The sequence below is a fragment of the Tenrec ecaudatus genome, chromosome 18, assembly GCF_050624435.1.
Source record: "Tenrec ecaudatus isolate mTenEca1 chromosome 18, mTenEca1.hap1, whole genome shotgun sequence".
Lineage (NCBI taxonomy): Eukaryota > Metazoa > Chordata > Mammalia > Afrosoricida > Tenrecidae > Tenrec > Tenrec ecaudatus.
In genome coordinates, this window is record NC_134547.1 from 62588288 (window position 1) to 62839429 (window position 251142).

Below are 251142 nucleotides of genomic sequence, written 5' to 3' on the forward strand. Positions count from 1 at the left end.
AATCAGTCAGCGTGCGATGTAGCAACGGTGAAACATACAACTTTCCTCTAGTTCCTAAATACTTCCTCCCCACCCACTATCATGATCTGAATTCTACCTTACAAATATGGCTAGACCAGAGGATGGACACTGGTGCAGATAGGAATTGGAAACACAAGGAATCCAGGACAGATGATCACTTCAGGACAAGTGGTGTGAGTGGCAATACTGGAAGGGTGGATGGAGGGTGGGTTGGAAAGGGGGAACTGATTACAAGGATCTACATGTGACCTCCTCCCTAGGGGATGAACAAAAGAAAAGTGGGTGAAGGGAGATGTCGGACAGGGCAAGATATAACAAAATAATAATTTATAAATTATCAAGGGTTCATGAAGGAGTGGGAGCAGGGAAGGAGGGGAAAATGAGGAGCTGATGCCAGAGACTTGGATAGAGAGCAGATGTTTTGAGAATGATGAGGGCAATGAATGTACAAATGTGCTTTACACAATTGATGTGTGGATGGATTGTGATAAGAGTTGTATGAGCCCCTAATAAAATGATTTTTAAAAGTAATGGGCTAGAAGCTGTAGATGGGTGTTTACCTGGGTGTAAGGAAAAATAACAATCACAAGAGAAAGAAAATAAATCTAGGAGAGGATTAAGGGTAAACTGTTGGAAAGTTTGATTTGATTAAACTGTTGAATACAAAGTTGATGACCTGAAATGTAGACCCTTACCTAATTTACAATAAAAATTTGAAAGCAGGGAGGAAAGTACATGACATCTCACTATCCTTGAGTCTAAGGAGCAATTCTGGTTGTATTTTTTATAAGAAAAAAGGTTGCAAGGACTATTGGGAGGATTCTAAAGGGATAATCTTGATAGATTTCTTTGCAAAGATTTTTTTTCTCATTAAAAACTGCATTGGCAAAAGAAATTCTAGGAAAGTTGTGTCAAATAATTGTCTCCATTGTGATCATGCACCTGCTTGTTATTTGAAGATAGCAAGACTGTTTTACTAGAATTCCATTGTGAGGCCTTACTTAGCTCATCCACCACAGCCCTGATCTCTTCAGCCTCCTTTTTGTTCCTGAAAATATTAAAGAATATTTAACAGGAGCATAATTTGAGTCCCTCAGGATGCCAACGCTGGCATTTGGACATGGTGTACATCAAAGAGTAGAGAATTCTTGGTAGAAGGATTAAAGAGACTGAAGCACTACCCTCAGAAGTGTATATATAACCAAATAGAGCGTCTGCTGAGAAACAATAGCTTCACATTTTTGTTTGTCTTTTTGTTTAATAAAAGTTACTATGATTTTGCTGGCTTTTCTGCTTATCAGCGTGTCGGTGTTGCTGCTGTCGAAGCCATGTTCATATGTGCCACTTGGGTGCTGTCAAAGTCATCTGCATTTGTAGGCACATATTACTATATCAGCAGGTCCACCTAGACAAGATAGGCTGGACAAACAATGAGAGAAGAAAATAACGGGACCAACGGTCCTGGAGGGACATGAGAGCGTGGGAGGTAGGGGAAGGGAGGAGGTGTCGCCCAACACAGGGACAAGGGAACAGTGAGTGGTTCAAAACCAGAGGAGGGAGGGGAGGGGAGGACTGGTAGAGAATGCCAAGGGCAAGGTAACTGAGAGGAATTACTGAAACCAGAATGAAGGCTGAACTTGGTAGTGGGACAGGAGGAAAGTGAAAGGAACTAGAGGAAAGGCGTAGGAGGCAAAGTGCATACAGAGAAGCCTAAATACAGACATGTACATATGTAAATATATTTATGATTATGGGGGAAATAGACTTATGTGCATATATTTATAGGTTCAGTAGTAGGGTAGCAGGTGGACATTGGGCCTCCTCATGCATACTCCCCCAATACAATAGCACCTCGCCCAGCTAAACGGTCATTGCATGATACCCACCTTCCCGACATGATCACTGAAGACAGACGTGTGTGTAAGCAAATGTGGTGAAGAAAGCTGATGGTGCCCGGCTATCAAAAAGATATAGCGTCTGGGGTCTTAAAGGCTTGAAGGCAAACAAGCAGCCATCTAGCTCAGAAGCAACAAAGCCCACAGAGAAGAAGCACACAGCCTAAGTGAATACAAGGTGTTGAATGGACCAGGTAGCAGACACCAAGGAACAAAAACAATCATTGTGTGATCACCTTCCTCACATAAACGCTGAAGACGAAGGTGTGCATAAACAAGTGTGGTGAAGAAGGCTGATGGTGCCCGGCTACTGAGAGATATAGCATCTGGGGACTTAAAGGCTTGAAAACAAACAAGCAGCCATCTAGCCCAGAAGCAACAAAGCCCACACGAAAGCAGCACACCAACATGAGTGATCGTGAAGGGCAGAGGAGACCAGGTCTCAAACAACAAAGGTGGGGGGTGAGGGGGAAATAACATCATTGTGAATGAGGGGAAGTGCATGAGGGGACCCAATGCCCATCTGTAGACAGCTAGACATCCCTTGCAGAGGGGTAGTGGGGAGGAGATGAGTCACTCAGGGTTCAGTATAGCAACAATGAAACTCAAAACCTTCCTCTAGTTTCTTGAACGCTTCCTCCCCCCAATTATCATGACCCTAATTCTACCTTGCGGACCTGGTTATACCAGAGGATGTACAGCGGTGCAGTAGGGATCTGTAAACACAGGGAATCTAGGACAGATGAACCTCTCAACACCAGCGGTGGGAGTGGCAACACCGGGAGGGGGTGGGTAGAAAGGGAGAACCGATCTTAGAGATCTATGTGTAACCTCCTCTCTGGGAGATTGGCAATGGGAAGGTGGGTGAGGGGAGACACTGGGCAGTGTAAGATAAGATAAAATAATTATTTATAAACTATCAAGGGAGCAGGGGGAAGAGGGGAGCGGGGGGGGGGGGAAGGAAACCGAGTTGATTCCAGGAACCCAAGTGGAAGGCGAATTTTGATAACGACAAGTACAACAAATGTATAAGGGTGCTTTGCTAAATTGATGTATGTATAGATTGTGATAAGAGTTGTATGAGCCCCAATAAAAAGATTTATTTTTAAAAGTTACTATGATTTTGCAGCAATACTTTATTTATATATATATATATATATATATATATATATATATATATATATATATATGAAAAATGGAATTGAAAGGTAATGGAATTTTTCACAAGCTTTTTTAAGCCTTTATGTATGTATGTGTGCATGTGTCCTGGCTTGGGAGAAGTAACTGGGTCAGGCAGTGAACACACAGGATGACCCTGAGTCGTCATTTAGTGCCAGAAAAAGGGGAAGTGTTCAAAAGAGGATGGGGCACAGGAGCTAATGTGAGAAAGCTCCCAATGGGCGAACCAAGAACAATTTGAACAACGAAATAAATGACAATGACATTACATTATAAAACGTAGAATAAAATATATTTTCATGGATCCCTGCTGATGTAAGTAAAACATGAAATGGGAAAGGAGGGACAGCTCTCCCTTATAGAAGAATTCCAATAAATAAATGTAATGTGGGAGAAACGTCCACAATGGTAGTGTCCTACATGCCGCTGTGATCAGTAGCGACGAGAGTCTCGTGAACAGCCCTTGAAGGGGCAACTATTTGTTTCTCCTCCTCCAGCCGATTAAGAGCAAAGGAAAATCAAATGGACACTATCATCCCAATGGACTAATGGACCACACAGACAGCAGCCTCCACAACCCTGAGGTCAGCTCTGGTTCCCAGCTACTAGGAAAAGGATCAAAGAAGGTCAAAAACAATGATCATAATAAATACAAACTCATCTCTAGCACATGTATAGTCGCAATTACTGTGAGCAGGTGCCACTTTACTGAAACTAGTTAAAATTTGAAAAGAAGAGGATATTTGGTTATCCTCAAAAACGCTGTAAGTAATTATTTATTACAATAGGAGAAATAGTATCGGTATGGAAGATAAACCTAGAAAAAACAAGAGATAACACTAACATCACCAAGAGTAAAATTCAGTGACATCATGTATCCCTGACATGATATACTGATGAGGACATATCACTTGCGTGGTAGTCTTGCCAAGAATGCCTAACCTCAATCCAAGTATGAAAAAGCAGCAGACAAAGCCAAATTGAGGGATAGTCTACAAAGCAACCAATCATTTTCCTTCAAAAGTCTCAAGGTCATGACAGAAAAGAAACTAAAGAGACAGGACAGCTCAATGCCATGCAAGATCCTGAATCAGATTCCTGAACATAAAAGCAACAAAAGGCGAAAGCTGGTGACAAAAACAATAAAAAGAAAAGCAGGTGACATACAACTCTGTAGTTAATATTTTAATAGCTATGCTAATTTCTTGGTTTTAACCATTATATCGTCAATATGTAAGTTGTTAACATTAAGGAGAAGCTGGAGAAAAGTTACGGAAACTCTCTGTACTTTTCCCCGATTTTCCTGAAAGTCTAAAATTATTTCAAAGCCTCTGTATATTCCTAGCGGTTTGCCAGAGTTAGACCACAGCCATCTGCAAGGAGAGACTGCGTAGATCACAAATAACTACAAACAAACAAAAACCCCAAAAACCTAGATTTTAAAAAGGGGCCCAATTAGATGTCGTAGACATGTAAGACAATTAGATGTCATAGAATTTATTTTAGGAAATAATCAGAGTTCCAGATATTTTTATGGATCTAAGACAAAAGGGACTTTTCATCAATACCAGGGATGGGAGTCAGAAGAGTCAACAGATCTTTCCTGTCAACGCTCAGAAAACACAATCAGTTATTTCTGAGAAAGCTCTTTTTAGGTTCTAAATGAATGATTTTTCAGCAGATTCCCTTCACCTCTTCTTCTAAATGCTGTACCTGATCCTCTAAATACTGTACCTGACCCTCTTCCTCTAAATACTGTACCTGATCCTCTTCCTCTAAACACTGTACCTGACCCTCTTCCTCTAAACACTGTACCTGACCCTCTTCCTCTAAATACTGTACCTGACCCTCTTCCTCTAAACACTGTACCTGACCCTCTTCCTCTAAACACTGTACCTGACCCTCTTCCTCTAAACACTGTACCTGACCCTCTTCCTCTAAACACTGTACCTGACCCTCTTCCTCTAAATACTGTACCTGACCCTCTTCCTCTAAATACTTTACTGAGCCCAAGGGTGGCAGTCAGGCAAGTCTATGAAGAGAGAACCTAAGCCTACTCTCCACTGTCTTTCCATCAGGAGCAGGAAGAACACCCTCTAAAGGTGAGAGATGGCCTCTTGGTGGCCTCTTGACCAAGACATGGCCACCGCAGTATACTGCAACAAAGAGAGGCCCAAACCATGTGCCAGGAGCTTCCCTGGCTGCCATGAGCCAACCTAACACTCCAGAATTTGGTGGCACTAGGAAGAGACCTCTGGGAGCCCTCATGCTGCCTTAGCTCTCTCTGCAGGGTCACTATGAATCAACTCAATGGCAACTGGTAAAGGGAATCTGGTTAAAACTAATTCCTTTTAAACCTAGAAAGATAGAGCTTTCCCAGAAATAACGATGATTGTGTTTTCTGAGCTGACAGGAAGGAAGCTCAATGTTGTTATTATTGTTGTTGTTGTTGGGTGCTGGCAAGTGGATTCCAACTCAAAGAATAAAATAAAACACTGATGTGTCATGCACCATTTTCACCGTTATCGTGGCTGAGCTATTGGGGCAAGACTGGGACTCAATCCAGAAACTGACTGATAGAAAAATGCCTTGACTGCCTTTGCATACCTGAGTTCAGACCTGCTAACCCGTCGTCAATGTGAGGTGCAGGGCTAGGTGTTGATTGGGAATCTGTCAAGTGCTGTGAGTGCCGGCTGGGACTAGCAGCAGGGACACACAACATCCCTAGAAGGCTATGACTGTGTCTTCGATTTCAATACAATCGTTCTTTCACGAACACAGCCGTTACCCAGAGAAGGCCTGCTGAGAGAGCACACGGCAGAATGTATTAACGCAAGAAAGTGGTTGTCTTGGCAGATGCAGCAGAATTGGAGATGCCTGTGGAGATGAGGCATGAGGAAATGATGTTCTCAAAAGAGATGCACGAGACGGGGCCGAAGGAAGAAGAACAGGGCGGTTAATGAAGTCGTCAGCCCAGAGAAGCAGTATTGGCGGATCAGGTGGAGGAGTCCTCCCTCTGCAGTTCATTTGGCCAGAGAGTGCTGTGAGGGCTCACAGGATACGTTTAGCTCTTCCATATCCATCGGACAAATCTTCCTGTCAAATGCACTTAAAGTGTATCACATAGCTCTTCCATTTACCTCATCACAAAAACAAACGCACCGCCACCGAGTCAATGCTGACGCAAACACTTCCCAAATACCTGCTGTCGTGCAGTAAGATTCCACATCTCCTTCCTGGAACAAAATGTAGCTCTCCATTTTTCTTCTGACTTATTGTACAGAGTAAAGCCCAACATATTTCCATGCAAATATGAGAGTAGGTCTTTCAAAAATATCTTCCTTCCTAATGTTCTTGGCCCATGGACCTCTAGCTGTGTAATAATTCGATGGCCAATGAAACCAGTGCAATCTAGAAAATCTTTTTTTTCCCTGTCATTTTGACAGAATCTGATTAATTGATTTAGGAACCGTCGGATTCTCAATATTATTCTCAAAGATGTTTATGTCACTTTCTGACTCGGGGTGATGAATGAGTCCATTGTTCCCATGACAGATGCCTATCGTGGTAAAACATAGAATCCGTAAACTTTAGACCTAAGTCCTCTAGTACAACCTCCGTGGCTCACAGGCAGAAATGAAGACTCAGAGATACGAGTGCCTTTCCAAAGGCCAATCTTCACATTCGATGCTGCCCCACTGAATTTTATGGTGTAAAGCCCTGCTTGTTTCTTTGATGGCCTCTTCTTCACTTGCCTATTTTTCTCAGTGTGAAAGTCATTTGTGATAATTACCAGTATCTCTTGGTTCCCGCAGGAGTAAGCTGGTACAGCTCCGTGACTGACTTTGGCCAATGAAACATGAGTAGAAGGGAAGTGTGTCACATCCACTTCAGAAATCGACGTATAATTCACCAACTCACCTCTCTGCTGCCATGGCAACAGAACATATGTTAGAGGACAGAGGTGCCACCAGCTGAAAACAATGAGCAACAGAGCCACAATTGGCTCATAGAGGCCCTGAAGTGTACGTGAAAAAATTAACTTTCATCGTTTTGAAGACACAGAGATTTAGGGTCAGCTTGTTACTGCAACATAACCTAGCCTGTTTCTATTGGGCAAGCCCAAACTACATCATCATTCCCATGATGCATCTCTGTGCATGAAGTCTCAAGAGGGTAAACAATGCTGCATATCAGAATACAACCCCATAAAAATTCCAAATTCCAAGTATCAACCACATTCTTTCTTCCTCTTGGTTCATTTTGGGGGTGGGAGATGTGGCTCATTACAAAGAATGAGCATTTTGATCGCTTCTCATTCTTGGAAGTATTCTACATCAGGTAAGTGCCCAACGGACATTTCCTGAAGTCTTAGAGTCAAAAACATAATGAATTAATTATTTTAATAAGTTCAGTGCACGATGACTTCAAATGCATCATCCTGTACTTAGACACACACCCATAAACCAAAGAAATATTTAGATTTCTATGATACTTTTCATGTAGGTGATTCTTAGCACCTTACAAGTCTCCTAACTCTATAGACACCAACATTACAAGAAATCACGGCTTCAAAAATACTCCATCAGCAGATCTTTTCAAATCAAATTAATGGAGACTCTTCACAGAATAATGAATGAACCTGTGTGACCTTTGGAAGTCATTTAGCCTTTCTGGCTCAGTTTCCTCCTCTGTCAAAATTAGAGCAGTAATAGCACCTGCCTTGCAAGATTACTGTGAAGATGAACTGGGGCCGTGCACATGGAACAGTTAATATATTGACACGATAATAATTAATTCATAAAATTAATTATATTTGAGCCATCAAATACATGGAAATCTAGAAAATAAGCTCAATTCAGAGCTTTCACTTTCACGAAAGGGGGAATTCAGAAACTATTTGATTCCCTGAGTAGTGCTTTTCAGGAAAAGAATTGAGACCATAGTTCTATCTCCCTGGTGAAAATTTCAACATGCTTTTGAAAACAAAGACTGATGAGTACACAAATAGGTATTGCTGTTTAGGAAATTTTTCCTGACTTCATATTGAGAGCACAAGTCCAGATAGGAAAAATCCTTAAAGGGTCAGATTCATTGATACCCTTTCAATCATAAACACTTCCTTTTTTTCCAGGTTCATAACAAAGCTCAGAAAATGTTAAGATTTAAAGAAGAGTTGAGAGCTACTAAGGAAGTGAAAGATGAGGTAAGGCTCCTAGCTCATCTACACAAATAAGGGACGTTGAGCCTTTGTGACAGGCAGGCCTTCAGGTAATATGGAGCTGATCCCGTTCTAGATGATGACACAACACCAGAACAAAACAGAAACAAAACCAAATTTTTAACGTTTGAGTAATCCAGAGGACTAGCCTAAACAGGGGGAAAGTCCAAGTCAAACCCCTGAATGCAAAGAGCCTACTTGGATTATTTCCAGAATGTGGAGAACGACACAGATTCAGAGGGGTGCATTCGGCTGCCATCTTTGAGCTGGGCACTGTTGTTTTCAATTCAGCAGTATGCTGCCCTTATTTTCTAAGAAGAAGATTATGCTTCTAGCAGGGATCCAACTTATCCTTTTTCTATTCCTGTTATCTCTCTGATTCGCCCACATTGTAAAACGTTGGGTCTGTTCCAGCATCACTGAATGGGGCTACACTGATTCCAAGCCCTGGTTATAAGTAATGTCTTTCAAGGATGATGATTTAGATTCTAGCAGTCAGCATTACAAACAATCATGATTAGAGGCAAGCATAGTGTTTAAGAATCCAGACTCTAGCCATGGGTTGTGTCCAGATCCAATAGCAATATGATTTGGGGCACGTTTCTTACTCTAACTCTGGGCTGTCAGAAGAACAAACAAATCTCTCTGAGAGGAAGTACACCCAGAAGGCTCCTGAGAAATATGAGGTGATACTGCATTTCACTTTTTTTGGGTATGTTATCAGAAGAGACCAGTCCCTGGAGACAGACTTCATGCTTAACAAATATAGAAGATCAGCAGGGGCGGGGGGGAGGAGAGAGAGAAGAAGACCTTCAATGAGATGGATTGACCCAGCGGCTATAACAATGTTCTCAAAGATATCAACTAGCGTAAGGAGGTGCAGGTCTAGGTAGTGTTTTGTTCTGTTGCATGTAGAGTCGCTGAAAAAAAGACAATTTGCTGACCTGACACCTAATAATAGCAGCAAGAACCTAGAAAAGGGAGCCCCTACCCTCACCCGTCCCCCATAGCAGATAAAAGCTATCACCTTGAGGACAAAGGTGTACTGGGTCCAGGTCACAGTATTTTTAGTTGCCTCAGATGTTTTTAAGTCATTTGAGGAAAATGTGGCAGTCCACTCCCATGAAGACTACACCCTGGGAAACCCAATGGGGCAGTTGTACTCTGTTTTGCAGGATCACTATGAGTTAAATCAACTCAATGGCAATAGATTTGGTTGGAGGTTGGAATGTAGAAAATATGGATAATGAGTAGCTTTTTCAAAGTCTTGTTTTTAAGGATTAGATGAGAGAGTAGTGTGTGGCACATAGGAAACCACTAAATGTAGCTTTTGCAACATTCTTACATGGAATGGTGTAAAAGATACAAAAATGAATTGTTCTAATTAGTCTAATGTTTTTACATAAAACATTGTGTTTACAAAATGGTCAAAATGTGTTTACATATTCCCTAACTTGTTCCAGAAAGAATTTAAGGTGGTTTGGGTTAAGATAAGTTTCACTAACGTTAGCCAATGAAACACGGGCAAAAGTCACACGTGTCGCTTTCACTGTAAGAATCAGGATGCAATTCACCAAGAGTCCCTTGCCGCTGCTGTGGCAATAGGCTACCCATGACATGCTTTTCAGCAAACCTGGTACCGAGTGGTGAGCAGCTTCTAGCAGAGATATGACAAGTTCCGTCTCCTTTTTATCTGGCTTACTGCAAGAGGTTGTATGAATGCCACAGAACATGCATCGGGGGGTTGTCTCTAGAAGCCATTGTTTCAGTTCAGCTGTTATCTTTGATGCACCACGTGTGGTTCTAGGCACTGAGGATAAAGCAAGGAACAAAGCAGACAAAGATTCTCTTCTAGTGGAGCTTGCCTTCGGGTGGAATAAGTTGTCCAAGGCTGTGATAAGGAATGTGCTCAAGCACCAGTAAAATCAGCCCACATTCCATGGGTGGCTACCTTCTGCCATATGCCATGTATATCCCTAAACCACAGAAGTAGAACGTATGCCAATTTTTAAAGAACTTATAAAATACACTCATATTTCACTGTATGAACGTAATTGGTTCCAAAATACTTGCTCGCAGGCAAAACCTTGTATTAACGGCCATTAATCCACATCCTAAGTAATGCAAAAGCTGTAATGTTTCTGTAAATGGAAAAGTAAACTTAGGAATAAAGTTAGTCATATTAGTTATAGTGGTGGAAATAACTGTAGAGAACTGTAACTCTATTACTACACAAAGAAGCAATTCTTGTTAAGATTTCATGCTTCTTGTTTGTGCTTATTCTTGTCTCTGTATGTCTGTCTAGATTAGATAGGTGGGATAAACAATCCGGAAAAGAAAAAACCAGGACCACAGGACCAATGGTTCTGGTGGGGACTCGGCAGAGGGGAAAGGGCGGGGGGGGTGGGGTGGGCGGTGGATGTTAACAAACCCAGGGACAAGGCAACAACAAGTGATCTTAAGTTGATGGCGAGGAGGGCATATGCCTGGTAGGGCTTGATCAAGGGCACTGTTACAGAGAGGAATTACTGAAACCCGAATGAAGGCCAAGCATGATAGCGGGACAAGAGGAAAGTAAAAGAAAATAGAGGAAAGAACTAGGAGGCAAAGGACCTTTATAGAGGTCTAAATACAGGCATGCACATATGTAAATATATTTATATATAATGATAAGGAAATAGATCTATGTCCATATATTTACATGTTAAGTATTAAGGTAGCAGACTGATATTGGGTCTCCACTCAAGTATTCCCTCAATGCAAGAACACTTTGTTCTTACATTCCATGATGCTCACCTGATATTCGGTGATGCTCAGCTTCCTGGCATGGTCACATAAGAAAAAAGAGGTACGTAGAAAATGTGGTGAAGAAAGCTGATGGTGCCCAGCTATCAAGAGTAAATAAGCAGCCATCTAGCTGGAAAGCAACAAAGCCCACATGGAAGAAGTACACAGGCCTATGTGATCATGCGGTATCACTGGGATCGGGTATCAGGCATGAAAGACCAGAAAAAAAAATCATATTGATGTGAATGAGGAGGAGGGTGGAGTGGAGACCCAAAGTCCATCTGTAGACACTTGGACATCCCCCTCACATAAGGGTCATAATGAAGAGACAAGCCAGTCAGGGTGCAGTATAGCACCGACGAAACATACAACTTTCCTCTAGTTCTTTAATGCTTCCTCCCCACCCCACTCACACTATCATGACCCCCATTCTACCTTACAAATCTGGCTAGACCAGAGCATGTACACTGGTACAGATAAGAGCTCACAACACAAGGAATCCAGGACAGATAAACCACTCAGGACCAGTAAGAAGAGTAGCAATACCAGGAGGGGAAGGGGAAGGTGGGGGAGAATTGGGGAACTGATTACAATGATCTACATATAACCCCCTCCCAGGGGAACAGACAACAGAAAAATGGGTGAAGGGAGACAGCAGTCATTGTAAGACATGAAAAAAATAATACATAAATTATCAAAGGTTCATCAGGGAGGGGGAGGGAGAAGGGAAATAAGCATACAACAAGGGCTCAAGTGGAAAGAAAATGTTTTGAAAATGATGATAGCAACATATGTGCAGATGTCCTTGACACAGTGGATGGATGGATGGATGGCTAGTGATAAGAGTTGTATGAGCCCCCAATAAAATTATTTTTTAATATAAGCTGTATGAGCCCCCAATAAAAATATTTTTTTAAAGATGTCATGCTTCTTAAAGCATTCCTCTCACCATAAATTGGTGTCTTTTGGGTGGTTGTGATGGTTGTTGTTACTATTTTAAGACACCATCATGGTGGCCCAAGCTCAGAGTGTGTAACAAAATGGAACCTTGTCTAGTCCTACAACATCCTAAAAATTGTTGGTTTCTTTAGCCCATTTTCGCAGCCACTGCATCAATCTAACTCTCTGACCTCCTTTTCATTGCTCTTTACAAAGCATGATGTCCTTTCCAGGGACTGATCTCTCCTGATGTGTTCAAAGTATGTCTCAACATCCTTGCTTCTGAGAAGCAAGATTTGTTAGTCCTTTATCAGACAGGTTTGCTAGTTCTTCTAAGAGTCCATGGCACTTTCCGTTTTCTTCACCAACACCATATTGAAATTCATCCAGTCTTCTTCAGTCTTCCTTACTCATTGTCCAGCTTTCAAATGCATACGAGGCTCTTGAAAATACCGAAACTTGGATCAGGTACCCCTTCATCCTTAAAGTGATGTCTTTAGTCTTCAGTGCCTTAATCGGCCTTGTGCAGCAGACTTGATCAATGCAGATTGCCATTTGATTTCTGGCCTGCTGCTCCCAGGAGCATAGATTGTGGATCTTTAAACTGAAATCCTTTCGATCTCTTCTCCCTTTATCATGATGTTGTCCACTGATCAAATTGTGAAAATTTGGGGTTTGTTTTTTTTTACATTTAGTCACAATCATACTAAAGGCTGCAGTCTTTGGTGTTCTTTCAGCATCGATTCTTCCTCGCTTTCAGCAAACAAGGTTGTATCTGCAGACTGCAGGTTGTTAAAAAGTCTTTCTCCAATCCTGATGCTTCTTCATACAGTCCAGTTTCTTGGATTCCTTGCTTGGCATGAAGGAAGAACGACTGATAAATGTGGTCAATCTTAGCCTAGCTACAGCTGCATTAATCTCCTTTCCAATGCACTCTGTCAGATAGGTAGCCAGGTTCTTCACATCCCTGCTCAATGGTCAGAGGGAATTCAGTGGGGACAATCTGAGTGGGGACCCTGCAGATGGATTTGTTATCCATAACCTTCTCCAAGCTGGGTACTCAGAATTTAAATTCTAGTACTTTTCCCTCCTCCAGTCCTGGATTTTATGATTTCTAATCCTTGAATCACACAGGCAGGAGTACTTCTTCCATGTAGACAGAACTGACACCTCAGTTAGTTGACTGCTTGTTTTAAGACATGCCCCTTTGAAATTTTGTTTAGTTCTTTTGCTTTATTTTTTGTAACAATTCTACTGGCATATAATTCGTGTGCCATGCAAGCCAGTGGTTTGTATGAAAAGTTACGCAATCACCACCACAAGCAAATTTAGAGCATTTTCTTTATTCATGTGCCCATTAATTATAAGCTCCCCATTCCACTTGCTTTAACTACTCTAAATGCAAGAGTAAATCCAGAGACTCCTCTGCCATCCACTTTGGTCTTTTCTTTCCTATAATTTTAATGGTCTTTTGCTTTCTTCATCTATGAAGTACTCGATGTCATCCCACAATTCCATCATTAGTGTTCAATGCCTCACACCTACTCTTGAGATGTTCTCTACATTCAGGTGGGACATATCTCAGGTTGTGTTTTGACTCTCATGGACTTACTTCAGTTTTCTTCAGCTTCAATCTGTACTTCAAACTCACTGCCATAGAGTCAATGCTGACTCATAGCAACCTCCTGTGGGTTTCTGAGACTGTAACTGTTCACTGGAGTAGAAAGTTCAGTCTTTCTCCTGGGGAGCTGCTGGTGGTTTCAAACTGCCAACCATGCAGATCACAACCCAACACATAACCACTACACCATCGGGATTCCTCATTTGAGCAATTGGTGATCTGTTCCACAGTCAGCCCTGGGCCTCATTTTAGCTGATGGTATGGAGTTTCTCTAGCATTTCTTCCCACAGGTGTAGTCAAGTGGATTCCCATGGATTCTGTTTGCTGAAGTGCACTTAGATAGTCACCATTATTGTGTTGGAATAAGGGTTTTGCAGTGAGGAAATTGTTGCTCATGCAAAATTCTATTATGCAAGCTCCAGCTTCATGTATATCATCAAGGTCATATTTCCCAACTTTTGCACTCCAGTCAACAGTAATTATCAAAGTGTCATGACCGCATGTCAGTTCCAAATGAAGAAGTTAGTGGAATTCTTCCATTTCTCCTTCGCTGGTTTTAATGGTTGGTGCGTAAATGTTAATGACAGTTGTAGTAACTTGTTTTCCTAGGTGTATAGATATATCCTGTCACAGACAACAGTGTACTTCAAGATAGATCTTGGAATTTTTTTAATGAATATGATATCATTCCTCTTGAATTTGTCACTCTTGGCATAGTAGTCCAACTCAAAATGATCAATGTCCATCCATTTCCGCTCACTAATGCCTAGAATATCCATCTTTATGCATTCTAGTTCACTTTGGGCTGTTTCTAATTTTCCTAGATTCATACTTGGTCCATTCCGTGTTAGGGTGATTGATGGATGTTTGCAGCTCTTTCTTCTCATTTTGATTCGTGCCCATCAGCGATCGAAGAACCTGACATTTTTAGTCCATCCGCACCCTGACTCTCCTGGGAGGAGGCAGCTTTTCCCCAGGAGTATTCTGGGTGCCTTCCCAACCCGAGAGGCTCTTTTTCCAGCACTGTCTCTGACAGCGTTCTATTGCTCTCCGTAAGGCGTTCGTGGCTAACCGCTCACAAATAGGCCGGCTGTGTGTTCTTCAGAGTCTGTCGTTCATCTGGAAAACTCCAGAGTCCTGCTCACCACGGGCGGCCTCCTGAGACCTGGAAGACCAGCACCACAGCCACACACAAGACACCGCAGTAAGAAAAACCGACAGAGGAGTCGCGGAGGTAGTAAAGAGGGTTTTGTTGTTCTTGTTGTTGAAGTTTTTTCGTCCTCCTAAGTCAAAGAAGAAGACTTTCCAAAAAATGATAATGACCTTTGTGGGATCATGAGTGAACTACAAAATACCTCTGACAATTGCTACTCAGGCTTTCGGGTTCAAGGACCATGGGGATGTTGCCACGTTTAATGCCCGTGAGTCCTGGGAGGGCTACTGAATCAGAAGCTTCCATTTACCATCAGCTTCCAAAGTATCCCCAAGAGGAAGCATGAGACCATCTCCCAATCCTTTGAAGCCTAAAGAAAAATGTCTTCCCTCCTTTGAAATATGGTCAAGAAGTCATATTCTTGGTGGGCGGGAGGCCCATTCAATCCATATAGAAGCATATTTCTGTAAATAGCCCATTTTTAAATATTTCCCGTGAGTGTGATTGTAACTGCAACTCTAGTCCTCGCCGTTTTGTCCGCGGGCTGCGGGCTGCTGCTGGCATGTGCTCTCAAGCAGAAGGACCAGGCTTCTGCCTCTTACTTCCAGCAACTGTGAAACCGAATGTTCATGGCTTTGTAAGGGAGCACCCACCTACTGCTGGAGGCCTTTGGGTTCTGCCCTCCCTAATGACTACAGATCCCAGCCAGCAGCAGACGCTGCTCCAGGGTGCGCATCGCGACTATCTGCCCATCTCGTGCTACAGGACCGGCTACAGAGCCGTGATTAATGAGATGTCAGATTAAATCAATGCCCACTGCATATTGATACTCAAAAGGCATCTGCCTGGAATTAGCCTTCAAAAGGTAGGTAGGATTCTAAACAGTTTAATGTGACCTCTGTGCAGGATATTAGCAAATAATTGGGTTTCCTGGAACCCCAGAAGCCCTGTCTCTCTGGAGTTCTGTGGTGAACACACAGCCTCATGTTACAGCTGCATCACCTGACTGCTCTCCCAGCACTTTCACTGCTAGGCCGACGAATCAGAAGTCCGTTATGATGACAGACAGGGTCGTGATTTCAAAAATGAATTTTATTTGACACGCAGCAAAGCCCATTATTTACTCAACTGAGTTAGGGGATTTTCCAAGAAAGATGATTTCATCCAAACACTTTATGAATGAAGACCCTACCTCAAGAGTCTCAATGCTAATGTCCCAACTAGATGGGATCGGCTCAGTGCAAGAGCTCGTTCTGACTCTGGAGACAGCCGACAGCAGGAGGTCAGGGAAGAGCAGAGCAGACAACAGACCAGGTAGTACCAGGGTTAACGATGATAACCCACCGGAGGGAGAAGAGTCCTGGAGGAGATTGTGAAGGTGCCAGGGGACGTTGCTCAGTAATTTAAATTGTTGAATACAAAGTTAGTGATCCAAAATGTAATCCCCCTCCTAATTTAGAATGAAAAAAAGCTACGACTGAAATTCTGGTGGGGCAACAAGATTGGGGGGCACCCAATCTGCTTGGGGGGCACCCAAAACTGAAAAATGGAGGAATGTTCCCCCCAAAAGATAAAGAGTATCTTGAGCTTTCAATTCAGAGAGGTCCACGTTGTTATGAATGTTTTCTGACATGTTTTGTCACAACCCAGTGACATGGTTTTCACCTCAAAGGCAGATATTTAATATCAAGACAAGAGTAAAGGGCATTGGGGAGCTAATAACATGGAATACAAGAAAGAAGAAAATGTATGATTGTAGTAATGATTGTATAACTCTTCTTGATATGATTAAACTATTGAATTGTATGATACGAGGATTATATGCCAATAAAACTTTTGTTGTTGTTTGTTTTTGGTTGTTGTTGTTTTTAAGGAGAGGGCATTTGGCTTCAGTGGGCAATGTGTCATTATCCACTCATCTCACACAAGCCAGGGGAAGAGATTCGCGTAGCCACACTGGAAAGAATCCTTAAGTCCCACAACAAGGTTCTGTAACCTCTGCCCACTGTGGTAACCATGAGAAACACCATTCAAAGTAGCAGAATCAAACATCTGCTCCCAGTAGGTTCAAGGATTTTGTTTGCAAGTGAGAAAATAGTGTCTGTACACCTCACCGCTGTCCCCAAGTTTCTCTGCACATAGTCTCTGAAGAGTCCCTGGTAATTGCCTTAAGGGTAATTATGCACTTGAGGCAGTTGGCATCTACTGGTATTTTTCTGGAAGCAAGGAACAAGGGAAGGGAGCAAAAGAGGAGGAGGGAGAGTTTTGAGATAATGAAATCTTTTTAATGACAGAGCCATGCCTTTAACCTAATTAAACTGTAAAGTGGTTAAAAAAACTCCAGGTACTAAATGGAAATGAAAAAATAAATCAGCTGAGACAGCAGCACTTCTGGGAAACCTTCTGAATTCCGAATACTCTGACATTGCAGGTCCGATCCTCACGTTTGTCCTTTGTTCCCCCTTGGCCTTGCACTGAGGTCTCTTAAACTGACCTGTCCAGTAAGGCTTGATTTATTATGTCTATATCAGGTCTCCAGGACCCCTGGGAATGTGGGTTATGTTTCTCATATATTTAAGAAGCCAGATCAGTCAATGGAATATGACGGCAGTGCCCTGACTATGGGCTCTGTTGCTAACCACCTTGGGCCCTTGCGGCTCAGATCTCTTCACCATTCTCTTCCTGAAACTGCGGCCTGTGGGCCACATGCAGCCCGCCGAGGACATTTACCCAGCCCGCTGGGTGTTTGTGCCCCCATTTGTTTTTTACCTTCAAAATAAGATATGTGCAGTGTGCATGGGAATTTGTTCATAGTTTTTTTAACTATAGTCTGACCCTCCAACTGCCCCGTTTAAAAAGTTTGAGGACCCCTGCTAGACTCACCCCCTTAGCTTCTGTGTGCTTTTCCAGCTGCAACTCTCAGGAGAAATACCTTTGGGTGTTGAGGTTGCCTTGGCCATCGGAACAGAGCTGGAAGTGCTTCCCAGCTTAAATTCCAGGGAGCTGGTCTTGCTGGATTGGCGCAGTCCAGCTTTCATTGTCTCCCACCAGGACAAACTCTGAGTATAACTCTAGGGGATGCAGCTAACACTGCACCCCACACGGCTTTGTCTGGACTAGTACCTCCCTTACTTTCTGCCCCTCCCTGTACTGTCAGCCCCCGCTTGCTTTCTGGTTTCCCTTGGGAGCATTCCTTTAATTGGTCTCATGAATCCTCACCTCCGTCTTTTCTTCTTCTTCTTCTATTTTTTCCAGTAATCAAAAGAAAGCCACCTGTCACAGAAGCACAGAGCCTCATGTCTAAGATCTAAAACTTGGAAATGGGAATGCCTGTTCTCACAGGCATTCCAAACAGCCAGCCTGGTGAGAGATCTGAAACACGATACAGGGACACAGGGGGACTTCTTCCTCATTTCTTTCTGCCCCGTGGGTGTCCACCACACAACGCCATCCAGGTGTGATGGCACCCTTGTCCAGCACCCCTAGCAAGCAGCTATTCTCCACTCTCTATTTCTAGCTCAGTCACTAATTTCCACTCCAACCTAGAAATCATTTTATTGGGGGTTTATACAATGCTTATCACAATCCATACATACTTGCATTGAGTCAAGCACATTTGTACATTGGTTGCCATCATCATGTCAAAACATTTGCTTTCTACTTGAGCCCTTGGTATCAGCTCCTCATCTTCCCCCTCCCTCATGAACCCTTGATAATTTATCAATTATTATTATTTTGTCATATCTTGCCCTGTCCAATGTCTCCTTTCACCCACTTTTCTGTTGTCCATTCCCCAGGGAGGAGGTTACATGTAGATCCTTGTGATTGGTTCCCCCTTTCTATCCAACCTTCCCCTTACCATCCTGGTATTGCTACTCTTATTATTGGTCCTGAGGGGTTTATCTGTCCTGGATTCCCTGTGTCTCCAGTTCTTGTCTGTACCAGTGTACATCCTCTGTTGGATGTGTAAGGTAGAATTGGGATCATGATAGTTGGCGGGGGAGCATTAAAGAACTAGAGGAAAGTTGTATGTTGCATTGTTGCTACACTGCACCCTGACTGGCTTGTTTCCTCCCTGAGGTCCTTCGTAAGGGGGTGTCCAGTTGCCTACAGTTGGGCTTTGGGACCCCACTCTGCACTCCCCCTCATTCATAATGATATGATATTTTTGTTCTTTGATGCCTGATGACCTAACCATAATTAGCTAATCCTTTTCCCTCAGGGATTTTACTTGTATTTCCATTGATGTATACCTCCAAAGAAAAGCAATTGGTTTAGTGGAGAGAGTCGTCTTTGGACTTAAGAGGTAGAAGAGAAAGTTAAGATACTTCAGAATCCAACCTCCACCTCATCTCTGACTCACTATCACCTTGACAAGCTCACTTTTTTGGTATTAGTACTTTTTTATTTTTTTTTAATGATTTTATTGGTGGCTCATACAACTCTTACCACAATCCATACATCCATCCATTGTGTCAAGCACATTTGTACCTTTGTGCCATCATCATTCTCAAAACACTTGCTTTCTACTTGAGCCCTTGATATCAGCTCATTTTCCCCCTCCCTCCACCCTCCCCTCTCCCTCATGAGCCCTTGATAATTTATAATTATTATTTTGTCTTATCTTACACTGTCCGACGTCTCCCTTCACTCAGACAAACGCACTCTACACTTCACTGTGTTTCTTTCATCAGTGGCAGAACACTGGTTATATAGATGATCAATACACTTGTTGCTGTTGGATTCTGACTCGCCGTGATCCTGTGGAACAGAGTAGAACCATCCCATAGGGCTTCTAGACCGTAATCTTCATGAAAGCAGACTGCCTTGTCTAGCTCCCATGAAGTTGCTGGTATGTTTGAACCACCAACCTTTCTGTTAACAGCTGAGTGCTTAACCACTAAGCTATCAGAGCTCCTTTGACAATCCACTAGGTGTCTGGAATAATCCTATTCGAGTTGCCTCTAAAACAAAACAAAATCAGGGCAGATGTCTGTGATGCGCCCTCCACAGTGTGGTGAAGCACAATGAATCTAAATAACTCATTGTCTGAATCACGCCTAGCTCTCAGACACCTTTCAACGGAGCCCGTGAAAGCATTCCACAGGATGTGTAATAACAGCTGAGGGTTGGTGGACAAATTTCCAGCAAATTTGAAGTCTCTGTCAATGTGTTAAACGCATGACAGTAAGCGTTTTCTGGACCATTCATAATGCATGCCTTTGTTTCCCTGCCTGCCTAGATGGGGGAGAGAGGCAGCGAAGTAAGCAGCCTGAGCAAAAAGCTCTTGAGCCTGCAAACTGACATCAAGAATCTACATAATGTCTGCAAGAGACAGGGGAAGATGTTGCAGGAGAATCAGCTCTGTGACGACGACGACGACGATGAGATGACCAGCAGGCAGGTGAGAAAGTCAGCACCTGCCGCCTCCCTCGGCAACCTTGACAGGGAGCACTAGAAAGTCACTTCGTGGGTCAGTCGAGATCAGTGGGACATTAAACACACACACACACACACACACACATACCCTAAAACATTTACAAACGGAAAACACGGTGCTTGTCCTCAAGATTTTGCCGACTAGCTATGACCAAGGTCACCTCCGTCTGAGGATCTCTGCTACCTTGATTTTCAAGTACCTGAAGCCCCACCATTGTCACTGAGTCCATTCAGACTCTTAGAGACCCTAAGGGACAGAGTAGAACTGCCCTGTGGAGCGTCTGAGCCTGTCCATCTGATGGAAACACTGCTACACCTTGCTTTCTCCCACCAAGTAACCAGTGACTTCGAACGGCTGACCTTTTGCTTCATAGCCCAGTGGGAAACTCACTATGCCACCTGCAGCCCATTGCCCTAGGGCAGGGGGAAAGGAGGTGGGGGGGTAGATCACAGTTAGATAAGCAGTTTCTCTTAACCTTAGATAAACTTCTAAGTCAGCCATGAAAACAAAACCACCCCACCTGCTCCAAGGTGTCCTTACTTATCAGCGAAACAGATGTTTTCGTTGCCCCTACAACTCTGCTGGTGAACTCTACTCCCCCCGCCCCCACCTTGGATCCTCGAACAAGCTAGAAGTATCAGATCATCCATGACAGGATGGATGGGGGCATGGCCAATTAAATCACACAGATCCCTTGCCCCTCTGTGAGCGTGAACTATACGTTTGCTGTCTCCCAGAGTTCCTCCACAGAACGGGACTCCAACTACCTGGACGTTGGGCCGATCCCAGTCCACTATTGGGGAGCCACTTCCCACTCACAGCAAAGCGACAGGCCCCGGGGAAGCTCTGATGCTGTGGGGCGTGACAGAACCTTTCTTTCTCCCTTGGATCTGCTGGAACGGCTAGTGGGTTCCAACTGTCGGACTTTGGGTTCGGAGTCCAGCAGCTCACCCACTGGGCCTCTAGGGGTGTTGGTGATAACATTCGTGAGTCACTTTGTTTCCCCGGGATTCCACCTGGTTCAACCCTGGCTGAGAATGTGCTTGGCCACCACAGCCAATACCGAATCAGAATCTACACATGACAAAATCACCAGAGGAGTGTTAGAGATCCTGTTAAACCGTCTTCATGTGTCGTTGTTGCCGTCGTGGTGGTGGTGGTGGTGTGGATTCTGCTTCGGTCTATCTGGGATGGAAATGCAAATTCTCATCAGAAGGTTGAAGCAGGAGGAGCCAGTTCAAAGGCCTGATTTCACTTCCCAAGGAAACGACTATTGGCCGTCAGGTCCTTGCCACCGGACTAGCTTCTGGGATGGCCTAAGCTAAGACACTCAGCGTTATCGTCCCGTGAGGATGTCAACGGTTCAGACCTGCCGGCATGCTCGTTTCCCAGCTGTGGTTTTAATCCAGCCCTTATCTGGGGTCAGGACAGTGCATCAGTGGATGCTACCCTGCAAGTTGGAGCTTTCTTCTCTCTCTGGGGCGCTAATTGCTGGTTCAACCAGTTACTGAATGTATCCACACACGCTAGAGAGAGCCTGCTGGGAGACACTTTCCCCAGACTCCCTAAAAAACGTTAGCTTTCCAAGAACCCCCTGCTTGTGGTCTTCATTTCTGTCTAGGCACTTGAGTTCTTGGTAAATATAAAGCAAGCACTGGTTGTTCAGATCTGTTGTCGAACCTCCAAGTGCTCATCTCCACTGCTGTTTCAGCGACCAGCTCGTCAGCATTTGTGGTGAGGATTTGGTCGCCTTTAATTATGTCTAGTAGAGTTCTCCGAGGACTTACCGCCTCAGTAGGAGAACCACAAATTGTTCCTCTGCGATGCTCTAAAAAGCTTACCAGCACAGCAGTCTCTCTCAGCTGACGGAGCAGTGCTGTCCTTTTCCCAGGAAGTCACAGCTACAGAAAATGCTGTTGGTTTTCCTAAAGGACTCTCAGGAAGATGAGTGCAATTCACTTCTTTCCACACAGTAACATTTCAGAACATTTTCACCAGTGCTGTCAGGAGTTTCCTTATCCCCGCCCCCCTCACTAGGCAGGGGAAGCCATGTGGCTTATAAATGTCCCTGGCAAGTTGGAAGGAGAAAGGTACTGAATCGCATTTTATTATTCTAATTGCCCAGAAGAAGGTCTAACAGCTTGAATCAAGCTTTAAAACCAGCTTTCTTCTTGCCCCTCCCTAGCACTTAGTGTAGAATTTAAATTGCAGACTCTGCATCCAAATACACAATTACATGTAGACTTATAATGTCTGAAAATGAAACAAGGAAAAGACGATGGAAATACCACACTAGAATGATCATATCCCCCAAAAAGAGCGCCTTTGAACAACTTCCCCCAAGGGTTCTTGGCTCCAGTAGGGCCATGGAGCATATACCCAGCATTCTTTAGGGCTGAGGCTGTAAAACTGATCTTTGGAGTCTATGGGGGGCATTATTTTTGGCACAGAAGCCATGCAAAGCAAATATAATGCCTGCAGATACAAGTAATATAATGCCTGCAGATACAAGTTGAAAATGTGAACATTAATAGAATCTTTATGGGAATTACATTTTGAATTATTGGGAATGAGAAGAAAAGATGTTAAGTGTTTATCTGCTAAACTCAAAGTGGGATTATAGTTTGGCTCCTGAGACAGAAAAAAAGACTTGAGTGGAAAACATGAAATTTTTTGAAAACATGGCTTCCGTTTAGTTAACAGTATCCTCTCAGCTTTCTCAGCCTGAACAAATGCACCATAGTTATGTAAGCTGTTAACATTAGAGGAGGCTGGGTGGAGGGTGTACAGCAACTCTCAATCATTTTGCACGTTTTCTGTAAATCTAAAATTCTAAAAAAAAAAATTCTCTAGTCAACAGAGGTCACTGGTGAGAAGGTCGAAGCTACAAAGACGCGTCCAAAAGAAATGCAATGCTACTTCGACACCCAGTTCTGTGCTCTTCCCAAAAGTACAAAGTGTAATTTGTAGAAGACAAAAAAAGTAACAGACCAACCTATCGAGGGACTTGTAACTAAACGAGGCCTAGGAGGAAAAGCTCTCCCCCAACACCACAAATACGGCAAAGAAATTGATCATAGTGACTGGGAAAAGGGCGCGAGAGTTTCCATTCTTAAATGAAAAATAATAACAGAGCTATAATTGTCAGAACTATGGCACCCAAAGATAGAAGAGCACCAGAGAAAACTAGAGCAAGGAATAAAATGGTTAAGGAGTTTGCTGAAAAGCCGACCCAGGCAAACCAGCGGGGCCTGATGACATACCTCGAAGAGTACTTAAGGAATTGGCAGGTGTTATTACATAGCTGCTAGCGATTATTTTTGAGAACTCCAGAGGATAAAGAAAGTCCCTGTAGACTGAAAAGGAGCAAATGAAGTGCTCATCTTTTTAAAAAGGGAAAAAGGACAATCCTGGTAATTATAGACCTGACAGCTTAACTTTAATATCAGGGAAAATATAGAACTTAACATCAATCAATTAGCATCAACTTGAAAAGCGCAAAGTATTGGGTGGGAACCAACGTGACTTTTCAAAAGGCAAATCATGCCAGGCCAATTAATTTCCTTCTGGGATCAAGTGGTCACAATAGCTGGGATCCCTCTGGCCACGAGCGGGACTGAAACGCTGACTAAAGATGGAAGCGGGTCCCTCTGAGGACAGCTACAACCCTGACAGACGCCGATCTGAATCCCGATAGTCAGATGGCATCTAGGACACGCCCAGCTCTGGACTCCCACTTAGGGTGTAATCTCATTGCCACAAAACCATTCCCACCTTGTTTATTTTCTCCAGATCTCAAGTTGAAGATCAAAAAGAACCTAGTAAATGAGAAAAAGAACGTATGTCTTGACGGCAAATAAAGAAGGTGCGATGGGAACTGTGTCGGGGCCTTTATGATGTTGCTCTTTGGCACGCATACAAGTGAAATTCAAGTTGAATCCGTAATACATCGTGTTCTGTTCATTTAGGATGAAGAAAAATGACCTTTTGAATACCTGAGGATAAATAAGTAAAAAAGTTAATAGCTCTCAAATAGCCTAGGCATTTCTCCAAGTCTTTGCGATTCAATTCCTCTTAGACCTACAGTTGTCTGCAGTATCCAAATGTTTAAATATTCCACCTCAGAAAACTCTAGTTTCTCTATGCACAGAAGCAGTTCTTTATAACCAGGAAAAATTAGGCCAGGTGCTATGTTTGCCTGATTTGGGCGGGGGGGGGGGGGGGGAGTTTGGATGTACTCTCATCATCGGGTTGGGTCACCCTGATTCACTATAACCTCGAGGGGAGATAAAGTTTTAGCAATTCCCAGTATCATTGCCAGACTGCTAAGCTTTCTGCACACGCCACAGAAAAAGACATTCTTCATGCTCAGGACTGCGCACAAAATGGGGGCCAAATTTGATGAGAATTTTATTGGTTATTTGCTTCACTAAAATAAGCCCTTCTGAAGTGCCCCGAGCCCAAAATGGTTGCTCCTTTGCTTTAAGTGCAGTCTGCTCACCTTCAAGTATGAAATTTTTGAGCCTGTCTCTTTCTTGAGAAAAATCCCCTGCCTACCCCACTCCACCCCACACACACAAAACAAAACAACCTCCCAACTCTCATATCTCCAAAACTCATTTACAGACACAAACGAGTTGTGAGAATAGCAACATTCTTATCTAGAAAAGAGTGAAAAGCATTAAATTAATGCTTAATATGAATGTTGGCAATTATAACTACTCAAAAGATATTTAAAACAGCTTTATTTGGCTTAGGGAAAAAGTCTCAGCAGCTTCCACTCAGCCACAGTCTGGATTTTCCTGCCAAGAGCCTTGCTTGCTTTGGCTTAGGATGTCTTCAGCCTGGTACCACTATAATGCATTTTCTCAGCTCGTTGTCTCCATTCGGAGTCATTTAGGAAGAGATAAACTTCCAGGACAGGCAGAAACGCATAACTCAGATTGAACTACCACAATCTGTGATTGTCTCTCTTCTTCGCTTCTGAGCTAGACTGAGTCGTCCTTCCCTTATCTGGGCTGTCACCACTCCCCCTCACAAAGGAAGGCTCTAGTCTCTCTTTTGGAACCTAGCTTCTACTGACAGTCTCATTACAATGTCAACGCCATCTCTCCAGTCACTCAGGCCAAAGCTCTCAAGTCATTTTGTCTTGCTTCTTTCTCCCATGCTTCCACCTGGAACACATCATCCAATCCTGGTTAAGGGCTCTGCTTTCCAAATATTTCCAGACTCCAACTCCCGGTACTTTCCTCGGCCTCCACTGCTACCACATCAATCCGCACCACCCTCTTTTCACACCTGGACTCTTACAGCAGCCTCCCAACCAGCCTCCCTTTGGTCTTGGCCTCCTGACAGTTGATTCTTAGCAGAAGAGCCAGTGTGTCCTTTCCAAAATCTAAGGGCCCTTAGGTCACTCCCAGGCTCAGTCCCAATGACGTTTCATCACTGCAATGAGAAATCAGTGGCTCATAGGCCCCTAAAGAATCTCATCTCCACTTCCTCTCTGATCTCCTCTGGTACTCCTCCCCCCTGACTCACTCGAGTCTGCCCAGAACAGAGTGACTGGAGCCTCTTGTAGGTCCACAAATACCGCCAGGCACACTCCCACCTCCAGGCCTTTGCACTGGTTTCTCCCTCTGGGATGTTTCTGCTACAGACGTCTACCATGCCCCTTCCCTCTCTGCCTTCAAGTCTTGGCTCAGATGTCACCTTCTCAATGTGGCCTTCCCAGAACATGTTATTCAGAAGTCCCGCCTCTTCTCTCCTCGTCGCCCTCATTTCTGCCCACATCTTTACTCTTCTCTATAGTGAGTTTCTTCCAAATCCAATTTTAGAACTTTTCCATCATCCCCCAGAATTGCCTAGTGCCTGGTGGGTCTCTTCATAGTCCAACCCCCAGCCCCAGGAAACCACTGGTTTGCTTCCTGCCTCTAGACATTTGCCTTTTCTGGGCACACCAGGTATACATAGGGTCATATAAGAGGAATTGCATGTATACATAGGGTCATATAAGAGGAATCATGTGTGTACATAGGGGTCATACGAGAGAAATCGTGTGTGTACATAGGGGTCATATGAGAGGAATCACGTGTGTACATAGGGTCATACAAGGGAAACTGCGTGTGTACATAGGGTCATATGAGGGGAACCACGTGTGTGCATAGGGTCATACAAGGGAAACTGAGTGTGTACATAGGGTCATACGAGGGAAACTGTGTGTGTAAATAGGGTCATACGAGGGGAACCGCATGTGTACATAGGGTCATATGAGGGGAACCACATGTGTACATAGGGTCATATGAGGGGAATCGCGTGTGTACATAGGGGTCATATGAGAGGAATCGCGTGTGTACATAGGGTCATATGAGGGAAACTGAGTGTGTACATAGGGTCATACGAGGGGAACCGCATGTGTACATAGGGTCATACGAGGGGAACCACATGTGTACATAGGGTCATATGAGGGGAACCACGTGTGTGCATAGGGTCATACAAGGGGAATCGCATGTGTACATAGGGTCATACGAGAGGAATCATTGTCTGCTTCTTTCACTTAGCATGATGTTTTCCTCTAGTTCTTAAATGCTTCCTCCCCCCACTCTTATGATTCCAATTCTACCTTACAAATCTGGCTAGACCAGAGTATTGGTACATTGGTACAGATAGGAACTGGAAACACTGGGAATCCAGGACAGATCATCCCTTCAGGATCAGTGCTGAGAGTGGTGATACCAGGAGAGTTGGGGAAGGGTGGGTTCGAAAGGGAGAACTGATTACAAGGATCTACATATAACCTCCTCCCTGGGGGATGGACAACAGAAAAGTGGGTGAAGGGAGACATCGGACAGTGCAAGATATGACAAAATAATAATTTATAAATTATCAAGGGTTCATGAGGGAGTGTGAAGGGGAGGGAGGGGAAAAAATAAGGAGCTGGTATCAAGGACTCAAGTAGAAAGAAAACGTTTTGAGAATAATAATGGCAACAAATGTACAAATGTATTTGACACAATGGATGTATGTTTGGATTGTGATAAAAATTGTATGAGCCCCAAATAAATTGATTTTAAAAAAAGATTTCAGTCATGACTCACCAGAGTATGATATAGAACATTGTCTTTGTAAACCAGGGTATGCCCATTGGTATTAGTGTCACTGAGACTGTAATCTTAAACCCCCAGGCCCTGCAACTCATTCCCTCAAAGTGTCTGACTGTGTCTAAGGAGCTTGCTAACTTTGTCCCCTGTATGCTTTACTACACTAGTGGTTATATCTATAGCAAATACACAAATACAAATATCCTCTGTCAAATCCGTGTGTGTGTGTGTACCCTCACACTTTCCCTCCCACAGATGTCTGTCCAGGTATCTACTCATAGATCACCACCAGTGCAAGATTGGTATATAACAGTATTTGGGCTTTTAAAATACTATATTTAGTCCAAGAACCATGACTAAAAATTCAGTTTCTTTCCATTTGTCTGTATACACGAAGGCGAAACATGAACATATTACCATGTGTATCATATATACGATTCTACTACCCTCTACCCTCTAGGTATCTTTTCTTCTTCCCTCTTCTCCTCCTTCCTCATCCTTCTTCCTTCCCTTTCGTCTCTTTTTGAATCCTCCTTATAGCGTGGGAATGCAGAGTGTCTGTTTTACTGACAACAGAGTGGGTTGTCTAATAAAAGCTCTACCGATCAAAGGGTGGAAAGATGAATGTGTGAATGGTCAAACTAATGAAAAATGTCAAAGACTGAATTCTTGCTGTGTGACCGTAGAAACCCCTTTTTGCCTTCTCAATTTGTGTTGCAGAATAAAAAGCAAGTATTAGCATGCAAGGAGTCAGAGACGGAGTTTGAGTCCAGCAAGCAGTGTCATCTGAGACAACTCCAACAACTGAAGAAAAAATTGCTAGCCCTTCAGCAAGAACTGGAGTTTCGCACAGAAGAGTTACAGACTTCATATTGTTCCCTCCTGCAATATCAATCTATCCTAGAGAAAGAGACTTGTGACCTGGTTCAACTTCATCATCACTGTAAACTGAAAGAAGATGAGGTACTGCTAGAATAGCTACAGAAATGTCCTATATGTGCATGTGCCTATAGAAATCAGACCAACCCTATTAGAAAACAAACACAGGATGTAAAGAAGGAGGATCTCAAAATATTGAGATTTATAAACTTTCTGTCTTTAATTTTTATTTTTCTAAAGCTGAACAGTAGGAAGCCAGACAGAAATAATTGAACGAGAGCCCCAGTATTAATATACATGGTGTGTGGGTGTGTTTGTGTGGGTGTGTCCATCTTTTCTATCTATTACCATTGCAACTTAAATGTAAAAGACTCAAGGTCTATAAAGGTTATAAAAAAGGAATAATGTCACCAATACGATCCCTGAAGACAAAGCGGGTACATAAGCAAATGCGGTGAAGAAAGCTGATGGTGCCTGGCTATCAAAAGATATAGCATCTGGGGTCTAAAAGACTTGAAGGTAAACAAGTGGCCACCTAGCTCAGAAGCAACAAAGCCCATATGGAAGAAGCACACCACCCTGTGTGATCACAAGGTATTGATAGGATCAGGTATCAGGCATCATAGACCCAAAACAAAAAAAATCATATCATTTGAATGAGGAGGGAATGAAGAGTGGAGACCCCAAGCCCATCTGTAGGCAAATGGACATCCCCTAATGGAAGGTCTCGAGAAGGAGACAAGCCAGTCGGGTTCAGTATAGCACCAATGAAACATACAACTTTCCTCTAGTTCTTTAATGCTTCTTCCCTCCCCCCACTGTTATGACCTTAATTTGACCTTACAAATCCACTAGACCAGTGCATGTACACAGGTACAGATAAGAGCTGGAAACACAGGGAATCTAGGACAGATAAAACCCTGAGAGTAGCAATACCAGGAGGGTAAGAGGAAAATGGGGGGAGATAGGGAGAAACGATCACAATGATCTACCTATAGCCCCCTCCCAGGGGGATGGACAACAGAAAAGTGGGTAAATGGAGACATCAGTCAGTGTAAGACATGAAAATATAATAATAATCTATAAATTATCAAGGGTTCCTAAGAGAGGGAGGGTGGGGAGGAAGAAGGAAAATGAGGAGCTGATACCAAGGGCTCAAGTAGAAAGCAAATGTTTTGAAAATGATGATGGAAACAAATGTACAAATGTGCTTGACAGAGTGAATGGATGTATGGATTGTGATGAGTTGTATGAGCCCCCAATAAAATGATTTTTTTTTAAAAAGAGGAATAAAGTCCACAAAATCAACCTTTCTTGGAAAATTAATTTCTGATAATACATCAATAACTAGCAGCTGCACAGTTGATAACTAGACAGTTAATTTGAGTTGATCCTCAAAAGTGTCAGATCAGTCATTTTTCCAAACTGGAACTTTCAAACAGACAGACATACCTTAAGTGTATTCTGCATATTCGTTTCTCTTCATGGTCCATGGTAGTGTCTGTTCAACAAGAGGTAATGAATGTCCTTTTAGAACCCCAAGTAAATTCCAAAGGCTAGAGAACGAACACCAAGTGGACAGGGGTGACATCACGAGCAGTCAAACCACTCGTCCTATGTACTCGGGCAGGCAAATGCTTCTGCTCTATAGAGTTCCCCTCACACCTTCTTCTTTCAGCGTTAAAGATAAAATTCCAAGGCATGTCCTGGACAGTGCTATTGCTTAAGGACTTTATGAGAACTTTGTAAGGCACAGCAAGGGCCTAGTGACATGAAGATTTGCTTTAAGTGACTAAGAGAAAGAACAGAGAAGGGTGAGGCAAGGCCTGTGGGTTACCAATGTTAGGGCAGGCCTGTGTTAAATCTGACTGGCTCACCATAATTTAAAGCACGTCCAGGTTTGGTAAAGTGACCACAGATTCATCGGGATCCTTTTGAGCTATAGCTAACAGAAAACTCCAAAGTAATAGTGGCACAAATAAGATAAAGACTATTTATATTCCATCTAAAAGAAGCTTAGGAATAAGTCATGCAGTTCAGCTAATGGTGGTTGCATGTGTCACTTGGTACCCAGGTGCCTACCTTTGGCTCAAAGCTTTGATCAGCTCAAAACTTCCATTCGCTAGGTCACTAAAGCATTGCTGGCACTCCAACCATTACATCCTTGGACCAAATAAGCAGGAAAGATGAAGGGGCAGGTATGGAATAAAAACACAATCCTCCTCCTTAAGGACATGTTCCAGTACACCAGGAAACACCTGCACTTACCTGTCAGTGCCCATAAGTTAGTCACATGGCACAGCTAGTTAGTAGGGCGTCTCAGAAATCGGGTATTTTCATTAGGTGTGTTGCCTCCCAAATAAAGTCTAGTAAGGTGGGAAGGAAGAACTGACATGAGACTTGGCAAGTAATAGTCACTTCCACAGATTTCCAACCTGGGAAAACTTCAGAGGCTTGACAGAAAGCATTGGAAAATGATTCTAGGCATTCTGTAAATTCTCCCAGCATGAACTATTAGCTACACAGAAGCATCAAACGTCTGTCTTAAATCTAGGGTCTCCCCCAAATAGACCTAGAGACAAAGAAGTAAATGAAAGTAGTTAATTCGGGAAGTGATCTAAGGATGCATAGTGAGAGATTGAGAAGTCAGACAGAGAAGGGCAAGAAGTCTATTAAGTCTATCGAGGCTCAGATTCTCTGAGAAACTCTGGGAGATGAGATGGAACATGCCTCGGTGTGAGCTCAGCCAACCCTACTGAGTCATAGTGGAAGCTGTGCCTGGGCATAGGAACTTCCCGGCATCTCTGCCGGCACTGCCTTACCCCTGAGTGTTCTGAGTGTTCTGAGGCCTAAGAAACCCAGACAGAGATGCAAAGATGCCACCTGACTGAGTTCTGTGTGCCAAGAACAGACGAGCGTGTCACTGGTAGTCTCAAGTGTTCAACCACATAACTATAAAATACCATTTTCCTCTTCTTACCTAATAGACATCTCAGACTAGATGACTCTTTCCTAAGAAGAATCTGAAAAGGTGGGCAGAACACGTTAGCTCAAACCAATAGACCTTGTTCTGGAAGGATTCTACACTGCATTATTTGAACCCAGAAGGCTTCTTTGATGACTAATTCAAGTCACTACGCTTTATCACAATCACCTTTATCCATTTGTTGCTAATTTTACATTTTTTCTCCCCATGAATAAAAGATGGGAAATTCTATGTATCCCCCAAGCACATTGCTCATACTTAAAAGTTAGACATGTTTTTAGATTCTACTGTGTCAACTAAATAATATTCAAAAATATTTGGCCATTTGGCTAACTAATAAAATGATTAGGAAAAAAAGGAACCAAAATAAACATCATGAGATTCCCAGAGGAATTTTGGTCACAGCTCCCACTACTTTTTTTCTGGAATGCTCTTCTCTCTTTTTAACTTCGTATTTTAATATTGGGTGAAAGTTTATAGAACAGATCAGTTTTCCTTGCAACAGTTCACACACATTTTGTTTCATGTCATTGAATGCAATCCCATAATATAAAGTCATTTATTCCACTTCTACTCCATTTCCTTTTTCCATCCCTCTTCCTTTCCACACTCCTTCTGAACTTTGGATAAATGCTGCTCTTTGGAGCTTGAATGTTTGATTATCTGGAGGTGTACATATGTCTCTAGTGTTGTTTCCCTTGTACACCTGTCTATTGTGTGACTGAAAACTGACCCATGAGGATGAGTTCATTTCCAGACCGAACGGTGACTAAGGGCCGTAGTCTCAGTGACTAAGGGCCATAGTCTCAGGAGCCACTCTATCTCTTGGGATTCTTGCTGACGTGGGCCTGTGTGCATGAGATGCTCTATATTTTCTAAGTTAGATCTCTAAAAGATAATGATGAAAGAAACAATACTAGCTTTGCAAGTCCTTTAAAAATATAAAACTTATAAATTCATTCGTATTAAACAAATACTTATTAAATTCCTATCATATGCCAAGCAGAACATGAAAGAGAGTTTACTTTAAGGAGTTTACTATCTAAACCAGTGGTTCTCAATCTTCCTAATGGCCCGACCCTTGAATACAGTTCCTCATGTTGTGGTGACCCACCCATGCACAAAATTATTTTCATTGCTACTTCATAACTGTCATTTTGCTACTGTTACGAATCAGGTGACCCCTGTGAAAGGGCCGTTAGACCCCTAAAGGGGTCGCAACACACAGGTTGAGAACCGCTGATCTAAACGATATATCCTTTTGTTTCTAATTGTTAACATTCTGATGTAATGTAGCTTTTAGATCTGTGCTGGACCTATTCTGTTGACCTGGGTTTCTAGTTGAGTCCTAAGACTCCCCTGTAGAGTAGCTCATAGCCATCTCCTTTCCTTATTAGATGCTATCATGGCAAAGTGTGGTTTTATTCCTACACCAACAGGTGATTCTCTATGAGGAAGAAATGGGAAGTCAGGAAGAAGAGAACACAGGGAAGAAGCTACGTATAGCGCAGGAACAACTCACCTTGGCCGGGGACAAGATTGCCTCCCTAGAAAGGAGTCTAAGCCTCTACAAGGATAAATACCAGACTTCCCTGAGCAACATCGAGTTACTAGAGTGCCAAGTGAAGATGTTGGAAGGGGAGCTGAATGGAATCGTGGTTCAGGTAGGATATCACCCAGACCTGTAGGACCAGGAGCAAGTGGGCATGCTCCTGGGGGGGGGGGGGGGGCCTGAAACAGCCCCGGCCTCCTCCATTGGAAACCCAGAGCATCAAGCAGGTATCAGTGACTTAAGTGTGAATAGCCATCAGGTTTCAACATTCTGACTTTGACATCTGCTTTATGACTGCTCCTCAGCGACCTTGACCTTCCTTGATTCACATGACCTGTCCACTTCAAATCAGGGGAAAGAATTCCTAAATGGGCTGTGACTCTCCTCTGTGTTCTCATGGGGGGTTGGGGGAAGGGGGGGAGTAGGTGATGAGTCAGGGCACCACTAGTTAGTTCACAAGGCTCGTGCACACGGTGACTTCGGTTTCAAGCAGGAGGAGAAATCCATGAAACGTGGGAAGGAAAACCCAAAATACCTGGATTTGGTTCTTTCTTCCAGCCAAGTGATACCACAGTGTAGGTTTCTATGGAGATTAAAACGTGAAGTCCACGTTCGGCTTCTATCACTTCACTCTCCTCCCTAGTCAATCACTTAAACAATGTCTTGGGAATCTTTCTGGGTGTTTTGCTATGCAGTTGTACACACAAATGAGTAGGGTTTTCTTCCTTACCTAAATAGGTTGTATACCTGTGGTTCTATAAACTTACTTTTTAAATTAATATCTTAGTTTTTTTTAGTTTCTGTGTGGTAGCTATAGAATGGACATACCACCTGCTGATTTTTCTCTGTGTTGCATACAAACTGCAATGAATATTCTTATTGTTATAGAGTAATTTCCTCAAATGGAAAAGCTAGGTCAAAGGATATGCTTATCTTTAGTATTCAAAATAGTTTTGCATTACTGTGGGTTTGCACTGTTACTTACAATGAGTGTTTTTCACCATACCCATACTGTATGTTTTCAATCGCTTTAAATTTTGACATACTAAAAGGAAAACATTTTTTCCTCATCTCCACTTTCATTTGTTTTAGTTCTCATAGACATTAAGTAGACTCTGAGACAGATTAGCAAGATTAGGAAAAGCTCTTGATATCAATACCTGTGAAAGGGAGGAGGAGGAAGTAGGGTTGGTAAAAGGGAGATGCTGAACTGTGAAGGCCTCAGCGATAAGGCGCTTGAAGGCTGGAATGGACCCTCGGGTCTGCCCTAAATTGGGGGAGAGGGCTGAACTTTATACCGCCAGGTATCAAGGTACAGCAATTATTAAATGTGAGCTACCCCAGAGACAGGTATGATGTTGGGCAGGAGCATTTCTTCAACTGAGGCAGTCCCCAAAGAGGGCTGCCAGCTGAGAGCTCTCTGAGCAGCACTCTCCGAAGCAGAGGGAGTACTTCCTTCATTCCTGCAGTGGGGCTGGGAGGGATACCCCAGTGTGCACCACACGATCAGAGTACTGCTCGCTATTCCTAAGTATGTCAGGCATCCATGTGCATTTCCGTTTCATGAATTACTTGTTCAGATCATTTCCCTATTTTTATTGCCCTGATTTATAGAAGCTTCTTAACAAATTATAATAATAATTCATTACCTGTGTTATAAATACATGTGTCCCAGTCTGTTACTTTTTGTTTTACTTAACTCATGGAATTTTTCACTATATAGAAGTTATTCACTGTTGTAGAGTTGACTCTGTTAGTCTTTCTTTAAAGATTCTAGGTTTTATGTCTTCCTGAGGAAGGTCTTCCTCCATTCCCAAAATTGTAATAACTTATTTTATCTCTCCATTTAGCACTTTTATAACTTTATATTGTCATCTTTTGCTCATGTATTTATAAAGCTCTGATTTTGTGACTTTCTACATGAATCTACCTAGTCCCAACACCATTTTCAACAGCCCACCCATTCTCCACTGGTTTGAAATGCCAGCTCACTGATTTTGCTACACCCATGACGCTTTCCGCAGTCTCTTTATCCTTGTGATCTACCTGCTATTCCTGTACCAGTCTCAGAGTTGTTTAGTGACTTTAGTATAGAGTAAGTTTTGGTAAACCCCAATATTGTTTATTTCAAATTTTTGTTGATCTTTTCTTATGAAATTTATATTTATGATGACTTACTTTCAAATGATTCGTTAATTTTGGTAAATATGGCCTGTGGCATATGACCTATGTTATTCAATGTATGTGTCCTTCAGTAAGATTTTACAGTTTTCTTTGTGTATTTCTTTCTGTTTATTTCTAGATATATACTTTTTGAATTCTTAAAAGCTATTGTTTTAATTAATAGGATGTTTTACACTTAATTGTATTCATGGCTAATGATCGACAGCCAAACTGCTTATCTCTTATCCGACTACCTTACTGAGCTCTCTGATCACAATGTCGATGGATTTTCTTGAATTTTTCTGAGAATTTTCTTTCAGCATTTACAAAACCTTATGTCCTATTTTACTGCACTGGCCAGGCCCTCCAGTGGAATGTAGAATGGGAGCATCCTTGTCTTGCTCCTCACTTTAAAGGAAATATTTCTAACATTTATTTACATATATTGTCTGCTCTTAGTTTCTTAATAATATTTTTCAAGCTTAAAATATAACTGTCCACATCTAATCTATCAACTTTTTAATCAAATTAATTTTGATTATCATGTTTTTGTCAGCTATCAAGATGATATGAATTTTTTCACTTTAGATTATTTTACTACATTTCCAAATATATAGCAATCTTTATGTTCCTGAGACAAACCTTGTTTGATCAAATCTGTTATTATTATAAATTATTAAATTTTTATTGGGGGCATCTATGTTCAAAAATGAAATTCACTTAATGACATAAATTATTGTGCTGTCAACTCATTTTGGTGTAGTGACTTGTTATTCTATTACTAGAAGTTGGAAACTTTTCCTCTTTTTCTCTTCTCTGGAACATTTAAATAACATTTACAAACATCTATTTTCTCTAACATTACAGATAAATCCAAGTTGTAACCATTTCTTTGTTCAATAGTACAGTCCATATCCTCTACATTCTTGGACATTTCTCTCTTTTTTCTGTAATTTCCTTGTTCATTCTTTCAGAAACACTACACATGGTAAAAATTCTCAATATTTTTTTATGAACAAAGTTACCCTCATCCTTAAATACTATTTCACTGTGTATAGGAGCATTCCAAAGCATCTTCCCTTAATTCTTTGAGGATACTGCTGCATTGTCTTCTGCCATCCAGGTTTTAAAGAGAGCTGCCAGATAGCCAACTGCTTTTCCTTCATCGGGGGCCACCTGTTTTATTTCTTTGAGCACTAGAGAGTTCTAGACTCAGGGTGGTTTTAGTTCACTTGTCAATAAACCTCTCAATCATTAACTGACCCTTTTAATCAGAATACTTACATTCTTCTTCAATTTGGGCAATTTTTCTTCTATTGAGTTTAAATTCATTCCTATTTTTCAGCCTACAGTATTATAAAGATATCCGAACCTGAAGATCTATTCCACCTGTTTCTTAACTTTCCTATTATATTTCCTATTCCTTTGTTCTTTCCCACACTAAATTATACATATATATATTGGTTTTTGTTTTGTTTGTTTTTTAATGTTTTGTAGGCACTTCATCCACATAGCATACAATTCAATTGTTTAATCATATCAAGAAGAGTTGTACAAAAAAGAGTTGTATAGTCAAAGCATTGTTCATGATCAAATCCAGACTGCTGATTTACTCTCTGCAGCGTGGCTATGGGCAGCCCTTGTGTTCAGGAAATACAAATTAATTCTTTGCCTCAAAAAAGAGCAATTACGAAGACGCTTAATGGAGAAAGGAACTAGCATTCAAACCAGAATGTAAATGAATAAACTTTTTGCTCTTGTTCAACTCTATCAGTGTGCCCCATCATTAGTTCACACCAAGAGGATGGTAGTACTCTTCACATACAACTTCAAATGATCCAAGGACATATTTAAACACACACACATATACATGCCAAGTAAGCTTCTAAGGAGACAGGCATACCTACGCATTACTTATGAGGGCTTCAATTGGTATGATCACTTTGAAGGGCAACTATGCAATATTTATCAAAAATTTAAATATAATATCCTGTTCCAGCAATCCTACTTCAATGGAATTAATCTATGCACACACACACACACACACACACACACACACACATATATAGGAACAGATACTCAAAGGTTTATATAGAAAAATACTCAGTTTGGCTTTGTTTTAGCACAAACCTGAATATAACCTACATGTCCATCACTTGGGAAGAATAAAAATATTTAAAAGAAATTTAAAAGGGCACTACAGGAACACATGTACTAACATGGATAGATCTCTAACACATCATGTTGAGTGAAAAAAAAATAATAAATCAGGTTTTATGCTTTTTAAAGGTAAGATTATAAGTAATCTCCAGATGTGTTAGTCTGGGTAGACTAGAGAAACAAATTCATAGACATTCATATGTATATAAGAAAGCGCTTTGAATATTAAGAAAACATCCCAGCCCAGTCCAGATCAAGTCCATAAATTCAATATTAGCCCATATGTCCAATACCAATCTATAAAGTCCTGCTGAGTGCAAGAAGGTCACAGGCCAGTAGGTAGGAAATCTTGTGAATCCAATGGCCTTGTAAGCATCTCAGTGCTGGCTGGGGTCTCCATGTGGCTTCTCTAGGTCCAAGGCTCTCATTGCCATCAGCAAAGCTCCATGTGTTTTGTCAGTAGAGTCTCTCAGGGAAAGAATAGAGAAAGTGTCTCCTACCTCCAAGGAAGAAATACAGGAATTCCCAGAATCCTCAGGAAAAGGCCATGCCCAAACAGAGGCCTCACGGGCTATATTTTGATTGGCAGGCTAGACTCCACGCCTACACTCTTAATCCTCAAATTGACACCTGATTATATAACTACCACAGACCACCCCTTGTCAATCTGACACTTTGACATAACTCTTTAGTTAAGTTTTAACAAAACAACAAAATCGTTTCTATACCTAACAGGATAAAACTGAAATGCATATAATTCAATATGTGCCACTCTCGTTTAAATATAACATTCTATAAGTGAACAAAACAAAAATACCCTATGCCTAGCAATTGTGGTCAAGCAATACCTACACCTTCATCCTATAATCCTATGACTATATTCCACCACCTTTGAAGGATCGTAAGCCAGCCACTTCATGCCTTTATCCACCCTATTTTGGATATCCAATTTCTATTCTGACCACTTACATCAACCCAGAACTCTGAGTCATATTCTTTGATATGAAGAATCTCCATTCAAGTTGGAACCTTGTGAAGTCCGCTTCCATAAGCAAAATCAAATCAGAATAGGCCATGCATAAATTCTGAAGCAATATGCACCAGTTTTACAGACTCAAAATTCTTCTCTTCCTCTGGTCAGGTTGTAGTCACTTCAATGTGGGCTGCCTCACTTACCCTCACCAGGGTGCCCATTGGTCACCTTGCCTTTAGATCATGGCCCTATCACAAATTCTCAATAACCCGAGCCCCCTTATGCTAGGTCATGAACTTGAGACCAGTCAACTGGCTCTCCTCTTCTCCTCTAATTCCTATAAATTAGTGATTCTCAACCTTCCTAATGCTATGACCCCTTTAATACAGTTACTCATGTTGTGGTGACCCCCAATCATAAAACGATTTTCATTGCTACTTCATAATTGTAATTTCGCTACTTTATGAATCATAATGTAAATATCTGATATGCAGGAAGTATTTTCATTGTTAAAAATTGAACATAGTTAAACAAAATGAAAACATAGTGATTAATCACAAACAATATGTAATTCTATACTGTGAAATATTTATGTGTGAAAGGGTCATTCGACCCCCAAAGGGATTGTGACCCACAGGTTGAGATTCACTGTTGTAAATCAAGGTCAACGGGTGTCACTGGCCAGACTCAACCTGTCTCTTAATTGCTGCATTTCTCCCACTTCCACTCAACAAGTGGATCCAGGTGGTCACCCAGCAAGCATTTCAGCCTGCCCACAGGCCCCCTTTAATGTCAAGTCCTAGAGAGGAGTTTTCTTCATGGTTCCGGATTTTTTTTTCCAGCTACTGGCACAAACCACTAGTTCAGAATTCCAAAATCCAAAGAGTTCCTTTTTTCCTTCAACCTGTCAATCTTGCCCCTGGGCAGGTCTCTTGGACTGCAAATACCCTGAGCACTCCAAAGCCCTGGGTGGGGTTAATCTTTTCAGAGCCTTCTTTGCAGGCAGGTCCTAAACCCATCTAAATATCAAATTAATGGCTCGAGGCAAGTGGGCTTACAAGCTCCCTATTTTCATACTTCCCAAAATCATTTCTATAAATCTTTATATAAACAGAGAAAATCAGAGTAAACAAAGTAGAATTGGATACTAAACTCAAAATTTAAAGCAGTCAAGTTCGATCCTAATTCAACATATCTTCATCCTTATTTAAACTATTCTATTTACACAAAAATATGGGATTAGGTCTCTGACATCATTACATAAAGCCAGGGCCAGGCCTTCTGTCAGCCATTTTAACCTCAGTCAGCAATTTTCTCTATCCAGCAATTTCTACCTCTGAGCTCAAAATATACATTAACAACATTCATTCTTGCCATTTCACACAGGAATAACCAAAAACTACAATCAAACATAACAACCAAAACTTTAATGCCCATATTCTTTCCAGTAAACAACCCAGTAAACAGCATGCACATCTCTGACCTCCGGCTAACCAAAGAAAACATCACCATGAGGCAGAACTCAAGCAAACATCTACTCTCCATTTTTTTGCTTTGTTTCTCTAGGACTCCACTCCCAAGGTAGCATAATGTGTTAGTCTGGGTGGACTAGAGAAACAAATCTATGGATACTGTCATATGTATCGGAAAGAGTTTTATATACAAGAGCAGTGGAATATTGAGAAAACAACCTAGCCCAGTCCAGATCAAGTCCATAAGTTCAATATTAGCCCACATGTCTGATACCAATCTATAAAGTCCCCTTCAGACTCACAAAATATATGCAATGATTCAGAGTGCAGGAAGATCACAGGCCAGTGGGTGGGAAATCTTGTGGACCCAGTGGCGTTGTAAGCATCTCAGCACTGGCGGGGGTCTCCACGTGGCTCCTCCAGGGAGTAGAGAGAGTCTCTCCTGCCTCCAAGGAGGAAACACAGAAGTTCCCAGAGTCCTCAGGGAAAGGCCATGCCCACACAGAGACCTCATTGGCTATATTTTGATTGACAGGCTAGACTCCACCCCTACACTCTTAATCCTCAAATTGACACCAGGTAATGTAACTTCCACACCAGATATTCACAGATTGTGAACTCTGGAGAACACAGCAGGGTTAGACTTAAGTGGACCTAACTTTTACCTGTTTCTAATTTTTATAAAGATAAGATATACATGTATTTTTGTATAATTTGAAAATTTTAAAAGGAACTGATTAGTAGTTATATGTCAAATATCTAAAATTATTAGATGAACTTTTTCGGTTTTTAATTAACAAAACTAGTTCCCACTGAAAGTAAATTTTTAAAATTATCAGATGCAAACATGATGGTAAAATAAGGTGGTGTATAGATGCATAAGCTCACTTTGCAAGGATTCCCCCAGACTGACAACATGGACTGTCTTGGAAGAGAGGAAGTTAGTCATAAGTCAGGATAAAGGAAAACTTGCTTTTGGGAACTGTTTTGTGAAGTTGTAAACTCTGAACTTTTTATTATATGTATACAAACTGATTCTTTTCTTCTTTTTTATAGAGACTAAGATTCACAAGCGCGAGTGTGTACTTTTAGAATAGTCTAGAGATTTCCATGCTCAAGCTCTTCAGAAGTTAGGTCTCCAATTATGAACCTCTTCTTTTTAAAACCCCAGAATCCTGAAAACAAGGGTGATCATCCGAATGTGCGAATGTGCTCTGTTCCCTCCGTGAACCAGGACAACCAGGAGACCCTCAAACGATTGTCAGATGTCTGGCAAAAGGTCGCGGAACAGGATGACCTCATCCAAGACCTGCGCAATAAGCTGGCCTGCAGTAATGCTTTGGTAAGTGTGGTCTTCCGGAACATTTTTCTGAGAGGCCCAAAATAAACGTGTCACCTTAATTAATCTCTCTCACTAAAACTCCTCAAATCCTTTTTTTTTTTTTTTTTTTTGGCAGGTGGGTAGGAGGGTGAGGGGATAGGGAGGCGGGAACTCAGATCACATAGAAGTACAATGGGGCCTTCAAAAAGTTCCTAGATGATCATGAGGGGTCAATGGAATCAGGGATCAGGTACCAAAAGATCCAAAACAAACAACTATACTGATGTGAATGAGGGGATTTGGGGTAGAGACCCAAGGCACATCTGCAGACAATTAGCTATCCCCCCACAGAAGGGTTATAAGGAAGTGATGATTCAACCAAGGTACAGTATAGCACCGATTTTTTTTAATTACCTTATCTTTTCATTCTATTTTTACATAAGCTTTTTTTAAAATTAAAAGATCATTTTGGGGGGCTCTTACAGCTCTTATAACAATCCATACATCAATTGTATCAAGTACACTTTTCCATATGTGGCCATCGTCATTTTCTAAACATTTACTTTCTATTTGAACCCTTGGTATCAGCACCTCTTTCTCCCCCTCCCACCCTGATCACTGTCTCCCTTCGCCCATGTTTCTCTTATGTGTCCCCCTGAGAGGGGGGATTTTTTGAAACCCCTTCAGACACACTAAATTGCCAATAACACCCTAAGTCAGTGGTTCTCAACCTGTGGGTCGTGACCCCTTTGGGGGTCGAATGACCCTTCCACAGGGGCCACCTGATTCATAATGGTAACAAACTTACAGTGATGAAGTAGCAACAAAAACAACTTTGTGGCTGGAGGTCATCACAACATGAGGAACTGTATTAAAGGGTCACCGCATTAGGAAGGTTGAGAACCAGAGTCCTAGGTAAAATGAAGGAGGAGAATATAAATGGAGAGATTTTTTTAAAACAATTTATTAGGGGCTCATACAACTCTTATCACAGTCCATACATATACATACATCAATTTACTTCATATTTTAAATACTTGGATGTTTGTTTGTTTCAAATACTGACAACAAACAACAAAATCTCATTTTTTTAATTGAGAATAAAAGGCACACACTCATCTACTCCATAAGTAACTTCCTTCTTTAATTTTTGAATCTTTTACACTGTTCTTTGATAAGTAGGTCTCTCTTTCCATCACAGTCTCCAAAGAGAAACTTCTGCCCCATAAACTGGACCACACTGCTCAGGAGAGAGCCCAGGGGTGGCTTCTGACAACACTAGACAAACCTTCCTTGATATAAAATTGAGGTCATCAGTTCTTCTCCCTCCCAATCCCAGCACGTGTGTGTGTGCTGGCTTATGGAATACTGCAACAGAGGAACGCCCAGAAGAAACCGTAGTATTAATAATAAACACGCTGCATTGGCAACGCACCATCGCTGGCCTGTTTGTTTCCAGGTGTTGGAGCGCGAAGAGTCTTTGATAAAATTACAAGCGGACTTTGTTTCCTATCAAGCCACCCACAGACACCCTCCTTGTTCCTCGGGAGACTGTGAAGACATGAAAAAGGTAGCCCACGTTTGCTTCGTTGTGCCCGCTGCAGTCAGGCGGAACTGGGGTTGATTGGGGGCCTTTCCGGGCTTACAGTTTGGGTGACCCTGTCACATTAGATGCTATCTACAACCTGTGCTAAATCCGGACAGAAGGAGTCCTTGTGTCACAGTGGTGATGTGCTCCCCAAAGTGTCGGTCATGTGAATCCACCCAGCACAGTCCCTGGGACAACTCGATGGCAGTGGATTAGGGTTTTGTTACTTGAAATCCCGAATCGTGTATCTAGCAGCATTAAAGATTAGAAATGATTTTTTTAAATAGATTAGAAGTTAATGTTAGACGTGCACGCATGTCTCTCTGAAACCACTTCCAACAATCTACTTTAACGAGGTAGGAATGCCTAGGCAGTCTCAGAAACCTACAGGGGCAATTCTACCCTGCCCGCTATGGTCACCGTGAGTCAGAACTGAGCTGATGGCTGTAGGCATATGTGTGCATGTGTACATATAATATACATAATATAAGGATATACAAATATAAATTATTTTTAAATATAATAATAATAAAGAAACGCCTATGGACGTGCTAGATTCCAAAGGACCATGGGCATTCTCGTTGCTGGCTGGAGCTGAAAGGTAGCACATTTATGAACAAATATTTCATTTGTTCCCTAGCCTTTGTTTTTCCTTCAGGTGGAAGGTGGACTGATCTTGTACAGTTCAAAACAGTCTCAATCCTTGGTTCTAATCCTGAATGAACATTTTAGACAATGTAAAAAAAATGACAATATTTGACAAACCATTGATCCAAATGCTAAATCTAGGTCTGGCTCTCACCTAGGTGACGTCCTCTTATAACTAAGCTTTGCCTGGTAGCTTGAGATCCCTGGCCAAGCCAACCACACCATAGCCTGCTACGGACAGATGACAGCATGCTTGCATGCTCTGAGACATGACACTGAGACATGGCCAAAGGGGGTGTGACACAGGGACTGAGCAAGACACATAAGTTCCCCAGGTGTCCTTCAGTGGGGGAGAGGCGAGACCCTTCTCTTTCTAAGATGCCCTGGTCCCAGAAAGTCTGGATGAATGAGAGGCTCGTGTTGGATTTTGTGGTTCCTCCTGGGACCTCTGTTGATATTTATTACAAAGCTCAACTTCCAGCTAGATAGCATAACACTTCCTTTTTAAAGGCTACACCGATCTCTCCAAGAACCAGAATGCACCTTCCTTATCTACTTAGATAATTTCTCCCTGAAGCTTTAATGATAGAACCTGAATGTTCGGTCAGAAACTAGATTATCTTGGTCACAGTTAACTCCAGAAGTCCTGTTCCCTGGCCCCCCTTAAATTAGGGACAGCATAGCATGGCTCTTTGATTCTCTGTAGGACTCACATCTGGGTCTAAGAGTAACTCTGCATTTCCCCAGCTGTCACCTCTCCCGTCCTTGTGCTGTGTTTCAACTCTGACAATATGAAAACAAGGTCGTGCCTCCAGCAGGCCCTGATGCGCTGGCAACTAATTTCTCCCCCTATGCAGATGTTTCTGTGTTCTCTTGACTAAAGCCCATTCCCTTCTCCTTCTGGGTAGAAGCCAACGTTCATGCCAAGGCACTACAAGCTCTGTGTGAACTGACTACCCACCTCCTCCCCTTTCTTGCCTCTTCCCACGCCACCATGAAAGCAAAGGCCGAGAGATCTGTTTCCACTGAGATGGCAGCCAAGAGAACTCTAGGGAACAGAGCAAGTCTGTAGCCTAGGGACTCACCCCAAGCCAGAACCAACTCTATCGTAGCTAACAGCATCATTCGTTCCCCCATCCTTCCCTTCCTCAGCCTGGCACTCACTAATCTATTTGCTGCCTCCACGGAAATGCCTATGTTGGACAACACGCATTTGAGGTAGTATTCTTACCCCCATCCTCACCCTACTCTGCGCTTCTTTCGTCCACCAGATACTGAAGTACCTGCAGGAGCAGAAAGACAGCCAGTGCCTGCAGGTGGCGGAGTACCAGAACCTTGTGAAGGGCTTGAAGATGGAGCTGGACGTGGTGTCTGAACAGAAGAAGAACATCATGAAGGGTAAGGTGCAGCTTGCGGGTTGCTTGAGGTTGGGGCAGGGGAAAGCGGTGGGGGGGAGAGAGAGACAAAAGGAAGTTCAGAGTTCTCCTCTGAGCTGGGCCCGGTTCTGAGAAGGGCATCATCGCTCTATTTCACCCCACGACAGACATGATGAAGCTGGAGCTGGAACTGCACATGCTGCGGGAGGAGATGGCTGCCCAGCTAGAAAGAAAAGAGGAGGAGACCGCCGACCTGCAGCATCAGCTGCAGGAGATGGAATGGCAGTTCTGTGAGCTCCGAAAGTTTGCTTGTGAGAAAGACAAGGTGAGGCCAGGAGCAGTCGGATGGGAGCCCCCAGGGACAGGTGCGAGGCCTCCAGGCTGTGCCTGAGGGAAAGCCTGCTCTGCAGCCCATCCACATGCCCAGGGGATGTGCCTCTTGAGCCCACGAATAATCCTGAGTCGTCCTCTGGTATTTCATTTTTTTTTCTGCCGTTTCCAGCAGGTCTTTATTTAGAATAAGCTGTCCAAAGACAACTTCCCAGGGCATCACATGGAAGTGTTTATGCAGCGGGCTTCTTCTCTGCCAGCTGCTTCTTCTCAGCAGCGGGCTTCTTGCTAGCTGCAGCCTTCTTTCCTGCCACAGGCTTTTTCGGCTTCTTCACCATGGCTGCGTTCTTGCCCCCTTTCTTCCCCACCAGGGGCTTCTTGCTGGGAGCTCCCTTCTCATCGGATTTGACCTCTAATGCTGCTTCCACCTTAGCCACCCTGAGCTTGTGGTTGCGGGCTTGCCGGAGAATGGTGTTCCTGCGCATGGTCTTTGCGTATGGATTGAGCTTCAACATAATTCTCAGATTGTTCAGTGGGTTCATCTTCAGGACTCTGCGATGAATCTTCTCGCGTGGTGCTCGGAGGGCTCTTTGAATCTCAGGGCTTTTCAAGATTCTGCTAAGGTCTGTGTTGATCATCTTGTGCATGGGGAGGTTACAGCTGCTCTTTGGGGAGGCGGCTTTCCTCCAGTTGCCATACAGCTCATTTAACTTGCGAAAGGCACCTTCAGTCCAAATGCAGAAACGCCCCACGTGCCCACCAGGAGCAAGTTTCAAAGCATTCAGTTTGCTGACATTGAGCAGAGTAATTCCGGGGATGTTCCTGAAGGCCTTGATGATACCATTGTCTTCGTTGTGGATAATGCAGGGTCCCCTGCGCTGGATCCGCTGACAGTTCCTCACTTTGCCCTTGCCCGCTCTCATTCTCTGAGATGCATCGACCGTCTTGATATCATTCCAGGCCTTAAGTTTCTTAAAAAGCAAAACTGCCTCTTTGGTCTTCTTGTAGCCTTCTACTTTGTCTTCGACCACCAAAGGAAGTTCAGGAACTTCCTCAATACGATGACATTTAGACATGACGAGGGCGGGCAAGGCCGAGGCAGCCAGGGCCGAACAGATGGCGTAGCGCTTCTGAATTGTGTTCACTCTCCGATGCCAACGGCGCCAGGTTTTGGTTGGTGCAAACATGCAGCCTCCACGACACATATTTCCAAAAGCACCTTGGCCAGAGCGGTGGGTCCCACCACCCCGGACTCTAGGAATTCTCGCCATGGCTCGGCCAGTGCCCCAAGACTCAGCACTGGTCTGATGACCTGCCAGTTCACTGAGAGCATAGGGCTGCCAGTTGTTCTTGAGCAGGTTGGTGTGAACAAAATTCACGATATCTGGTCACATGGGAGCCTTGAACACAGCTGGCAAAGTAACATTTTTGCCAGATGATTCACCCTTTTCAGAGTACACTGATATCAGTGGACGAGCGCACGCCATGGTGGAGAGAGAAGGCCACGCTCCTCTCAACCCGGCGGCTCCCACAGGAAAAGCCCTCTGGTATTTCTTCCAGCACCTAATATGTCCCTAAGACTTGCCAGTGACTATAACACAGATGCTGACTCTTGACAAAAGAGGTTCTTCCCCAGCCCGCCAAGATAGCAAGAAAGTTTGGGGCATATTGACTTACATTATCCCTATCTACTCCTTTTCATTTATTATTTTTATTATTATTATTGAGGGAATGGCTCTAAAACAATGCAATCATTTCTCAGTTTTGCTAAGCAGTTCCAGCTTTTAAATAACAAGTATCTTATGACTATGCAAGTTGGGGAGTTTGAAACTATCAACGGGTCTGTAACTTTGAACTCTTGAACCTGTACATGGAATCCCGGGGGGATTCCAACAAATGACACGCCCAGCTGCTAAACCCCCAGAGGCTTCTCAGACTGAGACCTGGTGATCTACTTCCCCCAAACTGGCTGCTGAAAAGCCTGGAGCCCATTTCTACTCCAACATGACACACCTGGGCCCCCGTACCCTGCCCCCCATGAATCAGAATGGACTCCACAGCAACTGGTTATGTTTGCTGATGTGTTGATCCCAACATAAAAAAAGTTCCTGGAAAAGTTTAGAAATGGAACCAAAACAGACAGGTAAAAGTAAGGCAAGCTTCTGTAGTCAACCTCAGCACACCTGTGGCTCTGAACTTGGATCAGAGGTGTTCAAAGGAAGGTAGTTGCTAGCTGGTTCCTAAAACTGACAGCTTCAAGACACGAAGGAGATCCACCAGACAAAACAGGCTGTTGGAGCATGGGCAATAAAAAGCAAAGAATCAGGATAAGTACCTGCGAATGATTCATGTGCTCACTCAACCACCTTTTTTTTAAGCACCTACAATGTGCTACACACTGTTGGAGGTGCTGAGACTATAACAAAATGTACAACATCCCTACTCCCCTAGAGAGTACATTCCTATGAGCAGAGACAGACTATGAACAGGTCAACCAAATTAATAAAGACTATATTGTCAAGTATCAGAACTCACTGGAATCGAGTCGGTTCTGACTCATAGCAACCCTATAGGATAGGGCAGGGCCGCCAGTTTGACACCCCTGGGATAGGGCAGAACTGCCCTTGTGAGTTTCAGAGACTGTAACTCTTTAAGGGAACAGAAAGCCCAGTCTTTCTCCCGCAGAGCAGCTGGTGGTTCCGAACTGCTGACCTTGAGGTTAGCATGTAACCACTAAACCACCAGGGCTCCTACAAAGAAACAAAACTCACAGCAGGGGATAGATGGGACAATGTGATAGCTCCTTTATACAGGGTGATCAAGGAGAACTCTTCAGATAAGGTGACATCTGGGCACGTGGTTTTTAAAGAAGTAGGGGGAGCCCCCAGGCAAAGCTCTTGAGAAAAAACTACTCCAGGCAGAGAGAACAGCCAGAGCAATCCCTAAGTCTATGTGGAGTGTCCCGGGGGAAGCCTAGCTTGAGAGTGGAGCGGGTGACAAGAGGTGAGTCAGCCAGGCGGCCAGGTACCTGATGATGACCATGCGAGGTTGCTATCAAGCTCTGGGGTTTCCCCACATGAATTGGAAGCCCCCGAGGGTTTGAAGCAGAGACGATCTGACCGGTGCTGCTACAGGACCCCTCAGGCAGCAGGGGTGGTGACGGGAAGCGCCGTTTCGAGGCCCAGAAAGAGCACCAAGGTGGCTTGGACAAGGTTGGCTTGAACTAGCTTCCCCACGCTGCCATTCAGGCCCTTCTCAGCGCGAGCACGCGGTTCTTTCAGGCCCTCCAGGAGAAAATGACAGCACTGCACAAGCTCGACAGCGAGGCCGTCAAAACCGCTGAGACCCGGCAACCAATAGCAGAGCCCGCATCGAACGGAGACAATTGCGAGGCCCTGAGGACGGAGGTCCAGAACCTGAAGACCAGTCTTGAAGAGGCCAAACAGAAGAAGAAGCTAGCTGGTGAGGCACCCCTATGCCTTAAGACCTGGAGTTAGAGAAGTCAGTCTCTCTCGCTCTCGCTCTCGCTCTCGCTCTCGCTCTCTCTCTCTCTCTCTCTCTCTCTCTCTCTCTCTCTCTCTCTCTCTCTCTCTCTCTCTCTCTCATCACTTTCTTTCTTTCCCCACCTCCCCCTCCTGTGAAGCCCCACCACAACAGCAGACATGGGGTTTGGAAAATGAACTGTGGGTACACACACACACACACACACACAAGCTGTGGGTAGGGTCCTCACCCCTCTGCTGAAACTACCTTCCCAGAGGTCTCACATAACTTCGTGCCTTGGATGTGGGATTTCTTTTAGGGGTGATCAAAATGTTCTAGAATTCGATGGGGGTGCTCGTGGCTCAACGTTGTGATCATATTGAAAAACCACTGAGCTGTCTGTTTGTAAGGGGTAAATTTCATGACCCCTGAATTATATGCCAAATGAAATATGACAAGAGATCCGACAGCTGACTTTCTTTTACACCCTCCTTTAACTCTCTGTGCACCCCGACTTTGTTTCCCAGCAGGCCTTCTGTTCCTCCACACAGCTTTCCTCTCCCCCAGCCCCCGCTCCCATTCTAACTGAGGCCCTTCCTGCCCTCCCGCTACATCCCTTCATTGGTAAGCTGCTCCCTTACTGAAACATTTCTCTGCAGATGACCCCCAGAACGTAGAGACTCCATCCTAATTTCACACCTGTGATTGATCTTTTTTTAAGGAAATCACTCCATCTAGGCGACCCCTCTCATTCAACCTTTGTAAACAGTGCCCACTATCTTTTTTTCTTTTTTAATCACTTTACTGGGGCTCTTACAGCTCTTACCATCATCCATCCTTCCATCCATCCATTGTGTCAAGCACATTTGGACATTGGTTGCCATCATCATTCTCAGGACATTTTCTTTCTACTTGAGCCTTTGGTGTCAGCTCGTTTTGCCCCTCTGCCACCTTCCCTCCCTCATGAACCTTTGATAATTTAGATTTGTTTCTCCCCTTCTATCTTTACCCATTTAAAGAAACAAACAAACTCCATTCTTTTTCCAGAGTGTGTACTATTTCACATTGTGACACCATGCTTTTTCTGGTATCCCAAGCTAGTAAACATGATAGAAGTGATAAAGAGGAAAATTATATTTAAAGTAAAGACTTCATTAGAACATGCAGGATGCAGAAACATATAGCCTATGAAGGAGCACCAATAAGCAATATGCGTGGGTGCTTTCCCCCGAGACCCAAGATGGAGACCAGATGGACATGGCAATAAGCCATTCTCCCTTCTGACCTATGCCAATTTTCCCAAAGCCCTCTTTCCTTGTGCCAGGTCCCTGTTCCAGAAGCCACTAAGCCAATCCTCAGTATTTCTTTCACTCTTTCAAAGTCTTCCAAAGCTCCTGCTAATCTACCCACTTACTCTACTTCCAATTAAATTGGCCGCTTCCCACTCTCCTAGCACAGACCATTCCCACTTTCTCTATCCCATGTTCACGCTCACAATTCTCCCACCTGGAATTCCCTTCCTCCTATTACTAAGGCTCACATCAACTCCTGCTCCTGCGTACGTCCAGCTCAGCTAGTCTGGTACATCTTGATCGCTCTCCTTGGGTTTACAGTCGTGCAAATCAGACACCGCAGTGTTCCCTGCACCAGATGGATCACAAATGGCACTCTCAGTCGACTCAATCCTCCGTGAGGTGGGGCTTCAAACTAAATGGAAAATAGAATGAAAGTATGGGATTTTCCCCAAATTTTTGGAAGCCCCCGTGTGCAATTGTCAGGACCAGTTACTTAATACATAAGGAGAGAGAGCCACAGGACACCTGGAGCAATTTCTAGCAGTTTGTTTAATTTGAGTCAAGGAGGAGCAGATGACTGGGGAGGTAGTTGAAGAAAGAATCAATAGCACTCTGTAGTAAATGGGGAGGAGTGAGGATGGATTGGAAGGTGACCTAGGTCCAAAAGTGAAAGAACAGACTTTGGGGGCAATCTTCCTTGAGAATCTGACCTCTGAGAACTTGGCCTGTGCTCCTGTCGATCATGCCCACGCCTCAGCTCATCTCTTGTCTCTGCAGCCGAACAAGCAGCCCAATATAAAGAACAGGCCTCACAGACAGAGGCTAAACTGGAGGAAACACAGATGAAACTTCAACACTACATTTCCCTGGATAAACAGAAGAGCGAGACCATCCAAGAACTACAGAGCAGCCTTCAGAAGCAGAGGGAGGAGCTCGCGAGGACTAAAGACCAACTAGCATCCTACAGGTATCATGAGCTAACACCTAGAGAGAGGCTGTCCCTTTGGAGCCAGCCAGGGGTATTTGTGGGCAGGTGCTCGCGGGTGGGACAGCAAGGACCTCCCCCGTGGTCAGCCCCACCGTCTCCCAACACAACCACTAAAACCCATCCTCTTTTTGCATCCGGTATGCCATTTCGTTTTAGGAAACAAGCAGATGAGCTGACCTTCGAACTCTCTGAGACCAAGAAGCTGCTTGACATTGCAAACAAGGAAAAGAATCGGCTTCAGAATACAGTGAGAGAGCTGGAAATGAACTTGCAGGACACCCAAGAGCGTCTGAAACAGATTGAACACCAGGTATGAAGGGCATGGAGGCAACCAATCCAAACATGACCTCGGCCTAAGATTAAAATAGACTGGGCTTTTTTTCAGGATGCTGTCACCACCAGGACACCACAAACTAAGTGTCTAACATGGATAAGAATGCTAAGCTCTCCGCTAGCCCCCATTGTCACAGCCAATAACTGACATTTCCAAAGGTTTAGCATAAGGGTTTCAATGACTTCTTCCTCCAAAGAGAGGCGCTAAATCCTTCTTCTTTGTCTGTTCTTAGTCTGGAAGCTCCACTAAAACCTATTCACTTTGAATGACCCTTTTGGCATTTGTAAAACCAGTGACTGGCTTCCAGCAACACATCAACACCCAAGCCACTGCAGTACAACAAACTGAAGGAGATCAGGCTTGGTGAAGTGTAGGGGCATCGAAAGAAGGAAGGCCCTCCCTGAGATGGATGGACCCAGTGTCTGCATCAATAGGCTCACGCCCGAGAACAAGACCTGTACTCCGTTGGGTACAGGATCTCTATGGGTCAGAGCTGACTTGATGGCACCTGACAACAACAACAACAAGGGTTAAGCTTAGATGTAGTCACAGGGCGATGTTATTCTTGTTAGGATTTGAAAACGATCCTTGTCAGTCAATTTCAAGTCTTTGCTAGCTGACTTCAGTTTTTGTTCCCTTCTAAGTCGTTTTAACTTCATTCAAAAGAGGATTTTTGGCAGAAAGCGTTGGTGAGTAAGTGGGCAAGGGGGCTGGCACGCATGGGACATCGATCGAGAAATAAAGTAGCCTGGCTCACATCCTTGGGACAGGTGACCAGGAAGGGCCCGTCCCCAGAGGAGGATGGCGTGCTGGATAAAACAGGGAGAGGCAAACAAAGACAGATGTGCATGAGATGGATGGACGCAGGGGCTGCCACCACGGGCTCAAACACAGTAACAACTGTCAGGACGGCACAGGGCCGGGTAGTGTTTTGTTCTGTTGTGCCCAGCGTAGCCACGAGTCCCAGCTAACTCCACAGCACTGAACAACAACAATCTATAACCATCCAATTGTCCTCATATTTACTTCAGTCATTCCCTCTGTGCAACTGTTTACATCCCCACCCCCACCCCAAATACCCCACAGTCAAAGACTCTTTCAGCCTAGTCCTCATTTCTCCAGATGAAAGAGCAAACCGCCATCAAGGACAATCTGGAAGACGAACTTCAAGAGCTCCAAAGGCAGCTCGAGGAGAAACGGGAGCAACTGAAAAAGAGCAAAGAGCAGGAGAAAATGCTGGAGCAGGAGCTGGAGTCAAGCCGACAGGAAGGGAGGAAGAAAGAGAAGACGGTGAGACACACAGACCAGGGGCGATAACCCGGGCCGAACGTGAGCCCAGCCGGGCCTCAAAGGACGCAGAGGCTGGGGGTGTTCAGACCCGATTGGAGAGGGAAGGGCATTTGGGGGGAAACGAACAAAGGGAGTGAGGGGAGAGAAGACCCCAAGTTCTCCGGGGTGGAGCGTAGACCCGGAGGGAGAGGAGGAGTGGAGCTTTCCTGGGAGCCTGGGGTTAGCACCTCTTCTCTGGCCTTGCTTTTTCATGGGAGCGCAGTATAAGGAGAACTTGAGGAAGCTGGAGGAGGAGAATGAGAATCTCCGAGCAGACCTGCTGCGTTATTCTACCCAACTCGATGCCGCCGTTACCAAGTACAACAGCGCCCAGCAGACGATCGAAGAGCTGAACACAGAGGTAAGTAGGCAGAATCCCCAGAGAGGGAGAACTGGAACCCTGTGACCTGTGACCGGTGTGCGGAACGTGCATCGATGATTTCTCTGCACCACGGAAATCCCACTCACTGCCTAACTCCCCTCTAACACCACCCCCCACCCACCATCCACCGTCTGCTCTTCAAAGGGAGGGCAAGCCGGTCGCACCAGTTGCTGGGCCCAAATTATGTCACTTTCACGTGTTTGAAAGAAACCAAGAAAATTCTCTTTAACATCTAGTGAAGACCAAACTGTCTGGACGTGGGCATCCACCTGGCCCACGGTGCCTCTTAGACTAGAGCGGAGCGAGTCCGCTCAGGCCATTTTAAAGGGAGTACTGCCCAAAGGAGTCCTAATTTTCTAGGGAACTTTCCAAACTACTTTCAAAAGCACCAAAAGAGGGGTTGAAGATAAGACTGGGTTTCTCATTACACTTCAAGATGGTGGAAAGGTGACTAGTCTCTGGCCTAGGCTGAGGCACTGTGGTGAAGCTCATGAAAATCATTTACTGAGCCCTTTACATGCCTACCCTTGGCTGTACTCCGAACGAAACATGCACGCTCTGACAGTCCCAGTTCCAGGTGGAAGCATGGCTGGCGCCCAGAGTCACTAACTTGTAAGGGATAGAATGAATCCGTCCTGAAACCTGGCTCATCTTGCTGTACCGTTTGTCCTCTTTCCCCTTCAGCATGAACACTAATAACTTTGTGCAGTGGAATCCCGCCATTTTTCTGGGCAAGAAACAATTATAGACACCCAGTAAATGATCTCTAGATGATTAAAAAAACAGACCAGGCAGCTTGGATTCCTTTAAAAATTTTAATAAGGATCCTAATAGCATGGAAGGACCCTGGTAATGCAATAGTTAAGTATTTGACTGCTAACCAAGAGGTGGGCAGTTCCAACCCACTTGCAGCAATTGGGAGAACAGGCACAGAGACCTGATCCTATAAAGGTTTGGCTAGGAAACCCTGAAGGCAGTTCTACTTTGTCACACGAGGTTGTTATGAGTCCACATTGACAGGACCGCACACAACAGGAGCAATGTCACCCACAGTGGAAGGCCAGTGTGATGACAGCACCGCCCAATAGAACCTTCTGCCATGATGGAGAAGTTCTCTATCCAAGCGCACCAATACAGCAACTGGGTGCTTGGAATATGGCTGACGATAACTAAGGAATAGGAAGTTAAATTAATTAATTTTCATTAATATGAACTCATTTTAATTTTATTTCTATTTAAATAGCCGCATGTGGCTAATGGTTACCATTATTGGATAGCACCGGTCTAAGGAGCTGATGTTTGGGGATTTTGTCCTCCAGCAACATACTTTTATTCTGTTAGTAGGATCCAGAATTGAGATCTGAATTCCACAGATCCTCTCAGGATCTCAGGGGTACGATCTTGCTTAAGTATTGATTATGGGCCTAATGTCCCCTTTGTCTAAAGAAGGCTAGTCATGTAAGAGTGGAAATAAAATCATTGACTGCCTAAGTCCAGTGATGAGGTTTCCTCAAAGGGATGGGGAAGACTATTGGTGAGTTGTTGACATTTTAAAAAGATAACTCTGATTAATGTATGGAAATGTATTGGGAGGGATGGAGTGGGAGTTGAAGCGAGGAGACCAGCTGAGAGGTTCCTGCAGTCTAAGCTGGAGGAGAGTGAGCAATATTTCAGCAGAATTTATCAGAGTAGCTGACGAAATGAAGGTGGGAGAAAAAGAGAAATCAAAATTTCCTTGTGAGAATCACCCATAAAACTCTCAAGGCCTAATGCCTTCAGACAATGATGAAGTAGATCTTTATTAGAACTTTCATTAGATGACTGATTCTATGATACATATACAGACTCTGTCCTGTACTTGTGTGTGTGTGTGTGTGCATAAATCATATGGGGGTACCGCCCCCCAAAATTGGATTTATTTTCAAAGCTATGTATTTGATTTTTTTTTTTTTTACAAAACAACCTTATCACCTTCAAATACTCTGCATTACATTTAAAACATTTGTCAAATCTGCAATTCCATCTTGGAAACATTTTTCAAACTCATCTGTTTGAATGGCTGACAGTACCTCCCTCGTTTTGTTCTTCACCCCTTCCACAATATCAATTCACTGTCCTTTTAAGTCCCTCTTCATTCGCAGAAACGAAACGAAGTCTCATGGAGCAAGGGCAGGTGAGTAAGGTTGGGAAAGATAGAGATATGCTGGTTTTTGCCAAAAACTGGCCCACTGAGATGGCTGCTTGGGCAGGTGCATTGTCATGGTGGTAAAACACGTCCCCCATTTGCCACAATCAGGCCTTTTCTGTCATACACTGTTATGCAATCTTCTCAAAACCTCTAAATAGAAAGCTTGTTTAACAGTCTGACCTGGTGGAACAAACTTCCAATGCACTATGAGTCAACATTTTTGTCCATTGGGGATGTTGATGGACATCTAGAATGAGGTTTGTCATCAATTGACGTTTTACCTTTTTTTTAAAAAACATTTTATTAGGGGCTCATACAACTCTCATCACCATACATAAATCAATTATGTAAAGCACATCTGTACATTCTTTGCCCTCATCATTTTCAAAGCATTTGTGCTCTACTTAAGCCCTTTGCATCAGGTCCTCTTTTTTCCCCTCCCTCCCTGCTCCCCTCTCTCTCATGAGCCCTTGATAATTTATAAATCATTATTTTGTCATATCTTGCCCTGTCCAACAACTCCCTTCACCCCCTTTTCTGTTGTCTGTCCCCCAGGGAGGAGATCACTCATAGGTTCTTGTAATCGGTTCCCTCTTTCCAATCTCCTCTCCCTCTACCCTCCTAGTATCACCACTCACACCCCTGGTCCTGAAGGTATGATCTGCCCTGGATTCATTTCACCTTTTTTGAAACAAGAAAACCATTCATACACTTGAGTTTTTCCCATGGTGCTATCTTTGGAAGCTGTGTTCAACATCACAATGGTTTCTGTGGCATTCTGAGCAGGCAACAAAAGTTCACTTAAATCAGCCATCCCAAAAATCCAGGTTCTGCTTTTACAAAAAAAGTTCACTGTGACCAGAGAGAACCTTCCCAGGTGACGCCACTGAGTGCACTAACTCAGAGCGAGTAGCTCAACGCTCACCTAGATGTGGGGAGGAGAGAGAATGCGTGCTATGAAAGTTCTGCTCCACCCAGCACAATTCCAGGTTTGGGGGGGGTACCCCCTTCATATTCCTCCCTAAGCTAAATGAGAATAAATTTAGAATAAAGCATCCATTTTAGCCTTTATTGTGATTTTGTTTACTACCCTTCTTTTTAGTATCCCACCTCTACACTGATATTCCTCAGTTCAGCCACCACTGATCAAGAATTTACACTGGAGTCTAGTTTCTCCAGTGACTCCCCAGTGGACTCCATGGAGTTATTTTCTTTCATAATTCTCTAGAAAAGATGCACTTCTCTTCCTAGAGGTTGACATTATTTCATCCTTAGGAATAATTTTGTCCTAAGGGCAGGGAAACGGTAGGGTCAGAAGCCCAACCGAGTATCTTACTTATTCCTAGGTCAAGAACACTAAACTTTCTATCTAAAAAATAGTAAATCTGAAGCACTGAGAAGTCACAGCAATATACCCCACCAAAACGTCTGGCTAGTTGTATGGCTGTGTGAGAGTGGAAGTAGGTTTGAATCCCAAAGAACAGAAGTCAGATATGTGATCTACTGTCTCCTTCTTGCTCCCAAACTCTTTTCTGGACTTCGTATATAAAAAGATAACTAATTATTCAGCACACTGGTGAAAATAACTCAGAGTTAAATAGTAATTTAGCCCCTTTTACATAATTTCATTTGATTGGTCCAAGAACTCTATGAAGCAATTGAAATTATCCCAGTTTACAGATGAAGCACCCCAGGTTCAAAGGAATTAATAACAGAACTAGGATCTCAGCCCAGAACGTCTTTATTCCCTGTTATGGGAATCATGAAGCCTCCTTCCTTAATAAAAGACCTAGAGTTAAGTTTGTAAACACACGGTGTTGAATTTTTAGCGAATGTCAAGTTCAAACTGCGATTTGAGTGCAAAGTTAGTGTACTCAATTCATCCCCAATGCAGTGTTTCAGACCAAAAGCCAAAGTGACTGTCACCTTTTCGATGCTGATGCACAGCAACCTCTGGTGGGTTCAGAGTCCCCCAGCTGCTTGGCAGTTACTGGGCACTTATCATAGTCCAATCCCTGAATGATAAGTGGGAGACGCTCAGTAATGAGCCCAAGGTGTCTTTCATGATGCATCAAGCCCAGTGCATGATATCAGGAACTAAGTGAAACATTGAACACGTAAATGAATGCTGTACCGCATCTCCGAACCTAGAATAGGATTCTAGGTCTTTATGAAACAGGCATGTCCAGTGCAGCACCCCTTGTATCGGACGACATGCTAACTTGAAGCAGGAAGGTGGGGAGGAACCTGGGGTAATGGCAGTTCATTTTGACAACAAACAATAACGGGGAGATGAGGGGGAGGAATACGAGCTGTTGGAAAGGGGGTAGTTAAAAGGGACTCTTCTGCAGGTGAGTGCAAACACGGCAGAGGCCAGGTTTAGTCTATCTCCTATGGCCATCATTGGGGGCCTGACATTGTTGTTTCCCTCTCTAAAGATAGCCCAGCAAAAAGAGCTCATCAAGGACCTAAGAGCCAAGCTGGACAAGGCTATCCAGAAGGAGAGAGAGGCTATCCAGAACATGGTCAGTAAGGATGCCTACGAGGAGTTAGCCCGGAGGGCAACCACCTGCCAAGAGGACCTGACTCGAGCCCTGGAGAAGGTGGGGCCACACCTGCTCCCCTTGGGGCTGCTCTGCAGAGAAGTGCCAGGGCACAGGAAATGGAGTCCCCTCACCTGGTTGTCCCTGGGGCCATCTCAAATGGACCGCTCTTGCATGGCCTGGGGGGGTTTCAGCCCAGTGGGGGGGGCATGCTTCCTCTTCTGAACCTTTGGGGTGGGAGGGGGAAGAGAGAGGTAAGTCTAACAAGACAGAGATGAGTTCTGCCTGTGTGTGACCCAGGGCACACTAGGGCTGCAAAGAGTCAAAGTGGACATGTACGTGTGTGGGTGTGTTAGAGGCACACACAGTACAGCAGAGGAAGCATACAGAATAGGCCCGTCGATTTTACCCCTCTTTGGGACACTGTGCTAGGTGCCTGTCTACTCCACCTGAGTAGAGAACAGGGGAGGGCCTAGAACCTTCTCCACTGTGGACACAGCAGAGAAGGCCCAGTGGGCCTCCTCCCCTTTATCTTTACCTGAAGCTCAATCACGCGGCCGCAGAGACAAAGGAGCTACACCGAAGCCTGATGCAGACCCAGGAGAGGAAAACTCAGCTGGAGGATGAAATCACTGCTTACGAGGAGAGGATGAGGAAGCTCAACCTGGAATTAAAAAAGCTCCAGGGCTTCCACCAGCAGAGCGAGCTAGAGGTGAGGGCTCCTCCCAGCCAGCCCACGAGGTTGCCTGCACCACTAAGCCTCCCTCCACCCTCCCTGTGCTTTGAGTGAAGGTGAAGATCACGGGGTAGGGGTGCCCTCTGCTGGTCACTGGAAATAAAATGCCCGCCAAGCCCTGGTGCTATAGTGGTTCTGTAATGGGCTGTAAAACAGCAAGGTCAGCAGTTTGAAACCACTAGATGCTCTGAGGGAGATAGATGAGACATTCTACTCCCACAAAGAGATACAGTCTTGGTAACCCACAGGGGCAATTCTACCCTGTCCTGTAGGGTCACTATGAGCCAGAATTGACTCAATGGCAGTGAGAGAGAGGTCTCCCAAGGAGCCCTAGCGGGGCAGTGGGGTGCTCGTGAAAAGGTCGCTGATTCACACCTACCAGCCACTCTTTGGGAGAAAGATGAAAGATTTACAGCCTTGGGAACCCTAGGGAGCAGTGCCACACTGCCCTGTAGGGTCGTGATGGGTGGAAATCGACTCAATGGGCATGGTGATGACTTTCAAGATTCACCCAGCATCGAGGAAGTGGGGGAGATGGGGGACCCTCTGGCCTCGTTATTGGATCCTCTGGGGCCCGAGGGTAGCCTGGTGGGATCTCCCTCTTTACTCTGCACCTGAGCAGGTGCATGTCTTCGACAAAAAACTGGAGGAAATGACCAGCCAGGTGCTGCAGTGGCAGAAGCAGCACAAGAGCGACCTCAAGATGCTGGCGGCCAAAGAGGAGCAGCTCATGGGCTTCCAGGTAGAAATGGCTGCTCTGAAAAAGAAGTTCCTAGAGGATGATAAGGTATGGACTTCGCACCACCGCCCGCCTGCTGGCTTCCTCCAGCCTTTCCCTGCACACTTGCCACCAGGATGCCAGGGTTGGGTTGGGTGGAGGTTCCTGGAAGGGGGAAAGGACACCCCAAACGGACTGTGCTCAGCCAGGGTCTGGCTGCTCCAGACCACAGCAACAGTCTCACCCCAACGGACTTCCCGTGGCTTTTCTGGCAGAGAGAAGACATGCCTCAGAGCAAATGTCCCCGCCCAGAGAAGAAGCTGGTGCCACCTCTCTGCCAGGTACACATCCTGCTCCCCTGACTTAAGACCATCCACCGCCAGCCCCCTCCTCAGTGGCTGAGAATCTCCCTAGCAGGAGAATCTGCTAAGAGGCTACCCAGGCAGTGAGGTTCATGGCCAAAGGGCTCAGGACAGCGTGGGGTGGGCCACAAGCCCTAGTGCAAATGAGAAGAAGGTATCCCTTGTTCCAGATGCTTTCTTTCCACCGGTTAGAATACTCAGCATACTGCATTCTTAGAACTAGTCGCTTCAGAGCCTTTGGCCTGAAAAAGCATCATTATAAATGCACCCATCTCCTACCCTCTGGTCTCAATGCTGCCCTCTCGGGAACAATGGTCTTTATGCAGGGCGCCATGAGCAGAGTTCTAGTGGAGGGGTGGGGCAGGGACTGGTGAGTCCAGCTCTGACCTAGTGGATGAACCAGAGCTGATATCTCACCTTGTCTGAGGAGATTGACTAGGCACAGGGAGGGGCTGGCTCTGTGGGCCGCCTCCACTGGCTCTCTTTCTGCTCCCACGGCAGCCCTGTTGCATACCGCAAGCAGAAGGCCTCCGGTCCACGCCGCGCTCTGTGGCCAAAGACAACTGTCGGCTCCACCGGGAGAATGACCAGATCATGGCCAACATGGAGCAGTGGGCCAAAGAGCAGAAGTAAGTAAAGCCGTGCCTACACCCGGGCCCAGCCAGAGCACCCCATCGGAGGGGGCTTCCCAAAGCTCGTGGAAACTTCCATCCATTTCATTCCGTTTTTCCATGGACCTTCTGAGGCCCCCTGGTATGTGCCAGCAAAGTGTCTCGTCCACATGTGCACCCTGCCCTCCTGGGAAACTGATTCAGTCTCAACCCACACTGGAAGATTGAGGGGGCTGGCTCAATCAGTTGGGCAGGTTTGGAAAGAAATCCCTTTTGACTTCAAAGAGCCCTGGGAGGCGTAGTCAGGCCACAGATCAGCACTCTGAATCCACTAGCCAAACCTCGCGGGGAGGGGGTGAATCCCTCTATCTGCCCCTGGAAAGATTGATAACCTCTGAAACCCACTAGGGTACTTCTCCTCTGTCCTGCAGGGTCACCAGGAGTCAGAATCTACCAAAGAGCAGTGGGGGTATGTGGTGTGTTTGACCTCAAACTGGACCAGACCCCCAAGATGAAGGGGCCCTTAGCAATAGCTAGATCCCTTGAAGCCACCTGAACATCTATTTGATTCAACCTAAGAGTTACAGAGTCCTTCCCAGTGTCAACTGCTAAGAAGGCTCTAGCCCTAGGGGCAGGATGATGTCTAAGCACCACAGACACCTGTCAAGACCACCCAGCTGATGTTCAACATGGGCCGGAGCATTGTCAGGGTCCTAGCAGGCTAGGAAACTGACCGCCTTTTTTTTTTTGGTTGATTTTCTTACAGGATCGCCAATGAGAAACTAGGAAGCAAGCTCCGAGAGCAAGTCAAATACATCGCGAAACTGACGGGTGAAAAGGAGTAAGCTGGCCCACCTTTCTCCCTCCCCCACTCCCCCACCTGGCTGCTTCTTGAAACCTCAGAGAAAGGATCAGCAAGGAGCCAGGGGCTGATGTTGAACCTGCCTGAGGTTCAACAAGGGCAGGCCTGGCAGTTCCGAAAGACCACCCCGTCTTGATTCGACATGAAACACTGGGCTTCAGGCCTGAGTTCCTCGCCAACAATATAGAGGGGGTTAATAATCTCAGTGCCCCTGACCATGCTCACCTGTGTGACTCTCAGGCGTGTGCAGAAAGGGAAGCTACATGAATAAGGGTCGGGCTAAGCTCTTCTCTAACCCAAGAGGGTCCTTTAGGGAGGCGAGTGGAACTTCATCTCTTCACGACACAGCCTGAGGCGAGCAGGCCAAGTTGAGGGATTCTCTGCTCCGTGTGGTCATACAGGGATCTAGATTCCTTCTACCTGATGATCCGCTCCCAGACTCTGGGGTCTTGCTTCAATTGCATCATTAAAGCTGGTTCAGCCAGGAGTATGATGTGGATAAGAGGTGGACATCAGAGAACAGAGGTCAAGGCCTAAATTAAAAACAGATTTTTTTTCTGGATAAAAGGAGAAATAATCATTTACCACGTTCAATAATATTTAAGGGATTTCTAGGCCAGGAGACAGAGGAGATTTTAGAGGTAGTAGAGGAACAAGCTCTAGGAGGTCTGGTGACACAGTGGTTATGTGTTGGACTACTACCTGCAAGGTCCACAGTTCAAAACCACCAGCCGCTCAGAGGGAGGAAGAGGGGGCTTTCTGCTCCTATAAAGAGTTAGTCTAGGAATAAATACCCCAGGAGCAGTTCTACACTGTCTTTTAGGGTCACTCCAAGTCAGAACCGACTCTCTGGCAGTGAATTATAGTAGTAAGCTCTAGGGAGTTACTTCCCAATGTGCTGTCCAAGCACCCTTAGGACATGGCACGTTTGTGTGGCACACTGGGAGGGTTGGGAGGGGGTTGCTCATGACAAAGTTGACTGACTCCAGGGCATCATGTCTCAGTCCACTCATAACTCATCACTGACGCCTCAGTTGCAAAGCTCTGCTTGAGTTCTTTACCTTAAAGGGGTCATGAAGTTGGGGAGGAGGACTCAACCCGCAGAAGTAAGGTCAAGGGTGGACTCTCTATGGCATGTCGAAGGCCCCGAGGATACTGACGCGAGGAGCACCCCGAGAGAGTGGCTGAGAGTCATGGAATGAGAGTAACACTGGCACTGCACCTCTAGACCCACTGCTGCCTGGAAGGGCTTCATAGGTGATGCCACAGGGCAAGAGGCATCTTCAGAGCAAGCCAGAGAGCAAGATATAGAACATGCGTCCAGAGAAGAGGTTGAGGAGTGTGTTACTCCAGCTGGACTGGAAAAACAAATTCATAGATGCTCATATGTGTATAAGGAAGAGGTTTGTATACAAGAGCAACTGAACATTGAGAAAACATCCCAGCCCAATCCAGTCCAAGACAGTAAGTCTGAAATTAGCCCATATGTCTGATACCAAGCTATAAAGTCCTCTTCATACTCATGAAACACATGCAATGATGCCGAATGTGGATCACAGGCCAGTGGGTAGAAAGTCTTTGGATCCAGTGTTGTTGGAAACATCTCAGTGCCAGCAGGGGTCTTCTCCATGGCTTCTAAGTCTGGTTACATCCATGTGGCTTGTCTTCAGCAATGTCTTCCAGGGAGTAGCAGAGAGAGATGTCTTCCCCCACCAAGGAGGAAGTTCCAGATTTCCCAGGAGAAGGCCATGCCCACACAGAAGTCTCATTGGCTATCTCCAGATTGACAGCCTAGCCTCCACCCCTACACTCTTCATCCTTAAATGAAACCAGAGTAGGTGACTACCACAGAGGAAGTGTTTGTGTGACTTACCCTAGAAAAGACCATGAACTTTGTCACGGTGACAGGAGCACTTTCTGAGTTCATTGAAAGAAAATATTTGGGGGGGGGGGGGGTTTCACAATGCCTTTGTTCTTGGTCCCAGGTGACAGGTATGTCAATGTGTGAAAGTACCAGAGAAGTCCTGGCTTTTCCTCATAGTATGCCAAGGTCCAGAAAAGTCATTTCTCGCACAATTCACGCCTGAGTGTGCTTGCGCCTTTTTCAAAGGAAACCGCCTTCCAATAACCCTCCTGCAACGAACACCTGTTTGCCGTGAGGAGGGAGGCCCTGTTCCAAGGGCTCTCCATGTATTTGACGACTAAATCCTCCTCAGGCCTCATGAGCTTGATCAAGTTCTCATTTCCACTTACGGAGGCGAGAGAGAAATCAAAAGCTATCTATGCATGGGCTCTCAGCCAGGAAGTGGAAGAACCAGAACTCCCAGCTGAGAAGTCTGGCTCCAGAGCCCGTGCCCATCCTCTGTGCTCTACACGCTGGTCTGGAGCGGGAATAACTCTCAGTGTGAATAAGTTGTGCCATGGGGAATGTGCTAAATTATCGTCCCGTCTCGTACACCACAGCCCCGATGTCCTCAATCCATACAATGAGGATAAGTATTTCTCCCAAGTTCCCTACAGTGAGTGTTCAGACCGCCTGTGCTCCCAACCCTTCACCCGGAAGTTGGCTGCATGTTGGCTTGGGCATCAGAACTGGGTGAGCCGTGCTTGGTGCCTGCCTTGTGGCTTGCTAGCTCTATTTATATCATTTATGTCACTGGATGCTTATATTAACCCCAGTAGGCAGGTCAGGCTTGATTGTCCCGCCTCTAATTGATAATAGGCATTCAAAGGGAATGGGTTTAGGAGTCCTCATTCGGAATCTACCCCAACCGTGGGCCTGGGCTTCTGCCCCTGGACACCACAGGCCTCCATTTATAGAAGACTTGCCTGAGGGCTGCCAAGGCTAAGGCACACAATTTGGTGACTTCCAAGAACATAAATAGAGTGCCGCTTCACAGTTCTGGAAACTAGCCATCCCAATTGAAGACGTCAACAGAGACACTTTCTCTCCAGGGGCTTAGACTGTTTCTTGTCTTTCCCAGCTTCTGGTGGTCCGAGGCGTTCTTTGGCACATAGATACATCTCCGTGTGGCTGTCTTTTGTCTGTCTGTCTCTTTTTTTCTTTTTATCAGGACACTACTTAGACCGCATTAAGTTCTACCCTACTGCCTGCAGTAGGACGTCCTGTTAACTGACAGTAGCTTCAACCGCCCTATTTAGAGTTTCAACCTATATCTTGGGGTTAACGCGATTCAATGCATCTTAGGTCCCCAGCTCTGAAAAGAATTGAGCACCCGCCATCCTCTTTCCTGTGACATCTTTCTGTTTCTGTCGAGCCGGGAACCAATGAGTGAAAGCAGATCACCCACCCACCTGCCCTTCCCTCTCTGTCCACAGTCACCTCCACAACGTCATGGTGCATCTGCAGCAGGAGAACAAGAAGCTGAAGAATGAAATCGAGGAGAAGAAACTGAATGTGGGGCAGCCAAAACTGTACAGCAAACCCCTCAACTTCCTGAGCCGAATGGAGCCAAGGGAGAGGAAAGCGTGCGGGGCGATGGGCTGGAGGGGGCTGGCCCAGGACTTGAGCCCAAAAGTGGACAACAAGTTAGTGGGGATGCCCCACTACTCAGGTAGGTTTTCCTACTGTTCTAGCCTCCCGTGTGTCCCATCTGTACCCAAATAATAGCCCAGTCTGCATTTTTCTTACGCCAACGGGCTGGAAAGTCAAATAGGCAGAAGCAGAAAGCAGGTCTGACGTGACACTGAGTCACGTGCTTAGCAACTCTGAACTTCGGAGATGCTGGCTTCCTTGCGTGTAGAGTGAGGCGGGGCTAAGAACCCTGGGTAATACTCAACTGCCTCACCCCCCACATAGTCTTTGCGGGGAGCAGGCAGATTCAACGTCTTCCTTTTATGTTCAGGAAGATGTTGGCCTCTACAGGTGGGTTACAGCCACCTTTCCTGCCATCTACAATCTCCAAGTCACCCAGAGGGAAGAAGTCACTTCCTCCCCACCCGCCCCACCCCAAGAGCTCCCTGGCCATGAGGTCAGTCCTAGGGCAATCACCAGGAACTGCCCCGCCAATCCAAACTGCCCTTTCCTCCCTGTTCCCTCAGGTTCTTCATTTTCCTAGAAGCGCTGCTGTGCTCCGAGCATCATTCCCAGGAATGTTTTTCCGGAGGACAAGGGAGTTCCCATCACTCTCACTTAACCCGGCCCAGCTCTCACTGGAATGTGTCAGGGTCCCAGCCTACTTTGCAAGATGCGAACACTTTGTTGAGATTTGCCCACTTCCTGCAATGTAGTAAGCCTCGGAACCATGCTATCGTCTCCAGGCCAGCCTTTCAAATAAAGAGTGAGCACAGCTGTCTCGGCGAGCCCCGGCGCCTTGCAAGATATCTGTCCCCTCACGCACTGGGCAACGGGTCCCTCTTTTCTCTGACTTCTCCACTGGCCCCTTCTACCGACAGAAGGTAGCTGTCCCTTCCTCTAGAGCAGCTTCTGGCTGCTCTGGTTTTGTCTTTAAACCAGCAGGAGATAATTAACTCCTTTTTAATTTTTCTTTCTTTCCGTCTCGATCTGAAATTCTTTAACTAAAACCTCAGGAAGGAAAGTAATCCTGAGGAAGAGGAAGAGGAAGAGGAGATGCCTTCCCCACACGAGCTGGAGAGCAGCCGCCTGCTCTCTCCCTGGCCACCAAGCTCCCCCGCTGGCCAAATCCTACTCCCACAAACTCCAGGGGCAGTGCCATTTTAATTGTAGTAGGGTTCTGTCACACTGAGTGCAAGCCTAGAATTTCTATTTGTCGTCCGTAGGAACTTGAGAGAAACCGCTACTGTGGAAAAGAGAGGAAAGGGGCAAGTTTGCATTTCTGTGGGGTAAGGGGGGGGGGGGTACCAGCCCTGGCGGTCAGTGGCTCGGAATTACTATTGCCCCTGCTCCCCAGCAAGACAAACAGCAAAAGGAACCATCACTGCCCACAGTGACTTGTTCCCTCCCGCGGGTGGCCTCCCACCCCACCCCAGAGCCTGAGCCACGTTGGGGAGGGGGGAGACAGTGTCTCTCAAGATCTGTTGTGAAGCGTGATGCCCACTGACGACCTTTTGACCATCTTCCTGCTCCCAGCTGGTTTAGAATAGGGCAGATTTTTATTTTCCCCAGAGAAGACGAGGACTGACTGAAGAGTCAGATTCTAATGAAACGGTTTCCTCGTTCTACTTCGTGGCCCGTTTGGAGCAAACCGCCTCTTGGTACAGAATTCGAAGAAGGGACCCTTTCATGTAGTTCATGCAATGCTGCTCCATGTGGCAAAACCTGGAGACCCTGAAAGGTGCGCATTTGTAGCGTTGTCTTACGAGGGGATGGCACCAGAGCCAAGCAGGGAGTGATGGGATGGGGCAGCAAAGGGGCAACGAAGCCTGAAAAACACCCCTCTGTCACCCGGGCTCTGGCCGCAAGAGACAGAGGGCAGGGAGGCTGAGTGCTGCCTGCCTGTAGTTCCTTCAGGACGATCCAAGGGGAGTTCCCAGAGTAGTGTTTCCATTCCAAGGAGATGGCACAGTCGGGTAAGTGTGGGGGTGCCAACTGAAAGAAAGCCTGATGATGCGCACCCACCAGCCACTCCACGGAAGAAAGCCATGCTGATTATAGCCCTGGAACCCGAGGGAGCAGTTCGACTGTGTCCTGCAGGGTCACTGCTGAGTGGGGACTGACCCAACGACCGCAAGTCTGGATCTCGGTGCAATGGGACTTAGCCGAATGCGTCAACCGCCCACCCAGTGGGAGAGTGCCATTCAGATGCCAACAACGGGTGCCAACAGAATCCTTTTGGGGGCTTATCTTTCTCTACAGACTCAGAGTAGAGTTCTTCAGCCCTGAGCTGAAGGAAACCAGAGCAAACCTCAGATGGCCCCAGCCCACCTTACCAAAGTCCAGTGTCCTCACTCTGTGGGAGGGAGTTCACACCTTGAACCATCCCTCTGCCACAGGTGAACTTGTCTCTGGGCCTTCTCTACGCAGCCTAAGCAGAGTCTGCCAGGGCCTCTCCAGCAAGCTCTGGCTCACACCACCTCAGACCCTGCTGCTTTGTGCCTGAAATGCCATTCCCAAAAGCCAGACACTAAAGAGCAAGCACCCCACCCACTGGCCCCACACAGGGTCATCCCTGGAAGGCCATCCAATTCCACTCCTTCCTCACAGCGAGTCTGGAAGTGTCAAACCAGACTGGCAGGTCCGTCCAGGGGGCCCAGGCCAGAGAGAAACCACTGAGCTGTTGTCAGAGACGCTTCTGCACCTCCTAGAAAAACAACTGGATCTACCTGAGAAAAGGATGGTGACTCCGAGGGCTCGATGTAGAAGGGATGGACGGACGAGCTGAATGGAGAGGGCCTGTCACCGAGAGGAACTCCCTGGAAACGCAGGTCTCTGCGGCGCGGTAAACAGAAGACCCGATATCCACAGAGATGCCGGCAGGCAGGGCTGCTGGGCTGGGCTCGGCTCGCTCACCCCGTAGCACCTGTTTCGAGCGCATCCCTCACAGGTGCTCCTGGTTTTTCAATCAGAATGCTGGATGGGGCCCATCTCCACCACCTCGCTGAGCTTGTTTTTCTTACCTGCCAGACTCAAAGATGAGTTTGTGAACAAGGTCACAGCTTGTTAGTAAGAAAGTTAATTGGAACCTCTTCTTTCGGTTGTTGCATCCCCAGCAGCTCGCAAAGCCAGCCACCTCCTCTCTGCCAAGCAAGCAGGCATGTTCTCCTGGCCAGCCACCTGGTGCCAGAGTTAGGCTTCCCTGCCAGGCAGTGGGAGGCCTTGTTCCAGAGCCCTGGGAAGTCTGCTTTTTCACCACAGCAGGTCATAGGTCAAGGAATGGTAGCACAGGTGGAAGCTGGTGCTAGCAGAACCTGGCTTCCAAACTCATCCCAAAACCCTGCTCGGCAGTAAAGCTGAGTCACAGCATGGACATCCATAGGCCAGCAACTGAGAGAGGCAGGAAGTGGTCAGCACCAGGAGCCAGGGAGACCCCTTTGCGCCCTGGTCTGGCCGGAGGGAGACCCCTAGCCAGGCCCAACCAGCACATAAAGCAGCCCAGCAGTGGAAAATCACGAGTGGACCCACTGCTGGCACAAAGGGCCCAGGTACCCAGCAGCCACCTCAAAGGTATAGAAAGCCTGCCAACTTCTTTTCGTCTCTGGCTGCTTCAGCTTTCTACGCCATCATGACTGACACTGTAACCGTCCGGACCAGGAAGTTCATGACCAACCACTACTTCAGCAAAAACAAATGGTCATTGATGTCCTTTGCCCTGGGAAAGCAACAGTGCCTAGGACAGAAATTCGTGAAAAAAACAGCCAAAATGTACAAGAACACACCAGATGTCATATTTGGATTCAGATTTAGAGCCTATTTCGGTGGTGGCAAGACTTCTGGCTTTGGCATGACTTACGATTCTTTGGATTACCCAAAGAAAAAGGACCCTAAACACAGGCCTGCAAGACAAGGCCTGTAGGAGAAGAACCTTAAGAAAGCAACGCAAGGAACGCAGGGACAGGACGAAGAAAGCCCGGGCTCTGCCAAGGCCACCGTTGGTGCTGGCAAAAAGGGAGGATAGATTCTGCAGTGACTTGATCTGCACTGGTTGTGTGGCTTTTCGCCAGAGAATTAATAAACTGTAAAATCTTTTGTGTGTGGTTGTTTGAAGCATATTTGAAATTAGATTTCTGATGTTTTCGCAGATTTCCATCAACACTCAAGTTCACATGTTGGCTGCCCCCGGCAGCATTTAGAGAACAGTTTCTATACACTTGTTGATCTGCCAAGAGGATCTTGCCAGTTTGCTACGGGATAAGTCAGTGGTCTGTGAATTAGAATCTGGAATGGGAGAGTCTAGATCACAGCTTTTAAAACTTGGTATCAACGGGGAGTACATAAAATTTGATAGCAGTAAAAACTGAAGAAAAAAAGGCTGTTAACTAGTGAATAATAACTCATCTTTTACATGAAAATCAATATGCGAAATTTCATACCATTTCCTAGTCAGTATAGGCCTTATTCTTGCAAACTTGGACCAAGATCCACCACCCCGCACTCACAGCATGAGCCTGAAAGCAGCCAGCCACCCTGAGGAGCTGCTCCACACCCCACTGCCTGGCCCACAGGCCCGCCTACCATCACCCACCAGCCCTCGGCACAGCCAGGAACCCCCAGTTTGGCCTGCCTCAGGCTTGGAGCCCTAGGCCACTCTTAGGTCCCCGCCCTGTGGCCCAGCTTCCCCCTCATGCTGGAGACGCTGCTGAGAGGAATTTGGGCAGACACGTTAGGGCAGTGACATCGGGGTCTCCCTCCTCTTCGGTGTTTTGGGGCAGTGAAGGGAAAAGAAACTGTGCAGCAGCGTTTTACAAACAATAAATTTATCTCCAAATCCTGAATGATATCCAAATTACAGTGCCCTCTGGGTCTATTTTGCTGCTTTACACAAGGGTTAGAAAAGACATGGCCGGGCCAGTCACTTAGACACAAGCATCCCGAGATGGTTTACTGGAGATGGTGGCTCTGGCCTCCCTCGTCCCCGCAGCTCAGCTCGGCGGCAGCCACAGCCCCTCCCAGGCTCCTGCCCTGAGGAAGTGCTCTGGCTGGCTGGCAGAGAGCCTGGCCTCCTCAGGAACCTCCCCAAGGACCACAAGCAGATGTCCACAGATGAAAGTGCAGATGAGGGCTGTCTGCAGGCTAAGGAGGGTACCCAGTCACATCCTCTCCCAGAGTCAGCTCAGCTCAGAGTCCAAAGCGGGCTGGGGTGCGGCGAGGGGTCATGGGCTCCCCTTGCTCTTTCCGCCCTGGAGTGTAGATCTTTGTAGACCTGGGGACACAGAAACAGGGGTTAGGAGACCCGTGCTCCTCACTCCAGCCTAGAGCAGAGAGCAGATGAACTTCCTGAGCCTTGCTGACTCCCACTGGTGTATAAAGAGACTGGGCTGGGGCTCTAACCCCAACACATTTCCACACCCCTTTCATCCCAACTTTTGACTAGAACAGCAGTTCTCAACCTGTGGGCCGCGACCCCTTTGGTGGTCGAACGGAAGGCTGAGGACCACTGGACTGGAAGCAGGAGACTGAAAGGAAGCTTCATATCCTCCAGATCTGCTCTGGAGGTAGCTTCGCCCCCGCCTCGCCAGGCCACCTCTCAGGCCCAAGCACTCTTCTCCCCTCTCAGCGCCTCGCCAGGCCAAGCCCAAGCACTCTTCTCCCCTCCACACTGTGGTTTCCAAGCTCTGGTTGGTGGTCAGTGACACTGTAAGACCCGTGCTGTACCCATGCCATCTCTGGCCCTCATCACAGGGACAGACATGCAGGTGTGTGTGTGTGCCATGCCCCTCAGGACCAGCTCGACAGTCAGCTCCCACTGCCAACTTAAGCCTCACACTTCCAGCGTCTCCTAAACCATGTCGCAGCATCTGGGCCTGGAAACACACACCCCACCCCACCAGGGGAAGCCGTTTAGGATGGTCTGGCAGCTGCCCAGGGGTGGGCTCACCTGACACTGCCCAAGGGGCTGCGCTTTTCCTGTTCCTGTCGCCGGGCTCGCAGCTGCTCCTCAGCTAGCGCCATCTCCTCCTCCATGGCAGAAGCTTCCTCTTTGGCCCGACGGCGGTTCTCCTAGATAGAGGAAGAGGGCCCTGGCTGAGCCCACTGGAGCCTGTCAGGGGGAGGGGTGAGTCTACACCCACTTCCCTGCTGCAAACCAGGCAGAGGGTGTGCAGGAGCCATCTCACCCTCTGCCGCAGCACCAAGACCATCTTTTCCTTTGAGGCCAAGGTCTGCTCTTCAGTGGTTCAAGGTGGAAATTAGACAATTGAGATCTGACCCAGCCAGGCCTCGGCACTCCAATTCAGTAAGTGCCGACATCTGATTATCCCATCGCCAACCTTGCAGAAACCAGCTGGCCAGAAAGGACAGACATTAAGGAGAATGTGTGCAGATGTTCCTTAATCATATGAGGAATGAGAAATGGAGGGCAGTCAGAACCCTGCAGCACCGTAAAACCCCAAACCATTGACGGAAGTGGTGGTCATCCAGGGACACTGCCACCTAGAGGGAGGCCAGCTCACGTAGTTATCACTCTCAGCAGCACTGCAAGTGGGACCACCAGCCCTTTCCACATGACCAGCCGGACCTACTCCGCCCTTCAGAGGGCTTACAGGTTTACAGAAAACACCCAAGGTGAGCGCCTGCTTTAAACACCTGCATAAGGGCACAATTGGACAAATACAAAAGATGGAACCATCTCTGGGATAAGTAATCTCATTGTTCCAATAAATCAATGTCCCTTAAAAGGCACCCTGGTCAACAAAATAAAGAAAAAAGAAAAGAAGTTACAAAAATGCTGACATTGTGAAAAATGCAACCAGTGTAACAGAATATTATGTATAGAAATTGTTAAAATACCTAATTTGCTAGGTAATCTCTTCAAAATCACAGTAGAGATTTAAAAAGCGAAACAAAGATGAAAAATACCCCTAGTGACCCTGTCAGGCAAGCGTTGGGATACAAAGCCCGCACTTCAAACCCACCAGCTGCCCCAGTGAGGAACGATCAGGCTGTCTGCTCCCACAAGCACTTGCTTGGACGGGGTACAGCTGAGTTATCAGATGCCATGGCAGTGAGTGGGGATTTGTTTCTCGAAGGCACAGGTGGTCTCATTTTTCCAATAAATAGATGTCACTTAAAAAGGGTGGGGAAAGATACTGTTTTAGAAATAAAAGATTTAAGAAACATAATAACCTCATGCAGTGTTTGGATACTAACTCAAGCTAAGCCTAAAAGCTGCCTCTGACGTGAATGGGGAAAACTGAAGACTTGGTGATAGTACAGGGACTCCGTTAGGGCTGACAGTGGCCTGGAGGCTCTGTGTAAAGACACACTTACTGGGTGCCACTATCTCCAATTTGTTCCATGGCAGGAATGGCTTCCCTGGCTTTCTGAAGGTTGGTGAGGCTCCTTTCCTTCGTAATTTTGTCTTTATACTCTAATGATTTTATCCTTACCACCTGAGTGTGGCTTCGGTTTTTTATTGTTTTCTGTTGGGTCTCCCAGCTGTGACGCATCGGAGGAGTGGGTGCATACTGAGAATAACTGATACAGGGGATAGAGGGAAATCAGCAGTGGGGGCTGGGTGATAGGGAGGGAAAGGGGATTTCAGAAGTAACTATGAAGGTGGGAGGGAGGAGGGAGCATGAGAACAAATCGTGCTTGACGACTCATTTACAGCCGATTTAACCACGGGGTGGGGGGCTCTAAAATTGATGTGTTCGTGATCGCACAGTTCTCCTCAAGATGACGGCATGATTGAATGATATGCAAATTATGTACCCATAAAACTGTTGGAAAAAAATAAAATGACAGGTTGCTCCAAAACACAAATAAGTAAAGACACATGTCAGTATTGACAGGTAGTGACATGAGACATGCTTGCACACATTCTGGAGTAACACGGGGGGTGAGGGCAGGCTGCAGGGACGAGACTCGGGAGAGGGGGGAAGGACAGAGCGTGGGTGACTGCAGAATCCTCACCTGCCGTGACTTCCCAGCCTGCTTCACACTGTAGAACATTGGGCCCAGCTCCGCCAGCCACTCCCCGTCCACGGCGGTCACACACTGCATGTACTCCTAGGGACAGAAAGGTAGCAGCAGCAGGCGAGGGTCACCAGAGGGCAGTGGCTCTGGACTGGCCTGCCCCAGATGGTTCCACAATCGGCAGCTAAGTGGGAAGGACTTTAGGGCTGCCTGGGAGGTTAGACCAGGCAGAAAAAGCCCCCAAGACAGGACTTTCGATGCCTTCGTCCATCCAAATTCCTCCACTCTTGAGAAAATGGCCTGTGGTATCCACGTCAGGTAACCATCCACGGTACCAGCAGGTACCAGCTGAAGCCACCTTCTCTTACAGCTCTTATGGCAGCAGCTCTCAACCTGTGGGTCGAGACCCCTTTGGGGGTCGAATGACCCTTTCACAGGGGTCACCTAAGACCATTGGAAAACACATAAATATTTCACAATATATAATTATGTATTCTTTTCTAATTAATCACTATGCTGTAATTATGTTCAATTTGTAACAATGAAAATACATGCTGCATATCAGAGAGTTACATGACGATTCATAACAGTAGCAAAATGACAGTGATGAAGTAGCAACGAAAATAATTTTATGGTTGGGGGGGGTCACCACATGAGGAACTATATTAAAGGGTGGCGCCCTTAAGAAGGTTGAGAAGCACTGTCTTGCAGGCTAACTGTATACAGCATCCCTACTCCCCAGTTCCACCTCCCTCCAGGGCAACCCAAGCTCACACCTGCCCAGCTCGGTGCGCAGACCAGAGGCACTGCAGGATTACAAGAGCTGCCCTGCACTGTGCCAACAGCCTCGGCAGACTCACCTTGGTGGTCATGACCAATTCGTGGTACACAATGTAGTCCGGAGTGTAGCCCATGCCAAAGAGGGAGCTGGTGGGGTGCAAGTGGCAGGGCATCCCCGTCCGGATGTTCACATATTCCCCAATTCCCTAGAGGGGGGAAAGAGCAGACGGCAGGTCAAGAAACTCTCCTCCTCTGGGCAGCTTCCCCCACTCCCACGACTGCCAGAGGCCCGGGCAGGCTCACCTTGAGCTTGGCTGCCTGGTGGAAATAGGCGGCACAGATGCACTTCCTAACGATGTCCCAATCCGTACCGCACGAGGCCAGGCTCATGCGCTGCTGCACCATGATGTCCTTCAGTTGGGCCCGCACCTCCCGAACCTTGAAGGGGCACAGGGCCGGCAGAGTGAAGACCTCCTTCTCCTTCTCCGCAACCCCCACCCTATCCCTCCCCCACTCCTCTGGCCACAGCCCCACCTTCCGCATGGCTTTGGCGTGGATGAAATGATCGTTACACCAGATGGTGGAGTAGTTATTATTCTTCCACTGCAGGTAGACATTCAGGTAGGTCAAATGGTCACTCTCGGGGACAGCAAACTTCTCCCGGATCTGATCACTCTCCTCCTCCCGGCCCTAAGAAAGCACGAGAATCTGTACTCTGGCCCTCTACACACAGCTCAGAGGGCCTTAACACATAGCTGCACGTGTGTGCGCACACACACACACAGCAAGGGAAACACACAGTTTAAGGATAAGTACGGATGCTAAAATAAGGGGGCTCAATCACAACCACACAAGTTTTGGAAAAGGTCCTTGCAAATTTCCACTACACGCCAAGACGCTGGCCACCCTCTCTCACCTTCGGCCTGTAGAAGATGGCGGGGACGGAGAGCATGGAGACGATGAGCAGGATCTCCGAGCTGCAGCCCATGTCGCAAGACACGATGAGCATCTTGGACAGAGCCGGGTCCAGCGGGAACTCCACCATGAGCCGCCCCGTGGAGGTCAGGCCACCTAGAGGGAGGAGCAAGGGTAGACATTCAGCGAGAGCAGGGCAAGAGAGAGAGAGAACCCATCCCCCCAGAACCCGCAAGGCCGTGCCAGGCTCCGGGGCCACGTCACCTGTGTTGTCCAGGGCCCCGAGGATCCACAGCTGGTACATGGAGTTGAGCATGTTGTCCTCCGGGGGTGGGTCCATGAAGTGGAACTGCAGCAGGTCCTGCACCCCAAGGGACTTGAGCAGCAGCACCACATTGGCCAGGTTGGTCCTCTGGATCTCGGGCACCGTGGTGGTGAGCAGCTCGTTCTTGTAGGCGCTCTGAGTGTAGAGCCTGCGAGGACAAAGAGGAGTCTGCCTACTGCACCTCCCAGGAGGCTGCCCGGGGAGCCTCGCACAATGCTGGGCTGTCAGAGGTCACGCATGACATTCTCACACACGCCTCTCCTCTGGCTTTTTTCTCTTAATGTTTAACTCGGCGGGAGCTTTACCTCCATGCTTGCTTTGTCTCTGGAACTGGGGGGGTGGGGGGGGGTGTTGGAGTTGGACAGGGTTCTATTTGCCTCTTGCCATTCTGTGTTTTCTGAATTTCCATAGTAAAGTATTACTTCGAGCAGTCGTCAGAACGACTAGAATAATCAGCCTTTTGTGATCCACAGAGCAGCATTTGCCCAGGACAACGTTCAGGAGGCTCAGGAAAAAGAGTCGGCATGGAGACCAGAAATGCGGGGAGGAAGTGAAGAAAGTGCTGTTCCACAGCGGGAACTGCCTCCCGGGACATGACACAAATGGGTATGAACTGCTGAATGACAGGCTGCACTGCTCTGTAAACCTTCCCCCGACCCACCATAAGAAGTTATAAGTAAGTAAAAATCGGAGAACCTGTGCTATGATTTGCTGAGAATTATACCCTAAGGGAGGGGAGCCGCCTGCTGTAACCGCTACTCTTCCACTGGAGGACTGCCCGGGACCCAGGGCAACGCTACTCTGACTGGCCCCAGGATGGGGATCTGCTCTCGGGCAGTACCCCTACCCCCAGCTGCGCCGAGGCAGCACCCCCAAGGATTCGAGCACTGCCCCAGGAGGCAGATTCACACAGGGTTCCTACCTGAAACACTGACCTGGGCCCGTCCTGCCGGCTCGTCCCGACCTCTGGTTAGCATTGGCCTGGCTGATGGGGTAGATCTGCAGAGCATCCATGCCGATCCGGGGGTTGAAGACCTACAAAGGGGCAGGCAGGAGAGAACTGTCTGAAGACAGAGGGGGCGGGGAGAGGGGAGAGGGGGAAGAGGAGGAGGCAGCCCCGCCACAGAGGACAATCCTACATGTGACAGGGGCAGTGCCTCAGCCCGGCAGGCCAGCCATCCTTGTGGAACCGGGACTCTCAAGAAACCCCTAAGGCTACAAATGCCAGACTGGGATCTCAACTGGGCCTGAAATGATCCGCCTCATCACGTGATCACAAGGATTACACGGAGAGAGCACACTCTGAAACCAAAAGCCATCAAAGCCGCCCAAACACCGCCGCCACGTCCCTGTGCACGCTTCACACGCACGGGGCGAGGCCCTGGCCAGACTTCCCGCCCCACAGCGTGCCCTGCGAGACAGTGGGGCTCGCCTCGCGTGCCTGCGCTCACCTTCAATTTGCAATAGCCAGAATCGATAACAAACATGATGCCGTCCACTGTCAGGGAGGTCTCAGCAATGTTGGTGGCAACGATACACTTCCGCACACCATCCGGGGCCTAGAGCAGAGCAGAGCAGACAGATTTGGGAGCAGTGGTCACTCAAGTGAGAAGACTCCACAGGGCAGAGCCCACCCCACCCCCACCCTGCCGGGAGAGTGCCAGCCTCGCTGCACCTTCCTGGCAGGGTAATTACAAGCCACAGTCTCCTTGCTCTTCGTTGAGGGGTACAAAGGTGGGGGCCCAGGACAGATGCCCTGGCTGTCGCACCTTCTGGAAGATTTTGGCCTGGAGGTCAGAAGGCAGCTGGGAGTAGATGGGCAGCACGGCCAAGGCAGGCGCATTCTCCAGTTCCTCCAGGTGTTCCACAATCTGGTCAGAGGTCACCTGAGGGCAAGCAGCGGGGCCATGAGAGACCAGAGCCCCAGACCCTGAGACCCTGGGCACACGCGCTCCCAGCTGTGACCACGCACACACCTCGATGTCCTCCTGGCCAGGCATGAAGATGAGGATGTCCCCAGGGGCCCCCGACAGGTGTACTTGCAAGGACTGTTTCACTGCCGCCTCCACATAATCCTCCTGCGGGGTCTGAGACACACAGGGAGTCAGCAGGGGGCTGAGGTCAAGGCAGCTCCCCGGAACCCCATAGCCTACCACGAGCCTGGCGTGGGCCTGCTAACTTTCAGGGTGCCACACCTAGGGCTGGAGGGTCGGTCCCCAGAGTCCCTAGTTCTGTTCCCGAGAAACATAACGAACCCTCTCCGAGGAGCTTGGTCCTTTGTCCCCGTGAAGCCTGAAGCCACCCAACCAGCCCCACCAAATCCTCCCCAACTCGGGGTCATGCCCAATGCCCTGCAACTGGCTTCCCATCAGAGGTCAGGCCCAGGGAAGGGTGTACCTTGCTGAAGAGGATGTCCACGGGGAAGGTGCGGCCAGGGATGTGGAAGATGGGAACGTTCCCGAAAAAGGAGGCAAACTTCTCTGCGTCCATCGTGGCTGAGGTGACAATGAGCTTCAGGTCTGAGCGCCGAGCCACCACCTAAAAGGAGAGGAGTCTGAGGCGCCCAGTCTCTCCTTCCGTCTCATCGGCACGCCTCCCAACCAAAGAGAAGCCAGAGCTGATGAGCCGCTGTGGCCAGTTCCCAGCAATCCTGACGACAGGACAGATGGAGCCCAAGGGCCACTCAGCTCTGGGTCAGCCACCCGGAGGTCTCAGCACAGAAGGGCACTCAAGTTTCCCAGGCTCAAGCCCGCCCACCTGGCTACTCCTCAGCTGCTCCCCAGCAGGGCTGTGGTCAGAGGCTCCTTGGCCCCAGCCCTGCAGTCCTCACCTCTCGGAGCAGGCCAAACAGCACGTCAGTGTTAAGGGAGCGCTCATGGGCCTCGTCCATGATGATGGCACTGTAGTGGTCAAGGTCAGCTTCCCGAAGGGACTCGCGCAGCAGAATCCCATCTGTCATGTACTTGATCAAGGTGTTTTCTGAAGTGCAGTCTTCAAAGCGGATGGCATAACCCACCTGGGCAGGGGGGAACAGAGAGATGCCTGGAGACTGACTACCAGCTGGGCACTAGCACAACCCAACACACTTCAGCACAAGGGGCTGGCAGCGGTCAGGCAGTCAACGGCCCGCTTCACCTTCCTGTCCACTTACCTCCTCACCAAGGCTCCCACCCATCTCTTCGCTGACCCTCTTGGCCACCGACATGGCCGCCACGCGCCGGGGCTGGGTGCACCCGATCATCCCATAGTCTGTGTAGCCATCTTCGTGCAAGTACTGGGTCAGCTGAGTGGTCTTACCGCTCCCAGTCTCCCCAACCACAATCACGATGCTGTTGTCTCTACGAGCAGACAAGGGGTCACTCACCCGCAGGAAAGGAAAATCAAGAGCCCCACAGACTCCGCCGCGCTCTACCACAGGGAGCTGTCCAAAGAGCACGGGTGCTGGGCTGTTCCGGGAGACTGTGCTGTGAAAGGGGGTTTCACAGGGGAGAGAGCCTCATACTGAGACACCATTGAAGTGTCCAGAAAACAGTGAGGCCCGAACAAGTGAATGACCGGTCGTACCATCTGCCTTACTTTATGCGATGTCGCCCAGCACCCCCAGCTCAGAGAAAAATGAAGGCTGCCAAGCTCCGAAGAAAAGCTCCACAAAAACCCTGCAGCCGGCAGCGAGGCCTGATCCAACTCAGCGGCCCCAAGCCCTGGCCCGCAATCTGCAAACGCTCCCTCTCTGCACTTCCCGCTCGTGGCAGAGCTACATTTGTACCTGTTTTCACAAAAGAACTCCAACGAGGGTGTTCTTTTGTGGGGGAAAAGGCCCAAACCGGACCTGGAGGTCAGCGCGAGGTCTGCAGCAGGCTGTGAAAGAGGCAGAGAGCCCAGGCCAGGGAGAGTGGGACCGCCAAACATCCTCCCTGGGCACACCCTCCGCACCTGGCAGCAAGCTGCCACCGCTTTGCACGGTGTCTGTGAATGCTGTGGGTTGGATGTGCTCTCTGATATGACGTGGTAGGTTATGGGGGGGGGGAGGGGAGACTCATTAATTTTTTCCACATCAATACACATTTATTGCCTCTTTGAATCAGTTCTCGGCCTTATGGCTACGATCAAGCAAGACCGCTTCTCCCTTTCTGCCATGTCGGCTTAGCCGAGGACTCACAGGGCGGCTCTGCTTCTGCGATCTACCTGATGATGGTGAGCAGCTCCTGCTGCACTGCAAAGATGGGCAGGTACTGCCTCTGCTCCAGGATCGACTTCTTTGTCGCAAACTCGCTGCTGGCTTCGCTCTTTTTCTTCATGTGATCCGCAAACTGCTGCTCTGTCCTGAGAACACAGGCAGGCCTCAGCCCTGGCCGACTGGCTCACCATCTTCTCCCAGCACCCCAAGTGAGGAGTGTCTCTTCTCCTCGGGCCTATGGGCTGGAGTTGCAGGCTGTGACGCCACCCGCTACAGCACGCCCTACACCCCAGGCTCCAACTGAGCTTACTGTGGCCCAAGGGGCCATGGAGCAGAGGGCCAACCCGCTGACCTCGTTTGACCAGAGAGGAGCTGACGCGGCCAGTATCAACTTGTACAGACTATCCCCCGGGACGATGCCAGCACAAGCCGTGGAAGGTTAACACAGCCACACGGGACAGCTGCGGAAAGCTTGGGTGCAGAAGACAACCTTTCTGTTTCGGAGTCGCTGTTAAAAATGGTTCTTTGTGCTCCCTCTGGTTCCGGGTCAACTTGGAAGAGGCAGAAGATTTGCAATCGAGCTACTACCCATCCAGTGAAGGCTTCTAAGTTGCTATGCGGCTGAGAGGAACCATCCAGAAGAAGCCAGACCAGACAGAAAGGCCTAAATGAACACTACGGAATCCAGCGGTCCACTCTCCAAATGATTATGGGATGGTGCTGGACCAGACAGCATGTCCCATGGAACACAGGGGCCAACTAAATGGTAGACCACAACAACATTCTCCACTATTGAAGGGCCACCAAAGTTGCATCCATGAGGATCCTGTGCACGGATCAAGAGGACACGGAAGCACAGAGTGATTTAAATTTAGGAGAGGTGCACGTTGGGGTTGCATCCTCTCACACCACCCTTGTTCAATCTGCATGCCGAGAAGACAATCTGGGGAGCTGGTCTACAAGAAGGAGAAAGCGACACCAGAAGTGGGGGGAGACTCCTTAACGACCTGCAATACACAGATGACACAACCTTGCTTGCTCAATGTGAGGAGGACTGGAAGCACTAGCCGATGAAAATCAAAGACCACAGAATTCAGTGTGGATTGCAACTCGGTGCCAAGAAAGCCAAAATCCTCACAACTGGACCCATAGCTAGCATCGTGATAACTGGAGAATTTCCTTGGAAGTAGCAGTCAAGATATCAGATGACGATTGCTTCGGGCAGATCTGCTGCACAAGAACTCTATTTAAAGTGCCAAAGAGCAAGGATGTCACTCTGAGGAGCAGCTTGAACTCAAGCCCAGCCATGGTGTTTGCAATCACCTCAGACGCATGTGGAAGTGGGACAATGAAAAACAAAGGAAGCTACAAGAAGAATTGATGCCGGGAGGGTGGAGGAAAGGTGGAGCTGAAAGGGGGAAACTGATTATAAGGATCTACATATAACCCCTTCCCTGAGGGATGGACAACAGAAAAGTGGGTGAAGAGCAACATCAGAAGGTGTAAGATATAACAAAATAATAATAATTTATAAATTATCGAGGGTTCATTGGGGAGGGGGAACGGGGAGGGAGAAAATGAGGAGCTGATACTAAGGGCTCAAATAGAAAGCAAATGTTTTGAGAATGATGAGGGAAACCAATGTACAAAAGAGCTTGACACAATGGATGGATGGATGGATGGATGGATGGATGGATGGACAGACGGATGGATTGTGGTTAAGAGTTGTACAAACCCCCAATAAAATGATTTTTTTAAAATGGTTCTTTGTCTACTGAAGCAGCAACACACAGCCTCCCACCCAGAGAAGCTGAAGGGCAGCTGAGCAGAGTGGCTGACGCTACACAGCTACAGAGCCAGGGGCAATCCAAACTGCCATTCGCTAGCTGGGGATGTTCACACAAGCGACTTAATCTTCCTGGGTCTCAGTCTCCTCATGTGAAAAATGGGAGCATTTCTGGTGACAACTCAGTGAGTGAGTGACTGAGATGTACTTAGTGCTGCCTGGCACAGAGGAAGCACTGTTATACTAGTGCTGACGTGGTGGAAGGAAGGATTCGCATCTAGGAAAAGTTGAAGATGAAAGAAGGGAGAGTTAGGAAGGGATGAAAGAAAGACTGCTTTCCAGTCTTCTTGTTGGTGACAAGCCATGAGTTCCAGGAGAGCTGCTGCCACTGCCCCGGGGAGCCCCAGGCTCCAGGGGGTGCCCACGGCTAGCTGGAGGGGGCCTACCTGTAGTCCACTTTACCATCTTCTGCCAGGGCTTTATCTGGCTCCTCCTCCTTTTTGACGCCCATTATGTCTCCCAGTTTGGTGCCCGCTAACTCCCAGTGTTTGTGCTGAGCCTGAAAAATACAAGAAAAGCTAGTCCATTCCACCCTATCACACCACTCTGGGCAAAGAGTCAGTCAGCCCCATCTGACAGCAGGCTGCATTTAGCGGGGGACCAAGTCCCAGGGGACCGTGGCTGGCAGCACCCAGCCATGCCTTCCAACGCTGGCGTCTCAAGCCCCGCCGCAGGCAGCATGCCCCGTGCTTGTCTCCACCAGGGCTGGCAGAGGAGCAGGCGTCCCTCCCCTTGGACCGGGCCTTCCAGCACGAGTGCTGGTTGTGAGGTCCACCGTGGTTGTTCAGAGGAAGAAACCTGCACAGCCGCCCCAGCCCCGGGAGAAAAGACACCAACCTTTTTGCGTTCCTTCTGCTCTCTGTGCTTCCGCACTGTCTGGCTGCCTTTCCGAGCAATAATGGCCAAGTCAGAAGTGGCGTCCTTGACGGGAATCACAGGTTCTGGCTGCCAGGGGATGCAGAAAAAGGAATCCCCACTGATGACTAAAAATCAACAAGCGGGTCTGTTTTCCCTCCCGCCCAGATTTGAGTCTTCCTCTCTGCCCCTCCCCGGCCAGAAGAGGCTCACCTGCTTGGTGAAGACGATGCGGCCGTCCAGGAAGGGAGGCACCAGGTTATGCACCATCAGATGCACCTTGGCTGCATTGTCCTCCTCAAAGTCTTCATCCACCTCCAGGCGATGGACCACCCCACTGGTGAGCATCCGGTTGGTCTCCCAGCGCTCGTTGTCCTGCAGGGCCACAAGAGGAAACATACTCAGGATACAGCCTGAAGGTCGTCCAGGAAAGTCACCATGCTAGTTCACTTGAGTCCCAAGAAGGCGGCGGAGGGTGGATACAGAGATGTCACAGGTCTTTCAGTCCTACAACCCCTTCCCCTAGTTACCTGCAGTAGTCTGTTCCCTGACACAGCGCCTGGCTCAAGATCTCAGTCTCCACACAGAGAGACAAATCGTAACCGCCCACTGCTCAGTCCTACGACTGAGAAGCAAGCACACAGACCCCAGAGCCAGGACCTACTCTAGACATGAGTGGGTAGGGAACAGCACCCCTTGAGAAACTACTAGAAAAAGCCAGGAGCCGGGCTCGTCCTCAGCTACTGCCAAGTCTGTCCTGAGCCTGCCACCTCGGCTTGCCTATCCACATACCACCGTGCTGTCACTCTGTGCCCAGCTACCCAGCTCCAGCCCTGCATGCACACTCACCTCGTTGATCTGCCTCCGCTGGGCCGAAATGCGCTTCTGCTTCTGCTTGTGCAGATGCTGCTCCCGCCGCTTCACGTAGTCCTCGGACGAGTAGGCCAGGGGATTGTGGAACTCATCGTAGCCCTCATCCATCATGTACCAGTCCCGGTCAGCTTGCTGCAGGGCATGAGATGGGCTTGAGACGGAGGGACCGCATGAGGGGCTGGGGAGGTGGACATGAGAGCCCTGCCCAGGGGAGGTGGAGCTGTGTGGTGGGAGACTGTTCATGCCCTGGAGCACCCTGTGCTGCAGGGCGGGAGGGCGTCCAAAGGGACAACAGTGGGGCAGCCCGTCAGGGCAGCCTGTTCAGAGCCACCTACCACACAGGGGCACCAACGCCTGACAAGAAAAGCCAGGTCTGCCTACAGTGCGAGGTGAGCCAGCTTCCTGCGGAGCTGGTGCCTCTGGAAAGGTCCCAAGGCTTCCAGACTAAACAACTCGGTCAACTTGCCCAGAACCAGTAGTGTCACTGCCAGCTCTTTGGCCCTAACCTAGCAGTTCTCAACCTGGGGGTCATGATCCCTTTGGGGGTCGAATAACCCTTTTACAGGGGTCGCCCGATTCATAACAGTAGCAAAATGACAGTGATGAAGTAGCAACGAAAATAATGGTATGGTTGGAGGGTCACCACCACATGAGGAACTGTATGAAAGGGTCGAGGCATTAGGAAGGTTGAGAACCACTGCCCTAACCCCTTACTCCCCACCATCTCTTAGGCAGCCACCCAAGGTCATTAAGCTTTTACCCTCTGGTCATCCTCCCACTGCTGCCGCTCCTCTTCTGTGTCAAACGAAATTCCTTCCTCACCAACCTCACGCCTTCCTGAAGGAGAACAGGTAGCAGGTCAGCCCAGACGAGTCCAGCTTATCCCCCATGGCCACACCCAGACCTGCATCAGCCACAGCCCAGCAGAACCAGCCGTCCTGCATACTGGCCCCTCTCTCCTCGGAGAGTTACCTCGGCCCCTGGACAGCCGCGGCGTGGAGCCCAGGTGTCTTCTGTCATCGGCCCACTCGTTGAATTTGTAGGATGGGGTTGGCAGAGGCGTGTCCTCGGAGTACTTACTCCTCACAGACCTGGGAAGAACATCGTCAGGATCGCAAGCCAGTCGCTACACTGAGACAGGGGCCCCAGCCCCAGCTGCTCCCCCATCCCAGATCCCTTGCCCCCCCCACCCAGAGGTGGGGCTGCTCCGCCGGGGACATCACCTGTCTCGATCTCGAGTGGATGGCCGGTGGCTCCTGTCTGAGTCCCGATAGGAAGGCGATGGGGAGGGCGACTCCCACTGTGAGCGCCTCGAGCTGCCGAAGCCACTGTCCTCTTCCTCCCAGGTGGACCTTGAAGGAGTGGCAGCATCTGGGGCCACCAGAAACAGTCCATTTGCCCAAGACATGGCACGAGGGCAATCAGCCAAACAGCAGTTCCCCTGTTCCTCTTTCACTGTTTATAAACCCTGCACTGCTTTCTAGTGGACAGGATGGCTCTGACAGTCTAAGCTTTCTGATGGCAATGGACCAGTTTTCATTTTGTTTATAACCTTTGTCTGAAGGATTATTCAACTTGGTCCTGTTAATACAAGGGGGCTTCAAAAGTTCATGTAAAAGTGGAATCGAAGAACAAGGGGATTTCCCCCATGAACTTGATGAAACCCTCTCGTATATTCCTTTAGCCCAGACAGGATTCTTTTTAATAACTCCTCTCCTGGCCCACAACGCCCCCCCAACCCCTTCTCCTTCCTGCCATTTGGAAAACTACTTGTTCAGTAAATGGACCTGTCTCCCTACACAAAGCAGATGTGTGGCGAGGGGCCCGGGCCTAGGCCCACCGACTCAGACTCGACTATTCAGAGAGGACCACCGCCCACAATGGCCCCACTGAGGAGGGGAGTCGCTCTCTCTACCTTTGGGACCTCTACCGGCCAGCATAGGAAATGGCGAATCCTACCTTTGGGTCGATGGCGGGGGCTCTCAGGTTCATTCCGTCTGCTGCTGCGCTGGGAGTCTCCATCTCGCTCCGATCTGCTGCTGTGCCGACTTCTCTCCCGCTCATCTGAGAAGAGTCACCGGCAGCTCTCAGAAACCTGTGCCTGCCCTAACTCACAGCCGTCTTCAACCCCGCTACCTCTCACTCACAGGTGCAATAGGCACTGCTGTTTACCATCCAAGGGTCTCCAACCTCCCTCTGCCCCTTCTTTGAAGAGGAAGAATTTGTTACTGGCTAGAAAGTTTCAAGTTTGCAGGAACAGTTATTTCCCTGCAAGATTTCCAAAGTGATTATTAGAAACCTAGAGTGAACAGTTTTTTGTTTTCTTCTGTTTTGTATCGGTTACAAGTCTACAGGACTGACTACTGGCCCTGTCCTGTCCCTATCACCAACAGTGCTGGAAACCCTGGGCTCTGCTATCTCCTGCTCAGGCTCCCTCGGAGTACAACAAGAGCGACTCGCTCACGGGAAGCTTTCCTCCGCGGGAAAGGGCCAGCGCGTCCACTCGCACAATGAACACAGAGAACAATGCCAGGCAGTTTACCTCGGTCTCTCTTCCGGTCGTAGTCTCGGTCCCGTGGTTTCTCTTTCTTCCGGTCCTTCTCCTCTTTGGATGAGGCATAGACACCGTGCTCCCGCCGCTCCCGCTCTCTCTGCCGACTGCGTTCCCAGAACTCTTCACTCACACCACCAGGATGGGATGGTGTCTCTACTCGGGCAGACCGATAATGTCTGAAAGGGGAGGGGAGCTGATCAAGAAATGCACTGCCCCAAGAGAAGTTCCTGCCAGGGCCAAGCAAGGACTCTGCCCTTTGCCCTTTGGCTCCGGACCCTGCAGGCTTGCCTATGCCAACGACCCACCACAGTTCTAGCCATGTCATTTACCCTCTAGCAGTCACCTCTGTACTGCCTCCCCACAGAGAGACAATACCAACGCCCACCTACTCTCTCAGCATCACAGAGTCAGAGCAAAAGTGTAAGGCTTTCAATGGCCACCAGAAAGGAAAAAAAAGCTGCAGCAGCTGAGGTGTCATGTTCTGATTACCGCTTTCACTCCCTCTGGGTAACCTTCCTGAGGCCTTTACCTGTCTTTCCGACTACTTCGGTCGGACTGGTCACTGTCCTCCTCCTCCGAATCCCTCTGGTCGTCCTTGCCCTCTTCCCAGTCTTTGTAAGAAGAGATTCTGGACTTCTTCTTGTCCTCGCCATCATCCTTCTCCTCTCGCTCCCTCCGTTTCAAGGTGGCCAGCAAGTCCAGGCCCAGCAGTGAGGGGCGGGGAGCAGGGGCCTTGAAGACATGCTGCTCACTAGCTGCACTCTTGGTCTTGCAGATAAGGCCGCCAACCTGAGCGTCTGCGTCAGTACCTTCTAATCGGTGGATGGAAGCGTCCTCGCTGGTGTCCTCCATCACAGGCTCTGGGGATCCTCTGGAAAGAGAGCAAACCAATTGGTACCAGACAGGGGCAGGAGGCCAGGCTTGGCAATACCCCACAATACCTTTTACTTTTCCCTCCCCTGCAATAAAGACTAGGTGGTTTTAGCTAGCTTTTGCCAAGAACTTTCAAACACGTCGCTGATGATCCCAAGAGACCCCTGTCATGAACTGAACTGGGTCCCCAGAATTGAAATGTATCAACTTTAGTGGGTCATGATTCTCAATGGCAGTTACATAATGATAGACTAACACCATGCCCGGCTCATCCCATAATAGGAGCTGCTAATCAACCGTAAGAGGCTTAGAGCAGATGCAGCACCTTACCCAGCTCACAGCCAACATGAAAGGAGTCTCCCTGGGGTGTGGCCTCTGTGACTTTTTTATCTTACAAAAGATCAAAGGAGAGCGCCACCCAGACCAGAAAGAAGAGCCACGGAGCAGGGCACCCCTGGGAACCAAGGGCTTCCGCCAGAGTCAAAGAAGGAAAAGCCTATCCCAGAGCTGGCACCCGAATTTGGACTTCTCCTAAAGTGTGAGAGCATGCGTTTCTGTTTGTTAAAGCCATGTACTAGAAAACTAAGACAGCCTCCTTGACCTACACACACACAATCCCAAAGGATATCACCCAGGCTGGGCCTCAACAAATTGAGGGACCATTCCTAGAGCCTGGTGGCACTTGTGTAGGAACCAAACTTACTGCCACTGCGTCAATTCTGCCTCACAGTGACCCTACATAGAGCGGAAACATCCCTATGTGTGGAGTGAGGAAAAGCTCAGTCAGATCCAGGCTCTTGAAACATATTTTCTGTATAATTACAAGCAAATCATTTTAAGCCTTGGCTAGCCGTATGCACCCTGTCTATAAAGTGAAAGGCAGGCTGGCTTTACATAAAACATGGTGTGTTGTTAATGGAATCAGGCAAGAGGGTACAGGAAAGCGCTCTGTACTCACAGCCCATTCTGAATCACAGTGACCCCACAGGGCACAGAGTAGAACTGCCGCCACAGGTCTTCCAAGGCTGTAAATTGTAACAGCAGCAGAATGCCACAGCTTTCCCCCAACAAGCAGCTGCTGGTGTGTTAAGTGTTTTGCCCTGTCAGTTCCTAGCCAAGCACTTAATCACTGCCCCAACAGGCTCCTTTGTAACCAACATGAGTTACACAAATGTAACTGGGAATGATGATGGCAACAATTGTACGCATGTGCTTGACACAATGGATGGATGGGTAAGAGTTGTAAGAACTCCCAATAAAATGATTTTTTTTTATGTAACTGTGGCATCTTTTGTACCACGCTCCTACACGCTGATTGGGTCTATCACTCATTTTGTTTGTTTCCCACGAGCGTACACTCTATGTCTTCTATTCCATCTCTCCCTTTCACCTACAGATACACTCGAGATCTGGGGGGACCTGGCTGCCATTTGTGTTACCCACACTCAGACCTGTGCAACTTGCAGAAAAGAGTCACTTCACAGTAATCCAAATTTGTTTAATAACGAACCATGTTCACCAAAAACATTGATGAGAAACTCTAAATGAGGGAATGGTGATCCTTGGAGGGTGATTTCCCCCCCTTTAAGTGACTGCAAAGCTTCTTGGCCCTCAATTCATCACAAATCCTGACTGCTGGTTACACAGCACTGCAAACATACACCTATTCCGAGAGCCTGCATCATTCCTCTCACTCCAGCAAGTCAGTGACACAGAGGGATTGTTGATGAGTAGAGCGTCACGGGACTCCAGAAGATTTTGCTACGATCAAACAACAAACAGACCAGCTCTATAGTAATAGTACAGTCCCAACAGACTGCGCACATATTCTCCACCAGAAACGAGAGTTGGATTTTGAAAATATCATCATGCAGAATGGAAAAGCTCTACGGCTGCCTACTGGTGACAACTGTATGCATGTGGGGAAACCCAAACGGGGAGGCAGAGGTGGATACACATGCTTTGCTCGACAGTTCTAACGAGGATATACACCCCCAGAATACTTCTGTGTAGGAGAGGGAACCTTGTTAACTGCCGTAGCCCAGCACCTAGTCCAATAACCATTTGATGAATAAATGAATGAATGTGAATGTAGCAAAGGAGAACAGAAACCACACAGTGTAGCAAAGAAACCAGTAGTAGTAGCACAGGAAAAGGAGAGAGCTTAACCTGCGGCTCGAGAGGAAAAACGAGGCGCCGAAAGGCTAAATTCCGGGGATGTCACCAAGGGTACACAAAAGACGGTGAAGAAAAGAACTGCATTCAGTCATTCCACAATTACTCGCTGGCTTCTCTGAGCCAATCGCTGTTGTAGGCAATCAAGACAAAGCAGAAAGCAAAACGGACAAAAATGCTCGCATTCTTGCAGCTCCCTGGACTCTGGTGGCGGAGACCGCCCAGCAAGCTGTCGGGTGGTGAAACCAGGGTGGGAGAAAAGATGAAGACCCGGGCTCTCTGCTCCCGCAGGGCACCGGCCAGGGAGGCCCGGGGCAAGGGGCGAGAACGGCCAGAGAAGGGACAGGGCCCGGGCAGCAGCACCGAGAGGAACTTTCCAACACCGGACCTGTGCAAGGAGCAATATCCGTTGCGCTGCCGGGAGCAGCCCCGACTGGCGAGGGCAGGAAGGAAGAAGGGTCACTCACCGCACGGAGCCCGTCTCTCTGGGCCCGCTGGTCCCAGGATCCGGGACGCCTGCGCCGCCACCGTGCGCTCGGGCGGCCTCAGAGAGCCGAACTCGGCACGGTGGAAGCCGCCATTCCCGCCCCCACAATGCCTTGCGCGACCCTCTCTATCCGCCCATCGGTACCATCGAGAGCAGCCCGGAAAACGCCGGGTCGCGGGTGCAAGCGTGACGCGGAGCGCGGCCCACTTCTCGAGGCTAGAGTGTCCTCTTCTCGGCCTCGCTCCGTGACACTTTTCGGGTCACCTCGCGAGCCAATCACAGTTAATCTAAGAGGCAACTCCCCGCCACTCGTCTGGGGAAAGGGGCGGAGAGAAAGTTGGGGCATCTTTACTACGGGCGGAAGTGACTACGGCTTCCGGGTAGAACCGGCAAAGGGAGCCGGCGCTCGCAAGCCTATTCGGCCTAGTGGACGCTCGTGGACCGGCTGCGCCTGTGCACTTCCTACTTCCGTTTCTCTCCCCGGAACTGCTCCCTCGGGCGCTGCCAGACCTTGGCTTGCTGGAGATGCGGTACGACGCGTGAGTGACGGCTGGGGGAAGCCGCGTTGCTGACAGCCCTGGGGAAGCTTCGTCTTCCGTGGTAATTGTAGACCGGGAGTAGCCCAACCACAGGCATCTTTAAAATATCTATCCAATCTGTTTATCGCACTATGTGTGGTGGAAAGAGCCCTCAGCTGCTCACCTGAAGGTCGGTGGTTCGATGCCGCCAGCCATTCCGTAGGAGGCCGATGTGGCCGTCTGCTTTCCAGCCTCGTAAAGTCGGTGGAGCGGTTCTGCTCTGCCCTGTACGGTCGCCGTGAGTCGGATCCGCTTAGCAACAGTGGGCTTTATTCATAACGCAGAAATTACCTCTAGTGGTGCTTACAGGTGGTAGCTGCCAGTTACTTTTCTATACTATGTAGTACACGTATGTCTGCTGAGGCTTTGTGTAACTTAGGGTTGATACTTTAGGTGTCTATTGGAGCTCTTTTAGCACTCGAGCAAAATGTTCAGTATTTTCGGCATTCACGTCCAACACAATTTCTAGTGGCTGTAGCATGGTCCAGGAGCCCTGGTGGGTAACGGGCTTGACTGCGTTGCGAGTTTGAAGCCACCGGCGATCCTCGGGAGAAAGATGGGGCTTTCTACTCCCTTAGACAGTTAATGGGGCCGTGGTGCCCTGTCCCGTGTGGCCGTTGTCAGCATCGGCAGGCTGGCCGGGAGTTTGGTTTGGTTTGGTATAATAGTCCACTGCGTAACTTTTCTCTCGTTTATATCAACAGTCCTCTATCAGTAGCCATGAAGCTTGTTTCCAGTTTTGCGCTACTGTAAATGCAAAGGATACATTTTCCACATAAATCTTTATACGCGTGTCTTAACCTACGTGTTCTTATTTTTCCTTTTTTTTAGAAAACATTTTATTAGGGGCTCATACAACTCATCACAATCCATACATGTACGTACATCAATTGTATAAAGCACATCTGTACATTCTTTGCCCTAATCATTTTTTCCTTTCTTTTTTTACATTTTATTAGGGGCTCATACAACTCTTATCACAATCCACACATATACATACATCAATTGTACAAAGCACATCTATACATTTTTTGCCCTAATCACTCTCAAAGCATTTGCTTTCCACTTAAGCTCTCTGCATCAGGTACTCTTTTTTTTCCCCCTCCCTCCCCGCCCCCCCCCCTTTTTTTTTCCTTTTATGGAATTGTTGGTCAAAGAATATGATCTGCTGTCCTTCCAGAAACGTTCTGTCTCTCTCCATTCCAGCAGGGTGAGGAATGCCACTCCCAGCATTCACTCTGGGTGTGATTGTTGCATTATGACTGCCTTGCTTAATATGTGCCAGCTTAATGGTTTCTTTTAAGTTACCTTTTTTGTTTTATTTACTTGCTTTTCTTTGCTAGTAAAGTTTAACTCTTCCTGCCGCTTGACTGGCCATTTGCACCCCTTGTCTAGTGAATTCCCTGTGGTTCCCCTTGGCTGTGGACAGTTTCTTAAACATGGTCTCAGCTCCCTTTCTTTCCAGCATTTGTCAAGTTGTTGACGACTTCTCCCTCTCTCCCTCGCCTCATTTCCTTCTCTTTGTCAGTACAATAGTGCAGGGACACATTCATCTTCCCTTTGAGATAAAAGGTGTGACTCAAGCAAGAGCATGACTTCAGTAAGACTGTACAAAGTGGTGACTTGAATAAGGGTGGTAAGGATAGTGACTTTAATCACACCTTCTAGTAAATTGGTGGCTGAGGATACATCCCATTCTAATCATACCTCATTAACATAATATAACTCACAGATGGGACCATAACCACAGGCATAGAGAGACTAGGACTTAAGCACATCCCAGAGTGGCCGTCTAAAGTACAACACTTGGTCTCTCCCTGTCTAGAGTATAAAAGAATGAGGAAAATCAAAGGGGCATGAAAAGAACTAGTCCAAATGGACTAATGGGCCATATGAACATCAGCCTCCATGACCTTGAGACCAGAAGACTATAGATGTGTTTCCAGTTCCTGTCTGCACCACTGTACCTCCTCTGGTCTAGCCAGGTCTGTAAGGTAGAATTGGGATAATGATAATGGAGGCAGGGGAAGCATTTAAGAACTAAAGGAAAGTTATGTGTTTCATCGATGCTACACTGCACCCTGAGTGACAGATGGGCATTGGGTCCCCACCCCGTACTCGCCATCATTCACAATGATATGATTTTTGGTTCTTTGGTGCTTGATACCTGGTCCCTTCGACCCCTCATGATCACATAGACTGGTGTGCTTCTTCCATGTGGACTTTGTTGCTTCTGGGCTAGATGGCTGCTTGTTTACCTTCAAACCTTTAAGACCCGAGGTGCTATATCTTTTGATAGCAGGGCACCATCAGCTTTCTTCACTACATTTGCTTATGCACACATTTGTTTTCAGTGATCGTGTCGGGAAGGAAGGTGGGTATCGTGGAATATCTGTTTAGTTGAGCAAAGTATTGAGGGAGTATGTGAGTGGAGGTTCAATGTCCATCTGCTACCTTACTACTAAACCTATAAATATATGCACATAGATATATTTCCCCAAATATATTTACCTATGTACATGCCTGTATTTAGACCTCTATGTATGCCCTTTGCCTCCTACTTCTTTCCTCTATTTCCTTTTGCTCTCCTCTTGTCCCACTGTCATGCTCAGCCTTCATTTGGGTTTCAGTAAGTCCTGTCGGTTACTTTGCCCTTGATTACTCCCTACCAGTCCTCCGATCCCATCCTTGCCACTGGTTTTGAATCACTTGTTGTTCCCTTGTCCCTGGATTGGTTAACACCACTTCCCTTCCCCCACCTCCCACTCTTCCATGTCTCCCTGGAACCATTGGTCCGTTGTTTTCTTCTCCACATTGTTTATCCAGCCTATCTTATCTAGATAGACCTGCACAGATAATAATATGCACATAAAATCTCAATAGCACCAAACCAAGTGACACAGAAAAACAAAGCGATGAGGGCAGCAACAAAACAAACCAAAAAAAGCTAATGACGTACAAAATCTAAAAATCTTTCTTTCTAAAAGAAGAAAGAAAGAAAAGCCTGTAAATAGTCCAAGGTCTGTTTGTTGACCTTTAGGAGTGTTTTCCAATAGAGTCTGATGGGGTGCCACTCTCTGGCCACGAAATCTATTTTTGATACTCCCTCAGAACTTCCTTGTTCTGCACCCCTTGCTGTTCTGTTGCACACCTGTAGTGTTTTGCCTCAATGTGGTGGGGTCAGCTTGGTCACACATCCCACAGTGTATCTCCAGTGTTGCCCCATGTAGGGCTATGGGTCACTGCAGGATGTTGCATCTCGTAGTTGGGCCGGCCGTATGATCCTCTCTGTGCATTGGCTGCTCTGAGCAGGGCTATTGTCCTCTGAGCTTGCTGGGCCAGGGGGTGCTCCACTCCCTTCCACCCGCTTCATTTGCTTCCGCTTCCGGCTGGGTATGATAGGTAGGTTCCTTTCCCTCACCAGAGGGAAGGAACTATTGTCGTTTTCTGTGGCACACTCTTCCATGGTGGGGGTCAGGCTGATTCTGGTTGGGCCGGGCATATAATCCAGTCTTTATGGATTCCTCTGCATGTTATGTTGCCCTCCTGGTTTGGCGCTTCATCATGGGATCTCTAAGCACATTCCAATTCTTTGGGGACACAACCAATACTCTCCCTCTGGGTGGATTAGTGGCCTGTTCACTCCATGTCATCATCTCAGTTTCTCCCCACCCGATTCTCCCCCCTCCTTCCCCGTTTCCCCTTCTCACATGTACATCTCTGTGTGTGTCTGCCTTTCCCCCCACCCCACCCCCACTACCTGTGCTTCCACTTGTTTATTGCTTGGCATGATTCCTTCCAATGAAACAACGTGTTTCATGTGATCATCCGTGCTTTTCAGTGGTGCATAGTACTCCATTGTGTGTATGTGCCAGTTTACTAATCCACTTATCCATCCATGGAAACAGGCTGTTTCCAAGTCTTTGCGATTGTGAATTGTGCCGCAGTAACCATTGGAGCACAGATGACTGGTCATATTTTATTTGCTGCTTCTACCAGGTATATGCCCAGTAGAGGGATGGCGGATGGCTGGGCCATAAGGTAGATCAATTTCCATTTTCTTTAAGTATCGCCAAATTGCTTTCCACAGTGGCTGTACAAATCTACACGATCACCAACAGTGGAGGATGGTTCCTACTTCACCACAGCCCCTCCAACACTTGTTGTGGTATCTCATGGTTGTTTTGATTTGCATTTCTCTTATGGCTAATGACCTGGAACACTTTGCCATATGCTTGTTAGCCATATGGGTCTCTTCCCGAGTGAAAGTTCTTCTCTGTTCTTTTGCCCACTTCCTTAGGGGGCTAACTGTTTTCCTCTTTTTGCAGGACATGAGGGTGTTGTAGATTTTAGTAATGAGCCCTTTGTCCGATGTGTCATTACTAAAAATCCTCTCCCAGTCTGTGGGTTGTCTTGTCACCCCACCATCTTGGTGAAGTCTTTCGAGGTGCACAGGTGTTTTATTCTTATTAAATCCCATTTGTCGATTTCCAGTGCACCTGTGTGTGTATACTCTTCCCTATTGCAGTGAGCCTATGAATTCCCTGGGCCAGTCCTCTGAGGTTTGTCCCGATTCCCTCCTTGATGGTCCTGATGGTTTGGGGTTTAACTTCTAGGTCTGTGATCCACCTTGAATTTATTCTTGTGCATGGGGTGAGATAAACATCTTGTTTCATTTTTCTACATATATATATATCCATTGTTTCCAGCACCACTTGTTAAAACGGGCATCCACTTCCCACTTGATGGTTTTGGGACCCTTGTCGAAGATCAATTGTCAATATGCTGATGCTTTTATTCCTGGGCTTTCTATTCTTTTCCACTGGTCTGAGTATCAGTCATTGTGCCAGTACCATGCTGTTTTGACCACTGTGGCTGTGTAATAGGCATTGAAATCAGGTAAGGTGAGTCCTCCAACTTTGTCCTTCTTCTTGAGGAGTTCTCTGCTAATTCTGGGCTTCTTCCCTTTCCATCTGGAATTGGTGGTTAGTTTTTCCAATTCTTTGAAGAAGGTTGTTGTTATTTGAATCCGAATAGCATTGAACTTATAAAGTGCGTTGGGTAAGATTGTCATCTTTACTATGTTAAGCCTTCTAATCCACGAGCATGGGATGGTCTTCCATTTGTGGAGGTCGCTTTTGGTTTCCTGTAGTAGTGTTTTGTAGTTTTCCTTGTATAGGTCTTTAGTTTTGTTGTTGTTGTTGTTAAATGTATTCCCAGGTATTTTAGTTTGTTCTTAGCTACTGTGAAGGGTACTTCCTTCTTGATCTCCTCTTCCATGATCCTGTTTGATGTGTACAGAAAACCTACCAACTTCTGTTTATTGATCTTGTATCCTGCCACTCTTCCATATTCCTCTATCGCTGTAAGTACTCCTTTTGTGGAGTTTTGGGGTTTCCAGCGTACAGGATCATGTCTGCAAAGAGCGATAGTTTCACCTCTTCCTCTTCCAGTTGGATCCCTTTGATGTCTTTCTACTGTCTTAGGTTGTTAGTGAGAACCTCCAGAGCGATATTAGTAGAAGTGGGGAAAGGAGGTATCCTTGTCTTGTACCCTTTTTCAGAGGGATTGTTCTTGTCTTTTTTCCATTAACTATGATGTTGGCCGTTGGCCTTTCATAGATAGCTTGTATCAGCTTGAGGAATTTACCTTTGATTCCTATCTTCGTGAGTGTCTTAATTAGGAATGGGTATGAGATGTTGTCAAATGCTTTTTCTGCTTCTATGGATATTATCATATGGTTTTTATCCTTTTTCTTCTCGATGTGGTGTATGATATTGATGGACTTTCGGATGTTAAACCATCCCTGCATCCCTGTGATGAATCCTGCCTGGTCGTGATGGATGATATGTTTTATATACTTTTGTATTCTATTGGCTAATATTTTGTTAAGGATTTTTGCATCTATGTTCATTAGAGATATTGGTCTGTAATTCTCTATACCTGTGGAGTCTTTGCCCTGTTTGGGTATCAAAGTTATGCTGGCTTCATAGAATGAGTTTGGGAGTTTGCCATCCTCTTCTGTATTATAGAATACTTTGTGGAGGATCGGGGTCAACTCTCCCCTGAATGCTTGGTAGAATTCTGCTGTGAAGCCATCTGGCCCAGGGGCTTTTTTTGTTGGTAGCTTCTTTTTTTTTTAAACAATTTATTAGGGACTCATACAACTCTTATCACAGTCCATGCATATACCTACATCAATTGTATAAAGCACATCTGTACATTCTTTGCCCTAATCATTTTCTTTTTTTTTTCTCCTCTTTTCTTTTTTTACATTTTATTAGGGACTCATACAACTCTTGTCACAATCCATACATATACATACATCAATTATATGTTGGTAGCTTCTTGATGACACTCTCTATTTCTTCTTTCGTTATAGGTTTGTTGAGGTTCTGCACCTCTGTCTGAGATAATCTAGAGAGGGACTGTTTTTCCAAGTATTTATCCATGTCTTCCATGTTTCTGAATTCATTAGAATACAGACCTTCATAGTACTTTGTGATTATCCTTTTAATCTCATTGGAGTCTGTTGTAATTGCCCCTGTTTCATCCCTCATCCTGGCTATTGATGTTTGTTCCTTCTTATCCTTGGTCAGATTCGCCAGCGGTCTATCTATTTTGTTGATCCTTTCATAGAACCAGATTTTAGCTGCATTTATCTTTTGCCTTGTTCTCTTGTCTTCCCACTGGTTTAACCCTGTCCTGATTTTTATTCTTTCTTTTCTCTTGCTATTGGAGGGGTTGTTCTGCTGACTCTGTTTTAGTTGTTGGAGGTTTTGTGATAACATATCTGTCATAAGCCTCTCTTATTTTTTATATATGCATTTAATGATATCAAGTGACCTCTGATAACTGCCTTTGCAGTATTCCATAAATTTTGATGTGTTGTATTTTTGTTCTCATTAGTTTCTAGAAGCTTCCTAATATCCTCTCTAATCTGGGTCTGTACCTATTCATGTCACGGGAGATCATTGTTCATCCTCCAGTTGGTTGCCCTTGTTTTTTGGACGTCCTCTTATTAATCTCCAGCTTTATGGCATGGTGATCTGAGAAAGATGTCTGAATAATATCTATGTGTTTGAATTTACTCAGGGTTGACTGTGTCCCAGCATGTGGTCTGTTCTTGAAAATGATCCATGTGAATGTGAATTTTTTTTTTATTTGGATGGAAAGCTCTATAAATGTTTATTAGGCCCAATTGCCTAACTGCATTGTTTAGCTCTATAGTCTCTTTGCTGAGCTTCTTTCCCAGTGATCTGTCTTTCTCTGATAGCAGAGTATTAAAAGTCACCTATTAGGATTGTTGAATCCATGATTTTCATTTTTCATCTTTTTAATAGTTTGTTTGATGAAATTTGCCACACCATTGTTGGTTACGTAAATATTCAACAAGCTTACTGGTTCTTGGTTCACTGAGCCTTTGAGCATTATGTAGTGTCCCTCCTTGTCTCTTTTTATGGTTTGACCCTTGAGGTCCATTTTGTCGGAGATTAAGATTGCCACCCCTGCTTTTTTTAAGTTGCCATTTGCTTGGTATACTTTCCACCAGCCTTTTATTCTTAGCTTATTTTTGTCTGTGTGCTAAAGCTATGGCTCTTGCAGGCAACAGATTGATAAATTATGTTTTCTGAGCCAGTCCTCCAGTCCTTTTCTTTTAATGTATGAATTGAATCCATTGGTATTCAGAGCTATTATCACAATCTGTGGCTTCATAGTTGTCATACCCTGTCTTGTGTTTTAGGTGTTGGCCTATCTCCCTTCATATCAGTGTGTTGTGTTTGAGTGGGGAGTTTCTACCTTGTCTTCTTTTCCCTCTGAGACCCTGTTGTCCTGGTAATTGTTGCTGGCATGTTGGCTTCTAGGTGTAGATGAGCTATATGGTGGTCTCCTGCTTGTTTTTGTGGAGGTTGATCCTCGGGCCCTAGTGAATCAGCCAGTATCTTCTGCAGGGTCGGGTGTCTTGCAGCATATTCTTTGAGTCTTTACTTGTCCTGGAAGACCCTTATCTCTCCATCTATCTTAATGGATAACTTGACATGGTAAAGGATTCTGGGGTAGGCATTTTTTTTCCTTAAGCTTTTGGAATATGTTGCTCCACTCTCCTGCTCTTCATGGTATCTGCTGATAGGTCTAAATATATTCTTTCCTTTGTATGTGACTATCTTCCTTTCTCTTGCTGTTCTTAAAATTTTCTCTTTCTCCTCAAAGTTGGATATTTTTACTATTATATGTCTTGGCGTGTTCTTCTTGGGTTCTAGTCTAGCTGGTGTCCTTTCTGCTTCCTGTATGAATGCCTGGTTCTCACTCATTAGGGTGGGAAAGTTTTCTTCCAGAAATTTCTTCACCATCTTGGCTGTCAACCTGTGTGGTGTGTTGTGCTCCGGTAGACCAATTATTCAAATATTATCCCAGGAACAAAATTTAATAGGGTTTGGAAAGAAGGAGGAGTGGAATCCTGAAATAGGGAGGAGGGGATAATTGATAATACATTGTGGTGATTACAGTCAGACATGAAATAGAATGTATATAAGTGATTACATGGAAAACTGACTTGTTCAGTAAACCTTCATATAACTCACAATTTTAAAAGAAAGTATCAATAAAAAATACATACAATGCATCACAAAATAGGAGATAATTACATCAGATCACAAAATGGAGGGTAAGCATGCAATACTGTGGATCACAGCCTAGCCAAGTTGACGCTTAATCATGGGTTTCATACACCTTACTCATAGGTCCTACCCACTCATTGTGGGAGTCATAAAGACTATAGCTAAAAGAACCATAATGAGTCATTCACAGCGATGTGCTAACTTAATTTTTGTTTCATGTACACCCTCAATCTCTTTGGCATGTCCATAATAATGAATGTTCATCATTATGGCACTGTTTAAAAACATGATTTGAGATAGTATGCCACTATGAAAATGTGGAAATTTTCTGTGCAAATATATAAAAAGCTACATAGAATAGCTAGACAAAGCAAAGTATAGAAGATTCAGTAAAGTGCGTGCTAGATTTCAGTCTGGCCTCCACTTTTGCTCTACCTCCTCCTCTCCACTGCTCTGACACCAGGAGGCTGGCCTGCCTCAGCCTGTCCCTGTCCTGGGACTCCAGGTGGATGCAGCCCTGGAAGCACTGACAGGAGGGAGGTGAGCGTCTACATCCCACCACCTAGAGCAACTTCCCCACCCCCACCCAGCTCCACTGGCACTACCTCAAAATGCTGCACTCTACCTGGTCTACACCCTGCCTTGAACTCCCTTCAAAAAGCCAAATTGGAGGGTGTCTTCTTTCCTGCTGGGAAACTAACACAATAGTCTTTTAGGTAAAGGGGGACGAAAAATAAGAATGCTTATTCTGTATTCTTATGTATTCTGGAAAATACGTAAGAACCTAATGAAAAGTAATTACCTGATTTTGGGGGGGGCGGGACAGGAGAGGTGGGGTTATTAAGGGCTGGAGGTAGAGCTGCAGGAGGTCAATCAAAAGAGAGAGACTTTCACAGTATGCATTTCCACCTTGTTCCTTTCAAACATGTGAATATATTATCTATTCCGAAAGCATGCACCCAATCTAAAGCATCTTTTATCATTGCAACTTTATTTCAGGACTGACCGTGAGGATTAATGTTTGGATTTTTTCAAGATGAGCTTCTTGTTGCCCAAGCTGACCAGCAAAAAAGAAGTAGATCAGGCAATAAAAGGGACTGCCGAGAAGGTGTTGGTTCTCAGGTTTGGGAGAGACGAGGATCCCGTCTGTCTGCAGCTAGATGATATTGTAAGTGAACTTCAAAACACCCACACTCCCAGCCACCAAGTCAATTTCAAGTCATGACAACCGTGGATAGGATTTCCAAGACTGCATGTCTTTACAGGAGTAGACAGTCTCATCTTTCTTCCTAAAAGCTTTAAATAAATGGTTTTTATTAAAAATTCCTATATTGTCACTGCAACCTCTGCAGGATACAGGCAGGGCTTGGGGATATAGCTTTTGTTCATCGGCACACTTACCCTAGGAACTGAGCGGACTCTCCACTGCTGCACTTGTTCCTCACCTCTCCCTCAGATGTCCTGCCGACTAGCTGCTGTCCATGCTCAGTTTTCTCATCAAGGCAGTGCAAGACGAGAAAACATTAAGGAGTGTCTACAAGCGTGATCACACAGTGAGCTAACAGCAGCCTTATCTGCCAGATGGGGTAAGGTCACTTCCCACAGTCACAGAGCCACTGAATCGCAAAGCTGAGATTTGAGCTGGCTCCAGATACTCTTTGCAGTGACGCCTCCTGTATGTTCCCACTATGTCTCTAATCTCTGATGACCCAGCACTTCCTTGTGCTCTGATGAGCAGAAGGGCACATGGAACAAACTAACTAGATTCTTCTCTCCACTGATTATGGGGAGAATCTTAACCCAAGACTGAGTCCTCTTCCCTCCATTTCTGTTGCCACCACCAACCATGTGAATCAGGCGGAAGAAGAGTGTGTGGCATGTTAACATGGGGGAGCAGTTAAAGGGCCAGACAAGTACAAGAGGGTTTGAAAAAGTTCATAGGAAAATTAAATCCCCCCTAACTTTTTAAAGTTCAGTAAGGTGAGAATAAAATCACAGAAGTCAGAAACACATCTAAGCCAAACTATGTGAGTTCAAACTGTGTGAGTTCAATATTGCTTATGTCAATGGGTACGTTATTTTACCTTCATGTGCCTCAGTTTCCTCCACTATGAAATGGGACAGCTAATAGTACACACCACAGCAGTGTTGTAGGGATTGAACAAATTAACAGAGGAAAAACATTTAGAATAGTTAACACATAGTTAAGTGCCAGAAAGAGAAAGTATTAGCTATCATCATTATGATATGAAGGATGTCCACTATTTGTATTATATACTTCTGGGTTGTTTATTTTTGAATAAGTACAGATTACTATTCTTTTTTTTCTAAATTACTATTAAAAGCAATTAAAAGTCGGTAGGGAAATCACTGTGAAAAGGTAGTCAAACAAGTGGACTCAGGCTGATAGAAGCCTGTGCCTTGTCTAATGCAGCATAGAGTAGAATAACACAGCACACTCCCAAAGGAGTAAAATTTTGGACCTAGGAGTTAGTTTCAAAGGAGCTACTCTGTCCTCTTCGAGTCTCAAAAGGAGACATTAGCGCTCTCTCTTCTTTTGCAGCTGTCCAAGACCTCACCTGGTTTAAGTAAAATGGCTACTATATACCTGGTAGATGTGGATCAGACTCCAGTTTATACCCAGTATTTTGACATCAGTTATATTCCATCGACCGTATTTTTCTTCAACGGGCAGCACATGAAAGTGGACTATGGGTAAGTGAGGCCAACCAGGGGCTGTTGCAATCTTCAGCATTTCCTTTGAGAAGTTTCAACAACTTGCCTGTTTGCATGTCGTATTGGCCTGTGAGTTTTGACTTAATCGTGTTTTCTCAACTGATGCACTCTTTCAATTTTCATGCAAAACTTTTGTGGCTAATGAGCATTTCAGGTGTCATTGTTTAATTGTAGTGGTAATTTCCTCGTAGAGTATGAGGGGCTGATACAGCTTGTAAGGCACTCATTTTCCTTCAGCTAGAAAATGAAGAGCCTCTTTTTAAATTTTTCCATAGAATTTCATTTGAAGCAAAATATGTAATTAGTCTTAAACTTTCGGGACTACTAGATTACATGTATGAAAGAAATCTTCCTTCCAGCAAACTTAAGACATACTTCTCTCTTGCCAAGTTCTCTAACACCACTCAGAAAAATTGTGAAGTCGTGCTTCTTCAACAGAACTTTCTGTTTCCTCATCTATAAAGTCCAGTCCGCACCCTAGTATTTGATGTTGAGTGTTTCCATAGACCTCATTGTTTCTTGTGTACGTTGCATTGTCTCCTTGTCTTGATCTGTGTACCCACTTTGTTAGTATCTGTTTTAAAATGCACGCTATGTATTTTCTTGGAACACAATCGATGTTAGTGAGGCAGAAACTTTCTCAATGCCATTCATGACACTGCCTACCAAAAGTCTTAACAATATTTCAGCTCTCCTACTCAGAGCTTGCATTTCTAGGAACTCCTCAGAAGAAAAGAATCATGACAGTGGACAAGATCGGCTCTGCGGCTGTTAATTTGCTTTCTAAGCAAACACTTAAAACCCAGATGTCCACAGAGATCTGTAATGTAATCATTTAATGTGATGCTGTAGATGTGTAATTTGAAAATTATACTGTAGGTGAAAAAAGCATATTATAAAATAGTTTAGATAATATGATTTTCATGGTGAAACACAGATTTCAAAGGTTCTTGGATAATTTCACATGTGTACTTCTGTACATATATACCCACATATACACACAGATGCACATACTTACATACATGGAAGATTGGAAAGATATACACCAAAATATGACCTCTGGCCTCCCTAGTGATTTTCTTCTGATATAAAATATCTCTACAAAAAGACCTGATATTTCTCCCTTTCTTGTGCCCTTTTAAGGTTGCTGCAGTACTTTAAGAGGCTAACACAGAAGGGAAAAGGAAGTAAAAAAAAATTTTTTTAAAGACCTGATATTTGTAATACTCCACAGACACACCACATATATATTTAATACTCTCCACTAGAACCTGGAGAGCATGACTAGTCAATAGGCTATGAGCAGTACCTAACAAAAAGTGATAACAGAAAGCATTGCTGAACTCTGCTGGAATGCTGAGCTGTGCTGAGAGCAGGTTTGGACATAGCTGCTTCTCACCTCGTGTTAGCTGTCCACCAGTGGCCCATTGTCACCAAAGGACTGATGTCTTCTTCCCAGATGAGATAACGATATAAAAAGGCACTATCGTATTATTTGTTCTGATGTAATTATGAAAAGCTCTGAAAGAGATGGTTTTCTCTGTCACACTATCCAGGTCCCCAGATCACACTAAGTTTGTGGGAAGTTTCAAAACCAAACAAGACTTCATAGATTTGATTGAAGTAATCTACCGAGGCGCCATGCGGGGGAAACTTATTGTTCAAAGCCCTATTGATCCTACTAATATTCCCAAATACGACCTCCTCTATCAAGACATTTAGCTCACCACCTGCCGTCAACAAAAAGAGAATGACACGTCTCAACACAGCACCTGAGCCCAGCGGTGCTCCCCTGGGAGTCCTTTGGAAACATGTTCAGCGTTCTAGCAGAGAAGGTGTGTGAAGAAAAAACAAACCTGGTTCTCAGTAGAGGACCGTGTTGGTACTCAGATGATCTGGGATGTCTCCATTTCTACTACCTGCAAGCATCAAAGCAGTAAAGTCACACAGCAGGCAAGTTGCCTGGAGCGATATTGTTAACACCACTTTATATATTTATATATATTTAACCACTTTATATTGTATTTTTCTGTTTTCTTTAAGACAAAACATTGTCTAGCACAATTTGACTTACTATGCTTATTAACTAGATGATTAAAATGGGAAGTCACTTCCCCACGAGCAAAAATACTTGTTTTCTACCTAGATTCACATACATACCCTTACCCAATTCTCCACTCAGATGTTCTTTACTTTCACTTTCACTTTCTTGTCTGCAGTTGTATTACACCGTGTCGCTTAGAATAAAATAATTCTGTACAGCTAGCAATCAAGTTGATTTTTTTAATTGTGGAAACATAGACTTTGAAAACACTGTATTGGCCTACTTTATTTACTAAGTTGTCAAAATCTCCCAGGAAGGGAGTTGTTGAACTTCCACTTTGAGGTTCAGCTTTCCCCTTGAGCTGAGCTAGGAGTTACCTCCTCTTAGTAGGTAGAAGGAACCTTCCTGGCTCCCGGGTTAAGCACCTGCTGCTAATGAAAGTACAAGAGAGAGATGTGGCAGTCTGCTGCTCTAAAACGTACAGCCCCGGGCCTGATGAAGCCGCTCTACCCTGCCATGGGTTGGTACGAGTCCGCATGACAACAGTGGGTTGTGCTTGAGTTTAGTAAATAGAAGTACACCTTTCCCCAAGACAGCAAGTTGAAGGTCAAGGCGTCAGTCCTGAAAAGGGATGTCAGAATTGTTAAAACCATCTTTGTGGAATTTGCCTGTTTAAATTGTTTTATGAAGAATTGTTCTTCCAGGCACAACAGTTGGACAAGTTACTGCTCCTCTCAGGTCGCATGGGCTCTTGTACTACATTCACGGGGGAGAGCCTAAGCTTAGAGCCCCAGTGAAGAGACCAGACCTTGGAGCCAACTTGGCAGCCATTGTCTAAGCAAGTCCTTCCCTCTGTGCCAAGAGCGAAGAGTACACACCTGGTTCTGGCCAGCAGGGCACAGAAGAAGGCTGTTGGTGTTTTTGTGCCCTTCACTGATGGAGAAGTCACTCCAGGAATAAAGCAAAAACCCTTTGGCCTCGCCCTACCCCTCCACCAACCTTTCACTTACTATGTCAACCACACCTCCAGGAGGCACCTAACATCAGGATGAAAACTCAGCTTGCTGAGGAGGAAGTGAAAAACCCTGGTCTCTAGTATGGGGCTGCTGAGCAAACTCTAGACCCAACTCCCCACAGACTGCTTCTCTGAAAATGTGGTGTAACTATCTTCACGACCTAAATGACTGTGACTCGGGTTTGGCTACAGACCCGGTCCCACAGTGTTTGATGTGTGGTACAGGCTCACATCCCAGCCGCACTCAGACCTGGACTGCGTGAACTCCTATGTCCTCTCCCGCTGTAGGCTTTAGGAATCTTGTCCCATTTACAGTACTGGTCTTACCTGAGTTGCATTCTACTCCATAAGCATTGTGTGAAGTCCATGCCGAAAGCCTCGCTCTATGCTAGATGGGACATAAATAGAAATGACTCATGGAAAGGGGGGTGGGGAGAAGGCTGCTTAAGAGTAGGAGGAGCTGGAACAGAATATGGGAGGGCAGTTCAGCAGAGGCCCCAGAGAAGAGAGAGCATGGGGGCTGGAAACAGCAGGGAGTGTTCGAGAGCTGTGCCCAGGCTAGTGCTGTCAAAAACAAAGGTGGGGGCCGTCAGGGGCAGAAGGTACCACAAGGGGGAAAGGGAAGAGGATTTAAATGAAGGCCGAGTGTGTTCTTGTTTCCCCCTTGTTAGTGACTGGATCTGCTTCATGAAATCACGCTATTCTCCAAGAATCTCGGGCACATCCTGGAGAAGAAGGCATCACTGCCAGCATTCTGAAAGTGTGTATGTGGTTTGATTCGATGTCATTTTTCTGGTGCTCCCCAGGGTATGGTTTTTCTGTTTCTGAATATGCTCCTTCTAGCACAGAGGTCTGTGTCCGTCACTGGGCCATTTGTTCTAACCTGCTGAAATCCATCCATCGATCGTGAGGTATATGTGAAAAGAACTTTACAGTGGAGGCCACACTTTGGTGAGGGTACCAGAGCATTAGGTACCATCTCACTCCCTGAGAAGAAACATACTTTGGCAAGATATATTGGAGAGTCACTGTACTGAAAACTTAGAACAAGAAAGAGTTCAATTAAGAGAGCTTCCTATGTACCAGACTTCTGGAACTGTCTTCAGGAAGATACTTAATAACGAGACCATCATCTCTTAATAGCAAAACTATCAACTGCCCTTTAGGAAGATATTAATAACAATAACATGAAAGACTCAGACAACTTACATTGATTGGCTCTTAGTAAAGGGTGAATTGTCTCCACGTGAGAAAAGCAGCCCCATTGAAGATGAGACTCTAACTCTCAATGCAGTCTCAGAATACTATGCCGGTGGAGGTTTAAGAGATTGTCCGGAGACCAATGGCCAGGGAGCTGAAAGCACTCAGCCTGTTTGTGGCTGGGATAGGATTTGGGCCAAGCAAGTACAGAGGCCCTAAGTTTTACCCCATCTTACTCTGTCTTCTGGATTGCTGGTGCTTGCAACCCAAACAATGGTGCTGTCTCTGTCAAAACACTGGGTTGTCCGTGCACTTTGAGCTAGGGGCTGCCTTAACAGCCTCATTCGCTTCAGAGGGGCAACAAGGCACTAGTGAAAAGCGCTCAGGACTTATATTTGGACTCATATTCAGCTAGTTCAAGGCCCAGCTTCCCTGTGTAATAATAAGCAAGATGCTTCACTTCTCAGAGTCTCTGTGCCTTTGTATAAAACAAGGAAAACAACACCTTACTGAGCCCTGGCATTCAGTCAATGGTCAGTCAGTCCTGAAACCCAGTGTGGGACCGTCTGAATCTCAGGGATCTCTTAGAGTTTTCAGTCTTTCCAGGTTGGGATTTTTTTCCCCCCTGCATTATCCCAGTAGGCTCTACTTGACTATCCCAGTCCTATAAAAGGAAGATTGAAAACAGCAGAGAAACAGTCAAAAGAACACTGTTTATTGAGTGCCTCAGCAGTACAGAGCTGGCTCCCACAGCTTCAGGCCAGGTGTCCTCCCTTCCCCTCCCATCCAGTCTGCTCTCCTCCGGAGAGAAATCCTACTCTCAGCAAAGGCTTCCAGTGGCCTTGCATTAGTTCTCAGCCATGGTCTTCTGAACCCAGTCCAGGATGGAGGGCACCTTCACGTACACCCCATATTCAGCCACAGCACAGCTCTTGTCAAAGCTCAGGATCCCGGCTGCATACCAGGTATCATCCTCCTGGACCACGAAGGCACTGCCAGCATCGCCGTAGCAGGTGTCTTCCTCATACTTGGACAAGCCAACACAGAAGGTGTGTTCATTCAGTATGGGCTGCACCCCGACAGGACTCTTTGCTTCCTTCTTCTCCGCGACTAAGCTGCCTTCATAGTGCTTCACACACTTCTCCTGGGCAGCCACGGGCAGCATGACATACTTCAGGTGCGTCGTAAAGTTAAACATGGAATTCCGGCCCCAGCCAGACACATAGCCCACACGTCCCTCTTCGGCATAGTCCTTGGAAGGGAGGCATATGGGCATGACTCTCTCATTTACTGGCACCTTATGTTTGAGTTTGATGAGCCCAATGTCTACATGGGAGTAGTTAGGGTGAAGAACCACTTTCTCAATCTCCACAAGCTGATCTTTCCCCACGTAGAGTTTTAGAGTGGGTGCGATGTCCTTCGGTTGTGCGTCAGCTGTATGATTCAGGAAGAGATTTTTTGCTGTGGTCAACAGCCATTTTTCACTGATCAGCGTAGCCCCCGTGATGAGGTTGTGGCGGGAGATCATCTTAGCCTGCCAGGGAAAGCTGTTTTTGGCATCCAATGATCCACCAATGATCCTTTGCACCTGATTCACTGGCTTCTTAGGCCTTCCACATACTGTCAAGGAGAGCAAAAAAAAATCATGAAGTATTTTGTACCTTTTGTCTTCCAATCTGGGGGAGAGGGGGAAAATCACTGGCCACTGTTACTGTCTAAACTACCCTTACTCACTTTTCCTGACTTGGAAATGCTCATATGCACTCTACCAATCTTGACATCTCCAACGTGAGAGTTCTAGTGTGCTTTCACAACTAACCAAAGAGACAAGAGGGAGATCCTTGAAACCCCAGCAGATGAACTATAGAGAATTTATCACACCAAGGAATGCTCACAATTCCTTGACGTTAGTTCATTGAAAGGTCTTGGCGCTGCGGTCATTCTCTGAATAAAGAGGACTATGCCAACATTAGGTTTGCTAGGAATAAAGACATACCAACATTGGCAGGTACTCAGGTTTTAAAGGGTTGCATTGAATAGAAAGCAGGCGGACAGAGCCGCACCATGGGCAACACAAAAGGGGAAGAACAACCTTGTGTTTCAAGAGGGAGACAGAACAATGGTTCTTCATAGCAAGAACCATCTCCCACCTCCTGTCTCCTCTCCTAGGTAACAGCATTTGGTATCTCCTCCCTGGATTTTTCTCTGGGACTTGCTTTACCATTGACCTGAGATTTCCCAGACAGCTGTCTGTGCCCGAAGGTCTCCCTGTACCTCCCTGTTCCCTGTATGCCCAGTAACTCCCAGACCACCCTCTCGGCCAAGTCCTTTGTGAGTTCGACTGGAGACTCCTTGTGCAAGTGCTCAACCCGCTCTCCCACTATCCCCATCTTGGCACTCATGTACTCTGAGGAGGGGTGCACCTCTGGGACATCTAGGTAGATGCCTGTCCACCCTGAGCCTGCCACTCCCAGCCCCGTTCTACTTCCTGAGCCTCTGGCATCCTACCTGCTTCACATTCAGGAAGTGTCTCTCCAGCGACGCTATTTACCCACTGCTTCTCACTGTTTAGAGTGTACACGCCTGGAAAAGGAAAAAGGAAATAATGAGCCAAAAGAGAAATCAGGTCTGGACCAAGCTTAAGGAGAGAAATATTTAAAATGAGGAAATATGGTGAAGCAAGAGAAGGTGATGATGGGGGTGGGAGGGAGGGGAGAATGGGGAAGAACCTCACGCTAGAAGCCAACCATGACAGGTACCTGTAATCCCAGCAGGCTAGACCTGTAGTCATGGAAAAGCAGCGCTGGCCCAGTTGTCACCCTGCTTCTTACTAGCTTCCTGAACTTGGGCAATTTATTCAACCCCTCAGTGCCTCCGTTTCATCAGCAAAATGAAATGCATAACCCTCGCTCTCCATGGAGTTGCTGTGAGGGCTAAGTGAGCAAGTGAATGTAAAGCCCTGGGACGGGGCCAGGAACATAGTCCTCACTAGGTCAGGGTTACCTAGCATCGTAATCATCGTCCTTTGGACCAGGTCTCCTTTAGTAGGTCGCCTAGATAGGGGTGTGGCATGGCGTCCCCCTAACAAAAGCAGACTCGAGACTGTGAAAAATGAATTTGTCTGATGGACTACAGCTACTAGGGGTAAGACCCTGCTTCGACGCTGAGTCTCCTGGTTCCAGGGAGAACACGTGAACTTTCTGGCCAATCACTGTTGGCCTAATTCTTCCTGGAATGGGCAGGTGGCGGGGTGGGCAGAGACCCTCATCTAGGTCTTACCGTCTCCAGTGCGCAGTCTGTAGTATGTCTTGCACTGATAGCGGACTGCACGTTCCACATTGCCATTTTCAATCTCGGGCGCCTTTGGGCAGTCGTCATCTGCAAAGAAAAAGAAACAAAAAGTACATCGAGAGACCCATGAGAAGTCTGAGGAGAGGAAGCTGCATGTACACCCACCTCCCCCCAGCCCAAAAGTAAGCCCAGGACCGGGTGAGCCAGTATCCCCAGTGGTGTTTCAGGGACCAAGCAAGGGTCTTCCCCCAAAACAGGGTGTGGACCTGGTAGGGCCAAAGTGAAGTGTAGTAGTCCTGGGGATGCGCAGCTTCCTAAATACCCACCTGCAGTAGCGGCCTCAGTGCTGAGCTCCACGGCAAACAGCTGCCCGCAGAGCAGGAGGGCGACAACAGCTCTCAGGGCACTGCAGAGAGAAGACAGGGAGGAGTACAAAGTTGGGCTCCCCACTTGCCAACACACCCCACCCCAAAGCAGCCAGGAGAGAGCAAGGGATGATGGAAATGTGAGCGCCCTCTTCCACACACCCAGCTTCCCGCAAGATTCCTGGCCACAATCATTCCCCCTCCCTTCTGTTAACATTGCTGTGTTCCCTAAAATCTCTCTGTGCCAGAGGCCCCACCAAGAAAGGAGGCAAGTCCAGGGGTGGGCCTCGGCTTTGGGCAACAGTCCAGTGACGCTAAATGGACAGTAACGTGAGCTCGCCAGCACTAGGTCTCCCTACATGCTGGGCTGCAGAGACACTGACCAGGCGTGGGTGCCTTGATGGTGGGCACGGCAGGGCTTATGCTGTCCCCTCTGCGCTTTGATATCTTTTGTAATAAAAAGCCTTCTACCTTATGTCATTTACAACACGATGTATTTTAAATTAGATAGAAGACTTTGCTGAGGAAACACACCCCAGACTTGTGTCTGCTACTTTGTGGCGCTCTGTCTTTAGGAAATGATGTCTCTCGTGCCCCAGTGCTGATGGCTCCCTGGACCATAAATGGCTGAGTGCGGTAGAGAGCACTGCACAGGGCCCCCTCACAGCTAAGCAGGGAGCTAGCAGGTGCCCACTCAAAGATCGCTCACTCACATGATGTGCTCAGTCTAGACATTTCAACATTGAAAATGTACATTTTCATTTTGAGAAAAACCGCATGTCTAGAGCCTCAAAGATGTCATTATTCATCTTTCTCTTAATACGGTTTTGTAACTCTGCTAATAACAGAACTATAGAAAATGCCATGGGAGATGGTGGCCATCTCCTTGCAAAGGTGAACACTTCTCAGAAGCTTAAAGAAACAAAGTTGCTCCTAAGTAAGTAAAGGAGCCCAGTGGCACCATGGGTTATGCATCCATCTGCTAACCTGAAGGTCAGCGGTTTGAATCCATCAGCTGTCATTCCACAAGAGAAAGAAGTGGCGGTCAGCTTCTATACAGAGTCCAGCCTGGAATTATATCCTATATCCTACAGTGACACTAGGAGTTGCAATCTACTTGACAGCAGTGGGCCTGGGGTTTGGGGAAATAAATAAGTCCCCAGCCCCGACCCCCAGGAAAGCAACAGTCTCTTTCATAGGCACAGAAAAGGACAGAATGTCACCATTAAGCCTTCTAATTCATAGAAATTTAGTCAATTTGCTCTGTTCATTTTCTGCATCTCTTCTCAGGGCTTTTCCCATACCTGACCCGTCATAGAAATAAAAGTTGTACACAGAGCACAAGCTCAAGCAGGTGGGGAGCAGCGGGGGGAGGCCAAGCTGGGGACTCACCTCATCTTTGGTCTGTCTGCCTCTGGAAGAGCAGTGCTGTGAGGGGCCCCTCCTGGTCCTTTTATGCCTCCTGCATCTCACCCACCCCTCTGGATTTCCTAATTCCTGTGTCTACACAACTTTGACCTTTTACGGTTACTGGTGTGTTCCATGAACAAAACCACAGAAAACAGCCCTGTTAGGGGTTGAGCTCTTGCTTCACACTGGTGTTTCCCCAGTGTTCTTTTACAATCCCCCAAATTCCCTGGCAACATCACATCCCCATGCACCTGCCAAAGTGTTTCCTGAAATTAGCCACTGGGAAGGACTAGGGGAGGAACCAGCCTCTTTGTTTTGGAGAATTTTCAAGACTAGAAAAAGATCCTCCCTGCGGTCACTGCCAACTCCGACAATGTGGTTCAGATGGACTTGCTAAGAAAGCATTTCCTGGTCACAATCATTCCCCCTCCCTTCTGTTAACATTGCTGGGTTCCCTAAAATCTCTCCACCTTGAGAGCAGCAAGAAGGATGTGCATTGTGTCGTTTCTAACTGCTTTTCAACAACTCACACAGACCGAACCAAGAGGTTAATGGTGGGGAGGGGGCAGAGGACAGGGGAGAGGCGATCAAGGAGTTCAAGGAGAAAGAGCATGTCTGGGAACTGATTTGTGGTAGCCGTTGCACAACACTGCTTGTTGATGTGGTTGAACTATGGAATGATATGATCTCCCAATAAAAAGGTGTGGAGAAAAAAAAGATGTTAATGGTACCGATGGATGCCATGTCTGCACCGTGGCAGTGGTTCTCCTTAGTTAGGAGTCTGGCAACTAGTCCACCTAGGCAGAAGTTTCAGTCAAGTGTCGGCACCTGGATATCCCACAGATTACTTATAGCAAGCCAACAAACGGTTGTTTCCTTCACTTTTAAGGGGCATAACAGCCAATATACCTCAAATTAGAGTGCACAAAGAAATCATTTGGGGATACATATTCATCATGGCATTGGCAAACCAACAAAATAACTGAAAACAACACTATCAATAGAAGTAAATAATTTATTATATATAAGGGAACATATATAGTGAAAATGAATGAACTATGCAAGAACAAGTGTGTATATCTGTGTGTGTGTGTGTGTGTGTGTGTGTTCTTGGGGAATCACTGCCATGTGCTATCCATTTAATATGCTATAAACTGTAGGGAAGAAAAAATTCTGCTAAGCAGCCTTGGACACAGCACTTAAGAGCCCATGGACGGCATCCTTTACAGGTTCTTCTTTAAGGTATCAGGCACTTTACTGTCTCATTGAGGATGTCTTTTTGACTTCCCATTAATCATCATTTATATTCCAATGATACTTAAGGCAAGAATTGCCAGCCACAAAGGAGGACAGTTCTTCATGATGGTTCGCTGCATCTCCATTTCAGAGATACAAGCTTAAGAATCAGACTTGGTGAACTGCTGTGGCCTTGAGGTATGTGCAGCCAAGGGGTGAGAACCATCCAGTGCTGGATTCAGGACAGCACGTTCTGTTCAAAATTCCAGTTTATCCCATGAGGAAAATTAAACAGACACTCTCATTATTACACCCCTTCTGAGAAGATCTCCAGAAACAGGCCCTGCGGTGCTGGGAATCCGGACAATGTTGACCAGCCATCCTTCCTTCGTGCCAACAACTCTCACCTCCAAACTTGAGCCACGGAGAGACCATCAAATGAGATTTCAGGGGGAAGGTGCTCACAGTACCATTGGTGCTGATATCTTAAGCTTCTATGAGGTGCTCAAAATCAGCACCCTCTCTGATACTGTGCAAATGAGGAACTACCAAGTTGTCATAACCTCAGGTGTTATAATCTCGGCCCATTTCCTCTCAGGAAAGACTTCAATGAGATGGTGAACCACATAATCTGTCAGGACTTCAAATAAAACCCACCTTTCCTGGTATGAATTTGGTCACAGGTCAAAGGTGTAAGGGGAAAAGAGCAAGATTAAATTTGATTTTTTTTTCTCACCTACTAGAAATTTTATTGTGGTCACTGTCTTTTTTTTAAATCATTTTATTGGGGGCTCGTACAGCTCGTATCACAACCCATACATACATCCATTGTGTCAAGTACATTTGTATATATGTTGCCATCACCATTTTCAAAACATTTCCTTTATACTTGAGCCCTTGGTATCAGCTCATGCCCCCTCATGAACCCTTGATAATTTATAAATTATATTTTTTATTTCTTAGACTGACCAACATCTCCCTTCACCCACTTTTTTGTCATCCACTCCTGGGAGGGGTTTATATGTAGATCATTGTGATCGGTTCCCCTAAACTTGACTATTCAGAAAAGTTCAATTCTGAGTCATAGAGACCTCCTAGGACAGAGTAAAGCTTCCCCTCTGGGTTTCCAGAAGTGGAAATCTTTATAGGAGAAGCAAGCCTCATCTTTTTCCTGTGGAGCAGCTGGTGGGTTCGAATTGCCGGCATGGCATGTGATTTAGCAACTCAATGTGCAACCCAGCACACCACTAGGGCTCCTCAAGTTTATATGAATGTTCCTTATCCCTTCACCCTATGTTGCTGAGACAGATAGCCTCTGAGGCCATCTGAGACAAACAAGTGACCATGCTGGCATTCGCGTCTTGCTATACCCAGCAATGCCTGGCACACTCAGTCCTCAATGTTTGCTGAGTTGAGCAGAAGATAAACATAGCCTCTGCCCTTGACAAAGGTCAGAGTCAGGGGAGAAAGAGTAAATACATCACATCACATCACATCACATCACATAATGAGTGCTTCATGTCCTGGGGTGGGGGGGTGACTAAATACATAACATCACATAATGAATGCTTCATTTCCTGGGTGGGATGGGGGCTTTAGGGCACAAAAGTTGCCAGCAGAGCCAGCCCTGCCAAGTGCCTTAGAATGAGCAGTCACCTCAAGACCCTTTGAGAGCACTTACTGTGGGACAGGCCACTGCTTTGTGTGATTACTCATTTAATTCTCCAATACCTGAAGCCACAGGTCCCTTTATTATCGAATAAGCCCATTTTCATGAATGGGCACACCAACACCCCCTCCCCCACCAAAAACCCCAACTCAGCAACAAAACTCACTTCCATCGAGTGATCCCCACTGATAATTATCCCCATTGATTCCCACTCATAATGACCCAACAGGACAGAGCACAACTGTCCCTGTGCAGTTCCAATTCCAAGACTGTAACACTTCATGGAAGGAGAAAGCCTCATTGTTTTCCCAAGAAGTGGCTGGTAGTTTCAAAGTGCTGACCTTGCGGTTAACAGCCCAACTGGTAACCACTGTGCCACATAGTAACAGCTACTAAGTAGAGGAGGCAGGATTCAAACCCAGGCTGAGACCTTCAGTGTCTTGAGATGCTGTTTAATGGACTTAACAGGACTTTTCATGTTCGTTAGGCTTGAGTTCTCATTAGAGAGGCTTTTAAGGTCAACTGCCTTAAGACATTGCTTAACTGGGAGGAATACCAAATTGGCTGCTGACCACATTAGCCAAGTCTTGAATATCGGTTCTAAGTATCTATCCATGTGCATCTGATTAAAATTGTGAAGGAAGCAGAAATACTGGCAAAGCGAAGGAGGAGACACTACACTAGGGCCCAAGCTGGACAATCCAGATGCTAGGAAAAAGTGCAGGTACCTGCCAGGCATGGAACCCTGTGCAGGCCCTGAGAGGTGGGGGCACCACCACAGAGTAGCTGTCATGAGCAGGCAAAGAGTGTGCTGACCCTGGCAGGTAAATATAGGCAAGGAAACAAGCCAAGGACCTTTGCCAACCAAACATTGGGCAACCCCTGAGTGCCAGCCAGGTGACGGGGGTTAGTCAAGCCATCTACTTGGTCCTAAAACAGACCTCTGTAGAAGGAATGGTGCTAAGATGTTACTCTGCGTTTGAAGGAGCATGCCTAAACAGGCTCTCAGAGAAGAGGGGCAGGAGAGCGGGTAAGTCCTCACACACACAACTGTGTCTTGCTAAGCCCAAACAACTCACTCCTCCCAAGTGAGACTCCCCTCCACTGCAGAGGTACTGGATTTCATCTGTTGTGGGATGTGGCTCCCTGGATCCTAGACAGGTGTCTATGTTTGTCTCTTCTGATAAAGATGCTGGAAAATGCAGCTACCTGAGTTCTATCCCCAACATAGAGCATAGCCAGCACCATGAAGTAGGTTTTCAATGGATATTTGGAAGGAAGGAAGAAAGAAGGGAGGCTAAAGATGGGCTGTCCATACTCATTCATATATATAGTCACAAATGTGTATGTATAAAAAGGTATGTATTTTAAAAAAACTTGTGTTGATTGAGTCATAATGTAAGCCACTACACCACTGTGGGTTCCCTGATATGTATGTATTTAAAATGATTATTTCAAGTTCAAATATCACTGAAACTCTGATCTAATCAGGGTGATTCATTTCAGATCCCAGGCCCTAAGAACTGCATTTTTCTTTTTGCTATATTGTGTGTTTTAGGGTACAAAAGAGACCCCAATCTCAAATGTAGTTTAAGGAGAATATTTATTAAGTCCTAAGTGGGACAAATCCAAGACAAAGACAAAGACACATTATCCGGATGAGGGAGACCATTAGCATGAGCCCAAAAGGGCATCAAGAGGAAACTGTCACAAATTTGTAAAGGGTGGCGGATCAATACACAGTTCTAGGTGCTGTTGTTGGTGTCACCAAGTCGGCTCCAACCCACGGTGACTTGTGCACAACAGAACCATGCACTTCAGTCCTAGGTCTGAGCTCATTGCTGCAGCGACTGTGCCAACCCACCTTGTTGAGAGCCTTCCTCTTTTTTGCTGCCTCTCCACTTTCTCAAGCGTGATGTCCTTCTCCAGGGACTGGCCTCTCCTGACAATATGTGCAGAGGATGTAAGATGAAGTCTTTGCATCCTTACCTCTAAGGAGCACTCTGGCCTTTGTTCTTCCACCACAGATCGGTTGGTCCTGTTAGCAGTCCACAGTACTGTCAACATTCTTCCACCGCACCACAATTCAAATGCATGGAGTCTTCCTCCGTCTTCCTTATTCAATGTCCAACTTTCACATACATATAAGGCAATGGAGAATACTATGGCTCAGGTCAGGCACACCTTAGTCCTCAAAGTAACATCCTCGCTCTTCCATAGTCTAAAGCGGTCTTGTGCAGCAGACTTATCCAGTGCAATAGGTCTTTTGATCTCTTAACCACTGCTTGCTTCCATGAGCACTGATCATAGATCAAGCAAGACAGAATCCTTGGCAATTCCAGCCTTGTTCCCATTTATCATGATGTTACCTATTGGTCCAGTTGTGAGGCTTTTGGTCATCTTTACCTTGAGTTGTAACCCTCAGCCTACAATCCTTCATCTTCATCAGCAAGTGCTTCATTTCCTTCTCGCTTTAAGCAAGCAAGATCATGTCATCTGCACATCGCAGGTTGTTAAGAAGGCTTCCTCCAATTCTGATGCCACATTCTTCTTCATACAACCCAGCTTCTCTGAAGATTTGCTCAGCACACAGATTGAACAAGTGTGGTGAGAGGATACAACCCTGACTCACACCTTTCCTAATTTTAAACCACACAGTTTTCTATTGTTCTGTTTGCACAGCTGCCTCTTGATCCACGTACAAGTTCCTCATGAGCACAATGAAGTGCTCTGGGATTCCGGTGGCACTACCAAAGTAGGAACAGGACCACGACTGGGACACGTACACTCATGTGATATCAAAGTTCTTACAAGTTTGGTCCTGGGCCTTCCAGCCAAGGACATCAGACACAATTGACAGAGCACAACTCAGGACTATGCAGACCCAATGTTGTCCATCGAGAACACACCCAAGCAAGTCTGTCCCTCCCTGGGCTGACTGTCTCTCCCTGGGCTGGGAGACTGTCCCTCCCTGGGCTGGCTGGAGAAGGGTGGAAGTAATAAACTTTCCAATGCATTTTGTCTGACGGCAAGATGTTTCCCCTAGTCAATGGTCAGAAGGGACTCCATGGAAGTTTAATCCACGTGGGGCCTCTGCACGTAAACTTGGGTTTTCACTGCCATCCACAGCCTCCTGCAAACAGGGCCTTCAGAATTTATGCTCTCCTGCTGAGGCAGGACAGCGTCAGGGGATCCATTAAGGGTTACACATTCTCAAATAACTACGACTGAAGTGACAATATGAAGGCTGCCAGTTAGTTGACTGTCTTTGGCAGCTGTTCCAAGAGTCGCCAAGTCATCCCTGGTGATTTAACAGGAGGCAGGTGGTGTAGCCAGATTGCATACACCTATGTACCTCCTTCCCTTTCCTTTGCGGCACTTTCCAAATAAGGAAGTTTTCAACACCCAGGAAACCTCTCCCTGACTAGCAGGATTGCAAGTTGATTGTGTTTCCGCTGCTAAGAACCTCACCCTTTGAAGTCTCACCCCCGCATGTCATCTAGTGTTGCTATAACAGAAATATCACACATGGATGGTTTTAATAAACTTATTCTCCCACAGTTGCGGAAGCTAGACTTTGGCTCTAGGGCAGTGGTCCTCAACCTTCCTAATGCCGTGACCCTTTAATACAGTTCCTCAGGTTGTGGTTGCCCTACAACCCTAAAATTATTTTCGTTGCTACTTAATCACTGTCATTTTGCTACTGTGATGAATTGGGCGACCCCTGTGAAAGAGTCATTCAACCCCCAAAGGGGTTGACACCCACAGGTTGAGAAGCACTGCTCTAGGGGCAGGTCCTGTTCTCAACACCTATAGGCCCAGCATTCTTGGAGATCTCCATGTATCTTGGCATCAGTCTCCTCCTGGGTCTTGGAGGGTCTCAGTACAGGGACCCCAGCTTCAAAAGACATGCTTCACTCCTGGCTCTTCTTTCTGTGGACTAGTGAGAAGCCTCCAATCTGCTGTTTCCACTTTTCTCTCTTATAAAAAACAAGACTGTAACTTATGTAAGGCAAGGAGCCGAGTAAAGAAGAAAGCTGAGTCACACACTCTTGTAAAGCTGGGACTCAAGATACGCCTAACCCCAATCCTGTCTATTCCAACAAATATCACAAAATTGAGATAATTACATAAGGTCACCGAATGGAGGACAATCACAGTCCTGGGAATTATGGTCTAGCCAAACACACAGGTTTTGAAGGACCCAGTTTAATCCGTGATGCCATGTGCCCATTCCAGACCATTCCCACTCTGCTGCAGCACACTCGCCCCTCAGCTCTGTGCCCTGGTGTCCTCTTGCACTTGACAAACGACTGATGTCATTTCCCACATTTACAACCACAAGGTCCTTGCAAAAACTTTCCCTGCCTGCGAAGATTCGTGGAGCACAATAGGAAGCCAAGGCTAAAGCGTTGCTCATTTCCCTTGCAGCCATCGCAATAGACCTTTAGGTAGACTTAGCTATGTAGCAAAGGAAACAGTTTCCTCTGTGGCTAACCTAAAGACAAGCGTGTTCTTAAGGAAGGGTCTTCACACAGAGTTTGTCAGAAATTCTGTCAGCAGCCCTGAAGAAATGGTTGAAGTTAATTACCTTTTGATCGCCTGTCAAACCCCACTTATTCATGTATGTAAATGAAGCAATCCAAATAGCTCATATTAGCCTTTCCAAGCAACCATTGAAAAACCCCATTAGGGTGATCCCACTGCCAGCTTCCCTGATCTTCCAGCGTTCCGTCAGGATGGTGTACCTTTTGTTTGTGATTCCACCTCCGAACTGTGTCTCTCTCCGTCATGCCACACTAAGCAGTGTTTAATTTGACATTGTGAGGTCAGCTACGTTCCTGAGTTTGAACCTTCGGTAAGCCTGTTGGCTTTGCTATTTGCAGAGTAATCATTCTCAGTCGTTGACACATTTCCACGAAGATGTCACTTGTTGCCAGTGTGGCAACAGCAAGCTACCGAAAAGGGCCAAAAATGTAGCCTTGGTTCTGTGATGACATATGCCCAACTGAAACGTGAAATTTCTCCCTCTCGGAGAGAAAGCAAGCGCCAGACCGACTGCCATCAAGTTGATGCCCACTCAGAGTGCCCCCTACAGGGCAGTAGAACTGCCTCTGACTTTAGGAGACTGTAACTCTTTATTTTTTTATCAACATTTTATATGCTTTATTGAAAGTTGACAAGTGCAACAGTTAAATACAGTGACACCTTACAAGTGTGTGGAGAAAATGCACAGAATGCTTTTTTTCCTGCTACGTAATCAGAGCAGCTCACTATGAGTTAGTGTGCACTATGGTGTCACCTGGGAAGGTTCTCTCTGGCCACACTGAATTTTTTCATAAAAGTAGTTTTGTTCAAACCTCGCTTTTTGTGATGGTCAATTTAAAAGAACAGCGTGGAGCTAAGAAATTTTGTTTCCTCCTCAGGGGAAAATGCCACAGAAACTGTTGTGATGTTGAACACAGCTTACAAGGACAGCACTATGGAAAAACTCAAGTGTGAATCAGCAGAGAAGAGGGCAGAGGAGACATCAGACAGTGTAATATATGACAAAATAATACTAATTTATGAATGATGAAGGGTTCATGAGGTAGGGAGGGAGGGGGAAATGAGCAGCAGATATTAAGGGCTCAAGTAGAAGGCAAATGTTTTGAGAATGATGATAACAAATGTACATATGTTCTTGACCCAATGGATGTATGTACGGATTGTGATAAGAATTGTAAGAGCCTCCAATAAAATGATTTTTTTAAAGAAAAAAAAATCTCAAGTGTACAGTAGTTTTCTCATTTCAAAAAAGGTGAAATTACAATTGATGACAAATCTTGTTTTGGACATCTGTCAACTGCCTGAATGAACAAAAATGTCCACTCATAGGGCATTTGGAGTTTATTCTACCAGGTCAGACTGTTAATCAAGCTTTCTATTTAGAAGCTCTGAAAAGAAAGCATAACAGTGTACGATAAAGAAGACCTGATTTGTGGCAGACAAGGGACTGGTTTTGCCACCACGACAATGCACTTGTTCACGCAGCCATCTCAGTGCACTAGTTTTTGTCAAAAACAGCATGCCTCTCTTCCCCCACACAACTTACTCATCTGCCCTCCTTCTGTGTAACTTCTTTTTGTTTCTGGAAATGAAGAGGGACACGAAAGGCTAGCAATTTGATGAGCATAGCAGAGATTAAGGAAAAATGAGGGAGGTGCTGTCAGCCATTCAAACAGATGGAATGGAATCAGGGGGATAAAAAGAATGGAATCGTAATCACTTATTTGACTAATGTATTAAGTGTAATGGACAGTACTTTGATGGTGATGTTTGTTTTGTAAAAATATTTTTTTTAATTTAAATACAAAGCTTTGGCCAAAAATATTCCAGGAAGCTGATAGTGCCCGGCTATCAAGAGATAGCATCTGGGGTTTTAAAGGCTTGACGGTAAACTAGCGACCATCTAGCTAAGAAGCAACAAAGCCCAAAACACACCAGCCTGTGTGATCATGAGGTGTCAAAGGGATCAGGTATAAGCCATCATCAGAACAAAAAAAATCTTACCATAGTGAATGAAGGAGGAAGTGCAGAGTGGAGACCCAAAGCCCATTTGTTGGCCACTGGAGATCCCCTTGCAGAGGGATCTAGGGGAGGAATGAAAAATACAGATTTCCTCTAGTTCTTAAATGCTTCCTCCCCACCCAACTATCATGATCCGAATTCTACCTTGCAAGTCTGCAAGGATGTACATTGGTGCAGATAAGAGCTGGAGGCACAGGGAATCCAAGACAGATGATACCTTCAGGACCAGGAGTGTCAGTGGCAATACTGGGAGGGTGGAGGGAGAGTGGGTTGGAAAGAGGGAACCGATTACAAGAATCTACATGTGACCTCCTCCCCGGGGGATGGACAACAGAAAAGGGGGTGAAGGGAGACACCGGACAGGACAAGATATGACAAAACAATAATTTATAAATTATCAAGGGCTCATGAGGGAGGGGGAGCGGGGAAGGAGGGGGAAAAAAAGAAGACCTGATGCCAAGGGCTTAAGTGGAGAGCAAATGCTTTGAAAATGATGAGGGCAAAGAATGTACAGATGTTCTTTATACAACCGATATATGTATGGATTGTGATAAGAGTTGTATGAGTCCCTAATAATAAAATGTTTTAAAAAATAAAATAATATATATATTCCATGTTCTTTGTGGGGCACCCCTTGTCTATCTGCTCATACTTTCCTCCTGGGTTCTCCATGGGAGGGAGTGGTGGGGTTGCTGGGCACAGGCGTGTCTCTTCTCAGTTGTTTGAGGAAGCACTGCACGGCTTCCACAGCAGCCATACGGTTTCACAGTTCCAGCCGTCGCCGAGATTCCAGTTTTTGTGCACCCGCTCCAGCATCTGTGACTTTGTTTTTAACTTTGCTATCAATGCCAGTGTAAGGTGCTATCTCGGCCTCGTTTTGACTTGCATCTCTTGAATGGCTAGTGATGGCGAGCATTGCATGTTAGTAAACTGCCTGCTCACGTCCTCTGTCCATTTATAATTTCACTGTTTGCCTTTTCTGGTTGAGGTTTTACAGTTTTCTATATATTTTAGAGATTAGTCCTTGTCCAATGATATCATTGCCAATTTTTTCCCCTTTTTTGTGGATTCTTTATATGCTTTTGGTGAAATTTTAAAAATCATTTTATTGGGAGCTCTTACAGATATAACAATCCATAATTCAACTAGATCAGCATAATTGTACAATTTCTGCTACCATCAGTTGCAAAATATTTTTTCATCTTGAACTCTTTGATGTCAGCTCCCTTTTATCCCCTACCTCTGCTCCCCCTCCTGAGGAACCATTATTATATTTTATTTTCGTTTATTTATTTATCCATACCTTACACCAACCAATGTATCTGTTCCCTTACAATTGTTACTTGTTTCCCTTGAGTGGGGTTATATAGTCATCATTGCTATCAGTTTCCCCTTTCCCCAACCTCTTCCTATACCCTTGGGGAATCATTACTCCCATTAGTATTTCTGAATGGTTTATATATCTTGGATTTCTTGCATCAAATGATTTTGGTGCATATACGTGTCTTTATTTTTAGGAGGCCCTAGTCATCTATTTTGTCTTCTGTTTTGTGTTTTATTTGATAGTCTGCTCATGTCATATATTAAGGCCCTTGAGTTTATCTGTTTTTTCATTGCTGAACTTTATAGTTCTAAAGCTAACATTTAGGTCTTCAATTCATCTTGAGTTAGTTTTTAATATGGGGTAAGATATGGAAATATGGGCCGTTTCATTCTTCTGTAAATGGAAACCCACTTTTGCCAGCACCATTTGCTGAAGAACATCTCTCCCATTTAATGTATTTAGACCCAAAGTAAAAAACAACAACAAAAACAAACAAACAAATGATGCTGTCTGTAGTTAAAGGGACTTATTTCTGGGTTCTCTATTCTGTCCATTGGTTTACATGGCTCTCATTGTACCAGCAACAGGTGAAGTTATTTGGGGTTTTGTTTTTAATTTTAGGCGAAGCTATGTGTGATCATTAGGTTTTCTGTGGCAACGTGGCTCCCGTAGGAACATACGGGCAGATTTTGGCCTGTCACAGTTTGATTGGAAGGCAACCAAGATAACTGGCTTCCTGCGGCAGGCCTCCTCCTCTTGTTCTCCCTGGTGAATGGACCAGTGTGCTGCTGCCTGAGCTAGTCCTTTGCCTCAACCAGATGCAGCGTTACCTGTAGGCCAAGCCAACCAGTGGACCATGATGCTGTGCATGCATGGCTAGAGCTTGAGGCTCCCTTGAGACCAGTGTCACTATGCTACCACACTACTGGTCTCTGCATCTTCCTGTTGTAGCCGCCCCACCCAGCTATGTCTGCTGCCTGCAAGATGACTCTGCTGTGTCTTGTCTGAGGGCAGATGTTGCTGTCTGCTTGTTGGCCTTGAACCAGCAGCAGGCATGAGTTTATAGGACCTTCAGTATATTAACTGCCCATGAAAGTGAGTTAAACTGAGTCCTCTGTGCTGCTGTGTGGACTAATTAGCTGTTGTACTTTCTCACTACATAAACCTTTCCTTTTATATAATCTTAAGTGTTCTGGGGTTTATTTTCTTTAGAGAACCCTGCCTAACACAATTAATATATTAGGCCGGGTTGACTAGAGAAAAAAGAAATTCAGAGACACTCACATCTGTGTAAAAGAGAGCTTTATATCTAGAATTCTACATCAAGCAAACATCCCAGCCCATTCCAGGTCAAATCCATAAGTCCAAAACTACTCCATCAATCCCTCTTCAGACTCACACAGCTGCACATGATGATGCAGAATGCTGGCACCATCACAGGTACCACCAGCTGTGACCCCATTGACAGGCAAGACTCTACTCCTTCACTCATTTATCAAGTTGACATAAGATTATGTAACTATTACACTGATTCTGGACATGTCATCTGATCTAACTTTTCCCCAAGAATTCTGTGTGCTTCCATTTACACCGTGGCAAAGGAGCAGCTTTGGCATCCTTGAGAGATTCAAGTTGTGTGCCTTTTAAATGGAATTTGACCAAAAAAAAGTCTGAATGGGGCAAAATTAGGCTAGCAGGTGGATGGAGTAGGATATCTGATGAACTCCTCACAAAACCGCTTTTGCTGCCCTCAAAGAACGAGCAGGTGTGCTGACCTAATAGAAAAAATTCTTGAGTACAACTTTTCTAGCTATTTCCTCACCAATTTAGTTTCCAATATTCCTAAAATTTCTTCCTAGTAAACTTTCATGATCATTCTGTGGCCTTCAAGAATATCTATTAGCCCTTTAGGATCCCCTCAAAAGGTGCCATAGCCTTCTGAGCTGATCTCTCTCCTTTGAACTTCACGTACCCAACAGATCCCCATGAAAGTCAGTTTCTATTGGATCTTTATTGTCAAGGTGCCCGAGCAAAAGTACGGCAATGTATTACTGTGAGAACAGGCTTGAAACCATCCATGAATCACAGATATGTTGAAATATATTTTACTTGGAATAAACCCATTGTGACTGAACTGGACCTCCTCCGGCAGCAATACCCGGTTACTTCCTCTAATAGTACACTCCCTCATTCTGTCCTCTGAGAGCAACAGCCCAATAGCAGTGAGTACGTCTAAACATCATTCTCCAGGGCTCCTTGGAAAAACGGCTAATTCACCACCAGCTGGGCTAGGGCGAGTACCTGATGAATCTAGAACGCTTTCTGTCAAGAAGCAACTTCACGTTCAGAATCAAAGTTGTTGTGATGGTTAAAAGTTTTGTGTCAACCTGGCTTGGCCAGGATTCACACAGGTTTGGCAGCTAAGACCTAGTGGTTCTTCATAAGATTAACCACAATATCATCATCACTTCTATAATGGTATCTGACATAAGCAGCCAATCAGTGGTAAGGAGATTAGGGTGGGATGTACACCCTCACTCAGATCACAGCATTGACCCAATCAATTGAAAGAAACTTTCCTTGAGGATGTGGCCTGCTTCCAATATTAATGGTTGCTGTGGAAAAGCTAGCTTGCTTTTTGGATCGACCTCCAATTCTTTGTAGTTGAGCCTACCATATTGCCTATTGATCATGGGAGTTGTCAGCAGCCTTACTTGCCAACCTTGAAGTCATTGGCCTATCGAATGAAAGGCAGTTAAGCTCAAAGGGAAGCCCCCAGAGTTTCCAGGTAGCAGACCTGAGACCTAATGATCTAGGTGAAGCCATTTTTTGTTAAGAAAGGGATGGAGTTCTAAGTCAGGCTTTCAATGGCTTTATTTTTTTCCATGATTGGAAAATACCCAACATTCTTGCAATATATTGAAGGATCTTGGTATTCAAATCGGAAGAATTACAACGGTACTTTATAGGCTGACTGCAAGATGATTTCTGTTGACTCGGGTGACTGGAGGGATCATCTTTTACAGTCTGGTCATGTCACCGAGGAAGCGCCTATGTGGTCGGGGTACCTGGCTCAGGGCAGTCCTTTCCCTAACCATCCAGCCACAGGGCTCGCCAGTTTAGTGGGGAGGTTACCAACAGCTGCGCACCAGCCAGTGTCCTCACCGCCGATGATCTGCTCCGACTGCCTCTGTGACGCTGCAAAAACCCTGCTCTCTGGAACAAGAAAGCAAGCACTGGAGTCCACCGTGAAGGAGGGGCGTCCCACAGGAAGTCCTCCCCCCGTGCCTGCTCTGCCAGCTCTATGCAGAGCCCTCCCCCTCTCCTAGTCACACAGTCCATTCCAGACAAAGTTTCACCTAGGTCTTCAGGAAGGGATTCATTTCCAGGACTACTTCCTGATATCAAGTCAATGGGATTTCTTTCAAGGGAAGGCTGCCAGGACTCCTCGGGCCCCTCTCCCTCACGTGAATGGGCAACCCTCACTGTAAACACCCCTGCTTTCGAAGCTAATCCCGAATTCCTTGATTCTGTTTGCCCTCTAGTCAAGGAACAACCAAGAATGAGGTTCCCCTGGGTCCGGTGTGTGTCCCTCCGAGACTTCTGGAATGAGGATGAGCAGCGCCTCCTCAAGTCGAGCCATTCTGAGGCAGACCCACATCACGCCTCCTGCTCCAGGTCACACGAACTCCACTCACTTCAAAAGGGCCTCCAGCTCCCTTTTGACCCTACCCACCAAGGGTGGGCCATGGTAGGTGAGAGCCGTATACAGCTGCACCAGGGAGGCTCCTGCCCGGATCTTCTCCAATGCATCCTGCCCACTGCTGACACCGCCAACCCCGACGATGGGAACTCTGCCTGCAGAGACACATATGATCCTTCTGTGAAGAAGTGCAGGTGATGGGAGAACCAGGAGCTCACAGCCTCGCATCACCCCTACTCAAATCCGAAGCCACAGACACCAGCATCCTTACCTTGGGTGAGTGCATACATGTCCCGAATCGTCTGCGTGGACAAGTCTCGGAGGGGCTTCCCGCTCAGTCCTCCTGGTTCCGAACACAGGGCACACTGCAGGGTAGCAGGGCGACTCACGGTGGTATTTGTGACAATCAATCCATCAATGCCCAGCTGCAGAGTGAGACACCAATGGATCACTTGCCAGCTGGCAGCAGAAGAGCCTTCAATCTCGGTGGTAAGGGACTGTGAAGAGACTTCCCTAGGATCTGAGCTGACAGCCAGTGATTTATCCACACCTACAGCACCAGAAAGCCAGGCTACCCCAGACCTCACTATTGAGCAAATCTCTAAATGGAGCTTCAGTGTAACAATAGCAGCCCCTGATTGCTCACACTATGCCACTAGGTTAGAGCTTGATCCTTACAACAACCCACTTTCTAGTAGCTTTTCCAAGTCCTTTAGGGTATAGATGGGGGATCCAGGATTTGAACCCAGGACTGCTGGGCTCCACAATCTTTATTTCTACTACTGTCCTATGACACAAAGACCTGGTATTTATTTAACAGCTGGGAAACGTGTGATAGAGAGTATTCCAGTTTTAAAAGAGATTGGCCAAGGACACAATCATGTTTTAATGCCCTTGCTGGATGAAGATGGGAAAGAGAAGAGAGGAGAGACATGAGGAAATGACACACGCAGACATTCATTCAAGTGTTGCCTTTGCATCCTAAAGAGCAGTTATGCCGTAACAGGCACCAAACCAGTTCTCGGGACCCAGAAAGGATGTCACAAAAGCTGCCATTCTGGGCTACCATAGCTGGCCAAATATACGGGCCCCGCTTCGCACCTCTGTCACCACGCTGGCGATGTCCTCCTTGTCCTGGGCCGAGAGGTCAGGGGCGATCTTCACCAGCACAGCTGGCTTGTGTGCTCCCTTCAAGGCATTCCTCTCCTGCAGCACCTACGGCAACACAGCCAGAGTGGGAGCCCGCCACCGCGCTTGCCCGGGCAGCTGCAGGCCCGGTGCCACACAAGCCGTCAACGAAAGCCAGAAGGGTGTCTCCTTCACTAGAAACAACACCCTCAGCTACGATCTGATTCGATTCTTTGGACCTGGGAAGTGAGTCCCTAAGGATGTCGCTGGAAGCGGCCTGATGAGATTTATGTAGACTTTGTTTCTAACAGAGATGACACGAAGGGCCATCACAAGCACTGTGTGATGCAGTCATTCTACCCATTCTTTCATTGCTGAGCCAGGTGATACGGACACAGCAGGCAATGAGAGGGCGCTCACCCTGCTCTCGCGGAATGCAATGGTTTAACCGATAACTCAGTGTATCAGTGTTAACTGAGTGTAATCAGTGTTGTAGCAAGGGATTAGAGGGTGCTCTATGAAAGGCATAGGAGGGAGTCTTAAGGGGTCCAGATATTAAGGCAGGTTTTCTCCAGAGTGATGCTGAACCGTGGCCCTGCTGGAGAATGCGCAAATCTATAGGATATGTGGTGGAGTGGGGCATGGAGCAGCAATGTGATTGCCCACCTTGGTCAGCAGGTGGCGCAGCTCCACCTTTCCCTGAAGGCTCCGCAGCCCTGCAGTGTTGGGACTGGACACGTTCACTACCAGGTAGTCAGCCAAGGGGCCCAGGACTCGCACGCCCTCTGCATAATCTGCAGCAGCGTCTGCTGAGGTCTTATTCTTCCCCAGGTTTATTCCCAGGAGCCGGCCATCTATAAGGATGTTGAGATCAAACTTGACTGAACAGCCTAAACGTCGAACATCACAGGCCTTCTGACCCCGCTTCAGACCTTTCCCACTTCCGCAGGCAAACGGTTTCAACTACAAACCACGGCCCGGTGCTGCTCCCTCCTGGTCAATAAACGGCTGGCCATCTTTGTACAACTATCTTTCAGCAGCAACTATCCGCATTGGTTACCGCATTTTGCCCTTTAAAAATTTTAAAGATGAAACACAGGGATTGAGTACAAATACTTTTTTTTTAAGATAGGACCAACGAATGTAAAGCAACTGAGATGTAGAAAGAAATCAAGAGGTCTGTCAGAAGGACCAGCTATTTACCCTGAAGAGAAGCTTGTAGGGCTTGAGTCAAGTGACTGCGAATAAAAAGCGAAATGAAAGAATATATATGATGTACTGGAAGTAATCCAAATGATCACACCTAAGAGGTTGAGGTGTGATTATTTTATCATTTATGATTTTAATTGCCTGAGAGGGGACTTCTCCTTGTAACTAGGGTGACTTATAACTCCTGTTGCTTAGGCATAATTATTAATGCCACCTTTTGCTCCCCAAATAGCATAACTTGCATAGTAATTGAGATGATCTACATCTTACTTTTAAAAATCTAAGGGACTTCTCATTTGACATGTATTTTGGATTTCCGGGAAAAGATCTTTTCAGAAACACGTGATGTGTGACAGCCAAGGCTGTCTGTACTTTTCTTCTCAAAAAGTATGACCCTATCTCAAGGGTCAATAATACAGGCTCTTCTTTATCCATCTGATGGCTGGGAACAGACACCAAGTGAGCTCACAAAATCTGTGTCAGGCCAGGCAGGGTCAAGCAACATCTCTACAGTTAGCTATCTTCCCATAGCCTGGACGTAGTCACCATTTTTATCATTAGTTTGAAAGTAAAGATTTGTGTCGCTGTTTTCTTGGTGGGAAGTGGGGGAGTTCACCCCAATGAGACAAAAGCCTTATCCAGTAACGGTCCCTCGGTGGTGCGCAGCGAAAGGTTGGCGGTGAGAGCCCGCACTGGCGCCCCTCCAGGCTTCCACGAAGATTGTGGCCAGACAACCACACGGAGCGCAGCTCTACTCTAACACGCGGGGCCGCCCCGAGTCAGAGGCAACTCGCAGCAACGGGCTCGGATTGTAGGTTGTTTTCTGCTCCGTTCTGTTTTTCCTATAGAGTCAAGCTTGGAGACAAGCTTCCCAGGTCTAGCGAGCGCCCACCAAAGCAAGCTCATTTGTAAGTTTTAATTCTTTTCTACACGTATTTACCTGCCCACACTGACAAGATTCTGGAGTGAGAGGAACTTGCCAAATGACTTTATCCCAGAGGACACCACAGCTTTTGTCAACGCATGCTCCGTGACACCATGCCAGCAAGGCTTCCAGCTGCCAGGCCATCTTTCCTGGTTGACGCGTTGGCAAAGCCCTGCTGGAGGGTTTCGCTTCACTCCAGTGAATGGCAACACCAGGACGGGGCCACGGGGCCAATTGTTCCTACGGGGCTGCTGCCCACACAATTCCAGAGGGCACGCAGGGAGTGAGGGCAGAAGCACACAGCCTGACAAGCGCCAAGTGCAAGGTGGAGCGCCACTGGGACGGCGCCAGCATTGCAGAAGGCAGCCTCCGAACGCAGGTCTGGAAGGGGAACTCCCAAATGTCAACAGCTGTTCCCCTGAATGGGGCAAAGGACGAATAGTTTGTATTCTTAGAGGAAATTTGAAAATGCTATTCATGTCCCGCTCCAATCCTAACTACTTCTATGGCTAAAAGCGAGCCAAAACTTTGCTTTTCTGGCTTCCAAGTTTTCCCAGTTGTGACCTAACTTCAAAACAAGGCAAACCATACTGAGCCCTCAAAAAGGTTTTAGGTATCCATGGCTGGTATTGCCAAAACATCACAAGTCAGTGACTTTAAGAAACTGGGATTTAGTTCCTCACAGTTTAAGAGGCTCCGGGCTGCTGGCTCTGGGGGAAGCTTCTCCCTTTTGGCGGTGCGGAAAGGACCTTGTTTCTTTGACTTTCTCCTCCTGGAAAATCTTCATGGGACTTGGCATCTCTCTCCCCCCATCTCTGCTTCCAGCTTGCTTGTATTTCAAGAGACTGGCTTAAAAGAAATCCTGACAGATTATAACCTACTGGCACCGAGTCGATTCCAGCTCGGAGGGGTGCTGGGTAGAGTGTCTGAGATTAAATCTTTATGGGAATGGGACAGCCTCATTTTCCTTTTGCAGAGCAGCAGGTGGATTTGAATCATCACCCTTTTGCAGTGAACAGCCCAATACCTAACTCACAGTCACATCAGGGCTAAAATTTACAACCCAAATGGAGGACAAAAGAATTCAATCCATAACAATTAAACCAGGATTCAATCAGAATCTTTTTTTTTTCTATCAAAATCTTAAAGAGCTTGTTAGAATCAGGAAAGTTCTTCAAGGAGAGGGCCACTGAGTTCCTTAGTGCGTCCCCACCCCCACCCCCATACTGCTTGACCAAAGAGCCCTGGTGATGTAGTGTGGTTACACATTAGGTCAACTTATGGTTACACAAGCTGAGCAGTTCAAAACCACTAGCCACGCTGCGGGAGAAAGATGAGGCGCCCTACTCGCATAAGTAATTATAGTCTTAGAAACTCAGAGGGGCATTTCTACTCTGTCTTATAGGGCCACTGTGAGTGAGCATCGAGTTTGGTTTTATTGCTCAATCATGTATGCTCACTATTCACGCCCTTGATGTTTATTCCAATAAACAAAAGTCCCTCTTTACCTTCTGTGAGCTTGGTCTGCTGGTGCTGTCTGGCCCGTAACCTGTGCTCCACCACTGAGACTCCGTGGCTGTTAAACCCGTATCTGTGAGGAAGGGGACAAGGTTAGAGCCCCTCAATAGAAGGCCAAGGATTCAGAAGACAGTTCATGGCTACCTATCTCTCCATTCCATTTCTTCCTCATCCCCATCTATTAAATTCCTCCATGCTTAATGGCCCCATGTGAAAGATCAAACGCTCCCTTTTCCTCCTCCCAAAACCCTGCCAGGCTCACATGCTCCTGCACTCTGCTGGGTATCCACGCAGTGACTGTGTACCCACTCTCTCCCGCCTCTGGATTTCTGTACATGCTGAGGTTTCCCCACGAGGCTGCACGATTCCTAAAGGCAAGGCCCCTGTCTTCTCTCTCTGTCACCTTGTTACAACAGCTCTACAAGGCACAGGCAAACCAAATGGTGGCCTTCTTGCCAATACGAATGAAGACCTAGAGCAATTGACCAAGAGCTTTGCCATGGCTGTGCTGTCCAGCTACCCCTGGAACCGCCGACTTGGCACCGTGAAGCCACCTTTAGTTAGGTTTTTGTTGCTAAGATACAATGGGGCATGGCGTTGTTGATGTAATGAAAAAAGTGAACACCTGTTCACCGCAATTCATTCATTTACAGGTTCAAATGGCATTCACTATTACTGAGCACCCACTGGGTACCAGGAACCAGGCAGAGCAGGGAGGCTGAACACAGTCAGTACTCAAGAGCATAGGCCCTCCCCAACCCAGGCCACTTCCTCTCTACTGGACACTGCCAAACATCACTCCCCGGTGCCTACAGTGATTTGTGGCAGCCAAAACGCAAACAAATATATATTTGCTTGGCCAATGTTAAAGATATTGATCTACCTGCAAAGCAATGGGTAGATCAATAACCCAAACTCTAATGCCTAAAGATTTCCCCGAAGCAAGCACAATAAAGTGACAAGTGCAGCCAAACATACTTATACTAGGTCAGTTTCCCAAAAGGCTATTCAAGGCTCCAAGGATGACTATCAAGACCCCCACCCCAAGGAGGTTCTTCTCAACTGTGCTACAAAAAAATCAGAATGTCTTTGCTTCCTGGAATTGCTGTCATTAAAATAAAGCCCAAGGATCATCTAGAGAAAGACTACGCAGAGTTCTCTTTGCTCAAGGCCTTGTGTTGAACACGAATTCTCTAATGAATAAAACCAGACAGGTGAGGGTGTGCTAATATGAACGCTGCTGAGCACTTGCACTGCAGTGCGCCTGCAAGGTAATGTCACAGTGGGATCCACAGCAAAGGCATCATGTTGATGTTGATGACCGAGGAGCCCTGGTGGCGTGGAGGTTACGAGTCGGGCTACTCACTGCCAGGTCAGCAGTTGGAAACCACCCACTGCTCCTCTGGAGAAAGACAGGGCTTTCGACTTCCGTAAAGAGATAGTCTTGGAAACACACAGGGGCAGTTCAACCTTTTCCCATGGGGTAGCTACATGGGCTGATTCAACTTCATTCCCAGGATTCCTTGCTAACCTTATCAAGTGGCTACGAGAAAACTTATGTCCCTCAGGGAGGTTGGGCATGGTAGGCAAGGGCACTCAGGGAGGAGGTACATGACCTGGAGTCAAACAGCCCCAGCGTGCACCCAGGCTCCGCCTTACTATCTCTCCTACTGTAGCTACGCTCTTTAGCTCTCAACAGCGTTACTTAGTAAATGTAAGTCATAGTCAGCTTTGCAGGGTTGGTGGGAAAATGTAGGGCTGGCCCACGGCATAGGCCCAACAGGACTCCTGAGCATTTCAAAGAACTCTATATCTTGTGTGGCAGAGGTAAAAGGCAGAGACAGATCTTACAGCCCCAAGAGTGCCCCCTGCTCACCTACCTGTTGATGATGGCTTGGTCCTCGGGAAGGCGGAAGACTCTGGGCCTGGGGTTTCCTTCCTGAGGTTTTGGGGTAACGCTTCCTATCTCAACAAAGCCAAAGCCCATCTTAAAGAGTCCATCCACGGCTTCCCCATGCTTGTCAAATCCTGCAGCAATTCCCACTGGGTTTCGGAATTTACGGCCCAAGACTTTCACTTCCTAGGACGACGACGACAAAAATCAAAGGTACAAAAGGCTATTACCAATGTTTCACAAAGTGGGGCCCCTAAACTTCAGGATTGACTGGTGAGTCCAACACCAGTCAGTAGACCTTGAACCTGTGTGGAGATGGGCATGAGGGAGAGCTCCCCAAGTGGTTCTGCTGTTGCTTGAGCCTGAGAACCTTTGGGCACTCACGAGGACTGTTGTCAAGACCGGGACGAGAAAAAGCTCAAGGTTTCCATCGTTGGCTGAACAGGCACTGCCTTTTCCAAGTGTGGCTAGGCCTCTGCCGTTTAATCTGCTTGGTGCAAGAGAGTGGCTAGTTGGTGTCTGACCCCCAACAGTGTAACTCGGAACCCAGGGAGCATCAATCAGCAAAACTCTTTCTTTATCAGCTTAATAAACCAGCTCCAAACAGGGCCCTCCTCATCCAGCCAGGCTGATCAGAAGTTCTGGCAAGGTCTCTCCTCAATCCCCAGATGCCTGTGGGGAGCTCAAGGGGGACAAGTTCTTTGCTGAGATCCAGAACCAGCCCATGGCCGGAGACAGGCTCTTCCCCGTCAGCTGTGGGACACACTCGCTTGTTCTCTAGAATGAGAGGATCTGAGGTCTGGTTATCATCAGGTCTAGCCTGACCCCTAAGGAATCAAGGATTTCTGTCCTGATGAAGCCAACACATCTAGGAACAATTCTTAAAATATGGGAAAGAAATCAAGAGGTGTCACAAAGCCATTGAATGCCAAAAGATTTCATCATGGTGCGCCAATGTGGCCAGGAAAACTTTTGAGAGGATTAACAGGTGTTTCCAATGATGGGTACTAACTGGAAGACTAACTCAACTCATAAAATAAAGTTGATTCTGTGTCACTATGTGGTGCTGGAAGAGGAAGTAGAAGGAAAATTCACTCCCAAAAGGGAGAACAATAAAAATAAAGACACGAAGGTGATAATGGGTACGGCATCTCAGAGGGTCAGTGAGGCAGGACGCATGGCTGGTCTAGAGAGCCTTCCTTATGGACAGGGCTCCTCAGTGCTGGATGTGTATCAGAGTCCTCTAAGACACGGCTGACTGACACAGCCTGAACACGGGTGGACCAAGAGCCCCCAGGTGACTCTAACCTGCACCAGAGAGAGATACAAATCTAGGAGGAATGATAAAGGAAGGTAGCTTGAGGGGAGATTTGGAAAAGTCTCAACCATCTTGAGTCTTCCAGAGAAGAGAACTGAGATACCTGAGATCTCAGTGAAGCAGAACTCTACCTAAGGGCATGGCTCCTAGAGCCAGACTCCATGGGCGTGAGTCCTGGCGCTGCTACTTCCAAGGTGCACAACTTTTTTGTCAAGTGACTTGACTACTCTGTGCCTCTATTTCCTAATCTGAAGATGGGATGAGGCAGTAGATCCTCTCTGAGAGCTGTGGGAACTGAATCAGAACATGGCACAACACAGTAAGTTCCATATAAGAGTTAGGTAGAATAAAAATTACATTATCACTGCAAATTGAACTCCACATTCCACTAGAAGAAGTCATACATCTTGAACAAAACTCCCGAAAGCAAACTCACTGCCATGAGCAATTCCAACCCACAGCAACCCTAAAGGACAGGGTAGAACTGCCCCTGTGGGTTTCCGGGAGTAGAAAGCCTCATCTTTCTCCCGAGGAGGGGCTGGGGTCTTACACTGCAGACACTGTAGTTGGGCAGCCTAATGCATAACCATCTGGGCTCCTCATCTTGTACAAGGGACTTCAAAATGTTGGCAGGGAATTCCATGATCTTTTCATTCCTGATTCCACAAATTTCTCCCCCCACCACCCACGTTTGAAATGAGCTTGTATGTCATTGAAGACTTCAAGTCCACTTCCGTTTTACTTTTCCTCCTTTTTCAGCCATTTGGACCAATATTTAGATCCGCAGGATAAGGAATCCACAAACGTCTTGAGGTGCCTCCTATTTAATGTGCAGGTGTTTGGGGAGCACCCACCAGCATGTCTGAGTCTCGAAACGTGGCACGAGGAAGAAGTCCCAGGGAGGTGAAGCGAACAGCCAGCCTATGAGCTGACTCGGGATCCAGCAGCCCCTGCAAAGCCGGCATCAAGTGTTCCGCATAGAAACGCTCCTCCCCCGTGAATGTCAGATAGGAGGCAAAGAGAAGTCCTCCGCCCCCCAGGATGACCATGGCGTCCTGGGCCCTCTTCTGGGAAAAAAAAAGAACACATCAGAGAATTCCTCAAGGCTGAGTCCTTTACACACCACACCCAGAGCACGTAACGACAGGCATGGCGAGTGATGCCGCTGGCCTTCCCGACACTGTCCGTCATGCTAATCTCGGCCACAGCCGTGTCTCCACATCACACACACCAATTGCCCCGCATCGTATGACTTTTGAATGCTTTCTTACACTCGTGGAGGTTAAAATAAACTGTTCTTAATTACCTGATCCTAGAATTAACTACACGTCACCACATAATACCAACAATCTCCTATATGGTTTTAATAGGCATTGGCTTTCCCAAGAACGCAATTACCTTGTAAATTCAGGGACAAGCGTACCACTTTGTACAGAACTTTACCAAGAATTGTTCACCATTTCAAAAAACCATGGTACAGTGCTTGGGACAGTTACAGGACAATATGCCTACTGTTGCCAGGTGCCATGCAGTTGGCTTTGGCTCCGAGTGCCCCCAGAGGGTTTTCTAAGCTCTCACCTTGATGAGAGCAGACTGCCAGGTCTTCTTGCCCAGGAGTTGCTAGGTAGGCTTGAACAGCAGCCACGCATTGAACCACTGTGCCACAGGGTCCCTTCATAAGAGGGAGCGCCTACAAACTTGTGGGCACATTCTATCTTTTCATTTCATTTTTCTACCAACTTTGTGAAGCTCCCTCATGTCTTTTAATTTTTAAGATAATTTTATTGGGGGCTCTTGCAACTCTTGTTACAATCTAACATCAATTGCACCCAACATATGAGTGTCCTTTTCTAGCCATTTACTTTCCACTGAGCCCTTCAGGATCAGCTCCTCTTTTTCCCTCGTGGCCCCTTGATAGATTATAGAATGTTATCATTTTCCTATCTCACACCGACTGCTGTCTCCCTTCCCCTCTGGCTTCTGTTGTTCTTCCCCCCGATGGGGGTGTGTGGTTATGTGCCATTCATTGTGATCAGTACCCTTGACCTCCCCACCACCACCACCCTTCCCTCTAGCCTTTTGGTATCTTCTTATGTCTTAATAGGCTTGCCATACTTAAGTTTCTGTGTACATGTTCGAAGAACCAACTACCTCACTATCCGGATGAGTCATGCCCCAATATTCACACATTGAAATACAGGTAATTTACAATGCATTACTTTCACTTAATTTCTCCTTTACAGTCCAGTTAGGGCATTATGTTGATTTTGAAGTGCTATTGGAAAGAACACCAAGACATACATTCTATTTCAGGACAGTAAAGAGGGGTTCAAAATATGAGGTGACTTTAAAAGTCAGTAGAAAAATGGAATCAAAAGAATTTTTCACCAACCTTTGGCAGCGCCCTCATATAAAGAAGAGAGCCTACAGGCCTTCTGGAGTGGAGAACCACTGTCTGCGCTCAAACGTGACAATCTTTCTCTTTAATTATCGCCAGATGGTGATGCCCTCCTTCATGAAGTCAATCATTCAACAAATAATATGAAGCACTTCAATACGAACAAAACAGACTCGATTCCTGCCCTTCCAGGACCATTCGACCTCAGGAGGGCACACTCAAGTCAGTGATCACACAACTGTGGAAACGCCAGGGCTGCTCTAACGGGGCTTGGGGGGTGGAGGGGAAGCGGGCAATAGACAGAGCCAACTTAATCTCAAAAGCTCCCATGCCTAGGGACTTAAAGCTAGGGTACAGCATAAATAGGAGTTAACTAGGAGGCTGTGGTGGAGGGAGCAGTTTTCTGGGAGAGTACAAAGCGCAAAGGCTGTCAGCAACAATGTGATGCACCCAGGAACTGGAGCAGGGGTGGGGGTGTCTGCCCGGCACTGAGGAATAAGGGATAAGGGAAAGCCTGACTTAAAAATTAAGTGACAGAGACTGCAGTCTCAACCAAACTGAAGATTTCGGGGTTTCTTCTCTAAACAAGGAAGTGACATGATCAAATGTACCTTTAAGGATCTCTCCTTTTGTACACTGGTACAGACAGGAACTGGAAACATAGGGAATACAGGACAGATGATCTCCTCAGGACCAGTGGTGAGAGTGGCAATACCGGGATGGTGGAGGGAAGGTGAGGGGGAAGCGGGGAACAGATTACAAAGATCTACATATAACCTCCTACCTGGGGGACGGACAGCAGACAAGTGGGTGAAGGGGGTTGTCGGACAGTGTAAGATATGACAAAATAATAATAATTTACAAATGATCAAGGGTTCATGGGGGAGAGGGAGCAGGGAGGAAGGGGAAAATGAGGCGTGGATACCAGGGGCTCAAGTAGAAAGCAAATGTTTTGAAAATGATGAGGGAGACAAACGTACAGGAGTGCTTGACACAATGGATGTATGTGTGGAATGTGATAAGAGTTGTCCGAGCCCCAAATAAAATGATTTAATAAAAGAAAAGAAACGACACACAGGAGGAAGACCATGGCATGATGTAGAGAGTGGTGTGATTGATTGACATCACGGCAAGCAGATGGAACGCGAAGGATTGCCTCCAACCACCAGAAGTAGGAAGAGAAGACCAATGGATTAAAATGGAAAACTCAGAAACAGAATCAAATAGCTACAGACACCTGATTGCTTATAAAGGACACATGAAGTTGGGGGAGACAGAGCCTCTTCAATAAATGCTGCTGGAAAAGCAGCATTCAGTAAGTGCTCCACCTGCAAAGGTTCTCTCCTTCGTCTGAGTTCCAATGTCCTGAGGGACATGGTTGGAAGCCCAACTCAATCAACAAATAGTTCTGCACCAACAAGTCAGAATCAGCTCCTGGCATCAAACGACAGTAACGAGTTGTTATGCCCTGGGGTGGGGAGCTAGGGCCCTGCTCTTAGAAAGCGTGTGGAGAATGGCTGGGACCCAGTCTAACTCTCCACGTTACGTCTCGCACACCATACCGCGGCGCAACGGGTTCACTGAGTGCCAAACGCAATAAAAGTTAGGCCCACTTCCACTGGCACAAGGATCGGCAATTATCTAACCGTACACGCGCCCTTTCAAACCCAGTCACAAGTAAACGTGTGAATGCACACGCATGAGCATTTTCAGAGGTTTCCTAAAGGGACTCAGGTCCTCAGAGCCTCCTTACACCCACACCTCGCCCGACCAGCTCTCGCGTCTGCCCTCGCTCCGCTCCCATCCCTCACGGCTCCGCGCTAGCCCGAGAGCCTCAGTAGGACTCACTTTCAGATGTCTCCACGCCATGCTCTTTCCGCGCCCGGGCCAGCCCCAGGCCTCGCTCCCATTGGAGGAGATGGCGGCGGGCTTCCAATCCCCGCCCGAGCACCGCCAGCCCGCCAATCGCCGTGAAGGACGGCCCGGGGGCGGGTACCTCCCTCGGAGCCGCGGGACTGGTTGGGCGCTTGTGCGCCTGCGCGAACGGCGGAGGCCACGCCTCTTCCGCCCGCGGTCTGGTCGCTGAGGGGCGCTGTGGAGGCACCTTCCGTTGTCGCCGGAAGAGCCGAGTGTCCGGAGCTGGACGCGCCAGCAGAGCTTGTGTGGCGGCCGGTAGTCTTGATTCCGAGAGGGCCAGTGAAGGCGGGAAACTCGTGAGGAGGTTCAGGCCTCTGGAAGCCGCTGAGCCCCAATAGTCTCCTCCGAGGTGCCCATGAAGGAAAGGCTAACAGGCAGAAAGGGCTAGGAACACCCCGTGCGCGGAGGAAATGACACCTGTCTTCGTGGCCATTCTGCGCTATGGTTTTCATGGGCCCCCTGCGCCATAAAATGGGAAGGGGGGGAGGAGTAATGCTATGCTAGGTACCCGCTATGCTGGCAACGGCGTGTGTGTGCAGAGAACTCCCTAGGGCTCTCAGAAGCTCGCCAGGCCTGCCTTCTGTGTTACCCCTGGGTGGATTTGAACCTGCAACCGTTCACTTAGTGAAATTGCTTTATTAAAATAAGAATTCTGCTCCCCACAGAGAAACTGGACCTGGGGGGGAGAGGTGCTGGCAAGAGGAGGAGCCCTTTCCTGTGACATTATAGGGGGGAGGGGCAGCTGGGGGTACCCCTCTGCCACCCCCTCCCTGTGCTCCTGATCCCCCTCAATCAGTGTTGGAGCCTCCTCGTTGTCCCTCAGTACACCCTCGGGGAACCCTTGGTGATGATTTTGGCAACTTCGGGAATAAATGGCAATTCTCGGGCAAGGGTCCCCCCCCCCAAAAAAAAGAATTCTGTTTCGCAGCTATATTGATAAAAAGATGACTGTTACTATTCAGGGCTCCTGGTGGCAGAATGTGTTATGCATTGAACTGCCGACAGCAGTTGGAAGTCATCAACCGCTCTGTGGGAGAGAAGGTGGAGTATTCTGCCCCTGTAAAGATTTAAAGTCTCAGAAGTCTATAGAGGCAGTTCAACCTATGGTAATGTTGTAGGGGGAGCAAAAGAGACCCCAGTATAATTTGTAGAGACACATTTATTAAGCCTTAAACAGGATAAAAACAAGACAAAGGCAAAGCACGATGAGACATGGTAATGGCGTCCACAGATTTGCAGGTAGCGAGCCACTTAAACAGGACACTGGAGGACAGGGGAAACTCACAAAAGCCTGACTGGCTGCAGCTCAGTGCATCACGGCTGCAGGAGAGGAACATTGTGCTAGATAAAACAGCTTATAGATTCAAGGCCCCCTGACCAATGCAGTCAGGGTATGACTCATGACCATCAGTCCCTAGTTCTCCCATTACATCTAGGGCACCCCCTTCTGTGGGCTGGCTAGAAGAGTAGGAGTAACCCACTTGTAATGCACTCTGCCTGAGAGCAAGGCTGTTCACATTGTGGGTCAAATAGTCAGAAACCGTTCAACGGAGGTTTACACCGCACGGAGACTCAAAAACTGTCTGGGGCTTTCACTGTAATCCTAACCTTTGGGCTTAGAATTTAAACTCTAATATTTAAACAGTGTGTTTGTTTTTTTGTTTAGTTTTGGGATATTATTACATATGTGAACATTTGACTAAAATAGTTTATTTTCTTATTCTAAAAGAAAACATTTTCATGAGTCCCTGTGTTGTGGGCCCTGGTACTAGGCCTACAGAGCCTAATGGACAACTGGGCCTTTGTTTTACCTTGATGTTCTTTCTGATGCAACAGTTGTAGAACAGTTTTAAGGATACTAAATTTCTCATCCAGACCATGAGTATGCAATTTTGTTGTAGTGTGGTAGTACAGGGATATATGTTGATAAGTGTCACTTTATACTCCCCTGGGGGCAATCGTGTCCCATGCAGGAATTCTGGCATCTCTTACTTGGAACAATACCCAGGCTGTTGGACAGTTGATACTGTAGACCCAGTGCTTGTCAACAGCATTAATCATGATTTTTTTGTTAGGAAATTCTATACCCACCTGGGCCATGGTCCGCCAGTTGTATTTTCCTTGGTATTCTTCCATCAGCTCAGGAGCCCTGGTGATGCTCTGAGATAAGCACTGGGCTGCAAAGTCTAGTTCAAATCCACCAGCCTCTCTAAGAAATAAAGATAAGGTAAGCCAGTAAATAAATAAAAAAATTAAATAAGAGAAGGTGACTGGTCCTGTAAAGAGATGCAGTCTCAGAAATCCTCTGCTCTTTAATGTCATGATGGTTTGGAATCGATTTGATGGCACTGATTCAGTCAACCAGAAACTAACCAGCTGACTGCTTCATAGAAAGTAGAGTAGAAGAGGAACTGCTTGAAATGTTTTTAACTGAACTCATTTTTTACTTAAAAGATCATTGTATTGGGGGCTCTTACAAATCTTATTACAATCCATACATCAATTATATCTGTACATATGTTGCCATCATTCTTTTCTAGACATTTATTTTCTATTGAGCCCTTGGTGTCAGCTCCTCTTTTTTCCCTCCCACTCCCCACCCCCACCCGCATGACCCCTTGATAGATGAAATCATCTTTTAAAGGAAGCCAGTTGAGATAAATTCATAGACTTACATCTCTAAAGATAGATCCTATTGGAGTGATTCACATGCAAGGCATCTTGGAATCCACATAGAATAATAATCATTTGCTAATAATAATCATCAAGCTAATACTGCTTATCAACCTGCCTTCCATTTACACTTTAATGTACTACATTAATTCTGCATGATAGTTGGTCAACATGAATTACAGCTCATCCTGGACAAAACACTGCATCATGTTGATTCTTCAGTTCTAAGCAACGCTTTCACCAACGTGGTGATTACTTAAACCTTGTATGGATGGAGTGTTTGTACTCCAGGCAAAGCATTTGTTGAGAGATTGTACCAAAAACTGTGAAAATGGGCTGGAATGTGGGCTACAGGTCTGTGTAAGAAACCTGAGTTGATGATCAGAGAGGATTCTATCAGCATCAAGTTTCACTAGAAAAAGCTGAAATTATGTATGTGTAAGAGTGTATACATACACACCATGGCTTCAGTGAAACACATTTCAAACATTCTTTATATTCTGACTTAACTTACGTATGTTTGAAATTAAGACTTTGTGAACTGAAAACTGAAAGTCTCCCCCATCCAGATAAGGCCATTGCAATGTAGTCTTGGTAAGAGTGGAGTCCTCTGCTCAGATGCCTTCCAGATAAATTATACTCTTTATCCTGGCCTTTACATGTTCTTTTTTCTGGTTTTAGCTCCCATAATTGTCCTCCCAGCTTCCCCCTACACTCAGTGATTTCTATTTTTTTAATAAATATCTTCCATTTACCCACCTCTGCATTTATTCTTGTGTACTCCTCAGCCAAGATGCCCTTTTCATCTGTCAAGATGTGTCTACCCTTCTATATTCCATTCAAATGCTGGAAATTATTTCTTCAACATCTGAACATTTACAGGATTTCCGCTCTGCCTCTGTGGTGCTGTTTTCACTGTCTTTGTTTATTATAATTATCGTATCTTTTCTTTCCTTGTTAGACTAGAATGTGTCCAGGAGGAGAGACCATACCAAATACATTCTTCATTTGACAACTGTGGTGCTTTCCAGATTGGGAGATGGATTCGAAGGGCAGCACTTTAAGCAATTGTTCATTTGGTTTCCCCTTCCATAATTAAAAATTAATATAAGCATATTATGGATCATTTAGACTACCACCTTTACCTCTGAAACCAGCCAAGAGGTTTCAGTGTTCATATTTGTTTGCATCTGTGACTGCCTTTTGGCACCAAAAAAGAGAACTGGCTGGAGAACCTAGATGAGGGGGTGCACCAGGTGGGGACCAAATGAAATGCTGTATGAACAAAGGAAATAAAGAAAAGGGACAAGAGAATTAAATCTCTCCTACCATGTGAGCTAGAAAGAATCTGACATGCACAAAAGAACATGTTTGCTTTTGAATTTCAATGGCTTTCAGTTTTGTATTTAGTCCGTATTCATTTTGTCATCAAATATTTATTTTTGGTTTGTGTGGTTGTGTGTGCCCATTTTTATGTTTGTATGTGTTTAAGAAACAGAATACCCAGAACAAACCCATTGACGGTTACTCACAGGGCAGAGGTTTTATGCCCCATAGGGTTCCCACGGCTATCATCTTTGTGGAAGCAGATTGCCACCTCTTTCTCTAGCAGAGGGGCTTGTGGGTTCAATACGCTGACCTTTTCGTTAGGAGTCAAGTGCCTGACCACTGTGCCACCAAGACTCTCAAGAAACAATACAATAAATTCATTCTGAAAGACTAGTCTTTAAATATAGATACATATTTAAATTAAATCTTAGCAGCATTGAGTTGACTATTCATCCTATACTCCTTACAGTCTGAACTTTAACAAAGATCTATTATGAAGCTAAAGGCATATCCAGTCATGTAGACGCAGTGTCCCAACTGTAATGGCCCATTACATTATTGATCTCTGGTATTTGTTTTCTGCTTACAAAAACTCCATCTAGGCCCTAAAAGCAAACACACACACTGTACAAAATCTCTTTTGTCATTTTAAAAAACGATTCCCAATTCCAAAAAGAATAATAAATACGACACACCTAGCAATAATATTATAAGCACAATGCAGCCTCTGGAGCCCCAGCCTTTTCTGGCTCAGAGAGAGGATGTCCTTCCAAAGAAGAGCCTGGCTCTGGTTATACTTCAGAACTAGTATCGCTCTAGCAAGTAGGTTACATAGCCCAGATCAACATGGAGAAAGTACTTGTTATCAGCTTAACAAGTTTCACTGTAGCTTTGCAGAAGCAAAACATTACTGTCATGCCCAGGGTGCATACCTTGCATACGCATGGAACAAGGAAGTTCAAGATCTCATCTGGGACTTTCTGGAAGATGGGAAGAGGTGGTGGATTGGGCAACACTTCATGCTGTTGAGGAAACATCAACAAAGCAACTCAGGTAAGGCTCTACAGTTTAGCGTCTATGAAGGAAACTGCTTTTTATTCTGGGATGGAAGAGAGATTATTTCTGTCCTGCCTTTGTGTGCACAAAATAAAAAGGCAGTCCCTTCCTTCATCACTGTCATTCCCCTGGGATGTGTCCACTTTTGTGCAACAGCCTTTGATTTGTCTGTGCAGCAAAGATGATGAGATTTCTTCCTCAAGTTAAACCAAATCCAGCATCCAAACTCGCTGCCATCATGTTGATTTTAAATCATAACAACCCGACAAGTGGAGTAGAAGTGTAAGTTACAAGGTTATCAACATGAAGGAGATCGCTACATCTGTCTCCAAAGAAGTGGCTAGTGGGTTCCACCATTAGCCTTTGATGAGCAGCCTATAGCTCTGTCACTGCACTGCTTCACCCTCATGTTAACGTACTCACCTTCCCCTGAGCAATACTGCGGAAGATTCTGAAGAGAGAAACCCTGTTGGATAACTTTCTCCCTGATAGGTTAACATCTCTTCATTATTCTCAGCTTTGCGTTTCCTAATACAAGGGCTAAGAGAGAAAGAGAGCAATCTACCTATAGTCTTTCTTACACAGGTATTTTCAGAATTTGCTACATAATCTTTGGAATCTTAAAGGAAAAAAATCCAAGGCATTATTAAATCATTTAGGTCTAGGTGGATTAGTTGTAAACCTTGTGAGAATGAACCTGTAATTTGATAAATGAATAATATGTAGTATGTGGGAGGAAATCCTAGTTTTTACCCATCTATTGGATGCTATCAAAATTTGGTTCTCAGGCTTAACTTTTAAAAAATGTCTAACGGGGTATGGAGCTCTACTGGGTGTGATCTTCCTTTAGCAGATGCTGCAGCCAGCCAGGCCACAACGCCCACCAAGTGCACCTCTGTGTACAGATACTCGGATTGGATCTCTTCAGAAATGGATCTCTGCTCACTGAGGCATTATTTCATCTGCCAGGCTGGTAAGTGATAATACTAACTGCTGACTGAGACCTAAATTTAGAAAACTAATTCTAATACTAAGGAGAACATGTGGAAGTATTTGTCCAATGGTCTGTGGGTAATGGATCATGGGGAGATACAGAGATTTTTATTTTCATTCTATTGACTGGAGTGATAAGCTCTGTTCATTCAGGGTGCTTTCTATATGCATCTTACTCTTTTTCTTCCAGATCCCACTCTGGTAATGACTTGGGTAGAAAAATAAATAGCAGGAAAAATTATATTGGTAACCACCAAACAGACTTGGAGCTTTGGGTGCGGATGCTGGTAGGTGGGTGGATTTGGTGGGAGGTGTCTGTGGAAGAAGGGCTCTTTTGAGTGCTTCTGTTTTCTCCTTGAGGTAAAAAGTAAGTTGATTGCCACTGGGGAAGACTCCTAGACACTGGAGACCACTTTCCTACAAGAAAAGGGTAAATAGTTCAGTCTGTTCATGCTCCAACTTCTACTCTAGATGAAGTAGAGAAAAGGAAATGGGAGTCATTTATGAGAGTGAACAAATAAAGGAATCCTTTCTTGAATAAGAATAGCCAAGAGCTGTTTCCCTGGAAGTGGCACTGTGGTTGGAAGGGGTGCCAGCACCCCCCCCCCACTAATCACAGGTTTGATAGGCACAGTTTTACAGTTAAGATGTATAAATATTATATTAAAGTCATAGAGAGCATGAGAGATAGAAGAGAGAGTGAAATAATGGAGTCAGGCACATTTCATGATAGCAATGCTCACCTCAACCCCACTTGGTGGTCCACGTGGAGAGAGGGGGAAGGGAAGGAGGACAAGGGGTAAAGGAACAGGGGAGCGAGGACGGGAGAGGAGAGGGGGAGCCAATTATAGGTCCAGGGAGGAGCCCAGAGAGAGATCTTTATTGCTAGCCCAGGCCTATATATCTTTGGGGACATGCAAGCCCATTAATTACAGGTAAAGACATACATCACAGGAAGGGGTTGCACTATAGGTTATACAGCAACGAGAGGGAGATAACCTGGGGACATACATGCAATAGGAAGAGGAGGGATTGGGGGTATGTATACCTGTGACAAGATGGGCGGATCCTAGATTCACGATAGCAGCCTAACTTTGGATGTAACTGAGCCGCTATGATCTGTTCTCCATAGAAACCATTATCAATAGGGTGTAAACCCCACATATGGGAACCAAGATAATGATGGTTGCAATCCTGGAGGGAGAAGTAGCCTATTGTCCTTCATGGGGGTTGGGGGGACTACCATAGTCTAGCAACTGATTGCTTCAGGGAGGATGTCTATAAGCATCTGACCTCCCCCCATATGCTAGCAAAAAGCCCCTAAAGTTTGGCATGTCTTTGGGGGAAACAAAGCAGGGGAAAGTCTCTATAATCCCACATGGCACTAGCTATTGGCTCCCTTTTCCATGGCTCGCTGTCTAGTTCTCTGCTGAATTCAGTAATTCTTGCGATATCACACAGAATTCATGGTTCTGTTATATGGTTTATTAAGGTAAAGGTTACACCTGAGTAACTTGGGTCAGAACTAGCAGGATACAACTCAGGAATAAACTAGGGGCAACATGAAGAATCTTTCAGGCCAGGCAAGAAGATCTCTGAATGGATATGTGCAGGGCACATCTCCTCCCCAGGAAGCTCTCCTGCAAGAACTCTCCCCATCAGGAGATTTCTTGGTGCTGCAGGCACCGAGTATTGCAGACATTCATCAGTCAGGCTACACATTCATTATGGATTACCAGGTGGGCTCCCAGGCTGATCCCCACTCATTTATACAAACCCTCAGTTGTGGCCAGTGAGGCCCAACTCTTTGTAAGGATTGTTTCAACAGAAGCTGCTTGCCCTCACAAAGACTGAGGAAATGCAATATGGGTGCTAGGCAGGGTGCTGGAGGTTCATGACCCTATCTTTCAGTTTGCAATTCAGTCAACGAGGCTATTTTATTTTCTCTAACCATATTCAGCAGTGTGGATGAGAACCCCTTGGAAATGCCCTCAAGGAGGCCTATTCAAGAGTGTCAGCAGGCATGCTCTCCTTTATTGAATTGTTTCATAACAATAAGAGCGTAGAATAAAGAGGACATAATAGCTAATATCTGATTTCCTAATCTGAGTTTAATTGTCTCTCTTCTCATCACTGGCTGTGCCACCAGGCTCCTGGTTGTTGCAGGAGGTGGGCCTAACTTTGAGATACTGGCTGTTGCAATAGGTGGGCCTAACTTCGAGATGCTGGATGTTATTAGATGAGGAACTTGGGAATTTTTAAGTTGTTCATTTTGCTGCTTGTTCTTTAAAACTAAATAATAATCTCTGAATTGTGTTCTCTTTATGTACACATAAAGATTATTTTATAAACTGACATCTAGAGCTATGTATCCTAGAAATTAAATTAACTTTTGCATGGACCCCCCGGATAGATGCCTTTGCAAACCTCGATGCCAGTCATGAAGGAAATGGAAGTCATTCTCATCTGCAGTGGAGACCCAAGAAGATATTGAGAGAAGTCACAATAATGGAAACCCCGATGACCTCAGGTCAGCTTTTATCCTAAAATCAGCTAAACAAATTCCTGTCCTAAAAGATGCACGAGACTGAATTACTGCTGAAATGTTTACTCATAGCATGTTCTCAATAAGTATTTGTTTTATTCCTTTTGTCTGATTGAAATGTCGCAATATGTGCTTGGTTTTATATACATATTTTCTTGATTATTTAGCTATCTTCTTTTCACATTTGCACAAATAAACAAGATTATTCATTCCCCCACAAAAATTTATATCAAGAGCCTTCTAAGCATAAAGTCTTTGCAAAGGTTTTTAGATTATAGTGCTTATTACTTCTCTCTCTTAGTCTGAAAAACAAGTACTATTTAGGGAAGATGCATTAGCTTGAAATGACCTCAATCAATATAAGTGTGGCATGATTATACAGACAGCTTGACAGTGAGTATGGAGCAAGAGAAAAAAGACAAAGAAATTTAAAATGGATTTAGTGATTATATCTAAGGATCTGACCTCGCAACTACAAGTGTTAGAAGTCCTTATAAACAAGCCCTTTCAAAATCATATAACAGTTCAAGTCAGAAACTCTTATTGTTGCCTAGAAATAATGAATTTATCTACAGAGCAAATGGAAAAACAGACTTTGCTGAATGCTACTTAAATAGGTTTGACTTGGGAGAGAAAAGGAGTGATAGGCTCAGATAGAAGTGAAGATGAGAAACTTTGGAAAAGTGTTAAATCATTCCAAAAGTTGTCCTGATTGTAATTAAAGCACTAATGTTAAAGATTCATTTTAAAAGTTTGGGTACTTCATGAGATTCAGAGTTTCGTGGCAGCAATGCATATGAAAACTACAATTCCTGTAAGGTAGTTGAGAGGCGCCAGAGACCAAATCAGTCGAATTAGAGCAAACAGGCTTTATTGGGGAGAAAAACCCAGCCTGGGTAAAGTTCCACAATCTACAGTGTCTGGGCCAGGGGAGTCACGCCCCAGGCTACAGGGGTGGAGCTTATATGGCCAGAGAACATGTGACTGGGCTGTTTTGAGTCCATATAAGGTAAAATAGTCAGGGATTGGGAGATACAGGTATGTCCGGGTTTCTGGAATGTAAGGTGTCTCCCTGGTTCCGGGTGTATTCGTGCAGGGTATAGAGCTGCAGGCCGAGAACAAAGCGGGCACTGAGCCAAACGGCCGTGAGTAAAAGAAAGAAAAACTTGCAAAGCTGCTGACAGATTACATAGCCAGCTCTGGTCAGCTCCGCAGGTGTGTGTGGGTCATTCAAGCCCACTTGCTGCTAACTGTGTCAGCCAGCTCTGGTCAGCTCCGCTGGGGCTGGGGAGATTCAAGGTCACTTGCTGCTAGAAGCCAGCCTGGCATTGACCAGGCCATACAATTCCCACATTTGCTATTACTGATATTCTTCCTGTCTCCCCACCATCCCATTTCCTGGTGCTTTATTAGTAGGGTCATGCTAGTGGGGCCAAAAGCATCACAGAATTTACCAGGGCATCTCTACTTCTTTCCTTTTTTCCTGCCGAGTTGTTACCTATCTGTCTATAAGCTTCCTGAACTTAGAAAGAATGGTATGAGTTGGAGAAACCACTAGAAGGAATGATTATGGCACTCTTGTTTTATTTCACATAAGAGAATTTAAGGCAAGAGAGGAGAGACTATCCATGGTTTTGATGAAGGTCATGGGGGTTGGAGTCAAGGTATAAATATAAATAAGGTGCAAGGTTTCTTCTTACCCCTTGCCTAAGTTCCCTATAACAGGTAACTTGGAAATACCACCAAGCGGGTGGCTTTAACACAGAGAAATGTATTTCTCACAGTATAGGATACTGGAAGTCTAAATTAAGGGCCGTGACTCCCAGGGAAAGCTTTTGTCTCGCCTTTCCAACACCTGTGGGCCCACCGCTCCTTGGAGCTCTCCCTGTGCTTGGCTTTCATCTTCTCCATAGCCTAGGAGATTCTCAGTACAGTGCCTCTGGGCCCAAAGGATGTGTTCTGCTTCCAGTTCTTTCCATCGTAGGGGGGAGGTCCCTCTCCTCTGCTCATCTCTCTCTCTCCTTTTCACACCGCAAGCAAGGGTGTGACTTGAAGGGTGAATACTTGGATAAGATGGGCTGAGTGAGACTGTGCCCCACTCTAACCCTGCCCCATTAACAGAGAGTGGTTCAGATTTACAACACATCACAAAACGAAGGATAATCACATCAGCTCACAAAACGGAGGACAGCACATAATGCTAGGAATCATAGCCTAGCCAACTTGACCCATATTTTTGGAAGAAGCAGTTTAACCCCTGGCCCCTCTTCCGCTTTGGGGGCACACTTTCTTTTATGAGTGGAACCCACATATGCCCTGTGGAGACATCTCCATAGGAGGTTCTCTGTTTCCATCTGCATTTAAATTTCTGTCAATTCTTCCCAAAATTGAGTATTAGACTGTCAGTCATAGTATCTAGTAAAGTGACTTTTAATCTTTCTCTGTGTGCATTTGTACTTTAGAAAAAGGAGGTTGATCATTTGTGTAAGCTGTAGTCATCAGCCATTTGGAACTAACGCTCCTGTTAAACACTCAACTCTGCAAGCACGTCTTTCATTTTCACTGTTTGGTAATGCGGTAACCCCTCTGTGTTCTCAGGGGATTGGTTCCAGAACCACCACCCCCTGTAATACCAAAGTCCTGAAATCCCTTTTATAAACCAACTATCATTTCCAACCCACAGGAATCCTATGTAGGATTTCCAAGGCGGTAAATCCTGATGGAAGAAGAATATCAGCATATTTCTCCCTCAGAGCAGCTGGTGGATTTGAACCACCGACCCATGTTTAGAAGTCTAACTTACCTCACATCACCCTAGGCCTCCTTCTCTTAAATAAAATATTATTTGCATAGAACCTATGCACACCCTCTTGTGTATTTTAAATCACCTCTAGATTACTTATAATACCGAATACAATGTAAATAATATTCAACTAGCACTTAATGCTCCCTCTGCTTTTGAGGGATGTTTTGAAAACATAATTACTTCTCTCCACCACCAGCACCTCAAATATTTTCCAATTTGCCATTGGTTGAACCCAAGAATGTCTACCCCTCAGATATGATAGGCCAACTTCATCTTCCTTTCACAGATGAGAAAACTAAGAGTTAAAACATGTAATACTCAAGCCTTTGGCCATAAAACTCATTAGAGACAGGGATGGCAAAAAATCATCTTACATCCTTTGGGCACGTTGTCAGGAGAGACAGCCCCTAGAGAAGGACATTCCACTTGGTAGAGGAGTGGTGATCACGAGGAAGTCCCTCAACAGGTTGGAGTGACGCCGTGGCCGCAACAACAGCAATGGTATGGATGGTGCAGGACCAGGCAATGTTCCTTCTGATGTTCATAAGGTCACTGTGGGTTGGAACCCACTCACCTAACAACAAAACCACACACTGTCACACTGATAACCAAAACCAGCGCTAGAACCCAGCTCCTTTGACTCAGAACCCAGTCTCCTTCTCCTACCCCCATCTTCCTTGCCTTGAAATCTGACCAGAAAGGAATCTCAGCATTTTCCCAGCAGGAATAGCTGCTACATATTATAAATTCACCAGGTGACCCACAGAGGGAATGTTACAAGAGAAGATAAAGAAGGCAAAGTGGACATCTCAAATGGGTCTAGAGGGCCATGCCTCAAAATGGATCGGTCCTAAGCTAAGAGCAAGTGGATATATTAACATTGATCATGGTTTTCTTACTGGAGATGGGAAAAGAGAGCTAAAGCAATAAAATAATAATCCAGTAAATTTTTATACATGATCATTTCCCAAAAGTCTCTCAGAAATATGCTTTGATGTATTAATAAGGACCAATGCCTTTTGGCAAAATTGTGAGTTAAATGTTTTTACTGTAATGATTATATGTTAATAACTTTATGATTGATTTGACCTCGTTTCTGTGTGTGAATGGAGGGTCTTGGAACAGTGAAAGGACTAGCCCTTCATAATTTGTGATGCTAACTCTCCAGAGTTCTAGTTGTATGCGCACTTCTCAACAGTGAGAAACAATCCCCTTGGTTCCTCATGTAAAATTTTCTGTCTTGTTTTAGTTAGGCAAGAATAAGGAATCGTTAAATAGAAGAGGAAGAAACATTGTTCTCTTAGATTTTCATTTGAACTTCACTTGTTTTTCATATAGGAGCTACTCATCATTCAACCATGTGTCACCAACCTGCTCATGTCCATCTCGTAAGTATTTCACTTTACAATATGTATTTTGGCATATTATTTTCTCTGTCATCCTGGTCAGTTGCATCTTGTGAGACTTTTACTCTATTTGCTGAAGGCTTTGGGTATGGTGTCCTAAAAAAGAAAAGAAAGCACTTAAGAGCATAGTTTTAAAAAAAATCAAATTTAACAATTTTTTTAACTTAAGTTTATCTAGCTTTCATGTTGATGCATTTCTCATTTCTTGGTTATTTATTCATTAATTTCCTGCTTCATTCTAAAAATGCTACCAGTAATATATACCAGTATACCAAGTCAATGCCAACTTACACTGCCCTTTAGAACTGCCCCATAGTGTTGCTAAGGCTGTAAATCTTGGCAGAAGCAGACTACCACATATTTCTTCTATGAACCAGCTGGTGGGTTGGGCACCACCAGGGTTCCTTCATAAAATGCGATGACTTGAAAAACAAGAAGAAAGGAAGGAAATCGTCGTAAAAGAAAAGGCGGGAACTGCCTGCTTAACATGGAATTTCCCCCTTCAAGATTTTTCTCCACCTTATTGCCTTTGTTTTCACTATAGAAATCCTTTAGTAGATGCTTGAATATCTATTTGCACTAGTTTAATGTAGCTACAAAAATAGTTGTTTCTTACAGTATTTTTTTTATAAAAAAGGATAAAGGGGGAAAAACATCACTAAGTCAGTATTTCCCAAGCTGCTGTCACACATGACTTCAAGAACAGTAACCAATATCCCTCAAACTGTTGCCAGAAGAGATGGAAAATTAAGGCTCTGCATCTGTGGTTTGCCTTCTCCGCACCTTCCAACCACTGTCACACCTCAGTCCAAGTCACCATCCTCTCCAGTCTTAACGTGGGCCTTTGCTCCTCTTTGATCTTCTACCCTTGACCGTGTCTGACCATTCTCACCAGAGCCCAGGACTGACCCTTTAAGATGCAAGTGACATGATCCCACTGCTCTTCGAAACCCCCAATGTCTCCCCATCTCATTCAAAGAAAAGCAATTGCCTGGCACATTCCCCCACCACAACTTACAAACTTCCTGATCTTCCCTCCTACCACCTCTTTTCATCTACCCTCCTGGCTCTCTGAAACCAAGACTTCAGGCCTTTACAATCCCCCGAATGCCCTCCGGATATCAATAGAGCTCCCCACAACCTCACATGTTTTTTCAACTTGGAGCGAAAATGCTCCTTCTGTTATATCTGAGAACTCTGTTTAAATATGGTCTTTCTGTCTACTTTCTCTTATTTTTCTTCGTAAGTGAAGAATTTGTGATGTTTTGTCTATCTGTCACAAAAATGGACAATAACTTGGTTCATTGTGTTCATCGCTATATTCTCAGTTCTTTAGACAATTGCTTAACACATAATAGATGCTTAATTATTATTTATTGAGAATAAATACAGTAATATAATTGTAGGCATCTATGTCAAATCTATTTTAGCACAGAATCCTTTTGGGAGAAATGCCTGTTAACATTTCTCAGGACCTGGGCATTCTAGAGTAATTTTGAAAACACTGTCTTCATTTTTTTTCACTGTCTTCACAATGAACTATTTGGTAAAAACAGATTCAGCCTTCTCCTTTATATACTTTCATCTTTTAGTCCAAGACTCTGTGCCATCCCATCAACCCATTGTCTTCACTAGCACCACCAGTCACGCAGCAAGAGCTACCAGCCACATCTGTTCCTACCAGCCATCCTGCCCCTGTGACACTAGATCTCTCCAGGCCAGCATCTATGACACATGCTGAAATGGCTCCGGAACAAATCACTTCCAACCCAGAGGAGTACTCACATCCAGATGTCTCCGCCACTCCTCTGCAAGCATTACTTCAGAATGCATCTGACCAGGTAAAGACAGAGAAGTGAAGTCACACCTGGGTAGCTTTGTGACACTCAATCAGCAGTTACCATTTCATTCTGTTAAGGCAATGTCTCAAGAATAACAGCAATACAAAGAAACTCATTCACCCTTTTGCCTCTGAGCAAAACCATACCCAAGAGTGCTTAGTAGACAAACATACATCCAATTTAAAAAAACAATCCATGAAAACATTTCACAATGGGATCTATGCCCACTTCAGCCTTTAATGTCTTATTTTTATTTAATGCCATGTTACTTAATGCTTTAGAGGAGGAAGATCTACTGTCCCCTTTTATCCTCTAAATTTGCTCATAAATGTCAAAGCATTTTTGAAAGCAGCAATGCCAGTGTTGACTGAAGGAAATCATCTTGGTTCCAATTTTAAAAATAAACCAAAGGCTATTATATATAAGTTAACATTTCTATGCCAAAATATAACCCTATTTACTATAGTTTTTCCAGCAGCAATATTAGCATTATTCTCTGAAAATAAATAACAGACCTAAAAATATTTAAAGATGAGCTAAATCTGCTGCCATCAGGCTGGTTGCATCTTACAGTGACCCTCTGTGGAGCTTCAGAGACTATGAATCTTTATGGGAGCAGAAAGTCTCATCTTTCTCCATGAAGTGCCTGGTGTGTTTTCGCCACTGACTGCACAATGCCTAGCAGTGGATTAAATAGTGTTTTTTTCCCCTTAAACTGAAACAAACAAACAAAAAAACTCTGAAGGATAGAACATGTAATAATCTCCAGACAAAGTATCACAGTCAATAAAAAAATTCAGCAATGTTGCTAAATACCAGATCAATATTCAAAAGCTAATTATCTTTCCCCCACTGGTCTGTAAGATTGTTGGAGAGTGGTGGCGTGCATGTTGCCGTGGAGCTGGAAACGATAGCACTGGCGTTTCAAATACCTGCAGAGTCATCCATGGTGAACAGATTTCAGAAGAGTTTTCAGACTAAGAATAAACCAGGAAGAAGGGAGAGACCACCTCCAAGGGTGTAGTCCTCTGGGCAAGTACAGTCTGATATACTGCCAGAAAATGACCCCCTCAGGGTGGGAGGGACTCAAACTGTAATGTGAAGAGTTGTCTCCTACAGTAGACTCGACTGATGATCGTTCAGGATCTTCGTTTGCTGGTAGGGTATGATTCAAAATAGGGAAAAAAAGCAGCTGCAAACATCAATTAATAATAGGTACCTGGAACGTATAAAATATGAATCTAGGAAAATTGAAAGTCATCCGAAATTACATGGAATGCATAAAGATTGATATATAAGGCATTAATGTACAGAAATAGACTAGTACTGACCATTTTTCTCTTTTTTGTGATCAAACTTTTTAATTTTTACTTTTTTTTTTTTGAACTCTTACAGCTCTTGTCACAATCCATACATCGCTTGCATCAGGCGAATTTGTACATATGTTGCCTTCATTCTCTTCTAGACATTTATTTTTTTAAATCATTTCATTGGGGGCGCATACAACTCTTATCACATTCCATACATACATCAATTGTATAAAGCACATTTGTACATTCGTTACCCTCATCATTCTCAAAACATTTGCTCTCCATGTAAGCCCCTGACATCAGCTCCTCATTTTTCCCCCTCCCTCCTCTCTTTCCCCTCCCCCTCCCTCATGAACCCTTGATAATTTATAAATTTTTATTTTGTCATATCTTACACTGTCCGACGTCTCCCTTCACCCACTTTTCTGTTGTCCGTCCCCCAGGGGAGACATTTACTTTCTATTGAGCCCTTGCTATTAGCTCCTCTTTTTTTCTCCCTCCCTGCCCCCCTCATAACCCCTTGATAAAATGTACATTGTTATTCTTTTCTTTTTTTTTTATTTTAACAATTTATTGGGGCTGATACAATTCTTTTCACAGTTCATACATATACATACATCAATTGTATAAAGCACATCTGTACAGTCTTTGCCCTAATCATTTTTTTCTCTTTTCTTCTTTTACATTTTATTAGGGACTCATACAACTGTTACCACAATCCATACATATACATACATCAATTGTATAAAGCACATCCATACATTCCCTGCCCCAATCATTCTCAAGGCATTTGCTCTCCACTTAAGCCCCTTGCATCAGGTCCTCTTTTTTTTTTCCCCCCCTCCCTCCCCTTTCCCCCCTCCCTCATATGCCCTTGGTAATTTATACCTCGTTATTTTGTCATATCTTGCCCTGTCCGGGGTCCCCCTTCCCCCCTTCTCTGCTGTCCCTCTCCCAGGGAAGAGGTCACATGTGGATCCTTGTAATCAGTTCCCCCTTTCCAACCCACTCACCCTCCACTCTCCCAGCATCGTCCCTCACACCCTTGGTCCTGAAGGTATCATCCACCCTGGATTCCCTGTACCTCCAACCCTCATATGTACCAGTGTACAGCCTCTGTCCTATCCAGCCCTGCAAGGTAGAATTCGGATCATGGTAGTTGGGGGGAGGAAGCATCCAGGATCTGGGGGAAAGCTGTGTTCTTCATATCTCACACCAACCGCTGTCTCCCTTCCCCCATGTTTTCTGTTGTTCTTCCCCCTGGAGAGGGGTGTGTGGTTATGTGTCAATCATTGCGATTGGTTCCCTTTTCTCCCTTCCTATCCCCCTCTCCCTGCTCCCTGTCTGGTATCACTATTCCTACCCCTGTTCCTGGATGCTGTGTGCCGTGAGTTCCCATCCCTTTCTATACCTGTGGACATGTTCCGGTCTACTCTGAATAGAGAAGCATCACTGGAGTCATGGTAGTGGGAGATGAGGAAGCCTCAAGGAACCAGAGGAACAGTGTGTGTTTCGTTGATGCTTTACTGCACCCTGGTTGACTCATCCCTTCCCTGTGGTCCCTCTGTGGGGGATTGTTCCATGTCTACAGATGGGCTTTGGATCTCTGCTCCACCACCCCCTCCATCATTCTCAAAAATATGTTTTTGTTTGTTTGTTATGTGTCTGCTGATGCCTATTACCCGGTCCCTATGACTCCTCTTGATCACACCAGCAGTGTGCTTCTTCCATGTGGACTTGTTGCTGCTCTGCTGAATGGCAGCTGTGTAACTTCAAGCCTTTAAGACGCCAGATGCTGTATCTTTTAATAGCCAGGCATCATTCGCCTTCTTCACCACATTTGCTTATGGACCCATTTTGTCTTCAGCGATTGTGTCAGGAGGGTGAACATCTCAGACTGCCGATTTGTTAGAACAAAGTGTTTTTGTATTGAGGGAGGGTATGAGGAGAGGCCCGAAGTCCATCCTCTACCTCAGTGTATTGCCCTATAAATATATGTACGTAGGCCAATACCTCTATTTTGGTGGATTGATGTATTTACATATGCACACCACTATGTTTATGCCTCTATCCATTACTTTGCTTCCTAGATCCTTCCTCTATTTCCTTTTACCTTCCTCCTGCCCCACCACCACTTTCCCCTTATTTCCACCTCTGAGACCTCCTCTTAGCTAGTTTGCTGTTGCTCTGTCACCAGCCCCCCACAACCCGAATCCCTATCTCCTCCTTGTTATTGACTCCAGCACCCCAGTTCTTCCCCTGTCCATGGTGCTGTCTGCTCACCTCCCTCTTCCCCCACCACCCTCACCCCCAGATCTCCCAGGACCATTGGTCCCACTGCTCTCTCCTCAGGCATGCCTCCCATGCCTATCCTATACAGGTGGGCACACTGACTATGACATAACCTAAACTGATAAAAAAGAAAAAGAAAGATTGAGAAAAGAAAAAGAGAAGACACAAGAAGAAGAAACAAAGGAAGAAAAGAAAAAAAAAAAGAAGAGATATACAAAAACTCCGGGTCTGTTCGCTGGCCTTCATGACTGTCTAGGAGCTGACCCTCCCTGGACACCCTTGGGGGCTCCTCAGGGTCTTTGTTGCTCTGCCTTGCTCCAGCTGCTGATCTGATATGCTCTCTTCTTTTTTCGCTCTGCTGTGGGGGTTTCAGACAGGACTACCTCCCACCGTGTGACCCCAGAAATGCCCTCTGTCGCAATCTGCTCCAGTAAGGGGACAAAGTGACAGGAGCTATTGTCAGCTGTCCAGTCCCCTTTGTGTCCCATCAGCTCCCCGCAGGGATGTCATTTTCTGGGCCTGGTTTGGGTAGTGACCATTTTCACATGGAAAATCATATGATTGACTACACTGAGAATGACCCATTCAAGAGGAATGCTCTGTAACTCTAGGGATGGCACTCACATCCAGGTTAGAAAGAAGGGAAGAAAGAGACGTAGCTTCAGAAAAGTGAATTATTTTCTGGAAATCCCTTTTCAGTTTTTATTTATGTCCTATTATATCACCTGACCACCCCACACTGAAGGGATGCTAGACAGTGAACAACTAGCTTTTCTACTAGCAGAAAGCAACAAAGAAAGAGAATGGAAAATCATTGTTCCCTTAGTCAACTGACCATGTCGTCCTAAATCTCTTTTATGTATTGAATTGTGTCCCCTGAAAAATATATGTCAACTAGGCTGGGCCATGATTCTCAGAGGCTTGGCAGAGTTATAAAATAATGTAATATGGCCGTTATGTAATGATGCAATCCCTTCCCATTTTGTGGTCGGATGTCATGTAGTTACTCCCATGATGAGATCTGATGTAATGTTATCATCTCAATAGTAAGATCTGATATGAGCAGCCAGTTAGTTGACAGAATGTTTCCTCATGGGTGTGAGCTACCTTACCTTGTGCCTTATAAGAAATGAAAGGAGAGAGAGGTAAGCAGAGGAGGTGGATCTACTTCCATCCAGAAAGAGGAGCCGGAGGGGATGGGTCCTTTGGACCTGGGGTTCCTGCACTGTGAAATGTGTAGACCCGGGGGAAGACTGCTGCCAAGACATACGGAGAGCTCCAAGAAACGCTGGGCCTGCAGATGCTGAAAGGAGGCAAGAACCTTCCCCAGAACCAACACACAGAGAGAAAGCCTTCTGCTGGAGCCTGCGCTCTGAATTCAGGCTTTCAGCCTCCCAAATGGGAAGAAAGTTTGTTTGCTCAAGCCATCCACTTGTGGTGTTTCTACTGTAGCAGGACTAGATGAATAAGACGCGTTTCTTCTAAACACCGAAGAATTTTTTATTCTTGGAAAACTTCATTAATCTCTCATTGGGTTTTTTCTTCTTTAAATTAAATTGCTTGCATCCATCTCCTAACATTTTTCAGAATTTAGATTCAACTATTATTTGTAGAAAGAATTTTCCTTACTGTGAGCATTACCTGGTCTATACTTCTCTTGAATTGCATTAAATGTAGATAAATAAATCTGCTTACATAACATATACAAATATATTATTTTGATAATGCTATAAGACTCAAATGTATGTTTAAAAATACTAATTCCAGACTTATTTGGTCTTGGACAGTCACATATAATTTAGTTATTAATTTTCTCTGCTGTATGCAGAAAAACTTCTGGAAGTAATAACAGTGATCCTATTGGCCACAAAGACTGTGATGTTATCAAGAGTTCAGCTGTGGTTATAATAGCATCCCAAACTATAAGCACTAAAGGAAAAACTTTTACTTTAGTAACTTTGACAGAATATTTTGTTTCTAATAGGTCATTGATGAAATAGTGAGGAACTTTAGCAAAGGAATTCATGGTTTGAAAACTTTCAACGAATTGCGGAAAGTTTGTGAAGTACTCCAGGAATTGACAGCCTCTGTCCCCAGATTCGCTAAGGTAAGGAAAGGATAGTTGGGAGAGAACAAGTAGGAGAATAGGAAACTGAAAAAGAGGAAATGTTTATTAAAATGGAAAATGTGTATTCTAGAGGCCGAAAGACTGACCCTTGTGGTCCGTTCAGAATTTAACGTGTTAAATTATTTATGGATAGGGCAAGATATGACAAAACAACGATGTATAAATTACCAAGGGCATATGAGGGAGGGGGGAAAGGGGAGGGAGGAGGGGAAAAAAAAGAGGACCTGATGCAAGGGGCTTAAGTGGAGAGCAAATGCCTTGAGAATGATTGGGGCAGGGAATGTATGGATGTGCTTTATACAATTGATGTATGTATATGTATGGATTGTGGTAAGAGTTGTATGAGTCCCTAATAAAATGTAAAAGAAGAAAAGAGAAAAAAATGATTAGGGCAAAGACTGTACAGATGTGCTTTATACAATTGATGTATGTATATATATGAACTGTGAAAAGAATTGTATGAGCCCCAATAAATTGTTAAAATTAAAAAAAATGCTAAAAAAAAATTATTTATGGAGACTCGATTTAAATACAGTGATACATTGGTTGGCGAAAGGCTCCACGCTTAAACTTTCTACTACGAACAGCAAAGTTAAAAGAAAATGGCTCAGTGTTCACAAGTTTGCTCATCGCTTCTCGACCTTTTGGCTAAGATCAAGTGTAGTATAAGTTTGCTCAGTAGTCAATCCAACTTGAAAAACCTGTAGAGACTTAGTGAGTCAGGTAACTCGGGGCGATACCCCAGGAGCTGCTCGAGCTCAGACATCACACACCATTTATGTTTGTTAACGCTCTTTTCATTGTGATTCTTTCTACTTTATTTGCATGAAATAGCATAATCTTGACTCCAAAGAAATTTCATGATACAGCAGTAAAGCTAAGAGGAGAACTTTGAGATCCAAGATAGAGTTAAAGAAGAAATAAGGGGGTGGGTAAAAGGGAGATGTTGTTGAGTCCTAGAAGAAAAAGAATGTTTGGAAACAGATTGTGGTAGCAAGTATATAATACTGCTTGACGTGCTTGAACTATGGAATGATCGATGTATTAAGTCCTGATTAATAATAATTTCTTAAAAGAAAGAAAAATCATTGCAAAATTTGAATCAGGGTGCTGCTTGTCTGATTTGACGGATAAATACAACATGGCTCGGTTGACATTATCAACATTTGCAGTGGGGTGAATCTTTTTGAAGCAGTAATGTAGAGAAAGGTGAAATTATTAAGCATGAAACAAAGCACTCAGGTCATGGACGAGGTTGAAAGTTACGGTTAATTTGGCTAAGTCAGAAACAAGTTGACGGCGATGGCATATCTGAGCCGGTGGCACGCAAGAAGGCTACGAGCCTCCCGAGTGATTTAAAGTCCTGGAAAAATGTATTTAGGCATGCAAATTTGGGGTCTTAGAACCAATTAGGTGGCTTTCCATTATATGTTATGGGAAAAATATGTCAGTTCTCAAACTTTTGGGTGTTCAAACACAAATTTGGAATGGAATGAGTTTGACAACTGAGGTATAACTGTATTAGCAAGTATATTTACACCTTTAAATAAGAATATTGTTAATAAACAGATCAATTGTAACATTCTCAGATATACCACGCTTACTTTCTTTTGTTATTTATCAGGCTACTGTCTTTCTGATCCAGATGTTAGAAAAAATCATGCAGCCAAAATAGATCCACAGTTTTCCATAGATATACTAGTACAGCCTTAAAACAGGCCTCACCCGGATAAACAATCTGGAGGAGAAAACAACAGGACGGATGGTTCCGGGGGGACATGGGAGAGGGGGAGGCAGAAGAAAGAAAGTGGGTGTTAACAAACCCAGGGACAAGGGAACAACAAGTGATCCAAAATCTATGGTGAGGAGGGTGTAGGAGGCCTGGTAGGGCTTGATCAAAGGCAATGTAACTGAGAGGAATTACTGAAACCGAAATGAAGGCTGAGCATGACCGTGGGACAAGAGGAAAGTAAAAGGAAATAGTGGAAAGAGCTAGGAGTCAAAGGGCATTTATAGAGGTCTAAATACAGGTATGTACAAATGTAAATATAACTATATATGATAATGGGGAAACATCTATTTGCATATATTTATAGGTTTAGTACTAAGGTAGCAGATGGACTTTGGGCCTCCACTCAAGTACTCCCTCAATGCAAGAACACTTTGTTCTATTAAACTGGCATTCCATGATGCTCACCTTCCCAACACGATTGCTGAAGACAAAATGGATGCATAAGAAATGTAGTGAAGAAAGCTGATGGTGCAGGGCTATCAAAAGATATAACATCTGGGGTCTGAAAGGCTCACAGATAAACAAGTAGCCATCTAGCTCAGAAGCAACAAAGCCCACATGGAAGAAGCAGACCAGCCTGTCTGATCATGAGGTGTCGATAGGATCAGGTATCAGGCACCAAAGAACAACAACAAAAAATCATATCATTGTAAAAGAGGGGAAGTGTGGAGTGGAGACCCAAAGCCCAGCTGTAGGCCACTGGACATCCCCTTACAGAAGGATCGTGGGGAGAAGAGCCAGTCAGGGTGCAGTATAGCACTGATGAAACATACAACTTTCCTCTAGTTCTTTAGTGCTTCTTCCCCACCACTGTCATGATCCCAATTCTACCTTACAAATCCAGCTAGACCAGAGGATGTACACTGGTACAGATATGAACAGGAAACACAGGGAATCCAGGACAGATAAACACCTCAGGACCAATAATGAGAGTAGTGCTACCAGGAGGGTAAAGGGAAAGTGGAGTAGAAAGGGGGAACTGATCACAAGGATCTACATATAACTCCTTCCCTGGGGGACAAACAACAGAAAATTGGGTGAAGGGAGATATTGGACAGTTTAAGACATTATTAAATAATAATAATTTATAAATTATCAAGGGTTTGTGAGGGAGGAAGAAAAATTATGAGCTGATACCAAGGACTCAAGTAGAAAGCAAATGTTTTGAGAATGATGAGGGCAACAAATGTACAAATGTGCTTGACACAATGGATGGATGTATGGATTGTGCTGAGTTGTACGAGCCCCCACTAAAATGATGTAAAATTAAATAAAAACAGGCCTCACATGTCAGCACCCAATGATGTTTTCTTCAGTTGCAACCACAGTTACCAATGTTGTCGTTAGGAGGTAGGTTCAATTCATGGTCAACACCAGGACCTGCCTGGTCCTGTGCCATTTTCACAACTGTTGGTCTATTTGAGTCCACTGCCATCGAGTAGATTCAGACTCAGTAGAGTTCATGCTGACTTCCTCAGAATGATTTATTTGTCTTTATAGTTATTCACTTATCTTTCTACTATCTACACTCAAGTAAATGAAGGTGGTAGGATTTGTGCTAATTTTAATACTATTTTTCCTACTTCCTATACATTCAAATATTCTTCAAAAAGTATTTAAACACTCTGAATTGGTTTACTTGAGCCTTCTCTTTACAGAAATAACACACACCTGTTATTTAAAAATCAGAACCAAAGTATAAAAAGTAAACTATGTTAACAAAAATGGGATTGAGATATGCAAACTTTTCTGCTACTTGATTTTTTTTTTTTTGCTTAATATTCTGGCATGGATAACTTTTCATGTCAGTACATTTAAATATAATAGGACACACATATCTAATTGTTCTTAATGTTCATTTTGGTCTTTTTTCATGTATATGCTCTTTCAAACAGCATACCCACAAACATCTTTGGTTATATATGCACATATTTCAGTAGGCTATCATGCTAGAAGTAGGCTTGATCTTTAATATTTTTAATAAATATCATAAAATTGTCCTTCTAAAAGGCACCTTTTAATGTGCCTCCTAAGTATTTCCCTGAACTCTCGTTTTTACTGATTTCAAAGGCGAGAAAGAGACAGAGAGAGAGGAGTAAAAAGTACTTTATAGGGAAGCTGAGCATCATTTTATATATTTATTGACCATTTTAATTTCTCCTCTGAGTTACCTTTTCTTGTCCTTTTTTCCCCTTCTCATATCAGGTTGTCATTTTCTTATTTGTACAAGGAAGAGTTCTATATATTGTTGATATTAACCTTTTATTAGATATGTAACAAATACTTTATGCCCATGCCTTATGTTACACTTAATTTATTATGCCCCTCATGATACAGAAGCTTTTAATAAATACTATCTTTAAAATAAATAACCTTTTAAAACCAAAATAGTGGTACCTATTTCACCTTTCTCTACTTTACTGCTTTAATAACATTCACCCCACCGCAAATGTTGATAATGTCAACTGAGCCATGTTGTATTCAGCCGTCAAATCAGACAAGCAGCACCCTGATTCAAATACCTGTCAATTTTTAAAGTCTACTTTATTTGACTTATTTTCCATGAGAATAGGTTACAGAAAGGAGATTTTGTGTTTTCCGTTTCATTTAGAGTTTCTCCTTGGCGTTCACTTTAAGTTCACCTTTTGAGACCCAAGATACGAAGGGTGACAGCATTCCTTTTCCCTTCACATTGTTATGTTTGGCTCAGGTCTGTTCGTTAGCTATTTTCTCCACTCACCACTCAGAACAGTTTCCATTTCTTTAGAACTGCATAAAATGCAAACCCTCCCGATAAATACGGACACAGTATGGTCCCTCCATGCCAGTTTGTAACATTGTTTTTATAAATAGATAGTTGAAGTATAGTACGTTGAACTCCTTACGAGAAGGATTCACAATAAATGTGAAGAATCATGGACAGGGAGGAATGTTTGCTTTTTAAACCCACAGAACAGTGTCACCGATTCCTTTGTCTACCTGAGTGAGCAATTACAGAAGATCCCATTTCACAGCAGCCTTCTGCCCTTGAAAGATCCCGTGACCGCCTGCCTGCTTTACACCCTCAACCGTGTAGTGAAAGCTGGCCAGTCCAGTCAGCAGAGATCCAACCTCGATGTCGAGCAGGTAGGTGCAATAGCCACAGCTGGCCAACTCTGTTTGGAAACTCTTTTTAATTTTTAAAGATTCAGAAAACACAGTTTTTCCCTAGACCATTTAAGAGTATTCAGATGATGTGTTCACTGCTGAAGAAACCACCTGCCAAAGTTCTGGGGTCTCCCTCTCCAACTAATGAGGAAGCCAAAGGGTTATAGTGCTGGGTCCTTGTGGTGTAGAGGTGACAAGTTGAACTGTGATGCGCAATGACAGCGGTTCTAAACCACTAGCTGCTCCTTGAGAGAAAGAATGGGCTTTCTACTCCCATAAGGAGTTACAGCCTTGGAAATTAGCCACAGGGCTAACCTGTCCTATAGGGTCACTCCACTATGGGTCAGCCTCCACTCAATTCCTGTGAGATTTTTATCCAGGAAGAAGGGCTGAGTAAAGTACTTGATACATAGTAAACACGTAATAACTGATATATTTGGCACATACCTGAAAACATGTCCAACATCCTTAGCCCATAAGGAAATGCAACTCAAATCCCAGTGAAGTCCCACTTCACACCCACTTGCGAGCTACCTTCAAGTTGGACCCCTCAAAGTAGCAGCAGGTGCTGGAGAGCATGTAGAAACAAGTCAAACATCAAACGTTGCTTATAGAAATGTAAAGTGATGCCGCTACTTGGAAAATCGTTTGGTAGTTCAACAAAATGTTAAAGATAGACTTAGCATGCAATCTAGCAGTTCTATTCCTTGGTGGAAAAACCCAAGATGATTGAAAATATTTGACCATATAAAAATGTGTACACTCATATTCATAACAGCATTAGCCAAGTAGCCAAAAAGTAGAACCAGTGTAAATGTTCATGAGGAATGGATAAGTTATTAATAGTTAAGTAAAGTATGTATTCCTTTAATGCATAGGGTCCCAAACTTACTTAATCTACCACCCCTTTTTCAAAAAAAAATATACTGTGTTCCCCTGGCAATTAGAAATGTTGTACTATAGCCCATAATCCAAGGCACCCACTTTGGGAATATTATTCAGCAACAAAAAGGAATGAAGTACTGATCCACACTACAACATAGATCAACCATGAAAAATTCATGTTAAGTAAAAGTAACCAGTCATGAACGACCACATATTGTATGTTTCCATAATGTATGAAATGTCCAGAAAAGGTAAATCAACAGAGGCCAAGTAGCTAAGTAGCAGTTTAAGACTAAGGGATAACGATAAGGAGAATAGAAAGTAGCTGCTAATGGATATGAGATTATTTTGGGGTGATTGAAATGTTCTAAAATTAGATTATTGTGTGATAGCCAACATCAGTGACTATACTACAAAAAAATACATAAAACATTGAATTTCCCTGACCTAACTCTTTGGGTCTCAGAACCCGCCTGGGGGCCCCTGTCCTTCTCTGCTCTCTCTTCCCTCCCTGGAGTTCTTTCCCTGCCTCAATAAAATCTTTCTCAACTAAAAAACAAAAACAAAAAAAACATTGAATTGGTCTCTAAATTACAGAATTATATCATATGGGAATGTTCTTATAGTAAAGTTGTTTTAAAACATGCACACACTGCCTATGGTGAGCAAATCTGTGCGGCAAAGGAATATTTCTTTAACTTGCCCTTTTACTTGCTAAGGAGGATGATGAGTTGTTAGCTAGATTTCAGGTACTTTCTATAGCACCTCAGGTACTTTCTATAGAGTCTCAGGGTCCTTTCCAATGAACCTTTCATTGCACTACTTATAGTATCTCTCATCCTTTCCCAGTCCCTCAAAGGCATTAGTTCACCAGCACAATACACTGAGAATACAAATCACATGGTATTTTCCTTTATGTGCAGGTAGAAAACATACTGGAAACGTCCTTGCTGGCCCTTGGGAAGATCCAAGAAGCATTTTTACAGCGTAGTTCATCTTCAGTGACTTTGACCTCTTCTGTTGCTACTTTAATGCTGAGCAGGTAACAAAAAGGAATGGTGTTTAAAGCCCAAATAGTGAAGGGGAGGGGTAATTGAGGGGAGGATAATTGAAAGGAGAGAGGGGTAGAGCTTCATTTAGGTTGTTTTTTTTTCTTTTTAATGATATTTATTTTGTTGTTGAGCATATACAGAGTAAATCACATCAATTCTACTTCATTTAATGGCATTGATTACACTCTTCTTGTTAGACAATAATTCACACACATGCCCTTTTCTTACTTATTCCTTCCCCAAAGTTCCAATCTATTTCAAATTGCTGTTGTCAGTTTAAGGAGCACTAGCGGTACTGCAGATTAGCTATTGGGCTAGCCACAAGTTCTATGGTTCAAATTCACCAGACTCTCTGTTCCCTTAAAGATTTAGTCTCTAAGAATGGGAATCCACGCCATGGGAGTAAGTTTAGTTTGGCTGTGAGTATACCTCATATAGACAATTCTTAAAAGAGTTCAAGGCTCAAGACAGATTTCTTTTTTCCTAGTTAAGCTAAATTGTTGTATGGTTTTAGGAAGACTTCAGGGGATATTATTGGCCTAGTGTTTTAATATTATCTCAGGGCAATAGTTCTGGTAGTTTATTCAACCTTCCTGAGTTCAGGAAGTCTGGAATGCATGAGGATTTGAAATTCTGCTCTATATATTCTCCCTTTTGATAGGGATTTTCTTTCATAGCATCTTTGGTCAAAATGTACAGTAATGGTAACCAGGCACCATCCAATTCTTGTCATCTCATGGCAAAGGATGCTGTGTTCCTGGAGGCAAATAGGTCACATTCCACACTCCTCTCCTATTCTTGATTCTCTATTCTCTGCTGCTCCGGGAAAATGAAAAACAATTGTTGTGCCTTGGATGGCTATTTGCTAATTTTAAGGTCCCAGGGAATACATTAATACGAGGTAGAACAGAAGCACTAAATATGTTATTAGCTCAGTTTAACTGGGGTATCTCATATAGCCATGGCCCTAAACCTCTAAACCAAGAAAAAGAATTCCGTAAGGCAGTGGTTCTCAACCTTCCTAATGCCGCGACCCTTTCACACAGTTCCTCATGTTGTGGTGACCCTCCAACCATAACATTATTTTCGTTGCTACTTCATAACTATCATTTTGCTACTGTTATGAATTGTGCAACCCCTGTGAAAGGACCATTTGACCCCGAAAGGGGTCGCAACCCACAGGTTGAGAACCACTGCCATAAAGTATTTGATTATACATAAATAGACTCAGAAACTACATACTCAATCATTTTATATAGGTATACCACTTATTAACAACAATTATAATAATTGGACATGGAATCTTACCCTAATTAATGCAATATTTCCATCACCATTAGCTCTCTCTTGCCCCTTCTTCCTACTTCCTGGCGACCCTAATAAATTGGATGTCTATACATTTGCTTTTTCTTGTCTTTTTATATGTGAGGTAATACAATATATAACCTTTTGGAATTGACTTATCTCACTCAGTTTAAGGTCTTTCAGCTTCATGCATTTTGTAGCATGTATCAAGACTTCATTTCTCCTGACAATAGTATTCTGTTGTATGTATGTACCACGTTTTGTTATCTGTTCTTCTGTTGATGGGAATTTAGGGTGTGTCTACCTTTGGGTCACTGTGAATAGTGCTGCAATGAACATTGGAGGGCATGTCTCTGTTTGCATCTCAGATCTTAATCTTTTGGGTATGTACGTAGGAATGGAAGTGTTGGGTCATACCGCAGTTCTAGGAATTGCTGGGTCATATGGCAGTTCTATTTTTAGTTTTTTGAAAAACTGCTACACTGTTTTCCACACAGGTGTAACATTTTGCAACTCCACCAACAATAGGTATGGATCTCAATTTGACCACATCCTTGTCAGCATTTGTTATGTTCAGGTTTGGCAGTGGGAGGGGGGTATTTTAAATCTTAACCCCGTTCCTTTTGTTAAATATTCTCTGTTCTGTAACTCAGAGCAACCCTATGTACAACATAACTCAGCACTCCATGGTCCTGTCCCATCCTCATAAGTGTCACACATGAGCTCATTTTTATGGCCATTGTGTCGGGTCACTCTACCTCACTGAAGGGCTTCCCCTTTTTTGTTCATCCTCTACTTTATTAAGCATCCTTTTCCAGGAACTGTTCTCTCTTGAGTCCGTGTCCAAAGTATGGAAGATGAAATCTCGTCATCCTTCTAAGGAGCATTCTGGCTGTGCTTCCTCTAGATGGATTTGTTTGTTCTTCTGGAAATCCATGGTACCTTCAGTATTCTTCACCAGCATCATAATTCAATGTACCCATTCTTCCACAGTGTTCCTTATGCACTCAACTTTCACACGCATGTGAGGTGATTGAATTCCAACTCATAGTGACTTTATATAACACAGTAGGCCTACTCCTTAGGTTTATGAAACTGTAACTATTTATGGGAAAAGACAGCCTCATCTTCCTGCCACAGAATGACTGGAATGTTTGAACCACCAACCTTTTGGTTGAGAGCCCATTGCTTAACGCATTATGCCACCAGAGCTCCTTCCTATAGTCCATTTAAAAATCAGGACGTCTAAGTTCTCCTACTTCATTCTTCTCTTTCAACATTGCTCTAGCTATTTTAAGACCTCTTACCCTTAAGGATTGTATTGAATCTTTCGGTCACTTTGGATAATAATTGTATCTTAATAATATTAAGGCTTCCAATCCATGGACATGGAACATTTTCCCATTTATTTAAATCTTAATTGTTTTCAGTAGTGTTTTATAGTTTGCAATGTATAAGTCCTTCAAATCCCTAGTTATGTTTATTCTCAGGTATTTTATTCTTTCAGATGCTGTTGGCAATAGGATTGTTTTTGTAATTTCCCTTTCAGAATCCTATTACTGGTATACAGAAACCCAACTGAATTTTGTTTGTTGCCTTTGCCCTTGCAAGTTTGTTAAATTCTATTGTACCTGGCAATTTTGCTAAATTCATCTATTATCTCAAATTTTCTTGTGAATACTTTGAGATTTTTCTATGCAAAGGATCATATCATACATAAATAGAGATAATTTTACTTCTTTTCTAATCTATATACCTATTATTTTTTTCTTGTCTTATTGCTCTAAGACTTGTAGTATAATGTTGGATAGAAGTAGTGACAGCAGACATTCTTTTTTTTTTTTAATACTTTTATTGGGGGCTCTTACATCTCTTATCACAATCCATACATTTCTCCAGTGTGGCAAACACATTTGCACATATGCTGCCCTCATCATTTTCAAAGCATTTTCTTTGCACTAGAGCCCCTGATATCAGTTCCTCATTTCTTCTCCCTTCCTCCCCAGCCCGTCCTCCCTCACAAACCCCTGATAAGTTATACATTGTTTTTTTTTCCCGATATCTTACATTGTCCTCTGTTGCCACTCACCCACTTTCCCATTATTCATCCCCCTGGGAGTGGGTTCTAGATTGATCCTTGTGATTGATTCCTTTTTCCCCCCACCCTCCCCTAGTTCTCCTGGTATCTCTACTCCCTTTGTTGGCCCTGAGGGGTTTATCTATCCTGGATTCCCTGTGTTTCTGGCTCTTATCTGTAGCAGTGTGCATGCTCTGGTCTAATCTGATTTGTAAGGTAGAATTGAGATCATGATAGTGGGGAAAGGAAGCACCAAAGAGCGAGAGGAAAGTTGTGTGTTTCATCAGTGCTATACTGCACCCTGAATGGTTCATCTTTGAGGGGATGTCCAATTGTTTACAGATGGGCATTGGGTCTCCACTCCATGCCCGCTCCATTCACCTTAGGTATGGTTTTATTCTGGGTCTTAGATGCCTGATAGCTGATCCCATCGACACCTCATGATCAGACAGACTGGTGTGCTTCTTCCATGTGGGTTTTGTTGCTTCTGAGCGAGGTGGCTGCTTGTTTATCTTCAAGCCTTTAAGACCCCAGAAGCTATATCTTTTTTTTTTTTCAGAAGCTATATCTTTTGATAGCCAGGCACCATCAGCTTTCTTCACTACATTTGCTTACGTACCTGCTTTGTCTTCAGCAATCATGTCGGGAAGGTGAGCATCACAGAATGTCGGATTGTTAGAACAAATTGTTCTTGTGTTAAGGGAGTGCTTGAGTCAAGACCCAATGTCCATCTGCAACCTTAATTCTTTTTTTTTTGCAACCTTAATTCTTAACATATAGATATGAGCTCATAGTTCTATTCCCCTCTCATTTTATATATATATGTATATATATATTACATATGTACATGTCTGTATTTAAGCCTCTATAAATGTTCTTTGCCTTCTGGTTCTGCCCTCTATTTCCTTTTTACTTTCCTCTTGTCCCACCAGCATTTTCGGTTTTCATCTGGATTTAGTAATTCCTTGCTGAGAGCAGACATTCCCGTCTTATTTCTGATTTCAAGGGACAAGCACTCAGTCTTCCTCCTTTAAGTATAATGTTGATGGCTGGCTTTTCTTATGTGTCGTGAATCATATTGAGGACTTTCCTTTCTAGTCTCATCTTCTTTAGGGTTTTCATCAAGACATGTGTCCTAGTTATCTAGTGCTGTTATAACAGAAATCCCACAAGTTCATGGCTTTAACAAATATACGTTTTTTCTCTCTGATAGTTTAGGAGAAATTGAAGGGCACAATTCTAAAGGAAAGCTTTCTGTCCTCAGAGGCAGTTCCTTGTCTCCTTTCAACATCTGTGGGCTTGAGGTTCCTCAGCACATGTTCCACTCCTAGTACTTTTTTCTTGGTGGTGCAGAGGTCCCTCGCTTTTTGCTGAATTCTCTCTCCTTTTTAATTTCTTATAAGATGAAGGTGACAAGACCACATCCAAAAAGCTATGACCTGAGGAAGGGTGTTGCACCCACTTTAATCCTGCTCTATTTACATAACAAACATAATTCAACCCTTGCTAACCTAATCCTGCCTAATTAACCACAGGCAGAGGTTGGGTTCACAACACATCCCAGAATGAAAGATGATCCCATCATCTCACAGCATGGGGCTAGTTATGTCATTACGTAATTATCATTACATAATTACCAAAGTACATAGTTGCCAAACCACAGAGAATCCTGGCTCAACCAATTGACACATGTTTTTCTAGAGAAATAATTCAATCTATGACAAAATGGTATTGGGTTTTATCAAATATTTTTTCTGTATTTACAGAGAAGATCACGGTTCTTTCCCTTTCTCTTGGTGTATTAGATTGATTGGTTTTCTAATGTTGAACCATATCTGCATTCCTAGAAAAAAATCTCACTTGACTCTTAATGTGATATTGAATTCTACTTGCTGTTGTTGAGGATTTTTCATCATACTTATAAGAGCTATTGGTATATAGTTTTCCTGTGATATCTTTGGTTTTGGTATCACTTACTGGTATGTTCGCTTAAAAGAATGAATTAGGAAGGTTTCCTTTCTTCTCTCCTTTGGAGAGTTTAAGTAATATTAATGTCAATTTCCAGATATTTGGTGGAATTTCCCAGTGAAGCTATCTGCTCTAGTACTTTTTTTGGTGAGTGTTTTTCATCTCTGATTCAGTCTCATTGCTGTGGAGTCTGTGAAGACTTTCTATTTCCTCTCAGCTAGTTTGCATAGGCTACATGCTTCGACGAATTTGCCCATTTAATCTAGATCAGGGGGTGTCAAACTGGCAGCCTGGGGGCCACAGGCGGCCCTGAGGTAATTTATTTGTGGCCCGCGATGCTCTGAAATAAAATGAAAAATTTAAAAACTGTTATGAAGAAAATAGCGCTTAGGGGATCATTAACCCTTTAACTACTGAAGATGAGTACACACGTGGCCCAATGTCTTTCCTGGGGGCCTGTGGATGTATATAAATGTGCTGACTCAGTTCCAGTGACGTTTGGAAGCGACGTGTCTGCCACTCTTAGTGTCACGTAATGTAATCAGATCCCAATAGAGAAAAGGTTCAAAAGAACACTCTGGGTTGTGCTGTTACGAATCATACCTAGTGGCAGCAAGCTAGTTAACATTTTTAGAGGGAAGCCACTGTGTGAGCAACTATTTTCATCCATGAAATTAAATAAACCAGCATACAGATCAAGATTAACTGATAAGCATTTATCTGCCTTAATGAAGATTGTTCTCAGTCTTTGAATCCAGCTATTTTACTTTAATCATTTTATTAGGGGCTCATTACAACTCTTATCACAATCCATACTTCAATTGTGCAAAACACATTTGTACGTTCATTGCCCTCATCATTCTCAAAAAATTTGCTCTCCACTTAAGCCCCTAGCATCAGCTCCTCACTTTTTCCCCTCCCTCCCTCATGAACCCTTGAAAATTTATAAGTTATTATTTTGTCCTATCTTGCACTGTCAGACATCTCCCTTCACCTACTTTTCTGTTATCCATCCCCCAGGGAGTAGGTCACATGTAGATCCTTGTAATCAGTTCCCCCTTTCCAACCCACCCTCCCTTCTCCCTCTCGGTATCGCCACTCACACCACTGGTCCTGAAGGGATCATCTGCCCTGGATTCCCTGAGTTTCCAGTTCCTATCTGTACCAGTGTACGTCCTCTGGTCTAGCCAGACTTGTAAGGTAGAATTGGGATCATGATAGTGGGGGAAGGGGGGAAGAAGGAAGCATTTAGGAACTAGAGGAAAGTTGTATTTTTCATCATTGCTACATCCCACCCTGACTGGCTCGTCTCCTCCCTGAGACCCCTCTGCAAGGGGATCTCCAGTGGCCTACAAATGGGCTTTGGGTCACCACTCCACACTCCCTTCCTCATTCACTATGGTAAGATTTTTTGTTCTCATGATGCCTGATACCTGATGCCTTCGACACCTTGTGATCGCACAGGCTGGTGTGCTTCTTCCATGTGGGCTTTGTTGCTTCTAAGCTAGATGGTCGCTTGTTTACCTTCAAGCCTTTAAGACCCCAGACACTATATCTTTTGACAGCCGGGCACCATCAGCTTTCTTTGCCACATTTGCTTCTGTACCCATTTTTCTTCAGCGATCGTATCATGGAGGTGAGCACACAATGATATGACTTTTTGTTCTTTGATGCCTGATAACTGATCCCTTCGACACCTTGTGGTCACACAGGCTGGTGTGCTTCTTCCATGTGGGCTTTGTTGCTTCTGAGATAGATGGCCGCTTGTTTCCCTTCAAGAATCCAGATATTGGAAAACTAGTAGGAGGATAGTGCTGGCAAGTTTCTGGTAAAAAAGAATAATTTTAGTTTTATAAATACATTAAATAAAATTAATGTTTAAATAAAAGCAATTATATAGTGTTTTAATTATCCTATGCATATTCCAGAATCTTTACTTCAAAACATAAATTTAACAACATTTGTAAATGTGATGTGGTCCTAGTAAATCTTGCCTGTTGCACCAAATGGCCCATGTTTTAATTGAGTTTGACACCCCTGATCTAGGTTATCCACCTTATTATCATATAGTTGCTCATAACATTCTGTCATATTGCTCTTTATTTCTATTGGATCAATTGTAATGTGACATGTTTCACTTTTTATTTGTTACTTGCAAATTTCACTTGTCTGTCAGTCTAACTAAAAGTTGGTCAATTTTGTTCTTTTTAAAGAATCAATTTCTAGTTTTATTGATGCTCTTTGTTTCTGTTTTCAATTTTATGTATGATCTGATCTTTGTTCGTATCTTTCTTCTGGTGGTTCAGTGGTTAAAGCACTTGGCTGCTAGCCAGTAGGCTGGCAATTTACATCCACCAGCCACTCCTCTGGAGAAAGATGTGGCAGGTATGCTTCTGTAGAGATTCCCGTCTTGGAAGCACTGTAGCACAATTCTACTTTATGTAGGGTTGTTGTGAGTGGGACAATAATGGGAATGAGTTAGATGGGCCTTATTTTAGGTTTCTGACATTTAGAAAACATACAAAGATTGACTTCTATTTTGAATTCTTTTTCATTAGCCAGAACATCTCAACTTTGCCTCTGAGTTCATATTCTCTAGGAGACCCAGCACCAGTGAGGTTAGCCTTCCCACCAGCTTCAGGCTTGGAAGAGATCCTGAATAAACACCCTGGAGTGACCATCCAAGTGAGTGTGACATGTAGTCTGATCAGAATGAAAATAGGATTTGGTGATAAGATTTCAAAAAATTCATGGGGTGGAAATGGAATTAAAAGTTAATGGGATTTTTCCACAAGGTTTAAAACTCCCTCATAGGCATATCGGTAAAAGGAATGCTCTACAAAATGTAAGCTGACCAGACCAATGGAAGAATGTTTGCCATTCATTTCAATTTCATACCTGCAAGAATAGAGCTTTTAAAAAAGATATCTAAAAGAGAAGCTAGGAGCATTAAACTTAATTGTGGGTTTAACTAAGTTTATATTGTGACTCAAATTGATAGCAACTTTGTGTCTTCTAGAATCTTATGTGAATAATTGTTGACTCAATAAGTCAACCTAGTCATAGGAATATTATGTATCTTTTAGCAATTTTCTAGCAAACAAAAGTAGCATTGTTCCCTTACCCTGGAAAGCAGAGTATTTAAGTACTAGTAAAAATAGAATTTTCAGGTATGAAAATTAAGGAATAATAATCCTGAGGTTCATAAGTATATTAGTTATCTTTAACTTTTCAATAAGAAATATTACTTCATTTGAGATATTAGCTGGAGAAAACACCAACATTTTCTTTCATTTGTTATATCTGACACCTGTCAGAGAATCATTTGTAAATATTTTTGCCAATTGAATTCTTGTTTTATTTCTTGGTCTCTAGGTCACAGGATTAGCTATCAACCCTTTCAAGAATTTTGATGACAAGAATATTGTTGGAAGCATTGGGAGTGTGTTTCTTAGTTCTAATCATAAATTGCTCCAAGTTCAGGATTTAATGGAAGAGATTGAGGTATGGATTGATTTTTAGGAAACAAAATAAAAGGGAATAAGAACTCCTAAAGGATACACTAAAAAGATGCAATAACTTGAAGAAAGATATTTTAGATTTATAGCACTACAACTGTTTTGCTATTAATATCTTAGGAACTTTTACAGCTATACCTTATCCTTAAGAGAAGATTTTTAGATCTAGCCTACTTTCCCTTAGCCCTCTTCCTTAAGATAGTAGGCCCTAATTGGACAGACCCTCACAGAAGGGTCACAAGGAAGGAACAAGTCAGCCAGGGTGCAGCACAGCACCGACGAAACACACATCATTCTTCTAGTTCTTTAATGCTTCTTCTGCCCCCGCCCCACTATCATGACCCCAGTTCTACCTGACAAATCCAGCTAGACCAGAGCATGTACACTGATACAGGTAAAAGCTCTCAACACGCAGAATCCAGGACAGATGAACCCCTCAGGAACAGTAATGGGAGGGGGAAGGTGGGGGGAGAAGGGGGAGAAATTGGGAACTGATTGCAGTGATCAACGTATGATCGCGTTCCCCCCCCAAGGGGGACGAACAACAGAAACATGGGTGAAAGGAGACAGCGGATGCTGTAAGATATGTAAATAACAATAATTTATCATTTATCAAGCAGGAGGCTGAGAGAGGGAGGGGAAAAAAAGGAGCTGATATCAAGGGCTCAAGTATAAGAAAAATGTCTTGAAAATGATGATGGCAACCTATGTACAAATGTGTTTAATACAATTGATGTATGGATTCTTATAAGAGCTATAAGGGAAAAAAAGAGCTACAAGGGCCCCCAATAAAATGATTTATACTTTTTTTTAAAAAGATAGTAGGCCCAATGTTATCTACTAATATTCAGAGATGAAAACCTAGAAAGTTACATTCCATTAGCACAGTGGTCCTCAACCTTCCTAAGGCCGTGACCCTTTAATACAGCTCTTCATATTGTAGGAAGCCCCAACCATAAAATTATTTTCATTGCTACTTCATCACTGTCATTTTGTTACTGTTATGAACCAGGCAACCCCTGTGAAAGGGTCATTTGACCCCCAAAGGGGTCACGACCCAGAGGTTGAGAACCGCTGCATTAGCACTCTAAAGAAACGAAAAGGCATGAATGAATGAATCAGACTCATTAATTGTCTCTTATTCTAGATGATGCTCTGGAGAAGTGCTAGCATGGAAACCCATCCCACCAGTCTCAACATGAGCACAGACCACTTTATGATCGCAGTGAACATCACTTCCCTGGAGAAATCCCTGATCGTGTGCATAGAACCTGAAACCCCTCTTTCAATCACACTCTACCTTGGGTTCCAGTACCAGCCTAACCAGACGCACTTCCACCTGAACGTTACTCTGCCGAAGGAGGAGGTGTGGCAGAAAGGTAAAACCCACTCAGAGGTTAGAAACGTACTTCGAGGCACATTTTCCCCATCTTTTTTAACATTTTCTTTGAAATGATTGTAAATTCACATCCAGTTAAAAGAAATAATACAGAGATTCCATGTACCCTTCATGCTGTTTCCCTCTATGATGTCACCTTGCATAATTACAGTACAATATCGCAGCCAGAAAATTTATACTCACACAATCCATTGACCTTGTTCAGTTTTCACTAGCTTTACAGGAACTTGTTTCTCTCTGTATGTGTGTATCTCTGTAAATGTATCACCCGCATAGATTGATGTGACCATAGAATGCATATAAAAACAGAATGCATTTTTAAGACAGATGAATTGTGGGGGTAGATAGAAGATGAAAACACAAGAGTAATAAGATGTTAATTGTCGAAGCTAGCTAATTAAATGCTCTCAACATTCCTGGTTGGTTGAAAATTTGTCATTTAAAAAAATGACCAGCATGGTTCAGCACGTTAAATCTCCCTTCATGACATCTCTGTGTATTGAAGGTTTTCCTAACTGTAGCTTGGTATCCATAGGGCCACTGTGAGTCAGAAGCCACGGATGACAATGACGGCACAGCCGTTATACGTTGTTTCTCCTGCTTTGAAAAGCAGCACGACTGCAGCTCTCGCTGCGGAGCCACCAGCTGCAAAGTTCCATCTGCACTCCCAAATCCGACCACGCACTGTTATTTGTTGTTGTTATTGCTAATCTCAACAATAAAACCTTATGTGATTTAGCGCTAGAAGAAACCTTACCGATCCTTTTATGCAGACCTGATTTTTCAGATGAGAAAACTGAGACACAGGGAAACCTTCCAACCCCATGGTGCCAGAGCCAGGCCTGCGACGGGGTCTCTGACTTGCAACCCACGGCTCTTTCTTTTGAAATACTCTGTTCTTATCTTTGCTTCATCGCTGGGTTTCTTCTTGTTCTCTAGTACTGATTTCTACTGACTGAGATGCCTGGCTGTGTCATTTTTGCCTGAAGCCTATACTATGTTCCCATGTACTAGATCCAGGTGTTCATGTGTCAAAGGGGTGTGATTTCTAATGGAGACAGGAGTCATTCCTGAGTCCTAGGCTGTAGCCTTGTCATATTCTCTTCACATCTTTTGTGATTCTAGGCTTATCATTTTCTAAAATAATAATAGACCCTTCAGAAGAAAAGGGACCCCTGGTGACACAGTTGGGTAGTGTTCAGCTGCTGAGCAGAATGTTGGTGGTACTGCTCTGTCTGACAGTTTCTATTGGTTGGACTTGACCCAACAGCAGTAGTTTGGGAGGGGAGGGGTTGTTCAGGAAAAAAAAAACCCTCATGTCATTTTTTTCTGATTTGCAATACAACTAAACTCTCCTTCGTTCTCAGATGAAGAGTATACCTGGGTGCTAACTCCGGAGATCCTGCAGTATGGGATTGGCACCTACTACATAACAGCTGTACTGAATAAAAGCAAGGAGGGTGCTGAGCAGACACCCACCTTCCTCTCGATCATAACTGCAGCCACCCAGTGTTATTTCTGGGACAGCCACAACAGGACGTGGAGGAGCAGTGGATGCCAAGTAAGAAGCTGAGATTTTTCTGCCTCTCCTCTACCTTAGCTGGCGTGAACACAGTGCATCTGCTATCTCATGTGGTGCAGCAAAGAAAGAAAATTAACTGGAAGGGAGAAAAATCAGTCTAGGGAAAGAGGAAGAGGCATGTGTATCCCGGGCCACAAAAGTGTATGTTTTCTTCTTTTTTGAAGAAGAATGGGTTTGTTCATACTTGTAATTTCTTTCTGGAACATTAGACCAAATATGAATCTGGCCATTCTAGATAAAATAAGCAAAACGTTATCTGGAAAGTGTTAAATTCAACACAGTTCAACATGCTATGAGTAAAAGAAGGGAAAACTGCCTGCTAATTAGCAGAGATCCTGCTAGATAAAAGATTAGTGGTTAAAAGTCAGGCAGAGGCTGTATACTGGTGCAGGTGGGAGCTGGAGGCACAGGGAATCCAGGGCGGATGATCCCTTCAGGACCAGGGGTGTGCGGAGCGATACTGGGAGGGTAGAGGGTGAGTGGGTTGGAAATGGGGAACCTATTATAAGGATCTACATGTGACTTCGCAATGGGGGACGGACAACAGAAAAGCGGGTGAAGGGAGACACCGGATAGGGCAAGATATAACAAAATAATAATTTATAAATTATCAAGTGCTCAATAATAATTTATAAATTATCAAGGAGGAGCATAGAGGGAGGGGAAAAAGAGGGCCTGATGCAAAGGGCTTAAGTGGAGAACAAATGCTTTGAGAATGATTAGGGCAAGGAATGTACGATGTGCTTTATACAATTGATGTATGTATGGATTGTGATAAGAGTTGTATGAGTCCCTAATAAAATGTTTAAAAAAAAAAAAGTCAGGCAGAGAGTCTTTCCATTCCAGACCAGTTGGGGGAGTTGATATTTTTTGTCATTGTGGCCTTGTTCCTGGTGTCTGACCACGCTGAGGTGGCACTGTGCATTTTCACAGTCATGATGTTGTAAAATCTTGCCCAATTTAAGGGTTGGTTTGTTGACCCAAAGAATGTAGTGCAAAGTTCTGGAAATACTGAAGCTGTCCTTAAAGAATCCTGATAAAGAGTCATCCAGAATGGGAAGAGAAGGGAAGAGGATTCTCTAGAAGACACCGGCACCATCCGTGGCCTCAGGCAGTGATTTCTGGATAAACTAGAGCAGAGCTTCTAGAAGTATATGCTTTTCAGGAAAATCCTCAACTGGAGAGCGAGTTTAAAATGCACCTTTGGATTCATTAGATCTGGGGCGAGGTCTGTGATTCTGCGCTTCTAACCTGTTCCCAAGGGTACCAAAGCTATGCTTAGTCACTTAGGAGACTCCAGGCTCCCCTGCTTTCTGACTGCAGAAAGCCCTGGGACATTTCCTGCCTTCTTGAAGCGCTTTAGAGTGCTTGGCCCCAATTAAATTACTCCAAGGATGAAGTAGCCTGAACATCAGGCTTTGGCCTTGTGCCTTGGACTCAAGAGTTGGTCATACTGGCAATATTTAAAAATCAACCATGAAAGCAGTGACTTCCATGCATTCACCTACCAACATACATTTCTAAAAGAGAAAAAAATGTAAATAAAGAACTGCTATAGGGCCTGGAACTGAACTCACTCCTATAAGTCAACTTTAACCCAAACAATACCCAGGCCTATGAGGCCAGCAATAATGCCAGAAATGTGCACACTCGTTAGCATGATCCACCCTAGATAACCAAAATGGCAGCATTTTCCCAGGAATGCAGTTCTTGAGGTAGGGAGGGATGGGCAGAAAACTAAAGGAAATGGTAAACATGGGAACAAGAGGGAAGAATGCTGTTCCACTGTGAGGATTACAGTCAGGTGTCACAAAACAAAATGGGTATGGATGGCTAAATGGAAAACCAGTTCTGTGAACTTCACCCGAATCACAATTAAAAAATAAAGAACTGCTATAAACATTTACAGCAGTTAGAAGAGATAATGTATCAAAACTAAAAAACAATAATATATAAAACCTATCTATCACTCAACTTAAAAATAATTACTAATTCCTCTGTTTCAATTTTCTAAAAATAATAAAACAATCTTCAAAAACTAATAGTATAAATAATATAAAACATGTAATAATATAAAATAATTCCTTATAAAATACATAGAACTAATTGTTTCTTAGTATACCTCCCAACCCCACTTCTTACTATCCCAAGGGTAACTACTTTTTTGAACTTATGGTCTTCATTCTTTTGTTTCTACACATATGAGGAGGTGTAAAAGAGTTCATGGGGAAACGGAATAGAAAGATAATAAAATTTTCCCATGAATGTCTTGAAACACCACTGCATACGCATTTATTTTTTTGAGCAAATGTTTATGCATCTCCTATATGACAAGTCTAGAATAAATCCAAAGCAAAAGACAGACAATATGCTCATAAACTTACATTCCAGTGGGGAAGACTGGAAGTCAATAGATAAATCAATATTTAATATAATGTCAGAGAGTGATAACTGTTATTTTGCATGCTTTTAGCCTTTATGGGAATGCTGTTATACTGTACACATCTTTAACTTATTTTATTCACTCCTTAATATTTATTCATATTATATCATTTTCCTCTATGTACTATTTTAGTGTTCTGCTGTTACTAGATAGATAGGTTGTTTCCTCTTTCTGATAATTAGAAACCATGGTAACATTAACATTCTTTTTCACATACCCTAGTTTCTCTAGGATATACTCGGACCTGAAATTGCAAGATTGGAAGAGTTTGTATTCCTTCAGTTTTACCAGACATTGACAATTTGCCATCTACTTTGCTTATATAATTTATACTATAGCCAAAAGTGTATGAGAGATTCATTCTTCTCCACTTTTAAATAGTCTCTGATTACGTTTGTTCCTTCCTTACTGCGCTATTCACTTAAACTCAGTGTCTTGATTCTAATTCCAGGTTGGGCCACAGAGCACAGTTTTGAGGACACAGTGTCTCTGTAACCGCTTGACCTACTTTGGCAGTGACTTCTTCATTGTACCCAGGACAGTGAATGTTGGAGACACAGTCAAGCTGTTCCTTCGTGTGACCAAAAATCCTGTCGGGGTGTCCTTGCTAGCCAGTGTTTTAGGGCTCTATATCATCATAGTTCTGTGGGCTTGGAAAAAAGATCAAGTAGATATGCAGAAGGTGAGGAGACTTTGATTTGGGGAGCTTTGCCACGATGTCTATAATATATTAGATGAAATAGAAAACTAAGACACCTTTATAAGAAGAGGCAGTACTATGGTTTTCTTTAGTATAAAAGCTCAAGTGATTTCTTTTTCTTTATACATAATGCCTCACAATCCCAGAACATAACTCTGGATCTTTATTTTCTTTCTCTTTTAGCCTAGTTAGACTCCTCCGGGGACATGTTTAGGTTAGGGGTGAATCAAAAGGAAACAGCTAAAACAACTGAACTAAAATCAAGTGCAAGTTTCCCAGTTTATCCATTGGGTAGAAAAGGTATATATAAGTTAAATTGTAATTTAATGTTAGTACAGTACATAGCAACCCTATAAGGAAATGTATTTAAAACAGTAAAAAATCCTTTTATGACAGCTCTTTTACTGTTTTCTTATGCTTGGAAATTATATACAAAGTGTCCAGTTCTTTGCTGCCCTTAATAGAAGGCTACCAGATTAGTACATAAAAAATGCTGGATACCCTGTTAAATTTGAATTACAACTAATTTGTATAAACATATCCTAAATTACTCATCAACCAATCAACTCACTGTCATCAAGCCAATTCAGACTCTTAGCAACCTTATAGGATAGACTAGAACTGCCTTTATAGTTTTCCAAGGCTGTAAAACCTCATCTTTCTTCCATGAGTGACTGGTAGGTGTGAGCCACCAACCTTGTAGTTAGCCCAACTCATCACCCACTACAGTACCAGAGGTCCTGATGTCAGACTGAAGTTGCTTACTTGTCGTTTAAAACAACACCTCACCGTAGTGTTCCTTATGGTTACCATATAAACAGCAGCGCATCCTCCATTTCTGAATTGGAAGAAACAGTGATACAATTTTCCTCTGCTCTTCTTCTTGTAGGTGAAGGTCACTGTTCTGGCTGATAATGACCCCAGCAATCAGTTTTACTACCTAATTCAAGTCTATACTGGATATCGGAGAAGGGCCTCTACAACAGCCAAGGTTAATAAGATAAATGTTCTCTTTTCATTGTTTTGTTTTATCTACCACATGAAATATACTCCAACTTGGTGATTTCTCCATCAAATAGCTCTTTAAACAGGATCACAGATTAATATTTCCTAGTTCTAAATTGTCCATCTGAAGGACCTTCTGTACTTGTTCAAGGTTCCAAACATTTCTTCTAAGTATAGTTTTCTGTATCTTCATCATTTTCCAAAGGATCCTGTTAGAACTTGCTGTGCTTTATCTTTTCTTCACACATTGAGGTTGTGATCACCCTGTATGGATCAGAGGGTAGGAGTGACCCTCATCACCTCTGTGACCCTCAGAAGGCAGTCTTTGAACGGGGAGCACTGGATGTCTTCCTTCTTACCACTGAGGCCTCACTAGGAGAGCTGCATAGCCTTCGGCTCTGGCATGACAACTCTGGGCCCAGCCCTTCTTGGTAAGAACCTACATTCCTGCTGCTTTATTACATCTTCTTTGCAGATCGCCACCACCCTTGATTGAGGTCAGCATGCTACACAATATAGGAACAATGCTTTGAACCCAAAAATAGCAAATGACTATGAGATTTCAGACTTGAAGCTGTGTACAATGACCATAGCCTGGAAAAAACCATAAAAAATAAACCATGTGGTTATCTGTTGCATGGTGGAGTAATAGATGTTTTATTTTTATTAAATATTATCATGACCTTGCACAAAATAGTAACAATAAAACATTGCCCTGAGACCCAAAGCCCTTCTGTAGACAATTGGACATCCCCTTATGCAAAGGTCAATGGGGAGGAGATGAGTCAATCAGCGTGCAGTATATATAGCACCAACAAAACATACTACTTTCCTCTAGTTCTTTAATGATTCTTTTCCCTCACCCAACCCCGCCACTACCATGACCCCCAATTTTACCTTACAAATCCGGTTAGACCAGAGCATGTGCACTAGTACAGATAAGAGCTCGCAACACAGGGAATCCAAGACAGATAAGTCCCGCAGGACCAATCATCAGAGTAGCGATACCAGGAGGGTAAGAAGACGGTGGGGTTAGAAAGGGGAAACCGATCACAATGATTGACATATAACCCCCTCCCAGGGGGACAAACAACAGAAAAGTGGGTGAAGGGAGACAATGGTTGATGTTAAGACATGAAAGAAAAATAATTTACAAATTATCAAGAGCTCATGAAGGAGGGAGGGTGGGAAAGGGAGGAGGGGAACTGAGCTGATACCAAGGGCTTAATTAGAAAGAAAACATTTCGAAAATGATGATGGCAACATATGAGCAAATGTGCTTGACACAATGGATGGATGTATGGATTATGATAAGAGCTTAAAGATCCCCCAATAACATGATTTAAAAAAACGTATTCCCAAAGAGCCATAAATTAAAAGTATTTATAAGTATTTCTAAAGATGAAAAATACATTTGAAAGACTACATTTAGTCAGTAGCTCATTATGAAATATACTCTGGGTCAAAATTAAGAGCGGAAGGAAAGGGGCAGATGTGTGATGTCCTTGGACGTGAGATAAATAATTGTCACGCATAGAGGTGAGCGCATGAACCTGAACTGAGTGCCAGTTCTGAAGGATCCTGCCTCTTCCTCCAGCAGTACCCAGAATTTGTTGTTGGGGGCCATCAACTTGATTCCACCTCTTAGCGACTCTGTACACAACAGAACGAAAAACTTCCCGGACCTGCGCCATCTTCACAGTGGTTACGTTTGAGCCCATTGTTGCCGCCACTGTCAGTTCACCTCCTTGACATTGTCCCTCGATTCTACTGACATACCTTACCGAGCATGGGGCCCTTCTCCAGGAGTCAGTCGCTCCTGACAACATGTCGAAAGCACATGAGGTGAAGTCACAACATGTTCACTTTTAAGGAGCCTCTGGCTGTACTTCTCCCCAGACAGACTTGTTCGTTCTTCTTAGACTTTAATGTTCTTCACAACACTATTATTCAAATCCATCAATTCTTCTTTGGTCTTCCTTCTTCACTGTCCAGCTTTCACATGCATTAAAAGGTGATGGAAAATACAGTGGTTTGGTTCAGCTGCTTCTTGCCTTCAAAGTACTGACCTTGTGTTTCACTACTTGAGCCACGTCTTGTGCAGCAGATTTTCCCAAAACAAGATATCTTTTGATTTCTTGACTTCTGCTTTCATGATCATTGACTGTGTTAGGCAGGGTTTGCTAGAGAAACAAAACGGTGATAAATTATAACTATAACAAAAAGTTTGCCCTTTGAAGTATACAATTCAGCACCATTAATGACATTCACCATGTTAGATGTCCATCACCACTCTTCATGTCCAGGAATACACATCAATAATATATAGTAATTTATTTGTGCCACCTCCATAACGTGATTATCTTCATTTCACTCTAGGTATGTAAGCCAGGTAATTGTCAGTGAGGTGGCAGTTAAGAGGAAATGGCATTTCCTGTGCAACTGTTGGCTGGCTGCGGACCTAGGAGATTGTGAGCGTGACCAGATCTTTGCACCAGTCTCCAAGAGAGAGCTCTCTTCCTTCAGGTAGTCTTAGGAAATTGCTGTTAAATAGCGAATGTTGATATGCACCAGCTAGAATACTTTATTTCTGTTGTACAATAATTTTCTTCCTTTCAATTGTTTGGTTCAATGATGTCAGGGATTTTTAGTTTCTTATATAGGAAATAAAACAACTGCAAGGGTTTCCGGTATTATATCCTCATATAAAAATGACTAAAGGCAAAAAAAGGTATAACTAGACTCACCCCTATTTCTCCTTATCCTATAGGGTCACAATGAGTCAGAACCATCTTGACGGCAGTGGGTTTACCATCATTCCTCATTTATCAACACAGTTAGGGTCCAAAGACCAAGTGATTATGTAAAATTAATACTATCCTTGGAGGTGGGTGCCAAGGCAGCATGGAGCCAAATCCTAGGAACCCCTGTGCCCTGGACCCCAAGACCCTGCTGTAAAGGTTGTTGCTTAAGCGAACTTGAGGCCCTACTACCAGGCACAGTTGGCAACTCTGTGACTCGGGCTACAGAGGGCCAGGAGTCCAGACAGTCACTGAAGATAGCTGCTTGTGCCCTCCATGGCTTTGCCCTCCGCACTCCAGCTTCCTACTACTATCCCTCAGGCTGGGAGAATTCCACAGAAACAAGCTGTGTGCTGCTGAGTTTTGAGAGCGTGGACTCAAAGGCTGAAAACCTGCAGACGTAGCAAGTGCGCAGAAGATGATCTCTGCAGACCAGACTACATAAAAGGGGGGGGGCCCACTTCTGCTGTGGTTCCAGACCCCAAATTCCCCCCAGTAGCCTTCCTGCTGCAGGACTTGGTCCCTCCAGGGTTCTTGGCTAGGGGAGAGCAGCAGCAGTAACTTTCCCCTACCTGTTCCCACCTCCTCATGGGCTCTTCCAGCACTTGTAAGCCCTGTTACACTGGCTTCCTCAACATTCACGTTATCCCTTCTTTCTCACGAGGAGCTACAACGGTAGACCTGGTAGTGAGGTGGTGGGACAGGCGAGAGGTCTTCTGGCTAGCTAGCTGCTTCAGCTGTGAACATAACAGGCGCGGGCGGTGGTGTGGGTCAGGAGATGGCTATGGGGAAGAAACTAAAGTGGTGTGCAAACACGTTGGATGGGAGAGGCTTTATTATTTTTATGAATATGAATATCAAGTAACAGGTTAGTCATTAGGTGAGGAGTGGCTGTATTTTTTCTAGTGCTTACCTCTGCAGCATTCCTTTTCAAAGTTGGACTTGTTTTTTCCTCACAAATGCTTTTTTTTCTCCTTCTGAGACTCCAGTTTTGCATATGTTGCTGTGCTTACTGGTGTTTACCCTAAGAACAGGTCTCATAGGCTGCATCATTTTTCTTCACTCTTTTACTCTGTTTCTCAACTGATTAATTTAAACTGATCAATTTTCAAGTTCACTTCAAGAAGTCTTTCTTCTGCCTGCTCAAATTTGCTGTTGAGACATGTTAATGAATTTTTCATTTCACTTACTGCATTTTTAAGCTCAGATTTTCTAGTTGATTCCATATATAATATATATATACTTTTTAATCATTTTATTAGGGACTCATACAACTCATCACAATCCATACATACATCAATTGTGTAAAGCACATTTGTATATTCATTGCCCTCATCATTCTCAAAACATTTGTTCTCCACCTAAGCCCCTGGCATCAACTCCTCACTTTTCCCCCTACCTTCCTGCTCGCTCCCCCTTCCCTCACGAACCCTTGATAATTTATAAATTATTATTTTGTCATATCTTGCTCTGTCCAACATCTCCCCTCACCCACTTTTCTGTTGTCTGTCCTCCAGGAAGGAGGTCACATGTAGATCCTTGTAATCAGTTCCCCCTTTCCAACCCATCCTCCCTCGACCCTCCCAGTATCGCCACTCACACCACTGGTCCTGAAGGGATCATCCGCCCTGGATTCCCTGCGTTTCCAGTTCTTATTTGTACCAGTGTACATCCTCTAGTCTAGCCAGACTTGCAAGGTAGAAATAGGATCATGATAGTGGGGGGTGAGGGGAAGCATTTAGGAACTAGAGGAAAGTTGTATGTTTCATTGTTGCTACATTGCACTCTGACGGCTTGTCTCCTCCCTGACACCCTTCTGTAAGGGGTTGTTCAGTTGCCTACAGATGGGTCTTGGAGCTCCACTCCGCACTCCCCCCCCCCCATTCACTATGGTAAGATATTTTGCTCTGATGATGCCTGATACCTGATCCCTTCAACACCTCGGGATTGCACAGGTTGGTGTGCTTCTTCAATGTGGGCTTTGTTGCTTCTAAGCTAGATGGCCACTTGTTTACCTTCAAGCCTTTAAGACCCCAGACACTATCTTTTGATAGCCGGGCACCATCAGCTTTCTTCACCACATTTGCTTATGCACCTGCTTTGTCTTCAGTGGTTGTGTCGGGAAGGTGAGCATCATAGAATGCCAATTTAATAGAAGAAAGTATTCCTGCATTGAGAGAGTACTTGAGTGGATGCTTAAGATCCTTCTGCTACCTTAATACTAAACCTATAAATATATGCACATAGATCTATTTCCTCATCCTCATATATAAAAGTCTTTATCTAGGCCTCTATATATTTGCATATATACATGTCTTTATCTAGGCCTCTATAAATGCCCTTTGCCTCCCAGCTCTTTCCTCTATTTCCCTTGACTTTCCTCCTGAGGGACAGTTTCTAATAGCTGCTTTTTATTTGTTTATTCAATATAGGCCGTAATTTATTGTTTTTTGCATGTCTCATAATTTTTTTAACAACCGAACATTTAAATAATGTAATGTGTCACCTTTGGATATCAGATTATTGTCCTTCTCTTACATTTGTTGCTGCTGCTTGTTTAATGAAATTTCTTAATTAATTCTTTAAAGTCTGTATTCTTTGTCGTATGTAGTAACTCTTGAAGTCTCTGCAGGGTTAACTTAGTGGTTAACCACTAAGAACTCTGTTCATGCCTGGCCCAGTCTGTACAGTAAGTCTCCCAGTCTTTGCAGATGGGATTCTCATTGTACAGCTGTATGCATGTGTTGGGGCATTCCTTAAACACACAGCATGTTAGTTGGCAGTTCTTCTTTATCCTTTATTTCCTGCTTCTGAAAGCCTCAAGATCAGTCAGACGATATAGCTCATAATATTCTCAGCCCTGGATATGCACATAGCTTTATGCATGTGTGTGGTCTTCAATATTCCCAAGAATATATCCAAACTTTTCAAAGCCTCTAGGAAAATTTTATTCCACAACTTTTAAGTGTTTTGATTAGTATGTTGTTTGCCCTGTTATTCACTACCTCTAGTAGCTGCAAAGTTAAACACTTGTCTGAATGTTTTCGACAAATACTGCAGGGGTTGGGTTACAGGAGCTGAACTCCAAGACTAGAAGTCTCTGGTCTGTGCTACCAAAAGGAGATATGGGCAGACCAGTCAAGAGAAACGTTTTCTCTGTTATCCTTGAATGTAAGCACATCTCTGTCACTTTCTGAAGTCTTTTATCAGATAATTGTAATCTTTTAAAGTATACTGTCTTTATTTTGGAAGCTCTGGTGGCTCAGTGGACTATGCACTCAACAACTAACCTCAAAGTCAGCGATTTCAACCCACTAACTGCTCTACAGGTAAAAGATGTAACTGTCTATTCCTGTAAAGATTTAAAGTGTCCGAAGCCCGAAACCAGTTCTCTGCTCTATAGGGTTGGAATCAACTTGATGGCAGTGAGTTTGCCCTTTTTTAATACTTCTTTATTTATGATGGTATACTTTTTACCTTAATTTATTATAGTAAGATTTACTTTTTTAGCAGCAGATGGACATTGGGCCTCCACTCAAGTACTTACTCAATGCAAAAACACTTTGTTCTATTAAATTGGCATTCCATGATGCATACCTTCCTGACACGATTGCTGAAGACAAATGTGTGCATAAGCAAATGTGGTGAAGAAAGCTGATGGTGCCTGGCTACCAAAATATAGAGCATCTGGTGCCTTAAAGGCTTGAAGATAAACAAGCGGCCATCTAGCTCAGAAGCAACAAAGCCCACATTGAAGAAGCACACCAGCCTGTGTGACCACGAGGTGTCAAAGGGATCAGGTATTAGGCATCAAAGAACAAAAAATTATAACATTGTAAATGAGGGTGAGTGCAGGTTGGAGCTCCAAGACCCATCTGTAGGCAACTGAACAACCCCTTACAGAAGGGTCGTGGGGAGGAGACAAGCCAGTCAGGGTGCAGTGTAGCAACGACAAAATACCACTTTCTTCTAGTTCCTAAAATGCTTCCTCCTGCCCTCCACTAGCATGATCCCAATTCTACCTTTCAAATCTGGCTAGACCTGAGGATGTACACTGGTACAGATAGGAACTGGAAGCACAGGGAATCCAAGACAGATGATCCCTTCAGGACCAGGGGTAAGAGTGGTGATACTGGGAGGGTGGAGGGAAGGTGGGGTAGAAAGGGGGAACTGATTACAAAGTTCTACATATAACCTCCTCCCTGGGGTTGGACAACAGAAAGTGGGTGAAGGGAGACGTTAGACAGTGTAAGATATAACAAAATAATAATAATTTATAAATTATTAAGGGTTCATGAGTGAAGAGGGAGTGGGGAGGGAGAAGGAAAATGAGGAACTGATATCAAGGGCTCAAGTAGAAAGCATATGTTTTGAAAATGATGAGGGCAACAAATGTACAAATGTGCTTGACACAATGGATTTATGTATGGATTGTGATAAGAGTTGTACGAGCCCTCCCAAAAATGATTTTTTTAATTTACCTTTTCTGTTTTTGGCCTTGAATTTATCTTTTTTTTCATATTTACTTTTCAAAATCTTATTTTATACCAAATGTACTTTTTTTATTAAATACTTTTATTGGGGGCCTTTACATCTCTTATCACAATCCATACATTCATCCAGTGTGTCAAGCACATTTGCACATATGCTGCCATCATCATTTTCAAAGCATTCTCTCCCCACTTGAGCCCCTGATATCAGCTCCCCATTTCTTTCCCCTCTTTCTCCACTCACCCTCCCTCATGAACCTTTGATAAGTTATAGATTATTATTTTCGTATACAAAATGTACTTTTTTGTGTTTTTTAATCATTTTATTGGGGGTTCATACAACTCTTATCACAATCCATATGTAATCCATTGTGTCAAGCAAACCAAATGTACTTTTTTTTCAAATGTACTTTTAATATGCAGAATCACATCTGAACATCTGACAAATTCTTAGCTATCAACCTCTGAAAATATTACTTCTCTGCCATTTCCTTCCATTTAAAAATATATATATTTAAAGAATAATCAAAAATAGAAAAAATACAAAAAGTAGAAAAATGCAGAACATAATTTCAAATTCTTATGGACTTCAGACTGTCTTGAAACTATTGCCTTAAGACAATCTTTCCTTGAAACTGTTGCTCTAAGGTCATCTTTCAAATTTAAATTAAAAATATCCCCTGTTGTCTGCTTAAAACCAAATAAGAGGTACAGCTTAAGTAGGAAAAAATTTCTGCCTTGAGCATTAAACCCTTTTAAGATCTTTCTATCTGGGATCCAAGTGAGAACAGCAACTGAAAAGGTTACATACAAACCTCGAGAGTAGTGCGTTTATATTAATGGGGAAACAATTCAGAAAAGGATGGGGAGAACAATTGTATGACTTGAAGAATATAAGTCAGTGTCATTGGGTTGTACAGGTAGAAATAACTGAATTTGGTTTGTATTTTGCTGTGTATATTCTCAATAGAGAAACCTTGGTGGCATAATGGTTACACATTGCACTACTAACCAGAAGGTAAGCAGTTCAAAACCACCAGCGACTCCTTGGGAGAAAGATAGGCTTTCTATCCCTGGAAGAGTTACAATCTTGGGAACTCACAGGGGCAGTTCTACCCTGCCCTATACAGGGTCTCCATGACTTAGAATCTGTGGCAGCGAGTTTGAGTTCATACCCTCAATAACAGCAAAATTCATAAATATTTAAAATTTCTATGTGCTTGATAACTTTTTCCTATTTCAGCATTCCTAATTTGTTCTTTTGGTTATTGTTTTGTTTTCATAACCTTTCATCTTTTAAAGTGAATGCCATTCCTTTTTTATATGTCTTTGAACAACCTGAAATACTTCCCTTGAAGCCTTTGTCAAATGGTGTTATGAAGTTGTTTTCTTCTGAACTGAAATTTATGTGTATTGGCAGCCTTGATCAGCATTACATTTCTTTCTGGGCTCTATAATTTGGGTTTGTAACTTCATTTTGAATGGAAGACTTTATTATTAAATATGTTTGCCTCTCTACTTCTCTTTGTTCATACCCATCCTTGACTAGTAGGTTTATTACTATTTCTTTTAAACCCTTCATATATCTAGACTAGAATTAGGTCTAATTATAGCATTTTGAAACATCTATTGCTCAGTGCAACAGGGGTAATTGTAGATCTTGTCATGAGCCAATGGAAAGCTTGGCTTAGCACCTGATCATGATGTCCTTTTTCTCTTACCTCCTTACTAATAAAGTTGTAGCTTTGGGAAGTTTTTGTGGTTTTGTTTGTTCTGTTTTCTATCCTTTCATAAGCCCTAGCTCCAACCTTTGCTTCTAGCAGTGAGTGTGGCTTTGTCTCCTTTCCCCTATCTTATGAAACACTTTTGGTCTAGTTACCCTTGTAAAAACCAGACTCACTTGTGCCCTGCCTTCTTCCAGATCCAGATCCCAGCAATTCCGCAGCTTCTTTCACACTCACCACCTTCTAGTGATACATGGAACACCCAGTGGTCTTCACCGAGACTACAGTTCAAAGATACCCGTTTTCCTTTGGTTTCCTTATTCACTGTTTCGTTTTCTCATGAACATGCGATGATTGAACAGGCCATCGCTTGGGCTAGGCATATGTTAGTTGAAGACCAGATATTCAAACTCTTGCAAGGCTAAAACAACAATTTAAAATTTTAAACTCTCTTGTACTACAAGCAGTTCTTATTTTGAAAACCTTTACTCTAAGATATCAAAAGAACAATATCATTATGTCATTTAAGCACTGGGGAGATCTCTAGGGATGACTCCAGTTCAAGCTCATGTTCATAGAAGGGGTGCACAGTGTCCAAGAAGATCTTAGTCTTGGGCACTTTCCCAATGAAACCTTGTGTCTCTCCCTTTCTAATTTCTCTTTGTAGACACCTGTTTTCTTCCATGATTGTTGAAAAATTCACACAAGATTATCTATGGCTCTCAGTCGCAACTCGGCATCCCTGGAACCAGTTCACAAGGGTCCAGCGGCTCACTTGCTGCATGACCCTGCTTCTCTGCAACATGGTCATCAATGTCATGTTCTGGAAGATGAATGGCACCCGTGCCAAAAGAGACGAGCAAGGTGTGAATCAACCCTGATACGTGTGTGTGTGCTTGCAGTGCACAGCTCATTCATTGTACTCCACTGTCCTCACTCCCAGGGTTAGAAACGGGTGCATGCCTTCACTTTCCCTCCTGTGCCCTACCATCAGCATACTCCTGTTCTCCGTCATTCATTAATGATGCAGGCTTAGGAGCACATTAGGATTTTCATTGCCGTAGTAATTTTCTGCCCTTCAATAAACATAGTTAAATTGCTGAAAACACCACCAGGGAGAGAAATGACTCTGTAATGGTTTTAGTTGTTGGTAATGAAGGTTGATATTGTCCTTTTTTTTCAGTGGGTCCGTTTGCTGTGACCTGGTCTGAGCTGTTAATCAGCATCCAGTCAGCTGTCATCCTTGTCCCACTCAATCTTGTAATTGGACGACTCTTCCCCCTGATTCAAACACAGGAACCTGTGCCTCTCTTTCACCCTATTCAGGTCCCCCAACCCTCAGATGCTTCCTTTGAATCTTTCTCTCACACGCAGGTAGTTGAGGTAAGTTTGGTATGAAATTTTACAAATAGTTTATATGTTCCTTGAAGGGGGAATACAATATATATATACAGTCTAGATTTGGGGTGTTTGACCGAGCCATAGCTGCTGCTTTCCTGCTGCAGTCTCTTAGATCTGGGTTTTGTTTTGAAGCTACCAGTAGATGACTGTTTTCTGATAGAGAGAAATTTTAATTTAGTTCCTTGCACTAAGCATATGTCCCTCCAAGGGAGAGCAGCTGCCCTTTTCTATCATTGTTACCAACCCTAGGTTACTTTAAGATGAACTGACTGACTTTTCTCATCTTGGTCCTACATTCAGGAACTAAGGGAGACTGTGGGGTTTCTGCTCAGGAGACATGCTTACCTGCTTTCAGAGTGTGGGCAACCGTCATGGAGTTCTTATGAAATCGACAAACTGGTGGCATTTTTGTCCAGTCTCATTTCTTCCCACTTAGCAGCCCAAGGCTGTCATCAGCAGTCAGGAGGCATTCCTGCAAATGGTAAAGTTCAGTAGATTCTGGGACTCTCTTCCCGGAGTCTGCCTTGTCTTCCTTCCTCACTTATTCTCAACCAAGAGGCATGGTACAACCTTCTGCCTGTTTCCGTTTTCCTTAAACTCTCAATATTGAACTGTCCTACCTGGTGGCTTATGAGACAGTCGATTTGGTATTATAAAGCACAGGATTTAAAACAAAACCACAAAATGTTCTGCTATCAGATCCCTGTGTTTCACCTACCTTATTGGGTGCTGTTGAAACTTGTCATTCTTTTCTACCATAAGCAGGTAAGATTATACAATGTATGGATTCTCAAACACAGTTCGGGGTTTTGAACATTTACCTGTAGTATAGGTCCCATAGGATTCCTGGTGACATCGTGGTTACACATTGGCTCGTTGACTGAAGAGTCAGTAGTCTGAAACCACCAGCTGCTCCTCAGGAGAATGACTGGCTTTCTACTCCCATAAAGAGTGAGAGTCCCAGAAACCCACAGGCGCAGTTCTACCATGTTCTGAAGAGTCGCTATGAGAAGCATCGACTTGATGGCAGCGAGTTTGGGTTTTTTTGGTTTTAGATCCCATGAACTGAAGTACTGATGTTAAAAGGTAAATGAAAATAAATAAATAAAAAGGTAAATAATGTTGATAAAGTCTTTTTATCAAAGTTTAACAATTTTCAAATTGTCAGAAACTTACCACTGTTCTTAAGATGACAAAAATGCTGTATTTTCCAGGTCTAATCTCTCCACTGTGTAGAATAATTTTATATCATTATTAATCTACCTACAATTATAATTTGTTGAAATCTCCTTATGAAAGTATCCATTCAAAATATATTTTCAGTCGTCTCTGAAAACCACCATCATCTCCACTGTTACCTGCTCAGAGTTGTGCAGAGGCTTCAAACTCAGTTGAACGCACCAGGTGTCACTGGGGTTCACCCACCTGGTGACTTCCTCAGTGCAGCCAGCCAGCTGCAAAAACTCCAGGAAGTCTTGGAAGCACACATTCTTCCCGTGAAACAAGGGCCCTCCAGGTAAAGCAGTGCATTTTCTCTGTCAGCTGTGACCATCTTGGACCGCTCTCTCCGTTGGGTAAGATATTGTCCCTTTAACCTTTGTTCTTCAGGGACATGACCAGTTTCCCCATCTTGATTTCAGAAGAGGAGAAGAAGCCCCTCTCTAATGGGCTGCAAAGATGGCTGGCTTCTCTCTGCTGGCTCTTCCTCGGTGTCACTAGTCTGGCCTCAGCTTTTTTTACAGTACTTTACAGTCTGGAATTGAACAAAGATCAAGCTACCAGCTGGGTTATCTCCTTGGTATTGTCAGTACTCCAAAACATCTTCATCTGCCAGCCAGTAAAGGTATGTGGGAAACCACGGTCACACCAGGCTTAAAGGAACCAAAGCGACAGGAAGCTTCAAAAACTATGGCTATGGGTATCATTCCAAATTCCTAATGATTTGATAGATAATAATAATATGAAAAGTGAATATAATAAACTTTATTAGGGATGTGTACACAAAATAACCACAGAAGAAGAAAAGCAAGAACTGATAGACTATAGAGATATGGCAGAAAAGATTTGAGAAGCATATAGAAACTTGCTTAAAATTTTTAAAAATTGTGATTGAAAGTGTCAAACCCGTGCATAAAGGTAGAGAATAGGATATCCAGCTTCAACAACGGCCACCTTATGGCCAATCTTATGTCTCCTATTTCTAAGAAAGGACTCCAGGCCATTGTCATTCCATCCATAAGTATTTAAGTCTGTATAGTTCTAAAAGATTGAAAAATGGAGAACTGAACCTCAGTTGCCACGCAATAAGGCAAATGGGAGAAAGAGTTGGCTACAAAGGGAGAGCACAAGGAAATGTTGGGGTGTGGACTGTTTGGTACCTTGCTTATAAGAGTAGATACACTCGCTACAACCATCAAAGATCACAAAAAGAGTGATTTGTACTTTATATAATGTAATGTAAAATTACAGATGAAAAACAAACATTTTGTGGTCACAATTATTTTTAAAAGCTTTAAAAAAGAAACTAATCTCCATTAATCAGATTAAATTAGAATAAGATTCTACTTTTGTTTTTAAAAATGTAAAAATAAATAAGAATGACAAGAAAAACAAGCGGTCAATACTAAAGAGAAAGTTTGACAATTTATAACAAAAACCTTCAAATCTCATTTCATTTCAGAGAAATTTCACTTAGGATTTTCTTTCTGAGAAAATTCAGAGTGGTTTGTAATAATAATAAAATAAATTTAGCAACTGTTTAAATATCCAGCATAACATTAGTCAATTAATGTATTATGATGCAACTATAGAATGAAATAATGAGTAACCATTAAAAATAATGTTATAGAGAATGTAAATATGTTAACTAAGTAAATATTGACTAAAATAAAAATGATTAAAGAGTATACTTCACATTTTAAATTAGTTAATTAATCTCTGATGGTAAGATTACAGGACAATTTTTACGTTTTCACCAAATTTTTATAATAAATGTATAATACTTCAATATAAAAGAAAATAAGGGAAAAACATTTTAAAGGGACTATCAAAGTGATAAGCAAAGCTTAATTACTAGTGAGGAATGTCGATGAACCCTTGGCTAAATGGGCTTTCTTCCCAGTCTAGTTCTCAGGACAATCCTTGAGAGGGAGCTTTTAAGTCTGCAGAACACATATGACCAGATTTGCCACCTCACACCCATCAAACGCCTAAAGTAGGGCCTGAGATAAGGGTTCAAACTCTCCTGTAGATACCAGGCCTGGCCCTGACCCGGGCCCTCTGTGCCCACTCAAGGGAAACCCAAGTCAGCAGGACAGACCCTGACTGAAGCAGGCAACCCCTGGAGAGAGACTCACCTACACAGACTCCTCTCCAGGGAGGGGAGGAGGGCTGAAAGGGGTGAGAAGGTGGGGCAAGAGACTGGAAAATGTGCCTTCCATCCTTAGTCTACTAAGAATTAGACGAGAATTTCTGCCTTCTAGGAAGTTTAAGGAGTTGCTGCTGCCACAGTTGCTAGGTGCGTTGGTTCCCACTCATAGCGACCCTATGTAGAATAGAATGAAGCACCGCCCGGCACAGCAGCATCCTCCCCATGGTTCTTAGGCTTGAGCCCATTGTTGCAGCCGCTGTGCCAGTCCATCTCTTAGAGGGCGTTCCTCTTTTCCGTTGACCCTCCACTTTACCAAGCATGATGACCTTCTCCAGGGACGGATCTCTCTTGACAACATGTCGAAAGTAGACAAGATGAAGTCACTCCGTCTTCCCTTCTAAGGAGCATCTGGCTGTACTTCCCCCCACACCAATTTGTTGGTTCTTTTGGCAGTCCATGGTACTCTCAATATTCTTTGCCAACACCACCATTCAAATGCATCAGTTTTTCTTTGATTTGTTTAAATTCATTGTCCAACTTTAACATGCATATGAAAAAACCATGAAAACTACTGAAAAAACCATGGAAGAGATGTATATTTCTCTAAGACTCCATAACCTCTTTTGCTAAGCTGAAATTTAATCATTGAGACTTTTAAAAGTCTGGCTTCTCCAGTCTAGCTGTCCATCAAGGGTCTTCCAAAAACATTGGGAAGTGTTATTAAACAATTTCTACAAATAATTATAATGATTTACACTTTTTGAGTTTAGAATAGTGAGAAATATAGGCAAAATATTAATATTAACATGATTTAGACTCTTGGGGACGTTCCAGACCCCACAGCAAACATGATTATAAAATTAGTTCTTAATTGTCAATGAAAATAAAGGGTCAAATAATTGAAATTTATGATGAATACCCAACTTAACCTTTACAAAATGATGTCCCTGTACGCTATAATACCTGCTGGCTAGATTTTCTTGTGATTTCCCTGTCCAGCTGATCTGCCTCACATTCTTACTCTCATTGATGCTGAACAAGATGCCATGGCTTAACAAAGAAAAGGAACAACAACTGAAGAGAATCTTGGCACTCTTGGGTAAAGCAAGTTCTTATAACTACTAGAAATCTCATTCTGTAAATAGAAAAGTATGTTGGAAAAGTAGAAGCCTAGCTCACTGACTCAGGCAAGCAATTTATCCATTCACTATCTTATCTCTAATCGTCTAGTTACTCCTACTCCTCTGCCCAAGGCTTATCAAGGTGTCACCAAGACTTAGGCATTCCTCCCTAGATCTTCTCATCCTCTCTCAACTCTCACCTATACTATTTTTCTCACTCTATCTGTCTCTTAGCCCATATGCTACTTTCAGCTGCCCACCATCTGTACCTGAACACCTGCAAATGTCTATTGGTTTGGCTGAAAATTGAGCCTCATGGTTTAGTTCAGTTCCAGACCTAAAGGGTGACCAAAGACCATAGTCTCAGGGACTTTATAAGTCTCTATCCAGCTAGTAAGCTTGGTATCCTTAAAGATTTTGAGTTTTGTTGTACATGTTTGCCTCATTCTATCCAGGACTTTCTAACTCAGTTCCACCTTCTAGTTGCACTGGTCTGAGCATTGTGGGGATTGGTGTTCCTGTGGTCCATTAGCAGAGCAGAATGACTTTTCCATGTGTTTTCATCACTTTTCTTTCCTCTGGATAAGGAGACTAAAATACTTGAACTTCGGGTGGCCACTCTCCAGCCTTCATGACCTGTTGGTACTCAGCAAATTACCATGTGCACTTTGTGGACTATGTTATGCCAATTGAACTCGGTGTTCCCCTAGACCATGGTCCTGAGTCCCCAGGCCCAGCAACTCATTCCCCCCAAATTCCTAGTTCAATCTAAGAAATGTTCATGCCTTCGCCCCATGTGTGCTCCACCTCATCCATAGATAGAATTGCATCAAAAGTAAATACCCATGTATAAATAAATATTCTTTGCCACATAAAGTGAATGTCTATGGGTGTGCATATACTCCTCTGCTCCCACCCATATCTGCTCAGCCTCTGTATTTATCAGTGCATCTACTCATCAGTCACCGTTATTGCAGGAGTGTATGCACAACAGCATTTACCTCTGTTGCCTTTAACTTTTACACTTACCAGTGTCCTCCTCCCTCTGTAAGTTTTTCCCATCCTCCCTCTGGCTGCATTCTGCCTCTCTTTACCCATATTCTTGAAATCTACATGACTTCCTCTTTATTTGGAAGTTCTGTAACTACACTATTGCCTCTTTTTACTTTGTAATTGTCTTCATTACAAATTGCTCTGTATGGTTGCCTGTTTTCAGATTTACTTTGGGTATGTTGGATCTGTATCTGGGTTGACTTCTGGGTGATGTTGTCATGGATGTCAGTTTCAGGTTGCTGTCTGCCATCGTTGACTCACTGTGTAGGATTTTTAAGATTGATCTGGTTTTCACAAACTCAAGTTCATTTTGAAAGTCTTCCTGGCCTTCTTTATAATACTTGACCTATGCTGTAAACTTGGAACATAGCTCCAATGATTTGTGAAGATGTCCACTTGAGTTTTGATAAGAATTTTATATTAGTCCTGATCTCAAAATCATTTTTTCCCTTTGGCAATGTTCTTTTGATGAGTCAAAAAGATAAAGACAAGTATGTTCTTGAAAGAACTTGGCTGCAGCCATCTACTGATTGCAGACAGGCTTAAACATGTTTCGTTCAGAATAAACCCATGCATATATGACCTAGAGCCCTAATAGTGAACCTTTTGACTTAATTTTGTCTACTTGTTTCACTTTTCTAGTAATTAATTTTAATTGTCTTTTACCAAAGTAGCAGTCCCCCTCAGATTGGAAATGGAAAATCTTTCAACAGCTCGTTATCGTACATAGTTTGAGAAGCACTGCTTAAGTATCTTTTTCTTTGTTTCTCTAGCATTTAGTAGGAGGTGCTCGTAACAAATGCTTAGCAAATGCTTGATGAATGGCTGCTTAAGGAAATGTAACATTTTCCTGGCTTATATTTGAATTTATGACAGCACAATGTTCTTCATCATTACCTGGCACAAGAGATAAGAACAATTCCATCTACACAGCCCCATCTATAACGAGCCTAGTGCGGCCTCCAGAAAAACCATGGAAAGAGTTGAAACTCTTCAAGCTGACTGGAGATATACTGGGTATGGGGAGAGGTGGTGCGTGTTAACAGGGCAGCACTTTCACTGAGAGGAGAGGAGGGGAGAATAAAAGAGGACTTCTAGAAGGGTGAAAACATCAATCAGTCCCACCTCAGCAGCACATAGGACAGGGGAGAAATGCTGTGAACCTTTACGGGAGCAGAGAGCCTCATCTTTCTCCCTCAGAGCAGGTGGTAGGTTTGAACTGCTGACTTTGTGGTTAGCAGCCCAATATGCCTTGCAAAGTTCTAGATACCAGTAAAGATGGGCATGTTGTTGAATGACAAGTCTCCTGAAATTGGGGCCTTAGGATCTAATCCTATGCTTGAGTAAGTCAGTCTTTTCAGCTACAAAATGTGATAGCAATAGTTGATCTCTATACTTCACAGGGAGGATGAAAAGTGAAAAAGCTTTGAAAAGTAGCTATTCTACAAATGTGACGTGACTAGTTCCAATACATCTATAGTACATTATTGAATTCCATGGACCCAAGAAGACAAGTTCTATTTTCTTTTTTTTGAATCATTTTATTGGGGGCTTATACAACTCTTATCACAGTCCATACATATGTCAGTTCTATAAAGCACATTTGTACATTCGTTACCCTCATCACTCTCAAAACATTTGCTCTCCATACCCCTGGCATCAGCTCCTCATTTATCCCCTCCCTCTGCGTTCCCCCCTTCCTACAAGTTCTATTTTCATCATGCCTTTCATTCTTTTAAGTCTTTTAAGTCATAAACTCACTGCCATTGAGTGTATGCTGACTCATAACGACCCTATAAGACAGGGTAGAACTAGCCCTGAGAGTGCCAAGACTATAACTTTTTACAGGTGTAGAAAACCTGTCTGTCTCTCATGGAGGGGCTGGTGGTTTCGATCCATTGACCTTGCAATTAGCAGCCCAACCTGCAACCGCTACACCACCAGGGTTTTCCACACACATAAGGGGACTTCAATTTTTTTAATCATTTTATTGGGGGCTTGTACAATTCTTATCACAATCCATCCATCCATCCATTGTGTCAAGCACATTTGTACATTTGTTGCCCTCATCATTTTCAAAACATTTGCTTTCTACATGAGCCCTGGGTATCAGTTCCTCATTTTTTTCTACTCCCTTCCTGCCCCCCTCCCTCATGAGCCCTTGATAAATTATAAATTATTATTATTTTGTCATGTCTTACACTGTCCGACGTCTCCCTTCACCCACTTTTCTGTTGTCTGTCCCCCAGGGAAGAGGTTATATATGTAGATCCTTATGATTGGTTTCCCCTTTCCACCTCACCGTCCCTCCACCCTCCCGGTATCGCCACTCTCACCACTGGCCCTGAAGAGATCATTTGTCCTGGATTCCCTGTTTCCAGTTCCTATTGGTACCAGTGTACATCATCTAGTATAGTCAGATTTGTAAGGTAGAATTAGGATCATGATAGTGGCGGGGGTGGGGGGCGGATGGGCAAGAGGTGGGGCAGGAAGCATTAAAGAACTAGAGGAAAGTTGTATGTTTCATTGTTGCTAGAAATTTTTCATCTTTTCATATCATTTTCCACAAACTTTTGAAGCCTCGTTGTGTGTGTGTGTGTGTGTGTGTAGTTTAGTTCTAAAACTAAACAAACTAAAACAATATTTTCTATGTGGAATTTTATGTATCTTTAAGGAAAAATTATGATCAGTGACAATAATTTGGGGAAGGAATATACATCTCACTAAGAATCAAATGGTTTGGCTTACTTATTGACAATTTTAGGTTGAACCCTATGAAATTGTGTCGGGGGTTGTTTTGGGGTGTTTTTATTTTGAATGTCTTATAGGCTTAGGAAAAATAAAAGAAACAGTGTAGACTATTTCTAAGATAACCACCCAACGCTGATACTTCTTTCTCTTCTGCACTAGTGCAAATCCTCTTTCTAATCTTACTGATGACTGAGATCTATTCCACAAAGAACTCTGATCGATTTCACCTCCATCAAGTTCTCCAGAAGACCTTTTCTCATCGTCTCTCAGAGATCCAACAGCTTCCAGATTTCTACCCCTGGACCAACCACACCCTCCTTCCTAACCTGTATGGAGATTACAGAGGTAAGGGCACCGTCATGGGATCCGGTCATGTAAGACACTTCTGCCCTAAACGCCCTGGGAAAAGATGGTCTCATGCTTACAATTTTACCAGATCTTTGTGGGTAGCCCACTACTACCCCTTGGCGCTCATCTAAGCAGGCGCAGGTTTATATCTGTTAACTCAAATCATCAAGCCCACAGGAGCTGGATCCTCCTGGTATCACAGAAATTATTTGATTAAAAAAGGAGGAAAAAGAATGAGAATCTATTTACGACATCATGAAAATTAACTAGAATGATCCCTGGGACTGGTGTCCACCCCCCCCCCTTGTTAATGGATCCCATGTAGCTGAGAAGGTTGTTCAGTTTGCACAGTATTAGACTCACATATAACCAGAATGAACTCCATTTGTGGTAAAATCTTGGCCTGATGTGCAATCTTTTTCAAGTCTATGACCATGCTTGTGAGATGATGAGGCGGGTTATGAGTCGGACTGCAAACCTCAAAGTCATCAGCCACCCCAGTCACCGACCACCCTATGGGAGAAAGATGAGGCTTAAGATGGTCAGCCTCAGAAGCCTGGTGGGTTGTTCTTCCCTGTGGAACAACAGGGTTGCTATGAGTCAGAGTCAACCGGGCAGGGAGAGCATCCCTGTGTACCTTCTCTTGTGTGGTAATAGAGTTCAGTCCCATCGACATGTATTTAGCACCCATAGTATGCAGAGAACCGTGTTAGGAGCTAATGATAAAAATATTAATATAATATTGTTTTTGCCCTCTCAGAATCTTCCCATCAAGAATATGCATTGCCTGGGTAGTTTTAGAGAAACACTGAAAATGTTTTCCTAAAGAAAGCTTTTTAATATTTTTCACCAGCTGTCAAAACTTTATCATTATTGTAAGTTTCTCTATTTAAATAAAATATATTATGGAAGTAATTACATTCATTTACGTCCATATTGGTGGCTCCTTGATGGGGTTCGAGGCATCTCCTAGACTGTGTTTTTCTAAAAGTGGGCTTTGAATACTTAGGAGAGCTTTTAACAGAAGTTGTCCCTATTTAATGCATCTTAATTCTTTTTTAGTCTTATGCCCATGTCCCTAACAGCCTAGTGAGAAGTGACGTTGTTAAACCCTAAATGTTTCAGAAACATAGGAAAGGCTTCTCAGCTGCACTCACGAGCAATCCCAGTTCAAACTAGAGTCCCATTTTCCACCTTTCACGGACACATTCGCTTTTGCCTTTCTACAGTCCATTCCCACCCCCACATTACTTTTTAGAAGCATACACACACACACACACACACACCTGTGTTCTCTTCTGTTCAGGATTTCCTCATGGATTCCCATCAGACTTAACATCCCAAGTCCTTTCTCACGTTTTTGAAAACCTGCACAGTCCAGCCTTTATCTGCCCATTTATCTCCTACCTCCCTAATCCCACATTCCTTCTGCTTCAGACACTCCAGAGTCCGGTTGTTCTCAGATACGCGGTGCGTGCTGTCGTCTGAAGGCCTTTGCCCTTACTTCGCCCCTGGTTGATACCAATTCACTGTGTGCTTCTCCCTTTAGCTGGGGCTCTCATATGACACCTTCTCTAAGGAACTTTCTTTAATCAAGCTACCTAAATTGACAGCATTGCTCTCCCCACCAAACCCTAACTCCTTACGCTATTTTATTTTATGTTTCATACCACTTATCATTACCTGAGGATGGCTTGGTTAATGTAGATCTCCCCCTCTACAAATGTAAGCTTCCCATGGACTGGAATGCTCTTTTCTCCACTGCTGTATTGTTACATCTAAACCAGGACTTGGTGTTTGTGATTGAAAGTCACTGGATGACGACTAATTATATTAAAAGACAAATGAACGAATGCCAGTCCATTTGCTTTGCACATTCCTCGTGGGGCAGTTTGGTCAATTTGCTTGTTTTTATTTGTAGTAGCATTTTAATACAGTAAGAGCTAAACAGTTAAAGGTATCTAGACTTAGATGTTTTTATGAGGGTGTTTCAAAAACCATATGGAAAACTGGAATCAAATAATAATGGAGTTTTTGAACAAAATTTTTGAAGCACCCTCATATATAAAGACTTATAAAATTAACTTGAGATTTGATAGCTTTATTTTGCTTCCTATGTCAAATATGGCATGCTTCTCCATTGCTATAATCTTCATTTATGCCCCTCAGTAAGATTCAGAAGACAAATGTATTTATATTGTTCTTGTACATCACCTATTAGATTTATTTTATAGTTTGTATAGCTGTTATAAATGAAATATCTTTTTTATACCATGTAGTATCACTTGTGTATATATAAGTGCTCTTTATTTATGTTTATTTAGTACTATGGTGAAATGAACTTAATCACTATATGGCTCTTCTGTCCATTTTCCATAACTTCCACAGAATGATTGAGTGGGACCAGGCAAATAGGGTATGTGAAATATTAATAGAGGGGATTAGTCAGTTTTGCCATTCCCTTAGGTATAAAAGAGCCATCTCAGAAGTGGGAATAGAAAGAAGGGCCACCAGCAGAGTGCATGCAAGTTCCCTGAGTAGTGGAGGCAGCAGAAGCACCAGAGGAGCCCTGGCCAGATGGAGCAGAGGAGCTATGCTGCGCAGATCATGGGGCAGTGAGGCAGAGCAGCAGATGGGCTTCCTGGCCCATGCAGGCAGAAGCTAAGGGACCTTGGGGTTGAGAGACTGAGGAGCAGCGAGGACTTGGCTGCTGGCTGAAAATGGGTATCAGTATGGACTAAATACTATATCCTGAATGTTTTCTGATCCTGGCATTTTGGTAACCTGTTAACTTCCCTTTATAGCCCCTGAGATAGTTTATTGTGCCAGCCTGGCCGATAAACACAAATGGGATTGATGGAAGGGCAGAGAGATAAATGGCTCAGTGAGCCTCACCTTTCTTGTTTCTCGCTCTTTGATCATTGGACCAATGTGCTGCTGCCTTGCTTGTTCTCTGCCTCAATTTACAGGCTACACTACCTATGGGATGCCTAGCCTGTGGACTGTGTCGCAGTAAATTGAGGTCCCTTTAAGACCACACGATTGGAATTTACATCTCTTGAGCTGGGAACTGACAGTTGGTGACCTGGCTGACAGTTGGTGACCTGCCTTGCTGTTTGCTGCCTGTCCTGGGATAGCCTAGCTCTCTCTACAGAGGACTACCTGGTGGCCCTCAAGACTCGAAGGACTGCCAGGGTCTCAGAACTCTCCCTCGGGAGTGAGCCATTTGTACTGCTTTATAATTTAACTGTTTATTTCTTGTATTATATTTATTTATCTATCTGTATATAATTTAACAGTTCATTTCTTGTGTTATCTATCTATATCTATCTATATAAAATTATTAACAATCTGGTTTTGTCTCTCTAGAGAAGCCTGCCTCTCACAACCCCCATAGTCATGAATATTGTCTATAAGTTCTGTGTGGCCATTGCAATGGAATAATCAACCCCACAGAGAAGGAGAATGTAGTAAGAGGCCTAGATGGTAGAGAATCAGGAGAAAGACGTGGGGAGGGTGAAAACACGTGTGACCTCTACCCTGAGGCAATCGCCGGGGCTGGTGTAGAGTTGGAGTCTTCTCCGCCGTGTAGCCACAGGCAGTCAGAAGAGTTCTCCAAACTATTTCCACAAATACTAACCATCCTGCTGAATTCGGTCTTTTGTAAGTAATCATTTTCCACTTGATTCGCTTGGTTTATTATCCAGATTTGCATATACCTGAAACCTGTGAGAGCTGGAACTTAAGAAGTCTGCCTTGATTTAGGGCAGTGGTTCTCAACCTTCTTAACACCGCGACCCTTTCATACACTTCCTCCTGTGGTGGTGACCCCCCCCCCAACCATAACATTATTTTAGTTGCTACTTCATCACTGTCATTTTGCTACTGTTATGAATCGTAATGTAAATATCTGATATGCAGGATGTATTTTCATTGTTACAAAATGAGCAGAATTAAGCACAATTAAAGCATAGTGATTAATCACAAAACAATATGTAATTATATATTGTGAAATATTTATGTGTTTTCCAATGGTCTTAGGCGATGATCCCTGTGAAAAGGTTGTTCAACCTCCTAAGGGGTTGCGACCCACAGGCTGAGAACCGCTGATTTAGAGTCTCATGGTTTTGCCTTTCACAGGGTGAGGTCACCTCTTTTCTATCACTTTCTGTTTAATGGAAAAGTTTGTTTTCTTTCTCTGACAGTTTGCCAACTTATAACAGGTTCCAACTTTCTTATATTTTACTGCATTTACACATTGTGATCATTTTGCTAACTCTCTTTAACTTTATAACACATTTTGTTTTCTTACCTAATTAGATTAGCTAGTATCTTCAGAAAAATGTTTTTTAATAGTGGTAATACACTATTCAAATAGCCAAAGGGTAGAAACATCCCAAGTGTCTGTCAACAGATGAATAAATAAACATGCTATGACATCTTATTCAGCTTTAAAGAAAATGAAGTCCTGGACTTCTGGCAAGATGACAGACTAGGCAGACACGCTACACAGTCCCTACACAACAAAGCCATGAGAGATCAAATGAAATCGATATGGATGATTATCCTGGAACTCTAAACTTCAGATGAAAGGATAAAGTGGACTGAATACTGACTTAGGAGAAGCTGAACAAAAGCAGCCAGAGAGGAGACAGATGGAACGCATGAAATGTCATCCTGAACTTGTACAAGGAGCATTTGACCTACACAGCAGCCTAGCAGCACAAGCATGAATGGCTAGTCACAAGATTGGTGGGGTCCGCCCTTGTTCCCCATACTCTCCGGGTGATCAGAGGAGTGGACAGCCCCCCTCCTCGCTCACTCAATGGCTGGTTACAACCCCCTCTGTATGCCCTTGCTCTGTCTGAGGTCAGATCACTCCTCATGGCATACCACCCCCATGTCTCGAGGCAGGTGAGCTCTACCTGATCAGACTGGCCGAACCACAGTGCCAGGCAAGCAGCCTTTGACCAGCCACCCTACGTGAGCAAGAACTTTATCCATGCATGAATACGTGCCCTGGCCCTAGGTTCTCTCTGGGCCCAAGAGTTTCTTCTAGAACAAGCAGCCTAACTTCAGCCATCCTCTGAGCCTACACAAGTTACTTCCCAATCTGGTCCCTGAGCCCATACTGCAGTTAGGCCAGCAGGAACTCCATCTAAGACCAGGTTTCCCACCCACTCTCTTTGGCTAAGAGTGGATGCTGACCCATACTAGATGTCTTGCTAGCTGCAGTTTTTCCCCTTTCTCAGTCTTGCCCCTGTCTCAATTTTCTCTTCCCCTCACCCTCCCCTTTTCTTACCTTTCCCATATCTTTTTTCTTTGCTTTTAAAAAATATTTTCTTTGTTTCTATTTTTTCATTTCTTTCTCTCTTCTTTTATCTTAAATTTTTCTTTACTTTCTTCCCTCTCCCTAGTTCTGCATCTGTATTTTCCTTTTTCTCTCTTCCTTTGTTTTTCCTTTATTTTTTCCTCAAGTTATTAAATGTTTGTTTCTGTTTGCCTCCTTTTTCTTGCTTATTTTTTTCCTTTTCTTTTCTTGGATATTGTGTGTTTTTATTTATTTTTCTTGCCCCACCTGACAAGGAGACAACAACAGTGCCCACATAGCTCAGTCCTATCTACACTTCCACAACCCCATCGACCGGGCAAGGGCTACTACCCACTTTTTTACCATTTATCATTCCAGACACCAACCAACATCAGCCCAACCTGCCCTCAACTGTGCTTTGCGTAGAACAAACAGAAGTACGCACACACTCACATTCTCTGTCTTACCTACCAGGAGACAAGGGGCGAGTACCTGAAAACAACACCAACATATGCTCATCAATTAAATACAAATGTGCCACCACGCAAGGTCTCAGAGACAACTGACAGTGCTGGTTCAAACAAAGAAACAAGAAGAGTGATGAAAAGTAACGTTGTCATTAGCAGCCATCAAGTCGATTCTCCCTCATAGCTACCCTGCCTACAACAGAACGAAACATGCCCAGCCCTGTGCCACCCTCACAATGGTGCTGGGACTTGAGCCCGTGTTGTAGCCACTGTGTCAGTCCCGAGGTGTATAGAAACAATCCATTCAGTGACATCATGGACCACACAAACACCAGCTTCCGCAACTCTGAGAACAGAAGAACTAGATGGTACCTGGCTACCAGTCCAACTGCTCAGAAAGGGGTCACCCTAGAAAGTTCTTGCTAGAGTGGGAGAAAACTGGCACAGAGCTCACAATCATAAACGAGAGTAGGCTCACTAGTCGGATGGGACCCCCAAGACTGTGGCCCTTGGTTACCCTTCAAGTCTGGAACTGAATTCACCCCTGTGGCTCAATTTTCAGTCAAACAGTAGACAGGTCTATAAGGGGAGCCATAGCAACAGGAACATAAGCGAAGGTCAGAAGGATCGGGAAAGGAGAAAACACAGGGAGGAAGATGACATGATGCTACAGTGAGAGAGGACTGCAACTAATGAGGTGAAAGATGCAATGTAAAACTGAGGGCCTGCTCTGGAAACCCTCACACAATTCAGCGTCAAGTGTTTTGTTGCTGTTGGTTTTAATGAAGTCCAGATATCTGCTACAGCATGGTTGGATCTTGAAAATATGCTGAGTGAAGTAAGTTAGACACCAAAAAGACAACTATTACCTGATTCCACTTAAGTGAAATATCTAGAACGGGCAGGTGTATAAAGACAAAAGCTTATCAGTACTTACTGTGGCCTAAGGCATGATAGGTTGGGGAATTGTTACCTAAGGGTACTGAGTTGCTGTTTGGAGTGATGAAAAGCTTTGGGCATGTATAGCGGTGAGTGTGTTTAATGAATTACACTCATACAATGGCACACATTTTGTTATGTACATTTTACTACCATACAATTTTAAAATAATGATTAAATCTGGGCTGTCTTGTTAGTGACTTGATGCGACAGTTTCTTAATGGCTTCTTTTACTCTCTCACTAGGATTTATTACAGATGGCAACTCCTTTCTTTTGGGAAATGTTCTGCTTCGTCAGATTCGCATGCCTGGTGCTGTACTCTCTCCAAGCAGAGTTTCTCCCCAGGAACAAAGGAAGCCATTTTACCAAGTTCTGGAGGCTACTGAGAACTATGGGCCTGCCTGGGGCCCCCCTGATACAAACATCCCACCATCGGACAGCATTTGGCATTATCAGAGCCAGGAGACCTTGCGTGGCTATCCCATCCAAGGGGAATTCGCCACCTACTCTGGAGGTGGCTATGCTGTGAAACTTGGACGAAACTCCAGTACTGCAACCAAGTAAGCAGGCCTAGGCCCTGGACACGGACAGCAGGACACTGGCTTTCGTCCCTTCATGAGGCACTAGCTGAGCAGTTCCTCTCACTACTCTAATACTACTCTGCTCTCTGTGATGAACTTGTGCAGCCTCAAGCTGCAGTTATGTTTTGATTTGACTATTTACCCAAACTTCTTTGCCATGTATCGTCAAGAAACACCAACCGACATCAGCCAAAGCTGCCCTCAACTGTGCTGCACATATAACAAACAGCGAAGTGCACACACACTCACGTTCTTTGTCATTACCTGGAGAAAAATCTTATTTCAACCCTAGGATACAGTAGAATTCATGTAACTCTAGTGTCGACAAGGTATCATTTTCAAATATAAGAGGAAAAACTGCCTTTTATGAGTCATATGTATCTTATGAGAATCTTTGTCTTTATTTTTGAAGCTTAAATTAAAATTATATCCCTTCATTTAACTTACAACAGGAAATGAATTACTTTTAAAAATCCCAAACAAATAATGACATTTTCAGTCTTCCCACCTTTTAAAATATTACTAAAGAGTAGCATTTAATACTTTGAAAAGAAATAGCACATATATTTAATTCTATTTTAAATCTTAAAGGCCACATACGGATTCTTGAACATTTAACAGTGTGAATGCTATTATGAAAACCTTCATTTGTACAGTTTGCAATTTACATTCATGTTAATAGCGGTGAAAGTTTGGGCATTAGCAATTATAAAATATTTCAGGGAAATTAAATGTGGCAGTGATGTTGGAGATGGTGGAGCTTTTTCCTCTATTGTGCTAACTGGAGAAATTATCCCACCCTGCCTTCTCTCCCCCAGAGTTCTACAGAGTCTGAAACAGAGCCACTGGCTGGACCGGCACACCAAATGCCTCTTTGTGGAATTTGTAGTCTTCAACGCTAACGTGAACCTGTTCTGTGTTGTGACCCTGATTTTGGAGACTAGCGACGTGGGTATGAAAGCCTCTTTTCTCTTGTCTCCAGGACCTACCGATCCCAAGAGCAGACCCAATCTCTTTCCCTATCTTATGCCAGGAAAGTAGGTTATTTTAGTTAAAGTTATTGTATATAAATATAATTTAATTTTAAAGGCAAATAGTTGATCAAGGCTTTGGACCAAAACAGGTAAATCTTCTGTTGATTCCCAGCTTCACAGAGGCAGTTTATTAGCAGCTTTGTAAACTGGTTCTTAAAATTTTTTAATTTGAAAATGTTTATGATTTTTTTAAGCTTTAAGTATTATCTATTTACTTGTTTCTAGTGAGGCATTAGTTTTCTTTTACCCACACATATCCCTAATATACACAAACATGCACATATGCATGCTTTCTTTTACCCATTTACCCAAACATAGTAATATAATTTTTGTTTAGTTTAATATTGAACACTTTGGTTATTATGATTATGTGAGTGTTCAAGATGAGCCATGAATCTTCTTTTCTTGTACATTTTGTTTTCCATAGAATTTCTGTTGCTGTTTTTACTTGCTTGGTTTTGTGTTACCAATTGTTATTCAAGGAACCTTGGTGGCCATGAGTTAAGTGTTGGACTTCAAACCACAAGGTTATCAGTTTATGGTATTGGCGAAGAATATTGAAAGGACCAGAGAACAAATAGGTTTGTCTTGGAAGAAGTACAGCCAGAATGCTCCTTAGAGGCAAGGATGGAGAGACTTCGTCTCATGTACTCTGGACATGTCATAAGGAGACAGTCCCTGGAGAAGAACATCACAATTAGTAAAACAGCAACCCTTGAGCACCGAGTGGAATTTCAAACAGTTGTCTCCATGCCACAGAAAGAGGGGGCTCTCCTGATGGAGCTACCATTGATGTTCCCAACACATTTTTCCTTTTTCCACCCAGAAACCAGAAGACTCTCCCTCCCAGCAATGTCAGCAATGCAGCCCGGCTGAGAGGTCAGCACGGCACATCTAATTCCAGGGCCACGTTTCCAGCCCACGTGCCGCGTTCTGTCCTGCCCCTGCCCCTGCCCCGAGGCTAGAACAGGACGTCAGCTGGGCAAAGCGAAATTCAGCTTGAGCTGATGACCTGCACTGTGGGGATGACAGGGCGTCCAGTGCTGACATGTGAAAAGGCACGGAGAGGGAGGGCAAGCCTGCGGGCTCACGGGGCCTGGGCTAAGGCACCAACCACTGCCTTCGCACCCATTCTGATTCCCTGCGGCCCCAGTATCGCTAATTCCTTTGAGTTTCTTGTTCTTACCTCTATTTTCAGTGTTAAAGGTTCAAGTATCTTCCATTTCATATTTAAGAGGGAGACAATAAGCTAACAAAACACCCCAATGAAATTATTAAGAAAAAAGCCAAACATACTGAAAAATAAAACTAATAAAACTGACACCAGAGTTAGTCTTAGAAACTCACAGGGGCAGTTCTACCTGCCTGCAGGGTCCCTAGGAGTCGGCATCGACTCCGTAGCAGTGACTTTGGTTTTGGTTTGAGCTCTGTGAATAGAGGTGGCCAGGCAACATCCAGTGTTACTTTATTATAGCGTCAGGTCTCATCATCTGATGAGTTCATTCTCATTAGGGCAGGTGTTGAAAACACGACCACAGGCATTCCAAAAGGGCTGATTCCAGAACTAAACTTCATTCTCTTTAATAACATTAGTTTCTTATAAATACATAGCTCATCACATGGATAGATGCATCAAAGATTAGTTGTGGCAATAAGAAATGCAGTGCATAATAAATTGAACAAGCCCTACAATAACAATTTCAGTGATTAAAAGGAGTAGGCAGGCTAGTAGAAGTGAATGTATTTCAGTCTAATGCTTTGAGATAAGCAACTAAAAATATCAAAGAGAGTAAAGTGTGGTCATTAAGAAAATTATATATCACCAGGAGGCCTTGTGATATATTCGAGTAATGTCTTGTTTTATCGCTCCGGAAATGCTTATCCCTGAATTAGTGTTCATTAACCATTGAGTTGGTTCCAACTCCTAGAGGCCCTGTGTACAACAGAATGAACACTGCCTAATCCTGCCCCATCCTCACAATTCTGAAGACGGCACAGGACTGGGCAGTGTTTCCTTGGGTGACATAGGGCCTCTATGAGTCAGAGCCAACTGGACAGCACCTAACAAGTTAGCAATGAAATTATCTGAGAAGACAAGTTCTTTTTGCTGTAAGGCTATTGATTTCAAGTCACTGTTGGGTAGTAAGCTGACACTGTGTGACTGGATTTCCCTGGGAATTCCACGGGGACCCAAGATGCATTGAACCCACATGCTCTAAGAAGCCATTCCATGAGAGAAAGATCACACCAACTCCTCCACAAAGATTAAAAGTCTCAAAATCAAATCCCTAAGGATCAGGTCTCCTCTATCCTATAGGATCACTGTGGGTTGGAACTGACTCAATAGTAGTGAGCTTAAATATAAAAAAGCTCAAGTATAAGGTCAGTTTTCAGACTTTTCTCTGAAATAAGCAGATCCTACACACAAAAAGAAAATATTGAATGGAGTACATAACATACCTTCCCTACTTTTGAGTATTAGAAAATGGAGTGGACTGAATAACTTTTCTGAGCCAGTCTGTAGTCAATGTACCATGACAAATATGTCTCCATTTTCTAGGTGATTTCAAAATTGGGAACATATTTGGGAGTTTGTTCATGAAGAGTAATATCAATAGCTACTAACGAACAGATTGCGTAATGAGGAAAGATAATAGACTGAAACGGAACTGAAGGATAGGTGTATAATTCTTGAGATAATCATAATTGGATATGAATGGCTTGTTTAATGTTTTTTCCCCTAAAATCAATAGTAAAGTTAGGTATGAACTTTACAACCTGAAACTGGTCTATCAAGAGGGTCAATATGGTCACATGTGGACTGAGGGGAAGCACAACATACCCAGCATGCAGTCAGATTATTAGCACTGACTACTGATTGAGTTTACTTGATGATAAAGCATTTCATTCCAAGCATCAGAAAAAGAACACTTATTAAAATTCATAATGGTGAAAGGAATATCATAAAGAGATAAATAATTAGTATAAAGCACATTCTTCCTTTAGTTGGTTAAAGAGACCTGAACTCAAGCTCATAAAAAGTTATAAAGAGGTTGTTAAAGTCTTTGTTAACATGATCATTTTTACTGCTTGTTGAATAAACCATTCTTCTTGGATCCAGTGACACAAACATTCTTATTATTATTCATCATTTTCTTGGAGCTCCTTTAGATGTCATAACATTTCATAATTCAAATAGATCAAGCATACTTGTACAATTGCTACTACAATCTGTTTCAAAACATTTTCTCTTTTTGAACTCTTTGATATCAGTTCCCCTTTATCCCCTTCCTCCCCCTCCCTTCCCTCCAGGAACACTTGTTATTATTGTTATATAATATATACATTACATATTAGCCATATCTTACCCTATCTAATATATCCATTCACATATAATTCTGTTATTCGCTCCCCTTGAATGAGTAATGCAGTCATCATTGCTATCAGCTCCCTTTCCCCCCTCCCTCCTCATCTTTCTGTATCCTCTAAAAATCATTACTCCTGTTGCCATTTCTGAAGGTTCATCCATCCTGGCATTCCTGCATCAAACGATCTTCATTATACAGATGAACAGACATAGGTCCAATGGTATTAAAGAGGTGAAACATAAGCAATAATAATAAGGGGAGGAAATATTAAAGAACCAGAGGATGGTTATGTGTTTCATCAGTGCTATACTGCACCCTGAATTCCTCAGTCCCTCTGTGAGGGACTGCCCGATTGTCTTGCAGATGGGTTTGGGGTCTCCATCCTCCTTCACATCAATTTGATTTCTTGTTTTTGAACTTCTGGTACCTGATCTTGTCCACACTTCATGATCACACAAGCTGGTGTGCTTCTTTCATGTGGGTTTTGTTGCTTCCCTGCTAAATGGCCACTTGTTTGACTACAAGCCTTTATGACCCCAGAAGCTATATTTTTTATTAGCCAACACCATCAGCTTTCTTTACACATTTGCTTATGCACCCATTTTGTCTTCAGCAATTGTGTCGGGTAGGTGAGTATCATACAGTGCCACATTATTAGAACAAACCGTTCTTGTACTTAGGTGAGGTTTTAGTAGAGGCCCAAAGTCCATCTCCTTCCTTGTTGTATTTACATATATAGACAAATATACCTATATTTATATAATTATATATTTACATATCTGTATTTATACCTATGTTTATACATTTTTTGTTTCTTCTTTCCTCTTTTTATTTCCTCCTGCCCCACTATCATGCTTACCCATCATTCACCTCTCATTAATTCCTCTCAGGCACTTTTCAATTGATCAAACACACCCCGGAATACTACACCCTCCTCACCATCCATTTGACAACCCTTGCTCTTCCCCTGCCCTGTCATTATTGGCTCACCACCACCCACCTCCTCCCCTCCCATGCTTCCCTTACCCCCAGAACCATATATATGTCCTGTTGCTCTTTCCATGGGGTTGCTTATCCTGCCTCTCTTATACACACACACACACACACACACAGAAGGAACATAAGAATAATTCAAAGTCTAACTGGTAACTAGGCTCAAGTAGATGAATCTCTCTCTGTTAAGTAGCAAGCAGGACCTGTTATAATCCCTCAGCCCAGTCCCTTTCTCTTTCAGGGTTCCACATCCCGAGACCCACTATACCCTACCCTTTTAGTCCTCAGACTGTGTCCGAAAGGTGTGCATCCTACAGGTCCCTATTGCTCTTCCTACAGACAGGGATGGAGCAGTCTAGTGTCCCCTCCCCCTATCCCGTGTTACCTTTAGACTTTCAGTATGGCTCCCTTGTGAGTGACCCCCAACCACATCAGGTGAAGTGCCAAGTGCTGACCCCAAAGTCAGAAGACAGTTGGAATGCCTCAGGGACTTCGAGGCTACACTCCTCTCGCTGGTCTGTTACTCTCCTCTTGGTTTGACCCCATGTGCGGCACAAGCATTCTCGACACCATCGTTCACCAGTTTCTCACACAAGCTAAAATCTTGAGTTTTTTTCTTCTTTTGGGTAATAAGCTCTTAATGTTTTTAACTTATATTAATTGGGCGAAGGTTTACAAAGATCAGTTTTCCATTTGACAATTTATGAACACTGTTTAATGTGATTGCAATCTCTACAACATAGTATCACTTGACATTCTGCTTCCTGTTTCTATTCCTCCTCTTTCTTAACCCTTCTGAATTTTGTCCTTGGGTAAATACTATCCTTTTTATCTCAAATGGTTGATTATTCTCAGGTCTGATTACCTCCTTAATGTTACCCTGTCTACAGATGTGTCTGTTCTTTGAGTGAAAATTGAGTCAAAGAGGGATGGGTTCAGTTCCATATCTGGAGTGTCACTAAGAGGCTATAGTCATAGAGATTCCACCACACTGTCTGACTAGTAAACCTGATTTCTTTAGACTTGGGGTCCTGTTCCACATTTTCCTTCCACTCTATCCCAAAACAAAAACCGCTTCCATCAAACCTCATAATGACCCTACAGGACAAAGTATAACTGCCCGGTGAGTGTCCAAAGATTTTAAATCTTTATGGCAACAACCAGATTCATCTTTCCCTTGTGCCACAGCTAGTGGGTTTGAACCTTTGGACCACTGACCTTTTTGGTTAGCCGCTCAATGTATACCCACTCCACCACCAGGGCCAGCTGCTTTAGCCAGGACCTCTCTCTGTGATCTTTCAGAGCAGTGGGTAGTGGTCCCCGGGCACCAGCTAGTTCTGGTCTCAGGTACAGAGGCCTGATGGCATATTGGGTTATACACATTGGATTGCTAATCCCAGGCCAGCAGCCCCAAACCACCAGCTGCTCTGAGAGAAAGATAAGGTTTTCTACTCCAGAAAAGAGTGAACAGTCTTGGAAACCCATGGGGGCAGGCAGTCCTATTATGTCTAGAAGGTTACTATGAACTGGAACACCCAAGGGCAGTGATTCTCGTTTGTGGTACGGTATATACCATACCATATAATAATCTGAATATTCCTGGGATGCAATGTGTACTATTTGTGGACTATGAGTGCCTTCGATGTATAATGTCTCCGTCTTTATTAGAAATTGCTTGACACATTTTCATCAAACTTGCTAATTTCTGCAAATATAATTTAAATAACAGTAAACAAAAGTACCATCCTTATATTTAAATATGCCCTCCCCACAGCACTGTCAGCAGTTCCTTCCTTTAACTATCATGTTGCAATGTGCAACTAGTTAATTCTTCCGCAGCCTCACATTTGAATTTGGTCAATGCAATAAGCAAACCTTATCTCTTGTTGTACATTGTGAGCTCTAGAGGAAATGTGTGGAATGTAGACTGAGGAAATTTTGAAATTGATGATGCAGAAAAGGTTGAGATTTTTTTCTAACACTTTGAAGGAAGAGGGTAAGTGTTCAAGACTCTTGATGTCAGGTGTTCTTTGTTATCCTCAGGTGCCATCTTCACTTCAATAAGGCTGGACAGTTTAACTTCCCTTCAGAGATCAAAGAGCAGCTTTGCCTGGTCTGTCATCTCTCAAGTCATCTATTACCTACTAGTCTGTTACTACGCCTTTGTCCAGGTGATGTGAAAATGTTAATCTAAGAAGTCCTAAGCATTGCTAAATTTGATCTTAGGAGCTCCCCAATGACAGTGTGACTCATATTTCAGTTCTTTCCAATAGTCTGTATTCAGTTACAGGGTCGGGGGGGACAGGGGGAGCGGACTAGCTTTTTTTTCCTATTTTCAAGAGTTAAAAAATTAAGTCTATAGAAAGTATTATTTTATGTATAGTTGTATCCCTATATTGTAATGTTCAGATTAAAAGTATGGTGACTGGAGGGAGATGTCAGACAGTGTAACATATGACAAAACAATAATTTATGAATTACGAAGGGTTCATGAGGGAGAGAGGAGTGGGGAGGGAGGGGGGAAAATGAGCAGCCGATATTAAGGGCTCAAGTAGAAGGCAAATGTTTTGAGAATGATGATGGTAACAAATGTATATATGTGCTTGACACAGTGGATGTATTATGGATTGTGATAAGAATTGTATGAGCCCCCAATAAAATGATTTTTTTAATAATAAAATAAAAATTAAAAGTATGGTGATTAAGGAGCAAGTACTCAAAAATATGAATGATTACACTCAAAAGAGAATATATTTCAAGCCAACCATGTTTTCCCTTCAGGCTTGTTAACTAATGTAGAAGTGAATTTAGCAATGTCCATCACACTTCCTTGTGGAGAGCCCTAGCTAATCTTTCAGACAAGAGGGAGTAACTGTGGCGTCTGTTTAGGGCCGTCGGCTGCAACAGCAGAGATGGAGGTTCTTCTGTAGGAAGAGAAACATTCTGGACACGAGCATGATCCTCATGAGCTTTGTCGTCCTGGGGCTTGACATGAAACGTATTTCTCTACATAAGAAAAACTTGGCACGATACCGCCATGATCGGGATGGGTAAGAGGTGGCCTGAGGATCACAGGATATTCTTTGATGTCCACAGTGTCTGGATAAAACACAAGTATTCTTTCAAACAGCCTCTGCTTCTGCACCACCCTACCAGATTTGTCTGTTCACAATGCCAGCATTAAACACAGAATTCGGGCTAACGTCTACAGCAGAGAAAACAACTAGAAAACTGTGCTACTAATCAGTTTGACCAAGCCCCTCATAAGGCTTAATTGTGCAGACAACACATTTAAATTTCACACAGCAAGGGCCATAATCTCATCCTTTAAATAGAGAAGATGGGTTTCTGAGTAAAGATGTCCATCAGCATGCTCAACGCGCCCATACCGAGATGATCAGGTGGCCTTTGGAGCACGTTCTCTGACCTTCCCTGTGGGGGGGAGAGGGGAGCATCTGTTTCACGAGTATTGCCAAATGGCGTTTTCCTAATATGTATGTGGTGAATTTCCTGGATCTCTCGCATGAGTTTTTGTGTTTTACAGAGATAGTAAAACACAATCTCTGAGCAGTTCCAGCAGAGATGGTTGTGTTGCTGAGGTCTAACCTGCTGTGTGGCATTGCCTACATTTTAGATAGTGTCTGGTTCAAGTAGCATCTTGAAGAATTATAACCCAGTGCTGACTTGTGTTTGTGAGAGACTTTCCAACACTCTAGTTACAACATGAAGGTATGACTGCCTTTCACATACAACATGAGTGGGCAATAGAGTACCATTCAAGCATAGTAACTGTTAACTCCCCTTGGTACAGGTTCATCAGTTTCTGTGAAGCAGTACAAATGAGCTCTGCCGTCATCCACCTCCAGGGCTTCCTGGTTCTATTGGCAACTGTTCAGCTGTGGAGCCTGCTGCGTCATGACCCCAGGCTTCAGGTCATTGGCAGTGCACTAAGCAGAGCCTGGGACGAGGTGGTGGGATTTTTGCTGACCATTCTGCTCCTGCTAACAAGCTATGCCATGGCTGTAAGCCCACACTCCCTCTGTTCTTTTCCCAAATGCTGTGCTCTTAATTTAGTGTTGCCCTTAGAAACAGTTTACTGTAGAGAAAACCATCAGTTCACGGTGACAATGAGTTTGGGAGGAAAGGTAGCATAAGAAGGCTGGTTTGAGTCACGCTTTCACACTTTACTAGCAGTATTACTGAAACCAGCTGTCTTCCTTTTCTCTACACTAAGGACAAAACAGCTTACAGGATAATGTGATGGTCAAATAAATTTATATGAAAGCACCAAGAAATAACAAAAGAAATGTGTAGATTGAGAAAGAAACACCTGCCATCAAGCCAATTCTAACTCATAGTGACCCTATAGAACCTGCTCTGACTGGCTTTTCTCCTGTTCAGTTTAACTTGCTGTTTGGATGGATCACCTCTGACTACAGAACTTTTTTCAGCTCTACAGTGACTGTTGTTGGGATCCTGATGGGAATCTCTCATCACAAGGAGGTAAAAAACAAAACAAAAAACCCACCCTGGTTTCTCTGCAGAACTCTGTTTGATTTTACTCCTGTAACACAGGGAGCTTAGATCCTTTCCTTTCTGCTACGCTGTCATCTATGCGGACAGTTCTAAGGGGCCATCCCTTTCCGAACTGTGTCCTTTGCTAGCCGAGCCCCACCTCACTTCCAGTTACCATAGGACACTGGGGCATGACCTCCTTCTCTCACAATGGGCCAAGTGAGTATGAGGGAATTGTAACTTGTTTGTAAATGGCTACAATGAGGGGGGAAAACTCAGGAAGGTACTGTTCCTGGAATGAATTGTTTTTAGCTAATAAACACACATTTCTGGAGAGCCTATTCCTTTCCCCAGGAATCACCTACACAAAAGCCTATCTTCCTACTCAACATTAAAGGTAAAGCAGGAAACCCACATGAGTATTTGTAGCCCAAAAACTAGTCTGGAAAGAACAGGTCAAGGAGCAAAAACTGCAGTGCAAATGATTGCAACAAGATAAGAGATTCATCCAGGCTAGTCTTTCTGAGACTCTAGAACTCACAGGCTATGAACGATAATGCATGTACTGAATTTGTAATAGGGAAAGTTGCTCCTGTTCTGGCCTGACTGCTGTGTTGTGGTCCAGTTCCAATCACTAGGAAAGAAGTCCTCACCACAGTGCACTTCCTACCTAAAACTAGTCTGGGAAGGAACTTGTATAGGAAGTAACATTCAGAATAAATTCTAACAAATACCTTAATTTTAAAAAGCTTCCCTAAAAATAAATAAAAGATTTTAAAACTTTTCTGGTGCTAATGTAATTATGTAATAATAATGGAAAATGAAATAAACTTTTTGAGAAAAATTCTTGTATCAAATTCAGGAGACTATCCAAATTATTCAGTTGTCCTGGAATTGTAACAGTGAAGTTTTAGGTAAATGGGTGATGATAGGTTGGGACTTGGAAATATTGTCATTAAAGATTTCCATCAGGGTAATTTTTTTTTTCAGGGAAATGTTTTATTCAGCTTCTTAAATGTTTTTGTTTTTAATTACAATGCTCTATTGGCAGCAGTAAATAGCCCCCCACACACAAAAAAAAAAAAATCCACTCCCTGCCAGCTGGTTGCCAACTAGTCTCCAAGACTTTCATGGGAGTAAAATGCCCCATTTTCTCCCAAAGAGGCCAAGGGAAAATAAGCACATCACTTATTAAAAAGAACTTCTAAAATTCTTACAAAAACTAGTCTAAGCCCTGACTTTGAGAAATGGTCTCTGTGGCTTTAAAGTCCAATGGCAGAATTCATTATTTACCTTAAAAATTGATACTAGAAGAGAATAATAAACAAAAGCCAAAGCATTTTCTACAACTGTTAAATTTTATTGGAATGTTCCTGTGTTAAGTTTCTTGGCTTGGCAGACAATTGTCTCATTGTTTCTAGCACATTTACTCTGTGTGCCTTCTGCTGCTCCTTGAAGCCGTCATGTTTACATTTTCCAGAACTGCCAACACCCAAATGGGATTTTAGTAATTTAAAACTCCCAATTTGGTAGAAAAGCCTGAAATTTACTATTATTTTAACATCCTTTGATGTCAGCCATTGTGCTGTTCTGTCCACTTGAAAGTATTTCCCTTTTTAAAGATTCTTTTGGCTTTTCTTTAATTTCCACCATACATAAAATTTTTGTATATAGATCCCAAGCATTAGCTGGTCACTTGTGTTTTGAAGGCAGAAACCAAGCAGCCAGTCCTTCAGTGTTTTATCAGTGTTTTGTCTTTCCAGGTTATTGCTTTAGACCCGGTCCTGGGCTCTTTTCTGATCTTTACTGGAGTCATCTTGATGGTACTTGTCGTCATTAACCTTTTTGTTTCTGCCATCCTAATGGCCTTTGGAAAAGAAAGGAAGTCTCTTAAGGTAACTCAATAGCGCAGTAATTTAAAGATATTGAATCATTATCTTCTGCATTAAAGTGAAAACTTAAATTAAAAACGTTGCTACTAGGGTAGAAGTTCATATACCCACAGATTTATCCCAAACGAAACATGTTTAACAAGTGTGGCCAGTGAATGGCTGCAGACAAGTTCTCAGTAAGATACTTGTCTTAGTCTTGTTAGGGTGTCCTCAAAGACACACAAACCCCACCCCACCACCAGTGGCTTCCAAGGGCAATCTACTGGCCCAGTCAAATTCTGTTAGGCAGATAGGTCAGTTCAGGCTACGGGCAACTGGTTTTAGAGGGTCACCTTGATACATTTTCTCAAAGCAAACAGGACAATCATGAGGCAAACTTAAAAAGGCCAGGAATGTTATGCTGAGGCCCTTTTTTCTCCATCACAATAATGCACCTGCTCATTCTTTGACGGTTTTGTTGGGAAACTTTACTCTATCCATCCAACAGCCCTGATATCATCCCCTCAGAATTCCTTTTGTTCCACTGAAAGAACATTGAACATAATTTAAATGCTTCTGCCTTTTTGTAAAGTGAAGAACGCAGAATTCTTAAGGAAAAGGGATGGAAATATTGTCTTCAAATGTGTATAGAACTAGATGGTGGTTATGTTGAGAAGTGGCTTCATTTTTTAATTTTTAACAAACATGCTTTTATAGCAATACTTTTTTACTTACCCTCGAACAAGGTCTTAAATTACAAACGGACGTAAAAACATAGTAACATCATATTCCCTTTATTGGTCTCCATGGCTCTGCTAACCATCTTCTCAGAAAACCCAATTAACCAATTCTACATTATGTTCTAAACTCACTGTCCTATAAAATGCAGACCTCAACTAAGTAGAAGGATCACTCCAACTCAACAGCCAATCATTAAAGGAATTAATTTTACATCGTTAGTGTCTTCCCCCCCCCCCCCATCAATGATTTCTCCTTCTCACCCTCAAACAGATTAAGAAAGAAGCTGCACTGATAGATATACTGCTACGGAAACTCTGGAGTTTGCTAGGGATACAACAGCACCAGACCACGCCCTGGTCTAAGCAAGTCACCATGCCAACAACTGGCCCTGCCTCTGAGGTTCCAGGTGATGGCCTCTACTATTCCTGCTACCTCCTTTCTGAGCTTCTTACTTATTAGTGCATTAAAAATCTATCTTTGCATGGCATAACTTAAAAGTTTCACGGATGTCTATACTGTACTTTGTTCACAAAATCAGGAATCAAATCACCTGGGTTCAAAGTTCCTAAACTTCCATTGGCACTCTCAGAGCAGAGCTAACACTGCCAGAATGACACAGGTGAAACAAGCTCTGCCACCAAGTAATGGAACCTGACCCACCCGTGTTCCAGGACGGCAGAGGGAAATGGTATTAAAAAAAGGGAGCTCACTGAAGCTTATCAAAAATAAAGATGATGCAAAGTTTAGCTGAGGGGGCTTCTGTCACAGGACAGTGAATGAGCAAACTCATAGATGTTATCTGGGCTTAATCACGCAAGTCAAACGCGGTACTCTCCTGATAGAGCCGACACTGCGGCTGGACTCCCTGCATCAGCCCAGGCTATTTGCTTAAAGAACAATCTACTGAAATCTAAACTTGTCTACGATTTGACCAAACAGCAGGGAGAGAAGAGTAGAAGTTTTTCATTTATTAGCAGCTATCAAGCTATGAAATACAAACCAATCAGAAACCATAAAGAAAAGGTGCTTAAAATAAGTATGTACAGACACTATACTGAAGAGAAAGGCCCATCTTCCAATCCCAATGCCACTCACATGGGGAAGAGTGGTCTTGATGGGGAGTAAAAGAGCACGGAAGTTGCAGCAGTAAGAAGCTCATGCTTCCAGGGAAGCAAGCAGTGAACAACTACAGCCACATGGACACCACGCGAAATTATGAGATCAGCTTTTTAAAGTTTTCAAGTGAAAACAGGTACCTCTCTTTTCCTGCAGACGTCCCAGCTCACTACCCAAGAGACTTGGGTACTTCTATTAAGGCAGCTGGAAGCCCGCCCTAGCCTTGAATGGCCATTTCTGCCCAACACGTGGTCCTTCCTTCTGCCAGTGACAAAATCCAACAGATCATGCTACAAGCAAAAAACAGGAATTTACAGTGCTGCCTCTGGTCAAAAGGAAACACAGAGCAAAAGGCCACGGAGGGCTCCCTGAGAATCCAGTAGAACTAAGAGAGGCCATTAACTTTCCCAATAACTTTGCAACTGGATCCAGGTGGAACCGTGCCTAGCAGCAAGGAGCTGTGTACATGCCAGTGAGAGGGCCCCATTTCCAGAACTGTTACAGGACTTCCTGAGTCATTCTCTCTCCCCTTTTAACATCAGAGAGCAAGAAACACACCTTGGCCTTGGTTTGCTCTCATCACAAATCCCTTTGCAGAGAGGGGCTGGCTTGTTTCTAACAGTCATCGATGGCAGCTCTGTCCACAATGCTTTTGGCCTTCTCACTATCCTGTGTTGGGACTGTGGGACAGGCCAGAGGAGAACCTGGGTCACACTAGCAGGAAACAGACAAGCACAGCTGCCAGCAGTCAGCTGCTCTGGCCCTAGTCTCCAGGCGTTAATCTCTCAGGCGCAAGAGAACTGGACAGCGGCAGAATTTGGTAGAGCAGGAAGAGAGCCCATTGGAAGAGTACACTCAGTGATGATTAATAGATGGAACGGAATTTCATGGAGAATCTTTGTTACAAGGAGGAGGTGTTTAGTCCCAACTTCCAGAACCTGCAAGTTCCTGGTTTAAAGGCCTATGTTTTCTTTTTAAGCTCTTCAAATCTCCGGGAGAGATCATCAAAGTCAATGTCTTCAGAAGCTGAGGTGTTGCCACCAGCAGATGCAGTGGGTAGTGTGTCTGGCACAGAGGGTAGTTCAGGCAGTACAAAGTTGTCATAGGTCTGGGCAGGTCTTGAAGGAGGCTTGGCAGAGGCTTCTGGCTTGGGCCCAGGACCTACTCAGGGAAAGGAGCCAAGTGTTACAAGAACCACAGATGGGGGAGGGATAAAAGAAGAGCTGATACCAAGGGCTCATATAGAAAGTAAATGTTTAATAGAAAATAATTATGGCAACATATATACAAATATGATACAATTGATGTGTGGATTGTTATAAGAGCTGTAAGAGTCCCCAATAAAATGATCTTAAAAAAAAAAACAAAAACAGAACCACAGAAATGCTTCAGCCCTTCAAAGCCCTCAGCACTCTTTGGCAGAAACAACAAAATAATCACAAATTATAAGCAAAAACAATGATTTTTAAAAGAAGGTTAAAATTAATTCTAAAGGCCAGCGAAAATTTCAGGACAATAACATCTATCTACATTTTCTAATTATAGCTGAATTCTATTTGTTTTATTTTCCTACAGAAGAAAAAACAGTTTAAGGACAAGTCAATGTGCAGTTCATGGAGCCAGGTACATAGAGTACTCATTCCAACTATCCTCTTTCACAAATGTCTGCTTCTAGATGGGCTAAGTCCAAAGGGGGATGCTAGAATTCTGTTCAAACAATGCTTCGTTAAGAAGGACCACTGTTTCTAAGACTTGTGAAAAAATTCTGTATAAAGCATGTTAATGTCTATATTATTTAATGGGATCTGATCTGTACTTTTAGTCTTAATTTTTATTCTATAAGCTAAATCATCCCCTTTACCTACTGCATGTTTCCATTTATATGTCAATTATACAACAGGCAAATTAATCTATAGTTCTAGAAGATCTAATGTCTGGCCTGTAACCACTGGTGGGATGGGAATGGGAATGCGGGTGGCAATGGCACAGGATGCCTCTCATTTCGCTGTGCATGAGGTGGCAATGAGTTGAGGGCTTACCTCGCTGGCAGCTAACAACATGGTCAATAAGAACAGTGGTTGCTTTTTATGGAAAGGGTCGAAGAGAGCACTAGGGCAACTTTCTGGGGTAATAGGTATGTTCTCTATCTCCACTGGTTTGGTGGGTACCATGTATTGATATGTATCAACACTCACCAAACTATGAGTACTGATTATTTAAGAATTGTGGGTTTTTTTGGTTTTGGTTTGACACCCACAGGACCCCGTTTTTATTTCAGTTGACAATAGGCATGCACATCAACATGAATGCACAAGTGTGCGATGCACATTATCAGTGGAAATAGGCATGTGTTCATGAATGGTTTTTTTCATCATTTTATTAGGGGTTCATACAATTCTTATCACAATCCATACATCCATCGTGTCAAGCATATTTGTACATTCGTTGCCCTCATCATTCTCAAAACATCTGCTTTCTACTTGAGCCCTTGATATCAGCTCCTCACTTTTTCCCCTCCCTCCCCCCAGTCCCCTCTCCCTCATGAATTAAGAGTTGTGTTTTATTGTGTCTGATTTACACTGAATAAAGCAGGCATCTCCAATTTGAAAAAGAATTACCCTTCTGGGTTTCTAAGTAATATTTTATGTTTTATCAGAAGGACAGCTATATACATAGATATGCTTGCTTTTGAAAATGTGTTGAGCGTACACCTATGACTGTACATATTTCCCCCTCTTCAGTGCCACAATTTTTAAAATATGTATATATTTTTGCTAGTTCCAGACACAATAGAAGCGGAAGCAGCAAAAACAGAAATAAAGAATATGAGCGTAACTGAAAAACTAAGAGATAAAAAATAAGACTTGAGTAAAAAGTGATACTACAAACAGAGACAGTGCTGAGGTAGAATCTCCCGGACAAGTGGAAAACTGTCACTTTTAGAAGAGGGAAGCCCTGAGTCCTGTGCTAACCCATCACATGTGTGGAGAGGACAGGGCATATGGATGGGTAGAGTGCCTTGCACAGGAAAGCAGCCCCTCGAGGCGACACGGCCATGAGAAAAGAGCAGGGGGTTGGCACTGAGCCTTGAGGGTTCTGACTCATACTCACCAACAATCTGTGCAGAAGAAACATTCTTATCAGCATTGATGTCATCAACCTACAAGACGAAGGTGGTTACTTGATGGAAAAACAGTGACACCACTGGAGAAAAGTACTGACACTGACACCAGCCCGTGTGCTTTCCCAACGCTACAGTGCTCACCGGAAGCAAGACACTGCCCCAAAGAAACTGCCTGTCCACTTGGCCGTCCTCCAGCCCGGTGGACACCCACCAAACTGTCCTAGCAACGCAGAGAAAAAGAAAGCTCTCACTATACCTAACACCTGTCTTTCACCTTCCAGTTAGGGAGAAAGTGTTCAACCAGCTAGTTAAAGACCTTGAGAAGACCTACACAGTTAGCAAGCAGACACTCATGGACACTGTTATACCACATATGCAATACCAGTTTGCCTTCTCAATAATGCGCAGATGAAAAGGGATCTCAAAAGGCACATACCAACAGAGGAAATGAGACTAGCAGAAAATAAGTGATCCTAAAGCAAAGTCATTACAACCAACTATACAGTTCACAGTGGCAGTCCCGTTAGTCAGTTATAACACATTTGACACTAGGTCAATGTGAAATTAATACAGTTAGAGGAAAATTACTAACTGGATACTTTAGTTGAAGACAAAACTCAGCCACTACTTTTAACTATCCCTTCAGTTGAGTGTTAAGAAATTATAAAAACAGAGAGTACCTTAATTATTAAGATATTCTAGCACCAAGGCCACACCAGCTCAATGTGATTGTCTGTGTGGCCAATCAAAGAACCAACCAGTCCTAACAGATCTGCAGCTCCTCCTAGTTCCTGGCTTAATTGCAGACAAGGCACTGCCACCACTGATGCTGCCGCCGCCACCACCACCATCACTTTCCACTCCCAGGGAAGTATGAAAGCAACACCAGAACCCCAAAGCAAGAACAGTACTGGTACTAGGAATTGATCAAAACTCTGACTTCCCTGTAGTCATCATCTTGCTCTCTTCATGAGGACTCACTCTCCTGCTGCTTATAAAAGAGGCTCGGGCACTTACAGATTCATACGATGGGGGAGTTGCTGGTATCTGAGGTGGATGAATATTAGGGAAGGCCTGATAAGTTCCCACGGGCAATCCATTGACATCCGACTGCAAGAGGAGAAAGGGGACATAAGAGAGACTGCTCCCTATTCGCAATTTCTGAGGTTTATGTGTGTATGAAGGGGAAAGAATGCATATATATTTAAGAGTCCCAAATGAAAATGCCCCACATATGGTGAGGGTTCCAGATGTTTAAAGACCAAGAGCCAAAGGGCTAGTCTTCAGTTAACTAAATCAATTGCTTCACTGTCTGTCAGGAAAAAGACTAATCAGATTTGCTAGCAAGATCATCTTCCAAGGCTTTTCTACCTCGTAGTAAGTAGCAGTGAATCACATTTGGGAAAGGTACTAGCATTCCTTCAAAGGTCCTACAGGTGTTCAGTAAACCTACATTTAGAAAAGGTTTCCCAGTACCACCCTCTAGACTTACTTCATTAATTATAGCTAACCAAACGACTTTCTCTGAATCCCAATGATAAAATATCTCTTTCCCACAATATGATTGAGACTGATACCAAATGCTAAATCTTCCTATAAGCCTTGAGTAAATTCACAGTGCCAGTTTGTCATCTTCTGTTACGTTGTCTAGAGTTCACATTCACATCATTTATGAATATACTTACAGGTCCCTTAGGAAGTGGATATGAGAAAGGAGACCCAGGAGATGGCATGGGCATAGGCATGGGCATGGGCATTGGCACTGTTCCATCAGGTCCACTAACTGGTGCAGTGAACCCACCGCCTCCGCCTCTTCCAGAGCCACCTTTCTTCACATCATCTGTGAAGCCGACATCAATAAGATCTGCCTCTACTCCGGAAGGTGCTTCTGCCTGAGAAAATAAAAAGAACCCTCAATCACTATCCCATGTCTCAGGCCTCTGGAGCTGAGATGAGCACAAAGGAAGTCTAATGAGGAGTGCCCTGAGAGCACCACCATGGGGCAAGGGAAGGAAGCCAGGTTGGGCAGAGCAGTTGAGGTGCAATGCAATCACAACAGAGGCCTCAGTCGATGCCCGAGGGTACTCTGGATCTGGGATGGCCCTATAGAGGTGTCCTTGATCGAGACAAAGGGCCAGTCTTTATAACTCTACACTGACCAGTCACTGGATGCAGTGATGAGCTATGACTTTGGGTGAGACAACTCTATTCAGCTGAGGTCCCTATCTGGAGGGGTACTCGGCTAGAAGTCATCAATAGTCTCAAGTGTTGGACATCCATTACACACCATTGACCTACCTGCTGAAAGATTATTGTTTGTCTATATTCCTTTCTATACTGTAAGACTCTTCAGGACAAGGATGTAGATTTTATTCAACTTTATAATCCAGCTTTCTATGTACTGCCTGGAACTTGGTAGTCACCATTAAGTGTCTCATGAACTGTTTCATGCCTTGGGGTATTTCTTGCTATTCACAGCAGGATTCTTAATTTCTTGAAGTTCAAAGAAAAGTAGCAGTAATACCACTTTAGTATCAAGGTTTGTACCTTCTCAGAGGGCATTCATTTCTTCATTTCATCAGATCCTTAACTATCCTGAGATGGGCAGCCATATTTATTGTCACCCAAAAGGAATGAACTGGGACAAACTTGAGGTAGTGCAAAGACTATCATTTCTCAAAGCTCTTCATTATCTGGAGACTCATTTTCCTTTGTCTTCTGGGACATTTTAAACTTACCATGACCACCGAGTCAGGCTCATAGGGCACATTGTAATTCTTGGCAATTTCAATCAGGTATCTCTCCACCAAGATTTTAGGTGGCGCCTCCACACTCAGTTTGTGCATTAGCTGTAGATACAGAAACCTCAGCATAAGTTAGGGTACAATGATACCAAGTAGCCTCATTCTAATCTAATTAATTCAATTTTGTTCTCATTTTACAGGTAACATAAAAGGGGGAAAAATGAGGTTTAGATCGGCTAAATGGACTTGTGTTTCTCTTTGTGTGTGTCTCTCACTTGCTCGCTCCCTCCCTCACACTTCTGACTATATACAGTATTGTGTTGATAAAGACAAATACTGCCTTCTAAAGTGTAATCCACTTACCCTTCTTCCCACTTCACCTCTATCTCTGCTAATCACAGAGGTGAATCAAGTAGTGAGGTATAAAGTACCAAGGGGGAAAATCAGGAAAAACACGGAGGGCCCTGATTGGCACAGACAATCACGGGGAAGGAAGGGCGAGAAGGTCTGTTCACTGAACTGCCAACCAGATAGTCCTCCTCTCTCTCCCTAAGACATGAACTCCGTCATCCAGTGGTGCCAACACAATCACTGGGGCACACTCCCATCCTGGCCACTGCTTCAGGTTTGGTTTCACAAGTCTGTTCATTACCCTGTCGTTCACAGTTCCAATCTGGTTGGTTCTACATAACTTGCCATATTCCTTGCTATACTTGGCACAGAGTTGATCAGCAACCTACAGAGGAAAAAAAGAAAAGCAAAACAAAAGTGGAAATGACTTCTATAAAGTGCCTCAGTCATCTTTCTGTCAGCAATGGACATGCTTCATTACAGAATTTCCAAAAATCTGATTTCTGTAAAACTCTTAAGAAGTGCACATTAAATCATTCATTTATTCAATTGTCCATCCAGTCAGAATTACAAGGGCTTCGAAAAACTCAATGTGCCTTTGTCATGTAGTCTGGTAAGCACTGGGTCATGCTAAACACATGGACAGTGGTCCAAGTCACCCAGCTGCTTCCCAGGAGATGCAGCTATCTACTGCCTTTAAGATGAACAGCCTCAGAACCTCCACACAGGGTTGCTAGGAGTCACAATGCAATGGCAACAAGCTTTCAAAAGTTCATGGAAAAAGGAAATTCAAAGATGGTACATTTTTGTCTGCAAACTTTTTGAAGCCTCTTTATATGTAGCAAACACTACTACAATGGAAGGCAGCTCTGCTCGCCACTACACCACCAACTCGGACAACAAGACTATAACGATATACAATATAATGAGCAAGAGGCACTGTTCCGCCTCAGATCCATGAGGAGGGCGGTCATTACAGTCACCAGTCTTTGTACACTGTCAACTACAGACATACTTGCAGTTGGTTGCACTCACTATTTTCAACTCGGCCACTTCTGACTGGAGGCGAGGAGCAGCCCAAATCAGCGTAGACACAGATTCAGCTAGACCAGAATCCAGCTCCCTAATCAAGAAAGACATTAGTAAACCTTGATATTCTTTAAAACAAAGAAAGCAAAAGCCTATCTTTTGAATAGCATATTTCAAAGTCTAAAATCCTCTCACAAAACTCAAGTGATTCTTAAAACTCTAGGCTTACAGCCATATCATCGTCCTCATGTTCTTTTGAGGAGACAGGCGTGATGCTGAAGGACAAGCACAGGGGCACACAACAGGAAATGGCTGAGCCAAGCTCAAACTTCATATCCTATGATTATGTTTTTTTTTTTAAACAAGACCAAATGGTTAGAAAAATATCCTTGGATATGTAAAGTAGTTTTGTTTTTATTTTAAAGAGCATGCCTCTGTTAGAGTCTAACATGTAGAAGAGATCAATATTAATTACTCCATTCTCAAGTTTCAGAGGTTAAGTTGAGTCTCCAAATTGAAGTATCTTACTTCATAGATTGGATGAGCCCAAACCGGGCGAGCAGCAGGTCACAGTACAGCTCCAGGATCTCCATGGCTTCCACAAGGTAGTCTTCCCGGATGATGTGCTCCACTCGGATCCGAGCACGTTCATCCTTCCCACCAGCCAGATAGTCAGCGATTTCCTTCCTTGCTTTCTGGGCCAGTTCAGCTAAGGTACAAATTCCATTCTAGTCACTTAGCAGTAGTATATGGGGCCACAACCTGTGGGCCACCTCAACAGAGAGAAGTGGAGCATGTCTGCTATGTCCTAGCCCACTTCCCCTTAGCAAATTTAGTATAGAATCTTCTGCTTTGACTATATGAGAATACATTTAGTAAGCAGAAATCCGTGTGGGAGCCACTGTTAGCTAGTTCCACAGTGATTCAGTCCTACCAGTTACAAAGGAACTCAATCTCAAATGCAAAGATGCATCCACAGTGTCAAGGGCCTGCACGTCCTAGGGCTCTGCAGCACTTGTCAGGAGCGCTAGCATCCAGTGAGCTCTTTTGGAAAAGAAGAGATACGGTAACCATGCACTACTCACTTTTTTTTTTCTCCAATAGTTTAAGACGATTTATGACTAATCTCAAATTCACTCGTAAACGCTCAGCTTTAAATCCAGAGCCCAGCATGCTGCGCTGTTCCTCCTGGGAAAAGAAGCACTATGAAGATCTTTCAAATTAGAATAAGTTCTGAAAGTAAACCTCTCAGTGGATTATTGGCACAGTACAAGTGCTTTTCTAATACAGGACCAATTACATGATCTAATTCACGTTTTGGCTGCTGTGTGGAGAAATGATGGGGAAAGACAGTAGTGGAAGCAAACCGATCGATGAGAAGGCTATTATTAAAGTGCAGAAAAGAGCTAACAGTTTAGACTGGCTGTGGCAGTGGGAGTGGGAGCGTCTGAGATCTACTTTGAAGGCAGATCTGAAAAACCTTGGATGGTAGATGAAATGAACAGCCATGTATTAGTATAGGAGTTGGGTGACAAAAAGACAAAGAAGCGGGAGGGCCCCCTGCTTCTCCCAAAATTCTAAACAGGGATCTCAAAACTCACTGCCATCAAGTCAATGTTGACCCACCCCCACCGACCTGGTTTCCAAGACTGTAACTGCTGACTACAGTAGAAAGCCCAGACTTTTCCCCATGAAGCTGCTCGTGGTTTCAAATATGCGGATCGCAGCCCAACACATAACCACTATACCACCAAGGCTCAAATAGGGAGCATGATGGGAAAAGATGATTGAATATAGACTTACATTCAAAGGCATTATCTCTTCTTTTTAATTCTCCAAGTTTTAAGTCTCAGCTTTTGGGGAAAAGCTAATGCCCAAGATCAAAGAATTCTTATTTATATGTGCTCACATACAAAATCCCACAAGGGGACAGAAGTCAAAGGGGTGAGGGTGGGTGCTGTGCTGTCCTACACAAGATAGTTACCAAGGCTTTTCACTGCAGAGCAGGCCAATAGTAAACATGGTCATCACCCACAAGCCTATGAGTCTAGGTTGTACCATTGTGCCTTGACCACTATGCACTATATTGCAAGCTAGCAGATTTCTATTTGTCTCAATTTCAAACACACACTTCACACAATGTGAAACTAACCTGAATGAACAGATCAAATCAGAGACTCAATGTACAAAACACTAAGAAAAGGATCTGCATATCTGTGTGTTCACCTTCCCAACACGATTGCTGAAGACAAATGGGTGCATAAGCAAAAGTGAGGAAGAAAGCTGATGGTGCCCAGTTATCAAAAGATATAGCGTATAGGGTTTTAAAGATAAACAATCTAGCTCAGAAGCAACAAAGCCCACATGGAAGAAGTACACCAGCCTGTGTGATCATGAGGTGTCAAAGGGATCAGGTATCAGAGAACAAAAAATCAAATCATTGTTAATGAGGGGGAGTGCAGATTGGGGACCCAAGACCCATTTGTAGGCAACCGGACATCCCCTTACAGAAGGGTCTCAGGGAGGGGATGAGCCAGTCAGGGTGTAGTGTAGCAACAATGAAACCTAACTTTCCTCTAGTTCCTAAATGCTTCCTCCCACCCTCCACTATCATGATCCCAATTCTACCTTATAAATCTGGCTAGACCAGAGGATGTACACTGGTCCAGATAGAAACTGGAAATACAGGGAATCCAGGACAGATGATCCCTTCAGGACCAGTGGTGAGAGTGGAGATACAGGGAGGGTGGAGGGAAAGTGGGGTAGAAAGGGGAACCAATTACAAGGCTCTACATATAACCTCCTCCCTGGGGGACGGACAACAGAAAAGTGGGTGAAGGGAGTGCATAAGATATAACAAAATAAAGAGAGACGTCAGGAAGTGTAAGATACAACAAAATAGTAATTTATAAATTATCAAGGGTTCATGAGGGAAGGAGGAGCGGTTAGGGAGGGGAAAATGAGGAACTGATGCAGGTGCTTAAGTGGAGAGTAAATGTTTTGAGAATGATGAGGGCAATGAATGTACAAATGTGCTTTACACAATTGATGTATGGATAGACTGTGATAAGAGTTGTTATGAACTCCCAATAAAATTTTTTTTAACTTAAAAAAAAGAAAAGGATCTGTCTGCCTGGGTCAAAGTCACTGTCTCAGTTATCTCGTGCAGTGTAACAGAAAGACCAAAGTGAGTGGCTTTAGCAAACACAGTTTATTTTCTTACAGGTGAGAAGTCCAAAATCCGGGTAGAAGTTCTAAGGGTAGATTTTCTCTCTGTTCACGCTGAAGGAAAGCCTTGTCTCTGTGTGCTTCTGCTCTTGGGCAATCGCTTTTGTCTTGGCATCTCTCTTCTCCCACGTCTATTTCATAGCTTGCTTGCTTAATCTTTTTTTTTTTTGCTTAATCTTTCATAACTCAAAGGAGGATGACTCGAAACACAAACTACACTAACCGGAGCTCATTAACATAACAAAGGCAACCCGTTCTCAGATGGAATTAATAACCACAAGCTTGGAGGTTAGGATTTATAACACATATTTTGGAAGGAACAGCATTCAATCCATAGCAATCACTAATAGAAAATCCCAAGTAATTTTCTTGTTCAAGTTGCCTCCAGCTTTTGACACCTAACAAGCCAGAGTCCAATTCAAAATGCAGCTTGCATATCATGAGATCGCCATGATACTGAATTATGTTCAGTTCCATACAGCATAGAGCCACAGATCATCTGTAAGCCAGACACTGGTGAGATGTTGAAGATAAATGAGGCCCTGTCATATCTTCAAAGGAGAACAAAGCTAAGAAATCCTGCCAACTACAATACTGTTTGGCAAAGACTGTAATTCTACAGTGGTTTTCAACCAAGGAAATCATGCGCCCCAGAGGACAGTGACAATGTCTGGAGACACATGGAATTGTAAAAACTGGCGGGATGCTGCTGGCATCTTGCAGGCAGAGGCCAAGGATTCTGCTAGCCAGCCAGAAATGCATAGGGCAGCTCCCCACAACAAAGAACTGTCCCTCCTAATATGTCAATAGAGCTCAGACTGAGAAACCCTGTTCTACAGAAAAAACACCAAACCTACTGGAGAGGCTTTTAAAAATAATTTTCCGTAAGACTAGGTCTCAGTCCCAAAGAACAAACAAAATGTAAGTGTCCCAAGCAGATGGTGTAGTTGTGTGCCAAGGACCAGGTACCAGAAAGGACAGTTAACCTTCTGAAACTGGCAAGGTCTGTTCAAATGAAGCAGAGCATTAGCTAGTCATTCTGAAACATGTCTACTGGACGATTGTGCATTTCGAATCTTTGACATTAGGAGTCCCTCACACAGGGGTTGCAGGATTCATAACAGTAGCAAAATGTCAGGGATGAAGCAACGAAAATAATTGTATGGTTGGAGGGTCACCACAATATAACCAACTGTATTAAAGGTTAACGCCATTAGGAAGGTTGAGAACCACTCTGGGTTTATACACTGAGCTGAGAACCACAAGGTCGGCAGTTTGAAACGACCAGCTGCTCCGTGGGAGAAAGATAAGGTTTTCTATTCCCATAAAAGATTTAGTCTCAGACGCCCAGAGTAGCTCTACCATGTGCTACAGGGCTGAGATGAGTAGGCGTCCTTAGGGGGTACAAAAGAAGCCTCGAGGTTGCTGTGGGTTCGGTGGGGCTGCTGAATGCAATGTCAGCCATTGTTGGAATTCCAGAGTTGGAATATTCTGCGCTCTTTTGCATTAGGAAGCCATAGAGGGGCACAGGAAAACAGGATCATGCAAACAACTAATTTGGACAAACCAATACTTTTAAAATGAATTTTTTAAATTACAATACGATCACAATAATAACTAATTTTAAAATGTAATACGAACATTGAGGCTTTAAAGCACTTTTATATCTTCTGACTACCAAACTCTCATCAGTTGTTATCTTTCTGATGAGGCTGTGGCGGTTCCCATGGACAACTGCTTTGTCGGCATAGGCGTCAAAAGACTTGCAATACGTTTTCTAATATAAGAATACTGGTGTATGTGTTTACATATATGATTTTATTAACGTGGTAATTTATTTTAAAAAAATAAGCATATGCCAGACGGTAATTTTAGTACTACAGGATGACTGTGGCTATGGCTCATGTGATTATCGCACAATGCTACTCCTATCAAATGGATTCTCTCGAGCTCCGATCCAAGTAAGTTTATGCTGGTAAGTTTCCTCGTCCCTGACACCCCGAAGGAGGACGCGGAGAAGAGAGAAAGGAGAGGGTAGACGGCAGGACGGCTGGCTCCGGTCAAGGTCTCCTCTTCGGATACGTAGACAGGGGTCAGTGAGAGAGAGCAGCAGAGGTGGCAGCTTGCTTCGCAGAACGCGAAACACAAAGCAGCAACTTTCTCCGGCCGACGCGCGTCCAGGCCGGGGCCTGCCAGGTACAAGGCCAGAAGCGCAGCCAGCAACGCCCCGGGGAGGCGCCCGAGGCTGTGGCGTCGACCAGCCTGTCGCAGGCACCCGAGGCACGATCCCCTAGGCCAGCCGGCGTGGAGGGTCCTGCTTAGAGCGCACACGGAGTCGGCCACCGACCCGCGGCGGCGCAGAAGTGGCAGCGAGTCCGTCTCACGAGACACCTTGGGACCCGACAGTGAGAAGCCTCCAGCGCCGCGAACGGCCGATCGCCAGGAGCCCCGCGGCCCTGCCACGCCCCCTCCGCCGCCCGCTCCGCGGCCCCTGCGGCCTGCCCTCGCGCCGGACCCCACAGCCAGGACCCTCTCCTTTCGCAGCCATGTCCAGCCTACGGCCGTCTACATCCGGGGCGCGCACTTGGGGTTCCCGAATGAGGAAAACAAAGAGCCCCGACGCCGAGGACGCCACCCTCACCTGGTCGAATCCAAGCGAGAAAACAGCCAAGGCCGACTTCCGTCTCGGGGCTCAGCATCCAAAATGGCTGCGTCCTCGGCCTCGCCCCGCCAGGCAGCGGAGGGATCCGCAGCGCCGCGCCGCCGCACCACTCTTTCCCGGGATTGGCTGGCGCTCCGGCCGGGAGCCTCCCAGCTCCCTCGGAGCGGGCGCTACGCGGGACTACTTCCCGCGGCGGAGGCCTGCTCGGAGCGCAAGGACGTCACGGCGCCTGAGTCACCCGCGAGGGTCGCGCCCGGAAGGCCGCTGCGCTTGCCTGGGGCGAGGTGAGGTCAGTGCCGCCGAGCGAACCTCCTCCAGTCCTTCCTTCAGCCGCTGGAAGTCGTCTCCCTTTCGCGTTCGCCCTCGCTTCACTTTCCCCATTCACGCCCGGATTTCCTGCCGGGGGCGGCATCTCTTCCCCCCGGGGCGGCGTGGCCGAGCGAATTTCGACCTTTCTCTGGGAACCCATCACGGTTTATCCCACTCTTCACCCTGCTCTTTCCTGAGCCACCATCCCGCCTTTCCCGGCCGTCTACCGGGACCCTCGTGCCCTGCGTGGAAGGGAGAAAGTCACTCGGCCGGACGTTCTGCGATTTGCATAATTTCATGCGGCTGCGGAGCACACATCCTCGGGCAGTGTACCATCTCCTCTGAGTGCAGCTGCAACTTTTCCACTTGGTTGCCTTTTGGTTTCCATTTGAGACCCATTCTCACAGGTTAGCTTTCTTTGGAAAGGAATATCCTGGACGCCTTGCTTCCCGGAGGAAGTAATCCTCCCTGCTATAGAGCTTGCACCTAATCAAATAAAAGTAAAACCGTTGGCCTAGATGCGACTCTGACTCAGCGCCCTATAGGACACAGGAGAACTGCCCCCACAAAGTTTTTCAGATTTAACCGAAGAGAACTGCTACAGCTTCTTCTGGAAGTGGCTCGGGGGAGAGAGGGACGCGTCCCAAGCGCCGGGCCATTTACCTGGTTCGCCGCAGCTGAGTGCTTTACCAGTGCGCCATCATGGTGCTGGGGCTGCGTCTACAGAGGCTAAAGTGATGTGTTGCTAAATTAAATTGTGATGGGATTGTCATGTGAGAAGTATGAGGTTTCTGTCATGTAGAAATGTCTGTTGCCATTCGCAGGTAGTTTAAAATGGCTCAGGTTAGAGAACTTCAAAACACAGTGTTTGTTTCTTTAAAGATGCATAAATACATATGTAAATTGAGCTAGTTATGCAACAGGAGAACAGCATTTTCGTTTTAAGTGTGGGCTAACAGTTTTAACCACTGTAGAGCATGAAATTGAAGTTGTGTGGATCTAGTTGAAAACTTAATTCAAGCAAAGCTACTATATAAACTGTGGGAAGTAGTTTATGTCCCCAGTATTAGATGATAGCAAAGAATGATTACTTTGTAAGGTGTGAAATGGCACTGAAGTTTTTAAAGAAAATCTCCCCCTACATACGCCTTTTTTGTATGTATATACTCCCATGCCAGCACACGTTCTCAACTTCAGATCTACCTGCGCATCCACTTGTAAATTGTTGCTACTATTACTGCAGGATGAGGCAGTGTTCACCGTTGTTCCCTGTTCGACTGCCCCTCTCCGTCTCTTCCTGGTTAAGTTGTGCATTTCCCTTCACCCAAGTTAATGTATGCCTTCTTGCTCGTTCTCAAGGAGCCCTGGGGGTCTAGAGGGCTACATTATGAGCTGCCAACCACCAGGTGAGCCATTTGAAACCGCCAGCCACCTGGAAGAAAGGTGAGGCTCTCAGCACCAGTGGAGATGTAAGGTCTCCCTTTCAAAAGGGAAGTTCTGCTCAGCACTAGAGGATCGTTGTCAATCAAAGACTCAGTGGCAGGGAGATCGGTTTTATCTATTCAGTGGCATGGTGGGATACTAGTTGGGTTGTTAACTATGAGGTCAGCAGTTCAAATTTATCAGTCACTCGGGAACGAATTAGGGTTTCTGCGCCCATAAAGATTTACAGCCTCGGGAATCTGTCAGGACCGTTCTAATCTGCCGTATGGGACCACTGAGTCAGAACTGACTCGGTGGCAGGGCATTTGAATTTATTTAGTGATATTCCCTGGCCCGTCCTCCCCCCTTCTTGCTAAGCATCAATGAATGTTTCTTTCCATGTGTACACCTGTCTTTTTATAATTGTGGCCTCTTTTACTAAATGTGATCTCCTAGACCACATTTGGCCTTTCACTATTGACTGACTGCACTCAGCACAATATCCTCCACATTCATCCATGTGGTGAGACGTGTCACAGAGACAGATTATCTAACGTTGCTTAGTATTCTGTTGTATGTATGTATATATCACAGGGGCCATTTGTTTGGGCTCAGTTCCCAGAAAGGGAGGGCAAGAAAGTGAAAAACTGACCCAAAGTGGATCCAAGAAACGAGTTTATTTGCTTTAGGACCGGAGAAGCAGTACTGCATCAGTGGCGCCTGCCAAGAATGGATCTGCTCAGCGGATAGCTGGGGGGCTCTTTGGATAGAAGCACGTTTTCTTCATGTGTGTTATAGAAACCATTGGCCCGAAGCTGTTTGTTAGTCTGCCGAAACCACTTACACTAGATTACTCCTTATGATGAGGAGGAAGGAAAAACATGCATAAAGTGTCTAGCTGTCGTCTGTCTGTCCATCTGGGGAGGCATAGGGTGAGATGGAGAACACACACGGAACGCCTGTTTCGCTAAGTGTAGCCCGTTGGGAGTGTTAGCTGTCCTTATCCCATTCATTCCGTGACAGACGCTTAGATGGTTTCCCATCTTCTTGCTGCTGTGCATAATGCTGCAGTGAACAAGGCTCGGCCCATGTCACAGCTCTTATTTCTCGAGGGTATTTATACATAGGGGTGGGACCCCTGGGTCATCTGATATCTCTGTTTCTTACTTTTTTGAGGACCCTCCATAACATTGTGCCCCGAGGCTGTACCATTTTACAATCCTACCAGCAGTGTTGTTTTCTGACTTTGTATTTTGTTAGTCATTACTATTAAAACGAGCCTTGGTATAGAGCAGCGGTTCTCAACCTGTGGGATCGCCTTTCACGTATCACCTAAGACCATCGGAAAACACACATTTCTGACAGTCTAAGGAACCCCAGACACCACTCTTCTATGTCTCCAGGTGGCTTCACCCACATGCGGATACACCAACCTACGAGTACCTGGTGTGAAGACTGTTACCCATGCTACACAATGCTTCAAGACAAAATTTCTTTAAAAAAAAAAAAAAAGACAAAATTTCATTGATTTTTCATTAGAAATAAATAGTTCACAATATATAATGACATACTGTTTTTGTGATTCAGCACTATGCTTTCATGATGTTCCATTTGTCACAATGAAATTACATCCTGCCTAAAAACAGTAGCAAAATGAGAGTGATGAAGTAGCAACAAAAATAATTTCATGCTTGGGGGTCACCACCACATGGGGGTGGGGGGTGGGGGGGTCTAGGGTCCCTGAATGAGGAAGGTGGAGAAAGACTGGTAAGTGGGTTATGTGTTGGGCAGCAGATGAGCCTACTAGCTACTCCAAAGGAGAGAGATGCGGCTTTTTGCTCTGGAAAAATGTACAGCCTCATTCATCCAAATGAGCAGTTCTCGTTTATAAGGTTGGTATGGATTGGCTCAGTGGGAGTGGGTTTTAAAGACATGGTTGGGAGCTTTACTTCATGTGTTTGTTGACTACTTGACTGTCTTTGGTGAAGAGTGTGTTCCTATCCTTTTCCCATTTAAAAAAATGGTTTTATTGGGGGCTTGTACAATTTTTATCACTATCCATACATGCATCCATTGTGTCATGCGCATATGCACATTTGTTGCCATCATCATTCTCATAACCCTTTGCCCATTTTTTAATTGAATAGTTAAAGATTTCTCTTGCTAGATGCATCATTGCCAAAATTTCCCCCCAGCCTTCAGGTTCTCTCTTTATTCTTTTGGAGAATTTGGTGATGTGCATACCTGTTTTTAGGAGGTCCCCCTTGTCTAGCTTATCTCTTGCTGTTTGTGAATTTTTACTCATGTCTGCTAGACTATGCCATAAATTATAACCCCTCAGTTTGCCCCTATTTTTTCTTCCATGACCGTTAAAATTTTACATTAAAAAATATTTTAGGTTTTACTTTTAGGTCTTTGATGCATTTTGAGTTAGTTTTTGTATATGGTGCTAGGTATGGATCCTGTTTTGTTTTTCTGCCAGCGTCATTCGTTAAGGAGATGACCTCTTCCCCTTTCAGTGCACTTTAAAACTTCATTAAAGACCAGCAAACCATGAGTAGAAATTTGAGTTCTCAGTTTTGTTCTCTTGGCCTGGGTGTCTCCCTTGGACTAGTAAAGTAGGGTTTTCATTGACTGATTTTTCGGAAGTGATTGTCAGGTCTCTGGGTAGACTCAGTCTTATAACAAATATGTAATAGAAAAAAGAGATAAAATGACTGAAGTCTTGATATTTATTGAAATGTATGACGTCTAATGTTGCACTATTTTCTTTCCTTTCAAGTATATTGAAAATGTTCATAGTAAATTCTACAGGATTAAGTCATGGGGGAAATTTTAAAAACAATATACGCGAGTCAGTTAAGTTAAAAATATGATACTCTGTACAAGAAAACTAGTTCTAGATTAAAAGAAGCTAGAGACCCAGGCCTCTGGGTGGCGCAAGACCTTTGCAATCAGTTACTAGCCTAAAGATTGGCCTTTGGAACGCACCCAGGGGTGCTACAGAAGAAACACCTAGCCATGCTCTATAAAGATTGCTGTCTTTTCCTACAGTCAAGAAAACCCCATGGAGCCTCTATCACAGGGGATTGCTGGGACTTGGTATCAACTTGAATGTCATGGGTAAGGAGACCACAACCAGATACGTTCTAGGAAACTCACTGGATCCTAATTAGAAAAAAAAATACTGACGGGAACAACTTAGGAAATTTGAATATTTTCTGCACATGACGTATGGAAATATAATTAGTGGTTTTAGATGTAATGGAGTGTGGTTGAATAAGAGAAAGCCCTTATTCTTCGGGGAGGCCTGCTGAAATCTTTAGAAAGAAGTGTCATGTCTGCAACTTTCTCAGATAGTCTAGAAATTCAGTTCAAAAATATCTGTGTGCCTGTGTGTGTGTGAGTGTATACACTGAGTATATACTCAGGCACATTTCAGAGATATTGCAAATTCAGTTTTTGACCGCCACATTAAAGTAAGTACCACAATAAAGAGAGTCACACAAACATTTTGGGAGAGGGATGGGGAGCTGATAGCATTGATGATTGTCTAACTGCACTCGATGGGGTTTAATAACAAATGTATGTGCACAGGTATATTGGATTGCATAAGATGTCAACAAAACTATTTTAAAACAGAATGAAGCAATTTAAAAAAATTGATTGAATTAAAATTTTTTCCCATTTTTCAGTGCATATAAAACAAGTTTACACGATTTTGAAGTCTATTAATTATATAAGGAGCCCTAGGGGTGGCGTGGCTCCCAGCTGCCTTGCTAACCAGTCAGCCATTTGAAACTAAGGGAGAAAGATGAGGCTTTCTGCCCCTCACAGCCTCAGATACCCAGTTCCACCTTGTGCTAGATGATCACTGCAAGTCAGAGCCAAGTACATGGCAGTGACTTTAGTGTTTGGGGGTTTAATTAAGTATGCAATAGCAATATGAAAAAGTATGGAATATTGTAAGAATGGTCAAAACGACACACACAGCACAAATTGCCTGAAATATAATTTCTAAATTATCAAGGGTTCATGAGGGAGGGGGGAAAAGGGAAGGGAGGTGAACAATGAGGCGCCGATGCCAGGGACTTAATTGGAGAGCAAATGTTTTGAGAATGATGAGGGCAATGAATGTACAAATGTACTTTACACAATTGATGTATGTATGGATTGTGATAAGAGTTATATGAGCCCCTGATAAAATGATTTTTTTAATTGCCCCAAATATGCCATTAGACTGGCTGGATGCAGGGTTGCCACAAATCTTCAATTTGTAAAACACACTAAAAACCCCAACACTACCTGCAAAATACAATAAAGTGCACTAAATCAAGGTGTGCTTTCATTTTCACTGGAAAGAACGTGATGGAAAGGAATTAACTGATAAGAAATTTTGTTTAGACTTATTGTAGAAAGCAGCAGATCGTATTGTACATCAGAGGATATGCATACTTAAATTTCAATACCAATTACCAGACTTCTCCCCTCGGAATTGTATTTTTTAAGTTTTTTATATGTCTCTTTTTTTTACAATTTTTTAAAATTAAAAGATCATTTTATCAACTTGTTGCTCCAAGATGTGAATCCAACATACCTGCATGAAGCAGGGAACCAGTATAGAGGTCTGAGGGGCTGGCCCCAATCCCAACTACATGGACAGCCGTCCCTCCCTGTAGAAGAATTCACTTCAGAGGAGGGCACTGGACCTACAGCTCAGGGAGAGGGACATGTCTGGCCCACCAAACCTTGAGAACGATATCCCTGCTGAGGACAGCCAATGCACAGAGAGGACCATATGGCTAGCCCCACTACGAGACATGACATCCCTCACTGACCCACAGCCCTATGGGGAAAACACTGGAGACACAGTTGGGAATTGCGCCAGATCTGACCCCACACACCCAGACAAGACACTAAGAGTTTGCAACCGAACAGCAAAGGGAGCAGAGCAAGGAAGTCCTGAGGGAATACCAAAAACAGACTTTGGGGCCTGGGCGTGGCATCCCATCAAACTCTACCTGAAAACAATTCTAAAGGTCAACAAACAGACCTTGAACTATTTACAGGCTTTTCTTTTTTTGTCATTTTTTTTGTTGTTTTGTTTTGTCTTATTTGTGTGTATTATATCTTTGCAGGTCTGTCTAGATAAGATAAGCAGGATTAACAATCTGGAAAAGAAAACAGTGGGATTGAGAGAGAGTTGGGGAGTAAGTAGGTGTTAAACCCAGGGACAAGGGAACAAGTAATCCAAAATCAGTGGCAAGGAGGGTGTAAGAAGTCTGGTAGGGCTTGATCAAGGGCCATGTTACTGAGAGGAATTACTGAAACTCACATGAAGGCTGAGCATGATCGTGGGACAAGAGGAAAGTGAAAGGAAATAAGGAACTAGGAGGCAAAGGGCATTTAAAGAGTTCTAAATACAGGCATGTACATATGTAAATATATTTATATATTGTGATAGGGAAATAGATTATGTGCATATATTTATAGGTTTAGTATTAAGGTAGTAGATGGACATTGGGCCTCCGCTCAAGTACTCCCTCAATGCAAGAACACTTTGTTCTATTAAATTGGCATTGCATGATGCTCATTTTCCTGACATGATCGCTGAAGACAAATGTGCGGATAAACTAAGGTGGCGAAGAAAGCTGATGGTGCCCGGCTATCAAAAGATATCGTGTCTGGGGTCTTACAGGTTTGAAGATAAACAAGCAGCCATCTAGCTGAGAAGCTACAAAGCCCACATAGAACACCAGCCTGTCTGATCATGTGGTGTTGATGGGATCAGGTATCAGGCATCAAAGAACAGAAAATCATATCATTGTGAATGAAGGGGAGTGCAGAGTGGGGACCCAAAGCCCATCAGTAGGCAAATGGACATCCCCTTACAGAAGGGTTTGGGGGAGGAGACGAGCCAGTCAGGGTGCAGCATAGCAACAATGAAACATACAACTTTCCTCTAGCTGTTTAATGCTCCCCCCTCCCCCATTATCATGATTCCAATTCTACCTTACAAATCCAGCTAGACCAGAGGATATACACTGGTACAGCTACGAACAGGAAACAGGGAATCCAGGACAGATAAACCCCTCAGGACCAATAACGACAGTAGCAATACCAGGAGGGTAAAGGGAAGGTGGCGGAGAAAAGGGGAATCGATCACAAGGATCTCTATATAACCCCCTCCCTGGGGGATGGACAACAAAAGGGGGTAAAGGGAGATGTTGGACAGTGTCTAAGACATGACAAAATAATAATAGATAAATTATTAAGAGTTTGTGGGGGAGGGAGGGTAAAAATGAGCTGATACCAAGGGCTCAAGTAGATAGCAAGTGTTTTGAGAATGATGATGGCGACATATGTACGATGTGTGTGTGGATTGTGATAAGAGCTGTATGAGCCCCCCATTAAAAAGATTTTCTAAAAGATTTTAGTGGGGGCTCTTACAGCTCTTATCACAATCCATACATCAATTGTATCAAGCATATTTGTACATATGTTGCCATCATCATTTTCTACACATTCACTTTCTATTTGAGCCCTTGGCCTCAGCTCTTCTTTTTTCCCCTTCCTCTATGCCCTACCCCCCTTTGACTCATTGATAAATTATAAGTTATTATTTTTACTTCTTACACTCACATGGTCCATTAATCCATTGAACTAATTGTTTCCAAGTATGTCCAGTTCTCCTCAATCTGTAGACAGGGAGAGACAAATACTTGCGCCTTAGTAGGCTGTTACACAAATCACAAACTTTTAAGACTTTATCCACTGCTCCCCAAAGGAGAATATAGAGCATTTGCTTTTGTGGACTATGTTATACAGGTTGACCCTCATGTCCCCTGAGACCATGGTCCTGAGACCCTAGACCCAGCAATTCATTCTCTCAAGGCATTTTGTGGTTTCTAAGTTTCATAACTTTGCCCCCGTATGCTCTACTATATTCTTGAATATATTTACAGCATATATTTAAATATATATGTAGAAATATGTATTTGTGAGTACAGTCCCATTTTCCTTCCCATGCTCGTTCAGCTCGCTCATCTCCTTGTAGATTGTTATTTCAGGAATGTGACACCATGGTGTTTATGCTTGTCTCATTCTTGTACAATTCCTAGTATCGTCCTTTGCCTTCATTGCTTTTTTATGAGCTTTCTCTTACTATGTGTAAGGTATCATCTTCCCCTTTGCCCACTTAATATGTCTACCCTCTAGTTAATGACGTTCTTTTAGCCTCCCACCACTAGTAACCATTGTACATAATTTTGTAAGGACTTCTATATTGATGGACATTTAGTTTATTCCAATATTTAACTTCTATAAAACAATGTTGCAGGGACTCTAGGACGGATGAACACCTCAGGACCAGCAGTGAGAGTGGCGACACCGGGACGGAAGTGGGTGTAGAAAGGGAGAACCAATCTCGGGGATCTACATGTAATCTCCTCTATGGGGGATGGGCAACAGGAAGGGGGGTGAGGGGAGACGCCGGGCAGTGTAAGATAAGATAAAATAATAATTTATAAATCATTAAGGGTTCATGAGGGCGGGCAGAGCGGGGAGGGAAAGGGAGGGAATAAAGGAAAATGAGCTGATTCCAGGAACTCAAGTGGAAGGCGAATTTTGAGAATGATGAGGGCAACGAATGTATAAGGTTACTTTACTCAATTGATGTATGTATGGATTGTGATAAGAATTGTATGAGCTAAGGGTGCTTTACTCAATTGATGTATGTATGGATTGTGGTAAGAGTTGTATGAGCTGGGGAGGGAGGGGAAAAGAAAAAGAAAAAAAAAAAGGACCTGATACAGAGGGCTTAAGTGGAGAGCAAATGCTTTGAGAGTGATTAGGGCAAAGAATGTACGGATGTGCTTTATACAATTGATGTATGTATATGTGTAGATTGTGATAAGAGTTGTATGAGAAAAAACGCACTTCCGTCCTCTCCTCCCTCTTTCCGTTTCTCTGCCACCCCGAATGCGGTGGTGCTCCAACTTCACCATGTCGTCTCATAAAACTTTCAGGATCAAGAGATTCCTGACCAAGAAACAGAAGCAGTATCAGCCCATTCCCCAATGGATTCGAATGAAAACCGGTAATAAAATCAGGTACAACTCCAAGAGAAGACATTGGAGAAGAACCAAGTTGGGGCTGTAAGGAGCCCCCTGAAGGGTGGCACGCATGGCCGCATTTTCCCAGGCTCAAATTTTGTCCCCATCTGATGACTTGAACTTCTATTGGCAAATAATCTGGTTTATTCCTTGGTTTTTTGCTTCCTAATCAAGTTTAACAATAAATGATGTAAGGCTGTTGGTGTGAAGAAAAAAAAAGAGTTGTATGAGCCCCTAATAAAATGATTTATTAAATAAAAGTTGTATGAGCCCAATAAAATTATTTATTAAAAATAAAAAACAAACAATGTTCTCAGAAGTAGAACTGAGCCAAAGGGTAAATATATTTAAAGCTACAAAACTTTCTGTTACTCTTGTTAGACTTTGTCATGTTAGTTCCAGCTCATGACAACACTATGTACAAAATGAAACACTGACTCATCCTGCATCGTGAGTACATCGTGAGTGCAATGTTCCCATGTCTGAGCCCATTTTTGCACACACTGTATCTAATTAACAGTCTTCCTCTTTTTCACGGACCACATGACTTTCTCTAAGTCCCTTCTGATAACATGTCCAAAGTACACGAGTACTTCTAAAGAGCACTCTATACTTTTCCAAGAGAGATTTCTTTATTCTTCCAGCAGTCCATAGAATATTAAATATTCTGCACCAACACCATAATGCAAAGTCATCGATTCTTTGGTCTTTATTCACTGTCTAGCTTTTACATGCATCAGAAGTAAGAAAAGATACCGTGGCTTAGTGTGCTCTAGTCTTCAAAATGACATCTTGTCTTTTTAACACTTTTCTTCTTTTATTGAAAAGATTTTTTTATTAGGGGCTCATATAACTCTTATCACAATCCATACATACATCAATTGTGTAAAGCACATCTGTACATTCATTGCCCTCATCATTCTCAAAACATTTGCTCTCCAATTAAGCCCATGGCATCAGCTCCTCAATTTTCCCTTCTTCCCCCTCCCCCCTCCCTCATGAACCCTTGATAATTTATAAATTATTATTTCATCATATCTTGCCCTGACTAATGTCTCCCTTCACCCACTTCTCTGTTGTCCGTCCCCCAGGGAGGAGGTCACTTGTAGATCCTTGTAATCAGTTCCCCCTTTCCAACCCACCCTCCATGCTCCCAGTTATCGCCACTCTCACCACTGGTCCTGAAGGGACCATCCTCCCTGGATTCCCTGTGCATCCAGTTCCTATCTGTACCAGTGTACATCCTCAGGTCTAGCCAGACTTGCAAGGTAGAATTGGGATCATGATAGTGGGGGGTAAGGAAGCATTTAGGAACTAGAGGAAAGTTGTATCTTTCATCGTTGCTACACTGCACCCTGACTGGCTCATCTCCTCCCCGAGACCCTTCTGTAAGGGGATGTCCAGTGGCCTACAAATGGGCCTTGGATCTCCACTTCGCACTCTCCCCCTCATCCACTATGGTAAGATTTTTTTGTTCTGGTGATGTCTGATACCTGATCCCTTCAACACCTCCTGATCACAGATGCTGGTGTGCTTCTTCCATGTGGGCTTTGTTGCTTCTGAGCTAGATGGCCGCTTGTTTACCTTCAAGCTTTTAAGACCCAGATGCTGTATCTTTTGATAGCCAGGCACCATCAGCTTTCTTCGCCATATTTGTGTATGTACCCATTTGTCTTCAGCGATCAAATCATGGAGGTATGCACACGATGATACGATTTTTTGTTCTTTGATGCCTCATAACTGATCCCTTCGGCACCTCGTGATCACACAGGCTGGTGTGCTTCTTCCATGTGGGCTTTGTTGCTTCTGAGCTAGATGGCTGCTTGTTTACCTTCAAGCCTTTAAGACCCCAGAAGCTATCTCTTTTGATAGCGGGCACCAACAGCTTTATTCACCCGCTTTGTCTTCAGCGGTTGTGTCAGGAAGGTGAGCATCATAGAATGCCAATGTAATAGAAGAAAGTATTCTTCAGGTGAGCCTTGCCTGGTGGGTGAGTGGGCTCCTGGGTCTGCAGCTAGCCGGCCAGGGACTAGCCCCAAAGACGCATGTTGTCTTCTTTCCAGAACTTCAGCTTCACCTCCGCCCACTGAATCCAGCATGGGGGAGAAATCCGAGAATTGTAGGGCCCCAGCAGATCTAATGAATGACTTAACGGTTACAGATCCCCATGAATCCGAATGTGTTAGCCCTCCCATTTCTCATCTCAAAGACGGGCATTCCCAGAGCACAGTGCCCCCGGATGTGCCCGCCCAGGCCCCGGAGGAGCGGGCGAAGAGGAGTGCTTTCATGATTGCAGCGACTCTTTTAACAAGGGGGACCCAGGGATGGATAAGGTGGAAGGCAAGTCCGATGGTGATAGGAATTCCTCCAAACTAGATGAAGAATACTTACTAGAACTGGAAAAGGACATGTCTGAGGAAGAGAAACAGAAAAGACGAGAGGAGAGCGCCCGGCTGAAGGGAGCGGGAAATGAACAGTTTAAGAAAGGAGATTATGTTGAAGCCGAAAGCTTTTACAGTCGAGCCCTTCACACGTGCCCGGCCTGCTTCCAGACAGACAGGTCTGTTCTCTTTGCAAACAGAGCTGCGGCAAGGCTGAAACAGGACAAGACGGAGATGGCTATCGGTGACTGCAGCAAAGCAATTCAGTTAAATCCCAGCTACATTAGACCAATACTGAAGAGAGCCGAATTGTACGAGAAGACAGACAAACTGGATGAAGCCTTGGAAGACTATAAATCTGTATTAGAGAAAGACCCATCCATACATCAAGCAAGAGAAGCTTGTATGAGATTGCCTAAACACATTGAAGAACGGAATGCAAAGCTAAAGGAAGAGATGTTAGGTAAACTAAAAGATCTTGGGAACTTGGTTCTCCGGCCTTTTGGACTCTCCACGGAAAACTTCCAGATCAAGCAGGATTCCTCTACTGCCTCATTCGGTCAATTTTGTTCAAAATCCAAATAACAACAGAAAATAAGAGTTACTGAAAGGTTTAAAGAGTTGTCTTAGAGATTGTGTGCCGCTTGCTGTTAGCGAGGGGAAAGGCCCTACCAGTGTTTAACTCTACAAAGCATCTTCCCTACAAGGAAGGCCGCCCAGCAGAGCCCCGTGTCCTCCTCCCAGGTGTTTTATGATGGGGTGAAATACACTGACAGGTGTAATGGGCCTAATTTGATTTCCATGTCAGGCACTGCCTGGCAGCTCTTACCGCCCCTGGGTCTGGCTTCATGTCCTTAGTTTTGTCCAGGGGGAAGCCGGCCAGCAAGCCAGCCTCCCTGAGCCACACACACAGCAGGTCGCTGGGTCAAGCCTTGCCAGTCTCTCCCGAGTCAGGCACCCCTGCTGGTGGGGAGACAGTTAATGGGGCCCCCTCTCTGGAAACATCACCTGCTGCTCGGCTGCCGGGAGCGGCCTCCCCGTGCTCCGATTCTTCTCATAATAAAGCTTTCTGTGAGAAAAAAAAAAAAGTATTCTTGCATTGAGTGTGTACTTGAGTGGAGGTCCAATATCCTTCTGCTACCATAATACTAAACCTATAAATATATGCACATAGATCTATTCCCCATCCTAATATGTAAATATATTTACATATTCACATGTCTTTATCTAGACCTCTATAAATGCCCTTTGCCTCCCAGCTCTTTCCTCTGTTTCCTTTGACTTTCCTCCTGTCCCACTATATGCTTAGTCCCACCAGGGTTTCAGCAATTCCTCTTGGTTACATTACCCTTGATCATGCCCTACCAGACCCACTACACCCTCCTCACCACCAATTGTGGTCACTTGTTCTCTGGTCCCTGGGTTTGTTAACACCACTACCTTTCCCCCCACCTCCCCCCCTCTACCATGCCCCCAGGAATTGTCGGTCCCGTTGTTTTCTCCTCCAGATTGTTCATCCAGCCTATCTTATTTAGACAGACCTGCGCAGATAATAACATGCACAAAAGCAAGACAGAGCAAAACCAAGCAACAATATACAACAAAACAACAAACCAATGACAAAACACAAAAAGAAAGAAAAGCTTGTAGTTAGTTCAAGGACTGTTTGTTGGCCTTTAGGAATGTTTTCCAGTCCAGTCTGTTGGGGCACCAAGTTCTGGCCCCAAAGTCCACCTTCAGCCTTCCCTAGGACCTCGCTGCTCCATTCCCTTGCTGTTCTGTCGCACCCGCTTCATGTTTTGCCTCCATGTAGTGGGATCAGATTGGGTGCAATTCCCACAGTATCTCTTAGTGGTTGGCATTGAGCCGGTTTTTAACACTTCTCAAGAGGTCTTTTGCCATAGATTTGCCCAGTGCAATTCATTTGTATTGATTGTGGGTTCAAGTAAAATGAAATCCTTGAAAATGTCAATCTTTTCTCCAATTATCATGTTCCTTATTGGTACACTTGTGAGGGTTCTTTTTTGTATGTTGAAGTATATTCCATACTGAAGGATGTAATCTTTTATTATCATAAGTGTGTCAAGTCCTTTTGGCTTTTAGCAAGCAAGGTTATGTCATTTCCTTAAGTTGTTAATCAATCTTCCTCCAATTAGGTTCTTTTTCATATAGTCTAGCGTCTCAGATTATTTGCTAAGCAACCAGCTTGAATTAGGTAGGGAAAAAGGATACTACTCTGATGTACACCTTTCCTGAATTTAAGCCATACCGGATCCCTTTGTTCTGTTAGAACTGTTAGAACAGAGGTTCTCTATGAGGACAACTAAGTGGCCTTAATTTCTTTGCAATGTTGTCCATGATTTGTTATCCAAACACTGGAATGCCTTTTGTGATAGGTAGGTTTATTATGTCAACCTGGCCACTAGGAACATGTGAGATTAGGGGATAGCTAACCCATGGATCATGTTGCTAGAGCTTGAGGTTCCTCTGAGACCTGCTTTGCCACGCTGCCGGTGTGTACATCGCTTGAGGTTGAGGCTGGTGGATCCTGTTGTCTTGCATTGCTTGAGTTCGATATTCCAAATGGCAACTGTACACATGGGCTTCTCCAGATGGAATACAGAGATTGAATTGACTCCATCTGTGGGAAGAGACAATGGAGAACTCAATGTCAGCAACTAAAACCAGGCCAGAGGCTGACTGGAACAGACCACCAATTAATCACACGCAAAGCTGAAGAAAATGACAAGAACTCCATGAGAGCCAAAATACGACCTTGAGTCTCTATCACTGGAATTTCAAGGACATCTCAAAGAACAGATTTGCTGCATAAATACTAAAGAGAGAAGACCTGATGAGCTATGGGAGAACATGAAGAATGTCATTCATGAAGAAAGCAAAAAGGTCATTAAAAAGTAAGTCAAAGTGGATTCCAGAAGAGACTCTGGAACTTGCTCTTAATTGTAGTAGCTAAGGCAAATGACGAGAAATGATGACATCAAAGAACATTTCAAGGGAAGCTGGGAAGACAAAATCAAATGTTAAGATGAAATGTGCAAAGGCCTTGGAGTTAGAAAACCAAAAAGAACATGCTCAATATATCTTAACCTGAAAGAACTCAAGAAAAAAGTCAAACCTCGAGTCGTACTATTGAAATATTCTATGGGCAAAATATTAAAAGATGCAGGAAACCTTGAAAGAAGATGGAATGAATACAGAGAGTCACTGTCCCCAAAAGAACTCGTCAACATTCCACCATTCCAGGAGGTAGTATCTGAGAAAGAACCAGTGATACTGAAGGAAGACGTCCGGCTGCTCTGACATCATTAGCCAAGGAATTGCCCACTGAAATTTGTCAACAAACTGACGATGTACTGGAAGCACTCATTCATCCATGCTGGGCAATTTGGAAGACGGTTACTTGGCCAACTGACTGAAAGAGATCCATATTGGTACTCATTTCAAAAGAAAGATTACCCAATAGAATGTTCAAAATACAGAACAATATTGATATCACCTGCACGTAAAATTTTGTTGAAGATAATCCAACAATGGTTGTAGAAATACATTGATGGGGAGCTGCCAGAGGTTCAGGCCAGAATCAGAAGAGAACATGGAACAAAGGATTTCATTGCTGATGTCAGATGGATCGTGTCTGAAAGTAGCGAATACCAGAAAGATGCTTACTTGTGTTTTACTGACTTTGGTACCAGGGCTCCTGCACAGTACAGCTCCAAAACTCAGTGCCATCAAGTCGATGTCCACCCATAGAAAGCCTATAGGACAAGGCAGAACTGCCCTGTGAGGTTCCAAGACTGTAACTCTTTATGGGAATAGAATGCTACATCTTTCTCCCATGGAGCAGCTGGTGGTTTCGAACTGCTGACCTTGAGCTTAACAGCCCAGTGTGTAACCACTATGCCACCAGGGCTCTCAGCTCTGTGTTGAAGGGTTCCTTTAAAACTGATGACTCACTCAGTGAAATGGAATCGATTTTGACTCATAACAACCTTTCTTATAGGGCAGAGTAGACCTGCTGCTGTGGATTTCTGAGACTGTCCATCTTTACTGGAGTAGAATGCCTCTTTCTCCTGTGGAGTGACTTGGATGGCTATGATGAAACAGACATTAACCAGTGTTGCCACAGCTGTGATAAATTGGGACCCTCAAACAATGTTATGGGCAATAAAATCATGCAGCCACTTCAGAAGACAGTCTGGCAGTTTCACTTCACCTACGAATATGACTGAGAACAAAGCGTGAATTTACACAAAAATATGTGCACAGATATTCATAGCATTTTTCATAATAGTAAAGAAGTGAAAAGAAATCCAAAGTCCAACAACTGACGAATGAATAAATAAGGGTGGCGTTTCCCTGCAGCGGGATATATTCAGCCCTGGATAGAATAAAGGCTGGATCGCGCTCCAGTGTGGGTGGTTCTGGAACGCTCAGGACAATTATGAAGCGAGCACAGGACCAGGAGGGGTCTCATTCTGTAGTCCTTGTACTCAGGGTCGCTATGAGTCGGAACCAACTCGACTGGACCTAACAACAAAGAGTCAGAACCCAAAGACCCCATATTGTATGATCCCAGTTATAGGAAACGTACAAAATAGCAAATCAATGGTGACAGAGAGATTAGAGGTTGCCAGGAAAAGGAGGAGTAGGAGAGGGCCCACTAATGGGTACGGGCTCTTTCTGAGCTGCTGAAGACATTCTGGAGTTAGATCGTAGTGACGGTGCACAGTCTTGTGAATAAAAAATCACTGAATTGTATACTTTAAAAGGGTGAATTTTATCAATGAATTATATTTGCATTGAAAAGTGTTTTAGATACCAAGGGCTTAAGTGGAGAGCAAATATTTTGAGAATGATGAGGGCAAGGAATGTACAAATGTGCTCAACACAATTGATGTATGTATGGATTGTGATAAGAGCTGTATGAGTCCCTAATAAAATTATTTTTTAAGTGTTTTAAATGAAGTTCTGTAAATTATTATTACTTTTGTCTTCTGTAAAGCATGTCATACAAGGTCAACATAGGAGCCAATAAATTAAAAATGTGTTAGAAAGATATTTCTAGTAACAATGAAACTAGGAAGATCATTGGAGACTAATGTTCTCTTAGAAGATCAACCATTTCAACTTAAAATGACAAGTAAGCTATATTTGTATCCCACAGTCTCAACTTATTAAGACTGATAGATTCCAATTTTACACAGAAACTAAAAACTTGCTGGTTAGATAGATAAGAATATTCTGTCTTGAGCTACCTAGAAATTAAAACTAAATTGAGTTAAAAATAGAATAACCAAATGTATAGAGACAAAGATTGGTAGTAGGTCTGGGGATGGAGAGTTAATGTCTAGGAGGTACTAAGTTTCTATTTGGGGTGATGAAAAACTTTTGGAAAAGGATAATGATGATTATAGAACATTGTGAATTTACTTAATGTCATTGAATTATCTCAAAAATGTTTTAAAAGTTATATTTACCACAATAATTTTTAAATCATTTTTAGTTAATCATTTTATTTGGGGGTTCTTACAAATCATATAACAATCCATCACTCAATAGTATTAAGCACCCTTGAACATATGTTACCATCAATATTTCCAAAACAACTTTTTTGCTTGAACCCTTGGTATCAGCCCCTCTAATAATATTTTTAAAAGAGAGTAAAATGATTCCTCTACCAAAGGTTCAGAACAATTCCTACTTAAATGAATGCGTAAGCTATTTAGCATAGAATTGTGAAGAACCAGGGTACTTCAGAACAATCATTCTGTCACCAAGTGATGTAAGGATATTAATTCATTAGAGCTTTGAAGGAAGGACATTTTGCAATCGTGTTTTATGCAAATACCATGACTTATACTCAGTAAATAAGGGTCAGCGCCCTCCCTAGGCCTGCCGCTGAGGGACCAGTGATCCTAAGGATTGTTTCCATCATACTTTGAGATACCCATTTACTTGATTGGCACAACTCTATGTAATGTTTGTCCCATTTAGGGGCAGAGGCTCAGAATTGGGAAGTGTCTTGCGCAGCGTCACTTGGATGTGGCAGAGCTGGATCTCATCCTGTCCACACCTCCTCTTCCTCCCACAGGGAATGTCCGAGGCTGACATACGCATTCCATGCGAAGGGAGGTGCAGTCATGAAGTAGTGGAGGAAAACAGTTGCCCCACTTACTCCTTCTTACGTGGCAGCAATTTCACAAGTCTCCTGTTATAAGTGAAACCTAAAGCCATGTTATTAGTTGAAAATCGGGTAGGAAAAGTAAACGGCTACACGAAATGTTAAGATGTTTCTCCTCTGCGCTTTTGACAGCTGAGTGTAGCCCCTCCTACAAAGCCCTAGAACCTGGGCCTCCGCGGGGAGGCCAAGGGCTGGGAGCGGGTGTCGAGGGGCACGCAAGTGGGGCGAAGGAGAGCGCGGCGGCGCCCGAGTGTG

At 44.2% G+C, this 251142-nt stretch overlaps 7 protein-coding genes and 3 pseudogenes across 13 annotated transcripts; 6 read left to right on the top strand and 4 right to left on the bottom strand.

Annotated features, from left to right (window-relative positions):
* The first annotated feature begins 20067 nt into the window (after window positions 1-20067).
* PMFBP1 (polyamine modulated factor 1 binding protein 1) lies at window positions 20068-64260 on the top strand. Its single transcript, XM_075536732.1, has 19 exons — window positions 20068-20220; window positions 28074-28316; window positions 32658-32882; window positions 40710-40880; window positions 42319-42429; window positions 44367-44493; window positions 44639-44836; window positions 45522-46159; window positions 48083-48263; window positions 50357-50546; window positions 50724-50877; window positions 52024-52191; window positions 52454-52591; window positions 57239-57403; window positions 57888-58055; window positions 58702-58866; window positions 59661-59788; window positions 60537-60611; window positions 63972-64260. The coding sequence occupies exons 1-19, from the start codon at window positions 20161-20163 to the stop codon at window positions 64258-64260; spliced, it is 3594 nt and encodes a 1197-aa protein (XP_075392847.1). The 5' UTR covers window positions 20068-20160.
* Window positions 64261-67795: 3535 nt separating this feature from the next.
* Window positions 67796-68188, top strand: LOC142431777 (small ribosomal subunit protein eS24 pseudogene; annotated as a pseudogene).
* Window positions 68189-68970: 782 nt separating this feature from the next.
* DHX38 (DEAH-box helicase 38) lies at window positions 68971-88336 on the bottom strand. Of its 2 annotated transcripts, none has more exons than XM_075536176.1 (27): window positions 88152-88336; window positions 85002-85343; window positions 84461-84648; window positions 83878-83982; window positions 83142-83289; window positions 82891-83009; window positions 82679-82755; window positions 81895-82050; window positions 81259-81420; window positions 81028-81135; window positions 80577-80689; window positions 78353-78490; window positions 77319-77505; window positions 76998-77183; window positions 76565-76705; window positions 76144-76254; window positions 75937-76053; window positions 75619-75726; window positions 75090-75202; window positions 74107-74315; window positions 73844-73998; window positions 73462-73617; window positions 73231-73365; window positions 73008-73133; window positions 72145-72240; window positions 70109-70230; window positions 68971-69433 (listed from the first exon to the last, which is right to left on the bottom strand). In XM_075536176.1, the coding sequence occupies exons 2-27, from the start codon at window positions 85322-85324 to the stop codon at window positions 69349-69351; spliced, it is 3684 nt and encodes a 1227-aa protein (XP_075392291.1). In that variant the 5' UTR covers window positions 85325-85343; window positions 88152-88336; the 3' UTR covers window positions 68971-69348. The 2 variants fall into 2 exon arrangements, with proteins under 2 accessions (XP_075392291.1, XP_075392290.1); XM_075536175.1 differs by having other exon boundaries at window positions 87988-88336.
* A 112-nt stretch (window positions 88337-88448) lies between these two features.
* On the top strand, window positions 88449-102204 carry TXNL4B (thioredoxin like 4B). Of its 6 annotated transcripts, none has more exons than XM_075536177.1 (4): window positions 88449-88607; window positions 98203-98371; window positions 99767-99918; window positions 101496-102204. In XM_075536177.1, the coding sequence occupies exons 2-4, from the start codon at window positions 98240-98242 to the stop codon at window positions 101659-101661; spliced, it is 450 nt and encodes a 149-aa protein (XP_075392292.1). In that variant the 5' UTR covers window positions 88449-88607; window positions 98203-98239; the 3' UTR covers window positions 101662-102204. The 6 variants fall into 6 exon arrangements, with proteins under 6 accessions (XP_075392292.1, XP_075392294.1, XP_075392295.1 ...); XM_075536179.1 differs by having other exon boundaries at window positions 88449-88546; XM_075536180.1 differs by having other exon boundaries at window positions 88517-88537.
* Window positions 101070-101150, top strand: LOC142432957 (small nucleolar RNA SNORA26; annotated as a pseudogene).
* A 2723-nt stretch (window positions 102205-104927) lies between the features above and the next one.
* On the bottom strand, window positions 104928-109297 carry LOC142431458 (haptoglobin-like). The gene is made up of 5 exons (XM_075536402.1): window positions 109247-109297; window positions 107816-107895; window positions 107478-107576; window positions 106707-106781; window positions 104928-105818 (listed from the first exon to the last, which is right to left on the bottom strand). Exons 1-5 carry the CDS (start codon window positions 109249-109251, stop codon window positions 105046-105048), a joined length of 1032 nt encoding a protein of 343 aa, XP_075392517.1. The 5' UTR covers window positions 109252-109297; the 3' UTR covers window positions 104928-105045.
* Window positions 109298-120986: 11689 nt separating this feature from the next.
* Window positions 120987-136109, bottom strand: DHODH (dihydroorotate dehydrogenase (quinone)). The gene is made up of 9 exons (XM_075537059.1): window positions 136005-136109; window positions 132613-132825; window positions 130427-130626; window positions 128537-128619; window positions 125561-125748; window positions 124868-124981; window positions 124038-124191; window positions 123762-123921; window positions 120987-123279 (listed from the first exon to the last, which is right to left on the bottom strand). The coding sequence occupies exons 1-9, from the start codon at window positions 136023-136025 to the stop codon at window positions 123225-123227; spliced, it is 1188 nt and encodes a 395-aa protein (XP_075393174.1). The 5' UTR covers window positions 136026-136109; the 3' UTR covers window positions 120987-123224.
* A 7577-nt stretch (window positions 136110-143686) lies between these two features.
* On the top strand, window positions 143687-218664 carry PKD1L3 (polycystin 1 like 3, transient receptor potential channel interacting). Its single transcript, XM_075536733.1, has 30 exons — window positions 143687-143863; window positions 150474-150722; window positions 156309-156431; window positions 158982-158995; window positions 161202-161370; window positions 163200-163318; window positions 171237-171363; window positions 172054-172182; window positions 173344-173575; window positions 174963-175156; window positions 178072-178302; window positions 179210-179311; window positions 179578-179756; window positions 181705-181851; window positions 189008-189204; window positions 189524-189723; window positions 190042-190222; window positions 191065-191257; window positions 191350-191584; window positions 194111-194210; window positions 196162-196302; window positions 198196-198381; window positions 205347-205662; window positions 206502-206635; window positions 213122-213249; window positions 213968-214128; window positions 214890-215100; window positions 215480-215581; window positions 217357-217488; window positions 218482-218664. Exons 1-30 carry the CDS (start codon window positions 143687-143689, stop codon window positions 218662-218664), a joined length of 4992 nt encoding a protein of 1663 aa, XP_075392848.1.
* On the bottom strand, window positions 216933-232597 carry IST1 (IST1 factor associated with ESCRT-III). The gene is made up of 10 exons (XM_075537330.1): window positions 232439-232597; window positions 227655-227757; window positions 227098-227278; window positions 226576-226663; window positions 225842-225925; window positions 225184-225294; window positions 224131-224337; window positions 223463-223555; window positions 222433-222481; window positions 216933-220482 (listed from the first exon to the last, which is right to left on the bottom strand). The coding sequence occupies exons 2-10, from the start codon at window positions 227740-227742 to the stop codon at window positions 220283-220285; spliced, it is 1101 nt and encodes a 366-aa protein (XP_075393445.1). The 5' UTR covers window positions 227743-227757; window positions 232439-232597; the 3' UTR covers window positions 216933-220282.
* An 11774-nt stretch (window positions 232598-244371) lies between these two features.
* On the top strand, window positions 244372-245596 carry LOC142431483 (tetratricopeptide repeat protein 1 pseudogene; annotated as a pseudogene).
* Window positions 245597-251142: the final 5546 nt, after the last annotated feature.

Excerpts from the sequence above, each read along its gene's own strand:
- PKD1L3 (XM_075536733.1), top strand. The coding sequence starts at position 143,687 with ATGAAGAATCTTTCAGGCCAGGCAAGAAGATCTCTGAATGGATATGTG. Across the intron at positions 143,864-150,473 it reads CATTCATTATGGATTACCAG|TCCAAGACTCTGTGCCATCC; the intron begins GTGGGCTCCCAG and ends TTCATCTTTTAG. Across the intron at positions 189,724-190,041 it reads CTCACACGCAGGTAGTTGAG|GAACTAAGGGAGACTGTGGG; the intron begins GTAAGTTTGGTA and ends TCCTACATTCAG.
- LOC142431458 (XM_075536402.1), bottom strand. Across the intron at positions 106,782-107,477 it reads CAGACTGCGCACTGGAGACG|GCGTGTACACTCTAAACAGT; the intron begins GTAAGACCTAGA and ends TTCCTTTTCCAG. Across the intron at positions 105,819-106,706 it reads ACTTCCTGAATGTGAAGCAG|TATGTGGAAGGCCTAAGAAG; the intron begins GTAGGATGCCAG and ends TCTCCTTGACAG.
- PMFBP1 (XM_075536732.1), top strand. The coding sequence starts at position 20,161 with ATGTTGCAGGAGAATCAGCTCTGTGACGACGACGACGACGATGAGATG. Across the intron at positions 58,056-58,701 it reads ACCAGCAGAGCGAGCTAGAG|GTGCATGTCTTCGACAAAAA; the intron begins GTGAGGGCTCCT and ends GCACCTGAGCAG. Across the intron at positions 60,612-63,971 it reads AAACTGACGGGTGAAAAGGA|TCACCTCCACAACGTCATGG; the intron begins GTAAGCTGGCCC and ends CTCTGTCCACAG.
- IST1 (XM_075537330.1), bottom strand. The coding sequence starts at position 227,742 with ATGCTGGGCTCTGGATTTAAAGCTGAGCGTTTACGAGTGAATTTGAGA. Across the intron at positions 225,295-225,841 it reads TTGGAACTGTGAACGACAGG|CTAATGCACAAACTGAGTGT; the intron begins GTAATGAACAGA and ends CTGTATCTACAG. Across the intron at positions 220,483-222,432 it reads TTCTTCTGCACAGATTGTTG|GTCCTGGGCCCAAGCCAGAA; the intron begins GTGAGTATGAGT and ends TTCCCTGAGTAG.
- TXNL4B (XM_075536177.1), top strand. The coding sequence starts at position 98,240 with ATGAGCTTCTTGTTGCCCAAGCTGACCAGCAAAAAAGAAGTAGATCAG. Across the intron at positions 98,372-99,766 it reads GTCTGCAGCTAGATGATATT|CTGTCCAAGACCTCACCTGG; the intron begins GTAAGTGAACTT and ends CTTCTTTTGCAG. Across the intron at positions 99,919-101,495 it reads CACATGAAAGTGGACTATGG|GTCCCCAGATCACACTAAGT; the intron begins GTAAGTGAGGCC and ends CACACTATCCAG.
- DHODH (XM_075537059.1), bottom strand. The coding sequence starts at position 136,025 with ATGGCGTGGAGACATCTGAAA. Across the intron at positions 132,826-136,004 it reads TGGCGTGGAGACATCTGAAA|AAGAGGGCCCAGGACGCCAT; the intron begins GTGAGTCCTACT and ends TTTTTTTCCCAG. Across the intron at positions 124,192-124,867 it reads TCGCCAGCGTGGTGACAGAG|CTGGGCATTGATGGATTGAT; the intron begins GTGCGAAGCGGG and ends CTCACTCTGCAG.
- DHX38 (XM_075536176.1), bottom strand. The coding sequence starts at position 85,324 with ATGGAGGACACCAGCGAGGACGCTTCCATCCACCGATTAGAAGGTACT. Across the intron at positions 73,366-73,461 it reads ACGCCAAAGCCATGCGGAAG|GTTCGGGAGGTGCGGGCCCA; the intron begins GTGGGGCTGTGG and ends TGCCCCTTCAAG. Across the intron at positions 72,241-73,007 it reads AATTGGTCATGACCACCAAG|GAGTACATGCAGTGTGTGAC; the intron begins GTGAGTCTGCCG and ends TTCTGTCCCTAG.